Source organism: Podarcis cretensis (genome assembly GCF_951804945.1).
Source record: "Podarcis cretensis genome assembly, chromosome: 15".
Lineage (NCBI taxonomy): Eukaryota > Metazoa > Chordata > Lepidosauria > Squamata > Lacertidae > Podarcis > Podarcis cretensis.
In genome coordinates this window covers 4,180,160-4,423,156 of record NC_137185.1, presented here as the reverse complement: position 1 = coordinate 4,423,156, position 242,997 = coordinate 4,180,160, and the positions used below count along the sequence as shown (strand labels likewise).

Sequence of the window (242,997 nt, the reverse complement as noted above, 5' to 3'; positions counted from 1 at the left end):
AAAGAGTCTTGTGGCACGTTGAAGGAGCACGCATTTGTTATTCCGGCCCAAGGTGTGCTGAACTAGAGTCTACTTCATCCCATGTATGGTAGTGATTCTCAGTTACTAGGGTGTGTACACACACTCACACGTGCATAGCAGTAGAAGGAGAGTTGTATGCAGTGGGGTCAGAGGAAAACAGAAATGCCAGAAATGCAGGTAGTGACCATTCAGATTAGAGCTCCAAATGTAGGCAGGATAAGCACAGAGACTCTTTAGGGAAGCAGTTGATAGGCTATGAAACAAACCGACTTGGTAGTGCTGAGTGAATTTACAACTGCAAACCATTGTCTCTATTAAGTCCCAAATGAATTGCATTGGATGTCTCCAGTATTTGCAATGTAGCAGCTTCACTCGTGAGCCTTCCTTTTAAATTCCATCCTTCAAGTCTGGCAATTCTAACATCAGTGGGGAATGCCCTGACACCTTGAAATGTGCTCCTACTCCTTTCTGAATGCAGCCATTTCTGAGGTCAGATTTGTGTCCTTTTATTCTTTTGCTTAGGACAGCTTTCCCAAACCTTCCATATGTTGTGGCTTACAGCCTCCATCATTCTTGACCGTTGGCCATGCTGACTGGGGCTGATGGAGGTTATGACCAGTTGTTGGGAATCCCAGGTGGGCAGAGTGCCTAGTTCAGTCCCTGGCACCTCCAGGTAGGACTGGGAATGCCCCCTGCCTGAAACACTGCAGAGCTGCTGCCAGTCAGTGTAGACAATACTGAGCTCTGTGGACCAGTTGTTTGAGTCAGGAGAAGGCAGTTTCCTATGTTTCTAGCCTCCCTGTTCTAGCAATAACATCACCTCCAGGGGAGAGGGGAGAAAGAAAAACAGGCTCTCTCCAGCTCACCTTCCAGAGGGGTCTCCAGCTATTAGCTCCTATGGCATCAAATCAATTGTGCCCAGCCAACTCTTTAGTTATGCAAAGGTTCCAACAAAAGAGAATGTCCCAGACTATCTGTGTGCCAAACTATCTGTTTGACATGAGACACTAGCTTGACCATAAAATAATAAAATACAATAAAATAAAACTATCCTCTTCTGCAGACTCAAACCTTACACAGCTGTAAAAACCACAGGGTTGGAAGAGACCCCGCAGCCCAACCCCAATCCTAGAACAATTTGAATTGCATCATTTGAACTTACTTGTTAAGGTTGTGGGAGTCAGAATTGCGCTTGGCTTAACCAAAGGAGGAATGACAGCCAAGATGAGTGCAGAGAGAATAAACCTACATCAGCACAGCCAGACGCCTTCCTCTGCCCCAACTGCAACAAAACATGTCTCTTCCGCATCAGTTTCTACAGCCACAGCAGGCACTGTAACCCTCCAACAGTTTGACTTTGCCCCCCCAAGATGCACTTCTCCACTGTCTCCCAAGACAGAAGGATGCCAATACAACAACGTTTAGAGGTTCCATGATCAACAGCTATAGTCGTACCTTGGAAGTCAAATGGAATCCGTTCAGGAAGTCCATTCGACTTCCAAAATGTTTGGAAACCAAGGCATGGCTTCCGATTGGCTGCAGGGATCTCCTGCAGCCAATCAGAAGGTGCAGAAGCTGCACATGACATTCGGGTTCCAAAGAACGTTTGCAAACCGGAACATTTGCAATGTTCAGGAGCCAAAATGCTCGACTCTCAAAGTGTTTGGCCTCCAAGGTATGACTGTACTAGCCATGATGACTATTCCCTGCCTCCAGAGTTGGCAGAAGCCGTAATGCTTCTGAATACCAGTTGCTGGAAAATGTGGGGCAGGCAGTGGGGATAGTGCTCTTGGGCTGCAGTCCCTCTTGAGGTTTCCCAAGTGTCTGGTTGGCTACTGTAAAATCAGGATGCTCAATTAGCTGGGCCTTTGGCCTGATACAGCAAGCTGTTCTTATGTGCTGTGCAACTCAAAATGTGCCATCCAGCTCAGCCTATGACACTAGCATCCAGAATCTGGATAATTATACTCCCCTCTCACTGGCCTTGGGACTTGCGATTCCTTGCAGATCACCTCCGAACCCAAAAAAGCAATTCACCAGCAACAGCATAACAGGTGTCACGAGAGAAGTTTATAAAATTATGCATGGCATGAAGAAAGTGGGCAGAGAAAGGTTTTTCTCACTTGCTCATAACACTAGAAGACTGAGTGTTTGGAAACTTAGGACAAATAAAAGGAAGTCCTGGCTCTGCCAATAAGGGTTCTAGCGCCACCTAGTGTTGGGCTCCTTGCTTTCCGCCCTACCAGACCCTATAGGCATCACAGCTACCCACCAAGTACAAGGCTTCACGCATCTGATGAACAGGACTCTAGTCCACAAAGGCGATGCCATAAATAAGTCTGTTGGACTGAAGAATGGATAAGTAAGATAATGCGACTATGCAGAACTGGAAAAATTAACAGCAAAACTAAGAGGATCTAACGGCAAGGGTTTTATGGAAGAATGGATGCCTTTTTTAGACTATTTAAAGAAATATTATAGTAGGATGAACTCATGAGCAGGATTTGAGCTATGAGCGACAGAAATGATTAGATTATAATATTGTGGTTATGATTTAATAGATAGAAGACAGGGTGCAGCAAAAGAGGAGAAACTCTATGGAAAACGGGGTGGGAAGTTGACAAAGATAAAAGATGAAATTGTGTATTTATTGTGTATGTTGAAAATTAATAAAACATAATGGGGAAAAAATGAAATGAATCTGTTGGACTTTGCAGGTCCCGCAAGACTTTTCTCTTCTTTCTGTGTTGGAGTTGGACCAGGCTCCTGCTGTTTCAAGCCTGCTGTTTCCAACCCCCGCTAGACAGATACTTTTAACATTTCATTTTTATGCTGTTTTAAAAATTTATAGCCCTTTATCTTTGTCAAAACAAAAACAAAACAAAACCTTGAGACTGACGGGTGTTTAGCATGCAATAACGGCAAGGCAGTAAAGACAGCAGAAGAGAAATAATTGAGCACATCACACACAGCACCTTCCAGATGTTATTGGACTCCAACTCCCATCAGCCCTGAGCACCATGACTAGTGGTTAGGGATGATGGGAGTTGGAGTCCGGTGACATCTGGAGAGTCAATGGTTCATCAACCCTGGTCTACACCGCCTGGCAGAAGTTCTTGCAGGAATTCAGGGAGGGGTTTCTCCCAGCCCTACCTGGAAGTGCCTGGGATTGAACCCGGGACCAGCTTCAAGCAGCCAGTGCCCCCCCCATTTTAAAACAGCTCTGATCACAGTTTGTGCAGCAAATGAATGAAGGGATCGCATTGCACACATGACCAACGGACAGCTCCCTTTGTGCCCAAGATTCTTTGGGTGCCGGAAGAAGCAGGAGGCAGAGAGAGGGGCCTGGCTCTTGTTTTATATACAGCCCTCCCCAGTCGAACGCTCTGGAAACACCGGGGGGGGGGGGGCTGAGGCAGGCAGGGGAGGCTTTGAAAGGGAGCAGAATGCAATGGAAGATGGTTTTCCCTTCAGAGACGGGAGTGGAAACAGGTTTTAAACTGCTTTATCTTATGATTGAGCTTGACTATTTTTTAAAATTTCAAATAGCTGTTTTTTATTTATAACTTTTTTCCCTTTTGGAAATGGCATACAGGGTTTTTGTGCAATCAGACAGTATATAAATTTTATGAAATAAATAAAACACACAAGCTTGATTGATTGATTGCATTGCATTTATATCCCACCTTTTTCCCAAGGAGCTCAGAGTGATGTGAACATGGTTCTTCTTCCCTTCCTCATTTAACCCCCTGTGATGTAGGTTGTTTTTGTTGTTATTATGTATTTTGTGTTTTTTTATACTGTGTTTTTTATGTTGTGAGAGCTGCAGGTATAGTGCGGTTAAATGAATGAATGACAGAGGGATGCACAAATCTGTCCATTTCAGTTTCTGACTTTTCTAATCTGCTGTTCCCAGTTTGCTCCATTCCTAGTTTGCTCCATTTGTGTGTTGTTGTTTTTTAATTGTGGGACCTTTTTTTAAAAAAAAAAATCAGCACTTTAGTCTCCCTTTCTCCTTCTATATACATTTTTTTAATGCAGCACACTCCTAGAGCAATGCATTTTAAATGTCATTTTCACTGTTCTCCCCCCCCCCCCTTTTAAGCACCTTCCCCCAAATATGCATGTTTTTGGTGGGAGAACCGCATTGTAAAATTTGGGGAACTACGCATTTCAAAAAAAGAATAGCAGTGTTTCGGATCCAATCCTGTTCTGGAACATGCCCTTTAGGTGAGGGGCTGGTTGCATCAAAATGTGGACTGAACCAAACTTTTCTCCCATCCTTAAGCACACAAACGCACACACTATTTCTAGTCAATCAGGTTTTGGAACCAGTAACCTGTTTCCCTTGCTTATCAGAGGTGAAAGGGTGAGTGTACACACCAGTGACTTCTGGGCCAGGGGTGGTTAAGGTGGTGATTTAAAGTCACAGTTGGACTACAGCTCCCATCATCCCTGACCATTGGCTGAGCTAGCCAGGGCTGATGGGATGAGGAGTCCAACAGCAGCAGAAGGGTCACAGGGTCCTCTTTAGATTTAGACCCTGGAGAGGCACTGCTACTCAGTGTCAACAGTAGTGAGTTAGATGGACAAATGCTTTGAGTCAGCTGGGGAAACCCAGCCAGATGGGCAGGGTATAAATACTATCATCATCATCATCATCATGACAATCCAGTTTCCTGAGAGTTCTGTCTCCGGCCTGAACTAAAGGTAAAGGTAAAGGGACCCCTGACCATTAGGTCCAGTCGTGGCCGACTCTGGGGTTGCGGCACTTATCTCGCTTTATTGGCCGAGGGAGCCAGCGTAAGCTTCCGGGTCATGTGGCCAGCAGGACTAAGCCACTTCTGGCAAACCAGAGCAGCACACGGAAACGCCGTTTACCTTCCCGCCAGAGTGGTACCTATTTATCTACTTGCACTTTGACATGCTTTTGAACTGCTAGGTTGGCAGGAACAGGGACCGAGCAACGGGAGCTCACCCCGTCGCGGAGATTTGAACTGCCGACCTTCTGATTGGCAAGTCCTAGGCTCTGTGGTTTAACCCACAGCGCCACCTGCTTCCCAGCCTGAACTAAACTGGCTTGCAAATGAAACCCCAAAGGTTTGACGGGGAAAACATAGCTCTGTGATTCACATTCTACTTTGAACCCTATTTTAAAAATAAATTCTCTTTCCAAAGGATGGCAGAGGCAATGCAGACACAGATGCATTTATTATGTGGTGTTGTGCCATGCCACCACACCTGGAAGTGAATGATTTGAAATGCATAATTGTGATAAGAGTTGTGTAGGAAGATCCAGCTGGATCAGGCCAGTGGCTCATCTAGTCCAGCATCCTGTTCTCACAGTGGCCAGCCAGATACTTGTGGTAAACCAGCAAGCGGGACTTTTACACAGGAGCACTCTCCCCATTGTGGCTTCCAGCTACTGGTATTCAGAAGCATTGCTGTGGCGGCAGAGCAGAGCCATTGTGGCTAGCAGACACCGATAGCCCCTTTCTCTACGAATTTGTCTAATCCTCTTGTGAAGCCATCCAAGTTGGTGGCCGTCACTGCTTCCTGTGGACGTGAGTTCTGCAGTTTAACTTTGTGCCGGGTGAAGAAGTATGCAATGAAAATTAAGGGCAAAGAGCAAGCCACATTGAGGGAAAGGTCTAGTTGATCTCTTTCAGCTTCTGCCTTCTGGAAGAAGGTAAAAAGGTAAAGGTACCCCTGACCATTAGGTCCAGTTGTGACCGACTCTAGGGTTGCGGCGCTCATCTCGCTTTATTGGCCGAGGGAGCCAGTGGTCATGTGGCCAGCAGGACTAAGCCGCTTCTGGCGAACCAAAGCAGCGCATGGAAACGCCATTTACCTTCCCGCTGGAGCAGTACCTATTTATCTACTTGTACTTTGACGTCCTTTCGAACTGCTAGGTTGGCAGGAGCAGGAACCGAGCAACGGGAGCTCATCCCGTTGCGGGGATTCGAGCCGCCAACCTTCCGTTCGGCAAGTCCTAGGCTCTGTGGTTTAGCCCACAGAGCCACCTACGTCCCCCTGGACCTGTACCTGGAAGAAGGTACAGGGTTATAAAGACTAGGACTAGCCGCCTGAGAAACAGTTTCTATCCAAATGTGATTTTGGTTTTAAAAGCAGTGTAAGGTAGTCTCCATGGGAATATATTATATTTAATTATGGGATATCAGAGTTTTTGGGGGCTGACCAGGCTGGGATAGCAGGCTTGTTGGTTTTTGAATGTCTGATGTAGATTTTTTCAATTTCGTTGTTCTGTATGGGACAATGACAACAAATATTATTGTATTGTATCGTATCATAGCCAAATGCCATTAGGTAACCTCTCAAAATGAAGGGGCCGCTTCCATGAGATCTCGCCACATGCCCACCAGCAAGTAACCTTTTTAAACATCACTGTCAGTAGATTGGAGGTGGTTCAGCAGCCTGGACTGCCAACGCCACTTGAGCTACCGGAGATCTAACACCACAGTTCAGAACACTGGCCCAGCTCCCAGGATGTGCTAAGATCATTTGCTTTCCCCAAATCTGTTGGCTCTTCAAAGTTTGCAAGCACAACGGAACGTGCCAGCGAAGCAAGAAAGAACACATTGAATGCATCAACATTTCAGCTAGCCCGAGAAGGAATTCCCAGGAAAAACCACATGTTGTAACAACGGGAAAGCAGCCAACCAGCACCATTTTGAAAACAACTGGCAGATGGCTTGTTTGGACAATTCAACCCCACCCCGCATGAATGTCAGATTGAGCTATATAGTAATCTTGCTGGTGCTCCCCCATTTGGGTATCCAGCCCAGCTAATCCTGACAACCGTTGAGATTTACCGAAGGCTTTTTGAATGGACAGTTGTGCATGGATCATCTCTGCAAGGCATACAACGACCCTGCAAGCCGTATCAGTGTCATCCTCACTGGGAATCATCTCCTGTTGGAGATGACCATTAATCTGCCTAACTCAAATGTTGCCATCGCTGGCTGGCAGCAGCTTTCCAGGGAGTTTTTCCTAGCCTTACCTGGAGATGCTGGGGGTTGAGCCCCGAACTTCTGCATGGGCTCTGCCACTCACCTGGGCTGGACAAACATTCCCCCCACTACGGCTGAGGCGGCATGTGTGTCTGTACTCTGCACAAAGAAGCTTACTGCATCTTGCTGCATCCCTCCGTCATCAAGGCACAAGACATCACAGATAAGGGGAGATGTTTCGTCTTGATACCTGGAACGTAGCTTAGGACTTCTTATCCAGGGAAGGGGAGAAAACAAGAATAGCTTCATGCATGCAACCCTCTGAGCCTGAGGGGGCTAAAGCCTAGAAGTGTAGACCAAAATCTCTTATTTCTGCATTGATCCAATTATAGTTTATTGGGAGAGGGGGTCTTCAGGCCAGGGGTATCAAATGCTGCCCTCTGGGTCTGGCCCTCAGAACTCTCTCCAGAACACCAACCCTCACTTGACCTGCTTTGAACCTTCTTTTGAGTGTTTGCCTGGCTGAGATGCGTCTTTGAACTCTGGTCCTACCTTCTGCTTTCCTGGATGGGGGAGCGAGAGAGCTGTGTGGGTGTTTGTTTGCATGCAGAAACCAGTCTGCTGAAGAAGAGGAAAATTCACGTTTGTTGGGTCACTCACTCTTGCCTCTGGTCTTGTGGCACCTGGAAGCTTTCTTTGCCTTGTGAAATTTAATTCCAAGCAGGCCTTACAGAGAATCTGCTTCTGCTGTAATCTCTTTATATTAACCTTCCTTCTGCATGTTTCCCCAGGAAGAAGAACAAACACACATCTTGGAAGACCATAGCCCCGCAGAACAGGCCTCCGGAAAAATTGGGATAATGTTGTTTCAACTTTTCTTGTAAAAGTATCCTGGAGGCTTTTTAAAACGAAAACAAAAAAACTTTGGCATCCTGATATTCTACCTTTTAAAATTGTCAGAAATCTCAAGGCATATGTTAAAGCCCACCCACTTAAACATTAAAAAAAATATGGCAAAAAGTAGCAGGATTTCTGGAGAGGCTGGAGGAGCATCTTTGGTTTCAAACAACATCAGCCCGCTGCATTGCAGATCCTGCATCATTCACAGGCCAGAGAGAGAGAAATACTCCCAGCTGAATTAATTCTAATGCACAAGACTATTAGAGAGTAATGGAGAAAACGCTGAGTTACTGTGACCCCTGGTGGCAGAGAGAGGTACCACAGCTTAAATAAACATGGCCTAGGATGTGCAAAGCCAGGGAAAATATTCACCTGCAGAGTGGAAAAGAGGTAGCTGTGTCTTTCTAGTGGCATTAGGGCAAGATGACTCAAAGGTTAGAAGGGTGTGTATGTGTAGCACAGTTCAGAGCAACCTGTTGGTTTGAAGCATTAAACCACAGCCTGTGGAGGCCGAGTTATGGGAAACAGGGCTCATTCCATCAGCTTTGGCTATCCCTGAAATATGAAAGCTGGCCATTATAACAACTGTTTTAAAAATTGGTGCCCAAGTTTCCTCCTCCCTCCCTCCCTCCCTCTCCCCTAGTGTGCAATTTATTTACTTATTAAGCTTGAATCCACATTGACAGAGTGCAGCTGAGGAAGCAAAGAATACCCTGCTGATAAATAAAACTATCTCAGAATGTATGCGGCTACCAATTTTGGGGGAATTCCACATTTTGGTGAATTCAGACTAACAATCTATAACATAAACATCCCTCGCATAGAAGTACGACCAGACTGTGCTGCTTTGTTTGATTCTGGCTGAGGAGTCAAGTGGAATTGAAATGACACTTTTTCTTTTGATTCAATTCATAAAAGCTTTCTTCCCAGTGCTGTTTGGCGCCCGGTGGGACCGGTAGGGCAGAAGTCGGGGAGACTCCTTGCCGAGTTCCACGAAGGCAACACTGAGACTTGGAAGAGTTGACAGCGACAGTGCCGCTCCGTTACTGTAAGAAAGGCAGGCAGAGATGAAGAGGGGCTGGGCTGAGGGTAGACTGAGGTTGGTGGGGCTCATTCGCCCTAATGGGCGACATCCGCTGCCAAGAAGTGAGCATGAGAGTACATGGAGGGTTTACAGAGTAGCATAAGCAAGCACATGCTCTCTGCCCCAAGGAACTTAACAAGGATAACGTGCCGTGTGGGGCTGGAAGAGGGGAAGGCAACAGAGCTGAGGCAGCAACGGGCTTTCGGTCAAGAACGTCTACATATCATGTCTGCGATTCCCTCCCTAGGCAAGTGCTTCACGTAGGGTAGCAGGCAGGCAAGAACCACCACGTTCACTGGAAGAGGTGACACAAACGAGATCTGAAGTGGAATTAAAATGCTTTCAAGAGCCAGGCCACCGAGGTGCACAGGCATGGCTGGTTTGCAATGGCAGAGCGGTGGTGGAGCGCCCTTTCAATCTGAAAACCATTTTCAGGTTAACGAGGGAAACCGTTTCATCACAGACATGGCTCAGAGAGGTGCGTTTTCTTTCTTTTTTTTTAATTCGCTGATCCAGAGACCGCTACGTCCCTCACAGTACAGTTTAAGCTAAATTTAGGAGAGGCGACACAGAAGTGTACTTCGGAATATACATGCTACAGTTTCAACTCTTACACTTTAAAGGCCTTTTAAAGTCACAGTTTGTATCAAATCCCTCCAAAGAATTCAGGGTGGTCTACAGTGCCATTGTTTTTCTTTTAAAAAATACCCTGTTATCCTCATAACTGCCCTGTGAGGTAGGTTAGGCTGAGAGATTGTGACTGCTCTAAACTATCCCAGCTATTTTTTATTTTAATCAAGCGGATATTTGAACCTAGGTCTATGTCTTGAACTGCACTGGTTTTCCATACCTTTCTTCTGTGGCTTGCCACCCCCTTATATTTAAAACTTATTGACTTATTTTAAAGTAAACGTGATGCTATTTTCTCCAGGTGTCAGTAGGTTAGAAGACATCCTTCTGCATGAGAGTGGAGACCAGCTCAGTTAACCAAAGTGCACTTGCAGAGGTGAAGTTAAGATCTTTCCTTGCACCCAGCACTTGCTCCAGGAATTCTTAAACCAGACCTCTCCTGGGGAGGCAACAGTGTTCCAACAGTGGTACAAAGTGCAGAGACCGCTTTCTACGTATGCCAGTCAATTAGAGAGGCTTTGTTTTGGGAATTTCAGCCTCTTGGTTCAAAATGTGGCATGTGCTACTAGGCTTATGACTATCGAGGCAGGCGAGCCTGGAATCTACAAGAACGGTAGCTTCTACATTCTGAATTCAGGCCAGGTGGAAAAAAAAGGTTGCAGCTTTTGATACCATCAGCCCCGGAAAAGTGGTGTTGCATCTTACTGTTATATGTCTTCTGCTCCCACTCGGAGTCAATGACTGCAGTGCAAGCCCTTCCCAAAAATGCTTCAGGCTAAAAAAAACATGGCAGTATGTACAACAAACTGGCCAAGACATCCCTACATTGATACAAACAGCACTATTGCTAGTTTTAGGGTTCGCTGTTGGTCACACACACACACACACACACACACACACACACACCATAAAAGAAGGCTAACTTTCATGAGTTATGCTAGAGGACTGCTGGCCGTCATGAGTTCCCTGGCCAAGATTTGCTGTAGCCAGATAGCCTGCTCAAGAGGGAGGAATGGTGCATGGAGCAAACAGTGTCTGCCGTCAAACAGCGCTTGAAGCAGCCTACCGGATTTGGGTGGTGGGGGAGTAGCCATCGGGGAACAGTTCATCACCCCCTCTTCAAAGTTGTCCTCAGCAAATAAAACATGGATGTCAGACAGGGGCTTTTAGCAGAGAGAAAGGTCCAGCTTGTCCGTTTTTCCAGCTCTTGCTTCTTTTCCACTTTCTGCCTCACTAAGAAAACGTGACAATTACGGCCGCGTCAGCCAGTCCACTAAGAACATTTTACACAGAGTAGGCAACAAAGTAAAATTATTATTATTATTATTTTTAAAAAAGTGTCCGGCTGGAATGCTTTCCATGTGCAAACTTGGTGGAATCTGAGCTAGCAACAAATACGGTTAAGTTACACCTACCACCTCTAGGAATCGCCCTGTCGGCAGGTTCCTTCCTAGAGACGTCTCGTCGGACCAGGGTCCAACACCCGCCCATCAAGCTATTTACATAACAACTATGCCGCTTACATTTTAAAATAAATATAGCTGTGTGCAATCTCTAAGAGGTGTAATGACTTAAGAATGAGGTAATAAAACCCAGCTGCATCTACGTCTCATTGTCGGGTGAGCGCATGTCACTGAAAAGTTCAGGCAGGAGGGTGCCGGTGTGTCGGGGGGGGTGTGCTGCTGCTCCTCCTCCTTGGCTTGGCGCTGTCTGGGGATCGTGTACTCTCCCCCCTTCCTCTTTGCAAGAACTACCCTTCCTTGTCTTTCTGCTGCCCAGGCGTGTAGGTGTGCAAAAAGTTCTTCAGCTTCGTGGGGTAATCCGTCATCACGCCCGTCGCGCCCAAATCAAACGCTCGCTGGTACTCTTCGTCTTCGTTGAGGACCCAGATATACACCTGGAGGGAGAGAAGGCACACAATGGATGTGTGACTGATAATGACTCCCAATACAACTTTTGCCTATGGCTGCTTTTGGCTAAGTCACAGGGGTCAGCAAACTTTTTCAGCAGGGGGCTGGTCCACTGTCCCTCAGATCTTGTGGGGGGCTGGACTAGATTTTGGAAAAAAAAATATGAACGAATTCCTGTGCCCCACAAATAACCAAGAGATGCATTTTAAATAAAAGCACACATTCTACTCATGTAAAAACACCAGGCAGGCCCCACAAATAACCCAGAGATGCATTTTAAATAAAAGGACACATTCTACTCATGTAAAAACACGCTGATTCCCGGACTGTCCGCGGGCTGAATTTAGGAGGCGACTGGTCCGGATCCGGCCCCTGGGCCTTAATTTGCCTATCCATGGGCTAAGGCCTCAGCTGAAACTAAACCTAAGCAGGAATGCTGGCATTTGCTAACATTCATCCTTCATTAGTCTTGTCACCCACTTTTTAATTTTTATTTAACAGAATTCATATACTGCCTGATTGTAAACCTCTAAGCGGTTCTCTTTCTCTTTCTCTCTCTCTCTCTCTCTCTCACACACACCCACACTCAAATAAAAGACGGTGGAAAAGGAGAATTAAAAACAACTCAAACATAGTTAACATTTATAATAAGGTAAAAACACAGAGAACTGCTTTCTGCTGAGCCAGACCAATGTTCCAACTAGCTCAGTATTGTCCACGCTGAGTGGATGCAGCTCTCCTGGGAGGCGGCATTTCCTAGCCCCAAGGGGAGATGATGGGGAATAAAAAAGCATGTTGATTTCTACAAGCTTCTTTCCCCTTGCCCTCGGCTTTTGGGTGGGGAGGGAGGGAAGAAGAAGAAAGACCGGAGGATCAAGACAAGAGCATGAAGCATAAAGCTTGTCCAGAGGTGAGAAGGTCAAGCAACGCTGCCCATCCACATTTCCCGTAAGTTGAAAAACAACAGCCAGCCCTGCTGTCATGAGGACCAGAAGCATGATCTCCAGCGTACAGGCATGCTCCGTGGTGGCTGTGCATACAGGCTGATCAAAGCTAGTATAATGTGAGCTAGAAGTCACTTGCTCAGGTACTAGGTCAGTCAGAAGGAGGTGAGAAGGTCAAGCAACGCTGCCCATCCACATTTCCCGTAAGTTGAAAAACAACAGCCAGCCCTGCTGTCATGAGGACCAGAAGCATGATCTCCAGCGTACAGGCATGCTCCGTGGTGGCTGTGCATACAGGCTGATCAAAGCTAGTATAATGTGAGCTAGAAGTCACTTGCTCAGGTACTAGGTCAGTCAGAAGGAGTTAAGTATTTTTTGGCATCAGATAAGTCACTTTCGAAGCATCAGAAAGAGGATGTTCATACTGGCTTTCCTCAGAATCCCAGAAAGCAGGGGTGGAAGACCTCTGGCCAGCAGAGGTCAATTTTTGGGCCTGCCAGGCCACGTCCCCCATGCCTACCTGCTTGTGAAATCATCTGATGGGTGGGAAAGAGGGGTTAAATCCTGCATCAGCTGTGCACCTATAACAGGGAATAGGGGTGCACAGCCAAACTGAACAGGACTCAACTTCTGCCTATCAGCTGATGAGCAGGGGTTAAATTGTGCTCAGTTTGGCAGGATTCCATGCAGACCAGACCCAGTAAGGAAGGGGTTCGCACAGAATCTCCTGCTAAAATGGGAGAAAAAAACTTCCCCCTTAGCAGCACTTTGCAAGCTGCTTTGAAGTTCCAATGTGACATCAAGTGACTGACAGGTGGAGGGCGCCACCCAGCTGTCAAATTCAGCCCTCAAGGCTGATCCCCATATGGATCTGGCCCAAGGGGGCAAGAAGGCTCCCCACCCTGGCTACAGGTTGAACGGAGGTGGGAGTCAATGTAGCGCTTGAGTGAACTATGTGGGATCCCACTTAACACATGCCAAGTTCTTTAATGTGTTGTTTACGTCACACTTTTCTGAGGTTAGTTGGAGAGGGGAACAGAACAGAGCAGCTCCCACACAAAATTTCAGAAGATCTGTGTCACACCGTACCTGAATTCCTCGAGCAGTGAGATGGTCAAATAATGCTTTCCTCATTAACAATCTGCAACAACAAGATAGTAAGATCATTGACATGTCTATCAAAGGTGTGATATATACATATATACATATACATACATACATACATACATATACATATATACACACACACACACACACACACACACACACACACACAAACAGTGGTACCTCGGGTTACATACGTTTCAGGTTACACACTCCGCTAACCCAGAAATAGTGCTTCAGGTTAAGAACTTTGCTTCAGGATGAGAACAGAAATCGTGCTCCAGTGGCACAGCGGCAGCAGCAGGAAGCTAAAATGGTGCTTCAGGTTAAGAACAGTTTCAGGTTAAGAACAGACCTCCGGAACGAATTAAGTACTTAACCCAAGGTACCAGTGTGTGTGTGTGTGTGTGTGTGTGTGTAGCTATACCTCCCTTTCCACTTAACTAGCACTCCAGGCACCCGACAAATTAATGCAAAACAAGCTGCACTTAGACATGTGGTTTATTGTGTTAGTTTTACTGGTTATTACGCTAGCACTTCTGTCATGTCTTCTAACGTTCCTTTCACACTGAGGCACCTGTTGAGTTATGGAACTGTGGCTCTTTGATTGATAAAATTGCCACGTTCTGCTAAATTTTAAACGGCGGGAGAGAACTGCATGCTGGAATTGCATGCAGCCGGAATACTGCTCCAAATGTCAGCATGTAAAATTACAACATGAATTCTCAAGTTTATGAGGTTGCAAACAGACCCCCCCCCAAAAAAATTAATACAGAAATGAGTGCCAAGCCTCTGCTAGATTCCACTAGATTTCCTGAAGCGGCTTTTCCAATGTGTGAAAGATCACATAGAAGGTAGAAATTGACCAGTAAGCAAACACTGGGAAGATGGAATAAAGTGTTGTCTGAACGCAGCTGTAATCTGATGATTTTAAAAGTATGGGTAAATAAGATGGGCTTTATTATCTACCAGGCCTCGGGTGTGTTTAGGCCCAGCTTTGTCTACTCTTACTGGGAGAGGTTCACCAGGCAAAACAACATCTTTCTCACACTTGCTTCCTGATCCTTCTAAGGGGGTGGAACTGAGATTCTCTACCTGAAAAACATGTCCTCTGCCACTGAGTTTTGGCTCCTCCCCCAAGCAGCACTTTGTACATTATCAGCAGGATATGCCCCTGTGGCATGTCTGGCTGTGCCTGCTAACCGGGAGGTGGCAAGCCTAGAGCAACGAACAGGCAACCTCCTTGGGAAAGGAGGGGTCAGGTAATTCTACAGCACCTCTGCACTGGTACCAGAGGAAGGCAAGATGCAGCAAAAAGAAAGAATAACCCACCAGTGGAGGCTAGTTGGAGGGAGGCACTGAAACATTCAAAGGTGGGTGTTCTGGGCTCACAGGAGACTTGAATATGCCTAATGCCCAATATGAGGTCCAGCGCCGAGAAGCAAAGCTACAGGGAACCAGGCAGAGGGCCTTCTCGGTAGTGGCGCCTGCCCTGTGGAACGCCCTCCCATCAGATGTCAAGAAAATAAACAGCTACCTGACGTTTAGAAGACATCTGAAGGCAGCCCTGTTCAGGGAAGTTTTTAATGTGTGACATTTTAATGTACAGTGGTACCTCAGGTTAAGTACTTAATTTGTTCCAGAGGTCCGTACTTAACCTGAAACTGTTCTTAACCTGAAGCACCACTTTAGCTAATAGGGCCTCCCACTGCTACCGTGCCGCCAGAGCCCGATTTCTGTTCTCATCCTGAAGCAAAGTTCTTAACCTGAAGCACTATTTCTGGGTTAGTGGAGTCTGTAACCTGAAGTGTATGTAACCTGAGGTACCACTGTATTTTTAATCTTTGTTGGAAGCCGCCCAGAGTGGCTGGGGAAACCCAGCCAGATGGGTGGGGTACAAATCATAAGATTTATATTATATTATATTATATTATATTATATTATATTATATTATATTAATGCAAAGAGCCTGACCATTTGGGATATAGAGCTGTGGATCAGGGAAGCACTGGGAATCCCAAACAGCAAGAGTAGTGGGATCAGGGGAAGAGTTGGAGATAACGTTTGAAAACAGGCCCTAAGAGGTGCTACTCCTTTTGAAGCACTGCATTCGGGGAGAGGGGTGAGGCTTCTGCTCTAGAGGAGAATGACGGCACCATGACAAAGGGCTGAGGAGGAAAGGTAGCCTTACGCGTCAGTAAGCCATATGGTAAACCGCTGGCTCCTTGAGATCTTCTCTGATTCTTTCAACCTAAGAAGAGAAGAGAACTCGTGTTTACAGGACTGCCATTTTAATACATGCTGTTAGCAACTGGGAAAACAGAAAAGGGATCACAATGCTTTCGGCGACAGCAGCAGTTCCAGGAGGGCTCCTGTTGTTCCACGCTGAGTGTAGCACAGATATTGAGCTTGTTGGGCTTTAATGCCAAGCAGCTGGAAGATGCACTCAGAGCCTGAGAAAGGCCACAAGGCCCTGTTGCAACACAGTTTCAACATGAAAAATGCAGGAAATTGGAATGCAAGCACCACCCTTTCAAAAACATACAGAGAAACCCGGATCCCTTTTACTATCATCCCTGCTGGTGCAAGGAGCACACCCACAGCCCTATATGGGTTTCTAGCCCTTCTCTCTCAGAAGTCAAGGGTGGATAAATGAGATTTCCCCCTGTGATGGGATGATGAGCTGCTTGTGTGTAAAAGCTTAGTCCCTCAGAGTTTGCTCAGCTCAGCAAGACTCTGTCTTTAGCGGAGCCCTTAAGCGTGGCTCCCTCAATCGCTGGCAGAATCCGACAGTGGGCGTTTACGGAATCTACTCCAGCATAAAAGCTCCTTGACGGAAACGCGTCGTCTGGATTCTCGGCGCGACAGTTTCCGGCGAGGAGTGGGTGTACCTATGGGAGGACCTGAGACTTCTCCGCTGTTATCGCTGGAAGACTCCCTGAGCCATTCCTTCGTCTCTCTCTCTCTCTGATCTCCCACTCTCCCCCTGCTGGTGCCTTCCTCCGCTGCTGAGTCTCTCCTTACTTCTGAGAGCCCCTCCACCTCCTGCCTTTCCGATGGCAGTTCCCTGACACCCCCCAAAAGCTGGGGGCAAACCTTTGTGTCTACCTTCTTGCCCCTTCTGTGCTTAGAAAGAAATTAGCTTATGCAGAGTAATAGAAGAGTTTGGATTTGGATTTGATATCCCACTTTATCACTACTCTAAGGAGTCTCAAAGTGGCTAACAATCTCCTTTTCCCCTCCTCCCCCACAACAAGCACTCTGTGAGGTGAGTGGGGCTGAGAGACTTCAAAGAAGTGTGACTGGCCCAAGGTCACCCAGCAGCTGCAGGTGGAGGAGCAGAGATGCGAACCCAGTTCCCCAGATTACGAGTCCACTGCTCTTAACCACTACACCACACTGGCTAGTAATGCAGTTCATTACTTTATGTAACTCGTAAGCAAATATAGGCCTTTAAACAGTTTACAAGTAGAAAAACTAAATTACTCAAGCATTAAGAACTGAATGGTGTAATTCTGTAAAAGCAACAGAAATAAATGTGCTTGATTTATGCACAGATCATAAGAATTCAGCATTTCTTTTTCTTATTAAAGAAAAAAGCAACCAAAGACTTCTGAGTGACACCATAGAACAAGGGTAGGAATTTCATAAAATTCCTCTTATTTGCCTTTTCTCTAAACTAAAAAGTCCTAAACTCCACAACCTTTTCTTCAGAGTAGGCAACACATGCCTAGAGAAGACAAATCATTTGACTTGTTTTAAGGCTGCTTCCTTCTGTTTTTGTGAGAGCTTTGAGGAACCAGGTGAGCTTCGCTCCGCTGTGCTGCTAGCACCACCGCAAAACAAGCAACTTACTTGAGAATGATGGAAGGCATAGGAATCTCCAAGAACTCCTCCAGGATGGGAAAGAAAGGCAGGAGGCCAGTATAGAACAGGCCGAGGAGGAGCAGGACACGTCGCAAGCAGAAGAGGATAGGGATGTGGGCGTTCTGGAGAAATAGAAAGTGAGAGATAAAATAAGGCACAAACACAGCAGGTTTAATGCACAACTAAGGCCAGTACAAGGACGCAGGTGGCGCTGTGGGTTAAACCACAGAGCCTAGGACTTGCCGATCAGAAGGTTGGTGGTTCGAATCCCCGTGACAGGGAGAGCTCCCATTGCTCAGTCCCTGCTCCTGCCAACCTAGCAGTTCGAAAGCACATCAAAGTACAAGTAGATAAATAGGTACTGCTCCAGCAGGGAGGTAAATGGCGTTTCCATGCGCTGCTTTGGTTTGCCAGAAGTGGCTTAGTCATGCTGGCCACATGACCCGGAAGCTGTACACTGGCTCCCTCGGCCAATAAAGCGAGATGAGCGCCGCAACCCCAGAGTCGGTCACAACTGGACCTAATGGTCAGGGGTCCCTTTACCTTTAAGGCCAGTACGTTAGGTGCATTTACAACCCAGCCTTTACCACACGGCCCCAAGGTGGGGGACATGTATAGTATTAAAAGTTGCTAGAGCATCTGAGCAGGAGTCCTAGTTTTAAATCCCCTTTCAGCCACGGATTTCAGTGGGCGATCTTGGGGCACTCACAATCTCTCTCAGCCCACCCTACCTCACAGGGTTGTTGTGAGGATAAAATGCAAGGATGGGGAGGAATAACTCCGTACGTGGCCCTGAGGAAGGACAGGAGAAAAGCGTTGACAGGAGAAAATTTATCAGGATGGAATGCTGGCCGCTTACCTCTTTGTGACACTTTTCAACTATCTCATGACTGACGTTGCCCCAAACCGTCAGATGTTCTCGCTTGTAAAGGCTCACCAACTCTGAGACCTGAGATCAATATGAACACAGAGGGGCTGCTGTTTTTTTGTTTGTGGCAGTTACACAATGGGGCAGAGTTTCTTTAATGTTATTTCTGAGTCCTCAAGTCATTGTATTATTTCTCTAGATCAGGGTTTTCCCAAACTTGGGTCTCCAACTGTTACTGGACTACAACTCCCATCATCCCTAGCTAGCAGGACCAGTGGTCAGTCAATGTTCTCCCAGTTTGATGAAATATAAAAATGGGCTTTTGAGAGGAACCAGACTGGCGTGGGGTCTCACCTTTTTAATCAGTACGTCATTGTTCACCTTGATGTCTATGTTGACAGGAGTGTGGGGAAAGTCCTCAAATACTTCTTTCAAGAGAGGGATGCGTTTGTCTTCACCTTCGCAATGGCACTCTGATGGACACAAGCAGAATTTGGTTGCTCCTGGGGACACTCACAAGCCGCCATCATTTGTAATGGGGAGAGCTAGAGTTGTTTCACATGTTACATGGCAACAAAGCTGATTTGGTGCTGGGTTAACATATGAAGCTGCTGTCACACCACTAGGTCCACCCAGCTCAGAACTGCCTACACTGGTTGGCAGCAACTTCCAATGACAGAAAGCTCAGGATACAGAAAGCCAACAATGCCATGAACAACAACAAAAATAACATTTCAAAAGTGGTAAGGTCTTCCAAATATTACCTTTCTGGAATGTGACATCCAATCTGCAGAGGTACGGTGGGAGTTCCTTTAAATAAATAAGTAAATAAGACATGGATGTGTTAACTCCACACAGATGCCGATTTACACAAACTGATCAAGCATCATCATCATCATCATCATCATCCAGAGACAGCCTTGTTTCAGCCTCTCAGACCTTACACATCAGGTGCTCTGGAAAGAAATATCTAGGGAAGAGTTATCTGAAATTTCTTTTTAAGTCACAGGAACAAGAGTAATCTTTGCAGAGAAAGAACATTTGGTCTTATTGTGAAGGAAGTAAATAATAATAATAAAAATAAATACAATTTTATTTATATCCTGCCCTCCCCAGCTGAAGCCGGGCTCAGAGTGGCTAACAACAATAAAAGTAACACAGCATTGTAAAATCAATTCATTCTAAAATCAGTTCAAAATCAAATTAATGGCAACCATTGGGCTAGAGTTCTGTGAGGATTACCAAAGGAGGGGGTCAGACTGTGCCTTGGCCAAAGGCCAGGCGGAACAGCTCTGTCTTGCAGGCCCTGCGGAAAGATGTCAAGTCCCGCAGGGCCCTAGTCTCTTGTGACAGAGCGTTCCACCACATCAGGGCCACAGCCGAAAAAGCCCTGCCTCTGGTTGAGGCCAGCCTAACCTCCCTGTGGTCCAGGACCTCCAAGGTGTTTTTGTTTGAAGACCGTAAGGTTCTCCGTGGGACACACCAGGAGAGGCAGTCCTGTAGGTACGAGGGTCCTAGGCCGTGTAGGGCTTTAAAGGTTAAAACCAGCACCTTAAACCTGATCCTGTACGCCACCGGGAGCCAGAGCAGCTGGTATAGCACCGGGTGAATGTGATCCCGCGGTGAGGATGAGAGGGAAAATGTTATTAAACATACACAAACAAATTTGCCGAGGAAGATTAGGCTAGAAATTGACTTTTAAATAGAAGAACTAATCGGTTCAATACAGTGCTTTTTTCCTAGAGGAAGAGCTACCGGAGTGGTTTGGGGGCTTGCTCAGCTGAGTGCTGGGAGCCCTCTGTGCCTCAGCCGATCAGTTTAAGAGGAAGCACAACAGAAAGATCCTGAAACAAGGAGACCACTGTAGAGCATCCAGGGAGGCAAGAAATACCAGTGTTACTGTTATGGAGCTCCAGAAAAATATACAATCCATTTTCACCACTGAAGGAATCCCACATTTGCTTTCCCATTAAATCAGGGGTAGGGAACCTTTCGTAGCCTGAGGGCCACATTTCCTTCAGGGAACCTTCCAAGGACCACATGCCAATTGGTGGTGCAGCCAGAGGCAAAAGTGAGCAGAGCAACTAACACAGATCTTACTTTTGTACAGTAGGATAGTTTTCTACGCACGTTTTCACACACCCCTCTCTACGCTCCATCCAGAAAAGCAAGAGGCATGATCAACATTAAAGGTAAAGGTAAAGGGACCCCTGACCATTAGGTCCAGTTGTGACCGACTCTGGGGTTGTGGCGCTCATCTCGCTTTATTGGCCGAGGGAGCAGGCGTACAGCTTCCAGGTCATGTGGCCAGCAGGACTAAGCCGCTTCTGGCGAACCAGAGCAGCGCACGGAAACGCCGTTTACCTTCCCGCCGGAGCGGTACCTATTTATCTACTTGCACTTTGACGTGCTTTCGAACTGCTAGGTTGGCAGGAGCAGGGACCGAGCAACAGGAGCTCACCCTGTCACGGGGATTCAAACTGCTGACCTTCTGATTGACAAGTCCTAGGCTCTGTGGTTTAACCCACAGCGCCACCTGCGTCCCTTATGATCAACATTGCAGCCAGGCAAAAATATTTGAGGTGCAGAGCAAGGCCAGGGAAGGGGTATGGAGAGTTCAGAAGGCTAGACAGAGGGAGCTAGAGGGTCACATTTGACCCCTGGGCCAGAGGTTCCTCACCACTGTGTTGCGTTTTATAATATCAGAGCCTGATGTGAGTTTTTCAAATGGGCGTTTCCATTACCAGCCTTCTTAGCTACTTCAGCAAGCTGCAAACCTCAGCAGGGGAGATCTGCAGGACTGTGGATGTGACCTTCTGCACCATTTTTCTATATTTAGAATACTTAAGCACATTATTAACTGTTTTCTAAGCCTTACAGACAGCTTTCTAGACCTTTTGTACTATGAGTCCCATGATTTGTATGCAAACAGCATTGAGTTTTGCCATCAATTCAGTAGCATATAAATCATGTAAACAAACCAAACCCGGACTGCAGGGAGTTGGAGTCTGATGACCTATGGAGTGCACCCGGTTGGGAAATTAAGCGTTGGAGGAAAGAAGAGGGTGCTTATTTCAACTTACCGAGTATTCGAGGTCTGCTATATTGACATCGACCCCGGTCGACCGTTTCAGATTCTCGTCATGAGACACGACGACTTGTTCATCCTTCGTCAGGTGGCAGTCAAGTTCCAGCATATCGGTCCCAACGTCAACTGCACTGAAGGCAGAAAGCAAACTTGAGCTTCTTTATTTTTTTTTTTTGGGGGGGGGGTGGCAGCATGGAGAGAAGTATCCCGAACCTTAAAAAAATATGCAGCTTAGGTTTCTGCCCCACCGTAGGTCCATGTCACCTGCAGTTCTGAGGCAGAACAGAGCTCCAGCCAGACTGGAGCAGGAACCCCGAGGTCCCGTTCAGGCCTGACAGGGAAGGGAGGCGTTTCAGGAGAGGCGAAAGAAAGAGAAGATAAATATCTCCTTTCTCTCCCCGCCCCCATCTCTATGCTATATAGCTCTACAAGTCTTGCAGAGTACAATGCGAGCATTTTATTGCTATATACTGCACAAGTGCTACCACCGAGTGGAAATAATAATAATAATTATGAATAATAATAATAATAATAATTTTATTTGTACCCCACCCTTCCCGGTTCCGAAAGCAGGGCTCAGGGCGGCTAACAACAAATTTAAAACACTTAATTGATGCAACAAAAAACAGCATAAAATACAGTATAAAACGTGAATAACAATAAATTCAGAATTCAAAAATCAATTTAGGGGGGAAATCCATCCAAATGAGTCCTTTCCTTTCTCCTTATAAGCCACAGTGCAGGGAGCTTTTCAGCCTCAAAATGTACAACTGCCGCAACTCTTAGGCCACCTGCACAAATTGAATGTTTAGATAGACACAGATGGGTGATTGATTGATTGATTGATTGATTGATTGATATTTGGACCCTACCCATCTGAATGGGTTACCCCAGCCACTCTGGGGGGGGGGGGCTTGCAACATATATAAAACCATAATAAAACATTAACTATTTTAAAAAACTTCCCTAAAGAGGGAAACTGCCTCAGTTCTCTAGACATCTGCATAACCCAGGGGTTGTCAGGGAAACACCCATGGGTGCAGTGGTGCCTGCAAAGCCTCCAAACCTCCCGCCCACTGCCCCCTCGCTCATGATGTGGTGAGGGCCGCTACTTTTTCCTCCCTCAGAAAGTACATGGAGCTGAAAGAGGAGGCTGAAAGAGTGACGCTCTTTCCCACTTCCTCTCTCACCTCTATGTTCTTTTCCAGGGTCTGTTTAATTCCACTGGATCTCACTTTTACCCAGATCCCTAGAGAAAGCAAAAGTGTGCATGGGCACATGCTTCCCTCAAAGCAGGGGGCTGTCGCAGGGCTAGAGAAATAGCCAGAGGGGGCGATGCCTACAGCACTTGCTTAAATTTTCCAGATCTGGCTGAAAATGTCATTGAGCCCTGGCTTAGCACATCATGGGACATTTTTATTCAGGCTGTGGTACATCTTTCTGCCACCAGGGGCCATAGTAACCTAATTTTTTATCCGTTATTCTCCAAGAGTCCTGTGCATTAGAATTAATTCAGCAGAGAGTATTTCTCTCTGTCCGTGGCCTGTGAATGATGCAGGATCTGCAATGCAGCGGGCTGCTGTTGTTTGAAACCAAAGATGCTCCTCCAGCCTCTCCAGAAACCCTGCTGATTCTGCCACATTTTTTAAAATAAACGGTTTCGGTGGGTGGATTTTAACATAATGAAACACACTTTGATATTTCTGACAATTCTGAAAGGTAGAGAATAGCAGAATGCAAAAGCTTTATTTAAGCCTCCAGGAATATATACACACACACACACACACACACACACACATATATATATATATATACACACACACACACACACACATAGTCACTGTGCCCCACTTCTTGACATTACAGTGGTACCTCAGGTTAAGAACTTAATTCGTTTTGGAGGTCCGTTCTTAACCTGAAACTGTTCTTAACCTGAAACCTGAGGTACCACTTTAGCTAATGGGGCCTCCTGCTGCCATCACGCAGCCAGAGCGTGATTTCTGTTCTCATCCTGAAGCAAAGTTCTTAACCCGAGGTACTATTTCTGGGTTAGTGGAGTCTGTAACATGAAGCGTCTGTAACCTGAAGCATCTGTATCCCGAGGTACCACTGTAGATTGCATGCTAGTGAAGGGGTGGGGAAAACTATTTTCACACCAGCCTCAGAATTAGTAGGAAAATGTGATGCACCAATAGCTACTGACCATTTACATTCTGGTTCTCCAAGGACTTGAAACAAAGGTTCTGAATAGTTTATTTTCCACCTATAAATAAGGCATACAAGATGCCCTGCTTGGCATCAGTGATCAGGAGTGCTAGATCAAGGCTAAATCCCTCCTTGCTGGGTGACCCTAAGGCAGTCACACTATCTTCCCGTTCAACCTAGCCTACCCCCACAGGGCTGCTGTGAGGATGTAAGGGGATAAACCCCAAGCACGCCACTCTGAGCTGCTTAGAAGGCGGGCTAAAAGTGCAAGAAGTAAGCTAAAAGGGTCATTGCGCTGGCTAGCTGGTTGAAATCAGACCCATACATGCTTGGTGTGATAGAGCTGCTTTTAAAAATGCTGACAAACCTTTCTTTTTTTTAAAAAATGCTGCTAAACCACTCTGGTAACCAGTGTGGTATGGTGAAGTGGCTGATAAGCATCAACAATACAATGTTCTACCCATGTCGGATAAAATATGCAACAGGGAAAACTTTGCACCCTGGAGTCTTGCCTTCATTCGAGACACTGTGTTTGTGCAAAACATCCGACTGACCAACATCTTCATTTTGTTTCCCAAAGGCCCCAATAAAGACACTAATGAGCTCCTGCCTCAGCACCGTAGAGGGAACACTGAAGCCCAAGAAGACACAGCTCCCTTGACTGCCTTGGTTGAGTGCTTAATTAAACGAAGTTGTTGTGTAATGTTAAACTCTTGCATTCAGGGCCCAAACACAACACAATAAAGCTATGGAAGACTCTAAATGCTTATCTCGGCTGGTGGCTTCGCAGGGAGCATGTTCTGGTTTGAACGAGGGCTGAAGAGCTACAAAAATTGGTTCTGTGCTGCGGAATCCCTAGAGGTAGAAAGTAATAAAGAATATTCTTCCCAGTTTCATCTATGAGGTTCAGGGACACAGATCCAGTGACGGCAACCTCCTTCTCCAAGGAAGAACAGACCCAAAGAAAAGGAAGCACAGTTGCTATTGAATGTGAGAAAAGTCCACATGATAAAACCACAAAGAGCCTTGTGGCACCTTTTTTTTTTCCCCCAATACATTTTTATTCAAGCTATGCAAATAAACATATCAATGTAGATATAGAATACACAAATAAATATACCGATAAACATATCAGTGTACATATAAATATAAGTATAGTTCATTTACATAGTTTATTATATTCCCTTCCCCAAATTATACAAAAAAAAGAAAAAGAAAAAACCAAAAAATCGAAAACTCGGAATATTTGGGTTCTGCCAGGCCTTGGACTCCCCTCCACCCTTTTGGTAAGTATCAAATAAATTATACAGTCACGTATTTTATTTTTGATCTTAAATATTAGCCGCTCACTGTTAGAGTTATTCCAGCGCCACCAGTGCCCTCTACAAATTGTTTCCAATATACTTTCAATATTTATTCCAATTTTTATGAAATTTCTGTTCATCTTGGTCTCGTATTCTACCTGTTAGTCTAGCAAGCTCGGCATAATTTACCCTTGTGGCACCTTAAAGGCTAACAAATTTATTATGGCATAAACTTTTGCGGGCCCACAATCCATTGAGTGTAATTCTGAGTTGGCAAACCAGTGTGGTACAGTGGCTTGAGTGCTGGACTAGGACCTGAGAGACAAGGGCTGAAAATCCCCAATCTGCCACCAAACTCACTGGGTGACCTTGGGCCAGTCACTGCCTCTTGGCCTAACCTACCTCACAGGGTTGTTGTGGGGATTAAATGAGGGGGAGAAGCAGGTACGCCACCTTGATCTTTTTGGGGGAAAGGTGGCCTGCAAATGCAATTAATACTACTAATACTAATAAATGCATATGGAATGAAGAGGTTCAGAGGAAACTGAAATGCTAAAAAGAATAGCCAACAAGTTTACCAAAAGCAAGAGAGTTGGCAAGCAATTAGCAAGGCACACCCTGACACTTCATTATTTAAATAAAGCCAATCTTCACCACTATGAAATCTGAAGACCCTCCTTTCAAGGTCTGCTTTAGCAGAGCTAAAGAAGACAAGAGGGGAAACTTTGTTGTGTTAAAACCATCACGTTTAGCTGCCATGGAGATTAGAATTGCCTGTGGCCCTTTTCAACAGCCTTGTTCAAGCTAGGAAAATTCTAACAATGCCTAGCACTTTGGAAGAAAGTGTACAGTACTAGCTGTGATAATACTACTAAGTACAAAGAAAGACTTTAAAAACCTGAATCAATTCCTGGGTTATAATCACAATTCGCTCACAAAGAATCGGGCATGTGTGGTTCCTTCTAGTTCCCCACTGAGAAATCCGTAGTAATTTGCCATTTTGAAAAGAGTAATTGGATACGGGGGAGGGGGAGGCAACTCCAATACGTTATTGATTCTGAAATTAATGCTGAAATCCACAGCCCACACATTTCAAGGTAGACTTGAAGTAATACCTAGCAGCTTTAATGAATTTACTGGAGAGTGGGTAGGTTGCAAAACAGCCCTGGGACTTCTAGCAGTTAAGAGCCATGCATCTGAGCCATGAGGGATGACCAACTGGAATGTCAAGGATCCAGATGGCCCATAAGATATCCTGGACCTATTATGGGCCTTATAAACAATACAGTCAAACCTTGGTTTTCGCATGTCTCGGCTGCCAAACATTTCTCATTTTTCCCCGCTGAACTTGCTGACAGCCCTTTGATCCTCGGTTTTTGAACATTTCGGAAGTCAAATGGGCTTCTGGAACGGATTATGTTCAAAACCAAGGTTCCACTATACAAGGACACTGAATCTGACCTGGCAATATATGGGCAGTTGGTGCAAGTTTTTAAGCACTGGAGTTTATTTCATTTATCACATTTCCATCCTGCGTTTCCTCAAATGGTAAAGGACCCTGGATGGCTAAGGCCAGGCAAAGGAGACTATGGGGCGCAGTGCTCATCTTGCTTTTCAGGCCGAGGGAGACGGCGTTTGTCCACAGACAGCTTTCCAGGTCATGTGGCCAGCATGACTAAACTACTACAGTGGTACCTCGGGTTACATACACTTCAGGTTACATACGCTTCAGGTTACACACTCCGCTAACCTAGAAATAGTGCTTCAGGTTAAGAACTTTGCTTCAGGATAAGAACAGAAATTGGGTTCTGGCGGCGCAGCGGCAGCAGGAGGCCCGATTAGCTAAAGTGGTGCTTCAGGTTAAGAACAGTTTCAGGTTAAGTACAGACCTCCGGAACGAATTAAGTACTTAACCTGAGGTACCAATGTACTGGCATACAGAGGACCGTGACGAGTCCCAGAGATCGTATAAACGCCATTTACCTTCCCACTGCAGTGGTACCTATTTATCTACTTGCACTGGTATGCTTTCAAACTGCTAGGTTGGCAGAAGCTGGGACAGAGCAATGGGAGCTCACCCTGTAGTGCGGATTTGAACTGCTGACATTCTGATCGGCAAGCCCAAGAGGGGTTTAGACCACAGCGCCAACCACATCTCAATGAGTTCCAGGTGGAATATATACTCACCCTCTCCTATTCTCCTTACAACAACCCTGTGAGGTAGGCTAAGCTGAGCTTGACTGACTGTCCCAAGGTCACCCACTGAGTGGGGACTTGAACCCTGGTCACCCAAGACTTAGTGCAGTACTCTAACCACTGCACCACACTGGACTGCCAACTCAGTGATTGTTGTTGCTGGCATCCATCTGTCTTGGGAGACAATGGAAGAGTGTGCCTTTGGGGGTGAAGTCAAACTGCTGGAGAGTTACAGCGCCTGCTGTGGCTGTAGAGACTGATATGGGAGAGTTATGTTTAACTGCAGGTTTAACTGCATCCGGTTTTGCCGCTACTGGTGCACCATGGCAATTCAGGCTTACACTTAATGCATCTGCTGAAGGGGACTATGGCCCACTACAGCTTATGCCGCAATATATTTGCTAGCCTTCCAGCTGCCGCAAGACCCACTGTGGTTCCAAATGCTTGATTTCAGTACACCTCTTTCACATGTGATAACTGAATGTGTTTGCTTTTCGTGGCATCTGTTCTTCTTGGCAAAAGGAGGTTATAGTCCCTGGAGACATGCACCTGAGTCCCTGATCAGCATAGACGAATATTTTTTAATCACTTCGTACCTCTAGGGATTCCACATGACAGCGCCAATTCTGCTGATTCTTCAGCCCTTGCTCAAATCAGGACACACACCACACTGATCTGCTGGCAGCAGTCTGTCCCCATCATCTGATTAGCATGTGCTATAGAACACATGCAGTCTGTGTGCCCTGGGTGTTTTGCCTCTAAAAGCATTGGGATATTAGGCAACCATTAGCCCAGTACTAGGGAGAGGGCTGGTTGCCACGCAGGTCTGACTCTGCCACAATCAAGCCTGCATGGATCACTTTGCCCTGTCCCAGACTGCAGCCACGGGTGGCACCTCTGTTGAAAGGCTGGGTGTCCTCTTACTAAAAGGTTCATTAATCCAGGGATATTGTCTATGAAATACAAGCTTTGACATTCATATCTTTAATTGCAGGTGCAGATATACACCCACCCACCCTGGATTTATTTTGTTTCAGAAGCCAAAGCTCTCAGTGGCAAATAGGAAATACATTGACCTTTATTTCTCTGTGACCCTTGCAGCAGACTGTGAGGAACATCTGATAACTTTAGCCCACTGAACAGGTGCCTCTTCTCACTGCCCTCTGCTGTAGCTTTTTTCCAATGTGTATCCATGTGGCAAGGAGGCCCACGTAGGAAAGCTTTTAAAGAACACAGCAAACTTCTGCACGGCATTCCCAGCCTCAAGGACAAGAAGTAACACAAACGTATTAAACTATCTAACTTTCACAACAGTGACCTTCTGTGTTCAGGGCTTCAGCTCTGTTGAAAAGCCGGCAACGGAAGGCAGTTTTATGTTTTGGTTTGAAGGAAACAGAAACTTTTCTCCTGGGTTCTACTCTCAAATTTGTTATTCTTAAGCAAGCAATCTTGGGCAAGCCACAACTTGCACACCAGTATTCCCTCCACCACGTATTACTTTCCAAAATATGAAGAGAAAATCCATTGGCTGGAGTTCAATTAATGTGTTCCGTCGATGCAAAGGTTCTTGTTTGTGCAACTGGTCTTCCTCTTTCCCTGCATGCCCTCTAAATCTGTTCTAGGGGTTCCTAGATTTACAGCTATTACTCTTTTTTTTTTGAGGGCCATCCCACTACAGATGGAAGCTGGCCAGGAAATCAAGAGAATCCTCTCTCTCATCTGTTTTGCTTGTGGAAGGAAGGAGACACCTTGACAACACAGAGCCCATAAGACATCTGTCTGCCACTACAAAAGTGAAAAGATACCTTGGAAGGTAGGTGGGGAGTTGAAGGGAGAAGCTTCTCCTCCAGCTTAAACCTGCCTCCCTGACCTGGAAAAGCCAACCCCACATGCTGGATGGATTCCTTTCTCAAGAGAAGTTAATAGAAGGGAGGATGACATTATGTCCTCTGCAAACAGCAGCTCTTGTTTACACACGAAAGGAAACGCTAAAGTATTTCAGACACACAGATCCTTCAAAGGAAACCGAATGCATGCAGGGAATGTGGAATGCCACCTGCAGGAAATGAGGAATGCCACCCACATCTCTGTAGCTCAGGGAAAGGTCAAATGAATAAGCCTATTGCCTAACCTGAACATTTTTACTGAGATAATTTATAAGCAAGACAAAAGCCTCAGGGGGTCTCTGCTGATTAGCTCTCAAACACTGGAACAGATTGGACTGAAGCTAATCCAAGTGCTATTGTCCAAGAACAACTGGCTGTGTAAGCAGGTCATAGAATCATAGAACTGTAGAGTTGGAAGAAACCCAAGGGTCATCTAGTCCAACCCTGTGCACTGCAGGAACCCTGCCCACAGCCATCCCTGGGTGGACTCAAACCACCAATGTTCTGGTTAACAGCCAGGCCCACTGTGCCACTAGAGATGCACATGTGTCAACTGTCTGTGTAAGCAAATACTGATGATAAAAATCGTGATACTCACTGGCGAAAGGCTGCCATGGTGTTTTCCAGATTCTCTCCAGCCCCTGTAGGGAAAAAACAGTATTTTAAAGGAAATAGCAACCACTTGGCTTATAATCATGGCTGCATGTTTTAAGAGCTGCAAGGGAGCTAGGCGAATTTTGTGGATTCAGAAACTACTAAACAGGACCTCTTTGCACCTGTTTTGAAGATGCTCCTGTTTTAGTGGCTGGATTGTTTCATTGTGCATTTTGAGGTTTGTACTGAATGGATGTTTATATTTTAATATTAGTGGAACAATTCTTCATATTTTGCAAACCACAGAAAGCCTATTTTGGCATCAAGTGGTATATAAAATAATAAAATAATATTTTAAAGGCATTTCATGAATTTTATGGTTTGCTTGGCTCACAAAAAGGGAGAATAGTGCCTAGTTTCACCTCACAGGAGAATATATATATATATATATATATATATATATATATACATATATACACACACACACACACACACACACATATACATACATACATACATACATACAGGGATGCATAACACAGACTTAAAACCAGTGACAGAAATGGCGCAAGTTTGAGAAAGCTGTTTCCATCTGCCATTGCTAAATGGATTTAATGCTATCAAAACTGGCCAGACATCTAAGTAGCACTTGCAACAAACTCAATCGCCTATACTACTCTGCTCCAACAAACAGTTCTTTGTCTTTCCTTCTTTATCCTTAAGGACCCAGTTTCACTGCACAGCAAGTGCCAAGTTGAGAGGCATGAGTCTGACACAGATTCTTGCCAAGGACTGCGGTAAGTGAGTGAATGTGGGTGCAAAGCTGTGTGGGGTCGATGCCAGTTTAAAGCCACTTAATATGCACTCCATGCAGCAACTCAGAACTCTTACCTCCAACATCTTGAACGTACAATGTTTGTTAATACAACATACAGCTGTGCACCAGCTGTTTTCAATAGAGATCCTAGACAAAATATATTGTGTGCGAAACTGTCTGCAAACAGACACTGCAATGGGTTAAGGAACAGGCTTTAGCACACATTTGCCATCCCATCCTTCCTCTTCCTCTCTCAAAAAGTCTAATCTACTGAGATATCTTCCGGCATATGTGTCAAGCATAACCACTCTTCAGAGGCACTTGAAAAGTGAAAAAGTACAATTTAACCATGGTCCCCTAACATTTAGAACCGTAAGGAGATTCAAAGATTATTTACCCTCACCCACTCACTAACGCATGTGCTCACTGCCCTTCCTCCTTAAGGCTACAGTTCATAGGTCACGCTCAGCTTAAACATACCAAACACCTGTTAAATCAGGAAGCAAATGCATCAGCTCCACCTCCTCAACAGAGAAAGAGAAATTATAAGCTACAAACTCTGATGTTACCAGGCAAGTTCTGCAAGGAAACCCCATCGTAACAATCCCTGTTCTCATTCTTTAAACACTGGTGGCTGGTACCCATTAGGAACGGCAGGGTGGAAGGTAGGGAGCCCCATATTAAGTGGCCAATTCTGGGTTTGCCACGTTCCTTCCTCCTGCTGATTCTATAAAGGCAGAACAGGGTGAGGAAGAGGAAGTCTGGGCTCATTAACAGGAAAGGAATAAGCCAGGTACCTCTCCGTCACGCCTAGGTACAGATCCACACCTGCTGAATGACAGCCTGCCACATAGATGTGAAAAGCTTTGGAGAACAGGACAAAAATATGACAAACACACCTGACATGATGTACTGCTTGTAATTCTAAAACCTTTCTATTATTAGAATGAAAGTTGTACAGACTAAGACTTCAGACCATCCAAGGTGGGATGGCAGGGTGGAGAGACATAAGGAAGACGTACACAACATGATGCCCTTCCAAATGTTGTGGACAACAACTCCCATAATCCCTGACCACTGGCCATGCTGCCTGGGGCTTATGGGAGTTCAAGTCCAAAGCATGTGGAGGGCACCATGCTGACTGTCCTTGGTATATGGCATGGGGACAATTTTTGTTGGACAGGGGAAGTATGGATCACAGATAGGTGCATAAAAGGAAGATTATACTGCAAAATTATTTGAATGTGCATATACCTGTTTGGTATATGTAGCTAATTAAATTTTATAAGCTGCCTTTGGAGGGTTTTGCCCGGAAAGGCCAGATATAAATATCTTAAATAAAAATGAATGGATTTGATGAAATGCACTCTAATCCACCTGAGTTGGGGGGGGGGATCTGTGTCTTCAATGCACCACCAAGGTTTCTGCTGCAACATATTAGCATGGCCACCTGCCCACTTAGTTGTTCATCTAATTACTATATTAACACATCTTGTTAAGTGGCTCACACATAAATATCACCACACTCAACTTCTACGGAACAGTCATGTTTTCCCCTTACTAATTACTATTTCTACCTCACACAGTGCAATGGAGGAATTAACAAAATTACAATGGAAAAATAAACAGAAGACTCTAAATATTTGATTGTGTAGTTATGTTTTCAGCTATATGATCTGAGCACCAGAATTAAGCAACCATTGACTCTGAGATCTGATCCACATTAAAGCCCTTGGTTGGGTGTGGAGTGAGGCAAACTTCTCTCTAATTAAAATATGGAAATCTTTACTAGAAGAGGTAATGATTGCTTCTGCCTTAGATGGCTTTTTAAAAGTGTTAGTCAAACTAGTACATCATAAAGCCTCCATATTCAGAGACATTATTCCTCCAGTTTTCAGATGATGAGGGCAAGCAATAAGTGATCGTAGTCAACCACTTTTGGAAACAGAAAGTTGGACTACAAAACAGCTGGACAAAACAGCTGGACAAAACAAGTTGGACAAAACATGTACCAACTGCCCAATGTACTTTTGCAAGGTAAGAGACACAACCTAGCACAGTACTTCATCTATGAGATCAGTCTCCCACAACCTTTTGTGTTCCATATGTTGTTGAACTACAGCTCCCACCATGGAGGGCTCCTCTTGGGTCTGGTTTGGAAGTTCCAGCTGGTGAAGAATTTGGGATACCAGGCTGCTGTTTGGCTGAAAACATGTGACACCATTGTTAAAGCATCTGCCCTGGCTGTCTGTCAGCTACCAAGCCAGGCTCAAGGTCTTTGTATTAAAGTCCTGAACAACTTAGGTTCAGGGTACCTCAGGGGTTGGCTGAACCCCTAATATCCCAGCTTGATCACTGAGATAATCAGTTGAGTTGGAAAGGCTCAATTGATACCTACAAGTACAGTGGTACCTCGGGTTACAAACACCTCGGGTTACAAACACTTCGGGTTACAGACTCCGCTAACCCGGAAGTAGTACCTGGGGTTAAGAACTTTACCTCAGGATGAGAACAGAAATTGCGTGGTGGCGGCACAGCGGCAGCGGGAGGCCCCATTAGCTAAAGTGGTACCTCAGGTTAAGAACAGTTTCAGGTTAAGAATGGACCTCCGGAACAAATTAAGTTTGTAACCAAAGGTACCACTGTACCAGAGTCCTTAGTATCATCGGTCCAGCCTTGTGGAATACTTTGCCAACAGAGATTCAGCAGGCGTTGTGTCTGCTTTTCAACACCTGCTGCAAACTTTTCTAATGCATGCATCAGGCTTACACAGGCAATTAAGAGAACTGTACATCTTTCCATATTAGTTGGTTGGTTTTTGATTTTAACATTTTCCACGTTTTTTTACTGTGTGGTTTTAGCAAACTATTTTATCAATAGTGGTATATCATTATTTTCAGAAAGAAAGAAAATCTCCCCTGACCGTTGGCCATGCAAAGTGAGGCTGATATGAAGGGACAGAGGTTGGGGAAGGATGCAATAAAGGAACCATTATAACCACATTGTACAAGGCTGATTATACATACTAGTACATATTCAGAGAAGATTGCAATTCTCTACATGCCCACCCTAGTTCTACCTGCAGGGCTCAGTAGTAAGCGATAAGAAAAATCACTTTCTCCCAGAAACCCAGAGAATCCTGTGCCAGTAGGTGTGCGTGTGTGTCTGTGTGTGAAACTGGGCTAGGTGGAAAAGAAGCACGAGGCAGATTCTTTTACAGTTCATGGTTTCTTAGGTTCTTAGCAGTGTCTCTTAAGTCACTTTGTCACATTAGCCCTTTGTAAGAAATAAAAAGCACATGTTTGGGGAACAAACATGCACAAAGTTGGCTTTTTATTTCCACATGTCAGAGAACTGAGTTGCATTAGCCAGCTGAGGATGGAACCTGGAATCCCACATTACAGAGTGAGTTTAAGTCAGAGGACCAGCCCAGCTTGCAGAAGATTCAGGTGCATTAGTGTCTGATCTTCTTACCTCTATGTAATTTAACGCTGATGAAATGTGACCTAGATAAGTGCCAGACACTCTCAAGGCAAGCCTATATTGCTTTGTTATCCTGGGACAGAAGGTCTTTAGAAATGGTTCCCTAGAAGGGGAAATGTAAAAGAATGACTATACCACAATATGTGCCGCATGGGGGCAAATCCTACGCAAGTCAATGAAAGTGTGCAATGAGTGGTTTTAGATCTGATCTAATTTCAACTTGGCTTCTTAAACCAACTCTTAGCAACCCAATGTGGAAGAGAACCATCACTACTTATCTATGACCTGTATCTTGAGCAAATGGAGCAGCCTTACGGTTCAACATGAACAGGGGCCAAAGAGCTTACTGTATCCACCACTTGAAAACACAGATGCATGTAGATGCCCAATAGGGCTAATATATTGGTTGCCAGTTCAAGGCCCAATCCAGGCCCAATCCAAGGTGCTCACATTCGTGTTCAAAGCTTTAAATGACTTAGGCCCCAAATATCTGAAAGACTGCCTCTTTCCCTACAGACCCTCTTGGATGTTAACATCAGCAGATCTTGGACGTTCAATCACCCTCAGAAGTTTGGAATGGTGGGGGCCCAGAAGAGGCAACTCCTACATTGTGGAATTCCTTACCCACAGAGGTGCGCCTGACACTTTCATTATACAGTTTCTGCTGTATTCTGAAAACACACTTCTTTACATTGGCCTTTGACATCTAAGATATATATTTTTGGTTCCCAACCTACGCCTGTTAAGTGCAGTTTGTTTTAAAGTCTTTTTAATTTTATATATTACTGACTTTTTGATCACTTGTAACCTGCCGTGGGACCTGATAGTAAAAAGGCAGGTAAAACATCAAATAAATATTACAGCAATAACAATAAGAATAAAACCATTCCTGATTAAACAAGCCCACTTTTCAACAGGCCAAACAAAGGCCTCATATTTGCATGTTTGGCAGCTCTGGTACTGAACTTCTGCAAGCATCGTTCATTCAAATCTACTCAGTAGAAAGCATATTGTGTAGCACAAGTAAAAAAGAAAGCTCATCCACTCAGGGATGGGAGATTCAGGGCTCTGGAATAAGAGTATCTGAGAGCTCAGTTACTCATCTTCCAGAACAAGCAGTTTCTTAATGCAGGTCTGTCTACTAATAATAGATGAGGAAGTTCTATGAAGGCTTGTAAACTGAGACAACTTGAAGCATTCATGTTGATGCTCAGGATGAGGCAGAGTTTGATTTCTGAATTAGATGGGAGGCCGCAAACAAGGTGGCTTTTATATGGCAGGTAACAGTACAGCCAGCAGCTAGAAAGATTAAAAGGCCTTAAAACAAGGCACATCACATTCATCAGGACAGAAGGCATTGACCCAACACAAATAAGAAAGCCTCCCTTTTCTCCCTGCCCCTGTGAAGAACCAGTATCCCTGCCCAGAGAGCATTAAAAATCTAAATAATGGAAGACGAAAACCAAAGGAGAGAATTCAGCTTGATGGAGGAGCAGAGGTGAGGAAAGGGTCAATTCTTCTGTGATTACAACCAGCAAACGAACACAAGGATGCAACAGAGAAAGATTTTATAGAGGTGGGAGAGAGTCTTAACCTGGTGAGTTCTAGTTATATTCCAGGTCTAGGGGATGCATAGGTAAAAGGTAAAGGGACCCCTGACCATTAGGTCCAGTCGTGGCCGACTCTGGTGTTGCGGCGCTCATCTCACTTTATTGGCCGAGGGAGCAGGCGTACAGCTTCCGGGTCACGTGGCCAGCATGACTGAGCTGCTTCTGGCGAGCCAGAGCAGCGCACGGAAATGCCATTTACCTTCCCGCCGGAGCGGTACCTATTTATCTACTTGCACTTTGACGTGCTTTCGAACTGCTAGGTTGGCAGGAGCAGGGACCGAGCAACGGGAGCTCACCCCATCGTGGGGATTCGAACTGCCGACCTTCTGATCGGCAAGTCCTAGGCTCTGTGCTTTAACCCACAGCGCCACCCGCGTCCCTTAGGGGATGCATGGAAGGCAGCAAATGGAAGTAGTATAAGCAGGTGAATGGAGCAAGGAAAAGGTGACAAGGATCTTGTCATTCAGATGCCTAAATTCTTTTGATGGAGCTGAAAAATCCTGATCATCCTTGCACACAGCTGTACTTAAACATCTGTACTTAAAGCTAATTCCTGCAGAAAACAGCCTTGGTCTGGCCAGCCTCTTCAGGGACAATACAAGAACCAGTTCAAACAAGGCAAGTATCCCACTTCAACTGAAGGTCACAACTTTGTTTGGTCACACATCTTACTTTTGCACAATAGGAGTGGAAGGCATTAGCTTTGCAGGATAATCTTCATGGAATGCGCTGATGGAGGTTTACTCTTGGGAAGCTTCATCACGCAGAAAGCAGCCTCAGTTCAGAGTGCAAGGCAGGTATTAACAGCTCAGGACTGGACTGCAGGTTCTGTGACTGCTTATATGCCCTCATCCATTCATTTAAAAGCTTCTGGATTAGAAGCATAGAACTGTAGCACTGGAAGGAACTCTGAGGGTCATCTAATCCAACTCCCTGCAAGGCAGATATCTCCACTAGATCACACATGAATTCAACCTCTGCTTTAAAACCTTCAAGGAAGGAGAGTCCACCCCTCTTGTGGGAGTCTGTTCCACTGTCAATAAATTCTTCCTGGTGTTTAGTCAGAATCTCTTTTCTTGTAACATGAATCCATTGGTTTGGGTCCTACCCTCCAGAGCAGAAGAAAACAAGTTTGATCCACCTTCCATGTGATAGCCCCTTACGATATTTGAAGATGGCTATCATATCTCAGTGTCCTCTTTACCAAACATACCCAGTTCCATCAACCATTCCTCATAAGTCTTCGTTTCCAGACCCATTATTATCTTGGACACCCTCCCCTGCAGACATTCCAGATTGTAAATGTCCTTATTAAATTGTAGTGCCTAGAATTCGACAGACTCTAAGGCAGAATGGACCAAGGCAGAACAGAACAGGACTAATATGATGGGGACACCATACTTCTGCTGATGCAGCCTAAAATAGCATTAGCTTTTTTTTTGCTGCTGCATCACTCTGCTGACTTGTGTTCAGCTTGTGGTCTATTAAGACCCCTAGATCCTGTTCACAGGTGTCCCCCATCTTATATTTGCACAGCTTCTTATTCCTTCCTAAGTGTAGAACCTTACATTTGTCCCTGCTGAAATTCATTTTGTTAGTTTGGGTATGCCACACACACTGAGAACCACTGAACTTTTTGTTGTTCTCCCACACCCCTTTCAAAGATGGAAACAACATTTGTCCGCCTCCAGTCTGCAGGGACCTCGCCTGCTCTCCAAGAGTTCACAAAGTTTATAAACAGATGCTCTGAGATGATATCTGCAAGCTCCTTTAGTACCCTTGGGTGCAGCTCATCAGGTCCTGGAGATGTGAGTTCATTTAAAGCAGCTAGGTGTTCCCTTTCCTATCTTGGGCTCTTTTCCTATCTTGGGCTTCATCTCCCTCCTTGCCTGATTTATTGTTATTTATTGTGTTGCATGATTTACCAGGTTATGCGCCATTTTCCTTTTGGATGAAGACAGAGGCAAAATAGGTGTTGTGCAGTTCCGCCTTCTCTCTGTCACAGATTAGAAAGTGAGTCAAGTGAAATCCCTTGAGGAAAGATGACATTTTAATTGCCATTGGCTGCTGAAATGACCTAGCTGAGCAATTACTAAGATAAAGTGTAGGGTTGTGAAATATACCATTAAAGGATTCAGAAACCCCTCTTGCAAAAAAGGAGCATGGTGAGCATTTTACCTCCTACCTCTACTGTGAGAACAGGATGCTGAGCTAGATGGGCTCACTTTGGCCTGATCCAAGAGGCTCTTCTTATGTTCTTCTTATTTATTACAATGCTAATGAACACATAGCTGCTGGTACCTCTTACCTTTTTATTACTTCCTTTTCAGCACATGTAGTTGACATTCAACTCTAAGGAAGCTGGTATCAAATGGTGAGAGGTAACAGATTTGGGATGGGGAGGATAGACCTTCCTATCATAAAGGGGTAGGGAATAACTACGGCGAGATGTGTGCTCACAAAGTTACAAAGCGTCCAACACAATTTAAGCACAGGTTGCTCAATAAAGGTCTGGCATGCATATGGTATGTATTGTTGTGTTTTTATACTGTAAACCTGTAAACCCTGTGATCCTCGGACGAAAGGCAGTATAGAAACATTGTTAACAACAACAACAACAACAACAACATTTCCCAAAAAGACAGGCACAGGATTATGGTTCATTGATTTTTTTTCAAGCCCTATCTCCATATGAACTTGGGACTGCTTTTAAAACAAAACAAGATTTAAAAACATGCTGTCCATTAGCTGCCCTGAAACCCACCTACTCCCAGCTTAACCCTGACCCTGCTGCCCTCTCAGGGCTGCAGCCTGTCTAAACAAGACAGATTTTGCAACATCTCTAAAAAAGAGAATATTCTGAAATTGCCTATTTAAAGTTTGACAGATGGCTGACAAGATAACAGGGCATAGGGAGGGGGGTGTACAAAAAAGGAATTCAGAAGGATGCAAAAAGGTGGAAGGAGTTGAAGTTTAGGAAGCAGACAAGTTGCAGAAGGGGGAGGGAGAGGTTGGAAAATCTAAATGATACTTCTGAAATCTGAAGCAGAGAAGTGTCTGACAAAAGGGAGGGCTTGGGGAGGACGAAAGGGGAAGAAGAATGAAAGGGATACTGGAGGGGAGGACTGCATAAAGGAGTGTGTGTGTGGGAACTTTAGAAAACAAAGCTGGCCAGATTTGGGGGATGTTGGAAAAGGCAGATCCTCTCTATAAAGAGGATAGGGAGAGAGAGGAAAGGAAACTTGCCATTGTGTAGAGGGGGTGAGAAGCAGCCCTGAGAGAGACGATAATTAAAAATAACAGTGTAACATACAAAAACAGAATAGAATCTCCATTTCAACATTCGGACATTATCATCACCGTAAAATTTGCTTGCTGATGTCTGAAGAAGTGTTTTATTTTTTTTGGGGGGGGAGGCTAGGCACGAACGAAAGGTAGCAATCTCCACCCCTTTTCTTAGGGGCGGGGGAGCAAGGAGGGGGCACAGATTTCAAGGTCAGCTTTTTTGAGAGAGGAAGAGAGTGAGCAAGCAAGGCAGCATCACCACCAATGTTCTCCCTTTCTTCTCTTTAAATTTCCGCTGAAGTCCCTAGGACAATCAATTGCTTCACCCAGAGATTTTCAGGGGCTGGGGTGGGGGTGTGACCTTGTACATATACACATTTTTCATCACCCCAAGGTGGGAGGGCAAGTGGGTCTTCTCTCTCCTCTACCATAACCCCCCCCCCATTCAGTTCCTGCCCAAGAAGACTGTATTATTTTTCTATGAAAATCTGTTGCCCCTATAGTTCTTTGTAGCCCCCCTTCAACCCCTCCTCAGAAGATTTATCTCCATTTGTTGCCCCCCGAATATTTTCTCCCAACTCGTCACCCCCAAAATGCTCTACATTCCCAGTAATAGTTTTCTCTCCAGTTTTTACCTCCCCGCAAAATATCTGTCCCCCAACCAAAAATCTGCACTTCCCCAAGAACATTCATTACCAATATTATATTGTTGAATGTATACAGCTTCCCTCCCATCAATAAATAGCCATTCGGACACTTATATTTGGACAATTCTCCCTCCCCCACAAAATTACCATTATTATATTATTAAATTCATACAGCTTCCCTCTCATATTCCCTGGGTGACTGACAAATAACATTAAAAACAGTGCATTCAATAATTACAAATAAATAATATGCTAGGACACCCCGCCCCGCCCCCCGTTTATATGATTTTGCATTTTTTGTATATTGTTTTTCCTCTGTTCATTTTTATCAGTTTGTTCCCTGCTCTGGGATTGAAAATGTCTAGTTAAAAGAGGGATATAAATACTGCGGCTAATATTATTAGTAAGGCAAGACCCCCGCCCCCAATTACCATTATTGTATGATTCAATTTGTAACAGCTTCCCTCCCATATTCTTCGGGATAGCCTCAATATTAAAAAAAACCCGTATTTAATAATTACAAATGGTAAGGTGGGCAACACCCTCCAAAAAATCCTCTCCACCAGAGAACACCCCGCTTTTCTCTCTCTCGATTGCTACGCCCACCCCCCCACCCCAAAATAAAGCTGCGCCCCTTCACAAAAGAAAAAGAAAAAAATCCTGCCTCTCGATTTGACTATATATATGCATATACATGAATACAACGACGCCCAGCGGCCGCCCTCACCGCCGCGGTGGGAGATGTGCCGGCATCGGAAGCGGTGGCGCTTGGGTCGGTGGAGCAAGCCCGGGTACTTCAGCAGCAGCGCCGAGGTGAAGAGGTAGCCGCCCAGCGTGGAGAGGAGGTAGAAGACGACCGACATGGTCGCTCCTCCTCAGGCGGCCGAGGAGGAATGGAAGACGGCAGGCGCCGAGAGCTGCGGAAACGCAGCCCCTCTCGCCTAGTACCACCCGCTCCCTCCTGAGCGGGGGTCTGAGGCGACCGGCCACCGCTCCCTTGTCTTTTCTCCGAACCACCAGGGAGCTCCGCCCACTCCGGCAGCGCATGCGCCAGTCCCAGTTGCGGTTGGTGGGGGGGGGGTGATGATGATGATAAGGATAACGGTGAGGGAGATGGGAGAGTAGGCGCGAGCGCGCTCGGCGCGCTGATTGGTTGGCGAAGCGCGCGGTCATACAATAACGATTTTAGCGCGGAGCGGCGAAGAATGTTGGCGGCGGAGAGAAAGGGATTGCTGCTGGCGGTGGTGACGGCTCCGCTGTGACGTCACGGGCCGTCGCTAGGTCGCAGACGCCCCGCCCACCGCGGCCAATCCAGTGTGTGAGGTAAATCTGAAATAACGGTCACTCTTCCCCTCCTCGCGCTTTAGAATGACGAACGCCACCAACGTTTACGGAATAATAATTAACAACACGTTAAAACAGTAGTGACAATAAAGCTTAGTATTTCTAAGATAATAATGACAATAATAATAATATCATGGCCAAGCAATTGGGTAGTATTCAGTGTTCATCTTGCTCAGACAAGAAGCATGGAAAAGAAGGAGCATGACTTTAAGTCCATCAGTTTCAATGGGGCTACTCGTGAGTAGAACTTAGATGGATACGACCCATTACTGTTATTGATGTTATTTCAAATTCTTACCCACCCTTCACCATAAGGTGCCAGGGTGGAGTTGCAGGAGTCTATAAAGTATCTTCCTAGCCATTCTTTATTATTTTAAAAAATGCTACTTAATTAAGACCACACTAAGGTTTCTACTTTTGGGCAGTGTCATATACAAAATATATTCAACAGACTTGCATACGGCAATTATTGTATTAATTCATCCTGACTAAGACACCCCCATTTGCTTATGCTACATAGACACATGCCCAAACTTTTAACTCCATAATAAGGTTTTAATAAACTAAAACAGACCAACACAGACACGAAGCAGTCACTCTGTTAGTTGCAGCTATTATTTAGTCCAGGATGCAAAAGAGGCTGTGATTAGTATGGTAATTCTAAGTTAACATTTTTTTTGGGGGGGTGGATTTTATTTTTAGTGACCATGTTCTGGCTCAATAGCTCAGTCAGTAGAGCATGAGACTCTTAATCTCAGGGTTGCAGGTTCGAGCCCCAGGTTGGGCAGAAGATTTCTGCATGGCGGGGGTTGGACTAGATGACGCACATGGTCCCATACAACTCTACAATTCTATGATGATCTATGTGAGCAGAAGCTTCTGAGAACAGCTGCACAATGCCATTGCTCTTTATTCCTGCCAGCCCTTCCTCAAAACCTACCTTTTCCATTAACACTTCAACACAACCCTCTGCTTCCCAAACTCTACTGCAGGTGCAGCTTAAAGTGCCCTTCGGGTATCCTTGGACTACAACTCCCATCAGCCCTAGGCAGCATTGGCCAATGGTCAGGGATGATGGGAGTTGTAGTCCAGCAACATCTGGAGGGCACCATCTTGGATACCACTGCTCCCCTGTAACAAAGCATTGTCCTGTATAACAGATACAACCATAAATTGTTTCCTTTCCTCTGTTTCACTTGTGGTCAGATTCTAGTTTGTAACCTCCTTGGGACAGAGACCTTTCCTCCTGAACTGTGTTCCAAACCACCATGCAAACTGACACCAGTTTAACAATAACTTAAAGAAACAATCAATCTGATTTGGTTTTCCCAAAGAGGCCAAGGATATCTGCAGCACTTCCAACATATTTCTGTTCAAAATGAAACACTGATGTTCCATAACTTGCAGTTAACTGAAGATTATTCTTTAGGGAAGCTGAAATACAGTGCCTTCATTCCCAACTTTAATTGTGCTGGAAGCCCCCTAGTGGGCTAGCCCAAGCAATTGCAACCGTGTGGTTCCCTGAAATGCAAGGGCTTCCACAAGCGAGCCTCAGATGTGAATGACAGGCATTATTCCATAGGATTACAAATCCCTTCATAAACTGCCCTTGCATGTTCAGCCAAATCTCAAATACTGGATGCACAGCAGCGGGACGAAACCTTAGGTCTGGGGGCTAATTGTGGCCCTTTACGGCTCTCCACAGGCCACATCTTTGAGTGCCTTTGCCCAGCTGGAATGCGTCCTTGAACTGTGATGTTTCTTGCTTGCCTGGTTGGTGAAATGTATGTGTAGAAACCTCTGACATTTTCAAGGCTATAATGTAGCATACATTACAAAGGCAAAAGTCTTTAAGAACTTGCCGTAGTTTGCTGTGGTCGACACAGTCTAATGCTTTTGCATAGTCAATGAAGCAGAAGTAGATGTTTTTCTGGAACTCATAGGTTGTTCCTTTATAGCTGCAGCTGTGCTGCTTGAATTTGGCACCTTCCCTGTTGTGTTGCTTTCAGCAGGGATTGGATACACATAGCAGCGATCGGGGGTCTCAGAGCATATTCAGTCCCTAACAAAACAGCACAGCAGGGTAAGGTGTTGAATTCAAGGCACAGTAAAAAAAAAAGAATGTTCCTTTGCAGCTGTGACTTAATCTGCCCTGTACCCAATGTCATCTCATGGCAGGTTATAGACAAGTGGGTATGGCTTGACCAGAACAGCCTTGTGGGCCAAACAGGGAGAGCAGGCAAGCCAAATTAGGCCTGAAGGCTCAAGGTTTCCAATTGCTGACAATCCCTCACTTGGTTACCTGTGTAGATCCCATCCTGGTCACTAGGTGGGCAGGTTAGATTACTGTTTTTAAGGTCCTAAATGACTAAACACAGGCTCATATCTGCAGGTGGGCCATAAAACTGAACAAACATTATGGGATTATTTGCAAGAGTGCACCAAAGCCTTTGGCTGTTTTCTGCAGGAGCAGCAGGTGGAGCCACAGTGCAGAGAGGGAGAAAAGGATAGCTCAATTTGAACAAGGACTTGCATAGTCCAAAAGGTCATTGGCAGGCCTTGCTCCTCTTTTAAAGGCAAAGGTTCAAGGCCAGGAATGTGCATAGATTAAACAAAAAGCAAAAAACATCTGACCAGGCCAGAGTATTTCCCAATCATGTTTGAATAATTGTAACATGCTATTCCACATCTGGAATTAGCTGGAAGTCCAAACCACACAGCAGCAAAAAAACCCAACCAGTGCCTTTTGTTGTTGCAACACTTTAAAAGAATCGCTGATGTTTAAGAAGTTTTTAGTTCAAGTTCTGCTTTTTTATATATAAAAAAGATATGTCCACATAAAATATCTGTTTCTTAATGGTCTGTGTTTTTCCTTCTCACCCCTTCCCCTTTTGTCAAGCAGGAGACAATTAGCTGCCAGATGTATGTTTTACCTGCTTCAGCCAAGATTGCCTTTTGGCAGCTTTGATTGAATCACCTTTTATAGAAGATGGACATGACATCCACACTTCAGTACAATCCTTTGGCTGTCTACTCGGAAGTACGTAAGTTTCACTGAATTCAGTGGCATTTATTCCCAGGAAACTGGATAGAGGATTTGGAAACTTCAGTCGGTCCAAAGGGAGGTGACCAGAATTACTAGGGGCACCTGATGACTGGAGCATATAATTCTATACTTGTGCTAGATCCAATGATTACCCACAAGGATTCTTATATAAAGCTGTCCACATTTTAAGATCTATTTTGGAGGCCCTGCTCCCTGCATGAATGATCAAAGTGACTAAACACAAGAGACAGGGCCTTTTCAGTAGTGGTGCCGATGGTTCGAAATGCCCTCCCTATGGTGACTTGCCTGGCCCTGAAATTTTCTGGAAAGAAACAGAAATTATGCAAATAGGCATTTACCATCTAGCTCTGCTGTTGTTTATAACTGCTGCCTTTTATGGTTAGTTGCGTCTAATCCTTTTAAAAGTGCTTTATTTGTTCTTTATCGCATCATTGTGTCCCACTTTTTTTTAAGCGGCTCTGAGTATTTATTGGTAAAAGAGTGGGATATAAACATTAAATAATGATAATAATAAATAGCATCCAGAACGTCCTTTAATGCAGCACTTTTTAGCTGATTTTTCATTTCATCTCTCTTTGTATCCCCCTCCTCTTAAGAGCAAATTCCATCAGCCCCAGCCAGCAGAGTGAGGATATACTTCAGTATGTTGTTGCAGCCACTTGAATACAATATAAAACAGTAATGACTTAAGCACAGGTCTTATGTTTTATTTTTCCTTTTTTCATCTTGATCCACAGACCTTTACATACTAGAACTTAATTTGGCTCCTGCATTAATATACCCCACCAGTCCAGGGTCTCTGATAGGACTTGGCACATACATATGGTTTCAACACCGGGACTTTTTAAGTGCAATAAAATCAAAGCAGTGATTGCTGTGTGAATTCCAGCTGTTGTTAATCAAAATCCGTCATTTAGAATGGGGTGAGGTGGGGGGGGGAGAAAATACTAAATTCCAAAGCCAATTCAACTTGTGTGGTCAAGTAAGTCCTATTGTATCACAGCTTTTAATATTCCTCGAAGCACCTTGTAACTCATGAGCTGCTGGTTTTCCTTTGGAGGGAAGGACGGTCCACGTTCCGTCACATAGGCGTAAGGAAACCGAAGAACCCACAGTCCATCAGAAGGAAGTTTTATCTCTTGTTTCTCCGGGTAAAACACAGGGCAAGGAGGTGGCCCTGGCTGAACCTAGGAATGAAAGAGAAACAAACATAAACAAAATCTCCAGACAGGCAGCTGTAGCAAAATGACAAGTCTCTCATACGAAAAGCCTACTGGATCAGGCCAGTGGCTCATGGCTACCCAGATACCTATGGGAAACCAGGATTCAAGCACAGGATCAACTCTCCCTTCCTGTGGTTTCGCACAACTGGTATTCAGAAGCTTACTACTTGCTCCAGCTGTAGAGGCAGAGCATAGCCATCATGGCTCATAGCCATTCATTGATAGCCTTATCCTCCATGAATTTGCCCTGTCCTCTTTTAAAGCCATCTACTTCTCAGCCTTGTGGCTAAGATCAAGTGTAGTGGTCTCATGGCACCCTGAATACAAATAAAGGTAACATGATATAAACCAGGGGTGAGGAAGCATTTCCACCCCAAGGGCCACATTCATTTGTGGGGAACCTTCTGAGGGGCCACATGTGAGTCGTGGGTAGGGTCACAGGCAAAAGTGAGTGATCTATGGATGTGAATCTCAGGCTACACTCTAGCCATGCAAAAGTCAGGGGCTTCTACATAAGCCCACTCTATCCAGGCAAACAAGAGGTATTGCCACTCTCCCAGGACACATTCCAGTCAGGCAAAAGCACTCCAAAGGGTGTGGGGCCTGGAGTGAGAACCCCAAAGGCCACAGAGAGAGTAAGAGCTGGAGGACTTAGGTCCACATCAGGACCTGAAGTTTCCCACACCCAGCCATGATGTGTGATACAGCCTATCAGTGCCTCCAAACAGGCAAAATTCACAAAGCTATTTGATCTGCCCTCCTCTTCAAAAGAACTGCCCTACTCCCTGGGCCAGTCACCTCCCCCTCTTAGCCGATTTTGTGCAAAGATAAAAACTGCAGGGAAACTATGACCACAAGCCTTGGAAAGGTAGAGTGTAAATCTAAGAAATGCATTTAGTATAGGCCTAGCATTCTGCTGCTGCTATGGATTACCACTACTCATGTTCTAAGAGCATTCACTATAACACAGGTTGAAATACTGATACATTTCTCTCTAACGTCAGTTGCTGCAGTTATCCTGTGAAGACTTATTATATTGCGCAACCTTCCCCTGACCTATAAAACCAGACCCTGCCATGTGTGCTAAGAACAGCCAATGGCCCATCTAGTCCAGCATCCTGTTCTCACATACGCCAGAAACCCACCAGCAGGACCTGAGCGTAATACACTCCAGCTTTTCCATAATCTTCTCACCTGTGGAGTCAGTACTATCTGCAGCGGAGCATCAGGCACCACAACAAAGAGTCTCATCAGCTGAGCATAGTGTGGCTTCAGCCCCCGCCCCGGGTTGGACGACAGGATGTACAGGGGCATGTCGGAGTTGAGAGCCTTGAGAGCCGATTCCTTTGGCCCCCCTCCCATCACCTTCATGACTTTCTCGGGGCCCGAGCACATGAACCTCCGGCCGCGGGCATCCTCGTACTCGAACCCCACAAAGGCCCGGGCCACGTCGTCCCGCCGCCTCCCTCTGCCCATGACGACTGCGCTCCTTTTCCCAAGGACAGCCTTGTTAGGAGCTGGCCAGGAATTCGTGTCCAGCTCCCCCTCCTCTTCCGTCCGTGTCCGGATGACAATGTCCCAAGGCATTAGGTAATTCGTTCCCAGGATGAAACCCTGCTGGTCTAAGCCGGTGTGGAAGTTGTAAGCCTTGGCAGGGCCGAGTTTTACCAGCGACCAGCTGGAAAACTTGGGCAGGAGGCCCTTGGGGCAATTGGAGTGGAGCATCCCTGGCAGATACTCAACCGTCGAGGCTTGGCGGTCAACCAAGCTGGGCCTCTTCTCTCCTTTGGAGTCAGCTGCCTGCCCGTGAGACTCCGTGTTGTTCCCTCCGCCCTGAGGGTCGGCTGGGTAGGTCCCCAGGCTGTCCGTGGACTGACCCAGACTGAGTGCTAAGCTCAGGCTGGTGCTCTCCCCCTGAGTCTGCGGCTCCTTCTCCTTCAGCTTTTCGGCTTCGCCCTCTGGAGGGCTGGGCGACGTCTCATTCTTTGCCGGTGCTGGATCTGGAGTGCTTGGCTGGAAGATGGGGAAGTTGATGTGGTCCAGTTTACCGCAGCATTTCTCTTCCAGCAGCTAGGAAAGCAAAAGAAAGGGGCAGAAATGAGAAGGTTTGCAACCTAGAACCGGGTGGGGAACATTTTTCAGCTTGAGGGTCGTGTTTCCTTGTAGGTAACCTTCTGCGGGGCTGCATAACAGTGGTGGATGCAAAACAGATGCAAAAGCACGTGGAGCAATAGATGAGATTCCTATCTTTGTAACACAGGCCATAGCCCAGTCATGCATAAGGCAGCCGTATCTGCACACAGACACCCCCCCCATCCTTCTAGGTGAGCAAGGCCCATTGTTCCCCTTCAACCAGGGGTTGGTTTAATTATTTACTGGTGTTTTATCTTGTATTTTATTCTGTGAACTGCCCCAGTTATAATAACAATTGTCGCAACGATGCATTCAAGTCAGGCAAAAGCAACTAATGGAAATGTGGCCTAAGAGACAGTGGTGGCTTGGGGAGAGTCCTGAGGGGCACAGAGAGCCACGCCTGGGGCCAGAGATTCGCCACCCTTGCGATATAGATGCCTCCAGGAACATGCTGTGTAAAAGCCCAAGGCCTGGAAGCTGGGTATCCAAAGGCTGCTGGGAGGTTGTGCCCCCCTCCCTCCTGAGCAGCAAAGGGAAGATGCACCTGGCCCCACTCTTTAGTTCAAAAAGGGGTGGGAAATCTATTGCCCCTGGCCTAAGTACAAAAGCCCTCTGTAAGCAATTGGCTTAGAGCTTTGGGCAAGAGCAATCTAACCCTTTCCTTGCAACTTGCTGGGGGGAGATGAAGAGGGAAGCAGGAAAAGCACAGGGGCGGGTGGGCAGAAGGAGCAGGGAAAGGCAGGAAGCTGCCCACTTGCAGCCCAGATTCCAACTGCGGAAGGCAGCCCCTGACAGATTACCCCAGAAGGAGTGTGGCCCTAAAGAGTCTTCAACTGTTAGTTTACCCATCTATCTAAGAACTGTATTGCAAGGGGAAGGTGACAAATAATTACCTGATAGAAATCGTAATTTGCTGCTTTGATGTCGAATGGGTCATCCCGGGGTGCTTGTTTCCTCCCACAGTTGCAGGTGCCAGTGGAGCGAGCTCGACTGTTATGGTACAGCACAGGTGGGTTCCTGTCTGGTTCAGGTTTCTCCCCTAAAAAGAGAGCCACAGAAGGAAAACTTCCATCAGTTGGTTCCTTTGACTTATTTGCTTCTTTAAAAGCTTTGAACAACACATAATTCAGAAACTTGAGAATCATAACCCCACTTTTTTCAGTCCAAAAAACCCATGCATTTTGGAAGTGATGCAAGCTCTTTTTATCCCAGAAAACATTTCTTGCCACAGATTTTATTCAAAAGGGTGCTTGTCATTATACTAAATATTTTGTACTTGCTTTTAATGCAGATAGGACAGATTAAAGACCCCTAAGTCTAAAATGTATGTGTGTGTGTGTGTATCTCCATCCATCCATATATGTGTATATAGAAAAACGTGACATGCTGAAAGTTTCACCTTTCAATTAGGGATACCCCACTCTGGAAGTTGAACACGTAGCAGGAAATGATTGAACAATATTGTGAAGGACAATGAGGGCTAGAAACCTAAAAGATTTGCAAAAAGACTTGGCCTTCCTGCCTAGTGTGATCTGGCAGGGCCCATTTCCAAACTTGTGTGAGCGTATATTAAGTGAGATGCATATGCAAACAAATCTAAAATTGGGAGCAGAGGAAGGAAGACAGTCCAGACCGTGAGCTTCTAAACCCCGAATGACCTGAACTTACCCGATTTTGGAAGCAAGTGAAATTTATGCACGCAATGCTGGTCTGTCAAGCTCCTCTCCTCACACAGCTGGTGCCCGTTGCTCCAGAACTTGTAGCAGTCTTCATGCAGCTGCAGGGCGTACTTGTGAAAGGCTGGTCCCCGGGCGTGCTGGCTGTAGACCCGCAAGGCCTGGGCCAGCTGGTTCTTGTGGACAGTCATGGTATAGTTGTGGGGCAGGTTGGACTGGTAGGCACTGTGGGCCATGGGGAGGGCCTTCTGGCAGCGGTTCTCTGAGAACTTGGTGTCAATGTCCAGGTAGCCTTCCAAAACCTTGATGCTCCCCATGATTTTGGAGGTTAGCTCCCCGATGGCCGAAGATGGGTCGCTGTCCTTGCCTTCAATGGCCACTTCGTACAGCTTCAGGGCTGTGGCCACCCACTTCTGGTAGGTGGGCAGCTCAAAGTGGGAAGGCTGCGGGTTCCTCCCTACACTGTCGTCAAAGCCCTTCTTGCCCAGGACCAGCTCCACGTGCTGGAAGAGGAACTCCTTCAAGGTGCAGTCCACCAGCTGCCCCGAGGAGCTGGAACTGCTGCTGCTGCTCTCCACGTGGAAAGACAGCTGCTGTCTCCCGTGCCGCATGGCCTGGTACCTCCGAGGCCCAGCCAAGGCAGGCGCCAGCGAGGCCTCCGCCTCCCGGGTGGTGCAGTTGCTCCGCAGCTGGTCCAGCAAGACAGCAATGGGGTCGTCGCCCTCTTGTGCCCCGCCGGCCACGATGTAAACAAAAGCCTGGTTGGCCGGGACGGTGAAGAGGCAGTTGATGCTCTGGTTGGTCAAGACCCGGCTCTTGCGGAAGATGCGGTAGATCTGGTCCTCCAAGGCATGCTGGAGTCGCCGCTTGGGAGAGTGCTTCTTCGCGGGGGGCTTCTCCAGGTGCCCACAGAACTCCTGCCCCCTGCTGGGCGCGGGCTCCACCTTCAGGGCACCGTTGAGCTGGAAGAGGAAGAGGAGGCGGGGCGGGCAAGGCCTGCAGTTGAGCTTCCAGTCCTTGCCAACGGGGCAGTCCTTGATAGCGGCCTTCAGAGAGGGCAGCACTTTCTGCCGCAAGCCGTCCAAGGCTCGGAAGACCCGGTCGTAGGTGATGTCGAAGGAGCAGGTGGGGTGGACCATGAGCAGGATGTGGCAGACGGAGAAGAGGTAGAGGAGGCTGAGGCAGTGGAGCTTCTCCTGGTGCTTCCAGAACTCGTGGGCCTCGGCGTGGGGCAGCTGGGAGCCGCCCGGGGCCAGGAGGTGAGCCCCCAAGCTGCCAGGCCCTCGGGCATCCCCCATGGCATCCAGGTCCTTGCAGGCTTGCAGAAGCTGGTGGCTGTCGCAGATGGACGTGAGGACCAGGTAGAGCACCTTGCAATCCTGGCTGTAATAGGCTTCCAGAAGGTTGTAGTCGCCCTGGGAAGAGGAGGTGGCGGAAGAGGAAGCGGAGGAAGAGGAAGCGGAGGAAGAAGCCGAGGGGGAAACGGTTCCTGGGTCTGCGCCGCCGCCGCCACCACCACCACCACCTTCCCCTCCTCCACTATCAGTTCCTCCAGCGGAAGATCTGGCCTCGCCGCCGCGCTGGAAGAGGGGGAAGACTTGCCTGTCGCACACCGTGTTCACCAAGGCCGCCTTCTCCGAGCTGAGCTGCAAGGCGGTCTTCCCGAAGATCCCCACCACGCAGACCTCTTCTTCCTCCCCCGGGGTAACTACCCCGGGGGCGACGCTGCTGCTGCTGGTGGTGGTGCTGGTGGTAGGAGCAGCGGGGGCGGCAGCGGCAGCAGGAGCAGCGGCTGCAGTGCTGGCGGCAGGGGTGGTGGCAGCAATGCCAGCGCTGCTGCTGCTTCCCCTCTCCGCTCCAGCCAGCAGCAACTCATGCAAGCCCACGGGGCCTTGCACCGCCGTCGCGCCAACCATCCTCGCCTTTTGCAGCGGGACCGCGAGCCTCCTTGCAGGGCTGTTTTGTCGCCCCCCGGGAGCAGCCGCCGTCCGAAGCCCGGGAAGCACGAAGGAAGAAACTGCGCAGGCGCGGGCAGGAAAAAGAACGCGATATGTGTCGAAGCAGCAGCCAATAAGCCGCCGCGGCTGGAAAGAAATGGCCTTCTGCGAACGTAGAGATAGGAAAAAGTGAAGAGTGACACACTTCCAGAGTCGGAAGGCGAGATTTCCCGGTTGCTTCCACACCCCACAGCTTCGTTTTGTCAGGTTGCACCCTAGGCAGGCAGGCTTACTAGGTATCTAGTAAGGTATCTAGACCAGTGTTTCCCAACCTTTGGCCTCTAGCTGTTTTTGGACTACAACTCCCATCATCCCTAGCTAGCAAGACCCAGTGGTCAGGGATGATGGGAATTGTAGTCCATAAACAGCTGGAGACCAAAGGTTGGTAAACACTGATCTAGACTGCATCATTCCACATCACTGAACGTGTTGACAGGGGTTAATGGAATAATAATAATAATAATAATAATAATAATAATGGAATAAATAATAATAGGAAGGGACCCAAAGGGTCATCTAGTCCAACCCCCTTGCAATGCGGGGTTGATGGGAGCTGCAGCTCAGCTACCTTTTATTGAAATATGTCTAGTCTGCATTTTTGGTTAAAATAAATAAATAACAGCAATATTCGCTTGCACGTCTTGGTTTTCGCGGGGTGGGGACGGGGACCCAGGATTCCGTCCCCAAGCACCCTCCGAAATCCTGCTGCCAATCCAGCAGGCAGGAGACAAAGAAAAAAAAAAGGTCTGCAAAGTCAAGTCAGAAGGTGGAAACGTTGTGAGAGTCTGTTTTTAAAGTCTGTGTTTGAAACAAGTGAGGGCAGGGAGGCGAAGGACTCTTTCCTTGCACATGCTCAGACATCACTATGAAGCCGCTGCGTCCTGGAACTGCCCTTCCTCTTTCTGCGAGAATCCGAATGGAGCACGTGACCTGCTACAGGCAGGGTGTTGTCGTAAGCACGCGCCCTTCTAAGTCAACGTGCACAGGATTGGGCCCTTAAGCGTTGCACAGGTGTATAGCTTTGTGCAGCTTTTCATGTGCTAGCAACATATGATCTAAATTCCATGAATTCCCCACTTATTTCTCCCTACGCACGTGTCGACAGATGCAGATGTGTGCTTGGCGATTGTCATTAAAGTCCTTTTTAAGAGCAGGGCTGAGGAACCTGTGACCCTCCGGAAGTTGCTGGACTCCAACTCCCATCAATCCCAGCTAGCATGGCCAATGGTCAGTGATGATAGCAGTTGTAGTCCAACACATAGAGCGCTACAGTTCACCTTCTTAGAAGCAAGACAGAAAGGTCCGAAGACCGAAGATAGGGGACAGAGGCTACGTATTCGGCCCAGATTGAGCAAAAAGGTAGAACTCTGCACGATCTGCGGTGCAGCAGGTAGGTTCCAACTCCCAACAATTTATCAATAGCAAGTAAAGTAGTTCTTCAGCACAGTTTGCCTTATGACAAATGCCTATCAAACTCCATGATTCTCTCCTGTAAGAATATGAATATGTATTGGTTGCTTTTCACCATATCTTTTGTGTCGCTATACTGGCCACCTTTAATGTTTTGTGTTTAAATCGGTGAGCTGTCATAAGTGCAGATCTGCACAGAGTGGGCATCCCCAAACTCGGCCCTCCAGATGTTTTGGGACTACAACTCCCAGCATCCCTAGCTAACAGGAACAGTGGTAAGGGATGTTGGGAACTGTAGTCCCAAAACATCTGGAGGGCCGAGTTTGGGGATGCCTGGCACACATAGCTGTCAACTTACAGATTTGAAAATAAGGGACCAGCAGCCTTGAAAATAAGGGACCAGCAGCCAAAATAAGGGACCTGCAGCCTCACCTGTTCCAGGCACTCCAGTCTTCCTGTCCTCCTGCAGTCTGGTCAAACTCATGCTGGGTAGCTTCGAGAACACTGTCCAACCAACTTTGTAACCAGAGGTTCAACTGAATAGAATCTGAATCACATGTACCACAAAGCCTATGCAGCCTCAACTTAAGATGGCTCCCCGGCCTGGCTTTGCACTGCAAAGTTTGCAGCAGCACATGCAACAAAATGGCGTCTAGCATTCAAAAAACCCCTCAGCTTCCATTAACTAGCCACACACAAGGCATGCAAGCTCCACCCCCCAGTCGTTCTAAGACTTCTTATTGGGTGAGCAACACAGCCAAGCAACACAGTTGGAGCCTTCCTCCTCCCTGGCCGGCAGGGAGGGAGGGAGAGGAGCTGCTTCCTTTGAAATTTAAGGGACATCATTTAAGGGACATCCATCAATAAGGGACAGCAGCGGGACATGGCGATGGAATAAGGGACTGTCCCTTCAAATAAGGGACACTTGACAGCTATGCTGTCACAAAGGCATGCATGTTGTGCCAATGGATAACAGTAGATAAGCCACGCTCACCCGAGCCAAGCCACCAGTTTACATGTGGCTCTGGTTAGCGGATCCCACAAGTCTAAAAGTTTGCTTATCTCTTATGTAGGCAGCAGCCCACTATCCACTATTTGGGTATAGCACATAGGAAGTGCTGACTCTGTAAACACACAAGACGTAACTGGCTGTACTTTTGAATAAATAAGATATACTATTCATTGTATTGAATTGTAGATTTCAACGGAAGTCTCATAAAGTTTACTGCAATCACTACAATGCTATAAGATCCACTATCCTGTAATATTACATATGAGCCTGCTCTACTGATGAAGCCTAGGATGGCGAAACAAGGCTAATATTCTGGAAATCCTTGTCTTAGACTCTGTGAAAGGATTCTGTGGAACTGAAACAACCCTTCATGTGGATTATTGGACTCTTTGAACAGACAGGTTGAATAGATACTTTTACATGTATGGACCTTATGCATGAACTGACTAGAGAATGAACTGATCCACTGGGTCTTCTGCTTTTTTCACTGAACTTTATGAGACTTTTGTTGAAATCTACAATACAATACCTTATTTATTCAAAAGTACAGCCGGTTACGTCTTGTGTGTTTATTGAGTATGTTTCAAGTAACCATAGGTTTGTTGTTGTTGTCCTGCTGACTCTGACCACACATTAGTCAGACAACTCAGCATCCTCTTCACTGACTCGCAACAGCTCTCCAGGTTTGAGACTAAAATTCCTCTCCCCCCCCCCCCCATCTATCTGGAGATGCTGGGGACTGAACATGGGACCTTCTGCATTGCAGCGCTGATTGCTCTACCACCGAGCTACAGCCATTTCTTGAAGCATACATCAGCCATGTAAATGGACTACCAAGTGTCGTTGGCTACCACTTAATACATTTCTGATGAGACCCATCATCTTGAACAATAATAAAACACTATTTTCTAAAGAGAACATGAATGAGGAGCAGAACAAGAAAGCCAGCAGAGTGCCATATTCTTTTTTTATTGAACTGATTTCAGTCCACACTGCTTTACAATATTTAGTTTCAAGTTGCTCCAAATTGTGCCACAGGTAGCTACAGAAGCTATTTGTTTTTGAAATGTGCAGGAGGTAGGCAGCAAAGCGATTGAATTGACACACACAACAAACAGCAATAAAATGAGTAATGGGTAAGAAACAGATGCAGAAACACAGTGTAAACTTGTAAATAATTGTAACTAGGTGAGCTGGGTTACAGCTGTATAACGCAGCATGCATATGTAGACGTGTACATTTAGGAAAACTTTAGCCTACTGGCCATCTCTACCTTAGCACTAAAGGTTCAATCTTTTTTCTGGAATGCTCCATGTTTCAGATGGACAGACTGAAGGGTGTCTGTTTACTCTGCAGCAAAGCTGGGGAGCCTATGGTCCTCCAGGTGTCACTAGACTCAAAATCCCTTCATCCACAGGCAGCTTAACCAATGGTCTGGAATGATGGGTGTTGTAGTCCAACACTGTCTGGCAGGACCACAGGGTCCAGATCCTTGTTCTACAAAGCTTCACACACACACACCCTCCAATTTATTTTAAAGCTTCTCCCTGGGAACTTTTGTGAGGATGCTCTTAAGAGGCCCCTGTCCTTGCACAGATGAACAATCTCCAATATTCCAAGCTACACAAGAATGTGTCATAGGCATATCAGGAGAAAACTGGCGCCACTTGTGCACATATGCTCACAATATCCCTTCAAAACGCTAAGGCCACATTCTACACCATACATTTTAAACACATTGCTTCTCGCAAATAATCTTGGGAACTGTACTACTGGGAACAACAGCTCTGTGGGGGTAAACTACAATTCCCAGAATTCTTTGTGTTTTTCGGGTGGGGAGCACCTGTGCTTTACATGTATAGTGTGGATCTAACCCAACTGCATCTAAAGGAGAAATAAACGTTAACAAGAGTTATGTGCCCAAGAGTTGGTTACCACAGTGTCTGAATTGAAAGGATTGCTATCTAACTTAAGGCATTTCCTTCCATTGCACCGCCAAGGCAATTTGATGCTGGCACCCTTTTGAGCTGCTCATAGGCATAGGCTTGATGCAAAAACAGCATGTCAACAGCCTTGGGAAACTAATGAGCTGAAGCTTCTTTTCCGGGTCCTGCAAATTTACTTTGCCTTTTAATGCACTTGCAAGCAGACTCGAGGCAAACAATAAATTCTTCAGATTGCCGATACAGCTTTTTAGCTGAGCTGCTGTGGCTTTTTCACCAGCTTTCCTCTGTTTGATGAATCTCCAGTTAAACAAGTTTCTGGAGTTCTTTAAAACCCAGTCTGACCGAAGAGAGCAGGACCGATGAGAAGCCTGTACCCCCGCAGACAAGCAGCTTTCACAGCATCATCAGCACTTTGAAAACAATAGCTGTCATCTTCAACCAGAACCTAGTCTCCATCTTACAGATACAATCTGTACATAATGGCACACTCTGTAAATAGCTTTAGGTGCTACTCACATTGTTTAAGGAGTGTTTGAATGACCAGCTGATGATTCCAACCTCTTCCATCATGGCAGAACCCCATTGCCTCTCAGCAGACCAACAGGGTGTCAGGAACGACTCAACATGCATCAGGATCTCAAAGCAGAAGCAAAAACCTCATTTGAGGTTTACTGAACATACAGCCTCTTCCGGTTACAAAGGCATGTTAGACTTCCTCTGCAATTCACTTTTCCCCCTCAGAGAAAGGGGCATTTTCCCTTTTGAGGAAAACATATACTTCCTCCTCTAAGAGAAGCTAAAAAGGGTCATTATGGAGAAAACATACACAAATTCATGTGTACACATACACTTTAGATGAAATTTCCAAGACTGACTGCCACACTTTTGAGTTTTAAGAACTTGGGAGTTTTTAAAACTGTTTCTCTCCCCAAATCTTTTTAAAAATAGTAAATACTTTAAAATATATATATAAATGTTTCAAGTAAGTTACAAATAAAACAAGGAATACCCAATTCCCCATGCAGGTATTTTATATCCTAAAGGTGCTTTATAGTGATAACCTCATATTTGCCAGTATGGTGTTAAGCAAGAAGGGATGCTCTCTGGATGTTGCTGGGAATTGTAGTTCAACAAATCTAGAGAGCCACAACTTCTCTATCTCTGCCATAAAGGAATAAAAATCAGCATGTAGGCTGGGGGAAAAAATACTTGTATTGTCTCTCCTTTGTGTGTTTCACCTGGGGATGGTGACCTCTGCTCCAAAGGACGATGAAGATCATCCTTTCTTCTCCCCTCCCTGCTCTCAGTGTATTTTATTGAAAAATAAATTTCTTCCACATTATTAGTGCCCATCAGCAGAGGCCAGAAAACCAGCATGGGGAATTGCAGGTAGACAGGAGATGCTAACTTTGCTCCTCAAAGCTGCTTCCTTTAGGCAACAGGGATGGAGAAGGACTCTTTGGGTGAGCCAACTGTCAAGAAAAGAGAAAGAGAGGTTTCGACTTTTCCTTCTGGCTGCAACTTCAGTTTTTGCGCCGTTCTGCCCATGCTTCCTAAAGCCACTTCCTCTCCTCAGGCTGGACTCCTCACCTCACCCCCTCCCTCAAGTTCTTTTGTACAGATGCAGAATGCATGTTAATTGTAGCAACACCTCTTGCTTGGGCTAGGGGAGAATGGGGAGGGGTGTGAGTGTGCACAGGCAACCCCGCATTTACACGCGTTCAATATCTGAGCGTGCATTATGCCGAACCCAGAAGTGACCTGAAAACGTCACAAAAAGGAGCGGAACGGGAAGGGGTGGGGTGGGGGAAAGCGCTACTTGCAGGCTTTTTCAATACCGTTTCAAATACCGTATTTTTCGCTCTATAAGATGCACCCGACCATAAGACGCACCTAGTTTTTAGAGGAGGAAAACAAGAAAAGCCAGCAGACACACTCGCTCGGCTCGGCGCGGCTCTTTAAAGATAGAGCAGCTCTTGCTGGCTTTTCTGGGAGGTGGGAGAAGGGACAGATGGGCTGCCCTCCGTCCCTTCTCCCATCTCCCTGAAAAGCTAGAACAAGCTGCGCAGCTATCGCTGAAGCCAGCAGAGCAAGAGCGATAGCTGCACAGCGGCTCTTACTCTGCTGGTTTCCCAGCGAAGTGGGATGAGGAACGGAAGGGAGCCCTTACGGAGCCCCTTCCTTTCCTCCTCCCGCTTTGCTGAAGAGGCGCTGCGCTGCTCTGCTGAACCCAGCAGAGCAAGAGGGAGAGCTGTGCAGCGCCTCTTCCCAGCGAAGCTCTGCTGGCTTCTGCGATAGCTGCGCAGCCTGCATTCGCTATATAAGACGCACACGCATTTCCCCTTACTTTTTAGGAGGGAAAAAGTGCATCTTATGGAGCGAAAAATACGGTATTCACTTAAACATGGGTTGCCTCGGAACATAACCCCTGTGCAAATGGGGGTTGCCTCTGTGTGTGTGTGTGTGTGTGTGTGCATACACACAAGCATACAGACACACACACAAACACAAACAAACAAACACATACAGATGTGCAAAAAGCCTCTGTCTTCTGCAGTTGGAATGTAGACTAGTGTACAAAAGTACAAGTCACACCTCCATTGCTCCTCCCAATTTTGCCCCTAGCCCCACCCATCCCAGCACATGGCCTGCGGAAGGTTTCCCCTGCAAGGGCAATGTGGCCCTTGTGGGGACGAGGTTCCCCACCCCTGACTTGGGAAGATGGGACTGTGCGTTCAAAGCCCCCTTTCAACACTTGCTTTTCCAACCCAACAGAGATCCCTAGAGAGCCTTGCCTGAAACTTGCGCCGCAGAGCCTGGGTCATGATGGGTGTCAGTCCTGTGCCAGTCTCCATGTTCTCTTTGTTGCTTAATGGGGTTCCACCTGGGCTCCTGGGGCGGGGGAAGTTGGAAAAAAAGGGTACACAGTCTATGCTGGGAGCCATCAACTTGTCTTTTGGTTAACTGGATTCATGTTTCACTTCTCAGAGCAACATATCCCAAAGCAACTTACAGGAATAATAAAACGCTTTCATAAAAATATATCAATGTATTCAAGACACAGAGGGAAAGCCTCCTTTTATTGGTTCTACCCAAATGCCTGAGGAAAGAAATAGTGCCTTTGCCTGGTGCTGATGTGATGACAAGGTTGGCAACAGGTGGGTCTCCCTGGGGAGGCCATGCTACAAAATGGGGGCTACCACAGAGAAGGCCCCGTTCTCTCATTGTCCTCACCCCGGAACTCCCTCAAATGACGACCATAGGGTCTGGGCTGGATCATACAATGAGCTAAAAGAAAGAAAAAAGGGGGAGAATGACCCCCACTTCCCTATATAGATGGTTACCTCTCAATAGCGACTTTTCTCAAGTGTTTCCGGAAATCTAAGCTGCTTCTGCTAGGAGTGCTGGGGGGGGGGGGAGAGAAGAGCAAACAGGAAAATTAAAATACAGATTTCCTAAGTGGACCAACGTTAACGCTGCACATAAAATCTGTAGAAAGGTCAGAGGTGCCTTACATCAAGTGACTGGTAACCCGAGCTTGTGGTCCTGGGGCTTTGGATTTCAGATTGATGCTTTGCAAGTCAGAGAGGGTAATTAATGCCTTGCGCCTCTCAAACGGCGATCTCCTCTGAAGAAAAGAAAGACCTGTTACTGCACCATACCTTTTGAAAGAAGCTTCAACACAGGGCCTTTGAGAGGAATTTTATCAGGGGGAAAGTTTTTCTTGGGCCCTTTCCCTTCTCCATTATTTCTTGTTTTTACCCTCTAAATCGGGGTTGGCAAGGTTTATCTTGCCTGGGCCAGATTGGTGCCGTGGAGATCCCTCTGCTTTAAATAAACCCTACCAATACCTCTCCCCAACCCCCATTCCCTTGAAGTTCGAACATAACCTTAAATAGCTTAAACTGCAGGTGACTTCAGGACAATAGGAAGCTAACTGCTTGTTGAAGTCTGGGGATGTTATTTTATTTTTTATTTTTTTAAAAAAAAACATTTTTATTAAGTTTCCCATTTTAACAATCCAATCAAATCACATTGAATGTTCCAAATTATACAAATACATATCAAATAGTCCAAATATTCTGCCTAAATTATAAATTTTTTATTGGGACTTCCCATGCTTCAAGTTTTTATTTTATTTCTTACTTGCCATTCAAAATAATTTATTCCCCTACCTGGACAGGGATAGCCAAACCTCTGTTCTTCATGCTATGGTAACCTCTAGGTTAGATTACTGCAATGTATTATACGTGGAGCTGCCTTTGAAGGCTGTCCAGAAACTGCAGTTGAGGCCAAATTCAGGGGTCTGACGTTGACTAGGGCAAGGCAGTCTGAGGCTGAAACGCCAGCCCTGGCCCAATTGCATCAGCTACCAATTAGTTTTCGGGCTCAATTGAAAGTGGTGTTTTGTGTGTTTTTGTATTTTCAAAGCTTTATTTTTGTTTTAACTTAAGTATCGTAAAGAATCATACAAGCTGCTACATTTTTGGTTACAGCCAAAGAACAAATGATGTTAAAGATGTATGTTTTTTTACAAATCATATAAATAATCAAAATGGTTTTATGTGACTACAAAGATACCGTATTTTTTGCTCCATAAGACTCACTTTTTCCCTCCTAAAAAGTAAGGGGAAATGTATGTGCGTCTTATGGAGCGAATGCAGGCCGCGCAGCTATCCCAGAAGCCAGAACAGCAAGAGGGATTGCTACTTTCACTGCGCAGCGATCCCTCTTGCTGTTCTGGCTTCTGAGATTCAGAATATTTTTTTTCTTGTTTTCCTCCTCCAAAAACTAGGTGCGTCTTATAGAGCGAAAAATACGGTAGCTTTCGTAACTCATAGAAATGACTCAAAAGTGCACAAACATAATTAAGTTATTGCTGAAAATCTAAAATCAAATCTATTTGTCTGGTCTAACCCACTATCATATTGTTTTTTATTACACTCTCCCAAGATAAACTGCATCTTTGAATTTTTTAAAATTTTGTTTTAAAATGTTCTGCAAATGCTTTTGAAACTTATTTCATAATAGAAAATCAATGGATTTGGAAAAAGAAACTACACAAATGCATAAAGGTAAAGGGACCCCTGACCGTTAGGTCCAGTCGTGGCCGACTCTGGGGTTGCGGTGCTCATCTCGCTTTATTGGCCGAGGGAGCTGGCATACAGCTTCCGGGTCATGTGGCCAGCATGACTAAGCCGCTTCTGGCGAACCAGAGCAGCACACGGAAATGCTGTTCATCTTCCCGCCGGAACAGTACCTATTTATCTACTTGCACTTTGACGTGCTTTCGAACTGCTAGGTTGGCAGGAGCAGGGACCGAGCAACGGGAGCTCACCCCGTTGCAGGGATTCGAACTGCCAACCTTCTGATTGGCATGCCCTAGGCTCTGTGGTTTAACCCACAGCGCCACCCCAAATGCATAGCTAACTACAAAAACCTGATTCAAACTCTCAGATTCATAAAACAACAAACAACCATACAATAAACCTTCCTTTTGAGCTCAAAGAATTCCCTTTGTTACAAATCAAATGGCAGGTTTTGACCTGTAAAGCCTTATGCAGCTCAGTTCCCCAATACACCAAGGGCCACTTCTCCCCGTATGAATCAACCTGGACACTGATTTGTTTAGTTTTGGCCAATATTATATCCCCTTCCACTTAGCCCAATTTCACTCAGGTCCCATTCATTATGCTATTAATCAGTGTTTGAAAGTGGACTGTTTCCTGCCGATATTTCTGTTTGTTTGTTACTGGCACCATCACAACACTACACCTGTCCAGGTTTCCGTAGCCTAGGAGTCCTTCACAATACCATTCTGATACAGTGGCCGATCATCTGACAGCAGGGCCCAAACAGCTCAGCTCAGAGCATTTAACACAAAATGTGAAGCACATTTAATACGCCTTTCCGAATTTACCTTGTCTATCCCCATGCCGCGTTGGGCCTTCTTTAGTTTCACATTTAGGAGGTCCTGGAGGGTTATCTGCATGGGTACGTCTTTTTTTAATGAGGCTGCCTGGATCCAAGAAGGAAGTGGACAGAAAAGAGGTTCAGAATCCACAGCTCTCTCAACGACACTGACCAACAAAGTCTCCGACTCAACATCCTTCAGCTCCTCCTGAAATCCTACAGGAATTAAATTTCTACCCCACTCTTCTGTCTAAAGGGGCTCAAGGTGGGGAGCAGTGAAATGCTACATAAAAATAAAATAAAATACTTACATAGTTAGATTTCTGTACGGTAATATTCATTAAAAAAATAAACCAAGCTATCTACAGCAATTGTACGTACAATAAAAAAACCATGTAAAAACTGAGAATCAGAGATCAGCTAACTACTGTATTACAATGAACTTAGGTTCTTAATTGTCTGCATAAGCTTGGAATCATTTACCTTTGCTCACCTCTAGCTTCGCCTACCATTGGCAAGCGGCCCCTAGGAGGCTGCCCAGGGAGGAATGCGGCCCCCAGGCTGAAAATGGGTTTCCCATCCCTGGATTGCTCCCACCAACCCATATGCTACTAGCAGGCTAGAAACTGAAACGGACAAGAGGAAAAACCTAAACCCAATTAGAAGAGTTAAGAGGAACTCTCGCTGCCATACACATTACCGGTGTCTTACTGCCACCAGCTCTTCTGAGACGGAGAGGTGCAGGTAGAGGCTGGGGCAGAGGAGGAGGGGGAGGGGGTGGGGGAGGTGGGGGAGCCAAGGGCTGTGGAGGCAAAGATGCTGGAAGGCCCAGCTGCGCATGCGCGGGAAAAGCTGGCTCCGGATTCTCCAACTGCATCTGGCAAGGCGGCTTTTCCGAGAAAGGCACGACAGTTCCATTCTGTTGAAAGAGGGAGAAATCAGCAAGGGGGATTCAATTCAGCACATAGAGAAATCTGAAGTCTTATCAGCTGGAAATGTTAATCCAAAACCTTGTGTAAAGCCACAGAGACTTATGAACTACCCAACTTAAGATGAACTTATAATGTCTGGTTTCAATGGATTTTTCAAATGCTTAACTCAGTCTTTTGTTTTCTTTAACTTTTAGGTGAGTTCATGAAGATACCAGTAAAGGGTAGGTTCGGTGTTGTTCACAATACTGAGAGATGCTAATGAAGTTGCAGATGGATGTTAATGAAGTTGTAGACAACGTGCCAGTGTTTTGCACATGTTTCGCCCTGGCATTGAAACCAGACATTATAAGTGTTATGTACTGAAGTTCTCACCCTGGGCCAGCAGGGGGATACTGTAGATAGTTTTCACTCAGGTCCACATATGCAAATAAGGAATTGAAAGTGACATTCAGTGATTGGATAGTTACAGAAAGTTGTTACTGTTACATTGTAGTGGAGCCCTATATAAGCAGGCTGGCTGAACCCTTCAGTTCAGTTCAGTTCAGTTCAGGCCTGTGAATAAACAAGAGCTGTCTGAAGAATCGCTGTGTTGTCTGATATGTTCACCCACAACTTAACAATAAATTCATCTTAGGCTGGGTAGTTCATAAGTCTCTGTGGCTTTACACAAGGTTTTGTATTTTGCTCAGAAGATTGATAAAGAATGTATAATTATTTTGGCAATTATTGTTTCTATATTAGCCACCAACGTGTTGCATGAGTCGTACTACACAGGTTGCATTTTTCTAGCAGGAAATGTTAATCTGGCAGTAAGGCACCAGAGCGGCCAGGTTGTCAACTCAATTATGGGATGCAAGCTCTTATGCATCAACTTTTCATTTTGAAAGTTTACTAAACCACATTAGCATGCACACACCCAACTCCCCCCCAAACTCCCAGTTACAACATATGTTTCCTTTTATTTATTTCATAAAACGTCTATGCCGCATGATTGTGAAAAAACAACAACAAAAAGATAACATTAAAGCAGTTTCTATTACACAATAGAATTTCGGATACTTATATTTTAATGCTTGTATAACACGTGTGAATATTAAGCGGTATATATAAATAACTGAAATAGCTGGGTTTTATACCTGCAAGCTACCTAGAAGCCTATTATGGAATTAAGCAGTACATAGATTAATGTTAAAGTAATTATTATCTACATTCTACAAACCACAACAAATTGGACTCGTCCACAGCTACAGTGGTACCTCGGGTTACATATGCTTCAGGTTACAGACTCCACTAACCCAGAAATAGTACCTCGGGTTAAGAACTGTGCTTCAGGATGAGAACAGAAATCGTGCAGCGGCGGCTAGTGGTGCTTCAGGTTAAGAACAGTTTCAGGTTAAGAACGGACCTCCGGAACAAATTAAGTACTTAACCCGAGGTACCACTGTATTTGCCTGCGGCAAAGAAATAACATTTAAGACGAAGTTCCCACCCCTCCACACAGGTAAAAGTCTTGCCAATGGTTTGGGCTTCCAGGATCCTGTTTCCAGAGTAGGAATGTCAGGAAGCAAATAAATTCATTACAATAATAACAGAAGCTGGCCGGAGGTGGCAGATTGGATTGCTACAAACTTTGTAAAAAGTACGACTTACCTTGACCAGCAACTGTAGGCTGGCAAATTCAGTTTCCAGCTTTTCTAACCGTTCCCGGAGCGCAGCCAACTCCTGCAGACACGTGTTTGATGGAGATACAATTTTTTTGACGGCTTGAAAGAACTGGGAGAGCAGAAAAGAAGCAAGAGAAACTGATTTTCTACAGAGCTAGGCATAAGCCTGATGTATATGCACACTTGGCAGCAGAAAAGCAGCTGACATTCCGGGCCAACACAGTGGGGGGAGAGGACACAGGAGGGCCACTTTCCTTGAGTCCCACGTTCAAAAGGGGGCTCAGATTTAGTTTTTTTCACATTTAACTTTTGGAGGCAATTTGTTTCAATGTGCACCCAACTCAAATGCGACTCTCAGCTTAGTGCTGCAAATTTGAGCAGGTAAGAGACATGATTTGATGAGACATCATTTTTCTTAAGCTATACAGAGTTTAAAATGTTCATTAACATGAATAAAAATATATCCGTTCCAATGGTGGGTCGTTATTTTTTTCATTTTGGCTGGGGGTGGGCCTCAAAAGCAGGAAATGGGCCTTTGACTGCCAACATCCTAGCGGTTGCTTGAAATGAAAAGCCATTTCCAAAGAGAAAAAGGGAGCCTAAAATTCTTGCTACAATCAATCATCACACTGGATTTTAAAACCTGTGACCAGGATCCCAGGAAAGAAAGGGTGACAGGTGAAGTGAACCCCAGAGCCCGCCCAGACAACTTAAGAAGATACCTGCTTGATCGATCAAGATGTTTGTCTGGTCCAACAGCCCCACACCTGATGTCCTGCCAACAGCAGTCTTACCCCAATCCTTGCTGAAAGTGTTGAGGATCAAAAGTGGGAGTCGTTGTTTGCAAACCGATGCTCTCCCACTAAGCTGCAGTCCCTGTGTCTAAGTTTGTTACTGTAGATTCTGAATGGCAACGAGGAGTCATCCTTTCTAGCGCTGCTTTTCAGGATCCCTTGTGCTGGTGGCGTCAGAGATTGAACCCAGTACTTTTACTCATGTGAAGCGCGGGATCCACCAGTGAGCATGGAGTGGCTCAGCCCCTCCTAGGCTGAACACCCTCCTCCCAAAACATCCACATTAAACTGGGTGCCAAGATTAGACACTCTCGCTCTCTTCCATTCTGCACTGAGTTCAAAGAATGTCTCTTTGCAAGCCAGTGCAATGGGGGCTGATGGAGGTAAAGTCCCCCACATTGATAGGTGGGGCATCCTTGCACAATTCTTGCCTTTGTCACTTTTTCTGTTCTTTTAGATGTGGCAGCCATTCTATGTCAGGCTACACCTCCATTTCGTTACGGTCACTCATCATGCACTCTCTTAATTCCACATATGCCCTCCAGCTCAAACAGACAAAGCTGGTGCCACTACAGTTTTCAGTATTCTAAATAAAAAGATCACATGAACAAAAACTTACCCGTCCAACACTTTTCTGGCACCACCTGTACAGACACAACCCTGCGGTCTGTAAAGCCTTCGCTACTGCAATGCTCAGAAATGTCAAGGGCCATGAGTAAAGAGGTTTGCTCCAGCTGCAGGGTGAAACTGGAAGCCTACCAAAGACAAACACCAAATCAAAATTTTTAAAAGGTGACTTTCATGGATGGTTCCTATTGTCTTTGGCACAGCAAACCTCCTCATTTCCATAGGCTTCCATACTAGAACAAGCAGTGCATGAGCATTACAATGATATTGCTATAGATTTGGGAGGAGGGGACCCCCAAAACCTAGAATTTAATAAATGGTAGGATTTTCATTATTTGGGATATGAAGGGAGAAATACAAGCTGCAGATGAATTCCTGTGCAAGCCTATGCAACATGACCTGGCCAAGAAAAAATATAGGGCCATTGGCGATGCAAGATAACTGTCCTCCCCCCTTGCCCTGAGAACAGAGACGGGGGTTTGGTAGGTTGCCAGGGTAACTGGGTGTGAGGTGACAGGGGGAAAAAATCTTGAGCAAGGGTTGGTGAGGAGAAGAAGATGGAAGATGGACTGGGATCCATCTTGAGCAGGTTGGCTGCAGGGCTGACTGGGAGAGATGCCTTCGACTCCAGGGCTGCACTGCTGTGGGGTACAAGCCCCTTTTGAAATGGCTATGCTGTAAGATCTGGACTCCCTCCATGCAGACTGAAGGTGTAAATAGGTGAATAAACCGTATTTCTTAAAGCTACTACAGTCTCCACATACCCTGGCTGAGTTCCTGCAACCCCATGGGCTCTTGCCACCACTTGGCAGAGAGAGGGGGAAGCACCCAACTTTCACAACAATTTTATATGCAGTTTATTACTTTCTTGCTACGTAAATGGTCTCGGTCACTTTCAATGGTTTGAAAACAAGGCAACTGTGATGACTAGTCATATAAAGAACAATGAACAGAAAAAATTTAAAGATCAGAGGTGCTTACTTTGGAGGGAGAGAACTTGAACACTGAGGCTGAATGATAACTTCCTTCCTGTTTGCCAAACGTTTTGCTCTCGCTCTCAGTTTTCGACGCCGTTGACTGTCCTTGCCCATTTTCTCTATCTTAAACTTCCGGCTAAATCATATCCCTGTTAGATGTCCTTGATCTGAAGCTTTGTTTGAAGGGGACAAATGAGTAACAGGAATCCTGCCATACCCTTTAAAAAAAAATGACAGCTTTTTTAAAAAGACCAAGCGTAGATTTTAAATATGTAGGTGTTGCCAGCTGGAACATCATGCCCAAGAAGCACCCATACAAACCAACACCCACCTACCACAGATGTAAATATTGCCATTGTCCAAGTGTTGAGTTTTCAGGAATTCAGCACACTGAAACAGATTTTGATTTCCTTTGGAATATGGTCACTGGAGGCGTACTGACCTCTTGTAATATCTGCATTCATTTTACACACCCTGTGGAAAAGATGAAGCAAGCCAAGCAGGCAAGGCGGCCAAAATCATATCCTGCTCCAGTTGATCTATCCTCTCCACACCCACAGGGCTAACTTTACGTTGTATTTCATCTGAGTGAGCATCTTAAAACTGTAAACTGTCTTGGGCATATTGCAGAAAGGCAACATATAAATTAAGCACAGTAAACAAGCATAAAGAAAGAAAAGCGATGATAAACCTAGACAGCATCTTAAAAAGCAGAGACATCACCTTGCCAACAAAGGCCCGTATAGTTAAAGCTATGGTTTTCCCAGTAGTGATGTATGGAAGTGAGAGCTGGACCATCAAGAAGGCTGATTGCCGAAGAATGGATGCTTTTGAATTATGGTGCTGGAGGAGACTCTTGAGAGTCCCATGGACTGCAAGATGATCAAACCTCTCCATTCTTAAGGAAATTAGCCCTGAGTGCTCACTGGAAGGACAGATCCTGAAGCTGAGGCACCAGTACTTTGGCCACCTCATGAGAAGAGAAGACTCCCTGGAAAAGACCCTGGTGTTGGGAAAGATGGAGGGCACAAGGAGAAGGGGATGACAGAGGACGAGATGGTTGGACAGTGTTCTCGAAGCTACCAGCATGAGTTTGACCAAACTGCGGGAGGCAGTGGAAGACAGGAGTGCCTGGCGTGCTCTGGTCCATGGGGTCATGAAGAGGCAGACACGACTAAACAACAACAACAACAACAAACAAGCAGAAGCTCAGCTGAAATATGGGGCCTTCCCCACTCTTGCTGAGGCTGCGGGCGCATATGGAAATCTAAAACTCTCATAGGGGGCACAGAAGTATGTACCCATTTCACAGAAGAAAAAATGGCAATGTTCATCACCAGACGGGAAACACACCTGACTCCCCACTCAATAAAGCCAGAAAGAAGCAGGTGGTTCCCGCAAAGCAGAATACTTACGAGCGCTCTCATTCCATCCTCCAATTCTTCATATCTTAAACAAAAACCCCGCCTTAAAAAACCAAAACTCCGCCCTTCTTGACACATGCCAACATTTCCTTGCCACGCCCAACATTTCAAACTGCTAGCAGCCTGCGCCACAGCCAATCACAGTTCCCCGTGCTGCCGCCAGTGTTCTATTGAGACAAAAACCTATTGGCATCCTGCGTCCCAAGATTGGTTGCAGATCCAGCCAATCAATAAACAATAGCCAACCAGATTAAAGGTCTGGAAAAAGGGGCCAATAAGAGAAAGGGAAAGAGGAGGGACGAGAAAAGGGTGGCCAAAATGTCAACCCGCCTTAGAAAAAAACGGGACCAATGAAGAACCGGGTGTTGAGCCTTTTGACTAATGGAGTCTCTCGGTCCAGCCCAGTTATCGCCCCCTACAGTTTTCTCTTAACAAACCAATCAGAGCCGCCACAGTCTCGAGCCTGTCCAATAGGAGTCGCTGTCTCATGCCGCGGGGCTGTACGCTTTGTTCCCCAATAGGCGCGAGGTTGTGTTTGACAGGATCCAATGAAACAGAGGACGTGGTGACAGCTGCCCAATCAGAGGCGCCGTCCCTTCCTCTTATAACGAAAGGGAGGGGAGAGGGGTGGAATGCCACCGCCTGAGGAATGTCAACTATTCAACATGGAGACGGCGGTTACTACGCTCGAGACCATGGTGAGTCCCGGGGCTGCCGTCGCGACGACTCTGGCTGCGGTTTTCTTGAGGGAAGGGGCCGACCGTTGAAAATGTGGGACCAACGAATGGGAGAAAGAAAGAAAAAAAAACCGGGAGGGGGAAGGAACAGTTGAGGAAGGGGGAAATGTGAGGGGATATTCCCATCCCCCCCCCGCCGTTTTGGACCCAACCACACACCGCGGAGAGGCTTCGGAGAAGATTCCGTTAGGCGAATCCACTATCTTCTGAGGGGAGGACAAAAAGGGGCGTGCTGGTTTTGGTCCATTTCTCTTTGGAGGCTCGCTGTTGGGGGCGTGGCTCGTCTGTGTGGGCGTGGCCCTCCGGCCTAACCCATTCTCTGAAAAGCCTGCTATTTACGGGGCGTGGCCAGAGCTTCGAGGGGGCGTGGCCCGTCGGATTGGTCCATTTCCCCACCCATCATTCATCAAAGGTCCTTTTTCTTAGAGAGAAGGTGGAACAAGATAAGGCTGTGTAGAAGGGTTCCATGGGAGGGAAAATAGAGTTCAGGCTGGTGCCACTACTAAGCAACAACTCTAATTGCCAAAATAATTTTTATGTCCATTTGAACCAATAATTCACATAACATTATCTATGTCCACTTGAACCTGGGTTTCGCTTTTATATTACCAATATATGACTTGATTTCTTTATAAACTGCCACCCATGTACGTAGATCCACCAGCTGTGGGGTGTAGCGGTTGCCAATAATAAACATATGCAAAGCAGTATTTATTTATTTAAGCAGAATTTGTATGATATAGCACCATCTAGGTGAGCTTGAACTTTGGTTTCTATTTTATATTATTAATATATAATGTTTGGGCTCAAGCAGTGGCGTAGCGTGGGTTGTCAGCACCCGGGGCAAGGCAAGTAATTTGCGCCCCCTAACCCATGGATTTGCGCCCCCTAACCTGTGGATTTGCGCCCCCTAACCCGTGGATTTGCGCCCCCTAACCCTAACCCCCAGATGTTGCGCCCGGTGCGGCTGGGCCCCCTCCTGCACCCCCCACGCTACGCCACTGGGCTCAAGTAACATTTGACCTGTAGCTGTTGCAATTTTCTTCGTCCCAGGAATGGCAGCTGATCTGACAGAGTCTACAGCTTGCTTTGTGTCAGTCCTCCAAGCAAGGGGCCTGACCGTGGTCAGAAATCCATCCTTTAGGAGTAAGCTGCAAGAAATGTAGCACACTCCAGCTTAACTTGCACGCTGTTGGGAGAAAGGCCTCCAATTGTGTATCTTGTCTTCCCTGCCAAGGGTCTTAAAGAGAACAAACAACATGTGAAATACAGGTGCAATACGTGGTCATAATTCAGACTCATCTTTCAAAATTTCTCAGAGGGCACTCCCAGATCTGGAGTATGAGACCGTATCACTGTCCTCTTCCAGAGAGGGGTTCAAAGAATCCTCTCTCCATTTCTGGTGGATTTGAGAGAGGGGACAGTGAGACTTCAGACCCATGATCCTGAGTCAAGGGTTGAAGGAGGTCAGCTGGCTGGATGAGAACACTCCTTGTTCCTTTCTTTGATAGTTGGCATATTTCTTGGAGGTGGAAGCTGACAAGAACACCAAACTCCTCTAAAGATGGATTTGTGTGGATATACGCACACACACATATTTAAATGAAAATACTGAAAGTAACTTTTGTTCCCAAGGAGAAACGGACACCCCCAAAGATCTGGCTTGCTTTTTTCTTTATTTGAACCAAAAGTGATGGTGCATTTCAAAGAGTAACTTCTTGTTGCTGAAATGTTTTGTAAGCTTTTCTTTTCTTTTTTGCAAGCCATTTCCATTTTCAGGATCTATTCTTTCTTTTGGAACCAAAGAACGCCCTTCTGAGCCTGTTCGATTCTGCTTCCTTGGGGATGGCGAGAGGTGTCTGTCCACTGCCCTTTTTATGTTGTACTACTAGTGAACGTGCACAAAAAGCAGTGCAATGTTAAAAGGGCATTGGCCAGCGATGCTCAGTCAGCTAAAGTGACGACTTGAAGGGAAGTATGCAGTCTTTTGTATGTCTGTGTGTCTGTCTGAAACAGGGGCGGGGGACTCCTCTATATAGCTGGAATTTTAAAATTGGTGTACTGGTATGTGCACCCAGCTATAACATGTGCATAAATAACAGCCTTATGCAGTTACTAGCTTTCCACTGCAGTTGTTCAATGGTGCATCAGCACCCAGTCAGAAAAGAGCCAAATTCTTTCTTCCTTGATCTAGACCACTCAAAATGAGGTGAGATCAAACTAACATGGACTGTGGGTGAGTTGCAAACAGCCTGCTGGAAAGAGTTATGTGTGTGTCGGGAGTTATGATTTAGTTTGGAGGCTTCCCCAGCCCTTTTTAAAAGGAGGAGAAGCTGTGTACCTTTATCTTATTGTGAAGTTCATTTATAAATTCAAAGTTCAGTAGCCTATTCATTGTTCTGAAGGCTTCTTGCAATGTGTCTCGTGCAGAACATCTCTCCAAAGCACTTGCTGCTGACAAGGGCTCTGACTTCATTGCACTACTGTACTTCCCAATGAGCAGTGCAATAGTATTGTCAAAGCACTTGTGGGCAGGACCCTCAGCAGTGGCCTTGTGGCTTCTCTCTGTTTCTTCAAAGCCCACGTAAGTGAATTGTGCAGAGGGGGCTGGAAAGATTTTGTGTTTGCTTTTATGACTGTACAGCAGGCCTGCAAACATTAGGCGGAGATTTAGTGAACAAAGGCTCAGGCTAGCAAGTTGATTTGCTGGAGGGCTGCTTTGAGAAGGCAATGGAGGAATGATCAACCACCACCAAAATGGGGTGTTGTCCAGTAACCATAAATTCTGCTTATTCACACCTTGGTTAGGTTGGGTTGGTGGGATTTGTTTTAGTCTGGTGTGTTTTGCCAGTCACTTGATAGGGAAGGAGACACGGTTCACTAGTAGAGCATCTGCTTTGCATGCAGAAGGTCCCAGGTTCAATCCCTGCCACCGCTAGGTAGGGGTGGGAGAGAATGCTGACCCAAGTCCTTGAGAGGTGCTGCCAGTCAGTGTAGACAATACTGAGCCAGATGGATCAACAGTCTGACGGTATAAGGAAGCTTCCTGTGTTCCTATTACCTCCTTAAAACTGACTCTCTGGCTAATTGATGGAGCTGTGGGTTAAGGATACAACTATCTTTGAGAGTTTTAAAAAAGTCTATATTGATTCTGGCATGTTGCCGTAATAGAAGATATAGAAGAATATTGGATGGCCTTTAATTTCCTTTTAATTAGGAGTGGCACCTTTTGATAGTTGAAACTGCAGCTTTTGCCTGTTAAATTCCAGTTTCCTTGCACGTCTTTCAGCATCTCAAAGCTGGAGCTGCTGGCAAGATGCACATTTTATTTAAAGATTTTTATTTTTTTTAATGACCTATCATTTTTCCTCTTTAATTTGTTGACAGCCCTGGTAACTAGGTATCACTTTGTGAGGTCAGCCTGCCTGTTGCATGATACAACAAGCTTGTGATCACTGAGAAATGGCACTAGTTTTATTTATTTTGCTGCTGGAAAGAGGCTCTTATTATGTGTAGCTTGCTGGAAATTTGGAATGGACTGCTAGTTTTCTGATAGAGCAGCTCCCAGCATGACCATGTAATTCCTTTCAATGGAATTGAAATCTGGAAATCTGGGTATATAGCAGGGCATGCTTACAATTTTCAGATGCAACCTTTTGGGCATCAGGCATATCCAAGCTTTAACGTTGTGAGTTCCTTGCCTGCAATCCCTAATTGGATAGGTGGCAAGAAAACAGAAAGCCAAGTACTTCTTTACACATGGAATTCACTTCTATAAGAAGTTGTGATGGCCACTGACTTGGAGGGCTTTAAAAGAGGATTAGACAAATTCATGGAAGATAAAGCTATCACTGGCTACTAGCCAGGATGGCTATGTTTACTGCCGGTGGCAATATGCCTCTGAGTACCAGTTGCTGGGAATCACAAGCAGAGACAGTGCTGTTTGCACTCTGGTCCTGTTTTCAGGATTCCCACTTAGGGCCTCTGGTTGGCCACCATGAGAACAGAATGCTGGATGGGCCACAGGTCCGATCCAACAGCCTGTCTCTTTTTGCATTCTTTTACAAACTATTGCATGTGCTTTGTATTTTGGGTTCTTGTGATCACAATAACGGTTTTGATCAGCTAAAAAAAGACCCTCCAGAATGGGGGTGGGGGAGGCAAAGTCAGGCATGATTTCCCCAAGTTAAATTGTAGTTCTCGCAATGGCCAGCAAAGGCAGGAGGTGCCTGGTGGGGCTAGTTTTGCAGCAGAGCTGCCTGGGAATGGGGCTTCTGCTCCCCATCTCTTCCATTAAGGCAGCCTGCTGGAGTGTGCTGCTTCCAGGTGACAGCTGAGGGCAGTGGAGGGGGACCCCAGTGGAGATGGCTTTTCCAAGGGATCTGATGCCCTATAACTGCATAGTCTCCTTTGAGGGTGAATGCATGGTGTGCTGCCCTCTTGTGCCCAAAGTCAGGAAACACAGGTCTTTGTCTGTTAGACATCCCTCCTCCAGCCTTCTGACCTGCAGGGAGGTTTGTTCTTTTGGTTTAATTCTTTTTTCTTTCAGCATGTTAAAATACGTAGGCACCTTTTGGCCTCTAAGTAGGAAGCCTTTAATTACTAGCTAGGCCCAACTTTTAATATGGAGGCCAATCCGTATGGCAAGATAACATTTCCAAGATCTGGATGGCTAAATCTGGCAAATAATAAAGTCCCTTCCCAAAGCGATGTTTTCCTCTGAAGACATTCCTTGGGCTGTTTCTCTGAACTGGGTGTGCAGCTGCGATTCCCATAAGTCTTTAATAGCTCCTTTAAGGAACTGATTACCGTTAATTAAGTGATGCCCCTGTCATCCCACTGTCTTACTCAGTTCCCTGGTGGCTCAGTAATCATGAATAGAGGGGAATGGTAACATTGTAAGCTTGATTATCTCTTCATCAGCCTTGTTTATCAAATGCCTGGCAAGAGGAGCTATCAAGAGGATGAGTTTTGTAGGGTAATTATGTGGGAGAGAGACTACATAACCCAGATTTGGCACCCCATAAGCAGATCTCCCTTTATGTACAGAGCTCATGCTAGTACAGTGGTACATTGGTAGTTGAACGGCTTGGCTTCCAAATAAATTGACTCCCAAACGCCGCAAACCCGGAAGTGAGTGTTTCAGTTTGCGAACGTTTTTCGGAAGCCAAATGTCCGACGCAGCTTCTGCTTGAGTTCAGGAAGCTCCTGTAGTCAATCGGAAGCTGCGCCTTGGTTTTCAAACCATTTTGGGAGTCAGAAATGGATTAAATTTGAGAACCAAGGTACCATTGCATATTATACCTTGCATGTGGTTTGTATGAGAACTCCTTTTGGCCCAATGAATGAAATGATCACACTTCGTTCTCTCAAACTCCTTCTCAAAAAAGAGAGGGTCAGTGTGGTGGCCCAGGACATCAGCATTCATATCCCTGCTCAGCCATGAAACACTGGGTGACCTTGGGGCAGTTACAGTCCCTCAACCTACTCTAACTCAAAGGGTTGTTGTGGGGGGGGGCAGTGGGAAAGAAGAGAACCATGTATGCCACCTTGAGCTCCTTGGAGGAAAGGTGGGGTAGAAATGTGATAATAAAAACTTGCCTCTTTGTATACCTTCAGGGCAGCTAAGAACATTGAAAATTATCTTCCGTTGAGTCGGTCCATTACTCCATCATTTGCATGCTGCCTTTTCACAGTTAAGCCAAGCTCAAGCTGGCTTACAGCACCTAGTCTTGTATTTTTTGTGCCAGGGAAGGTGGCCCTGTGCTGGATCGAGGGGAAGGTGTCATAGGTGCCATATGTTCCCTTCTGGTTGGATGAAGGAGAACTACCTGCCTTTGAAGGTGATTCTTTGCAATGTAGGAAGTCCAGAATGTGACTTGTGAAGAAACCCAAGGGCAAGGTCTCTTTCCTGGGCAATAAGCCAGTTCTTGAACACAATTAAACTAAACATTTTTCAGATAAAAGAGTGGACTCAACCTCCAGTTTCAATTCAGGGTGAGGGGAAATGTGCCTCTGCTGTCAAAGTTTTGAAAACACAAAACAGGAACTATCGAAGCCTATGTGTTGTATCCAGTGTAATGCTATTGGCAGTGTGCTTGTTCCACTGGTGAAATTTTGTGTGCAATTGCTTCATCTATCACTGCCTTGGTGGATCGGGAGGAAGAGGCAGCCCGCCTGCCTGCTGGGGCAAAGGGAAAGGCAGACAAATGCATGAGGCTTTGCCTGGCTGTGGATGCTGCCTGATGCTCCTGCCAGACCCAGTGCTTGACAACATCAGACAGCCCTGCTCCACAAAGCTTGGATTGCACCCCACACCTTGTGGAATGGTGAGCGGTGCCAAGGCTGCCTGATACTGCTGCTGCTGCTGAGCACTGGGAGCAGAGGGCATCCCTCGGCCAGGTTTCAACATCGGGATGTATCGGCAGATACATTGTGAAGTTGAAAAGCTGACATTGCCCAGCCCTAGTGCACCTTTCTCTATCTTCTCTCCACATCCCCTGCGCTTATGTGTGTACTGGAACAGTAGGGGTGTTTGGTTTCCAATTTATATAACAGAATTGTGACTGACCATTTGGGTGTTTTAGTTCCAGAAAGCCGAATCCGACCTGAATTACATTCAGGCAATGTTGGAGTTTGAAATGGTGAAAGGGCATGCTGATGGACTGTCTAAAGAGGTACTGAATCTTTTAATGTAGGTTGTAAACCACTGAGTCCCCAGCCCCTTATAAAGCTATAGAAATGAAATGAATAATAATAATAATAATAATAATAATAATAATAATGGTAAAAGGTAAAGGTACCCCTGCCCATTCGGGCCAGTCTTGCCAGACTCTAGGGTTGTGCGCTCATCTCACTCTATAGGCCGGGAGCCAGCGCTGTCCGCAGACACTTCCGGGTCACGTGGCCAGCGTGATAAGCTGCATCTGGTGAGCCAGCGCAGCACACGGAACGCCGTTTACCTTCCCGCTGGTAAGCGGTCCCTATTTATCTACTTGCACCCGGGGGTGCTTTCGAACTGCTAGGTTGGCAGGCGCTGGGACCGAATGACGGGAGCGCACCCCGCCACGGGGATTCGAACCGCCGACCATACGATCGGCAAGTCCTAGGCGCTGAGGTTTTACCCACAGCGCCACCCGCATCCCAATAACAACAACAACAACAACAACAACAACAACAACAACAACAACAACAACAACAACTTTGCTTAAGGCTGCACTCCTTTGTCCACTTACTTGGGAGTAAGCTCCACTGAACCACATGGGGTTACTTCTGAGTAGCCCTATCTAGGATTGTGCTGAAAGTAGTGGTGTGAGTTTTCTGGAAAATGTTAGAATTCACTTTCCATATGCAAATTAGCCGGATTTACATAGGGAAATTTGCATCAGAAAATTTTCTGGTGTCCTAGAGCACATTTAATTGACTTGGTGCTCTCCAGATGTCATTGGAATGAAACTCCCATCAACCCACAGCCATCATGGCTAATGGCTAGGAATGATGGGTGATGCGGTCCCACAACATCCCTGGGGGCACCATGTTGGTTGCCACTGCCCCAGAGAGTAATCTAATTCAGCTTGTTTATTTTATTTGTATTCAGTAAACAAAGCTTTTTAAAAAAGTATCCCATGTTAATTTTTTGTCCACAAACATTTGAATTTGTGGTAGTGGACAGTGGAATTAAACATGGCTTAAATATTACACAGCGATGCTCATAGGTATGTACATGCTTTAATTTGCTGAAATTTATGGGTGGTGGTGGGGAAATCTCAGATGTCTGAATCAGGCGCTCTAATTCATTTAATTTTAGCAACCCATGGTATACTGACTCACATACTTGCCAAGGAGAATTGCCTGAAAAACATCACCACGTCTGCACTGTGCAAGTTCTCTTGTCACATCCACACCATATGCTTCCAGCACATGGCTTTCCCCAAGAATCATGGAGACTTTAGTTTAAGGGTGCTGTGAATGGTAGCTCTGTGGGTAGAAACTATGGTTCCCATGATTCTTTAAGTGTATGGTGTGGCTGTGACTTTTAACCTTCCAGTTAGCTGAATCTGATTGGGTAGGCCTCCCATTTGTGTTGTGTTTTGAGGGTCCTTTCTCTCTCTCTCCCCCCCCCCCCCCGTTTCTGCTTCTCCTCCAACTGTGTGCATCTTCCTTGCTTTGGCAACAGGAGAATCCTCTGGTTGTCATACAGCAGCTGTCACTGGTGAAGTCTCGCTACAAAATGTTGTGTGAGCAGCTAGAAAGGATTTCTACTGAGCGGCGGGAGTCCATGCGGTCGATCCGTGCTACTCTGGCCAAAACAATGAAGCTGGTTCAGGAAATACAGCACCACACTGGAATGGAGGTAGCGCTCTTGAGTTGCCTGGCTTGAGGGACGTGTGTGTGCACATGTATAGATATAGGGAGAGACAGAGAGTATTGGACTTTCCTCCATCAGCATATAGGAACGCCAGGAAAGAAGATAAGTTGCCTGAAGTGTGCATCTGCGAGTAATCGGTCTGAAATGTACACCTGCTGGTATTCAGCTCCTGCTTTTGAGCTTCCCACTGGGGCATCTGGTTGGCCGCTGTGAGAACAGGATCCCGGACTTAATGGGCCAGCAAGGCTCATTGAGCATATTCTGGGTTTCAGTTTGACTCAGTTGGGCCTTGGCATTTCCCATCACAAGCTATGTGAGCTCCAGGATCAGTCGCACGGCATATCTTAGAACAAGATCTGGAAGATTTCAGAGTTGTAGGATCTATTATGCAACATTCCTGGGATCCACTGGCTGGAGTCAGAGGGTTGGGGGCTGTGGAGCCTGTTGCAAAGTGTTGGCTAGGGGGCAGAGCCCATATTCTATCACTCTTCGTGAGACATATCCTGGGACAAGGGTAGCTGATGCATTGGACCACAACTCCCATTCTCCCTGGCCCTTAGCTGTGCTGTGGATGATGGTAGTTGGAGTTCCCATGACTTCTGGAGGGCAACAGGTTGGCTTACCCTGCATAATAGTAGTAGCAGTAGTAATTTTATTATTTATACCCTGCCCATCTGGCTGGGTTGCCCCAGCCTTGGAATATCCTACATATTACTAAATTACTAAAACCTACAGATTTTAAATCTCTACAAACTGGGGGTTTTAAAAACCACCCAGCATAACTTCTCAAAGACCTGGCAAAGGCAACCAACGAATTTCACAAGTGAGGAACATCTGAAGTTGACATAGAAGCTATTAGCATAAGGCCTGCCATGGCACATATATATTTGTTTCCTTCATATTTGATTGGAAGTTGGAACCCTCTGCCAATCTAGTTTGATGATCTAAAATATGGCTAGGAATGTGAACAAATGACCTTTAACAAAAGAAATTACAAAACATTACAGCGGGTCTGGGTTAGAGACAAGATTTGATGAGGTTCTTGAGGACAATATTTATTTTATTGCAGAATGTAAACAGCCCTGCTTAAGATGTTCCTCTTTCTTGTCCCCAGATCTCACCTCTATCTGAAGAAGAAGAACTTGCAATGCAGCACTTAATGTACCAGACTCTTCAAGTATCAGATACCCCAGAAAAACAGGTAATTCTGAACCCTGGGGATCTTGTCTGTGTTTTTACTGAGTAGCTCCAGACAGGGTTCGAAATTAGCGGGTGCCAGTTGCATTTTGCAACTTGCAACTGGCCTTTTGCGACTTGATGGCGATGTCCAGGTGCCACTTTTGGTGCCCAGCATCTCCACCTGCCTGGCCGGGTGATTCAGGGGGTCTGGTCTCCAGGGTAGCACGGCAGCAAAAGGCAAGTCTTTTGCTATCACTCTACCCTGCCAAACAGCTGATTTATCCAACAGTGCAGCAGCAAAAGTCACGTCTTTGTTTTTTGCTGTTGCTACGTCTTCTGCTGCTGCGCTGCCCAGGAGACCCTGATTCACCCAGCAGCAGAAAAATAAATAAAAACACGCCACGGTAGCGGAAAAGTGGCTTATGTTCCTCTCCTACTCCACAATTTAACAAGTAATAATAGAAACAAGGCAATACCTCCTCTCCCACCTTTTTGCCTGTAGAAATCGTTACTTGACCACTTGCTCAAATTTGAGAAGCGCTAAAGAATGGGCTCACACTTTCTGCTCCCTTTAAATATTTTCACAGATATGCTTTGAAACCTAACTACAAAACATATTTTGGGCTCTTGCTTGGGTGGAATAAGACTTCCACAATCATTCCTTAAGTACTGAGGCATTGAAAGTTCCATCTGCATCTTTATTATCTGTAGTGGCAGGTCTCCTGTGTATGAGCACCAGTTTAATCTTGCTCTTGTCTAGTTGGCATGGGTGTGTGAATTCAGATAGGCAGTGATATGTGATACTTCTGCAAAAGTTAACACAATTCATAAGAAATATGGCAGCAAAATATGGCAGTCTGTGATTGTTGACTTCTGTAGTTTAGAGCAATGTCTTACAAATGAAAAGTAGTTCCTTTCCCCCCCCCCCTTCCCCTTTGAGGACAGAATATGATTTGTCTTTTTAAAAATGCTGTTCTTCTTTTCTACAGAATTGTCCCAAAGAGCATGAAACTCACTGATCCCAGACAAAAATTCCAAACATAGCTTGTATGTGAGGGCACTCATCAGAGTTGGAAGTTGAAAACTGAGGCTACACTTTAAATGTCTAGATTGCTTGTGTTTTCTTTTTAATATTGGTACCCAAGTTTCCTGTACATACTTCCTGAATTGTCAGGTGAACAATGACTTGAACATTTTGTGATGGTGATGTTGTTGTTGGTGTTGTGATGGGGTTGATATTGTAATGTTCAAAGGTGCTTTCAACCAGAGCTTGTGGTCCTCTGGATGCTACTGGACTATAACTCCAATCATCCCTCACCACTGGCCATGCTGGCTGCCGGGAGTTGGAGTCCTATAACATCTGGCAAACATCCTGTTGGCTAGTCTTGCTCTGGGTTAATTCAGTCTGCTGCTTACACTATACAATGAATGGAAGCTGTTTTTGATACATTGTACAGTACCTTTCTCCTTAATGTGGATCTACTTGTATATTCAAAGCCAGGCTTCCTCAAACACGGCCCTCCAGATGTTTTGTTTGAGACTACAGTTCCCATCATCCCTGACCACTGGTCCTGCTAGCTAGGGATCATGGGAGTTGTAGGCCAAAAACATCTGGAGGCCAAGTTTGAGGAAGCCTGATTCAAAGCCATAGCTGTACCTTTGAAACAGTAGCCACTGATACATTGTGCTTAAAGTTTTATTGTGTTTTTTTAAAAAAAATACTTAGAAACAATAAAGATAAATGTATGACAACATAAAGAGTTGGCTTCCTTTTTAAATCTTGTGGTTTATTCACCTTTTTTTCTTAGTGTATCTTTCACCTTCAGTTAACTCCAGAACTGTTGTGCCTTTGGCTAATCTGATTTGTGGCTAGAATAAGCGAAATCTTAATGGCTGTGTGAATCTTCAGTTAGTAAACCTGGAGTGACAGCTTGGGAGATAACTTCTCTCTCCCCCCCCCCACCTCTCTCTGTCTCTCTCTGTGTGTGTCTGTAAAATTCTTGAGTAGCTTCCTGCAGTTATTGTGGGAGCAGAGAATATTATACTTGTGTCTCAGATGTGACTCCAAACACACACACACACACACACAGTTAGGTTACCTCTTTTTCCTCCTGGGCATTGATTCTAGCCCAGACATCCCCAACCTGCGGCCCTCCAGATGTTTTGGCCTACAACTCCCATGATCCCTAGCTAACAGGACCAGTGTCAGGGATGACGGGAATTGTAGTCCAAAACATCTGGAGGGCTGAAGGTTGGGGATGCCTGCTTTATCCAGTCAAAGTAAGTACTTTTCAATCCTGTCAGTTTCAGTGTAAAAGCTTAAATCTTGCTTGTTGAAATAAGCTTAACTTTGAATGGTTGTGCCCTAGAGGGTAAACCTGTAGGCATGTTTATAATGTAAGAAAAAAATTTAAATGGCTTGTTCCATATCCTTAAAATTTGAATGATTTGTCAGGCCTACAGTTTGGGGAAAGTCTGGCTTAAATATGCCTTTGAACGACTTCCTCTGTAGAGCAACAAATGGCAAAGCAATTCAATTCATAAAATTTGTTAAGCCTAGCAGTGGCAGCACAGGTGGGGCATGAAGGGCAAGCGAGTAGGCTGGCATTAAGAAATGGCACCAGATTTTCCCAAGTGGACCCAGTGATCAATCAGTTGTGTCTCAGCCAGAAATGGTGAGCGACCTTTGGCAAGTTCCTTTCACTTACAAGAGCCAAGAGGCAGCTCACTTTCTTGCTGTGAACTTGGTCAAACTCTTGTTGCTGGGAGCCTCTTGTAGCTCTGGACAACCAAGCTTCAAACATCCCAAGACAAAAGCATTGTTCATATGGATATGGCCTTGCCTTGATAAGGCTCAAGGATGCCAAAATGTCACCTAGGTGCCTACGAACTAAAGTTCCACTTGGATTTGAATTTCTTGGAAGGTACCATATCATCCTAAGATTACTTATTGGAATACTGTCTGTCAAGGTTCATGTTTTATAAAGGGAGGCTGAGAGCTCTTACGGGAATAGTCTTATTTAGTAATATGATTGAGTTATTTTGACTGATTACTAATCCAGTTGTTTCTTCTTCTGGGTTTCATTTTTGTTCATGATGACATTTAATTGGCACAATTTGGGGTTCAACTGTGTACAGTCTAATCCTATATATCTGAAATATGTGTTGCTGTACTCAGTAAGATTTAGTTGATATAGTAAAGAGTTTAGGGTTGCAGCCTGAGCTGAATAATTGACATGGGAGGGAGAATACCCCTCTCTCTCTATTTTTTTTTTAAGGGGTTCCTGATGAAGTAGCAGGCTACTATATTTTTATTTTTCTGTTTGCTATTTTTTCGGCACCTCTTAAGATATCATAACCAAATCTTGCACGATGTTTCCAGAGACCAAGGAGCAGGTTTTTGTCTCTATTTGGATATGATTGCACACCATTTTGGTTCAAAATGGACCAAACCTTTCAAAACTGCCCTGACTTTGGGGTTTCTTAGAATTCTAGACCAACGCTGGGAACAAGGTTGCTAGTTCTTAATGAGTGGGTGCAAGTGGCCAACATTATCTTAAAAAGAAATACCCCCGCCCCTCTTTAAGATATCATTTGTTTTTTCATGACATAATGCTAATGCAGGTTGAACAGATCAAACTGATTTCTTCCTGTGTGATTCACAGGTGATTCACAGAAGGCTACAAACCTTTTTCGGGAGATGCTGGATGTAAGAGATGGGGAGCTGTCAGTGGGTTTATCTTCAAGAGTCCTGCTTGTGGGCAGCCACTGTGAACAGGATGCTTGACTAGATAGGCCTTTAGTTTGATCCAGCCGCTAGGCTCTTGTACCTTGGCATCAGTTCCAAGAGGTCAAGGATGGCATGCATGGAGGCCTTTGTGTAACAAGCAACGGGTGGTGCTATGGGTTAAACCACAGAGCCTAGGACTTGCCGATCAGAAGGTCAACGGTTCGAATCCCCGCAACGGGGAGAGCTCCTGTTGCTCGGTCTCTGCTCCTGCCAACCTAGCAGTTTGATAGCACGTCAAAGTGCAAGTAGATAAATAGATACCGCTCCAGCGGGAAGGTAAACTGCGTTTCCATGCACTGCTCTGGTTCGCCAGAAGCGGCTTAGTCATGCTGGCCACATGACCTGGAAGCTGTACGCCGGCTCCCTCGGCCAATAAAGCGAGATGAGCGCCGCAACCCCAGAGTCGGTCATGACTGGACCAATTGGTCAGAGGTCCCTTTACCTATGATAATAATAATAATAATGTTATTGCACTACCCCTGAGATATATTTGGCTGAAGCATGCCCAAGCGCACTGCAAGTTTCACTGACCAGGAGAAGTCAATTACTGGCTCTTTGCCTTATCTGTTCCTCAGCTGCTCACGCCTTCCCAATTCAAAATCCTAAACCAACCTCACATCATCCCTGACCACTGGCCATGCTGACTGGGGACGATGGGAGTTGGAGTTCAACATCTGGAGTCCACATCCCTGGTAGATCGTGACCTGTTTAAGAAGAAACCTCAATCCTATATGCTGGCTAACAGCTCTTTATACTTGTCCAGAGGAAGGCTGACAATAAACCTCCAGGTAAATATGGCTAGGAATGAACATAGAAAGCTGTTTTTATACTGAGGTGGACCATACAGCTCAGTACTATCTACTGTTTCCCAAACTTGGGTCTCCAGCTCCCATCATCTCTGACCACTGGTCCTGCTAGATAACAGCTGGAGACCCAAATTTGGGAAACCCTGGTCTACACTGACTGGTAACGGCTCCCAGGGTTTCAGGCAGGGGACATTCCCAGCCCTACCTGGATCTGCTACCAATTGAAGCTGCGACATTCTGCATGCAAAGCGGATATGCTGCTACTGACCTGGGCCCCTTCCCCATAAATTACGTGCAGTTTAGTCCTATTCATTCTGGCACAGAAGTGAAGTCCCACTTAATTTAAAAGTAATGTACAGCTGAGTAAGTATTAGGACTCCTAATGTGTTGGGGAAATAGGTTCTCTCTGAGGAAATAATAGGATAATAAGCAGAATCTGCTTGTTCAGCTGGCCTGTTTCCCCCTCGCTGTATAAGCAGTTTCTTTGTGGCATAAACTGCAAGCTGCAGTGTGCTAACCCCTTCATTGAGTGGTGCCCAGCGAAGCGGGTGGCAGTGGAGCTGCTAAACTACATGTACAGGGTTATGTAAACTGTGTCAGCATTCTTAGACAGGAAAACCGGAGCAACGTTGATCACAAATACAGTACTGACTTGGCGATCAGAGTTTTGCTGTAATGAATGCAGGGGGAAAACAGATTAAAATGTGTGGCTGTTAGGGTTATAGCAAGTGGCATTTTTGTTATATATAAAAAGTAGCATAAATACCAGAAACTAAGACTTGTGTGTATATTATTTTTAATTGTATTTACATCCCACCTTTCCTCCTAAGGAGCTCAAGGTGGAATACATGATTTTCCCCTGCCTCATTTAATCCTTACAACAACCCTTGGTGGTGACTGGCCCAGGGTCACACACTCTGAGCTTATAGCCAAGTGGAGATTTGACCCCTGGCCTCCTATGTCCTAGTCCAATAATATAACCCAGGGTTTCCCAGACTTGGGTCTCCAGCTGTTTTTGGACTACAATTCCCATCATCCCTGACCACCGGTCCTGCTAGCTAGGGATGATGGGAGCTGTAGTCCAAAAACAGCTGGAGACCCAAGTTTGGGAAGCACTGGTCTAACCACTACTACAAACAGGATATACATTCTAATAGGTTTACAGAACATAAGCTGCTCTATTAATTACTGTCACACTAGCTGGCCAAGGAGCTGAACTCTTAGCACCAGCTTTGCTTGGATCCAATGAAACCTTCCCCAACTTGGTGTCCTCCATGTTTTGGACTACAATTCCCATCATTCCTGACCTCTGGGGCTGATGGGAGTTCAAGTCCAAGATCTGGAGAGCCACAGGTGCCTCATTCCTGACTTAATTGTCATTTTTTTCAGTCCCCAGTGTTAAGACTGGCCTCAAGCTTTTGACCTTCAGGCATCTATAATAGTAGGTGGGCCTTTGTAGCTATTTAATTTTTATTTTTGGTTAGCCAGACACTTTGATGATATTTTTATATGCTTATAAACTACTTTAAGTTTTAATATTGTACACTGCCGATATTTTTATGATATGGTGGTCTATAAATATTTTTATAAATAAATAGCTTGCATGGGTGTAGCCTGGATTTATGTTGGGGGGGGCAGAACCTCAGTTATTGATTTACTTGGATTTAGGGGGGTGCAGCTGCCCTCCTCTGCCCCGCTTGGCCACACCCATGCAACCCTGATAAAAATAAAGAGTTCTGGCATACTCAAAATCTTGCTCACAAGCTTTCATTTTTTTTTTTAAATAAATTTTTTATTAATTTCCAAATTTTTAACATAAACAAAAGCAACATAAAAACAAATACAAAAAATCATTTTTTCTTAACCTTATTTCCATAACCCTCTTTTCCCGGACTTCCCCATACCTTTCCCTTTTTGCATCCTTAATTTTAAACCATTATTCAGCAACCCTTCTTAACCAATTTAAATGAAAATTGATTCTCTTTTTCAATTCCACCCTAAAATTAAACACAATTTTCCGCTGCAATTCTACGTCTTCTTTTCCCTCAGCATTTTAGCACTCCTCAATTTTATAATAGTTCTTAAGATACATCTTGAATTTCTTCCAATCTTCTTCCACAGTCTCTTTCTCTTGGTCGCGGATTCTGCCAGTCATTTCTGCCAATCCCATAAAGTCAATCACTTTCGCCTGCCATTCCTCCAGCGTGGGTAGCTCTTGTGTCTTCCAATACTTTGCTAGAAGAATCCTTGCTGCCGTAGTAGCATACAAAAAGAAATTCTTATCCTTCTTCGACACCAGCTGGCCAACCATACCCAAGAGAAATGCCTCTGGTTTCTTGTTAAAGGTGCACTTAAGCACTTTCTTAATTTCATTATAAATCATTTCCCAGAAGGCCTTAATCTTTGGGCAGGTCCACCAAAGGTGGAAAAAGGTACCTTCAGTCTCTTTACATTTCCAACATTTGTTATTGGGCAAATGATAAATCTTCGCAAGCTTGACTGGGGTCATGTACCACCTGTAAATCATTTTCATAATGTTTTCTCGTAAGGCATTACATGCCGTAAATTTAATACCTGTGGTCCATAACTGCTCCCAGTCAGCAAACATAATGTCATGACCTATGTCCTGTGCCCATTTAACCATAGCAGACTTCACTGTCTCATCTAATGTATTCCACTTCAACAGCAAGTTATACATTCTTGATAAATTCTTAGTATTGGGTTCTAACAGTTCTGTTTCTAATTTCGATTTCTCCACCTGGAAACCAATTTTCCTGTCTTGTTTGTAGGCCTCCATTATTTGAAAATAATGGAGCCAATCTCGTACCTTGGACTTTATTTTCTCATAACTTTGTAATTTGAATTCACCACCTTCTTGTTCTAAAATTTCGGCCAATTAGTTCTCATATTAAGTTTCTTTACCTCCTTGGCCTCCATCGGTGAGAGCCACCTGGGAGTTTTACTTTCCAATAAATCTTTGTATCGTATCCAAACATTATATAGTGCTTTCCTGACAATGTGATTTTTAAACCCCTTATACACTTTAACCTTGTCATACCAGATATATGCATGCCAACCAAAGTTATTATCAAATCCTTCCAACACAAGCTTTCATTTTGGTCGGTGAAAATGCAGAGGTTTTTGTAGTTATTTCCCCCCTCCCCAAAAAAAATTAAAAGTGGCAGTGTAAGCTTTAGCTATGCAAGCTACGCTAACCTACCTCTGCTGAGCTTATTTGGAAACACAGGAAGTCAGATCACTGCTCCATGATCTAGCTCAGTACTGTCTACACTGACTGGCAGCAGCTCTCCAGCGTTTCAGCCCAAATCCTCTCCCCAGTTCACCCTGGAGGGATTTATAAGGCTGCGCCTTATTTTTCCGCCATCCAAACAAACCCGCGCTCATCCCCCTCCACTGAATGCAGCAGCCTTCAGAGCCAAAGAGCCCGTACTGCGCATGTGCCGCGGGGCACTCCCTCCCTCTCGCCCAAGGGAGAGAGAAAAGCACCGGCGAGCCCAAGCAATTTCCCTTGGAGGGCGGGGAAGAGATAGACGCATGCGCGGTTGCAGGCTGCCTCGCTCCGCTCTGCTTCGGCCTTTCTGAGGGGAGCATGGCGGCGCATGCGCAGTGAGGCAGAAGGAGCCTCGTCGGCTCTCCCCCTTTAGCCGCAAGGCGGGAGGAGGAGGAGGCGCCGTTAACGACTCCCGTGTTATTTGCCTTGTTATTCCTGTTATTTATTCTCCCACCACCGCCACTTGCCCCCCGGCTTCGCCCCTCCTATCTCGCCTGAGAGGAAAATGGCTGGTCACCGGGCGGTTGCGGCGTGAGGTGCCAAAAAACCGGCGACCCCCTCCCTCCACATTGCAATGTGTTTCATTAACACATACATTCATACATATAATATAGTAAAATATTTTTCTTTTCCCTCAGGTGACGGCGCCGGAGGTCCCTCTCGCTTCCTTTCCCTCCCACCCCTCCCGAGGGGGAGACGCTGTTTTGAGTCATGGACGAGCAAAGTGTTGAGGTAAAAAAATAAAAGAAACAGGCGGGGGGATCCACCTGCTGAGGGGATGGAGGGGCCTTCAAACCCCTCGCCCTCTCGCATCTCCCTCAGAAAGTGGGTCGGGGGGCTTATTGGAGCCAGGACTCCTGGGTCCTCCTCTCCGCTCGGGTTGGGAGGGATGAATGCTAGGCTGGGCAGGACTCCTGGGTCCCTTCCTGGAGTGTGTGTGTGTGTGTGTGTGTTGTTTTGCAGCCAGGACTCCTGGGTTCTTCTTATCACATATTAGTGAAAGGGGCAGCAATACTAGGCAGGGGTGGGAGCAGGACTCCTGGGTCCCTTCCTTGGGTCTCCTATGCTTTCCTAAGGGGTGCGTGTGTTTATGTATATCTGTGAGTGTTATTTTGCAGCCAGGACTCCTGGGTTCTTCGCTATCATGGATTTGTAGAGGGAATAGTAGTAGAGGAAGCCGCCCGGAGTGGCTGCAGAAGCCCAGCCAGATGGGCGAGCTATAAATAATAAAATTATTATTATTATTATTAGTTTAGAGGGCAGGGCCTGGGACAGGAGGCCTGAGTCCCTTCCTTGGTTTCCATCCCCATATCTTCTTGCTCTGTGTATGTGTTAAATTGGAACCACGATTCCTGGGATTTACTTCCTGCTCTTGGTCACTGGAGGGGTGGTAATATTAGTTTTTTTTGGGGGGGGGTCAGGACTCCAGAGTCCCTTCTTTGGTCTCCTTTCCTATGCCTTCCTAAAGTGTATGTATGTATGTGTTTGTTTGTTTGTAGCTAGACCTCCTGGGTTCTTCATTATCAGGGGTTAGTGGAGCGGGTGGCGACAGTAGTTCAGAGGTTAATATGGGAGCTAGGACTCCTGGGTCCTTTCCTTGGTCTCCTCTTCTTCGCCTTGCCTTCCTAAAGTGTGTTGGTGGGGCTACTTTGGAATCAAGATTTCTGAGTCCCCGCCCCATTTCCTCACAGGCAAGTGAATTAATTTATTTCAGATAATTCTAAGCACCCTTCCAAAGGCTATGGCTTTCACAAGGTTGCAGTGCTAGGAGTTGGTGGTTGTTACGAAGTTGGTGTATAGGGGTGGCATAATATTAGCATGCTTGAGCCTTTCTTTTGCAACTTCCATCACATGTATGTTTTTTGAGGGTGTTGCTGCTCTTCTTTGGGGGGGGCGTCCCTTTTGGTTGGACCCCAAAGCAACTTCCTAACTGGGCATGACCACCATTCTTTTTTCTTCTCCTCTGAGTGGTTGGTGGAATGTCCTGGAAGTCCTTACATCAAAGTTGCCCCCCGACCAAGTTCTACTTGGCGATTCCTAGCCTTCTCTGTTGATATATCATATTGTTGGCTTATTTTTGTTGTTGGAACACCACTTCTTTGTTGCATTTGTTTGTTTTATAAGCCAATCTGAATTTCCCTGAAAAGCAGCATGCAAATACGTTTTATAAAATGAAGTTAATACTGTCTTGGGGTGCTGCATTGGCTGCCTTTTGACTAGGTGCTGTGCTCCTTGTGGATGTACTAGGCCTCTTTCTTGGGTTCATCTTTCATTTGAATGAGTAATAAACTAGCTGTTCATCTTTTGCCCTTTGATTATTGTATAGTGGCACAGAACTACAAAACCAAGATGGCCTAATTGCTCTGGAAGAGCTTTTTATGGTTGTTTTTTTAAAAAACTGTTTTGGCTTGGTCTTATTTAAAATGATTTTTTAGAAGATGTCAAAATTTTAGACTATGTGTGTATTAAGAGTTCCACAGTTCCTTGAGTCTGTAAGAACTGAGTGGGTGTACGTGGCTAACATACATGATTGATACACAGACATTTGTCTTGTCCATGACTGAAGTACTTTATATTTTTTTCTTTGCAGAGCATTGCTGAAGTGTTCCGATGTTTCATTTGTATGGAAAAGTTGCGTGATGCGCGCCTATGTCCACACTGCTCCAAGCTGTGTTGCTTCAGTTGCATTCGGGTAAGCTGTGAACTTTGGGTCAAACTATATATTATGTGGGAGATTTGTGATTGGCTTATTTAAAAAATACTTCAAAGCAGCATGGAGGGGCTGGGTTTGGTGGTGGCTCTGGGTGAGAGGAGTTGTTTTCTCTCTGTGCCATTTCCATGTTTTAAAAACCTGTCCTCCCCAACTGCTAGTAGTGGCAGTGGGGGAAAAGACTGGCAGCTATCTTTTTTTACCTACTATAACTAATAACTGATTCAGGGAGGGGGAAAGATTTTGAAACTCCATGCAGAGAAAATGTTAGGTCATCAGTCCACAGTGGTGATCTACCCATTTTGGACCATAGTGGTAATCTTGTTCAACACCCCCACCCCAGCAACTTCTTCTACATCTCCCATGTTGTTTGACCCTTTCCCCTTTCAGCTTTTGTATGTGAACATGTGAAATGCTGCTGCAATTGAAAGAAAAAAACTTTGCTAATTTATACATTTTTGCTGGAGATTTTTTCCTCCTTACCACAAACACTGCATTTTCTTATGCCACTGCTGTAGCAACTGAAGGGTAGGTAGAATTGCTCTAAACCACTTGATGAATCTGTAAAGTACGTGTATAACACATACTTTCAAAGACACCAGCAAGTTACTAGCTCTCAGTCTTATCAGATAAGTCAACTAAAATTGCTAGCATTACATTTTTACTACGTTACCAGACCACCAAAGAGGTGGTGAGGGGTAACTAACAGTTGTGAGGCATTTCTGGCCAGTTATTTGGAGGTAATTTTTGTTAGGCATGGAACATCTTTGCACCGCAGAAGGTAGTGGAGCATATTTTCAGGAATGATACACTCAGGTAATATGCAGCACTGGCCAGGCTACTGGACCTTAATTGTTGCCCTGTATGAACTCACAGTACACCCTTAGGTATACCATGGAGCTGTTACTCCATGGCGTGTTACTGTGTGTTGTGGGAAAAGGACATAACAATTGTTAATAGAGAAATCCCCAATGATCTTCAGGGGAACCCTAGAGTTTCCTAAACATAAACTTTGAAGATTTCCAGAAGGGTAGTCTTGTTAGTGTGTGTATTATGTCTTCTGGCATTCATAGTTTGATGACTATTATGTATGCTTTCTAAATGTCCCAGTGGCTTGGACCCTTACATAAGTTAACTTAAGAATATTGATGGAGGGAAAGTTTATAATCCCTTCCTTCCCCCTGCAACCTCCTGCACCGCGGAAAAGCCTCTCTGGAGAGTTTGGGGCTCTTCTGAACAAGTGCGACCCCTAGAGAGGCTTTTCAGAGGCCAGTGAAGGTTGTCAGCTGGGTGTTGGTGGTGGATAACTTTCCTTCCATAAACTTCCCCAAGTTAACCATTCCCAGATTCAGTAAGTTATCTCTCAGATTTCCTCAGCTTGTGTCTTTATGTGTGTTTGCCCTCCCTTGTATGCATAGAAGTCTATTCAGTTCCTGCACAGAGAGCATTGGATACAGCCCCTGAGTGATAACTTACTTCTGAGAAATAAGTCCAAATCTGGAGAGATCTGTGACATGTTATCTTCTTACACTTCTGAAATTCTCCAGTCTCTTATGATATGTCTATCATTGTTTTGACAGCGCTGGCTGACAGAACAAAGAGCTCAGTGCCCTCATTGTCGGTAAGCTTACCTCTAAAGCTCTATTTTGTTTTAGGTGGGGGCACTTATTTTTGCTTCACTGTTTACTTAAGGTGAAGATGAATGGCAGGTAGCCTGTAGGCCTGATTTGACCTATGAAGCAGTGTTATTTGACCCATTGTGGCGTTACCAAATCAGGGTATGGTAAAAACTTGTCCTACAATTGTGGAAAAGAAAAGCGTTTTCAAAAATTGTGTGAGAGATTCTACCACCTTGCTGTTGCATCTCTCTTTCGGTTCTGTGGCCAAGCACCTTTTTAGCATGCCTATGTAGAGCATCCTTCATTGTCTAGATGCACCTGGCCATTCTGGCGGGGACTGATGGCAGTTGTAGTCTACAACATCTGGAGGTAACCAAGTTGAGGATGGCTGGTGTAGAGCCTGACTGCTCAATTTTTTTGTTTTTAGGTTCCAGGATTTTCAAGGAGGATTAAATAATTTGCAAGGCTTCCCGAAGGAGCATTAAAACATTTTGCAGTTCCTCATGAATTTATTTCATATGAAATTGTGTGAGGTCAGAAGGCAAATTCCAGTTTCCTCCCTCAGTCAGGGCCTCACTAATGGTCCCTCCCCTTCAAACTCTCAGCTGTGTTCAGTCAACCCATTCAATGTCTCAAAGGCTGGGGGAAATGATGAAAATTAATTCGTATCTATTTTAGTGATTTACCTTTAACTGTGGGACGCAGGTGGCGCTGTGGGTTAAACCACAGAGCCTAGGACTTGCCGATCAGAAGGTCGGCGCTTCAAATCCCCGCCATGGGGTGAGCTCCTGTTGCTCAGACCCTGCTCCTGCCAACCTAGCAGTTCGAAAGCACGTCAAAGTGCAAGTAGATAAATAGGTACCGCTCTGGCAGGAAGGTAGACAGCGTTTCTGTGCGCTGCTCTGGTTCGCCAGAAGCGGCTTAGTCATGCTGGCCACATGACCCGGAAGCTGTACGCTGGCTCCCTCGGCCAATAAAGCGAGATGAGCGCCACAACCCCAGAGTCGGTCACGACTGGACCCAATGGTCAGGGGTTCCTTTCCCTTTTAACTTTAACTGCATACATTCCAGCCTCCTAATAATAATGTTTGCTTGAATATTCATGGAGGATAAGGCTATCAGTGGCTATTAGCTATGATGGCTGTGTTCTTCCTTCAGTATGGGAGGCAGTATACCTCTGAATGCAATTGGGGAGAGGGCTGTTGCACTCAGGCTGGCCTTGGGGGCTTCCCATAGGCATCTGTGTGGCCCCTCTAAGAACAGAATGATGTACTCGATGGGGTTTTGGTTTGATTCCGCAGCCAGTCTTTCCCTGTGTTCTTACTTTCCTAGAGAGTAGGAATTGGTTCCTAATTGCTAAACTAAATTCCTTGCATTCTTACTTGGGAAAACTAATTACATGCAGGGCCCCACTCCAGCTGCGAGAACTTGTCAACTGTCGTTGGGCTGAGGAGGTCACCCAGCAGCTTGACACGCTTCAGCTGTGCAATTTGAACAAGCATGAAGAAAATGAAAAGGACAAGTAAGTGGGATTAGACTGCGAGTTTCGATGTGCCTTGCCTAAAGACTGGTTTAATTCTGCTCAGAATTGGGAAATAAAGTATTCTGTCTATGTAAAATTTGTTGCCATCGTATCAAGGGCTGGATTGACAATTGTGTTAAGTAAGATGCCAGAGAGTTTAGATCTCTTCTTACAGTGCAACTACAGTGTTACCTCAGGTTAAGTACTTAATCTGTTCCGGAGGTCCGTTCTTAACCTGAAACTGTTCTTAACCTGAGACACCACTTTAGCTAATGGGGCCTCCCGCTGCCGCCGCGCCACCAAAGCATGATTTCTGTTCTCATCCTGAAGCAAAGTTCTTCAAAGCAAAGTTTCAGGGTTAGTGGAGTCTGTAACCTGAAGCATATGTTACCTGAAGCTTATGTAACCCGAGGTACCATTGTACTTAACAACAGTCTAAATTAAGGGTCCACAGCTTTGGTTGGCCTTGGCAGCCAAATTTGTGGTCATCAGAACCCTGCTTTCTCCCCTCATTTTTTAGGTTTAGTTTTTTTAAGCACCTTGCTCTTCTTTCCAAGTGTAACCAAGTCCAAGGTCTACACTGACTCTGATGTAAACAACCTTTTCATTTCATTGAGAAAATGTATCTTGGGGCTCTTGAATGGCATGAAGAACATAGGAAAACTCTCAAGGTGTTCAGGTTGCCTTTCTCAGGATGTATCTTTTTTCCAAAGAATTTTAGTAATTGCTTTGCTCCACTCTGTTAAAAAAATATTTTACTATAGGAATGGGGGAGTGCCGGTAGGACAAGCACAAAAGAAACAACTTCAAATTTAGAGGACAGTGGATGAGTGAAAAATATCAAGAAAGAGGCTATGGGGATAATGTTAAGATGTCTGTTTTGCCTCTATATGATGTGGGTGGGTGCGGGGAGCACAAGTAATTCCTGATAGACACTGGCCACACTGTGTATAATTTTAAGATGGTAATATTATTGGGATAAGTTATCAAAAGTAGTGTGCAGAAGAGATGAGAGATTACCAGCATTTGGTTGTGAACATGCCCAAATTCAGTGAAGAATTCATCACACATTAACCTTAAAGTAATTCCATTTCTAATTTAGTGAATCAGAAATGTGCCTAAACTAGTCTGATTCCAGAGTCTGATAATGGCAAGTGAAAATGAACTTCTCATTAGTGACACTAAATTTTGAAGAATGATTGAGAAACAGTCTTGCAAAAGACATGTTGGTGTGTGTTTTGCAAACGCTTTTCTTCCTCCCTCTCCATAGGTGTGAGAATCATCACGAAAAGCTCAGTGTGTTTTGTTGGACATGTAAGAAATGCATTTGCCACCAGTGTGCTCTTTGGGGTGGAATGGTAAGTGGCAGAATAGTTTTCTCTGTGTACAGCTGGAGCAAGGATTTTCCTACTCAGTGCTTGCTTTTTAATACAGGAGTGCAGCCAACAGCACAGAAAGGATGGTATAATTTTGCTTTATTTAAATTAATCTTGTATATATGATTACGATCCTGAATGGTTTTTCTTTTTTCTTTTTCATAGCTTGTTTCTATCATTACAGAAGAACATTGCTTGTGCCTTCTTAAAAAGAACAAAGCCATCCTTCACCAAATATAAAACTACTTCATTGAAACATTTAACTGATTCATTTTAGGATATAAGTAACTTTCAATTACTCAGATCCCTTATCTCTCAAGCAGTTAAGTTATGCAGGTTATTGATCCATCACAAAAATCCTGAATATTGAGAAATTCTAGCAGAGAACTTTGTTTGAGGGTTTAAAAAAGAAGTGTTTTGAAAAAGAAGTCTGCCTTAACTATGAAAATCTGATTAGGACAGCCAGCTGCTATATAAGCTGAAGTACCGTGGAGGCCCCCTTCATGGATCACTGCCTTGCCGTGGCGAAGGGGCTTGAATAACTCAGAGAAGCTATGAACTATGCCGAGCAGGGCACCCAAGATGAACAGGTCATAGTGGAGAGTTTTGACCAAACGTGATCCACCTGGAGGAGGAACCGGCAAGCCACTCCAGTATCCCTGCCAAGAAAACTCCATGGACAAAGACAACAGGCATATAAAAGTTATGACGCTGGAAGATGAGCCCCTCAGGTCGGAAGGCGTCCAACATGCTACTGGGGAAGAGCGGAGGACAAGTACAAGTAGATCCAGAGCTGATGAAGCGGCTGGGCCAAAGCCGAAAGGACGCTCAGTTGCGGATATGCATGGAAGCGAAAGGAAAGTCCAATGCTGTAAAGAAAAATATTGCCTAGGAACCTGGAATGTAAGAACCATGAACCTGGGTAAGTTGGATGTGGTCAAAAATGAGATGGCAAGAATAAATATTGACATCCTGGGCATCAGTGAACTAAAATGGACGGGAATGGGCGAATTCAGTTCGGATGACCATCATATCTACTACTGTGGGCAAGAAACCCGTAAAAGAAATGGAGTGGCCCTCATAGTCAACAAAAGAGTGGCGAAAGCTGTACTGGGATGCAATCCCAAAAATGATAGAATGATCTCGATACGAATCCAAGGCAGACCTTTTAACATCACAGTAATCCAAGTTTATGCACCAACTACTGCTGCTGAAGAAACTGAAATTGACAAATTCTATGAAGACTTACAAGACCTTATAGAAGTGACACCAAAGAAGGATGTTCTTCTCATTATAGGGGATTGGAATGCTAAAGTAGGGAATCAAGAGATAAAAGGAACAACTGGTAAGTTTGGCCTTGGAGATCAAAACGAAGCAGGGCAAAGGCTAATAGAGTTCTGTCAAGAGAACAAACTGGTCATCACAAACACGCTTTTCCAACAACACAAGAGACGACTCTACACGTGGACATCACCAGATGGGCAGCATCGTAATCAGATTGATTATATTCTCTGCAGCCAAAGATGGAGAAGCTCTATACAGTCAGCAAAAACAAGACCTGGAGCTGACTGTGGCTCAGATCATCAGCTTCTTATAGCAAAATTCAAGCTTAAACTGAAGAAAGTAGGAAAAACCACTGGGCCGGTAAGATACAATCTGAATCAAATCCCTTATGAATACACAGTGGAAGTGAGGAACAGGTTTAAGGATTTAGATTTGTTGGACAGAGTGCCTGAAGAACTATGGGTGGCGGCTCGCAACATTATACAAGAGGCAGCAACAAAAACCATCCCAATGAAAAGGAAATGCAAGAAAGCAAAGTGGCTATCCAACGAGGCCTTACAAATAGCAGGGGAGAGAAGGCAAGCAAAATGCGAGGGAGATAGTGAAAGATACAGGAAATTGAATGCAGATTTCCAAAAAATAGCAAGGAGAGACAAGAAGGCCTTCTTAAACGAGCAATGCAAAGAAATAGAGGAAAACAACAGAATGGGAAGAACCAGAGATCTGTTCAAGAAAATTGGAGATATGAAAGGAACATTTCGTACAAAGATTACCATAATAAAGGACAAAAGTGGTAAGGACCTAACAGAAGCAGAAGACATCAAGAAGAGGTGGCAAGAATACACAGAGGAATTATACCAGAAAGATATGGATGGCTCGTACACCCCAGGTAGTGTGGTTGCTGACCTTGAACCAGACATCCTGGAGAGTGAAGTCAAATGGGCCTTAGAAAGCACTGCAAATAACAAGGCCAGTGGAAGTGATGATATTCCAGCTGAACTATTTAAAATTTTAAAAGATGATGCTGTTAAGGTGCTACACTCAATATGCCAGCAAATTTGGAAAACTCAGCAGTGGCCAGAGGATTGGAGAAGATCAGTCTACATCCCAATCCCAAAGAAGGGCAGTGCCAAAGAATGCTCCAACTACCGCACAATTGCACTCATTTCACACGCTAGCAAGGTTATGATTAAAATTCCACAAGGAAGGCTTAAGCAGTATGTGGACCGAGAACTCCCAGAAGTGCAAGCTGAATTTCGAAGGGGCAGAGGAACCAGAGACCAAATTGCAAACATGCGCTGGATTATGGAGAAAGCTAGAGTGTTCCAGAAAAACATCTACTTCTGCTTCATTGACTATGCAAAAGCCTTTGACTGTGTCGACCACAGCAAACTATGGCAAGTTCTTAAAGAAATGGGAGTGCCTGATCACCTCATCTGTCTCCTGAGAAATCTCTATGTGGGACAAGAAGCTACAGTTAGAACTGGATATGGAACAACTGATTGGTTCAAAATTGGGAAAGGAGTACGGCAAGGCTGCATATTGTCTCCCTGCTTATTTAACTTATATGCAGAATTCATCATGCGAAAGGCAGGGCTGGATGAATCCCAAGCCGGAATTAAGATTGCCGGAAGAAATATCAACAACCTCAGATATGCAGATGACACAACCTTGATGGCAGAAAGTGAGGAAGAATTAAATAACCTTTTAATGAGGGTGAAAGAGGAGAGCGCAAAATATGGTCTGAAGCTCAACATCAAAAAAACGAAGATCATGGCCACTGGTCCCATCACCTCCTGGCAAATAGAAGGGGAAGAAATGGAGGCAGTGAGAGATTTTACTTTCTTGGGCTCCATGATCACTGCAGATGGTGACAGTAGTCACGAAATTAAAAGACGCCTGCTCCTTGGGAGAAAGGCGATGGCAAACCTAGACAGCGTCTTAAAAAGCAGAGACATCACCTTGCCAACAAAGGTCCGTATAGTTAAAGCCATGGTTTTCCCAGTAGTGATGTATGGAAGTGAGAGCTGGACCATCAAGAAGGCTGATCGCCGAAGAATTGATGCTTTTGAATTATGGTGCTGGAGGAGACTCTTGAGAGTCCCATGGACCGCAAGAAGATCAAACGTATCCATTCTTAAGGAAATCAGCCCTGAGTGCTCACTGGAAGGACAGATCGTGAAGCTGAGGCTTCAATACTTTGGCCACCTCATGAGAAGAGAAGACTCCCTGGAAAAGACCCTGATGTTGGGAAAGATGGAGGGCACAAGGAGAAGGGGACGACAGAGGACAAGATGGTTGGACAGTGTTCTCGAAGCTACAAACATGAGTCTGACCAAACTGCGGGAGCCAGTGGAAGACAGGAGTGCCTGGCGTGCTCTGGTCCATGGGGTCACGAAGAGTCGGACACGACTAAACGACTAAACAACAACAACCGTGGAGGCATAACTCTTTGTATCACAGATTTTTGACATTCCAAGATGAAGAACATCCTTACTCAAAACACATTGGGAAATCATTTTTATACTTCTGTTGTATTCAATAGCACCTTTTCCTATACTGTCTGTGCCCACTCATAAGTTCCTCTATGGAGGTCCTCTGGAGTAGCCCCTCTGGCTGAGATTCAGAGGGTACTGATGGGAGGAAGGGCCTGTTCAGCAGAGGCTCCCTCTTGGAGTGGTCTGCCTAGGGTAGCTTGCTTGGTGCTGATTTTACCATTTTTTGGGTGGCAGGTAAAGATGTTCCTCTTATCCTGAAACTTTTAAATACAGTGGTGCCCCGCAAGACGAATGCCTCGCAAGATGGAAAACCCGCTAGACGAAAGGGGTTTCCGTTTTGGAGGTGCTTCGCAAAACGAATTTCCTATGGGCTTGCTTTGCAAGACGAAAATGTCTTGCGAGTTCCTGCGGGTTTTTTCCCCTCCCCCCCTTTTTCTAAGCCGCTAAACCGCTTATCAGCTAAGCCGCTTATCAGCTGATCCGCTAAGCCGCTTAACAGCTAAGCTGCTAAGCCGCTTAACAGCTGAGCCGCTAAGCCGCTAATAGCGCTAAGCCGCTAATGTGCTTGCTTCGCAAGACAAAAAAACCGCAAGACGAAGAGACTCACGGAACGGATTCTTTTCGTCTTGCGAGGCACCACTGTATGTTTTTTTCATTTTCAGCTGTTAACATCATTTATTGACTGTCAGTGTTAGGTAATGCTGTGATGGAGGGGGTTGTGCTGTTGTTTTTGCAGATTGATGTATTTATGCTGTTGGGTGGGGGGAATTTGGATAGTGCTGGTTTTTAGCTAGGGTTTTATTGATTATATTTGCTATATTGGACGTGTATAACATTTAAATAAGTCTCCTAGAGGCTTTTTTTTGTTTGTTTAAGGCAACTCATAAATAGATTTGCTGTTTTTGTTTACCTTTCTGGTTCATTCCAGCATCAGTGTCATGATGCCTCTCTCTACATGCAGATCTCACACTTTTAAGGTTCCGACAGTGTTGTTTGCTTTAGAATTTCATGTTTATTCATTTGTCTCATGGTAGGTGTTGGCACTTGAAAATGGTCCTTGTTTAAAATACATGTTATAGCTTTAGAAAAATGAAGGGCCCTTAAGACAGAGCAGTGCAGTGTTAGTCTTCTAAGTGGGCTGCACCATAAAGGAATGCTTCCGTCTGTTTTGCTGAAGTTCCCTGTAGGCATATAGACTTAATGTGAGGATTATATTAATGTGATAGTTTTTTCTCAAGTTTGGTAGAACTACCAAATAGTAGCCTAACTACCTCCCACTGCTCAATGAAACCTCTGATTTGAACTGCTTTGTTGGAACAATATTCTTTAAATGTCTAGGTCTTTAAAAAAACAAATAAATCTACCTTTAATGGAGGAAGCTTGGCTTTGTCAAAGTAAGTCCTTTAAGTCCCCTAAACCTTGAATTAGTCTTCCCATAAGAGGTGCGTCTGGGAGCTAATTTAGCCTTTTCCTGAAATGGTATATACATGTTCAGAGTGTCAAGCCAGTTTCAAATTAATTGGCTGAAGAGATGCACAGTGAATACAGAACCTCATTTCAGGCACTCACTTTGGACTCAGAATAGATTCCTTCAGGAAGTGTGTGACTGGAGCAGAAGCCAGATCCAAGGCTTGTTAACACATTAAAGGCAAGATAATACTCTATGGGACAGTCTCTTAAGAAGGAGGTGGGGAAGTAACCTGTCCTGTCCTGGTGCAATGAAGCTGAAGCCTCTGTGTCTTTTTAACAGCATGGAGGACATACGTTCAAACCGTTAGCTGAAATTTATGAACAACATGTCACGAAAGTAAATGAAGAGGTGGCAAAGCTTCGCCGAAGACTGATGGAGTTGATCAGTTTGGTGCAAGAAGTGGTAAGGGCAATCTTCATACCCATTTTGGATCAACACATCATTACAATGATGTTCTTAGGATTTTATTTATTTATCAAATTTATATTGTGCACCTTCTGCAAAGGAAATATACACTGGAAAAAATATCATGCCTGTAATGGGCAATTTTGCTTCATTCATCCTTTGTGCTGGGTTGCAATCTGTTGACTTAGAAACTTGACACATTGGGTAATGTATTCTGTTTCATACTCTGCTCTTTAATTCATTCATGAAAGCATTCTGGCACTTGCTGCTCATTAGCTGAAAAGCCTCCCAGAATGACTTACTATTGATAAATAAGAAAAGACAGTCCTTGCCCTCAAATCTTGCCATCTAAAAGACACAACACAACAAGGAAAGAAGAGTTGGGGCGGGTGGGGAGCAAGCTCAGGCACCAGTTCTCTTGAAGTCACCAGAGGGCGCTCTTTAGAACACAAACAAAACAAAATGCACTTGCACTATAAAAAAAGAAGTATTCATGCTACTTACTTTTGGGGATTGTTACGATGGATGTGTCTAGACAATAGCATTGTATAACAGATCATGTTTTCATTAAAGCTAGCTTATGCTGTGTTCAACTGATCATGATGGTGCTGATTGAATCAACATCTTAAAAGTAAATCAGTCAAAAAAACTTTTACAGCTGCAAGGTGACTTACTTTTAACTGGTTTGTGAATTTTCCAGCTGGTGGTAAACTAATGTCTTGTGTGTCTTCCAGGAAAGGAATGTAGAAGCAGTACGCAGTGCGAAAGATGAGCGTGTTCGGGAAATCAGGAATGCAGTAGAGATGATGATTGCTAGGCTAGACACTCAGCTGAAGAACAAGCTTATAACACTAATGGGTAGGCTTGCCTTTTGTTTTGTTAGATTTTGGGGCAGGCATCTTGATTTTGGCAAAACTGTTGCCCACTTGAGATAAGAGTGATCCATAGAACTATAGCTTGCTCTGTTCCAAAAGGTTGGTAACAATTAGATAGAGAAAGCAAATATATAGATGCCAAAAATAAGTTATATTAGACTAATTAAAAGGTACAGTGATATGGCTGGTGGGTGCTCTTTTTCAGGCATGTCAGGTTTGACATAGTTGGTATTTTGCCACCAAGTGAAGACATACCTGTTTACTCAGACTTTTTAGGTCTTGTAAGGAGTGACTTTCACCTTCATTGCTGTCCTTAGCTTTGCTGGTTGTTTTAGGAATTTGTTTTACTGATGGCTGTTAAAACTTATTTTATATTTTACTCTGACCTGATGTTAGCTGATGAAGAGCCAGCTATACATATTTGTAATATACAATAAAAATAAATTGTAATATACAAGGAGGTGTAGCCCACAAGCTACGCTGTAAGTCCATGATTTAACTTTGCATTAAACCTCAAATTCATGCTCTTAACTAAAAAGGGGAAATGTTAACAAAAATACAGTGAAATGGAATCATATTACTGCATATGAAGCATCTTAATTGTATTATTTGTTACCTATGATTTGTTACCTCGTCTGTTACCTGTTTTATAGTGTTACTGATTAAGGTTAATTCATTTTAGTTTTACTGTATTGAGCCTTCTGTACACCCCTTGGAGACACCTGTAATTAAGCATTAGAGTGGTTAAATAAATAAATGCATGTATGGCCCTCCAAACTGGCCCTCCAAATTTTGTATTATCCCTTAAATGCTGTTTGGATTAGCATCAAAGCACCAGGACAGTTTACTTAAAAGCCTATCATTACTTGACTATGGCTTTCTTGTCTGGCTTAAATTAAATAGGTCAGAAGACATCCCTCACCCAAGAAACTGAACTCCTGGAATCCCTGTTACAAGAAGTAGAGCATCAGGTGATGGAAGCAGCTGGTTTGAATCCCTTTGAGGAAGTTTGATTTATTTTTATCCGTCAATTCTCATTAGCAAATAGTATGGGTTTCTTATTTGGAATTGAATTTATATGTGTCATATGTAAATTCTGCAAACAGTACCCCAGTTTTGGATAAATATATATTCTGTATTATTAGTGGGGTATATGAGTTGTTAGGGGAGGGGTAGCATCTGCAATGGGGGACACATTGTGGTCCTTCTGGGGTAGCATGTCCACCTTTGGTCCCCACTGCACTCGTTCTCACCTGTGGATCCTAGAAGCTATCAGCATCTGTCAGCACCGCCCCCCCGCCCCCCCGCTTTGACTGGCTGGCTAAACCAGCTGAGGGTAACTGATAGTTCTCAAACCCTCAGTGAGTTAGGGATTTCCTCTACATGCGAAGACAAGCTCCGGTGAATTGAATGGACGAGACCAAAATTGGGTCCAAAGATCAAGAAGGCAGTTTCTGCACGTGCTGTAGAGGGAAGTAAGGGGCAGTTGGGGCTTGTCAACCTGGGAAGGTAGCCCATCTAGGAGAAGGAAAACTCTGATCCTAAGCCTCCGTTGCCTTGTGGTATACCTTCAAGAAAAGAAAAGGCTCAGGAGTAAACCCTGCACAAATCCGGAGTGGAATCTGATGGTTGAAACCCTTTCAGCAACTCCTTCAGCCAAGCTGGTGCGAAATGTATTGCTCTGCTTTCCTTTTGACCACATCAGTGGGTAGCCCAGGAGCTCCATGAACACTGCCCAGGCTTGCACCCTGGGGAGGTCACTTTGGTGCTGCTAACACAGCAGTTTGCCTTCATCCCTGGAGGCACACTCCATTGTCTCTTGAGACAGACAGATGCCAACAATGATTAGCATTTAGAGAACTGCTCTTAGGAACACATTTTGTGTGTGTGTTTGTAATAACAGATGGCTACATGCATCCATTCTGTTTTAAAGCTTGGATGCAGCAGAAGTATTAGTCTTCCTCATTTGGCAAATTTGAATTATTTTACTTGATTTGGTTGGCTTTCTTAAAAGTTTGAAGTTTATTGTTTAGACATTGCTATGCTAGATATCCTTAGTCCTCTGTCTGGGCATTGCTGCTGCAGCTTAAGCTTAGCACAGACACTTTTAATATATTAAACCAATTAAAAATGCTACCTCACTTGGTGGATTTATTGACATAGGCATGCATTTGTTCTCCATTTCCTCTTTTTGCAGCTACGGTCATGCAGTAAAAGTGAACTGATATCAAAAAGCTCAGAGATATTGATGATGTTTCAGCAGGTGCATCGGAAACCCATGGCCTCTTTTGTCACTACACCTGTCCCTCCAGACTTCACAAGGTACTCCAGACTCTACTAGTTTTAAGTTTGCAGATTTGATGTTGTAAAAGGCATTTGATCCTTATTCATGCAAGCTTCCCAAGGTGTACATATTATTACCCCTGACAATTGCAGGGAAAGGGATTGTCGTAGGGTTCTGATCTGCATACATAGATTCTATGCAGACATTAAGTCCTAGGTGAAGATTGTCCAGTGGGTAAGAGGGATCTGGCTCCCCACAACTCTTTGGGGATTTCTTTCTTGCATTTGTATCTCACTTTTTTTCTCCAAGGAGGTCAAGGTGGTATGTACACGGTTTTCCTCCTCCTCATTTAATCCCCAAAACAACTCTGTGAGGTAGTTTAGGCTAAGAGCCACCCCAGGGTCACCCAGTGAGCTTTATGGCTGAGTGGGGATTTGATCTCTGGTCTACCAGGTCCTAGTCTGACACTCTAGCCATGATACCATGTGTTAATCATGCTTTTAGTTTGGCCCAGTGACAGATTTCTGCGAGTGAGGCAGCCTCACGTTTTGTGTAAAGCGGATGATAAAAATGGTCAGTAGTGTATGGCGCTGGGATGCCAGATTGAAGGCCAGACCTATAGCCTGCTTCCCCTATGAAACTTTTATCCACCCGAGAGTTCAGGAGTGAGCTGCAGGCTCCACTTCCCTCAGTGTTGGTGAGAGTGAACACCTGAAGTGGGACCAACAATGCTTATTTGACTTTGGTGTGTCTCAGACTGCCAGAGTATAGCCCAGGTTTGTTCAATATGACTGCATAAAGCTAAGGGTACAATCTCTACTGCCACAAGACTGATTACCTAACAAGTTGTTACCATCCTTTTTAGTAATGTTGTGAGTGAACTTTGGAAACTTCCTGCAGTTTTTTAGGGGCATTTGGAAAGTCATTTGTATGCCAGTCATGTTCTTGGTATGTAAATCTTTTTCTTACCTTGCACTTTCTAGTCTTACCTGTTATTTTCCTTCTTGTAGTGAGTTGGTTCCTGCATATGATTCGACTACCTTTGTCTTGGAGAACTTCAGGTAGGGTCATGACTTACCAAGAAGTGGGATTCTAGCTAGCTTGGGTGCGATGCTGGAGTTTAATCAGACGTTGGGCTAAGCCTGTTGCCACTGGCAGGGTTTCAGTTCAATTGTATTTTATTGTGTTCTGTGCGCAGACCTCTGACTAAGGGAGGAGGATCTTTTATCCCTTGCTAGCTCCTCCTCCTGTTGTTATTCCTCTTGCAGCGACATATTGAAATATTGAACAGAATCTATCTGTTCATCAGATTATTCCCCTTTAGAAGAGCATGAATTATCCTCCAGATTGGTTTATGTAACCAGCTCACTTTCCCAACTGGAACAAAAGAACTGAACACAATGCTTAATTTGTTCTCTGTGGTAACTGTTTTTCAGTAGCAAGTGTCAAACTCTGAAGTCAGCGTTTCCCATATCTTATGTTTGCAGGGACTGTATTTATCACCTTCCTCGCTAGAGAGTGCTTCTGAGCACGTGCAGAGTGCATTTCACCAGCATCAAATAGCCACAATCCATTTAGAATGAGTGGGTTCAGGCTTTTGTGTTGCTATATGGGTACCAACATGATCTTCCCCAGAAGTTGTTGGAGTCCCATTCCCATCAGTCCCAGCCACCATGGCCGGTGATTGTGTTTGATATGAGTTACAGTACAACATCACCTGGAGGGCACACATTGGTTACTCCGTCCTACTGTCTTCTACAAGATAGGAGGGTGTCTACAAATAAAAGGAAGCATAAAATTTGCTTTTGAGGTGTGAAAGAGAGAACTATAAGGGAGTTTATAATAAAAGCCTTGGAAAAGAATAAAGAGGAGTGAGGCATAGAACAGAACACGGAAATGTTTTTGCATAATGGAATGGCTGCTAAAGAAAATTCTAATGGTGTTTATTGAGAGAATGGATCCTAGTGAATAATTATTTTATATCTCCTTAGGTTTGAAAATACACATTAAGGAATGCTTGCTCTAGAGATGACGACCCTCCCGTTTGTGTTGAACGATTTACTTTAACCTTTGCACTGAATATTTATTTCTCTCAACAGCACTTTACGCCAGCGGGCAGATCCAGTTTACAGTCCACCTCTTCAAGTTTCTGGGCTTTGCTGGAGGCTCAAGGTTTATCCAGTGAGTGTGGCTGATACTGTTAACAAACAGCTACTGAAATCTCGATCATAACCTCACTCCTGGTGCATTGCGATCCATAACTTGCCCTGCAGTGTTCTATTCTTATGAGTAGTCCCGAGTTATAACTTTCAGAAACCAAAAATGTCAGTCTCTGGGTTAATTACCTGGAACTAATATTTAAAAGAATGTGGGGAAAACATAATAGGGGGGAGTCTTGAAAAAAGAACCCTCATGATTTGATATACCAGGGATGCACCAGAAGAAAAGCTAAAATACCTCTTAGTAGGACCATTTTCTAAAAAGCAGCTTGGATATTGCAAGCAGTTTCTGTTCAGTACTACAGATGGATCACAAGCCCCTTATTTTTTAAGCCAATCACCTCTGGTATACTTTTTAATGTTGTTCTTTTTTTCTCTACAGCAGCACTTACCCAGTTTCATGTTTGCCCTATTCACTGCATGGGTGAATACATAGTTAGTACAGGGTGAATCTGTAAAGCAAGCATGTAATGGCCACAGGAATAAGGCAAAATAAATAAATAAAAGTGCATTGCATTGACAGGCAATGTAAATAATTACTTATTTATTGCATGGCACCTCACATGCTCACTGGTTATTCTGAAAGCTTACAATTTTGCTAAGATTTGAATCTTTGACACAACCCTTAAAATTGCCTCTGTAGCAAAGCCAAAAATCTGTGCTTAGGATGTATTATGCAGGTTAGGAACTTTGCCAATAGTGTTTATGCAGCTTCTGTTTTCAAATAATATGGTAAAATGGAGGAAAGGAAAAACCTTGCAGTTGTGGCTGCCTGGTGGATAGAACAAAGTGACAAAGAACAGAAAAACCGTAAGAGGGAGGCCATGCCCACAATTTTAGTTTTCTAGGTTTTGGACCTTTATATGCTGCTGATATTATTTCCAAGCAGTGAGGCCTAGAGGAAATATTCCGCTTTTAAAAATGCAAGATGTTTTTCACATTATAATATTGCATTACCACAACACTGAGGAAATCTTTCCAGTTTGTGGGTATAAACGTTTTGTTGAACCACATTCCGATTGTATGGGGCCTAACTGAGGAGGGGCAACATGTTTGGTTGTTGAGGGCACTTCTTCACGGTGGCAAATAATTTGGTACTCCAAGGTTGGAAGAAAAATATCTGCCACTGGTTGTGCAACAGACTGAAGGCTTATGCCTTTTGGCAGCAAATGAAAGGGCAGCCTTCTGGCAGAGGCAACAGGAAGGAAAATATCTAGTCATTTGGGTTCCTTATGCCAATCTATTTGCATGAAGCAGCACTGTGTGACTTTATACTATCTTTTATTTATTTGACATTTTTCTGTCTTCCTCCAAAAAGAGAGCACAGGACAGCTAATGACATAAAGCAATAGATCAATCATAAAAACATGGAAAACATCAAATGGCTGCTTATCAATAAACGCTTAACAGATAATACCTCCCCAACACCAAGCATACCTCAAAAGCCTGATGAGTTATCCAACTGTGTGTGAACATAGCTGATTGCACCTGTGAGGGTGTTTCATAGTGCTGGCCTTGAGGGTGCCCTGTCTTGTGTAAATATCTTCCTCACCACCAGTACTGAAGGAAGAACAAACTGGACCTCTTCCAGTGATGGCAAAGTCTCCGTTGGAAAGTGCTGGGGAAGACACATTTTCTTTTTCTCTCCTGGATCATGACGACTCCACCTTGTCACGGGAGCCAGGTTGAACATATAACCAACTCTATGCTTGGACAGACGAAGTAGTAAGACAGCCCCATGCTTGTCATGGCGGCCATAAAGTCCTGATGTAACATGACAAGGCAGCCCTGACATGGAGATTGAAGTCCTCCAAGGATAATATGCTGGGATTCTTCAAATCTATTCCAGAAACACCTCCTTAAGCCCAGTCAGGCTGTGTGGGAAGTGGTATACAAACAGCATCTTGTAAGACAGGGTAGCATGGTAACAGGGTTTACTCATCCCCTCTTCTTTTTCTCCCACACCTTTTCCTTGGTTGTCTCTTGTTCTTACTGGTTTATATGAAAAATTGTTCCATGCACACACACACACACACACACACACACAATTATTAACAAATGTGAGAAGAGGTTACCATAAGGAGGAGAAACACCCAAGTTTTGTTTATTTGAACATGCACCAAGCTGCACCCATAGGAGGGGCTAGTGGCTCAGGTGCTATGGTGTTTGTGCTTGGCTTTTGAGGCCAAAGTGCCATAAGACATTTGGGGCTTCAGTGCACAAGTGGTTTCTGTGATGTAAAGCCCCCTCAAACAGATCACCAATTTGTTGATAGTATTTAAGCATTGGTGGTGGCAGAGGGGGGAGCATTTTCTCTCAGTTTAGACTCTCCGGAACGGGGCATCAGGTAAAAGCCCACTTCAGCTGTATTTTCAATAATTGCAGGAAATCTCATTTGAAATCTCATTTGGCAGGTAGTAGGTATGTTGTAAGAAACTAACTTTGATTTTAACGTTTTTTAAAGGATGGAAACGGAGTGGTGCGAGGCTATTATTTATCTGTGTTTCTCGAGCTGTCAGCTGGATTGCCAGAAACATCCAAGTAAGAACAATCACTCTTTCCCCCTGAATTTGGAATAGGGTTGCACTCAGTGTCTATGGTAATGTTGGAGGGAGGAAGCAGGGAGTCTAGTTAAATTATGTGTCTGACCAAACATGAAATGTATGCTCAAACCATGTGATTCTGTAGTAAAGAACCTAGGCAGTATTACTTAATCCAAACTTGTAGGGGTCTTCATCAAAAACTGCTCGATCCAAAAAGTCCTTTTTTATGTGGAAAGAGCTTTGGTCCAGATGAGTTTTCTATGAATGGAAATGGTGTGGCAGTTTTTCCAGTTCCCTCTGAGCCCCACTCCCACAACACTTCCTACCCTGTTCTGAATGGTCCCCAATCTTCTGGAGTGAGTCTTTGCGTATGCTAAGGCAAAGCAGAATTGTTGAAAATTGCCTGCCACATTTATGTTGAGGAAACTTTTCCTTGGATCAGAGCTTGTTTATTTACCTTATTTATACAAATATTTGTATATACAAAAATTAAAATGGATCACCAGCTGACTATTCAATGGAAAACATTTGTCTTCTTTTCTGCATAAGTCTGGTGGCAAAGAAAATATTTCAGCAAATTTTTGAAGGTTAGTATAGAAGCCCTTCCAAGTCTCCATTCTTCAAGAAAGGGCTAATAACACTGAAGCTCAGTTTTGTGCTAATGTCAAATGAGCCTCACCCAGCTCAGAACTACCAGCAAATCCTACAGATGATCTTGGTGATCAAGCTGGGATATAAAGGTTCTACAAATATAAGGAGTTATTTTGTTTGTGGAAGGGCAGATATAAGCCTGTTATGTTAAGAGTTGAATATTAGCACTTTTCTAGACTCCCCTTGAATATTAATAATAATTTTATTATTTAAACCCCACCCATCTGAATGAGCCATGTTAGATTTTTCCAAAACCCTGTGGATTCTGTGACCAAAATTATGTACCCGGGCATCCAACAGCAGGATTCTATTGCCTATATCAGTCATGCAAATTCATCACATTTGCATATCTCTGATTTAGCTAGTCATGGGGGAGATGGAGAGGGGGGAGAAAAAGAGTTGTACATATCAGAATCTTCTTCAGCCACCTTCATTTTCTGAAAATTCACTAGGCATTTCCTGCAAAGGGTAAGACCAACAATGGCTACTATTCGCCATGATAGCTATTTCCGCCCCACGGTTGGAGGCAGAATGTGTCTGAATACCAGTTGCTGGGAATCGCAGGTGGGGAGAATGCTGTTCCCCGTCTGCCCTACGTTGTCCTTATGTCCAGGCTTCACACTGGGACAGCTGGCTCTAACAAGGGCTGCTAAATATTTTATTGGACATTTTGAATGTGTGTGACTTTTGGCTTAAATGCCCTCTGCTTGTGGGGAAAGTGGCTTAAGTAATGTAGTTTCATGGTCATATTTGGCAAGAAGGGAATATTTGACAGAGGTGTTGTGCTGAACTTGGTCTGAAGAGCTCTGTTAATTGCAGTGGGAAATTGATTTCAAATGCAGCCAAGTGGCTGGCCAGCCTGTCTTTCAGGTGAGCTAGAGGTTACCTGCCAAAAAATTACCATAGATGCTAGGTCACCAAGAATTTAGTCCCTAAGCAGCTTTTTAAGCACAGCTGATTCAAAGGCTTCAAAACATCCACAGCCAGATTGTGTCCTTGACAAGGAACCAAGCCTGCCACTCCTGTCAATCTGAATCTGAGCTAAGAGACCTGTGGCCCTCCCAACATGTTGCTGAACTACAGTTCCCATCATATCTAACAATTGGCTATGCAGTCTATGCCTCATGGGAATTGGAGTCCAATAGCATCTGGAAGGCCAAAGTTTTCCTGGCCCTGATGTGAATAAAAACCCTGGTCCCCAATCCTAGTTTTTCAGGGGTCGGTTTCATTTCGATTGCTTGAGTTTTGGGAGGTAAGCTACAGCTAATAAATGTGCTTTTTTGAAAAGGTCTGTGAAATAAGATGGGAAGGTTGGTTATGGGTTTATTTGTCGCTTCATATTTTAAATCATTTTGATGGTACAGTTGTACCTTGGTTTTGAACAGCTTAGTTCATGAACAACTAGGAACTCGAAAGCTGCAAACACGGAAGTAGGTGTTCCAGTTTGCAAACTTTGTCTCAGAAGCTGAACATTTTTGGTTGTAGACAGTTGTAGCCATGGTTGCACCAGTTGTTCTTCCCCTCTTGTGTCGGGTGTGCCCTCCAGATAAGATGCTGGACTCTCAACAACCCATCGGCTTCTGGTTGGCGAAGGTTACAGTGGGCCACCACGGCTGTCTGGCATTGGTTGTTACCTCAGTGTATACCCTTATCCATGCACCCATCACATCAGCATTTTTTAAACATCCCAGGGAGATATCTATGGCCTCACTGTTGCTAGTCTTTGAAAAAAGGCTGAAGACACACTTATTCAAGTCTGTGCTGGCTGAATAGTAGTGCTGCTGTTGTGGTTTTTTATTTAGTTGTATTTTCATGTAACTTATAGGCTGCCCTGTGAGGGCAGCCATGCATTGAAATGCAGGTTTGTTTTTTGTTTTTTTAAACAAAACTAAAAGCTGGTAGAAAGATGACATGCTTGCTATTTGATGGAAATTTATTAATTAGTGAAATGTAACTTAGGATATAATTGTACCAACAATTACTGTAACAAAGCTCAACAATTATAATATAATAATAATATTTTTTATTTATATCCCGCCCTCCCCAGCAGACACCGGGCTCAGGGCGGCTAACAACAATAAAATAAGACAACATTTTAAAATCATTTCATTAAATAATAATAATAAAAAAATAAAAATAAAAAATTACTTCAAATCAAATTGAAGGCAACCAATGGGTAGAGTTCTGAGAAAATTGCCAAAGGAGGGGGTCAGGCTGTGCCCTAGCCAAAGGCTTGGCAGAACAGCTCTGTCTTGCAGGCCCTGCGGAAAGATGTCAAATCCCGCAGGGCCCTAATCTCTTGTGGCAGAGCGTTCCACCAGATCGGAGCCACAGCCGACAAAGCCCTGGCTCTAGTTGAGGCCAGCCTAACCTCTCTGTGGCCTGGGACCTCCAAGATGTTTTTGTTTGAAGATCGTAAATTCCTCTGTGGGACATACCAGGAGAGGCGGTCCCGTAGGTACGAGGGTCCTAGGCCGTATAGGGCTTTAAAGGTTAAAACCAGCACCTTAAACCTGATCCTGTACTCCACCGGGAGCCAATGCAGCTGGTATAGCACCGGGTGAATGTGATCTCGCAGCGAAGACCCCGTAAGGAGTCTCGCTGCAGCATTCTGCACCTGCTGGAGTTTCTGGGTCAGTCTCAAGGGCAGCCCCACGAAGAGCGAGTTACAGTAATCCAGTCTGGAGGTGACCGTCGCGTGGATCACAGTGGCTAGGTCAGGGCAAGAGAGGTAAGGAGCCAACTGAGATGAAAAAATGCCGCCTTCGTTATACCTGCAATCTGTGCCTCCATGGAGAGGGAGGTGTCGAAGATTACACCCAAACTCTTAATGGACGGTGCTGGCACTAATTGCGCCCCTGCAAGAGATGGGAGTTGCCCCCCCAATCCCATATCGTCCCGACCCAGCCAAAGGACCTCTGTCTTCGAAGGATTTAACTTCATCCGGCTCCCACGTAACCATCCAGCCACAGCTTCCAAACATCTGATCAGTGTGTCTGGGGCCGAGTCAGGATGGCCATCCATCAACAGATAGAGTTGGGTGTCATCAGCATACTGATGGCAGCCCAGCCCAAAACTCCGGACAAGCTGGGCGAGGGGGCGCATAAAGATGTAACTACATAGCTGAAGTAACTACATGTTCTCCCCCTTTTTGCCACTGCCTCATTCCCCTTCCACTTCCTCCTGTGTGAATATACAGAATGTAAGTCCCTGAGGGCTAGGCCCTGTCCTCTCATTCTTTGCAAAATGCCGTATACATGGGTGGCACTATAAAATTAATAGATGTTAATATATGGTTGCACATAAGGTCAGGTCTAGCACTGGGTGATTTATCTTCCGTTCGCCTGTGGCATTTTTGTTTTGTAGGTATGAATACCGTGTGGAAATGGTCCACCAGTCCACTAATGATCCTGCTAAAAATATCATTCGAGAGTTTGCGTCTGATTTTGAAGTTGGCGAGTGCTGGGGTTACAACAGGTTCTTTCGACTGGACTTGCTTGCTAATGAAGGCTACTTAAACAGGCAGAATGACACTGTCATCTTGAGGTATGGGAGAGGCCTACTGCGCAAGTGCTGTAAGGGTGCAAGATGACCACAGATGGCTTTTTGAGGGTGAACAGTAGGAAAAGGAACCTCTTGGCACTACATCCTATATGGTGGGGGAGCAACCCTTGCCTCACTCTATTACTGTATGTAGTGTCATAATGGTGAGAGGAGTTCAATTTAACTTGTTTAGTAGGCCTGTCTCTTAAAAGGTTCTCAAGAATTTTAATTGAGTAATCATTGCCCAATAAATGTGAACATTGGCTCGACCTCCAAGTTGGTGCCTTTTGATGTATGAGGACTTTGCAGATTAATAGATGCAAGCTACCTGTCACTGTTACAGGGAAGGGTATTCTCTAATATAATTTTGATCTCTGTTACAGTAGCAAAATAAGCATCAGTAAACAAAGTGTAACCTTTAAGCTTTAGCTGATTTAATTCACTGATTTAAATTAGCAGCCTAAATTTTTAGCAGCAAATGGGATGAAGCTGGATGGCTCTGTCCCTCCTTTCAGATTCTTCTTTAACGATGGTGACACAAGGTTGCTGTCGCAGCTTTGTAGAGAACCCAACTGCTAATAGAACATGCGTTATTCTTGTATGGGACTTTAGTAAGCATTGTGAAGTCTTCCCCTCCTTCTGCCCCCCACAAGGTTCCAGGTGCGGTCACCCACCTTCTTCCAGAAATGTCGGGATCAGCACTGGTACATTTCTCAGCTGGAAGCTGCTCAGACAAGCTATGTCCAACAGATAAATAACCTTAAAGAGGTGAGCAGCATTGTGACACATGAATGCTAAATTGAGGGACAATGCCATTAACTATAGTGGGTGACTGATATTTTGGGGGGCAAGTGTATTGGGCTAATTTGAACAATGAAATCATGAACGTTAGTGTGTTGTGCTTGTTTCCCAGACTGCTGAGGGTTGAGGAACCTTTCTTATTTTCTGTACAGTGGTGCCCCGCAAGACGAACGCCTCGCAAGACGGAAAACCCGCTAGACGAAAGGGTTTTCCGTTTTGGAGGCGCTTCGCAAAACGAATTTCCCTATGGGCTTGCTTCGCAAGACGAAAATGTCTTGCGAGTTCCTGCGGGTTTTTCCCCTTTCCCCCCCCTTTACCTAAGCAGCTAAGCCGCTTATCAGGTGATCCGCTAAAAGCCGCTAATAGCGCTAATCCGCTAAGCTGTCAATGGGCTTGCTTCGCAAGACGAAAAATCCGCTATACGAAGAGCCTCACGGAACGGATTAATTTCGTCTTGCGAGGCACCACTGTATTTTGAAATTGGAAGCATGCTTCAATTTACACTTGGGTCCATGGGAAGTTTTCTTACGTTGAGTAATAACATTGGTCCATCTAGCTCAGTACTGTCCACATTGAGAGGCAGCAGGAGTTTCAGATGGGGCATTCCCATTACTACCTGGAGATGCCACTGGGAATTGAACATAGAACCCTTTTGCATGCAAAGCATGTGCTCTACCCCAGGCTTCCTCAACCTCGGCCCTCCAGATGTTTTGAGACTACAATTCCCATCATCCCTGACCACTGGTCCTGCTAGCTAGGGATCATGGGAGTTGTAGGCCAAAAACATCTGGAGGGCCGAGGTTGAGGAAGCCTGCTCTACCCTTTGTGCTGCAGCATCTTTCCAGATGTGCAAGAGCTGTTTGCCTTTAGAAGGACCTACCTCTGAATTTCTGCATGAGTCACTGATCTGGGTGTGCTTTCTCAAGCAGGTAAAGCTGCTGCATCTGGAGTGATTGATCCAATCACATCCAATGTAGAGATGTGTCAGAGCTATCTGTCTCCAGGAGAGGCTAATTGGAAAGAGAAAAGTGAATCAGGAGTAGATGTGGTGGGGTAATCTCTTTGGGTACGTAACTTGGGCATCACAGCTCTTGCTGTCAGTCACCATGCGGTTTGCGAACAACTGGTTTAGTATTACAGTTGTACCTTGGATCTCAAATGTCTTGGCTCCCGAACAAATTGGCTCCCGAACAATCAAAACCTGGAAGTGAGTGTTCCGGTTTTCAAACAATTTTTGGAAGCCAGATGTCCGCAGCTTCTGATTGGTTGCAGGAATTAGAAGCCACACTTTGGTTTCTGAACGTTTTGGAAGTCGAATGTACTTCTGGAACAGATTCCGTTCGACTTCCAAGGTACGGCTGTATAAAGAATGTTGGCTACATTAAACCTATGCCTTCTGTTTTCCATATGTGTATGCTTTATTTTCTTTTTCTTTTTTAAATGACAGAGGCTTGCAATTGAGCTTTCTCGTACCCAGAAATCCCATGGCATGTCTCCCCCTGATACTCACCTCAGCCCACAAAGTGATGATGGTCCAGAAGCAAGACCTAAGAAGTCAGGATCAAACTCTGACGTGCATCTTGAGGCTGTGGCCAGCACAGCATCTGCTAGAGAAGCAAAGGATGACGAGGAAGAGAAAATACAGTATGAAGACTTCAATGTAAGAATCCTCCTCTCCTGCCCTGGTGAATTTGCAGTAATGACCAAACATGAGAACATGTCAATGGCTCTTTAGTCCAGCATCCTGGTTTCACAGTGGCCTACTAGATGCCTCTTCTGAGAAGCCCAGAAGACGACGCTGAGCACAACACCACTCCTCATTTGTGAATCCCAGCAACTGGTATTCAGAGGCACACTGCCTCCGATGGTGAAGGGGAGAACACGGCCCATGTGGTTATTGGCCACTGATAGCCTTCTTCTCCATGAATTTGTCTGAGTCTCTTTCAAAGCCATCCAAGTTGTTGACCATCACTATTTATTGTGGGAGCAAATCCCAATGCCTATAGGTCAGCCTGTGCTAATGGAGAGGGGTTGTGCTTGGTAAGCAGGAAAGGGTAGATCACAGGTACACATCTGAAAATAGTAGCCAACCTGTTTTGCTAACTGTTGCTGTGTTGTTTGAATTTCAAAACAGATTATATGCTGGGTGGTACTGAGGGACATCTGGTAAAGGAGCCTTTTATCAGTGCTGAAACACACACCCTTTCAATGTCTGTGCGCAGAGCATGCAAATCAGTGTTTAGTGTTGCTGAATTCTACTATCTTGCATAATGTATAATGTATTCTGTTTTTGGTAGTCGTGGAAACCTTATTCATTGACCACTACCTTGGCTTTGGAGATTTCAGAAGGCAGTTTCAGACAGACAGTATCTGTTTTTAATCAATAAGACCTAGAAAAATTGTTTTTTAATCAAAGTAGAAATTCTCAGGGAGCTCAGTTCTGTACCTAATACCATGCCTTCCTTCCAAGAATGAGGATGTTCTTAGGCACTCTGTCCCACTTACTTACAGTTAGCAAGCCAGTAGACATTACTCTTGTTCATTCCATGCTGTGAGAGGAAAGTCCTGTTGTGCCATGCTCCAGGCATCAGCAGATCTCTGATTCTGGAATAGGGCCAGCTACCCTCTGGAATTCTGGGGGTATGGGCAGAGTCCTGTGTGTTCCTGGCTTACATAAGAATCTAAGAAGTGTCTGCTGGATCAGACCAATGGGCCATCTAGTCTAGACTCCTGTTCCCACAGGGTTCAGCCCAGCTGCCTGTGAAAAACCTGCTTCCAGAGTTCCTTCTTTCCAGTTAACCAGCTAAACATTAGTGTCACTGCTTTCTCTGCACCAGGATAACCGACATGGTCCTCTCCTAGTGGTGTGGACTCCATAATCCCCTGACTGTTGGCCACGCTGGCCGGGGCTGGTGGAAGTTCTTGGGCTACCAACTGGAGAGCAGCATGTTGGCTGCCTCTGCTCCGCACTGCACACAGAAGCATTATTTCAGAGCCATTTTTGCATACTCTTAACTGCAGCATGAACTCTCAGATGGGGACCTTGATGTCGATCTTGTTGGGGAGGACGAGGCAAACCACCTTGACGGCAGCAGCTCTTCAGCTAGTTCCACAGCGACCAGCAACACAGAAGAAAATGATATTGATGAAGAGACCATGTAAGAGACCCTGTTCTTGTTCTGCCATTTTTGTTGTCTGTTGAAATGGAAGCTCCTTCCATTTGGAGGCAGGGTGGGAGGGGAAATCCTACCCTACATTATTGTTGCTCCCAAGGCAGCTTACAAAGCATAAGGAAAAATGAAACACTGTAATAATTTTTTTATCTATTTTATTTATTTAACAAAATTCAGACAGCGCATGGCTGCAATAAAACCTGTAAGCAGTTTGCAAAAAAAAAAAAACCCAACGTAATTATCAATAAAAGGACAGGTATTGAAAAACATTCAGAAGATAATGAAAATCAACAAGCTAAAAAGAGATTAAAATTCATGTCCAGTTCTACATGTCTAGAAAGGCTTGCCTAAAGAAAAATGTCTGGAGAGGCAGCACAGAGGTGCAGAATAAGTATTGTGTGGCACCTGTAACATTGAAGCAGTCTGCACTTACAAATATTTGGCTTCTTTCTAAGACTACATGTCTGTACATTTCAAATGTGATTTTTTCCCCAGTGGTCTATGCTTTTAATAGAATGAGGGTTCAAGGGCTGAGAATAGTGATGAATGAGCATCTTTAGCACTGGGGTATTGTTTATGAGTTTTGTTGGGGTTGTTGCTATTAATTTTTTAATATCTTTTATTTTGGATCTAATGATTTATGTGGAAATTGTTCAGTCTGGTTGTGTACTTTTTGATGTTGTTAAGCTTGTATTTTTTATATGTTGCAATCCGCCTTGAGCATGGTTTTAACTTTGGAAAGGCAGCATACAAATAAAATGATTGATTCATTCATTGATTGAGATAGCAGAATGAACTGTACCATTTCAGAGTGTAAGTGGGAGATGAAGTGGATATTTAACACACTTGTGGCCATGCAATCAAACTTGCCCTCCATCTCCTCTCCCTATGTGTCCCCTAAAATCTGTTCTGGGGGTTCCCCAAGCTATCTAGAACAGATTTGGGGAGGGTGCAGGGGGAGAGGATGGGGGAATTCTGTTGTGGAAATGGAAATGTTAAAGGGTAGAAAAAACAAGTCTTCCTGCAAGGAGAAAACTAGCAAAGCTAGAACCTTTTGGATACCTACCTTGTAGGGAGTATTGAAGTAGCTGAAGGGGTAGAATCCATTCCAGCACCCTGGGACTCTGCTGCTTCATTCTGCTGCATATATAGACTGAGCCTTAGATGCAGTACTTGAGTGTTGTAAGTACATGCGTGAAAGAGTGGTTTTATCCCATAACAATGAATTTGCTAATCTGTGCAGTTTAAAATCTATGAAATTCTTTTAAGCACAAGTGATTTTTCAGAACAAAGGCTTCAAAGGAGCTCTTTGTTTTTGTTCAATTTGTTTCTTAGGTCTGGGGAAAATGATGTGGAATACAATCACAACATGGAGCTGGAGGAAGGAGATATTGTGGAGGAGGCAGCTTCTGCTGCAGCAGGTGCCTCGGGTATGAATGGGACCCTTTTCCCATTAAACTGCATCTTAGTCTACGGAGCCTGCTTTCCATCCTTCTCCTTGTTCTCTCACTGCCACGTCAGAGGCAACGCAGAGCTGTGTATTCTGCAGGATTTTCTATTTTTGGAACTGCTGCATCATGTACCGTATGTGGAGATTATTGCAATGTAGGGCAGTCTTCCCATTGGCTCACAGTCATGGGAGGTTTGCAGCTGAATTTCCTTAAGGGCTTTTAAAAAAACGCATCAATGGAGTGCTGACGCTTCCCAGTCTTCTTTTTTAAAAAGAAAAGAAAAAAAGTACTCTTAAGTAGAGCCAGTGGTTGATTTCCTCTTTTGCCTTTTACTCATTTTCCTTTTCCCTTGGGAGTGTTGACACTTTATCTTAAACAGTGTGATCTTACTGCATAAGCTTCCTTACTGGGTTGAGAAAGGTATGAAATGTGTGAACCTCTTAAGTAGCAAGTGGAGAGGAGTCCAAGGGAATAGTGCCTATACATTTGACTAATTCAGACACAGATTCTTCATCTGCGGCTGGGATTTTGAAAGCTCTTGGAAGGTTTCTTTTTAAATAAGCACTTAAGATACCAGTTCTAGCAAAGATCTGTCAATTATCCTGCTGGGAGGGAAGCGTTGATGGTGTTGTATTGCAGTTCTCCTTATAACTGTCTAAATCCTATTGTGGCTCAGATAGCAATCACAGGCATACGACAGTTAAATTATACCTCTGTTAGAATTCCTTCTGAGCCAGGAAATTAATTCATATTTAGCTGATTAATACCACCCCCTTTACAGGAACAGAGGTGGAGGCATAATGTCTGCAGAACTAAGTGATTGATTGTGTTCCCTAGCCTTCTCTTTTTAAAAGTGTTTGCTGTCTGTAAAATCCTCCCTCACTGGTGTCTGTCTGTAACCCACTCAATTCTGAGGAATCTCCAATTTTGCTAATTGCGTGTTCTTAATCACCTGCTTTGCCAGAGCCCCTTAGTGGCTTTTTATATGGGTGTTTATTTTCCCCATTCAACTAACTTACAGCTGGCAAGTAGATACACTGTTTCCCTGCACAGACTTTTGCACCAAGAGTAGTTTGGCTACAGTCCTGTCAGACACACATACAGTGGTGCCTCGCAAGACGAAAAGAATCCATTCCGCGAGTCTCTTCGTCTAGCGGTTTTTTCGTCTTGCGAAGCAAGCCCATTGACGGCTTAGCGGATTAGCGCTATTAGCGGTTTAGCGGCTTTTAGCGGTTTTTAGCGGCTTAGCGGCTTATCGGATAAGCGGCTTAGCAGCTTGGAAAAAGAAAAAAAACCCCGCAGGAACTCGCAAGACATTTTCGTCTTGCGAAGCAAGCCCATAGGAAATTCGTTTTGCGAAGCACCTCCAAAACGGAAAACTCTTTTGTCTAGCGAGTTTTCCGTCTTGCGAGGCATTCGTCTTGCGGGGCATCACTGTACTGAATCCGCTATTTGGGAGAGTGGAGGTTGGAAACTGCAGCGGACGGGGCACTGCCCCACCAACCTCAACCTGCCCTCAGCCTCCGCCTGCCTGCCTTCTTACTTACAACCAATCCAGGGAGCGGTGCCTGCCTGTCGGCTTCCTCCTCCTTAGTGTTGCCCTTGTACAATTCAGTAGGGAGAAAGGTGGGAACAAAATTAGAACTATTAGAGCCAGTGTGGTGTAGTGTTTAAGAGCAGTAGACTCGTAATCTGGTGAACTGGGTTCGCATCTCGGCTCCTCCACATGCAGCTGCTGGGTAACCTTGGGCTAGTCACACTTCTCTCTGAAGTCTCTCAGCCTCAGAGTGTTTGTTGTGGTGGGGAAGGTGAGAAAGGAGAATGTTAGCCGCTTTGAGACTCCTTCGGGTAGTGATAAAGCGGGATATCAAATCCAAACTCCTCTTCTTCTACTACTCTTCTCCTGTTGGTCTCCCTGCCTTCCATCTCACCAGTCCCAATGGGTGGCAGCCACCCCTGACTTTAGAAGGCCTCCACTGCTGAATGTGAAGTGCTTTGGACATTCTTAAAGCGTTACAGAAACACTAAGCATTCTTCTCCTCCTTCCAGGTGGGAGCCACGGCTATCCCACTGCAAGCAGCCGCATGTCCAGGAGGGGAGGAAGCGCACTAGGCTCTTCAGCCAGTAGCAGCTTACTTGACATAGACCCTTTGATTTTAATTCACCTGTTGGACCTGAAGGACAGGAATGGGATGGATAACCTGTGGGGCCTACAGCCGCGCCCTCCTGCTTCACTGCTGCAGAACAGAGGTGAGTGGATGGAACCTCCCCCCCGCCCCCCCCCCGCCATCCAATCAACAGCATTAACAGGATGGAGCTTTCTGAATGGTTTCCTGTTCAAATTGCTTTGCTATACAGTGGTACCTTGGGTTAAGTACTTAATTTGTTCCAGAGGTCCGTTCTTAATCTGAAAGTGTTCTTAACCTGAAGCACCACTTTAGCTAATGGGGCCTCCTGCTGCTGCCGCTCTGCCGGAACACGATTTCTGTTCTCATCCTGAAGCAAAGTTCTTAACCTGAAGCACGATTTCTGGGTTAGCGGAGTCTATAACCTGAAGCGTATGTAACCTGAGGTACCACTGTACTTGGAATGGTTTTTAATGTGAAGCAACAGAATGTACTTCAATCATTCAGTTGTGTGTTTAAGTCAAAACCTTTGTGTGTCTTGGAATTGGCTGCTAAAGCTGTGCAATGCTAGGTTAGTGTCTGTCACATAGGGTCTCTTTCTGGGAAGGATTTATAGTCTGCACTTGTTTCCCCCAACCTCAGTTCTGCTCATCCTCATCTCCTAAGATGTTTTAGACCATAACTTCCATCAGCTTCAGCCATCATGGGCAATGGTCAGGGATGATGGGAGTTGGAGTTTAAAATATTTGGAGGGCACCGGGTTGGAGAAAGCTGAACCTGAACCTGAACCCTGAAGACAACCAAGGGGGTGTGCATGAGGTTGGATGTAGGCATTTGGCTTAAACCAGATATCTCAGGGTTTTTATCCAGTGTTGTCCCACATAACTTACTGTTGTTGTCCAGCCTAAGAATTCTCTAATAATACATTCCAGTTCTGTTTTCCTTTAGTAGCATACTTGCTGCTGCAGATGCTTCTCCTTGGTGTTGTTTGAGATGCCTGCAGTCCTCAGCCCATGGCCCATCTGCGCTCTTAGAGAGGCAGGCATGATCTCAGGGCAAACCAGCCATGTTTGCCATATTTTCATCTGTCTTTCAAACACTGGAGATGTATCTTAGCCTTAACTGGGCACGTGCCAGAGGAAAGGTGACCTAACCATATATGTCCTTTTGTTGCTACAAACCAGTGAAGGTCAAACTTTAATGTTTTTATTTTGTTTGAAGTTAATTGGCCTGGAGCCACTGATACCTGGTTTCAGGTCACTTTGAAGCAACCATTTTGTTGACTTTAGAGAGCAGAGGATAAAATGATGATCCATCTGGTACACACACACACACACACACTTTTTCTTCTTTCCATAGCAACACCTCTTGTACTGTCAGCTCTAAAGATAGGAAAAGAGAGAGAGAGAGAGAGAGAGAGAGAGAGGGGCTGGAACAGAACTTGGCTGCTGCAGTCTGGCAAAATTAAGCAGGCTTCATGTTATCAGTAGAAAGAGAGGTGGCTAAGTGGCTTGTGAAGTTATCCAGATTCGTAGGCAGGGGGATAATGACAAGGTGGCCACTGACAAGGGAGCTCTAAATTTCAGCTAGGAGTAAGATGATGGGGAGCGAACTTCACTCCCGTTTCCATCGCCATGTTTCATGGTACATGTGTTGTGATTCTTTGAGTGGGCAGAGGAAGAGATCTGATTATATCGTGTCTTGTTGGAATGCAGCTGGGATAACTACAGCAAATTTAAGGACTTAACAGAGCATTCTGATGTATATCCAGATGCACATTCTGAGCAGAACCCAGAGCTTCAGAGCAAAGGCAGTGCAGCTTCAGTTTGCCTTCACTGATGTGCCCGCATGGCCACATCTGATTGGTTTCCAACCGCATTCACTTTTGCTGTGCAGACTGCATGGTTTGTGCTGGTTCTGTAGTTGCCATTATGTATGGTGTACACAGACAGAACAGCCAACAGAATGAAATCATGAGCTCTGTGATTATGAAACTAGCTGGGGAGCAGAAAAGGCGTCTTCCGCGGCGCAAGGCCCAGGTATTTGCTCTCTGTCTATAGACATTGTCTTGCTGGGCTTCTAACTTTTCCCCTCCATTTCCTCTCTGTCAAGCATCCTATTCTCTCAAAGAGAGGGATCAGCGGAGGCACCAGGCCATGTGGCGTGTTCCGCCAGACTTGAAGATGCTGAAGAGGTTGAAAAGCCAGATGGCTGAAGTCCGCAGTAAAATGTCAGATGTGAAGAACCAGCTGTCGGAGGTCCGGAGCAGCAATGCTTCTGATGGGCCAACTGCTTACTCGTTTCCTGGTGACCAGGGAACCTTGGCTACTTGTGGGACGGAGAGCTACAACAAGCTGCAAGAACTTGGGAGGGAGCTGCTGACAAAATCATCCCTCTCTAGCTGCTACATACGGAATTGTAAGTGGGGAAGGGGGCTTAAGTGTCCCTTTTTTGCAGAATGGGGTCTGTCTACCTGAGAACAGAAGTATGCAGCCTTTCTATAGCTTAGCCGTGAGTGTGCCTACTCTGAAGGTTGCAAAAGAAGCTGATAGCACGCACTCATGGTTCCATTGGAATGGTTTTAAATAAACCTTTCCAGCCAGACATTTTGATTTGTGGATTTACATGTCCAGCAGCTTGGAAGCCTATATAGTTTTCTGATCCAATTTCAAACCGACTGTGCCTGTACTGTGAATGTTAAACAGCTCTTGCCAAAGCAGCCACCATGATAGTGGTTCTCTTGAGAGTTGTTTTTACTCAAGTTAGTGGCCTCCTGGGATTCTAAGAATTCCAGCCCTGGGGAGTATTGAAACATGCAAGTGTTGAAACAATCCGAAAAAAGACTTTCAGATGAGGTTCCTCATGTGGTGCGTTTCTGGTGCTTCACACAGAGCAGAGCAGGCCTGCATAACTTGATCTACCAAGCCCAGCACATGCCTGAGCCTTTTGTGGGTTCTCCAGGCGCATTCCATGATGTTGCAGTCCTGTGTAGGTTGAAAGATCAGGAGGGTTATTAAGCTGCCGGGAAGCTGTGTTCTGCTTGATAGATAGCAGGCAGGCCTGGTGTAGAAATAATTCATTAGAATTTAAATGAAGCAAAACCTTCAATAGATTGATTTGATTTATTACAGTCACAGACCAATAAAAGTTGATGCAAACAGGTTCATTTACATAATAAGAGAACAGACAGAGGAGCCGAAAGGGACTTCTTCCTTTACTTTCTGCTTTCTCATTTGTATTGAGGATAGAGATAATTTAACTAATGTATGAAGAATCATCGCTTACACAGCAAGATAACAGGATTTCAGCGGGTCTACCGGGTAGAGAGTTCTTAATAACAATTAAGTAGGAGCCTCTTCATGTACCCAAGGATCGTAGGCTGCTTCCTTGCCCTGGGTCAGGCCCCTCATCTCAATAGCTGAATATTATCTACTCTAACAGTAGTTCTCCAGGGTCTCCAGCAGAGACAGGTCTTTCCTATCTGTGCTTCCAGAATATGCTTTTAGCTAGACACCAGAAACTGAACCTTCTGCATTCAGTGCACGTGCTCACACTGAGCTGTGCCCCCACTAGATGCTCTGTGATCTCCCATCCCCAGAACTGGAATTACGAAGCTTTTAATCAGTTTAGGTGACAGATGTGCTTTGAGGTGCTCTGGTTTAGATACTAAATAACTTCCGTTGTAGCAGCAGTTTTCAATGATGGAGAGTAATTAAACTTGCAGAGTGAGAAAGGCATGTGGGGAGGTTTACCCTAAGAAAGGGAATGTCCCATCTCTCTGGGGGACAAGTGGGATGTCATCCTCATTTTCAGAGTCATTACTGAAAGGTGTGATAATGGTAACATTAGTTGGCATATCTTTGTTATTTTTTGTTTTTTAATGCTGGTTATTTTAAATGTAGGTTTCCTTTTCTAAATCTTGCAGCCACAAATAAGAAAATTCATTCAAGCAAAGCTAGTCGAAGTGGAGCAGCAGGGAGTCTGTCTCTGCGAAGAGCAATGGATTGTGGTGATGGAAATCTTCACTTGAAGGGAGATTGTCAGATTTCCTCTGAAGGTATAAACAGGTTGTGTGTGTGTGTGTGTGAGAGAGAGAGAGAGAGAGAGAGAGAGAAAAGAAAGAAAGAAAGAAAGAAAGAAAGAAAGAAAGAAAGAAAGAAAGGTTTTCCTGGTAACTACTGCATATTGAGATTCCAAATTGCTGTTAATGGACCTTACAATAGAGCAGGGGTAGCCAACATGGTGTCCTCCAGACTCCATCATCCCTGACCATTGGCCATGCTGGCTGGGGCTGATGGGTGTTGAAGTCCAGTGACGTATGGAGGAGACCCAATGTCTACCCATGCGATAGAAAGTTGTTCATAAACCAAACCACTCAAAGTATCCAGGCTTGACAATATACAGTACTTTCCAAAGTATGGATTGTGTGCTGCAACATTGGGATCCCATTGTTATAGCCTGGGTGGCCGTGTGACACACTTGCCTTGCCTTTCCATAGGTTGCCTGGGAAACCCAAAGCCCAGCAGTAGGCATGGCTCCCCCAGGTCCTTGACCAACGGCTGTGCCTCAGAGCCATTGTCTAAGCCCGAAGACAGGCAATGTGAAGTCTCAGATTCTGATGTTGGTGCATGTGGCTTAAATGGCGTAATGCCTGTGGAAAAGGCCAGGAAAATAACTGCTGTGGGGTAAGTTTTTGTTGCTCAGTTAGCCTGTTTGTGGCTTCAAAGAAAGGAACATCATTTTAGTCTCATCTTGTGGCATTTGTAGCATATTTCTCAACTTGGGGTCCCTCTCTTTCCCATCCTCTGCTTTTCACTCTTGGGAGATGCTCAGTAGTTAATGCTACATATATAATAAATTTACCTGCACTCAGAAAACCACCATATATTGAAAGTAGCCCATGTTTTCTCTAGCATGTGCCTGCTTTGCCTTGTATTCATTGAAAATGTTGGCTGAAGTAGTGTGCTTGACAGGGGAGTATTTGCAGAGGGGCAATATGGTGGGTGATCCTTTGTGAAAGACTGATAGCCATGTAAGGCTATGGGGCCTCAAATTGTTGTCTGTAGGTACCATGGCACCCTCAGGCGCTCCTTTGGTGCCTGGCAGGGTCCCCTGCCCCTCCCAATTTTTTATTGTTTGTTAAGATTGCACGGGTGACTGCTTTTTTATCTTTTTGGGGGGGTTTATTTAGGTGGGTTACCTGTTTGGAATGGGGGGTTCTGAACATAGCCACTTTTTATTCTGTGAAATTGATATTTTGGGGTGCCTATGAAGGTTTCTTACAACTTCCAAATGTGCCTCCAGGCTGGAGTCCCAGTTGCTGGAATCACAAGCTGGGAAAGTGTTGTTGCACTCAGGTCCTGTTTGCAGCCTTTCCACAGGCATCCACTTGGCCTCTGTGCGAACAGGATGCTGGATGGGCCATTTGCCTGACCTGGCAGAGTTCTTCTGTTCTCCTTACTTGCTTACGTAAAAGTTTGGGCATGGAGACTTGACCTTCTAGACTTGGTAGTTGTTGTCTGCATGATTTCAGTTTAACCCCAGCAACCAAGTGCCTTTTTAAATAACAAAAGCTTGAGCTTCTTGGCAGTACTAGCTTAGCACTGAATGTCCTTGGCTGCTTTGTAAAACCTGCCCTGCCTCTTCCTCTTAGACCCAATTCAAATAGATGCCGCGTGGAAACAACAGAGCCTGCTGACTTAGAAAACAACACGGAGGCTGGAGAGCTGCAGGTGGTGCTCTCTGAGGGAGCCTCAGCAGGGGCAGAAGAAGGTAAACCCAAGGCTGTTTTGGTTTTGCAGGGAAACGGGCCCAATAACTAAAAAAGCAGGAATGTCTCTTCACATGCATTAAGGACTCAGTAATCTTGCAGGTTCAAGTATTGTGAATCTAAAGAAGCAGCTGTGGTTGTCGGTACAAAGAGCCTTCTAATGAACTTCCTTCTCTTACCATTCCACACGTTTGGAATCTTGCAAATCACTAGCTGGAAAGCCAAGCTGTACTTGGTAGCTTGCTTGGGGTTGGGCTTAAGTTAGTGGTCTGAGGTGCAGAGGGACTTGGTTACTTACCTTCCATGCAGGGCTCTAATGTGTTTTTAGCCAGCGCGAAGAGAGCCTGTATTAGCATACCTTCTATATCCAGGAGGCTCCTGGTTCAATCTGCCCCTGTTCTTGGATCCTTGGAGGACCTTCTTCCTGTCTGAGTAAACTGTAGGAGTTGTAGTCCAGTGACATCTGGAGGGCACCCAGTGGCGTAGCGTGGGTTATCAGCACCCGGGGCAAGGCAAGTAATTTGCGCCCCCTAACCCATGGATTTGCGCCCCCTAACCCGTGGATTTGCGCCCCCTAACCCGTGGATTTCCCTAACCCCCAGATGTTGCGCCCGGTGCGGCCGGCCCCCCCTGCACCCCCCACGCTACGCCACTGAGGGCACCAGGTGGGTCTAACCATTCAGCAACAAGAGTATCCAGAGCAGTGCTTTGAAGGTCAGGTGTGTACCTCAACAGAATGCAGAACAAGTCTCTGCTGTGGCCATGCAGTCAGTGGGTTGCCTCTGGGAAACATTTTCCATCTCTCACCTCGGCATAAGTGGCTTGCCTCACAGAAGGAGGTTGTGCTAATGAGCAAAGGGGCTGTTTATCTCTCTTGAGCAGTGGGCTGAGGTTGCTGTGAGGTCCTCTTGGCAATGATTGTGGCTTAGTTGGGGTTCTTATGCATCTTTAGAATGTGATCTAAAGCAAGCTTAGCAGCAGTGGGGAAGACTTTGCTTTTCCCTATGGAAACAAGAGGGCACCCTGGGGCAGGGAGTAGGTTGTTCATTTAGAAGGTCTCCCCACCCACCCCCTGCCACTCACACTTTTCTTGCAAAGCTCTGCCTTCTACCCCTGCAGGCATTTGAATTTCAATGTGTGACGGCACTAAGGCGCCAGCATCCACCACCGTTATCTGCGCAGGGCAGTCTTGCGTAGGTGTTGCAGGAGGCGTGTCTGACATCAGGCTGAAATTCCTTCTTAGTCACTCTGCTTTGCAGTTTGGCTGTCGTAGGAGGCAGCAGGAAGAAGGCAGACACACTAATTTATTGGTTTTTAAAAAACCTGCATTATGGAAAACCCCGTTCCTTCTTATTTCCTTTTGTTAAGGGAATCGGAAGAAGCAGAACCCTTTTGGTTTGGCTTTTTGTAGCCATGGAGACGGAGAATGTTGGCAGTTCTCTGTTAATACTCAAGGACAAAGTTAATTGGGAGCCTGATGTTGTAGTGTGATGCTCTGAGCTGGGGAAACCTCACTCTGACGTTTAGGTTCTCTTTGTATGTGAAATGGGGAGTGCCTTCCTAAATGGAGCTGCTTGGCAGAAGCCCTACAGCACCTTGGCTCTTCTATTGAAACTCCCCAGGTGTGCTTTACAGCCTCTCTGTCATCTGGAAAAGTGTCCTGATTTGCAGGGTAGCACTTGGAGAAGCTGGGTGGTGTGAACCTGCTTAAGGAGGTTACGGCACTGCCTTCAGCTGCTAAATATAGATAACGTTTTGACTTTGGAGCTTTTAGAAAAACAGTGATTCACTGATGTGCTGCTGGTGGCAAGAGGGCATGCTGGCTGGCTGGCTACCAACTGCAAAAAGCAGCTTAAATAGTGGAAGCAAAGACGATCATTAGGTGGATTTACTGAAGTAAGAGTAAAAAAGAGATTACGTTGGTCTGCAGTGAAAACAACATGTGGCTAACAGTCCAGTCCTCAACATGTGAACTTCAGAACAAGTTAAATTGATGTCAGTGGGTTTTACTTTTTAGTGCACTGAGGATTGTTTGTAGCAGACATGGAAGCTTAACATATAGTGGAAAAGAAATATATATAACCTGTCAGCCAGTCCAGGCCATGAGGAATTCTTGTTAAAATTATAGCTTTCATTAAAAAACACAAAAAAACTAGAGATAATACGTAGTTGCCCGCATATGTTTGAAAGTTGGTAACAAAAATGACTCAGAATTGGAAACTAGAAAGGAAGCAAAATGGAGAACACTGGACTTCCTCTAAGGTTTCTTCTGTTCAGATGGACCAGGCATCTATCTAGTGATGGGTGCTGCTCCCATTGACTAGTGGAGTCAGGACACGGAGACTTCAAAATTTCTACTTTGGAAGTCCTACTCCTGAGAAAATACACACCATAGGTAGCACTCAGGTATTGATGCTGAAAAATCCTTCAGAGCATTCAGGCATCAGATTCCATAAGTCTCCAGAGTTGAGCATCCTAATAGGTCCTAGAATTGCTACACTCAAACCAAACCTTACTAGAAACCCTTCTCATATAATTCAAAGCTTCATTAAGTATTATTATTGTATTATTTGTTTGAACTCTGTAAACCAGGGGTTGACAACTTGTGGCCCATGGGCCACAAGCGGCCCACGGGGGCCGTTTAAATGGACCACGAGTCGCCCCTGAACCGAGCTGTCTGCTCAGCAAGTCCCCACCCGCTGCGCTAAACCAGCGGAGCAGGGACTTGCTTCCATGGCACTGGAAATTGCGTCTGCACATGCACAGATGCCGGAAATCACGCCCGCGCAGACGCAATCCGGTCCACAGAGCGATCTCTGCGGGAGTGAACTGGCCCAGGTGAGGTAAACCTTGCTGACCCCTGCTGTAAACCATCCTGGCGCCATAAGACAGGGATCAGAGCTTTAAAAACTAATTTTCAAAAAAGTGTTGAAATATAACTAGAAGTGAGACAGTAATATCTGTCACAAAGAGTCCTTTCTAAGGTTTTAATTAGGTTGGCCTTCCTAGGGTCATAGAACTTGTGGCTCAAAGGGCTGATGCATCCCCGTCTCCCAGTTTACCCCTATGGGAATGCAGACCTTGAGAGGAAACAGGTTTCCATTGCTAAAGAGAAGTACCCAAACAAAAACTTGGGCCTTATCCAGGGTGAATCTGAATATCCTGCTCTGCTTGAGGATGAGGAACTGCTCTGTGACTCTGCTCCGAGTCCCCTGAGGCAGTGGGTTTGCTGCAGCGTCATTTTTGACTTGACTGCCTAACTCTGCTCACTCAGTTCTCACCATTCTGGGTGGCCAGTTTTGGAATCTTGCTGAAAAAGAGTAGCCACTCTTGCAAGATTTCAGCTAGTGCCCATTAAAATGTGGAACTTTTGATAATTGTATTGTCTCAAATAGTGTAAACGTACTGTGGTGCTTCAGCTCTTCAATAATTTCCTGTGATGCTGGTTCTTCCTGTTCAGCAAGTCTCCCCCCACCACATCACTCCATAGGAGGTGTTAACCTCTGAGAGAATGATTTTATTCTCTTTCCAAGGCTTCATGTTGCTTTCTGGGCCAACAAGGCTGGGAAGCTTGAGTGTTTTTTAGATCTAGATTGCAGTTCTCAGGGAAGAGACTGAAGCTGTTGGTGCTTTTTTTGAGAGCAGTTTCTAGAGCCTCAGCAATCTCTCCTCCTCCTCCCTGTGTGCAGCTGGGCTTTGCCAGAAGCACACCCTTCACCTCCTGCCAGGCATGAGCAGTGACAGTGACATTGAATGCGACACAGAGAATGAAGAGCAGGAGGATGGGGAAGCTGCCAGTGCCGCTCCAGATGTCTTCAGCCAGGCTTTCCAGTCCCAGCCTTCAAGTGATGGTAGGTAAGGAAGCTGTCGGACAGGGATCAAGGCTGGGGAAAAACTCAGCATCTAGGTCAACTGTCTCCCACCTGGGACCTTCCAGATGTTTCAGACTACAACTCCCATCAGCCCCAGCCAGTGCTGGTTGGGGCCGATGGAAGTTATAGTTCAAAACATCGGAAGGGCACAGGCCAAGGGTGGCTGGCCTATACATTGCAAATACTTTTGCTTTTCCTAGTTCTGTGAGCTTCTGATTTTGTACTGATGGTTCTTATCTAGTGTGACTCCCAATATTGGCATCTGCCACTCTCTCTCTCTCACACACACATCGTAGTTACACCATTGGATCCTGAAGATGCCAATATTTAAACTCTGACCTCCTCAGTGTTCCTAGTTATGAAGCCGAGAGGACTCCCCCAAAGAGGCAACGACAGTTCTTTTGATTTGTGTGGGCCTTCTTATTGCAGTATGGTTGCCTTAGCAACTGCATAGGTTTCATGCATCACCACTCTCTCTTCTTTCACTGAAAGGACCACATTGGTGATGCAGCCTGGATGGGCACATGGTTATGAAGGCTGCCTCTTGCATGGTGTAGGAGGATCTTCACTTGAGTGTCTTGCAAGTAGGACAAACATCCCCTACCCATATTGCGTAGGGATCTTGGAAATTGAGCAACTCAATGCAAGCACAGTACAGTGGGCACACTGCTCAATGTGGCAGTGTTATAGTACAGGTATTTTCCATCATCATATGTTTAGGGGAGAGCTGTGTGAGAAGCAGCCACCCATCTTGCATTATATGGGCTGCATTATATAAAATTATTTTAAACTGCTTTTGGTGTGTTGTGTTCTAAATCCCGGTTGTTTGTGTGTTCAGCCTTTGAGCTATGCTCAGTTTTTCCTGAGGGTGACCAAACAGGCCCTGAAGACCTCCCTTTTACCACCGGAAAGGACGGCAGCACAAGGTAAATGGCAAAGGAACTGCTGTTGGGCTACTGGTTTCTGTGTGACTTGAAAGTCTCATTGTGGCAACTGACTTCAGTCACCCTTGATACATTAACTTTTATGAGGATTTGAGATCTGTGGAGTGAGGCAGCTACCAGAGAAAACTGCCATTCTGGCACAAGTAACTTTCTGCCTGGGTGATACTGTAACATCTTAAGACTTGATAGGTTTCCTCACTCTTTATGTTTCTGTCAAAAACTGTCTTTCCAGGAGGAGGAGAGCCTGCTGAAGCATTGCAGTACATAGTTGCCTATTTGCATTGTTATTGCAGGAGACATTAGGCTGCTCTGAGAGCAACTTGCTTTGCTTTCTCCTTTTTTGTTCATAATTCTAGGCTTGGGTTCTTTAAACCTGGCTGGAAAAAAATACTTCATGTGTATCCCTTCTCTTTGCCCCCCCCCCCCGAATGTTGACTTGGGCTACTTCTGATAATAAATGTCTTTCTCTCTCTGGCCCAGGTAGAGCATGAGGTAGCAGGGGCTTCCCGAAGTTGGATTAGCATTCATTAGCCTTTTGAATGTGGCTGGATGAAGCATCACTGGGTCCTTCTTAATTCACCTGCATTGTTTCTGGTAATGCCTTGTGCACATATCCTTGCTCCTTCCGGTCCTTTTCTTACTGAAAATCTAGCTGTACTCGCTTTTCTGATCCTGCTTGGTGTCATCCTGCACCCTGCGTGCCTTTAAAAGGTGCTGGAGCCTCAGTCTTGCTTTTCATGGCTGAGGAGTTTGGGTGGGTGAGGGAGAAGGGGAAGGGAATGCCCACGCCACCTTTATTTTTAAGTGAATTGAACTGACACTAAAGCTGTTACACTTCTGATTCCTGAGCTACTTACAGTGAAATGCCTCTATCCATGAGTCTCTCCTCTCTCCCCATTAGTCCATTTTTGGCCAGTTGAAAACACTTGTTGCCAAACTCTTTTGCCACTGTGCATTGCATTTGAGCTGCTAAAGGTGTTCTGTGAAGCTAAGCTGAATTGGCTGTTTTCTTTTAAGCATGAGTTACTGTATAAATGTTTGTTGCGTCCTCCTGAATGTTGTACTTAATGGAAGGATTTATTCGTAAATTGTCGTTCTAACTGCTGTAAAAATTCATATAGTTCAGATGAAAATGGTTTGCACTTTTAATTAATAAAATGAACATGGAAATGACAGTGCTTGTGCAGTTTAAACCACAGACCTTGGACTGAAAGGGATATTGTGTGTGGTATGGGGATGGCAGATTGTATGCAAGAAATAGCTGTTAAAATGCCCTGACTGTTACAAGCCTTGTGAAGGGAGAGTGCCTAAAGCAGAGAATGATGTATATCCTTAGGCTTTCATATCAATGCAGCAGCAGTGATGAAGGTGTTTAAGGTTGGGTCTGATCCAGTGGGTAAACTTGGCCACATTCCTCTGCCAGTTGATATACCACTTTATACCACTTGCTTTATTGGTCATAGCTTGATTGCTGAAATTTCCCACCCCACACTTCTTAGTGCCCACGTTAGGCACAAAGATGTAACATTTTCTCTTGAAAGTGTAGCTTGCACTGGGTAAGGTCAGTTCCAATACTCCAAAATGTCAAGCCATTTGCAAGTTCCTCTGGTGATATTTTCAGTTAGAACAGCAAGACTGTGCCTTGCAGCAGAATTGAAGTCCTGTTGTTGCCTGACGTAAGATTCCCCCCCCCATTCAGCTTCTTTTAAAAAGTGACTTTGTTTCCCCCTCTTCAAAAATGTGGTTATTTCCCTTGAAATAAGTACACAAGAGCATAATGTTTGCTGTTTTATTAAGATATTGGTAGAAGTTGAACATAGTCCTTACCTTTTGTGAACAGCTTTAATAAATAAAATATGGCTAATACATGATTCCTACTGAACTTGTGAGCTATAGGAACAAAGTTGTCAACGGGTCCCAACAGAGTAGTAAAGTCATTTCTATTAAACCAACCCACTTCATTAGTTTTCATGACAGCATAAGTATATTTCAACAGGAACTCAGTAATACACTTGGCATTCCTAGGAATGTGCCATGGTAACGTTTTTAGTAATAAGGGTGAATCTCAGCTGGCTTTCCCCAACCTAGCTTGGTTTAGACTCTCCCTACTTCTAGAAACAAAAAAGCAACAGCCAAGAAGGGTAAGTAAAACAAATCTGTTTATATTTATAAACCAAACCTTCTGATACGTGTATAATACGGTGCTGTTTAATACTGGAAGTTATAGATTAGTGTTTAATGTAATGTTAAAAGTGACTTTGTCACTTGAATGTATTCTTGACAGTGGGCACATTCACATGGTGTGGTAAGCTCATAAACCACCATGGCTTACTGTACATGAGTGGATTGTGCCCACCTTGCTCCTCTCAACTTACGCTAGCAGGAAACAAATCCTGATCCCTGCTTCATCAGGGTTCATGATTTATTTTGCTCCCAGCAGTCTGTAGCCAAGGTTTGCTCTTGACGTACTGATTGTGCTCTATTGAAGCAAAACATGATCCCCGGTTCAAACATAAGACTAAGCTGGGGGGGGGGTCATGATGGGTTTCCTTTCAGCATAAGCGGGGCTGAGACAAAACAGCATCAAAAGGTGCTTTCTTGGTAAGCCATTAACTGTGGCTTACTTTGATGTGCAAACTGGGCCATTGGTGCAAGACTCTAACCTCCTCCAGTTGAAGGTTTTTATGCTGCACAGCCCTAACTCATAGGCATACGCAAAGCTACAGTAGCCTCGCCTTGCTTCTCTTTTTTGCATGAGAATGAGCTACATTTTGGTGGAGCTGGCTGTTCAGGTTCTCCAGAGCTGTAATGAAATTTATAGGTAACGGAAAGGACTGCTTCAATGTAATCTGCATAGTTGCTTTAATTGAATGTTCTAGGGAAAAGAGCACTGTGCCTCTGCATAAATGACAATGGACCACTATGAACAGAAGGCAAAAGGTAATGTTATACTCGATGAGATGGAAGGTTCTAAATTTAAAAGGCATTAGCAAGTGGCAGCTGCTACTTAGGAGTGTCGGCTGCTAAAAGCCACAAGAAGCAGGAACAGGCTCTGCCAAAATAAAGGATGGATATTCTCTTCCTCATATGTCCTCCCTTGCTTTTCTGAGCCAGGAAGTGAGGGTACGAAGAAGGGAGTGCTTAGCAGGGGAACCACAGGAGTCTGCTTCCTTCTGTTGGGGGGGAGGAGGGCTGAGTCACATGGAGTAGGCGGGTGTGTGCCTCCCTGGCTTCCAAACAGACAAGGACAATTGATGGCACTTCAAAATATAAATATTTTACTTCTACAACTTGTTAGTGCAAGTGAAATGGATTAATGGCTTGCTGCTCTGCTGCTATTCCATTTCTTGCAATCGGAGGCATTCCTCACAACTCTGTTAAAAGCTGGAGACAGGAGACATTAGGCGAGGGATTAAATGAATCCCTTTGAAACTCACAGTGAATAAGCTCACCAGCAGGTTTTGAACAGCCTCAGGGGAGAGGCAGCCTGGAGTCTCCTGTCCTCACCAACTACCACCACTACTACTAGTGTTCCTACACAACTCATGTAGCTGATGCAGATTATGAGAACTTGAGGGCTGCTTCAGCTCTTTATTGGAAAGGTCTCATTATGCAAATGTCACCACTATTAAAATACACAGATTTACAAAACACTTTACAGACAACCAACATTAACAGTTAATAAATACAGTTAGATACCTATATTTTTTGTACATTCTCACCAGCTAAAGGATCAAAGTACAAGATACAGAACACTGAGAATATCATTAATTAAAAAGGGGAGCTTATTGCTTACGTCAGCAAGCAGCAAATAAGGGCACAGGAGTTTGAACTGAAGAGAACTACGTCCTATCACCAGTGGCATTAAGAGAAAAACACACAGCATATCACAAAGCACTGCTTTTTTTTTGCCTAGTGTGTAGAATTGAGCAGCTTATATTGGACCAAGAACTACTACTTTTAAATATGTATTCTACCATGGTTGAAGACTTGCCTCACAAATGGATCCTACATACTCTACCACTATGTAATGAAAGATGAACACTTTCTAGTTGTAACAATATTTTGTACTGGACCACACTAGGAATGGATTGCAGATTCTCTCCCGTAGGATGAACAGGATGAGCAGCAGATAATCCATGTATGAATCCACACATATGGAGTTACACTTCTTTTATAAAAAACGTGAGAGCACACTCTGAGGCTAGTACTTTCCAATTATGACTGCATGTTGGGAAGAAGTCAAAACACATTTGCAACATTTTAGAATTTTGACATGTCTTCAAAGAACTGCACTTTTCCCATAGAAGCACAACTAATTGAGCAGAAGGGCATTGCAGTCTACCTTCTCCCCTGCTATGTCCTCAAGCATGGCAGCAGAAACAGCCTGCTCAGCTGCAGCTCCTCATTTCATTGGTAACACTTGATTTGTAACACAACGCACCTAAGGCTTGCAGATAAGTGGGAAAGTGCTGTTGCTCCTTAATTTTGGTTATCCCACCCCCCCACCCCCGGTGGGTAAAAGCCAAGACCTTTTAGCTTTCTGCACTTGATTTCTAACCGTTTCATCAAGTTTCTTGAAGAAATTGAGTTAATCAATAAAAAGCCATTCAGAATAATTACCTCATTCTCCCCAGTCCTTAGGCAAATTATCAGTTTGGGGAGGGGTGACAGCTCAGGGGCAGAGCACCCGCTTTGCATACTGAAGGTGCTGGGTTCAATCCTAGGGCTGGAAATATCTTCATGATGGAGAGCTGCTGCTAGTCAGTGTAGACAATACTGAGCTAGATAGACCACTGCTCTGACTCAGTATAAGGCAGCTTTCTGTGTTCCTATACACTAATGTCAAACTGCATTGGGCAGTGATTCAGTTGAGCTAAAACTTAATCCCCATGGAATTATGTAATGTAACATATTCAGATCTGTGTACATTTAATGCCTTAGTATTTTAGATCATTCAAGCGAATGTTAGCAACCAAGAGACCTCTTCTAACATACTGTCCCTGATTATTCTGCATTTCAGCTATTTAATGCTAAAACTGATTTTATTTATATATATATAGAGAGAGAGAAGTGTTTTGCTCTTTAGTATGAAGGATGGAGACAGGCAATCATCAAACCCTTCCTGAGCAACTGACAATTAGAGTTCATCTAGTCTCTCATTTTACAACTGCTATAGCAAGCTGCCTTCCTCTAGCTTTTCCCCAGTCCCTTCATACTCTGAAGGTCTCTTGCAAGAACCAGACAGATAGCTGAGCCAAACACTACACTGCCATATTACTGTCCCCTCTGAATGGGGAAGGGAGAACTGATGACCAAAAATCTGACAAGCAAGTTGCTGGCTCCATCAGTTCACAGGACAACATATTTGAATCTGAACTAGCTTTATATCAGTTTGACACCTGAGATAAATTAGGGATTGGGGAGCGCACAGTGGTGGAAAGATTTAACCACTACTATTATTAGATGCAAACAGTTTTAACATTATTACTTTTTTAGTTTAAAAGACTAAAATGTCACTAAGCACCCCAAAAGACTCCAAGCTATTGAAATTTCAATATAGTTTCAACTTTAGCCACTGGAAATGATCTTTAAAAACTACAAAAATTAGTATTCCCTCTTTTTTATATGTTACATGGGGGCATAGATAAGATTAGTCTTAACTGGATATACAACAGGGGCTAGGAGTGCTCAAGTGCTAGATTCAAACCCCCTATGGCTTTTAATAATGTACCTGCAAAGGCCTGCTGCTTCCACAATGGCTCTGTTAACCTTAAAGAACCACCCCACCAACTACAACCTGGACTACTTCTGTCTTCCTCTTCCCTTCCCTCCACCCCACCTACAAAAACTGGCAGGTTTTAAAAACGAGATCCTTCAAAAAAATATTGCTCCACAGACTCATCTCAAACAGGTAACACTTTTTTTTGGCAATCTCTCTTTTGAAAGAATCTCTCTCCTATTTATTCCATTGTGTCACGGTCAGTATCTAGTTGCCATGAGCAAGATGAAGCTATAGATACGTGTTTGTGTATGTGGGTAAGAGAGAGAATGTATATCTGACATTGCTTAGAGAGAGAGAGAGAGAGACTGGCACACCAGCCATTATTTTATTTTTTTAGACTGAAACACACATTCCTAGCATCTATTTACATGAGTGGTGCATTCCACAATCACATGGTTCTGAAATGCTGACTCTTTTAAATTTACTCCTCATTCTGTGAATGCCTAACCTAAACTATTTGGGGGAGGGGGGCAGGAGAGGGGAATACAAAGGAGCATGCTACTTTGTACACCTCCAGAGGAGCCCTGGGTCTGGTATACAGTGGCTCTGCCTTTGCAGCAGGTGGATACTCTTGCCATGACCCCGGCAACAACTAGAGAAGCCCTGCCAGAGACGGCTTCTTATCAACTTATTTCTACGGCTGTTCACACTGCAAGGTGAGGCCAGAGCTAACTCTTCTGTGGGAGAAAGCAGCCTGTTCTCAGAGAGAAGCATGTGGAGCTTGGGCTTGAGTCTGGCTAGTCGCTGCCACCGCTTTGCATCACAGAAGTGAAGGGGAGAGAAAATGGAAGCTCTTCCTCCCCAAGATTTGAAGTGCTCACCTTCGAGCCTGCTGGAGATGCTGTACTCGTGGGGGCTTGTGGAGCCAGAAGGAAGAGAGGCTAGCTGCTCCTGGAGACTGCTCTGCCCGCCTGCAGGAGGCGCAGGGTCAGCCACTGTCTCGTTCTCTGCTGACACACCCTGACCCAAGGTTGCCCTCTTTGGTTCACAAGTGCTGAACCATTGATCTGAGGACAGGCGTTTTGCACTCTGAAGTTTGCTAGCTTCTATTTTCCTCAGGTCAATATAGCCTGGGTCTTCCAACACGTTGATCCTGGAACCTGCACTCAAGGTAGTTCTGTCTGTGAAAGAATCCACTCTCCCATCGTACCCTAGATCAGCAGGTGCGGAGACCTGGTGCTGAGGCCACGGTCTCTTGCAATCCCCGTGATTTTCTTTATTGTCGCCGTTGTCTTCTTGCCCACCTTGGAAAGAGTTCTCTGTCCACTCTGACTCCTCACTGATGTTTACGGCCGTACTCATGTCCCTGAGAAAGACCACAATGACAGTGATGTTGTCGCTGGAGCCAGCATCTCGAGCCGAAGCCACTAACTTGTGGGCCACCATGCTGCTATCCCCATTGTTCTCCTTCAGGTGGTCAGCCACCACTTTCACTGCTTCATCAGGGTTCACGGTGTCATAGAAGCCGTCACAGGCTAAAATGAGGTAGTCTTCCGATCCATCCAGAACTGTGGAGCCCGAGTCCGCATCCCCACAGATGTATGGCTTGTGTTCTGCATCACCTGGAGTAGGTGGGTAAAGAGATCCAGAGAAGATTTAGGCAGCTGTGAAGTCAGGATAGATCAGTGAATTCTCTTCTCAGCTTAAGGCAGCTGGAACTGCTCACTGGTTGGGAGACAAGGGCTTGAAACCTCTTGGGTGGGGACTCACTTCTAGCTCTCATTTGGCATGAAAGCCAGAAAACATGAGAAGAGGTGGAGCAAATTTAAAAGGCCTAGGAATCAACTGATGATTCAGAATGCCATCTTTTCTAAGCTACTGGCTCATGGGTGTTTAGACCTCAGGTTTGGTAAGAGGCCCACTTTTGGATTTGCACTGCTTTATGGGGATGAGAGGAAAGCTGTAAATCAAATTGGACCTTGCAAATTCAATGGGGATTCCTGAGTATAAAAAGTCCATTTTGTCTTGTGTTGAGTTTAGCATGCTGTCTTTCTCCCATACTCTGCTCATAAAGCACAGCTCTCCTAAGCAACAGCTCCCCGCGTTCTGGGATGTTGCTGTAGCACTGCCTTTCTAGGACAGTGGAAAGATAAGTAACTCCTGCATTGGACATGCCCCTGTTTATCACAACAAGTGAGCCCTGCAGCATGCTCTCTGGTGCAGTCAGAGAGTGCCCCACTCAAGAGACGATTGGCAAAATGCATCTGCTTCTCTACTTATAGAGCCATCTGGTCACACTCTGGTTTAATTGGAAGTGCAATAATCTTGTGCTGTTAATCCAATAAACACCTCAATTATGACTACTAGACTTCAAGATGGACACATTGATTTGGCAAGGGAATTCTGAAGTTGGAGCTGCTTGTCCCCTCATCAGGTATACTCATCCTGAAAGCTTCCACTTTAACTAATACAGCTAACAGCTGATGATATTTTCCACCATGCATCTGCCTAGTGTTTTATAAAGGTATATCTTTCTCTTCCCAGCTTTCTGAACTGAAAAGCGCCAACCTCTTTGTTACAGGTGTTCCTTCTGTACTTCCTCCAGCTCCACAATATTCTGAGATGAGGTGCTCAGTCACTTAGATCTGAAGACAGATTTTCATAGCAACACTGTAACATCCCTTTCCCAGTGCTGAATTTGCCTTGTTAGCTACTACAGCATTCTGAGAAGACATTTTCACTGGATCTTTCTCTGTGATTACAGTATTCCTTGGCTGGGAAGTCGCAACCAATTTAGAAACTATATTTAGTCACTAAAACTCATAGGGGCTAATAAGGAAAGAAAATGAAGAAGGAAAAATAAAATAGACCAGAAGACAGGATTTCAGTTTCCTACCAATGGCTCTGGAGACAGACAGACTCCCATTGACTCGCCAAGCCCCAAACCAGACCACGCAGCCGCCGAGGGCCTCAATGCGCTTCTTCTCATCCTAAACCAGAAGGGAACACATAAGCTGGTCAAAGGCTGATGCTGGGGATTCTCCTAAATATTTCAGTGCATGCTTTCTCTCACACTCATACACTACAATTTACTTGCTGTGGCAATTTTCATCCATTTCCCTCTGAAGTAGAAATATGTTGGCCCTAAATTAATGGCTAACTACAGTAGCTAGTAGGCAACTGGACAGTGAGGGTCTGACAGAGCCCAAATCAGAAGTACAGAGGGACTGCCATCATCCATCAGTTGCTTCAAAAGACACATCTTTTTCTTCTGTTTTTCCTGGCACAAAAAGCTGAACCATTTGACTATCATTTGGTTTTGGGGTTTTTTTTTCTAATACTGTTTTACTGTTTATCTTATGATGTTGTATTTGTTCCAAAGTTGCTTAGAAATGCTTTTATATAAATGGTGCAGTGACCACCACACCTGTTTCCCTTCCTGTGGGGCTAGAAAACCATCCACTCTGCCATTATCCCAGGCAAGGCTCACCTCACGATCCGGTTTATGAGGTTTCATCAGCTCCACTGCTTGGCCCCCCCTGACAAGCATCACCTGGGAGTCTCCCAGCCAGGCCACATACAGCATGTTCCCTCGAATGAACGTCACAACACCTGTGGTCCCACACCGCAAGCTCTAGGGAGAGAACAGAGCCTTAGTCTTGCTATAGACAGGCAGAAGCTGCCTGGCTGCTTCAGGCATTTTCAAACACACATCTCAACTGCAGCTAGACTGTGAACTAAGCAGGTGGTTGGATTGATGGACTATTTACTGCCAGATGGGCAGCATATAAATAAAATTATTATTATTGTATACTTGAAGCCTATGGAGTAACAAGCAAAGATTTTACCAAGTTGCTCTAATGCATCAATGTACGGTTCTGAGTTGTGCCTCTGCATATGCTGGCACATTAATCAAAACACTACAGAGAATGTGAAATAGCCCCAATAAAGTGGAAGTAATTCCCTGAGGACTCTTGCCCCCCAGCTTGAACCACCCTTCCACCGAAACACACAGCCTTTAGAAGATTTGGAAGATTAACCTGTACCACAAGTTGCTCCAGGTAAGAACTGTTTATTCTGTGGCTGGCTGCAGAAGTGCTCCCTGTTGCAGATCTCATGGCACAAACAGCTGCCCCAGAAAGAAATCTTTGTCCAAACCCCTTTAATCCCCACTCCTCAGGGGAGGCCATTTAGATAGGCTCAAATAACTGTTGAGCAGATTTTTCAGAATTAACCTCCACCCTCACCCGAATTAATGTTGCTCATTCACCTCTCTGGCTGCCTTCTGCACAAAGCGTTCATCCGTCACTTGGAAGGCTTTGCACAGTGCCTCTGCAGGGTCATGCTGGAACATCTCTTGGTGCACCAGGTTCACGTGGAGGTGGATGGAAGCATAAATGGCAGCATCCACTCCTCCGTGGCCATCAAATACTGCAAAATAGGCCTGCTCCTCTTGATCCTGCCAAGAGAAGGGCATTGATATGATGAACCCCTGAGAACGAGGCTGAGAAAGGCCACCAACCTGGATAGTTTTCAAAGAGGATTAGACAAATTCATAGAGAAAAGGGCTATCAACGGCTGCTAGCCATGATGGCCATGCTCTGCACCCACACTTGGAGGATGCAATGTTTCTGAATACCAGTTGCTGGAAACCACAAACGGGGAGAGTGCTCTTGTGCTTGAATCCTGCTTGCTGGTTTCCCACTGGCATCTGGCTGGCCGCTGTGAGAACAGGATGCTGGACTAGATGGGCTACTGGCCTTATCCAGTAGGCTCTTCTTATATTCATCAAATAGCACAGGCAAACAGCTTCAGCTGCTGGCATTTTAACTGGGGTTGGGGGACAAAAGAGCCACACTCAGTAAAGAGCTAGGTGACGACTATTCTGCAGCCGACAACAACTGATTAAGTGGTTGCAACTGGGTTGCTGGTTTGGTGATGTTTCTCTGTTCTCTGATTGGACAGTCATTAGCTACATCGACATCAGTAAGCTTATCTGTGGGTACAGCAAGTGCCAATTTCTTTCTGTCTCAGAACACACCAGGGATCTGTTGGCTCTTGTCCCACTTGAGGTTTGATAACTGTGTCCTAGCTGCCTCCCGTCCATTCTCCTTTCCTCAAAAAGCTCTTTACCTCAAGGTTGAAGAGGGTGTTGAAGTCTGGAATGCAGACGTGTTTGTCTTCCATCTTGCGGCGCATGTTCTTAATGGCATGAATGGATGTTTCGTAGTAACGGTGGGGCTTCGGCTGGAGGGGAAAGTCCTTTACCCAGCTGCTGCAAACCTCATGGAGTTTGCTGAACACTGTACGAGCCAGCTTCACTGTTTCTACCTCTAAGAGACCGGATACAAGAGAAGAGAAGAGTGGACATGTGGTCTCTGCTGAAATAAGAAGCATCATTGTGCTGACCAGGAACTTCCAGTCTGGGGGTGGGAAACCTGTGTGTCACCCCCCCCCCCCCGATATTGATGGACTCCCAGCAGCATGGCTCCAGGGTCAGCAGGAGGGAAACTTAGTCCCGCAACATCTGGAGGACCCCAGGTTCCTCACCCCTAAACAGATAACCTCTTTTCTGTCTATGTTTTATTGAAATTTTCAAATGTATCAACACTATGTCAGGTGCTTGTAGCAAACAAAACTACATACTAATTTCCAGTCCCACTCTGCAGATCGTATGCAGAGATCCCTTTACACAACTAGTGAGGTCCCCAGTAGTATTTGCACAGTCTACCTTCTTTTGTGCTTTCACGATCTTAAAATGAACCTTAAGTAGGCATGATTTATCCACCGAAAGTAGCCAGGGGAAACTACATGCCTTTGTCACTCGACAGAAATAATCTCTAATCTAACTTTGTAAATAAGTCCAAAAAAGTAGTAGTCTGGGCAGCAGGGGGGAGGGGATTACATGTTTCCATGGTGGCTACAGAGGAGGACAGAGTCCATCCCACTGCCAGCATGCTTATTTGCCTGCATATAATTCCTTGTTAGCTATGGACCAGGTGAGCTCTCAAATACAATGCTGGGGTAATGAACAATTTGGTGTGATGGATCAGAACATGAGCTATCACACCAAACACTATGATTCAAGACTGCTTCTAGCCACTTAGTTCATTTATCCAAATTTATTTTCCAATCTGATTTTATCCAGCTGCTACATAATTCCGAACTTCTAGGATTAGCAATATGTCTTTTGGGTTGCATCTCAGCTGCAAAACACTGACCAGAACCGGCTGTCTGGTGTCTGCCAATCCTGAAGCAAATAGTTAATCAGACACACTTCCTTGGCAGCTCTCCAGCCTGATACATCTCTAATGTAGTCACCACTGAGGAACCAGTTGCTCATTTCCATTCTCCTCATTTTCTAGCACCAACCCCAATGGGTTTTCCTGGCAGCAGGTAACGAATATTCCGACATCAAAAGTCATCAGAGCCAACCACATGGTGATTTGCCCGCTCCTCTAGTCTAGGCAGTGGCCAGTCCCACAAGTGCAGAGCTTCCCCACCCAATACCCTGGAGAAAGGCACTGTCTTTCCTGCAGCTTTGCACATTTCAGAAAACCCCTCTGAAGGAAGGTGCCCATTTGCTGTGCTGAAACTTTAAACGCAGCCCCCTGTGGATAGCACACACAGTGTTAGCATCATCAATAATTACTGCTTCAGATATTTTTTTTTAAAAAAGAGCCCTCAACAGGCTATCCACCCCCGTGCAGCTGAAAATTACTCATCAATCGTTAATGTTGCAGTGCCAAGCTAGGGCTGAGTCAGCTGTCATCCTGCCTATGTCATGCACCATTTCATCTTCCCCCTGCTGCCTGGGAACCATCAGGGCTGGAAGTGCTGTTTAATTGCATCAGTTACAGTGGGAGACCCGGCCCAGCCATTTTACCCAACAATGGCAATTGGCTAGCTGACAACTGCTGCAAAACGGGACATGTGAAGGAAGAAAAGCAAATTTGTGACCCATTTCCAATGGTAGATTTGCATATTCTTTTGACATACCAAAATTCAAAGCTGCTGGGGTTCTTATGCGGCTGTTTGCAACTGAAAGCTGATGAGTTCATTATGCTAGCTGAATATTCCTTGAGCTCAATATAAATATAATACAAAGTATAAAAATCAATATGAAACAAGGATTGTGATTATGCCATAATTAATTCAGGTGAGACTTGTATAACTTTCAGGTTCATTCCTAAAGCCATCAAAGAAGGAGAGGAAGGTCAAGGCTTTCAGAAGAAACCACATGGTAACTCGCTTTGGGAAGTCCTCCTAAGAACCTCTCATTCTTTAAGAATCCTTTTTGTATTTTAGCAACTAGCTTAAGTAATTTATGGAATCACCATACATTTATAATGCGGAAATGCTTCTAAGTTCCTCTTCTCAAAACAAAGCAGGACTAATTTCCAACATACAAATTAGAAATTAAGGCTCACAGCTTGCCTTAAGTCACCGAGAAGCTGTATGCCAATGGGGATATGAAATCCCTGCCTGCTCAACCCTATATCTGAGCCACTGCCCTCTGCATATGATTCTGCCACAGTCACTGGTGCTCACCCATGTTCTCATTCTGCTAACTGATATATTAGCATGTTGGGCTCTGTACATTACAAGTTTAAAGACATTCTAAATAGGGCAGCTGCAAGGAATTTCCAGCTCTCTCAAATATTCTGTGTAGAATGATTAGTTTGAAAAATGTCAACATTTCCTTGGAGACTGTCAAATATTTATGCAAGTTTTAACAGATCTCAATTTGGAACTAATGAGGGCTGCTCAGCCAGAACAATGACAAATCTGCTTCATTCACCTGCACAGGATTGGGAAAGGCAGAAAGACCTACAAATGAGGGCAAAGTATAGGCAGTATTAGCCTCTGCTGTAAATAACACATGAACTTAATTTTTTATATTTTAAGCAAATGCAAAGGAGGGAAGGATGACAATATATTTTCCAGGCTGAACAACAAACACCCTGCCAGCTTCTCCTATGAGATGCTATCTTTCATTGTAACAAGCGTTCTGGGGAGCCCGCAGAGGGAGCTTAGTCAGCACCACCCAGAATGAATTACAGCATATGGCTGGAGGATGGAAAGTTTTGCTGCATCATAAATACAAACAAGTAAAAAGGGAAAGTTTCTTTTGCTTTTTAAAAGATTGCCTTTAAAAAGAAATACATTGTGCTGCAAATGTCAAAACAACAATGATCCCTCTAAAATTCTCCTGAATTTTCTGAGAGGAGAATAATGTGTGGAAAATGAAGAAACACAATATCCCTTAGAATAACCTAGGACAATGGATGCCCACCCCATAAACAACTGTCCAAAGGTAAGATGCAAATCAGAGGATTCTGCTTGCAATGCTGTTCCTGTTCTTTGCTGGGGGAGCGAGGGCGAGTTAAGCATCATGCTCCATGGCATCAAAGCCAAAAGGAGTGGAGAGACTTGGGGTTGATAATTAAGCAGATGGACTGACATTTCATCATGTTCTGGGATTTTATTTATTTCATAACATACACTACTTGACAGCAAAAACCTTAAAGTGCTTTACAAAAAGATACTGTATATAAGGCACTTACGTATGATCCCATCGGGGCTATCATCATGCTTGGGCAAGTAATGTGCCGAAAGATCACTCTGGAGGACTTCATCGGCGGTCGCACGGGCTAAAGCAGCCGCCAAAAATGAAGGGCAATTACTGGAAGAGAAAGTAGAATAGGGAAAATCATTTTCCTGCTAATAAGGTAATTGGCAAGTTCGACAACACAGAATCACACAGGACAATACTAACTAAAATAAGGTGAATTTTGCCCAAACTGAAAACAAATAGCACTAGTCCTTTGTCTCATCTTTCCTAAGAAGAACTTCAAAAGAAAAAGCTGGACCTTAAGGGCTGGTCTTTTTCTTTTGAAAGGCTGTATTGTTCAGCTTGCTATTTTGGTTACCCTCTCCCAAAATTGCCACATAACCCACTGCAGAGCTAGATCACTAGCACACTTTTTTCTTTTTGGTGTTACTGGCACGTGCAAATGAGATCTAATGGAGAAGAGTGTCCAAGACTCTCAGATGTGAACCAGCAAGTCCACAATGCAAAACTCAGTTGCTTTTAATGCACTAGGTGGCCACTAAGCAAACCACTATTCTTTCAGCAATCCCATCTGCAAGTATTTGGATACTACTACTAATTTCAATACTGAATTAACAGGGTTATAATAAGTATTAAGGCTGTAATAATAAATGTGGGGCAATCTGAATACTCCACTACTGATTCTAAGCATCAAATGTTATCCTCAGCGTATGCACATCTATTTACTGCAATCTTTCCCTTGGAGTAATGTCTGCCATATTTTCCAATCTGCTTAGAGGTAGACGTGGACCTACTAGAAAGATCCCAACATGGCCACAAGTACAACTCTGCACAAATTACATATCTTATTTATTATGGTGTATAACACTTTGCAGCCTAGTAGCAACAACATGGAAATTGAAACGGGGGTTATGGGAAGATAGAAAAAATTCTCTGTCCAAATGTCTTAGAGCTCAGTAACCCACCCCTACCCTGACACCTTACACTCTTGAATAGTAACAACTTTGGCTTTGCACCCATTAGGAACATTTGAAGCTGCCATATGCAGAGTTAGGTCATTGGTCCATTTTGCTCAGTGCTGATGACACTGACTATCAGCAGGTCTCCAGGAATTCGGACAGGAAGTCTTTCCCAGCCCTACTTGGAGATGCTGAGTATTGAATCTGGGAATCTGGCACAATGTAGGTGCACTACCATTGAGCTACAGCCCTTCTTAGTCCCATTATAAAGCCACTTTACTCAGTGCTTCCCAGATGATTGCTTTTGCCAACAAGCAGCCTTTTGAAACTGTAAATCTGGAGTGTCATTACATAAAGAGATTTATAACTTAAGTGCATATGCTAAATCTCCTGGCTATTTCAATTTTTAGCATTTCGTGTTTATGTAAGTTACCGTATTTTTCCATGTATAAGACTACCCTTATTTTTTTGAACCCAAAATTAAGAAAACAAAACCCTAAAATAGAAGTGAAAATCTGGATGATCTGCGGTGGCAAGCTAATCTTTTTCGGGGCAATCGCCTTCAAAGTTTCCAGCATGGGGTGCATGCAGTGCACCATGGCGCAGAAGCAAAGGCAGCAGCTGGGGCACCGCATGCTCCCCCTCAGTGGCAGCTGTTGCTGCTGCTGCGGGGAAGCGAGGCGAAGGAGGCTCCCAGGCAGGAGAGCCCACTCTGCGCCAGGCCAGGCCATGGAGCAAACTGAGCTGAGGAAGGTGGAGAGCGGGCTGGGGGCAGGGTGGGAGTGTGAGAGGGGAAGAGGGGGGGAAAAGGAAAGAAGGGCGAGGACAGGTAGCTGAGGCAGCTCTCAGCAGCAAAGGTGGCAGCTGCTCTTGCTCCGGTGGCCGAACCAGCGGGGGCTTCAGGAGCCAGTCGCCAGCATGCAGCCCGGAGGGGGGGGGGAGGAGAAAGGGGGGACAGCAGCAGGAAGAACCTCAGCACGCCCAAGCCAAAATCCTGGACATATGCTTAAATATTTTAAAAATCCCCCTGGATGCCCATGTTCCGTGTACAAGACGACCCCCAATTTTTTACTTTTTTTATTTAGCAAAAAAACTCGTCTTATACATGGAAAAATATGGGACTTAAACATAGGGTTAAAAATAAAATACCAACAATATCCACCAAATGATATCCTGTCAAGAGTCAAGTTCTAGCCCTTTAACTTAAATGCCATCAACACGAGCCCTTTCTCAGCATCAGCAGTTGTGCCGACAACCCACGCAGTGACTTCAAAGCTCAGTAATACGCACACTAATGAAGCACAACTAGCATGGGATATTACAGAGTCTTTGGGTTGGTTTTTCCTGGCACTAGGCAAATCCTTGGATACCATTTAGCACGCAGCAAGATGCTGGCTCTCTACATCCATCAGCAAAAATGAATGCACTCTGACATGCTCTTCCCAGCTCATTTCCAGCATGCTCAAAATGCAATCACAGATTTATAAAATGAATCACTTTATTTAGCTGAGGTGTATCTGTGTGTGCATATTTACAATGAACTCCCGTGTCCCTGAAAACTATCACAGTTTGTTGCTATTTCATCTCATGCATGCTGTGTTAAGAACTGTGATAGACTCAGGAGGCTCTTGAGAAAAGGGCTACAAATAAATCAACAAAAGAGTCAACAAATAAATATATGTAGCCACCCATCCACAAATCTGATGTAAAGGCAAACCAAATTATAAAATGTGAATGCATAAATTAAGCATTGTGTGTGTTGTGTGTGTGTGTGTGTGTGTGCGCGCGCACACACACACACATCCTGGGTAGCTTTCATACTAAAGTAACAAAACCTGATTATTAAAAATACAAAAAGGAACAAGGTTTTAATGACCTGATCCCATTCCCTCTTGTGTGAAGTCTTCTCCATTAGTCTCTCTTCCTTCAAAGCAGCCCACAAAACCCCAACTTTTGTAATATCCCTTGATTACACCCACAGCTAGCTATCTTCAACTGCAACAAAAACTAAACATGCTACACTTTCTCTCATTCATCCCTGCTTGCTCTTGCCTGTCCCTCTGTTCTCTCCTTTCTGGCAAACCTTTGATTGTAAGCGTGTTTGGAAGCAGACATGCCTTATACTTACCATATATAGTGGAATACTACAAATAATAAAAAGTGCAGAGCCCTGTTCATACAGGTAGATGACCTGAAGGGTCTTTTGAGAAAAGAACAAGGAGCAGTAGACTTCCCTAGTCATTTATCCTTGTTCTTTTCTCAAAAGATCCTTCAGGTGCCACAAATGCCATTTTCTCCTCATTTGCCTGTCGACTGGCAGTGGTGGTGGTGGGTGAGGAAGGCAATACACCAATTCCTACTGAGTCACATGCTCCTAAAGCTGCCAGTTGCCCCTTGCCAGTGGCATCAAAAATAAATGTTTTGGCAGAGAATAGATGCTATTTGAGAACAGTCACAGTTCAGGTCATTATGGAAAGCTAAACTGAGAATCAGGATAGAGCAAGGTATGCCAAGGGTAGGAAGCTGCCTTGTAGGAGACCAAACTGTTGTTCTTCTACACTGGTACTGTCTCCTCTGACTGGCAGCTGCTTTCCAGGGACTCTGGTAGAGATTCTTCCAATCTGAACCCTTTATAAAACTGGAGACTAGGGACTTTCTTCATGCAAACATTTTCTCTACTAATGAGCTATAGTTTTTCACCCTATCACAAAAATGAAATTGAAATCCTCCCACGATTTTTAAAATGTAACTTTTCCATTAGCATTACCAGAAAATAACCACTGAGATGCACGTTACTGGGTTTTGCCAACAGCTACCCATGTGGGTCTGCTTAGTCCACACCTGTGAAGCTTGCACACTTGTATCTAGCCAAAATATCGAGCTAATACCCTGACAACGCTGGCTTCAACAAAAGCTACTCAGGGCATTATTAGATAAATTAGATGGGTTTGGAAGCATATTCTTCTGACTCTTTGGCAATGCAAGCACTTGGCACAACACCCACAGCTGCACTCCTGTACTCCTGGGAATAACGCTACTGAACTGGAAGGCAGGCAACTTCCATCAATTAACTTTAGAGGGAAACAGTCTGAAATAGGCTCATGTCACCTTATTACATTTGTCTGGGCTAATGGCTCCATGTAACATCAGAGAGCCAGTCAGAGGGTAAGGTAGAGATCTCTATAAAAAACACTTATTCTGTACAGTTCTATTTCTGTTCTAAATTTAATACAAAAGTTACCAAGCCACCAAATTCATAAAACAGTCATTCGACAATTTTGATGGGCAAGATAAAGGGGGGAAATCTCCAGGAAAGCTCCCCTTCCTGCATCAGGATATGCTCTTCTAATAATACCAACAGACGGCCACAGAATTAATTGCCTTTGACATCTGTACATTGCAAATCTTCTTAGAGAGGCTTTCCAGGACTACAGTGCAAGCAGGGAAGTGATCAGCTGGGGCAGTCCCTCTGCTTCTGACTAGGAACCATCGGAATCTCTTTCCAGAGGCTTTTGTTAAGGAACCTTAACTGGATTGCTGTGCGCTGCCAGCCAAGACTAGACAAGAATCTGACTGCTAAACAGTGGAGGAGATGTCACTCTATTACTCTGAAATACAACCATGCAATTCAGTACCTCCAGTACTATTCTGGACTTCATACCAGTTAACTTCAAACTAGTACCAGGGAACGTATTTTCATTGTTTCAGTCTGTGTGATGCTCCTCAACACAATGTAAAAATAGACACAAGCATAATCCCCATACAATGTTGTCCATGCTTTATTTCTTAAACTAAAGCAAAATGTCAGGTGTAAAATTAGTCCTCAGTGATGTACAGTTTCCAAAGTACATGTTTAACATGTTTTGCAGTGTTACTGGGTTGGAAAACTAACTTTGGTTAGTTTAACCTTGGTTAAAAAAAAAAAGAAAAGGCAATAGCTATGAGAAAATTTAAATTGTTGCTGCTGTGCCTATATATTCTCCAGTTTAGCCTTCATATAATTTGCCCCTTAGTTATTTTTTGCCCAACAGTAGTATGGGTAGATGGCACACCTGTGTTAGACAATAAATAATGCCACTTTGGTTTTCCATTCTACTTGAGGAAATATATGCCTGTTTCCCAGCCATTCATCTGATACCATATAATAAATTCCAGTGCCACATGTAGCCTTTCTTTTAATCAAAAGCCAGCCGACTTCTGCATGAAGGGCAGGTGCTGGAGTCTGAGTGCGACTTATTTATGGCACCTAATACAACAAGTTAAAACAATTATCTATTTGATATTGAGCTGATTCATTACATTTAAACACGAGTGAACTCCTATGGTCTCAAAAGCAGCTCGAGGAGGATGAAGGACAGAGGATGAAGAAAGAGTTGTGAGCAGAGGAGGGCCCTTTCTCCATCATTTGGACCCCTTGGGAAACTCAACAAACCTGCTGTACCTGGAAATGGATGTGAAAAGTGCAGCTAAATGGGATGCAGCTGTGGGCAGCCTGAGCAAGTATCATCCACCTGGGGCCTGCCAATAAAAAGCAAGTCTAGAGTGAGAGACTAGAGTGATGTCTGCTGTTTTAAAAACTCTTCTCATTGTGAGACTTCTGTAGGTGAGCTGAGAGTTTGTTTGGACCCTGGGTGAGAACCCAGAGGCTGGTGCAAGGGTGTGTCTGAAGGAAAATGAGCTGATATTGATTTATATGTATTAGTAATTTTGTATTAATGTAACATTTTTATTTCACATTTTATATGGAAGAGAGAGATGGGGGCTCTGATGAAGTTTGACTTTACAAAGAGCAGAAAAATATTTGGCAGTAAAGTGATCCCTCAAATGCTTTATGGAGTTGAAATCTGGGGCAAGGATGAGAGTGCTATTAAAGGGTTAGAGATGGTGCAAAACCAATTTCTCAAGAGACTGTTTTCCCTACCCAAGGAAATGGCAGCTGCACTCTTACGCACAGAAGCTGGATGGCCAATGTTAACCGCAAGAGCTGATTGCCCCAGATTTAATTACCTGAAAAGACTGTCCTCTATGCCTTGCGAGCGCTCGCCAGCCCTGTGCTATGTGGAATTGGAGAACAGCCAGTGGTGGAAATGTAACACCCAACATTATTTGAACTCCTATTATTTCCATAAACTAGAGGAGATTATATCCACAGACAAACGCCAGTTAAGGGATTGGTGCCACTGGACAGAATCACTATGTGATCTGCAAGCAGTCAAATCCTCTAAATTCTCTCCTTGGTTCTAAAAACGGTCCATTTTAGAGCCAGTTACCTGTTGAATCTCCAGCCAGACTCACTTAAGATTTCCTTTTACTGAGCTGCATTTTCAAGCTATGCCCTCCACCGTCCTAGATGGACGATATAAAAGGGTACCATACGAAGAATATGTGGGCAACTGCAGGAGGTGATTTCTCACCTTACCATCCATACGGGAAAGATGTCTCTCCCCGGCAGAGAAGGTCCTATGGCTTCTTAGTGATGTAAACGTTTCAGTGACTCATAAAGTTGCCCTTTTTGCTTTGGAGGCCAAAAAGATCAGAAAGAAGACCCTTGACAATATAGCAGTGAACTGCAAGGTAGATGCAGAGAGCTAAATAGCACGACACCCCTTTTGCTTGTATTTATTTTTGATTCAGATTTGTCATGATCAATGGCTAGTACAATAAAGTTATTTGGATTGGGTGGATGTACCTATGTATTTTTGTAATACTTTGTTTAAGTTATCTGTTGCTGCTTCAGTTTTTTGTACACTGCTTAGAGATATTTTGAATATATTAAATAATATAGAAATTAAATAATCAAAAGAGTTAAAAACTAAACTAGTGATTTGTGATACATTTATAAGGTTTGACAATTTAAGTACCAAACTTTCTGCAAGCATTCATGCTTTATGGAGCAGATTGGGCTTTCCCATACCTGGTCTTGCAGCTACCAGTAAATTCAATATTTGCTTTTGTTACCTTTTATGTACTTTACATATTTCAGTGCTTCTAATATTCCCTGTGCCACCTCAACTATTTTTCAAGATCTACTATATAGGACTGATTCTTTCTATCTATCTATATCTACCGTATCTATCTATCTATCTATCTATCTATCTATCTACCGTATCTTTCTATCTATCTATCATCTATCTATCTTGCTCTGATTACAAACCAATCACTTCTAAGAAATAGATAAATAATAGAGTGCAGAATACACTTTATGAGAAAGATACGCAAAATCTACCATCCTCAGCATCCCCTACTATCCTGAAAATATGGAGATCATTAAAACAACAATGAAGCAATGTTTTGAATAAAGGTATTTCCTGTGATTCATCTCTGCAACTGAATGATTTGACAACATTGATTTTTATAAGGTTTTTACCATAGGACGTAATATATTCTTTAAGAGTGTGTGTACGTGTGCGTGTGTAGATATATATAGAGAGAGATACAAATATAGATAGATAGATAAGTTATTAAGTGTGTAAATAAGGTTAATGTAAACATTATAGTTGTGACAAGTTCAAGAGGTATGAAGTGGTCCTTATTATATTGTTTTTGTATTTTTTTCTCACACATATTTTGTGTGTGTGTAAGGGTGTGTAGTTTTTGTTGTTGAGCACATTAATAAAACTTTAAAAATTAGTACGAAAAACTCAGAACTGCTGAAAGCTTCTCAGTTTCGGCTGCACCTCAACCCATGACATTTCCTCTTCCATATATACAAAACACAATAAAATATTAAAGATGGATGTTCCTCCCAACAAGCAGGAGCTCTTATTACGTTGTAGGTTACTGAAATTCCTTCCATACCTCAGAAAATGCAACTTTATTGTGATTCTGTTAAGATGCAAGTCCATTTAATAAAGCTAGAGAAGAAAAATCAACTAATAAAAATGACTGCCCACAGTTCTAGCATTTAAGTACCAGTGAGGATTTTGGGTCTTTCCTTAGTGCTAGAGGTTGTGTTATTCAAAGATGCTTGGCACAGACAGCCAGAGAGAGGAGCATCCATCCTTGATAAGCAGCCTGTGGAGCTTTGAACGGATTACTGGTGCACATAAGGGATGCCAAGAGTGTGCTATTCTTGGCGGAGGTGTCATTGAAGATTCTCCCTCTCAATCTGCACACACCACCTTCCCCCGCTTGCTAGCACACTGATTTGCTCTAACCTATGGCTGGCTAGTGGTTTTTCCACAGCAGGTGAAGGCTCTGGTTGTTATTTTTAAGCCCCAAAGTGCTGGCAAAATCAGAGTGTGCTTATTTCTGACACACGGTGAAATCAGAGCTACTGCACACATAGAGGAGAAAAAGAAAGCAGATTTGTCTTTTTAAATGTTGTGTAACTCCATTTGAACAGACAGTGTTTAGACAGCAAAAGGATGGCAAATAAAATGTGTTTCAGGGAAACAAAGTGTCCTTAAAGTGTTAATGGAATAGAGAGTGCCCAGTTAAAATGCAATATTAATCTGTATTTTCAGCAATTGCTGCAGGAAACTTATCTAATATAAAACCACTGAATGTTACATGACTTCTTATTAGCTTATAATATTTACAGTCTTTGCACATATATGCCTCTAAATGGACTTTCAATGGTGGTGGTGGGGGGGGGTTGGGTTACAAATAATTAAAACATACAACACAATAAAAACAAAACACAGCCACATAAAACTAAATAGTGTAATTTTACAAGGTAGGGCCACTTGAATCAAGGTCTCTTCTGAAGGCATTATCGTTTTAATTGTTTTGTTGTACTCATTGGTTTATTTATTTTATCTGAATATTGTAAACTGCCCTGATGGATGATCTAGAAATTTAGTAAAATAGTATTTCTAAAAAACTGTATGCACATATGCTCCAGTGTAAATTCAGTCAATCAGTCAATCAGTCAATCAGTCAATCAGTCAATCAGTCAATCAATCAATCAATCAATCAATCAATCAATGTCTAGTGTTGAGTGTAAAATGTCCTGAGATTTTTAACACACATGTTCATCAGTCAACCTCAGTGGTTAGGATTGGAACTTCCATTCTACAAAATGCCCTGACATTAGAAAACAGGTGGCTAATGCAATTTGGCAAACACCATTATTGGAAAAAATGACACAAAACCTAAAAGTAGCAAGAGGCCAATAGAAACATGACAATTTTTATGCAGTCTGGTGTTATTTGTGTTATCAATAAAGTCACAAGGCATATGGTAGAAATGTACCCATAGTTTACAGCACAGTCTGGTGTGTGTGAAGTACATACCGTATTTTTCCTTCTCCCCCTTCCTATAAAAAGGTAAAAGGACCCCCTGACCATTAGGTCCAGTCGTGACTGACTCTGGGGTTGCGGCGCTCATTTCGCTTTATTGGCCGAGGGAGCTGGCATTTGTCCACAGACAGCTTCCAGGTCATGTGTCCAGCATGACTAAGCCGCTTCTGACAAACCAGAGCAGCGCACGGAAACGCTGTTTACCTTCCCGCCGGAGCGGTACCTATTTATATACTTGCACTGTGACATGCTTTTGAACTGCTAGGTTGGCAGGAGCAGGGACCGAGCAACGGGAGCCTACCCTGTTGCGGGGATTCAAACCGCCGACCTTCTGATCGGCAAGCCCTACGCTCTGTGGTTTAGACCACAGCGCCACCCAAGTCCCATGTAAATACCTATAAATTCAAATTGTTTTTGATACAAAATACCTTTTACTTTTGATCACCAATCTAAGCAATACACATTACTATAAATCATTTCATATCTGATATAACTGTAATAAATTTGGTACACTTTGACACAACTTTGTTCATATATTCATAAATCATTATCAGAGTGTCTATTGTTTTATTTGTTTTTAATTTTATGTAATTATTGCATATATGCTCTAATATATCTTAATGCAACTATGTTAAACAGCTTAAATGTGAAAATGCAAAAAACAACCCCGTTACAAAGAAGAGAAAGCAGTAGTTGCATTCACATGACTTGCTACTGTTTCTTCTTCCATTACTTCCCCACAGCTTTACAATGCATCTGACATATTTATCAGAGATTCAAACACTCATCTGAAAATCCCGTCATACTCCCCCACAAACTTTAGATGGCTTTCTACCTTTTTAAAAGTATTTTTTCAAGCATAACTTAATTTCATTCATTTAAATGCTTATTTGTCACACTTAATTTGTAAAACTTCATTTAAAGAGAGATGATAGTCCACTCCAGGGATGGGTGGAGCTGCTTTTTGTGACAGTGCAATTCCCAGCCAATCACCCTCTCTTAGATAATACAGTGCTACCTTGGGTTACAGAAGCTTCAAGTTACAGACGCTTCAGGTTATAGACTCTGCTAACCCAGAAATAGTACCTCGGGTTAAGAACTTTGCTTCAGGATGAGAACAGAAATTGCGCGGCGGCAGCGGGAAGTCACATTAGCTAAAGTGGTACCTCAGGTTAAGAACAATTTCAGGTTAAGAACGGACCTCCAGAATGAATTAAGTTCTTAACCTGAGGTACCACTGTATTGTTTTCAGTAACTGCAATGAAGCAGCCAATTGTGTGCATCAGACTGTGGACAGAAATGTGTTTGTTTTGTGCCATCAGACTCTTCCCTTTGTTTGATAGAACATTCATAGAGGCTGTGATCTGGGAAGATAGTCCAATGACTCTACAGTTAAATGTAGCGAATAAGAGTGCTCTTTTATAGGAACAGCGTGTGTCCTTCACAAGCTGCTATCAGATTTTCATTTATTTTTATTTTTCCATTTTGCGAGATGGCATAAATGAGGTTATAAAATTCCTGGCAATCACAGGCTCCCTACTTGATGAAAATGAAGAAAAGCCTTAAAATAAGTTTGTGAAACATTCTCCCTCACCTACAAAGAATGCTATAACATGAGATGAAGATTCTCATACTACTGTGACTCCACACCCCAATTGCTTCACAACTGCATGCTTGCTTGATTTATTTATTGAATTTATTTATTGAATTTATAAACTGTCCTTCATCTGAAGATTACAGGTGGTTTGCAGCATAAATTATTTTTTCATAAAATATTTACACTGCTTTACTGTAAACCCCTCCCCCAAAACCCTCAAAGTGGTTTACAAAACAAATAAAACAAAATTATAGGTAAAACAATTAAAAAAACTTAAAAGTTTTATAGTCCCTATATAGCACAGCCCAGCCAAAACAGGGTTGGACAGTCACAATGTCTAAAAAACATAGAAGGATTCCAACATGTTCCAGCTTCTAAGCATAACACTATTTTTCAAGGGAAATTATCACCAGAAAGACAAAATCTAATATAAAAATCCAGTGATCTACACCAAAAGTATTCTCCCCCCCATCATTTAACTTGACCTCCACACCCAGAGATGATGGGAGGAGGAGTGGTCCAGCAACATCCAACTTCTATTTTGGACATTAGCTGGTCCAGTAGACATATTATTTCACTTGCTGTGTGATCTAAACATCCATTTTGTTTGTTAGGCATAAAAGAGGCACAGTGGTGCCCCGCAAGATGAACGCCTCGCAAGACAGAAAACCCGCTAGACGAAAGGGTTTTCCGTTTTGGAGGCGCTTCGCAAAACGAATTTCCCTATGGGCTTGCTTCGCAAGACGAAAATGTCTTGCGAGTTTCTGCGGTTTTTTCCCCTTTTCCCCCCCTTTTCCTAAGCCGTTAAGCCGCTTATCAGCTGATCCGCTGATAAGCCGCTTAACCGCTGATCGCTAAAAGCCGCTAAACCGCTAATAGCGCTAATCTGCTAAGCCGTCAATGGGCTTGCTTCGCAAGACGAAAAAACCGCTATACGAAGTGCCTCACGGAACGGATTAATTTCGTCTTGCAAGGCACCACTGTATATGGAGTTTAGGGTAGAAGAAGGCCACATCGTGTCTTGCCTTACACTTTCCCCCCCAATAAACAACATTTAATGTAATGCCTAGAAAACATCAAGGAAATATCTCATTTAAGAATTCAGAAGTAATGCGGGCCTGCAAGAAGGCTTCATCTTACCAAGCAGGAAGAAGATGACCGAAAAAATTATAAAACAAAAATGAATTGTGGAGTAAATTATCCTGTAATCTGAAAAAGTTCAAATGCCTTTAAAAAACCAGAAACAAAACAGAAGTATGGTGCTTTTTGTTTGCTGTCCACATAAGATACATTAATACTATAATAAAAGCTTATGTCATTGATTCCTTTGCCTGACCATGTATCAAAAAAATTAACACATCAAAATGTAATCATAAGTTTGGCTAGCTAGAGCTAGACATCATTCAAACATGGCGTTTCAAAAACTGCTGGCCTTATTAGTGACTGCTGGAGATTTAGGAGGTGGTACCCCTCACTCAAACTCCTTCTGGGATCAATAATTAGCTCCTAAGTTATACGACAGAAAGACACTGCATCTGTTGAGGAATAATGTACATAATTATGGGCTGCCTAATATGGGTTACTTTGTTGGTGCTTATCCCCTTTCTGACCCTTCTGAAACGAGATCGTTCTGTAACATGAATCATGTACCATGTCCTCATTCTGTAACTCCCTTTGCTCAATTCAATTTCTAGACCCTTCAGTTCCATACCTGCCACAAGCATCGCCAGACATCTGTCACTACAATACCCTTGGAAGAAATCTTAGCAATGTTGAAATTACGCCAGATGTTGTTAGAGAGGAACAGCGTTAAATCCAAGAAGCGAACACCTGGTACTTTTTAATTGTGGGAGCTCAAATTACATGAAATGGATGGCAGTTGAGTATACACTCCAGATTGCAGGAAGTTCGAGTCTCAGTCGTTTGTTCTTTGTAAAACAAAAAGGTGCAGCTTAGTGCATCTGCATGGACCATTAAGATACCCCTGAAGAAGTCACACAAAGAGGAACTGTTGTGGGAGTTGTGGAACAGTGATGTCAAAGCAACCTTGGTGGGAGCAGGGCAAATAGCCCATGAATATTTGCAGACCACAAAAAAAGTTTACTAGTGATGGGTTTTATTTAGTAGGTAAGGGAATATAATTAACTAGATTTTATCCCCCTACAGACCCATGTGAGTAGGTTAACAGACAAAAGGATGAACTTACCACTTAAGTTTAAAAGCACAGGGCTAAATAGAGTTATGCAGTTTAATTGAAAGAATAAGAATCAGCTGTTAGGCTGAGCTGTCCTTTCATTACCCTGTTTATCAAAGAAACAGGCTACAAACTGAAAAGTAAGTTTAAAACATATATTTTACACATAGTCAGGCGTTCATCCTTAGCAGCAACCACATTAAAAAATAAATGCGGGTAAAATACTTGTGTTTAAAGCATGGTTGAAGAGAGAGAGGGGGAGAAGGAACAGGAAATACTTCTTTTGCTTCTTCTCCCAGCAGAGGAGGGAAAATGACATCACATAGAGCAGGGGTCAGCAAACTTTTTCAGCAGGGGGCCGGTCCACTGTCCCTCAGACCTTGTGGGGGGCAGGACTATGTTTTGAAAAATAAAATACCGGTAAAATGAACGAATTCCTCTGCTCCACAAATAACCCAGAGATGCATTTTAAATAAAAGCACACATTCTACTCATGTAAAAACGCCAGGCAGGCCCCACAAATAACCCAGAGATGCATTTTAAATAAAAGCACACATTCTACTCATGTAAAAACGCCAGGCAGGCCCCACAAATAACCCAGAGATGCATTTTAAATAAAAGCACACATTCTACTCATGTAAAAACGCCAGGCAGGCCCCACAAATAACCCAGAGATGCATTTTAAGTAAAAGCACACATTCTACTCATGTAAAAAGACACTGATTCCTGGACCATCCATGGGCCGGATTGAGAAGGTGACTGGGCCAGATCCGGCCCCTGGGCCTTCGTTTGCCTCCCCATGACATAGAGCCTTCTCTACTAATTACATTACTATGCTCTGAGTGCACCTATCAGCAATACAACTCTAAGGTCTTAACCTTTCCACATGCTAACTAGCAAGAATATGCATTGTTAGATTTGACTGCATATCTCCCACAACTAGTCAGCTAGTGCAGGGTTCCTGTAAGTCATTTGTAGCACATCAACAGCCTGAAAAGGAAGATAGGTGGGAATTAATCTTTAATCCCTCCAAATTCAAACTTGGGTGGTCCTGTGCCTATTGGTTTGGAAGCAAGATGGGGCCACTCAAAACTGAAGCAGAGGCTTCTGCATACTTAGAATATCTAATGTTAAACTCTCCTCCCCGTGGGACAGCTTACTCCAAGCAACTTACACCGTGCTCCTCACCACCCAAGTTTTATAGAATAAATTGTTGAGGTTTGTGGCTTGCAGTCAGCTCCAAACCTGGGTTTTTCATAATCATAGAATTGTGGAGTTGGAAGGGATCCTGAGGGTCATCTAGTCCAAGCCCCTTCAATGCAGGAATCTCAACTCAAGCATCCATGGCAGATGGCTATCCAACCTCTGTTTAAAAACCTCCCAGGAAGGACAATGCACCACCTCCTGAGTTCATTCAACAGTTGAACAGCTCTTACTGTCAAAATGTTCTTCCTGATGTTTAGTCAGAATCTCTTTTCTTGTAACTTTAAGCCATTGGTTCGAGTCCTACACTCTGAAGCAGGAAAAAACAAGCTTGCTCCATCTTCCATGTGACAACCCTTCAGATATTTTAAGATGACTATCATACCTCCTCTCAGTCTCCTCTTTTCCAGCCTAAATGTACTCAGCTCCCTCAACTGTTCCTCATAAGGCTTGGTTTCCCAACCCTTGATCATCTTGGTTGCATTCTTCTGCACACATTCCAGCTTGTCAATATCCTTCTTAAATTTTGGCGTCTAGAACTGGACGCAGTATTCCTGGTGTGGTTTAACAAAGGCGGTACTATTACTTTCCTCAATCGGGACACTACTGTGGTACCTCGGGTTACATACGCTTCAGGTTACAGACTCCGCTAACGCAGAAATAGTGCTTCAGGTTAAGAACTTTGCTTCAGGATGAGAACAGAAATCGTGCTCCGGCGGCGCAGCAGCAGCGGGAGGCCCCATTAGCTAAAGTGGTGCTTCAGGTTAAGAACAGTTTCAGGTTAAGTACGGACCTCTGGAATGAATTAAGTACTTAACCCGAGGTACCACGGTATAGGTCAAAGGCTGGGCTGCCAGTTGAAAGGCACAAATTTAAGTGGCATTAGCAAGTATTGTGCCACTATGACAGCAAATGAGACTGTGCAGGAAACTGTTGAATGCTTGCCTATCAGAAAAGCACTATTCCAATTTAAGATACTATTTCCATTTCAGATCCCTCATCTTCACATTACAGATTCCACTCGATGAGGGTGGGGTATTAAAAAGCACTCCAGGAAGTTTTAAGAGGGTATTATTGATTCCTCTCTGCTTGGTTCTCAATCAATCTGAAAGCCAGCATGATTCAATATCTTTCTAATAGCTCCATTAGTAAACAAAAGGAAACATCCCCTCATTCTCAACTCTATTATATAAAAGAGAGAGACTAATTCAATTTTATATTTGAATAAAAGCCAGCACCAAGCTTTATTTACATTGTGTGGTGGCTTTATTTAGAAACACTGCTTTCTTTCTCCTGTCAGTGTGGAAGGTTCTCAGATAAAGAAGCAACTATCCCAAACAACAAACAACAAGCAACCAACCAACCAACCAACCAACCAACCAACAAAGAGAAATGTAGCTTACTATCTCATCTGTGTTCAACAGTGGCTAATAGTTTGAACACTGACCAACACTCATCCCACACTAGTTTCTCCCATCAGTGAATTCCTTTCAAAAGAAGCCAGGAAGGGGTTTTTCTCCCAATTTTGTATGCTGATGACCCTCCTACTGAAGTGGGGGGCACAATAAGAGCTTGGGTGTGGAGAGGACCCTCGGGTCCTTATTTAGCAGTGGATTAGTTTGACCACCACAATGCTTAATGTTGATATTGTCCGTTTTATTTGTTCACCTGCTGCTTTTTATGTCTGTGTAATGTTTAACAAATTTTAGTTGAAGCTATTGTTAATTTCCTATTTTATTGTTATATGTACCCTGTCCTGGGGCTGGTTATAAATATGGTTGGTTGGTTGGTTGGTTGGTAAGTAAGTAAGTAAATACATACATACATACATACATACATACCGTAATACTAGACATCTGCCTAGTAGCCCTATTGTAAGGGGCACTCTCCTTCCAGAGCTTCCACAAACAGCATGCACTTCTTAGGAGAGGATGGAAAATAACAGCACTACACCACTGCAATTCTGTATTTTTCACAGAATCACTTCAGTGGAGGTTAAACTACTCTTTTGTATTGTTCCCATTGTGGAGAAAATATTCTCTTTTTGACTGAGAGAGTTGGGAGGCCTTGTGAATTTATCTTTAAAAACTGTATATATTACTGTAGTTGATAATAATCTCATTTGTCTTATTGTCTTTGCTAACTTCCCTTCCTCCTTTGTCTGGTTATCAGATGGTAATTTTTCAGCAGAGATCTAGTTCATTCAATCGAGCATCTGCTGGTGACACTTACATAAATAATCTAAAACATGCTGAAGCAGAAGAGTGCAATTTATTGTATTCAAAGATTAAGGAGCACCCATGATTTCTGAGGAAGAACTGTAGCTTCTATGTTTATTCATTGGACTTTAACCTGCTCTAGCCCCAGAGACAAATTTTATCATCTCCCCACCAGGAATTCATTAAATAAAATGAATGGCTTCTTTACAAGGTACAAATTCAGTCCCATGGAATGCAACACTGCATGAGTCAAAGTGTCAAAAGACATGAAAGGGAATTACTCACTAGTAGCTCCACTTTTCCACTGTACAAAAATGGAAAACATTACAGGTCTTGGATCTTACACTTTGGTACAGGAATATTTGGAATGTAGCTATTCTGGAGAAAAAACATATCCCATCTTTGAACATTGAGGGGCACATCTCTATCTGTTACTTTTCCTACCACTGATGGAAATTTATATTGTATACAAACAAACACCCCCTACCAACACAACTTGCACTGCCATCTTAGGAGATCTGGAACTTTTGTGCTGTCCTTCACCCCTTCGATTACCTGTTTTTAGATATTTGTATTAGGATACCCACGCTGTCACTCTTCTTTACTATCATTGTTTTTTATTTTCATTCATGGTAAGGTAGTTGAAAACCATTTACGCCCCCCGCCCCGTAATTTCACTTATTTTGGTGGGGCTACTCACCTGGTGAAATGATTTCTCCCCCTCTTGTGCTATTGATATTTTTAACTATGTAAAGTAGACTAATCAAAGTAACTGAGTGGAAACATTCCTCTTAAAGATAATGTGTTAAATTCTCTCTCCCTTACATATATTGTGTTTGTACAAATTATAAGGCCAATTTTGTAGAGGAGATGGTGAGAGTGTTAGCTTAATAGTGCAATTAATACTTTCCAGAAAAAAATGTGCCTGTGATTTGTGAAAATATGAGATGTTATGATGAACAACACATGGGACCTAAAGGTGTTTTATGCATTGTTTTAGAGAATATCTACACTGTCATCTTACCAAGATCTTTTCTCCTTCAAACAAACATAAAATAAATATTGAGTTTGATCCAGTGCTTGAGACTGTCACAGACACTTGGTTGCTCAAGTGCCTCAAATTTGATGCTGGATCTACACAATCTACTCATAGAATCATACAATCATACAATCATAGAATCATAGAGTTGGAAGAGACCACAAGGGCCATCGAGTCCAACCCCTTGCCAAGCAGGAAACACCATCAGAGCACTCCTGACATATGGTTGTCAAGCCTCTGCTTAAAGACCTCCAAAGGTCCATCAGCTCCAATTCTGATGGAGCTACTCCATCATCTCCAATTCTTTCCAGAGCAGCTGCCTAGGCAAGGCCCAAACCACAACATTCTCAGACAGGTAAGGCCCTGCACTTTATGGCCTACCCTATAGCTTATCAAGGAATACAATGTGTGGCGTTTCCTGCCAACAAATAGTGATCTCAACCTGTGGAAGATATATCCCCTTACAGACCATTATACTGAATAGGGTTGTGTCTTTGCAAGATCCTGAGAGACTTCTGAAGCATGACCCTAAACTGGCAGGATTAAGCCATTACTGCAGGCTCCCTTCCATGACAAGAAGGTCCTAATCAATATATCTTGCTTTCTGCTAATCTGGCATCTTGAACCAGAATTTCCCCAAACATTGAGCTCCACCAGATTACCTCTAGTGCATTTTCAGGTCACTGGACTGTCCATGTACCCAGTGGAGACTGGGGATGCATTGCCAAATTCAATCCTCAGTGCACCTGAATCAAACATAGGCAAAAAACCCACCATTTGACCTAAGTAGGCCAGGGCAACTTTTATCTCAAAGCACCCAAGGTTTCAGGGAGACCTATTATATACAGAATCTATAAAGCAACCAACATAGAACCTCTTATTCTAATTATCCAAATACAATGCCAAAACCAGGTGCATACAAAAGGAAACACTGCAAGTCTTTACAATTAAACACACAGGTAAAGGTGCTAAAAACATATTTATGCATGCATGAGTTAGGAGACTTCTATGATGCAAAGACGGAAGGATAATGGCTTGGGAACATCTTAGAAAGCCCATGCTACCGAACTGTGGAACTCCCTGCATATATAATATTGCATCAGTTTGAGTCAATAATGCAAATAATGAGAATTCACAGAGCAGTATGTAGGAATAATTTATAATTCACCAGTATGTGTGCACATGAGCAAATACACTTTTAAATGTTCCTCAGAGAAACAGTGGGACTGGATTTGGACTCACTCCAGATGATCTATATGCTAGTCTCGCAGTGCCATGCCATCACTGCCAAACTGACATAAAGCTTGACAGAAAACTTTCAAAAACCGTCTAAAGTATGACCAAAATGTTTCAGATGCTCACTTTCACATCTGAATCCCAAATATATTCTGTTCTTCTGAGCCACACAGTTATTCCACTAAATTTTAATAAATAACGGTTGCAAGTTGTAGTTAAACTAAAGAATCTGAATTATTTATAGCACAGAAGAAAGGGGGTGTTTGAAAGAACACATGAAGAGGGCTTTGAGAGTATTTCAGACGCCCTTTAGATTTGTTTCTTATAGGGTTGGTGATGTAAGCAGCACAGTTCCCAATCTAACTTCAAATGTTTCTCCAAAAGACACAGATTTAATCTCATACACAGTTTATAAGAGAACAAAAAATTGTGTGTTAAAATCACAAGCAAAATTTGTTAAAAGAAACAACCTAAGCAAATGCCTTAAATATGTTCCTGTTCCCCCAGTATTCTAACATAATAATTCTATGTTCCTCTCTATTCATCTTCATTTCCTCCCCACTCTTTTGTTTTAATCAACCCCCAATGGGTGAAACTGTAGAGTGGAAAAGTATCAGGGAAATCCTTATTCAAGGCACAGCCCCCATTCAGAATCATAGAATCATAGAATCATAGAGTTGGAAGTGAGCCTGAGGGTCATCTAGTCCAACCCCCTGAAACGCAGAAGTTTCAACTCAAGCATCCATGAGATGGCCATCCAACCTCTGCTTAAAAGCCTCCCAGGAAGGACAGTCCACAACCTCCCAAGCGAGTTTGTTCCACTGTCAAACACTTCTTGCTGTCAGAAAGTTATTACTGATGCTTAGTCAGAATCCCCTTTCTTGTAACATGAATCCATTGGTTTGTGTCCTACCCTCCAGAGCAGAAGAAAACAAGCTTGCTCCATCTTCCATGTGACATCTTCCTCTCCGTCTCTTCTTATCCAGGTTAAACATACCCAACTCCCTCAATCATTCCTCATATGGCTTGGTTTCCAGACCCTTGGTTATCTTGGTCGCCCACCTCTGCACACATACCAGTTTGTCAATATCCTTTTCAACTGTTGCACCCACGACTGGACACAGTATTCCAGGGGTGGTCTGACCAAGGCAGAATAGAGCAGTACAGTTGTACCTCCGCTTACATATCCCTCTGGTTTTGTAAACTTCGGGATACATAAGCAGCAAACCTGGAAGTGTATTTCTAGGTTTTTGCCGCGTGTGCATGCACAGAAGCGCTCTTCCACTGCGTGCACGTGTGCAGAAGCAGTCTCTCCGGTTGCGAAAATCCTGGTATCCAGTCAGACCTCTAGAACGGAACCCGTCCATAACCGGAGGTACCACTGTACTATTATTTCCCTTGATCTAAACACTATACTGTACTTCTGTTGATACAGCCTCAAATAACTTCCAGGAGAAAATTGCTATAAGCAGCTAAATGGTACAGAACAGTGGTCTCAACTTCCATCTGTGAAACTAAGCAGGTTTGTGCTTGGCTAGTATTTGGACAAAGATCCAGAAAACTCACATAAGCCTCTCTTGAGCCCCTTGGAAGGGGTGGGGCTTAAAGTAATCAGTGGGTAGATATAAAGGGTCATGACATGTCTTGCAACGCCCCCCCCCCACTAAATGATCTCCATATGGGAAGTACCACACAACATCATGTATAAAAGTTGCACATTTCTCTGTAGTATTTGCATGTGAACAAGTATAACCTTCAAGATGCTAGTTCCTGTTGTGTAAAGGTAAAGGTAAAGGGACCCCTGACCTAGGTCCAGTCGTGACCGACTCTGGGGTTGTGGCGCTCATCTCGCTTTATTGGCCGAGGGAGCCGGTGTTTGTCCGCAGACAGCTTCCGGGTCATGTGGCCAGCATGACTAAGCCGCTTCTCGTGAACCAGAGCAGCGCACAGAAACGCCGTTTACCTTCCCGCCGGAGCAGTACCTATTTATCTACTTTCACTTTGACGTGCTTTCAAACTGCTAGGTTGGCAGGAGCTGGGACTGAACAACGGGAGCTCACCCTGTCACGGGGATTCAAACCGCCGACCTTCTGATCGGCGAGTCCTAGGCTCTGTGGTTTAACCCACAGTGCCACCCACGTCCCTTCCAGTTGTATAGTTGTGGGGAAATATGTTCATTTGGTTTTCATACATGATTGCATAGATGGCTGAGTAGTGAGGACTTGTCTAGGATTACAAGCTTATAAAATGTGGCATCATCAAAATCTGGCAAAGAGAAGGAAACAGCAGGGTAAACAAACTGGCAAAGGAAGTGGCCTGATCCCCAAGTAAAAGCTTCTGGGTCAGACTTGCTTTCTGATTCATCAAGATAGCAAAGACTAGACTGACCTGCTACCCTAACTTCCTGCTTCTCATCTGGAAACTGTTGTTTGCAGAGCAGGACAACAACAAAGTGGACGTGTGTGTGTGTGTGTGACACACAGACAAGAGACTGGATATTACACATATGAAGATGAACTCTACACAGAAAAGTCACTGTGCATGAAGCACATCAGGCTTGATGCACTAACAAATAAAAGGGGACATCAAATGCTGTGTCACTGAAACTGACATTGACTTTAGTGTTGTAGGGAAGCTTATCTGAGATTTGCATTATCTGAGATAATGCAAATGTTTCAAGTTCAAGATTTCTGGATAATTAAGATGACAGTAGACAGGATAAGTTAACACATTTCCCATGCCAAACCAGGCAGTGCATTTTCACCGGCATCCATTTTCACTGCATTAGTCTGCCATCTTTGTATGCAAATAACAGTTTTTTTAAAGTCCAGAATATTTCATGGAAAGGTTTTAGGGTTTGGGGGTGCCTGGGATTCCTATGCAAAAGTGTTAATGAAATGCTAAGCAACAATGTCCTGGCTAGCTGCTACACAAATAAAAACATTGCCTCTGCAATTATATGCACAGCACCCCTTGCTGTCAGTTGAGTTAGTCACAATCTGCATTCCGATGGTATCCAGACAGCAGGCTCAGCTATTAAAGAAGACATCAGCCACCGAATGACAAAGCACAAAACAAAGATGAAATATGAGGCTTTGTTTCTGAGTGCACCGCCTCTGCCTTCCAGACCTACAGAACCATTTAGCTTGCCTGCAGCACTGCCTCTATATTTAGATATTTTGCGCACAGAGGTTATACGAATTGATTCTCAATGAGCAGAGGATTTCAAACAAGTCTGGCAGAGGAGTGCTACACAATGTGGATTTCTTTTGCACTTAAAGCTGCAGAAATATCAACTAGTAGCTTGGAAATATGTTATAAAACTGCTGCAATGCTTCCTAATAGGGCAGCCTGCACACACAGGTCTACCCTTGTTACATAAGATGGAAAATTCAAATAGCACCTCTTCCCATTAAGTGGGACGCAGGTGGCGCTGTGGGTTATAGCCTCAGCGCCTAGGGCTTGCCGATCGAAAGGTCAGCGGTTCGAATCCCTGCGGCGGGGTGCGCTCCCGCTGCTCGGTCCCAGCGCCTGCCAACCTAGCAGTTCGAAAGCACCTCCGGGTGCAAGTAGATAAATAGGGACCGCTTACCAGCAGGAAGGTAAACGGCGTTTCCGTGTGCGGCTCTGGCTCTGGCCAGAGCAGCGATGTCATGCTGGCCACGTGACCCGGAAGTGTCTCTGGACAGCGCTGGCCCCTGGCCTCTTAAGTGAGATGGGCGCACAACCCCAGAGTCTGTCAAGACTGGCCCGTACGGGCAGGGGTACCTTTACCTTTACCTTTACCCATTAAGTAACATGGGGCACAGACCACCAGGAAGTTCTCCTGCACAGCACTTGCTAATTTGAATGAAGAGTCCTTCCTGGTTCTGCCTGGTGGATCAGATATTGGTTTCAAAGGGGCCAAAGTTGACATTACATGGGAGTTCACAGAATCATAGTTGGAAAGGATCCTGAGGGTCATCTAGTTCAGTGTTTCCCAACTTTGTGCCTCCAGCTGTTTTTGGACTACAATTCCCATCATCCCTTGCCACTGGTCTTGCTAGTCAGGGATGATGGGAGTTGTAGTTCAAAAACAGCTGGAGGTACAAGGTTGGGAAACACTGTTCTAGTTCAACCCTCTGAAATGCAGGAGTCTCAACTCAAGCATCCATGACAGATGGCTGTCCAACCTCTGCTTAAAAACCTCCAAGGAAGGAGAGTCCACCACCTTCAAAGGGAGTCCATTCCATTGCTGAACAGCTCTTACTGCCAGAAAGTTCTTCTTGATGTTTAGTCAGAGTCTCCTTTCTTGAAAAGGTGAATCCATTGGTTAGGATCCTACCTTCTGCAGCTGGAGGAAACAAGCTTGCTCTATTTTCCATGTGACAGTCCTTCAGATATTTGAAGATGGCTATCATACCTCCTCTCAGCCTCCTCTTTTCCAGGTTAAAAATATCCAGCTCCCTCAACCATTCCTCACAAGGCTTGGTTTCCAGACCCTTGATCATCTTGCTTGCCCTCCTCTGCACACATTCCAGTTTGTCAATATCCTTCTTAAATTGTGATGACCAGAACTGGAGACAGTACTCCAGATATGCTCTGACCAAGACAGAATAGAGCGGTATTATTGCTTCCACTGATCGGGACACTATACTTCTGTTGATGTAGTCTAGAATAGCATTACTTTTTTGTTGTTGCTGCATCACACAGTGTTAAGCTTGTGATCTGTTAAGACCCCCTAGATCCTTTCACATGTACTTCTGGCAAGCCAGATGTCCTCCATTTTATATTTCTGCAGCTGGTTCTTCCTGCCTAAGTGTAGAACCTTACATCTGTCCCTACTGAAATTCATTTTGTTAGTTTGAGCTCAGTTTTCCAATCTGTTAAGGTCATCTTGAATCCCGATTCTGTCTTCTGCAGCATTAGCTACCCTTGCTGTTTTGGTGTCATCTGCAAATTTGATGAACATCCCCTCAAATCATTCATCCAAGTTGTTTATAAAGACATTGAACAAAAACGGGACCAGGACAGAACTCTGCAGAACCATACTTGTGACTTTTTTTCCAGGATGATGAGGAAACATTAGTGAGCACTCTTTGGGTTCAGTCAGTCAACCAACTACAAAACCACATAACAGTTACCTCATGATGATTAACATCTTTTGCTGTTCAGCTTTCTGTTTTTTAAACCTATTAGCAATCGCATGCAGCTGTTTTGATTATCAGGCAAGTGGCACACTAAAAGAGGGTATTTAATCCTTTCCTAGATCTAAACAGCTCCCACAAAGCTGTTCTTGGATCTATATGCAGGGGAAAGAAGTAAGGTACAGATGCGGAGGCAATATAGAAAAGACGAAAAACAGAAAAAAAAGAAAGAAAGTGTTAAACACCCTCCACCAAAATTTTCAAAGCTGTTGCATAGGGACTGCTTAAAGTAAAACTGCCCCAAAATGGAAAGAAGTAGAAATCCCAGCAAAGAAAGAATGGATTCAAAAACTTATGGAATATGCAGAAATGGTGAAACTTACCAGAAAAATAAGAAATCAAGATAACAAACTTTTTATAAAAGAATAGAAATGGTTTATTGAATATTTACAGACAAATTGTAAACAGGTAAGAACATTGGCAGGATTATTTTAATAACCTGCAGTTTCATAAGGGTATATATTTAAAATAGATGAAGAAAAGAACAAATTAAGTTAATTTGGATATGCAGAAGATAATAAAAATAAATTCAAGGAACCGCAGAAAGAGGTGGAAGGAAGTCATGTTAAAATGACTGTAAAATCATTGAAATATATAAACCTGAAAATCATTAATAAAATTTTAAAAAGAAAGTAAAACAACACATAGGTGACCAAAGCATGGATCTCCCACACCCTGTAGGCAAGGCATGTTCATCAATGTATGGATAGCCTGCTATGACAGCTGTTGGGCTCCCCTTCATGGGAGGCCACCGTCACCAGCCAGGGATGCTGTAGCTGCATCTTGCACACTGAGCAGTGGTTGGATGAGATCACCCTTGCTCAGCCTGGTGCCCTCCAGCTCACTCCCATCATCCCTGAACATTGGCTGTGTTGTCTGAGGCCAATTAAAGTTATAGCCCAAATAATCTGAAGGGAACCAGGTTGGAAAGACTTGGGTCAAATGACCTCCAAGGTCGATCCCAGCTCTTAAAAGTTCTATGATTCTTTGTTTAATTTGGCTTTTACTCTACTGCCCTTAGTGGCACCCAAGTTATGCAACTAATACTGGGGCTACTCTGGATCTTATTACTATTTAGTGGTCTGTAATATTTGTGAGCAGCTTCCAAGGAGAGCTGAAGTGGCCAAAAAGCATTATCTCTCAAGCCAAGGAAGGGCAGGCAAGGAGTCCATTGTGATACTCCAAAGCACCAAAACTAGGTTTGGATATTGGCTTTGTGATACTTGAACTGAAACTGTTTATCTGGACACGAATTTTGGCAGGCAAACTGTTTATCTCGTCAGTTACATTGATTGGACTAAGTTGGTGAAACTTTATGCAAATACTTAGGGCTCATGGTACACTTCTGAATGAAGTCAGCAAGTGCTAAAGTTAAAATTATGGCTTGCATTCTCAGATATAGTATCCTATTTTTGCGAATTTCACAGATGATCAACTATTGGATCACATTAAGATGCGGCTTCAGCAGCTAATTAGACATTCCCTAACTAAGCCCACAGCCTGCCAGTCTCTCTTCTAGCCTACAGTGTCCTCTACACCTCTTCAAGTCCCCCACAAAGCTGAACCACAAATCTCTGTTTGCAAGCAAAAGTATGACAAATTATCCAGCTTGCAGAATTTTGCTGTAATGTATGTATTTTTCTAGCTTTATTTTAATGAATGGTAAGCAAAATTTAGTAATATCTGGTAGTTAAGGTTGGATCAAGCAGTAAACATATTCAAAGCATATGGCAAACTTCAGATCACCAGAATCTGTCTAAAGCTCTGTGAGTAGAGACTATAACAAAAGCTGAGTCATCCCCATTGATGATTACACTCAAGGCTATTTCAAATACAGTGATGTCATAATTATATTCAGCTGTCAGAATGGATCCCAAAATCATTCTTCTCTAACTTAAAACAAGTAACATGTATAAGCAGAAGGAATATAATATGAAAATAGTAATTATAAAAAAGGAAAACAATAATTATGCTATCTAGAACTCCTAACATGTTATAACCAAGAATGCTTTAGATGCAAAATGCAGTACCAGTAATTACTTTGACCTCTGTAAAATCCCAGTAAGTGGATTACAACAGAAATAACAGAAATGACGTAAAATATGTGTGACATGCCAACAAATTGTATTTTGGCATCTGCCATGTTAATGGATATGATATGCAAATCACATCAACCACATGAAACTAGAATATGCAAATCAGCTATGACCATCAGCTTGCCATGGATAATTCAGAAGTTACAAGGTATCTCTTTTATCTTAACACCTTCAATTGTCTTCAGCAACCTATATGTGTCCTGTTTTAGACAAAATCACACTCATGTCAATCAGACAAAATGTTGTTCTTATTTGCTGTTCATTTCAGCAATCAAATGTTAATGAAAGCAAGTAGGGAAGAGAGGAAATTCAAGGCATCATATTAACTTCAGGCTTTGTTAATGGTAAAAAGTGAAATAGCAAAATTAACTGGCAATGGAAACATTTTCTAGCTTCATATGAGGCATGCTTAGAAACAAGGCACATAAAAAAGATATCTCATTTGAGGAACAAATAGAAGGTTACTCTTTAAAATATCCATTACCTCAATAAAAATGAAATTATTTCAAAACAATCTCTTTTGATGGCACAATTTTGTATTAGAATTAGTACTATTAGAGATGGAAAAAAGGAGGAGTAAGAATTCACCATACAAGGACTGGATGAGGTGCAATGGGTTTATAAACTGCCTAGTCAGAATTTATAAAACAGGAGACTTCCGTCCCTATTTCAGTGTGATGGCATGCAAGCACTTCACTTTGACTCAGAATAGATAAACATTATGCATACATTTTACTAGTTTTCCAAAATTGGATATCATAGATGCAGTAAGATGTGACATTTGCCATCCAATAGAGCTATGATATGTACATCCTTACAGGAAAAAGCAAGGGGTGAGAAGGTGAAAAATGGTATTCAGAAATAGACTGGAAAGAGAAGCTGCTGAATTGCAACTTATTACCAAACTTAAAACCATGGAGAGACCTGGTCTGAACAAAGACATTGGATTCTTATCTCATTATACATGACAAAGCCATTTTTCACCTTCTCACCCCTTGCTTTTTCCTGTAAGACCTATTGCAGTCGTTAAGAGTCGTCAACAGGCTCATCACAGCTATCTGCCAATCACCCAATCCCACCACCCTTCTGAGTAATACCCCTCCCCACCTTCTCACTATATAGAAGGGTCTGGTGACTTCTGTTTCAGTGTATCTGAAGAAGTGTGCATGCACACGAAAGCTCATACCAAGAACTAACTTAGTTGGTCTTTAAGGTGCTACTGGAAGGAATTTTTTTATTTTGTTTTGACTACAGACAATAGATTCATGAAAGAAACTGATGTTGAATCAACCAACCACAAGAACATATATCAAAATGGTCATGCTTATGTTCACATAGCCAAAATAAAGTGTATGCTATTTATTTATTTCTTAATCATTGTAGATCTATTGAAAATAATGGACATAACTAACTTGGATTCATTAATTGCAGTGGGCCTACTCTAAGTAAATATTATTTGGATACGATCAACTGATAAATATTTAAGCATTTTAATATCCAGATTATATATCTTAATTTCACAAAAGGAACAAAGCACTACCAGATGATTATGTGCTGAATGTAATCTCTCAGGCAAATATATTCCATCAATTTCTTTTTTTTTTTTTATAAATATTTATTGAGGTTTTTCATAATACAACAAAATCAAAGAAAATACACCAATAACAACAATCAAACCAGGAATCAAAAAAGAAAAACAAACAGAGTCAAAAACAGCACAACATAAAAAAAGAAAAATAAAAGAAAGAAAAAATTATTACTTGCATTTACTATCTCTACAACCTTCTTTCCTGACTTCCTCACATCTCCCTTTTCTGTGTTCTCCTTTACACAATCAATTTTAGCAATTTCCTACCCTCTTTCCAGTCTTGTTCAATGTTGTATATTTCAACCTATTATGCATTTACTTTCCTTCTCTTTTAAACACTATTTCACATGTTCATTATAACTTAATCCCTTATATCATTTATTTAATCACAACATAATAATACTCTGGTCTTACCCCTTCTTTTCCACATCATTTTTGCATATTTCTTTTTAGCAATTTCCTAATGCCATATTGGGACGCAGGTGGCGCTGTGGGTTAAAGCCTCAGCGCCTAGGACTTGCCGATCGAAAGGTCGGCGGTTCGAATCCCTGCGGCGGGGTGCGCTCCCGCTGCTCAGTCCCAGCACCTGCCAACCTAGCAGTTCGAAAGCACCTCCAGGTGCAAGTAGATAAATAGGGACCGCTTACCAGCGGGAAGGTAAACGGCGTTTCCGTGTGCGGCTCTGGCTCGCCAGAGCAGCGATGTCACGCTGGCCACGTGACCCGGAAGTGTCTCCGGACAGCGCTGGCCCCTGGCCTCTTAAGTGAGATGGGCGCACAACCCCAGAGTCTGTCAAGACTGGCCCGTACGGGCAGGGGTACCTTTACCTTTACCTTTTAATGCCATATTATTTTTATGTCCAACATCATTTTAACATTCAAACATTTTACAATGTTTTTGTAGGTATTCTTTGAACTTCTTCCAGTCCTCTTCCACCGATTCTTCTCCCCGGTCTCGGATTCTGCCAGTCATTTCTGCCAACTCCATGTAGTCGATCACTTGCATCTGCCATTCTTCCAAAGTGGGCAAATCTTGTGTCTTCCAGTGCTTAGCGATGAGTATTCTTGCTGCGGTTGTTACATACATAAAGAGTGTTCTATCTTTCTTTGGCACCGATTGGCCGACAATGCCCAAAAGGAAAGCCTCTGGTTTCTTAGGGAAGGTATATTTAAATACCTTTTTTAGTTCATTATATATCATTTCCCAGAAAGCCTTAACCCTTGGGCAAGTCCACCAAAGGTGAAAGAATATTCCCTCAGTTTCTTTACATTTCCAACATTTATTATCAGGCAAATGGTAAATTTTTGCAAGCTTGACTGGGGTCATGTACCACCTATATATCATTTTCATAATATTTTCTCTTAAGGCATTACATGCCGTAAACTTCATATCGGTGGTCCACAACTTTTCCCAGTCAGCAAACATAATGTTATAACCAATGTCCTGTGCCCATTTAATCATAGCTGATTTGACTGTTTCATCCTGAGTATTCCATTTCAACAGCAAGTTATACATTCTTGACAAGTTCTTGGTTTTAGGTTCTAACAATTCTGTTTCTAATTTCGATTTTTCCACCTGGAAGCCTATTTTTTTATCCAGATTGAAGGCTTCTCTTATTTGGTAATAATGTAACCAGTCTCGCACCTTATCTTTTAGTTTCTCAAAACTCTGCAATCTCAATGTGTCTCGATCTTGTTCTAATATCTCCCAGTATTTTGGCCATTTGGCCTCCATATTAAGTTTTTTTAGAGCCTTAGCCTCCATAGGTGATAGCCACCTTGGAGTCTTGTTTTCCAGTAAGTCTTTATATCTTGTCCAGACATTAAACAAAGCTTTCCTGAAAATATGGTTTTTGAATGCTCTATTGACTTTTACCTTGTCGTACCACAAATATGCATGCCACCCAAAAGCATTGTTGAACCCTTCCAAATCCAAAATGTCAGTGTTCTCAAGAAGTAGCCAGTCTTTCAACCAGCAGAATGCTGCTGATTCATAATACAACTTCATGTCCGGCAGGGCAAACCCCCCTCTTTCTTTAGCATCAGTCAATATTTTATTCTGGGCTTTTTGCCCTGCCAGACAAATTTAGAAATATCTCTTTGCCACCTCTTGAAACAGTCCATCTTGTCCACAATCTGTAAGGTTTGGAACAAAAACAACATTTTTGGCAATACATTCATCTTTATAGCAGCAATCCGGCCCAACAAGGAAAGCTTCAATTTTGACCAAATTTCTAAATCTTTTTTTACTTCTAACCAACATTTCTCATAGTTATCTTTAAATAAATTCAAATTTTTAGCCGTCATATTAATCCCTAGGTACTTCACTTTCTTAACCACAGTTAACTCTGTCTCCTTCTGAAACCTTTCTTTTTCCATTATTGTCAGATTTTTCTCTAAAACCTTAGTTTTTTGCTTGTTTAATTTAAATCCTGCCACATGACCAAAAATATATTCCATCAATTTCACCATTTCTGCCAGTCTTCAAATTTTCTTGACCACTTTTTAAAAAAGCAACGGATCTTTAACTGTTCCATTTACTAGCTACCACTATGCTTCTGGTTAATTGTTTTCATATACTTTCAAACTACCTTTTCTTCAAGCCACCTCATTCACATACATCATTTTTCCTCATGTGATTTTTTCTCTCAACAAATGTGAAGCCATAGTTTATTGTTGGATTATGACTCATGGTTTGTTTAAACCAGGGATAGTCAACCTTTTTATACCTACCGCCCACTAATGCATCTTTCTTGGTGGTAAAATTTCCTTACCGCCCACCAGTGCTCGATGGAAGGAGGATTCAGCTTTTGCCCTAGAATCCCCTACTGCCCACCTAGAATCCTGAAACGCCCACTAGTGGGCAGTAGGGACCAGATTGACAACCCCTGGTTTAAACTATGACTTGATGTTATGTCTGAACCTAACAACCTTATTTAACTGTGGTTTGTTTGGCCACCCTACCCAGACACTCATCAAGCTACAAAGGCACAAGTTAAGAATAGTTGAAAACAAACCATGACTTGTTTGCTCATCTGTGAGATGACTCATTTGTTGAGCAAACCACAGTTAAAACAAACCATTGCTTAGTATTACATATTAACATAGGTAAGTATGTCTAATATTTTCCACTTTTGATTAAAAGTTATTTCCATTTCAGTCAATCAATCAAGATCCAAAATACTATAACATTGTGGAAACTGAATATTGGGAGGCCATCCTAGAAGCCATTGGATTTTGCAGATCTGTCTATGGCAAAGAGGGAAAGACCTGCTATTAAAAGCTTTCTATTGTCAATAGTAGTATCAGTAGTTTTTTGTGAGATATCTATCTATCTATCTATCTATCTATCTATCTATCTATCTCCCGCCTTTTTCCTTGATGGGACTCAATGTAGTTTGCAAATAAGTGTAGAAAAAGCAATAATTAAAAAAACAAATTGACATTAATAGAATTAAAACTATATACACATATAAAATCTGTTTAAATTACATATACATAATTACAATAAAAACAGCATGGCACCAGCCCTTTCATTAGAAGCCGTCAATTCCCAAAAGCCTGTTGGAACAGGAAGATTCCGGATCTTTGCTATCACAGAAAAATAGTATTTCAGTAAGACTGCACTGCTGCAAGTCTGATCTCATAGTTTACCTATATATATGCTGCTCCTCCATGTTTTCCCTCTTTATCATACCACAATATGAAGATTGGTTAGGCTATGAGATTTAGATTTGTCTGACACCATCAGTAAATGTCAGGTGCTGTTATAAACTAAGAATAGTTTAGAGCCCCAGGTGGGACAGAAAAGCAGTTGTTCCAATCATATGGGCATTAGGCCAAGTATATTGAAAGCCAGCTAGACAAAGAAACAGACTGTAGTAGAGAGTGGAAAGCAGAACTGCTGGGAAACCCAGAAAGGTAGAACTCAGAAAGCATAAAAGACTATCTAAAATCGGAAACAGAAATGCTGATGACGACTTGAGACACTCGGAGGAGCAGAAAGTGTTTAGAATTAAACATCTTGCATAATTTCCACTCCTGTCCTCATTTACACGAGAGTTCTCCCCCACCTCCCAATCAAGTAACCCTGCTGATGTCAAATGGAGTTATTTCTGAATGGCATAACTGGGACCACTGCATCATCTATAATGATAGTACGCAGATTCAGTAGTTATTTGAACATAAGCTTTCAGAATAAGCAATCCAAGTTAAATTAATAAACTGCAGCAAGGTCAAACAAGAGGAAATGCAGAGGCGGCAGCAGCAAATTCCTTGGAGGTTGGGGGAAATTAAAACAAGTTGCTAACATCAGAAGGGTTCTGCGATAAAACAAGTAATAGGACAACAAGATGTCATCCTTTTAAGCAAAGCTGTTTTTGTGTTTTCTGATGCTCAGTCTGTTCTTTCTTATCAGGTTTTGAGTTACATAATCAGGCCATGCCAGATTTCTCTAAAAATGACTCATTTCAGTGTTATATTTTATTAGTGCCAAAGAGAATTATAAAACTTGCTTCTCTTTAATCATAACCCGCTCACCCCTTACATATTTATGTGTGTAAGGCAAAACATTTCAAAGTATGCCAATGTTATATTATGATGGGGGAGGGGGTCAGTTGAAAGAACAGGTGACAGTGACAGTAACAGTGACAGTATCTTGGAAGCTTTAGAAAGGATGGTGGCTATTATGCCTGCTTGATTAATGGCAGCTCAGCTTCCACTGCCATCTTACTCCCCTGCTAAAATTTGTGCCATGCTGATTATTCTCTTGTCCAAAAGGCAGTGATGACAGGGAAGTCTAGATATTAATTTTATTATATTAAGCACTGCTTTATCAAGGAGGAGATCAGAACTTTCCTATTCTTCATCAGCATCTTGCAGCCAAGTAGTAATGAGTCACTGGCAACTCATTGTATCATGAAAATACGTAAGCTTAATTTAGCAGACTCCAACAAGCACATTACATGGTTCTTTCAGACTTCTATTCCAGCAAGGTGAATCCTCTAAATGTTTTCAAAAACTGCATCATTTGTTACTCATTTTTTCATGCTTTTTTAAAAGGATGAAACTGCTGAAATGTCATAAATCTTAAAGTGGCTGAGTTTTAACAGACAGCCATTGACTCAAACTCAGGGCTGTTCACAGAATGAGCAATGCAGGGACTCGGTGGCTGGTTACAAAATGGCTTGTAGGAGCCATGCCAGAAATTAAGATCTACAACCTGAACAGCAGTATACATCAGGTGGGAGAATCAATAGCCTTAGATTTTCATCTAGCAAAAGGAAGTGCGAGAAATAACATTAGGTTTGCTGCAGTTTACAGAGTTAATAGAAAAGGAAAGGGGAGAAATCCATAGCATGCTCTGATAAAGAATAAGCATTCCTCACTTTTCAATAATATACTACATTAAGGAGGAAAAATATTACAGCATGGGGAAATATCCAAAAAAATTTAAGTACATGAGTGATTCCATATCAAGCGATCCAATTTTTTTTTACCTCGTGTCATCCAAATTTCTTAATATTTTGCACACTTGTTGAATGATCAAAACTAAGTTTTAATCTAAAATTCTAAGTTTATGCTTTTAAGTTTTCTATGGAGTCTGGCTAGCCCAAAATTGTAATTTTTTTTAAATTTCGAACCTCCATAGCTCAGAAATGGGATGAGATAAAAGAATAGAATCTTTTGTTATATTATTTTCTGCCTTGTGTTTGTTGCTGTCATTTTGTTTAGTGGGCTGCTATGGTCCCTCCTTGAGACAATGAACAACCATCCACGTTTGCCTTCTTGCCCACGTAAGTTTTAAACAAGGCATCTCCCATGACCCAAAACATCAGAAAATACTGCAGACCACACAAGCTTTGCCTGTACAGTTGCTAGCAGTTTTCAGGATGCTTGACAGCCAGAAAGGCAGGATACAGGTAGTGATAAAGGCACTCTGCTACTCATACACCTGCCAGAAAAGACACATGTCTGCAGTACATATATAGGTCCTATATGAAACAGTATCAGTGTTGAGAATTCATCTTGTGAGGGAGGGGCAGTTCACAGACAAAAAGGATACAGTGGTGTCCCGCAAGACGAATGCCTCGCAAGACGGAAAACCCGCTAGACGAAAGATGTCAGAGCTGCCTCCAGGTCCCAGCTCACAGAGGACCAACGCTAGGCTGTAGTTATGTACAAAAGTCTTTATTGAGATTCAGTCTCCATTTTAAAGCCGCAGCGTGCAGCTCTACGTCCCGACCTTAGACCGGCGAAGTCCTGTCTGAGTCTCCTCCCCCTCCACACCAGTTTAAGACTCTCGCTTTGCTCCACCTCTTCCTAAATTCCTTTCTCCTCTGGGCCCTCCTGCCCGCTAGGGTCTCATCCTTCCTGGACTCCTCTGACGCTGACCCTGACGATTCTTGCCCCTCCTTCCGGCGGGCTTTAGGACCTGGTTCCCTATCCGGGCTACCTTCTGTGCCGCTCGCCTGTACCTTTGAACTTGGCGCGCGCGCCCAGCCTGCAACTTTCCTCTTAACCGTTAACTCGCTCTCTGATGGAGGCGTGGTCCACCCTGACTCATCTTCTCTCGCTGGTGGTGCATGTGTGGGCTCTGACACCTGGAACTCCTCCCCCCCACTACGCTCTGGTGGGGAAGCTGGTCCTGATTTGCAACTGCTGCTCTGGGAGTCCCCGCTGGCCCCTTGCTTCTGGGGTGTCCCCCTTGGGTCGCCCCTTGTCCTGCCCATCGGCGCCCCCTTCTGTGAATCTTCCGATTCGCTGGAGAGGCTCATGGAATCTATCGAGCTGCTGTCATATTCTCCTACGCTGCCCTCGGATTGCTCCCCCTCGCTTTCCATCTCCTCTCCTCCCTGCGCTCCCGCTGAGTCCCTGACATCCATCCCCCCCTCGAAGCCCCCCCTTCCCCCCTCCCCCTCTTCTGGCGTGGGTTCCGGGTGCTCCAATGCTATGGGGGTGCCTGCCGGATACCGGTCTTCCCCCCTGGCATGCTGCCAGTCCGTGACGGGTACATCGACGTCGCTCTCCTCCGCTTCCATCTCGTTGCCGGCGTGCTCGAAACCAGGATCCTCCCCCAACCCGTCCATGCCCCCTTGTTCCCCCATTTCCTCTGGGTAGTCTGCGTGCCAGGGCCCTCTGAGCAGTCTCCTGCGCCACTCCTCCTCGGGTTGAGTGTCCCACCAATAAGAGCGCTCCGCACCCAAGTCTGAGACCGACCCCTCCGGCGAGGTAGTCTCTGGAACCGTCTCCTCAGCCGAGGAGAACCCCTGAAACGTACTGGCTGAGAGTGTGGGGGTGAAAAGATATTCATCAAAATAATCCTCCGGCATGGGCCTGTGTGGGAAGAGTGCGTGGAACTCGTCTTTGAGGTAGTGCTCCTCCACCGCATAGTACGGCACCCAGCTGTTGGCGCTGGCCGGGGCACCTTCCCTTGCGATGAGATATTCGACGCCCTCTTCCCCCCATCTCGAGTCCAAAATCTCCGTCACCTCGTTGAGTGGCCCCGCCCTCGGCGACCCCCCTGTCATGGGTGCATCTCTAAGCGGACTGGGAGCTGTTCCTGGCTCCTGAAACCTGTGAGGTGCCTTGTAGGGCGTTAGCACCGATCTATGAAAGACCGGGTGCATTCTGGAACCCTCCGGTAGTGTCAAACGGAAAGCCACTGGGTTGATCTGTGCCTCGACTAGGTAAGGGCCCAACTGCTTGTGTCCTAGCTTCTTCTTAGCTAAGGATCTGGCCGGCACTGCCTGGGCCGCTAACCAGACCCAGTCCCCTACCCGTATGTCCTCCCCCACTCTTCTGTGTTTGTCTGCTTGCATCTTGTATACGTGTTTTGCTAGGTCTAACTGTCTACGGAGCTGTTCATGGACCTCCTGTAACTCCTCTGCCAATGCCTCTGCTCCCTGTGGCTCCCCCTCCCCCTCTTTCTCTAAGCCCGGGAAGGTCCTGGGATGTCGCCCGTGGTTGGCAAAAAACGGTGTCACCCCCGTGGACACGTGTTGTGTGTTGTTGTAGGCAAACTCGGCCAGGGGCAGATAGTCCACCCAGGTCGAGGGCTGCTGGTTGGCGTAACATCTCAGGTACTGCTGCATGACGGCGTTGACCCTCTCCGCTTGTCCGTTGGTCTGCGGGTGTCTTGCCGACGCTAGGTTGACCTTGACGTTCAGGATTCCCATCAGCTTCCGCCAGAAACTCGAGATGAACTGGCGCCCCCTGTCGGACAGGATAGACCGTGGCAGGCCGTGCACCTTGAACACGTGGTCTATGAACAGCTTGGCTGTCTGTTCCGCTGTGGCCACCTTCGCGCAAGGAATGAAGTGCGCCATCTTGGTGAACATGTCGACTACCACGAGTACTGCTGTTTTGCCCCTCGAGCTGGGCAGGTCAGTGACAAAGTCCAAGGCTACCCTCTCCCACGGTTCGGACGGGGTCTGTAGCGGTTCTAACAGTCCCGCCGGCGGTCTGTGTACTGGCTTGGCCCTTTGGCAGGTGTCGCACCTCGTGACGTAATCCGCGACTTCTCCCCGCATCTTGGGCCACCAAAAGTCTCTGGCTACTAATTCCACTGTCTTTTCCTTGCCGAAATGTCCGGCGCTGGGTGCGTCGTGTAGCTGTTGCAGTACTGTCGCGCGGAGTTCATCTCCCGGTACGTAGATGGCCCCCTTGCGGAGGAGCAGTCCGTCGCGTATCTGGAACTCGTCGTCCTTTGCCGTGCCGCTGCGCACCTCCTCCATCTTGGAGCGCGCGAAGGAATCTGTTAGCAGCTCGCGCCGTATCGCTTCCAGGTCTACTGTGGCAGAAGCGCATGCCCACGCCTTGGGTGCGAAAATGTGTTTGGCCGCTACCGGTGCTGCTTCCTCCAGATACTGCGGCTTCCTGGATAGCGCATCAGCCATGACGTTGTTGTCTCCGGGGATATATTCTATCCTGAAGTCGAAATCCGCAAAGAACTCCGCCCAGCGGATGTGTCTCTGGTTCAGGAACCGCGCCGTGCGCCAGTACTCCAGGTTCTTATGGTCCGTGCGAACTTGCACCGTGTGTTTGGCTCCGATGAGGAAGTGCCGCCACGCCTTGAATGCTGCATGAATGGCCAGCAACTCTCTGTCCCAGATGGTGTAGTTCTGCTCCGACTTGCTGAGTTTCCTGGAGTAGAAAGCACACGGCCTCCAATCCCCTTGCGGGTCTCGCTGCAACAGGACTGCCCCCACGGCTCTGTCGGAGGCATCCGTCTCCACCCTCATGGGCTTGCTGGGGTTCACATGCAGCAGTTGTTCCTCGGAAGCAAAAAGACGCTTGAGTTTCTGAAAGGACTGCTCCGCCTGCTCCGTCCAGATGAACTTCTTCTTCTTGGAGCTGAGGGTGTCCGTGATGGCCGCCGTCTGCATAGCGAAACCCTTGATGAACTTGCGATAAAAGTTAGCAAAGCCGACAAACCTCTGGACCTCCTTCCGATTGCGCGGGCTCTTCCAGTCCAGTACTGATCGTACCTTGGCACTGTCCATGGCGATTCCCTTGTCGGACAGCTTGTAGCCCAGGAAATCCACCTCCGTCATGTCGAACTGGCATTTCTCCAGCTTGGCGTAAAGCCTGTGCTCCCGTAGTCTTTGCAGGACTTCCTTGACATCTCCCTCGTGAGCCTCCTGCGATTCCGAGAAGATCAGAATGTCGTCCAGGAAGCAGACACACTTCTTGTAGAGGAGCCCCGCTAACACGTGATGCATGAATGCTTGGAAGCAGTGGGAGCCATTTTGTAAACCGAAGGGCATAACCCTATACTCATAGGTGCCCAAGGGCGTGAACATGGCCGTCTTCCACTCGTCGCCCTCCCGCATGCGTATAAGATTGTACGCCCCTCGTAGATCCAGCTTGGTGAAGATGCGTCCCTTCCTCACCGTCGCGAGCAAGTCGTCGATCTTGGGCATCGGGAAAGCCGTGGGCTTGGTTTTCGAATTTAAAATTCTGAAATCAACTACAAGCCTCTTCTGGGGCGTGTCCTTCTTCTTCACAAAGAACACAGGACTGCCCCCCACTGCTTTGGATTCTCGGATGAATCCCCGCTTCAAATTGTGATCTATGAACTCCCTGAGCTCTTGCAGTTCGTCTTCAGACATGGAGTACAGTTTTCCGGTCGGCAGCGTTGCCCCCGGCAGGAGGTCAATCTTGCAGTCGTAGGGTCTGTGGGGAGGCAGCTTGTCCGCTTCCTTCTCGCAGAAGACCTCCAAAAACGCCTTGTACTTGTCGGGTACCGCTTGCAGCATGCCCAGTTGTAGCTGTGGGTCATCCTCTTGCCCCTCGTCCTCCTGGTTAGTCATGATGCAATGTTCTGCGCAGTAGGAGGAGCAGAAGGTCAATTTACGCTGGTACCATGCCAATGCCGGGCTGTGCCTGTCCAACCAGCTCATGCCCAACACTATGGGCGTGTCTGACAGTTGGGTGACGTTGAAGCTGATGACTTCGCGGTGATTTCCAATGCGCATCACCATTGGCGGCGTTTGCTGTACCACCTGTCCCCCCAGCAATTCTCTTCCATCGACTGTCACTACTTTCAGGGGCATCGTGGCAGGCAGGAGCGCTATGCTATGTTGCTTGATGAAATCCACCCCCATAAAGTCTGCATTGCTACCAGAGTCAATGGTAATAGGCACTTCCATGGTGAGCCCATTGGGAAGCTGGAGTGTTGCGGTGAGCTGCACCACTGGTTTGGGCGGGAGGGGGTCTGTGGGCTGTAAGATTCCTGGGGACTGCTTTACTGATTCGTCTGGCTGGGCCCCAGCGGCTCTGCTTCCAGCCAGACTTCGTCGTTTCCCTGCTGCGGTTCCCTCTGCTGAACTGCTTCTGTTACTTTTGCTGAGGCTGCATTGTGCTTGTGGAGCCTCTGGGGGCACTCTTTTGCCATATGCTGAGCACTTTCGCAGATGTAACACTTCCTGTTCCCTCTAGGAGGCTTCACCTTGGCTGCTCCTGGTGTGAGGGCTCTGGTCGCTGACTGAGCCTTGGCACCACCTATCTCCATCGGCTCCTCTCCCCCTCCCAGTGGAGGCGTGGATTGAGCGCGCGCTGAGTCTCTGGGAAAGAAAGGAGGTGCCCTTGCTGGCGTGCGTCCCCAACGCCCTTCATCTTTGCTCCAGGGACGTTCTTCCAGCCGCACCCCAATCGTCAGCGCCTTCTGGACCACTTCTTGAGTGCTCCGTGGCCTCTCCCCCCTTGCGATTTCGTCTTTCACAGCCCCGTTGAGCCCCTCCCAGAACAGGTCCCTGACGGACGCTGAGTCCTTTTCCCATCCCAGCGCGTTGACCAATGCAAAAAAGCGGGAATGATATTGCCTTACAGTGGCTCTGCCTTGTTTCAGACCGTGAATCTCTCTTCTAGCGACATCCACATCTATCTCTGATAAAAAACAAGCGTCCATCGCCTTAATGAAGGCTTTTGCGTTTTGGAGGGCTGGATCATTATCTCTCCACAGATTGCGCAACCACGCTTTAGCTTCTCCATGGAGATGCGTTAGTATGAAGCCTACTTTCTCCTGCTCATCTCTAAAGTCCTTCTCCAGCAACTTTAGCGCAAAAACTACGTCTGCTCTGAAGTTAGGATATTGCTGCAGACTCCCATCGAAATGCGACACCAGGCTCCCCCCTCTCTTCCCGAGCCCGATCCCTTCGGATTTGGCTGCCGGTGGCCCCTGTTTAGTCAACATTTCCAACCTGTTTTGCAGATCCTTGCAGACAGCATCTGATTCCTCTTCTCTCCTCCTTGCCGCTCGTATTTCTGCGTTAAGTTGTACCACTGCTTCTTGCAAAGCTGCCAGTCGTTCTTCTGTAGTCATCTTGTGCTGCTTTTGTGAGCTCGCGAAGCACCAATCTTCGCCCCTCGCTGCGTCCTCTCACGTTGCGAGGTTCTTTGAAATCTGAGACAGGACTTACTGTCAGAGCTGCCTCCAGGTCCCAGCTCACAGAGGACCAACGCTAGGCTGTAGTTATGTACAAAAGTCTTTATTGAGATTCAGTCTCCATTTTAAAGCCGCAGCGTGCAGCTCTACGTCCCGACCTTAGACCGGCGAAGTCCTGTCTGAGTCTCCTCCCCCTCCACACCAGTTTAAGACTCTCGCTTTGCTCCACCTCTTCCTAAATTCCTTTCTCCTCTGGGCCCTCCTGCCCGCTAGGGTCTCATCCTTCCTGGACTCCTCTGACGCTGACCCTGACGATTCTTGCCCCTCCTTCCGGCGGGCTTTAGGACCTGGTTCCCTATCCGGGCTACCTTCTGTGCCGCTCGCCTGTACCTTTGAACTTGGCGCGCGCGCCCAGCCTGCAACTTTCCTCTTAACCGTTAACTCGCTCTCTGATGGAGGCGTGGTCCACCCTGACTCATCTTCTCTCGCTGGTGGTGCATGTGTGGGCTCTGACACCTGGAACTCCTCCCCCCCACTACGCTCTGGTGGGGAAGCTGGTCCTGATTTGCAACTGCTGCTCTGGGAGTCCCCGCTGGCCCCTTGCTTCTGGGGTGTCCCCCTTGGGTCGCCCCTTGTCCTGCCCATCGGCGCCCCCTTCTGTGAATCTTCCGATTCGCTGGAGAGGCTCATGGAATCTATCGAGCTGCTGTCATATTCTCCTACGCTGCCCTCGGATTGCTCCCCCTCGCTTTCCATCTCCTCTCCTCCCTGCGCTCCCGCTGAGTCCCTGACAAAAGAGTTTTCCGTTTTGGAGGTGCTTCGCAAAACGAATTTCCTATGGGCTTGCTTCGCAAGACGAAAATGTCTTGCGAGTTCCTGCGGGGTTTTTTTTTCCTTTTCCCCCCCTTTTTCTTATCCGCTAAGCCGCTTATCTGCTTATCCGCTAAGCCGCTAAAAGCCGCTAATAGCGCTAATCTGCTAAGCCGTCAATGGGTTTGCTTCGCAAGATGAAAAAACCGCTAGACGAAGAGACTCGCGGAACGGATTCTTTTCGTCTTGCGAGGCACCACTGTACATACTATGCTATCCTCCTTAGCAATCAGCTATCCTCCACTAGGGGTGGGTGATATATTGATATTTTGTCTCCTACTATAGTATGAATCTAGACCTTGATAAAAGTTTCAATTTTTTTTCACCCTTTAATCTATCAAGAATGCACTGCCCAGCTGGCCTTGCAGACCCAGCAGGCAGGAAGCAGCACTTTACTGCAAAGTAAATGGCTGTTTCTTGCCTGCTGATCTTGCCAGGGCATAAGGTCCTGGTCCCTCTCAGCAGGTGTTGCAGAGTAAAGGGCTTTACTTTGCAGTAAAAGATGCTTTCTGCTTGCACAATGTGGAAGGCGCAAGCCCCGTGCCTCTGGCTAGAGACAGACCCAGCATAACAATAAGCTTCCCTTATTCCGATCAGCAAACGATAAGATCTACTTGGCTTTGCTCTTGCATTTTTATGGAGGTTTAAGGTAGAGTCCCAGCTTCCCTGCTGAGGGAAGGAGATTCCGATGAGCAAACAGTCCCACCCCCCATAAGATCCACATGGCTTAAAGGCACACAGTGTGCCTCTTGCTAGGCAGGATAGAGACCCAGCACGATTATCAGGCTAAGCATGATATCAAGGTCTCTACTAGCAAGAGACATGGTGTGTGCCTTAAAGCCCTGTGGATCTTATCGGCAGAAAAAGAAACTTTGTTTGCTTGTTGGAATCTTTGTTCCTAAGCAGCGCTATGGGACAGAGATTCTGATCAGTAAACAAAGTTTCTTTGTGATAAGATCATTGTGGCTTGGCTCCTGCATCTGTTCAGGCAAGGAAGCAACAATTTACTTTTGCAGTAAAGGCTTTATGCATTTGGAAACTAACTGCAGACGATGCTGATGACTGGGCTGCTGTCAGTTCAAATTTTAATTTCTAGTTTGAGATATATTTGATGTATTTTAAGTATTGTTTTTAACATTTGTTTTTATTATTCTTTATTCTATGACACGTTTTTTAATGTTGTAAGCCACTTTGAATCCCGACTTGGCAGGATATAAATATATTACATAATAAATAAATAAACAAAATAATATGAGAGGCAGTGGGGTGGAGTCCATGTACATTATTTTGAGTTTCTTGGAGGATAAACACTATAAGGATTTAGTAAGTAACACATAATTTGACATCTCTTATTGGTGTGGCTCAATATTAAGAACACATATTTTTAAATGTGTTCTTTTTAAAGCACAAAATATATAAGAAACATATCTACGCTAAACTATAGAGTAGTAGTAAGCAGAGCTACATACATGCAGAGTCTTAAGATGAGTCAACAGTGTGATGCAGCAGCAAAAAAAGCGAATGCTATTCTAGGCTGAATCAACAGAAGTATAGTGTCCAGCTCAAGGGCAGTCATAGTCCCACTCTATTCTGCCTTGGTCAGACAACACCTGGAGTCCTGTATCCAAATCTAGGCACCACAATTTAAGAAGGATATTAACAAGCTGGAACATGCGCAGAGGAGGGCAACCAAGATGATCAAGGGTCTGGAAACCCAGCCTTATGAGGAACAGTTGAGGGAGCTGGGTATGTTTAGCCTGGAAAACAGAAGACTGAGAGGAGATAGGGTAGCTACCTTCAAATATCTGAAGGGGTGTCACGTGGAAGGTGGAGGCAGCATGTTTTCTCCTGCTTTGGGGGGGGGGGGGGCAGAACCAGAATGAATGGCTTCAAATGACAAGAAAGGAGATTCTGACTAAACAACAGGAAGAAATTTCTGACAGTAAGAGCTGTTTGACAGTGAAAAAGACTCCCTTGGTAGGTGGTACACTCTCCTTCTTTGGAGGTTTTTAAGCAGAGGCTGGATGGCCATCTGTAACCTAATTTTCAGGCACCATATGGCACCTAGATTGCTTACCTGACTTTCTAACACTGATCTACACCAGTTCCCAATTTGCTACAGGGCCAAGTTCAATGTGTTGCTATGGGTATATAAAGCCCTTAACAGAATAGTTATATATCCTCCAGAAATCTTTAATGGTTTAGTTAAGCATGCTATCACTGAGTAAATTTTCATTTAAATATACACATCAAATTTAGATTCCCCCCCCTCAGTATTTCCCCAGATTATTATAAACTCCAGCCTTCTTTAAGATATTGTGATATATTGAGGCATTGCAATGTTTAGCTGGCGATATACTGTGATATTGAAAACCAGATATTGCCCAGCCCTATCCTCCACCCTATTGTGCATATATATATTGTGTTTATTCTGTTGGGCTGCTAAAGTCATTATTACCCACAGACTGTGGTGTTGGTGATCAAGGATGTTGCAAGATGCTTTCTTGGGCACCCAGTTGGGAGAGATTACTTTTTGCAGTAGGAGTTTTACCAACAAGCACAAAAGAGCTGTCTTACAAAGATGAGAATCTAGCAATGTCTGGCAGGCCCAATAACTCCCAGAGACCCTCCCCAGGCTACATGTTTATTAAGAGAATGTGGTACATATGGGAAACACCCACCCAACCATAATAGATTTATGTACAGTATATGTCTATTTGTGGGACAGTTTAATGCAGGTTAAGGATCAGGGAACTGAACACAAAATTGGGATGGTGGTGACAGAGAATAAGAATGGAAATGAACTAAGGGAAAATAAGATCATTAAATACTGGCAATACTTCATTAGCTCAACTTTATTAGTTCTGCATAGTTTAACAGGCATTTTATTTGCCATAGTAAAATAAATGGAGTTTCTTTTTATTAAGAAAAGAAACTTCCTGCTTTTATGGCAATAAAGGAATAAACATATTTCTTGTTATTATAATCCTCTTGTGAAAAAAAAGACTCACTGAGGCACAAGCAATTAGAATCCTACAGAGATTAGGAAAATTTATTATAGTCCTTCCCATTAGCATATACTCTATCAACATAGGCACCCCATGCTTTTAGATGAAATCATTAAATTTCCAACATAAAAGAATCTTTATGTTGCAAACAGTGTTTTCTTCAAGCCAAGTCATTTTTGCTGGCTAATTTAAGGCATTTCTCAAGGTTTACTTTTGCATGTATATATGGGATGTTAGGGGAGGAGCGGTATGTCCACCATTGGACCCTACCCTGCACTCAGCTCTCAACTGTGGCTCCTAGAGGCTATCAGCATGCAACAGCAGCCACGCCCCAGGAAATGGCTTCAACTGGCTGGCTAAACCAGGTGAGAGTAGCAGTTAGGTCTCAAACCCTCAGTGAGTTAAGGATTTCCCCTGCATGCAAAGACAGGTTTCAGAACACTGAGCAGACAAGTGGGCCTAACAATCAAGAAGGAGGTTGCAGCATGTGCTGTAGAGGGAAACGAGGAGTGGATGGGTTAATCTGGGAAGAAGGAATCTAGGAGAAGAAAAACTCTGATCCTAAGCCTCTGTTGCCTTGCAGCTATACTCATTTGTGAGAAAGACCTCGGGAGTAAACTCCAAGGAAAAATCTGGACCCATTGCCTTGCAGGATATTTTCAGGAAAAGAAAAGACTAAGAAGTAAATCCTACACAAATCCAGAGAGGGGTCTCTAAGATGGTTGGATAGCATCTTGTATGTCTCCTTCCGGCAACTCCTGCAGTCAAGCTGGTGCCAAATGTATTGCTCTGCTTTCCTTTGGATCACATCAGTGAATCCTTGAGGAGGGTTTGTCATCCAGGACCTCCATGCACACTGCCAAGGCTTGTGTCCCAGAAAGGTCAATTCAGTGCTGCTAATGCAGCAAAAACATGAAGGAGGCAGCAGTTAAGAGTTACCGGTTTCTGCAGCCACAGCAGGTGCTGTGATTCTCCAGTGGTTTGATTTCACCCCTGGAGATGTACTCCACTGTCTCCTGAAACAGACGACTGCCAACAACTTTCTTTAAAAATTCCTTTCAAATAGATGACCAAGTATATTTTTCTTCTGCTCAGCTGAGAAAAGTCAACTCAGTATAAGTCATAGTGACATCCAACACCAATCTATTTCATAAATCTGCATGAAATGAAAGCAATTTATAATAGCAATTTATTTAAATGCTCTGCTAAATCTTTCTTGATATACTGCATCATGGCAATGCCCAGCTAACAATGAGTATTTAATGATTTCTGATTATGTGGTGATGTGCTTCCATAATTAATTTTCATCTAGACTTCAATTGCTACAGCAGAACATTAACTTTTCACTGGAAGACTTATACAAGTCATAAAAATGAGAAGTATTGGCAACACCATATAGTTCAAGTGCACTCTTACCCATGTTAACTCAAACGTAAACTAGGTACCGCAGGGCTTCTTCTCAGATAAAGTTGAATGTAGTTAATAGCTACATTTATATTCTGCTAGTTGGTTGAAGGCAGAATATACAATGAATAAAATAAATAATGAGTAAACCTACTGAAGAGATTTCAAAGAACTTTACTTATTTCACGATCAAATCTACTAATCTTCAAAGATTAGCAAAAACATAATCAAACATGAATCACAGCACTTGCCACACCACTAGATCACAATGTGACACTACAAAGAAAGGAATTGCCAGTGCAACTCCTTACAAGTGGGTTACATTAAATTTGTGTTCAGTTCTTAACATCCTCCTGGCTTGGATATTATCATCTGATCTCCCAGATCTAATTCGAAGGGTGGTGATGTTTTTCCAAAGACCTCTGCCAGACAGCCAGAATCCGTGTAGACAGAGGGCTTTTACTAATTACTCTATTATTACTCTACTCATTGTCTTATTACTAATTTTTGTAGACCTGCTTTTGGAGCCTTTTGGCTAAAGGGTGCTTTAAATAAGTAAATAAATAAATAATATCAAGTTTCTACTAGGCTGTGGTCCATAGTGCTCTGTTAGGGTTAATTCCACCCCTTCCCTGCATATGATTCTAGGCTCTTATCTCGCCATCATGGGCCCCAGGAAAAAAGAGCCAGAGCTCAGTGGTGGAATACATGCTTTGCAAACAAAACAGTCCCAAGTCCCCCCCCCCCCCGCCACTGAAGCCCAAGAGAGCCATTGCTGGTCAATGTCAAGAATACTGGGCTAGATAGACCAATGGTCTGACTCTGTATAAGGTAGCTTCCTATGTACGATCCCAAAGACAGTCAAACTATAAGTTTTTTAAAATGCAAATAGGGTTGATAATATTGGGCATCGTAACAGGTGTGGAAGGGGGATTTACTATTTCCTTCCCACTTTTCTTGGTCTGATCATACTCAAAGTTTGTCTAATGGACCCAAAATTTACCCCAGCATATCACTCTGGATTTGATATCCCGCCTTTCACTCTCTTTAAGGAGTCTCAAAGCGGCTAACATTCTCCTTTCCCTTCCTCCCCCACAACAAACACTCTGAGAGGTGAGTGGGGCTGAGAGACTTCAAAGAAGTGTGACTGGCCCAAGGTCACCCAGCAGCTGCATGTGGAGGAGCGGAGACACGAACCCGGTTCCCCAGATTACGAGACTACCGCTCTTAACCACTACACCACACTGGCTCTGCTGGGTCTGCCTAAGTAATGCCCTTCTTATACCCCTATTCTGACCTCATGAAAGAGAGACAGTTCCCTAAGATCAGGCAAAAAGAAGAGAAGACTTATTTCACGACAAAAAAAAACCAACCCACTTCATTTCAGGCAATTGCAGCATCCAGAGCAACATTGCTTCCAATAGTCTTAAATCAGAGTGCCAGATATGCTGTGCATATAATCAAACAAATATTTTTAAATAACTTGACTGCTCTACTTTATGGTTTAGATGCCTGTATAATAAAAACTACGAACCTTTAGTATAATTAAAATAGATTCTATGCAGAGAGACTTTGCAATTCACCACATTTGCTGTAAAGAGAAAATAAAACAAAAGCTTTGGTTGAAAGGCATAATAATTAACTTTCCTTTTCATTTCTAATTACTACTAGCAGTGAAGAGACCACAGAGAAGGCAAGCCTTTTATTCAATTCAAAGACCACCTGCATAAGATCCTTTAAAGGTCTGCCTACATCAGGGAAATTGGTCCCAAAAGTCTACCATGAAAAAATCAGGGCATTTTCTAGTTTGTGGCTCAAGGCTTTTCTCAAAAAGAAGACAATTATTTCAATGCTTTTTACAGATGATTCTCTACCACTATTTCTCAAGAAATCAATTGAGAGCTAAAGGTTTCAGGAGCAAATTCTGTACACCAGTGCAATACTGTAGAAAGGTGGCATAAATCTATAGCTATCCTCATCCATTTGTGTTCTAATTCAAGCCCTAAATGGCTCTGAAAATATATTATTTCTCACTATGCTCTCTAGTGAAATTGCTTTCAAGCAATTCAAACTTCCTTCAAAAAATCCTCTGCAATTTGCTACCTACAGGCTTTTACTCTTCCCACGGGCAGAGCTCACCACAGATATTTTGGTGCCTGGCACCTTCAATATACATATTCACTCAGACTTTTCACCAAACATTCACTCACTCATTTGTAATATACCTCCTTCATACAAAATGATTCACCTCCCTATTGTAATTTTATGCAAGAGGAAATGTGTAGAGCACTTGCAAAATGTGTTGCACAAAAACCATCCTCCATTTGTATTTCTCCCCCTGCTTCTGCTCCCAATGTTCTGAGCTCCCTCATTTTCTTCTTTTGGTTATTGTGCTGTACATGTCTGCAACGACTCCATCTGTGCTAGATGTTTAGCCTGGTGAAAGTGTACGAATCACAATGCAAGTAGAATTGCATGGTACTTTAGAGGCCAGACATCTCGTCATTTCAGGTTTCTACTGCCAATGCATACCAAGTAGAAATGTTTGAACAGCAGGCACTGTGTGACAACAAGATGGCAGAAGAGTGCATGGCAAGCAATTGTGTTATTTTTCAGATCCTCATTTCTGTAGATATATTCTGTACGAGGGATGAGGAACCTGTGGCCCTGCCTACAAATCCCATAGTCCTTGATCATGGACCACTGTGGCTGGAGCCACATCAAGAGGGTCACAGGCGCCCTGTGCCACTGGCCTTCAACTAGTTGGTCAGGACTCTTACCAAGTTGCAGCTTGACATAAGGTGCTTTGCCCCAGTAGCAATATCACTGTTAAAAACTACAGTAAAAATTAAGAAGTAGGTCCCAGAATCCAGGTGTACCCCAGGTCTGAAAAAGTTGAAGACAATTATTCTAATACTTTGGCCACCTCATGAGAAGGGAAGACTCCCTGGAAGAGACCCTGATGTTGGGAAAGATTGAGGGCACAAGGAGAAGGGGACGGCAGAGGACGAGATGGTTGGATAGTGTTCTTGAAGCTACCAGCATGAGTTTGACCAAACTGCGGGAGGCAGTGGAAGACAGGAGTGCCTGGCGTGCTCTGGTCCAGGGGGTCACAAAGAGTCGGACATGACTAAACAACTAAACAAGACGCTCTATACTAACTAACTATGGGCAATCTGTATCTCATCTACTCAATTCAGTAGCAAGACTCTTACTTGACAGTAGTGGAATTGCTAGCAGCTACACTACTGTATTGGGGACGCAGGTGGCGCTGTGGGTTAAAGCCTCAGCGCCTAGGACTTGCTGATCGAAAGGTCGGCGGTTCGAATCCCTGTGGCGGGGTGCGCTCCCGCTGCTCGGTCCCCGCGCCTGCCAACCTAGCAGTTCGAAAGCACCTCCGGGTGCAAGTAGATAAATAGGGACCGCTTACCAGCGGGAAGGTAAACGGCGTTTCCGTGTGCGGCTCTGGCTCTGGCTCTGGCCAGAGCAGCAATGTCACGCTGGCCACGTGACTCGGAAGTGTCTCCGGACAGCGCTGGCCCCTGGCCTCTTGAGTGAGATGGGCGCACAACCCCAGAGTCTGTCAAGACTGGCCCATATGGGCAGGGGTACCTTTACCTTTACCTTTTACACTACTGTATTGCAAAATGGGAAATTATCAGAAGGTCTGCAACCCATCTACAGGGTGAGTCCTTTAAAAGTGGCCCTGTGGATACAGAGTACTGTACGCATGTTCCACGGGGCCTCTTTTAAAAGACTCACCCTATATAAATATTCTAACATCATATTCTGAGACACAGAAAATATATGTTCTATTTATAAATGTTTTGAGTTAGCTTTTAAAAAACAAGTTTTTCTTGCTAACTTGTCTCTGATTAAAACAATAGATTTAAATGAATCTTTCTGACTTTTAAATGCATGCAAAACAAGGATAATTACCCGAAAGCAGGGACCAGGATGACGAGAACCCGCTCGCCATCCGTAAATAATCAGTCTCACACCAAGATGGGTTGCAGAAATCTGGCCGCAGCTCTCTCTAGAAGCTGCTGGAGCACAGCCTTTATTGTGTGTCCACGAAAAGATACAAATTCAAGGAGAGAGCTTTGCCTCAGTCAGCAGATAAAAGACAATACAATACATTAGTCTCATGTTCTCACACCAGACCACGTATTTGATCATGCTATGCTACGTGGACCAATCATTGGATGGCATGAGCTCTCCACGCGTTGATCATGCTCCAAGCAATGCTTTCTGCTATGAAATCATCCTTGCAATAATGAACTTTTGCCCATGCTCTTATGGACAAATGACCATATTCCCACACCAGGATGGCATTTTAGACTACTTAAATTGTAGTGCTATTATTAGAATTTATTTATTTTCCTCATATTATTCACTGATGATAAGAAATCAATCTAGTGATAGAAGGGACAGCTGTTCTCATGTAGCATTGCTACTGGGGGTGTGAACTACTTACTTCTAGATCAGGGTTTCCCAAACTTGGGTCTCTAGTTGTTTTTAGACTACAAATCCCATAGGAACTGTAGTCCAAAAACAGCTAGAGTCTCAAGTTTGGGAAACCCTGTTCTAAATACGTAGTCAGGACCAGTCAGTAGATGGTAATGACTCCCTTGCTATTTTTACATGTGTGAATCAGCCTAGAATCACACAGCTGGATAGGTCAAGAGTACTTTCCATTCCAACTTCTGTAAGGCAATGCCATCCATCTACCAGCCTGCCAATTGGTCAACTTTAGTCAAAACCACAATGCATCACAGGCAGACAGTAGGTGAACTGTGGAAATGAACCCATAGGCTAGCTCTATAAAACCACACTGTTTAGCAAACTGTAGTAGCTTTAAGAGCTGCAAACTTACAAACCCCATACTCTGCAGAAAAGTGATCAATGAAATAAATCAAAACAAGATAGAAATCTGATACAGATTTTCCCCATGATCACAGCAATCAACACCCAGACCTAGCTATGTAAAGAGCTTGTGCCCCTTTAAATGAAAGGCACACAATACTCCTTATCTTTAAGTTCTGGGTTTTTTCAGTTGCTATAACAACATGCAAAAAGCCTTTTATTGCCAAGGACAGCTCCAGCTATTTTTAAATGCAACAGCTGGAATTATGTGCCTGAATTTCACTCTTAAGTCAACAAAATGTGGTTTATTTTTCTTCTCTCAGTATTACAACAGAAATGTCAGTGGCTTATACTGGAGTAAGATAAATCGCATCTATGTCCTGTACCAAAATGTAGGACAGCAACCTGCAAGATGAGTATCTTGCACCTTTGCTTTATATATCTACAGCACCAGAATTTTGTTTAAAATATTTATATACCACATTTCTTCCTGGCCACAGATCTCTTGTGATTGACAAGAGGATAAAATCAAGACAAAAATAATAAGATTTAAATAAAAATTAAAGCAGTGGTGACTGATTATTGTTCCCTAAGAGTCTTTTTGTAAACCCTATAGAATAAATGCCCATGGAGCAACATGAGCGCACAACCCCAGAGTCGTCTGCGACTGGACCCAACGGTCAGGGGTACCTTTACCTTTACCTGATAGATGACATATATCAGAAGAGGGACAGAGAAGGCAATATTGTTGCATCTTCTTGGGCCTCTCAGCAGCTTTTAATACCATTGGCCATAGTACCCTCCAGGATCAGTTTGGTAGGTTGGAAAATGGACACAAAGCATCACAGTGGTTCTTCTCCTACCTGCAGGGTTGTTTCTATGAATAAAATCATAGAATTGTAGAGATGTAAGGGACTCTAAGGATCATCTAGTCCAACCCCTGAAATGCAGGAATACGCACTGCCCCATATGGCAACCAAACATGCAACCTTGGCATTATCAGCACCATGCTCTAACCAACAGAGGGACTTCTGCATGACTTCCAGCACATGTGTCAGAGAGGTTCAATACTGAACCACAAGGTTCAATATTGTTCCCTTCGCTAAGTAATATCAACTAGTATATGGTTGGGGATGTGGATAATGGTATCATCAATATGTGGATGACAGCCAGCTCTGTTTCTTCTTGTCATCAGAATTAGGTGAGGCTATACAGGTGCTAAAGAAGTTAGTGCCTCAAAGGTGTAATGGGCTAGATGAAGGCCAATAAACTGAGACAATTTTGGTAAGACAATTTTAGTAAAACAGATACCGGTAATCTGTTTTAGGCAAGGTTGAAAGTGCCAAGCAGTGCAGCTTAGCATAATCATGGAACACTGGCTTTATAACAGTTGCACTGATGGTTATGCTACTGTCAGGGGCTCAGGAGCAGAGGCACAGGGGAGAGAGGAAATGGAGAGCGAAGGGGAAGAATCTGAGGGCAGCGTAGGGGAGTATGACAGTGGCACGAGAGATTCCATGAGCTTCTCCAGCGAATCAGAAGATTCCCAGAGGGGGGCGCCGAGGGCCAAGGCAAGGGGGGTCCCAGGGGGGATGCACCAGAAGCAAGGGGCCAGCAGGGACTCCCAAAGCAGCAGTGGGAGATCAGGACCAGCTCCCCCACCAGAGCGTAGTGGGGGGGAAGAGTCCCATGTATCAGGGCCAGCGTCTCCTCCAGCAGGGAGAGAAGATGAGTCAGGACTGACCACGCCTCTATTGGAGAGTGAGGGAACGGAGGGGAAGTCAGGTCCAGCTAGCCTCCCCGAAGGGGGAAGCAGTGACAGGAGCAGTGTAACGGTCAGGAGAAAGGTTGCCGGCTGGGCGCGCGCGCCAAGTTCGAATGTACAGGCGCGCGGGACGGCAGAAAACCCGGATTGGGAACCAGGTCCTAAAGCCCGCCGGAGGGAGGGGGAAGACTCAGGGGACTCAGCGTCAGAAGAGTCTAGAAAGGGCAAGACCCCAGCGGACAGGCGGACCCAGAGGAGGAAAGAGCAAAGGAAGAGGTGGAGCAAGGCTAGAGTCTTAAACTGGTGTCTGGGGGGAGGAGATTCAGACGGAGCTTCAGCGGTCTAGAGTTTGAGACGTAGAGCTGCGCGCCGCGGCTTTGAAATCGAAACTGAACTTCAATAAAGACTTTTGTATATAACAACGAACTGGCGTTGGTCCTTTGTGAGCTGGGACCTCGGGCAGCTCTGACAGTTACCAAGTCCAATTCAAGGTGTTGCTGTTGACATATGAAGCTCTGAACAACTTGGGATCCAAATACTTTATCAAATTCCCAGAGCCACAAGTTCTGCAGAGAAGGCCCATCTGGAGATTTTGCCAGCAAGTGTTGTACATTGGGTGATTTTGTAAGTAGAATGAAAACAATTGCAGTTCAGAGATGACACAGGAGGCGGGAGAAAAGGGAGCACCTTGGAGTTAAGTCTAATTTTATGCAGGTGGCAAGGACAGGGGGAAGGAGAGAAAGGTAAGGAACCAGAAGAAACAGAAAGCAGTGCCCTGCCCACTGTTGGTACCTTGTCCCCAATAGGTTACCCTTGAGGGGATGTAGCTCTCAACAGAAAAAGGTCCCCCACCCCGTGTGTGTGTGTGTGTGTGTGTGTGTGTGGTGTGTGTGTAATATCCAACCTTCTGTCCTCCACATATTGTTAGAATGCAACTAACATAATTCCTGACCATTACTAATGGGTATATACTTTGGGTTAATTCAGATTTGAAGAGCAGATTGACATTTGCTCCAATTGAGCTTTAAAGAGCAGGTTGTTGTAGGGAAAGCTGCAGAGCAAAAGTGGAGGGAACTAAAAACTGAGCCTTAAAGCGTGAGCCATGCCTGGAAAGAATGGGACAAAAGGCAGCGGGTTTTCCCAAGCCAGAACTCACTGGAACTCCGAAACCTCTGTAGTGTCGCGGCACAGTGCTCTGTGCTGTGTTGAGCGACAGAGGCTGTGTGTGACATGGATATTGATGTGGCAGAGGGGTGAGCTCCCCTAAAAAAAAAGCTCAACAAGTTCTGGCACCTCTTTTTCTAGAAAAGAAGCTCTGGCAAAAGGTAAATGTGGATTAATTAGAACTTAATCAAACATGGGATGAGAAGATCCTACAGGATTTATCAACACAGCACAAATTATTCACAAGGAGGTATTGGGCAAGGGGAAAGTTAGCTATGTTGGTCCAAAAGCCAGAATATATTAGGACCAACAAGAAAGTCACAGGAAAATGAACAAGTTTCAGGTTATTCAGACTGGATGATAAGCAAATGTAGGAGAGGGAGAGAAGTTGGGCACTTTGTCAAAGCTGAAAGTCTGTGGTTTGAAACATTTTTAAGAATGAATTCAGGAGATGTTAGGCAGGCTTAATTATATTAGTGTTGGTTAGGTACAAAACACATTCAGGGTGCACTGAGGGGCTCCCGGGACAAAGAAACAATAGTGGTATGATTGCTAGGACAGTCTGAAATAATGCTCCTTTTTCATTTATGTACAAGAATTGTGGGGGAGGATACATTTTGCAAGCAAGTTTCTACTTCTTTTTCCCAAGGTACTGACACTGGCTGTAAATACACATAATTACAATAAATGCATCTTCCACCCACACTACTTTTAAAAACAGAACAAGAATGGCTTACTTTATGTCTGCTGATCAATAATTACTTATGTGACACAGAGGCAGGTAAATTGCCACGGCTTTAGCACAAGACACTTCAGTCTGAGGAACACAAAAGGAGGGAGAAGAGAGAAGACTCTCAATTATATTTCGACTTGTAATAGTTTCTTTCTCATTGATTGCACAATGCTTTGAACTGTAATAATATTCACTAAAAAAATGCCTATTAAAGACTACTTTTTGGGGGGCAGGCTGCTGAAACTCCTTGATTTATTGATGTAAGGAGTAAGTGCTGCATGTTGCACAGATGCAGAGGCCATGCTATTCATTAATATTTACTAGTGGTTCCCCCAACCTCTGATTTTGGTTCTAAAATTAATTCTTATTTCAAAAAGTATTTATTGGCTGTTTGATTTTTTAAAAAAATGTACTCTACAAAACTACAAGTTATTCCAACTGTCACATAGCTATTTTTTTTTCAAGTATCTCCATTGATTCAACTGTCTGTAGCAGTAGTAGTAGTACAATGGTACCTCAGGATGCGAACAGGATCCGTTCCGTAGCCCCGTTCGCATCCTGAAGCAAACGTAGCAAGTGACGGTGTGTCTGCACGTGCCGCGTTTTGACGCTTCTGTGCATGTGTGTGACGTCATTTTGAGCGTCCGCGCATGCGGTGAAACCCAGAAGTAACGCGCTCCGTTACTTCCAGGTTGCTGCGGAGCACAACTCGAAAACGCTCAACCCGAAGCACATTCAACCCGAGGTATGACTGTAGTAGTATATGAATTTATTTACCACCCTATACCCACAGGTCTCAGGGCAGTTCACAGAAGAAATCAGAATATAAAACCACAAAATACATAATCAATATAACAAAAACAACCTAATAATGTATTTTTGTCTTCAGTTATAAATTTGTAAGTGGCATAGATTTTTCCATTTGTGAGATATGAGTTGTCTTGCTGAAACTCAAAAAACAAAAGTACCGGTAATCAATTCCTTGTGTTTGAGATCCTTCTGTTCTCAATGCAAGATAAGCTAATAAAGCAAGCTGTGGGATACTGTGTTTCTTGAACTACTGATCTGATTTGATCAAAAATTCTCTTCTGGAAAGGTTTAAGTCATATATCAACCTCATGTGAAACATGGTTCCAATGCAGCCAAAATGTCTCCAACACTGAAATGAGACCTGCTCGTTTATTCTATTACATCTTTGTGAGGTCAAGTACCACCTATGAAGTATTTAAACATATTCCTCATCTTAGCAGAGGCAGATAACACTGGATTTTTAGCCTACATATTTTGCCAATCCACCTGCTTCATCCCAGCCATTAAGTTAAGGCTCTTGACACTGCTGAATTAACAAGGTTCTCCTCTGGGAGTTTTCCCAGGTTCTGCAGACCTTGTCCCTTGGAACCTGTGCCTGCAGAATGACTCTCATTTGAAGTTGGTCCCCTCCAGGCCTTGCTCAGTACTGCAGCCCAGCCAAATACACTAACCCATTTGATAGGCAGCAGGAAGGGCATTTGGCTTCACATTAACTGCTCCAGTTTGAAATCTTTTCAATATTAAAACAAAGAGGAAAGACAAGCAAGTCCAATGAACCTACTTCGCAAGGGGGAAATTTACTAAAGGAGGGTTTACAGTGTTATTTTTGGTTGTTATGGAGACAGCAAAAGTAGCAAAAAAGAAAAAAATGAACAAAGAAGCAGTTGAAAGAGCGAGTGAAAGGATGCTTTTGCCTCTACCAATACTAATGTGTGTGCTTCAGAAAAGAACACCATACCTCCCTTTGAAATGTTTTAATTGCAGTTACTCAACCCAATAGTTGAAAATAAGCAACTTCCACCTACAGAAATGCTGGAGTTAAATAGGAACAAAAATGCAAGCTGCAAATATTTTGAGAAGTCACCTAGGGTATTTTTCAGATTGTGTATGCATGAATGTTCATGTAAAATGAAATACTACACCAAACTGAAAAGTATCTAATGTGAAAAAAAATCCTTCAGATCCCAGTATCTTTCTGTTGTTGCAACAGACTGTAGTGTTTATTGCAATAATACTTTAACCACAGTTTAAAGTATTGTTAAATAGTTTATACTGGAAGAAGGAAAAGCCCCAAATGTTCAAAAATAGCTTTTAAACTTGTGAAATAAATTTACTGTGTCAAAATAATTTGTTATGTCTAGGTAAAGGGAAGAAAACAATTTTAAAAATCACAAAATTATCCAGACCTGTTCAAATCTGGCTTCAGGCCTAGTTTGACGCTGAAACATATGTTGCTGTTGTTAATTAAATTTCTATATTATTTCTATATCATGTATTAAATTTCAGTTGGTTGCCCCAGCTGATGACCTGTACAGTGATACCTCGGGTTAAGAACCTAATTCATTCTGGAGGTCCATTCTTAACCTGAAACTGTTCTTAACCTGAGGTACCACTTTAGCTAATGGGCCCTTCTGCTGCCGCGTAATTTCTGCTCTCATCCTGAAGTTCTTAACCCAAGGTATTATTTCTGGGTTAGCGGAGTCTGTAACCTGAAGCGTCTGTAACCCGAGGTACCACTGTATTGGGAAGAGACATGGGAAATGCAACTCTGTGAATCCACCTGGTTCTCTCAGTCATTTGCACACCATTGACCATGGTATCCTTCTAGATCAGCCCTGCAGGTTAGTGAGCCTACTGTCAGGTATGACCATTCCTGGGCAGTGTTCCATGCTAAACTAACTTCCAGATTAGATTACTGTAATGCCCTCTGCAGTTGCTGCTCTTGGAAACTATTCAGATGCTGTAGCTGGTGCAAGAGTATTGATTGGTCTATCTAAAAAGGTAAAGTAAAGGACCCATGACAGTTAAGTCCAGTCGCAAACAACTCTGGGGTTGCAGCGCTCATCTCGCTTTACTGACGTGGCTGATGTTTGTCCACAGACAGTTTTTCCGGGTCATGTGGCCAACATGACTAAGCCGCTTCTGGCAAAACCAGAGCAGTGCACGAAAACGCCGTTTACCTTCCTGCTGGAGCAGTACCTATTTATCTACTTGCACTTTGACGTGCTTTCAAACTGCTAGGTTGGCAGGTGCTGGGCAACAGGAGCTCACCCCGTCACGGGGATTTAAACCGCCGACTTTCCGATCAGCAAGCCCTAGACCACACACAACCCACGTCCCATCTATCTAGTTAAGCTAATAAAATGCTCGTTCTGAAAAGCATGCACTGGTTGTTTGTATACTGCTAAGTCCTTTCAAGGTTTTAAGGCTTAATTACTAAGCTCTGAACAACTTGGGATCCAATTACCTGAAAGAGGCCCTCTCCCTAAATTAACCTGCCCGTGCTTTCATACATATAGCCTGAATTGCGTCAATGATGGGCAGGATAAAAATTGAGAAAAACAGTTCTTTCATCATAAAGTGGGGTGTAATACCAGCATCTCCAATTAAAGAGGGACCAGGTAGTAGGCGATGGGAAATACCTCTACCTGAGACTCTAGGGGAAAACTGGACTAAATGGACAAGGAGTCTGACCTTGAATATGACAATTTCCTATTCTCCTCATTGTCAGAACCTTTCGCAATTGATCCAAATACTGTACTGAGAGTATTACAGAAATAAAGACAGTAGTTTGAAGCACAGTTGGAAGTAGAAAAGGATTCTTTTGTACAGTTTTATTTAACTTCTCTCTAGCATTTCAGCACTGGTGTCTGAAGTAGTATTTGTAATTATAGTGGATTATAATTAATAATCACTATAATTACTTGATAGTTTGCAGATATAATCCCCTTCCCTAACCTGAGATTTTTCAGCACACAAATATACACACACCTGTAGTGATTATGCACATCTGGATATGAATGTTACCCTTCACATTAAAGCAAGAGGTCAACTATTGAACTAAGGAAGTGACAAACACACACTACATGGCAGATATACGCAACAGTCTTCTAAAGATTTGTAACACTGAGTTCTTTTCTTTAATAAAAAGCAGCTGTAAAAGCAGTAAATTTCATCAGAACCAGTGGAGTACTGTTTTTCCTATCCAAATAACATTCCTCAGGATGCTTTCCACCTGTAAGAAGGAAAAAAGACTATAATAGCTAGAGAGGAAATACAGTATGTAGGAGCAAGCATTGATTGATATTTACTTTACATCTCCAGCCTGCCTCTAACAATTATTTGAAAGAAAAATGGAGAGATTATTTCCTCCCCAAATCTGTGTAAAGAGTTTGCATGTTGTGTTTCTGTGCCTCTAAGAGGATGAACCATGTTTTAGGAGGTAGCACATATTGTTGCTATGGTAATTATTATTTTTCTTGAGCAGTGTACACTCAGTACTGATTTTGAGTTACCAGAGAGCAATTATACCAATTAGAATGTGTGTAGAATTGAATGTTATGAATTTTGTTAAAATGTTCTGCTTTTATTTTAGCACACATAAAAACCAACAGAGTGGTGGTGCTACAAGCAGAAGAGAAATGAGATTAGTGTTTATTTTCTGGGCTGTCACAGTGAACTAGGAAACCAAAAAGAAAGCCGGGCCTATTCATTTGTGGTGTAAAAAAGTGGTGCTATTTATTCATTTATGGTATTTGTAATTTATTTACTCCTAGGGCTTGCTGATCAGAAGGTCGGCGGTTCGAATCCCTGCAAAGGGGTGAGCTCCTGGGTCAATTATTGCAGTAACAACAACTGAAAGTAGAGACTTTTTATGGATTATCATGGCCACACCTTTGAAAAAAAGCCAAAAACTGAAGTACTGTAACACCAGTATCACAGAACAGTCCTACATATCTTGCGCCACTGCTTAGATGCTTAGATTTGTGCCTCTCAAGAGATTAACATGGTCGTTGTCTCTAGGCATTGCATACAAGGCATTGCATACAGTAATCTCTTGGCTAATATTCAACAAGGATCTTTGTTATGTCATGATCCAGGCATCATTACTCAGCGCAATATCACCTGCTATCTCTGGGTCACAGAATGCTAATGTGAACATACACACTGCTTTGGAGAGCCAAAATGTTATAATGTTTTACAAAAAAAAAAGCAAGGCAGATAGCAGTGAGGTCGAAAGGGACAATACATTTTTATCTGTCTAGTTAACATGCCGCCATGCCCACCAGCACTGTCCACAGCATTGTGATATTTACAGTATATACCCTATTCTTACAGATGGCCAAATGCTAATGATTAGAGACTTTTTTTAAACTTTTAGATTTAAGACACTAGAACCTATAAACAAATTATCTAATTACACTTACATTTTTTTTCATAACCTCTGTCTAATATTTTCTTTCTATGCTACGTACAGAAATACACTGTAAATATACTATTTCAATTAAAAAAAACCTTATATGAACTACTACCAAAAAAATAGCCGAGTTGTGTTCTATGGAAATGTTTATGAGCTGCCTGAAACACACAAATTGTAGCACACAGCTTCAGTAAACCATGAAAATTCCTATTGAATGAATGTAGTCAGTAAGATATTAGATGCTTCTTGTCACTGATGGTGTGCTTCTACGAAGAAGACATTGATTGATAATGTCTTATGATCAGTGATATTTTTCTAGAAAAAGAGGTGCCAGAACTCACCATGAACCCCTCCCCTGTTCTCTTATAATGGCAATGGCCCCCACCTGAGAGGTTCCAGTGAGTTCTGGCTGACAAAAGCCCTGCTTATGATGAAAACATTTATGAAATATTTATTCCTATAAAATCCCAAGACAATGGAGAAATTTTAATCTATTCTATTTTACATTTTTTGGGACAAAAACTGTATGAAGTGAAAGAAAGTGCTGCCTTAGCTCTTTTCTCTACTTACAGCCTTTGTCAAGAAAAAAGAAAAAGGGAACAATGCCATCTTCTTTTAGCATACCCCTTGGGCAAACAAAAGCATCCTCCCCTGACTATCCCATGGAGAAGCAGAAGAAATAATTGTGTCTAGTATGTGACGAGAAAAGGTATCATTTCTGTGGTCAAGGGAGTACGCTTCATTTTGCCTAAGACACAGGTGAGCTTCCTTTTAAAAAGGAGTTGAAGAAGAAATGGAAATAATCATTACATACTCCAGTTCAATTATTGGATATGACAAGGTTATATGAAGCTCATTCTTTTGGGTAACTCCTATATTTCTTCTGCAGCAATTTGTATTGCAAACATACTTAGCAGCACACCTTTTATGAAACTATGCATTTCCCAAAGGAGGGTGGGCAGACCACCTTTAATAGCTGTAACACCGGCAACCTGAAGTAATGGGCCTAAAAATGTGAGGCAGACTTCAAGGAGGAAGCATTCACACTCTCTCCACCCCAGTGTTAGAAATTGAGATATGAAAGCTAGGAGCTAAATGGCACCACCTTAAACCTAGATTATGGGAGCAACAACGGAATGTGTAGGTGCGCTTTTTGATAACAAGAATACAAAGCTGAAAATGAATAAACTGCAGCTAAAATGTTATGTTCATTTTTCACAAGGTCTAGTCCTTCCCCTGCCCACCCCCTAATATTCTTAAGAGGGTCTCTTCTCCAGTCTTCAGAGAGCAGCTGGAAGTGGGGAAGCAGAAAAACGTCCTCCTTTCCTTCCACTCTGCAGTTTTAATCTGAAATCTTAGGTGCAGTATGGCACCCAGAGCTCAGAAACTGCTCACACTAATGAAATTCCCTGCCGCAAAATGTGCCTAGAACAATGGGAGTTTCAAACACTGCTCCATCCCAACCCCCACAAAATGCATGTTGATTCAGCAGGGAACATAAGCACCAGACTTAGGTAGATAATCCATGCTGGGAATCAAAATACAGTGGTACCTCAGGTTACATACACTTCAGGTTACAGATGCTTCAGGTTACAGACTCTGCTAACCCAGAAATATTACCTCGGGTTAAGAACTTTGCTTCAGGATGAGAACAGAAATCGTGCTCCAGCGGCGCAGCAGCAGCAGGTGGCTCCATTAGCTAAAGTGGTGCCTCACGTTAAGAACAGTTTCAGGTTAAGAACGGACCTCCGGAATGAATTAAGTACTTAACCCAAGGTACCACTGTAGTCCCATTTTTTGCTTCCAGTGCTTTGAAACATGTAGTGAACCTAAGTGGTCCTGCTTGTAGATTTAGTTTATATTTATTTAGCAGCTGCTTCAACCAAGGGGTATTACAGAAATAAAACTATGGCATATAAAAGCACAGAAACAAAAAGTTGTTGTTTTAAAAAATCTCACTGTCTTAGAGGCAACATTTTAATTGAGAAATTTGGATGGATTCATTAGTTAAACTAATTCAATTTAAACTAATTCAGATGCAAAGATTTGAGCTGCAGATAGTTTAGATGCTGCAAAAATCCATAGCTTCCCACTATGTAAATAAGTTGTGATGAGCCCTGAGCTTGTGCACTCCACTTTCCCCTCCTCTTCTGCATATTTGAAGATTGGAAGCTTCCACTTTTCATTTTAATGGAGCCACCATGATATTTTACCTTGAGGAAACTGTGGTTGTTTAAAGTATTGTTTTGATATTTAAAGATGTATACCCTACTGTACTTTGGATTTTTAAAGACCTATGAACCAATGTGGGTACAATATTTGAAATGGATACAGTTTACACTATGATAAATATTCCACACCTTCATCCAGCTTGCTGCACTAAAAGCTGTCGATGGATGAAAATCTTTGAATCAGATACGACTGCTGCCTGTGGCAACCCGTCATGTCCCTTTTAATCTCCTTTGCACTTCACTTTCCTGTCCATTTCCCTAGTTCCAGACAAGAAAATGACTGCAAGTTTCAAATATACCATTGCACAATTTGCCCAGAGAGATTATAAAAGGGGAAAAGAATAGAGCAGGGGTGGTCAGCCTTTTTATACCTACCACCCACTAATGCATCTTTCTTGATGGTAAAATTTCCTTACTGCAGTAACGTGTGCCGTAGAACCCCCTACTGCCCACCTGGAATCCTGAAACTCCCACTAGTGGGCAGTAGGGACCAGGTTGACTACCCCTGACAGAGAGGATTCCAGCTGCCCTATAAAAAGGCTTAGTGCATTCATCTAACATAGGGAGCATTGGAATGACATGGTATCATTACTTGAAGCTACTGGTGCACCAGATCAGCCAAATAGCAGTAGAGAGCAGAATAATCATTAACCTCTTCCATGTCATACAGTTCTTTTTCCCATGAGGTATAAAGAATTATGACTCCCCACACCACTCTGAAAGCTGCAGAAAAGCCCTAAGGTTAAGGACAACAATATGTTCACATGACCAACTTAAACACCACTAAAAACACAGCCTTTAGTTTTTAGAAGCTGTTACAGCAGTTCATAAAACCAGAAAGAAACATTAAAGCAATTTCTAAGCTGAAATACAATGGCAAAGGAAGTCTTTCATTGATCAGAAAGCAATCTCCTTTGTTTGTATAATGACGACATTGTCCTAACCTGTCATCTCTCAAAAATATTAGTGCCACAGGTCTTCCAAACAGAAATATTGTACAGATCCTGTTAGGCACTCTAATAAAGGCAAAATGAAACTGCATTTTGGGCCAATCCATATATAGCAATAGGCATCATAATAGAACAAAATCCCACTGTGCAGCAAACTAATCACAACAATGCTGCATATTATGAATAAAGAACAAATGGACCAACTGAGTGTTAAACAGATTCTGCCATTGAAAATTAGCAGAGGATGGGCAAGATATGAATTTAACTAATAAATAAGCAAAACAAAGATTTACAAATAAGACATTGACAAGGGTTTCTTCCCATTTGGGAACAACAGTGACCCAAGAGTTAAATGGAACTGGGACTACTCAGAAAGTGAGTAAACAGAACAGCGACTGGAATATATTCATGCATTACATTTCACTCATAATCACCCACTGTTTCAGTGAGGCTGCAATCCTACACACAACCTAAAATAAGTCCTGTTGAACTAAATGAGGCTTCATTCTGAGTATACATTCATAGGATTACACTGTAAGCAACCATGGACAAGTTACTACTGCAGGCTGAGGGCACCTCTGGCCTACCAGACCTCCGCATTTGGCCCACAAAGCTGTTTTCGCTCACCTGTCATCATGTGTCATCATTTGTGGGGAAGGTAAAGATGCCAGCTGGTTGTCAGGCACTTGGGAACCATTGCATAAGAGACTTTGCCAGGTGTCAATCATGTGGTGTTATTATGACATCAGATGATTGACAGCAGCGTTCAAAATTTGCCAGGTGCCAAGCAAATTTTGCACCTGGCTATCGGCCACTTGTGACCAAATGAAGATGCGCAGGTTCCAATATGGCATCTGACATCTCCACCATCTGAAGTTGAATGCTGGGGATCTTTGGATCTTGACTGTTTTCAAACACTAGCAACACATCCTGTAGAATTTTATCCGTTATATTTTAGCTGCATATTTAGAATGAATTTTAGGAACCAAAAGTTGTACTGAAGAATATGACTTTCAAGCCACCTGAGCCAAAATGGCAACTAGGCATTCTGTTTTGGCGACTGTAACCCTGGTTTAAGGAGCCCTTTGGCAATTAGCTTTTATATTTGAGTTTCTAACACTGATTGACAGGTGAGGTGTCGTGCCCACCTGAGTGGGTGGGAAGATAGGCCAAAAAGGTCCCACACTCCTGGACTATTGTCTTTTGCCATCTGAGACAGCAACTTAGCACAGAGCATGAAAAAGAATGAACTCGTGTTACTTGTATGCCTTCTGTCACATTCATAACTGATTTATTTTTTCCTTACAATTCAAGTCTGGGGAAGTTTTCTGCACAGCTGTATCAATCACTCCAATCAATTTGAATCCAAAGAAGTGTTTTTCAGAAAGAGAGTAGTATCAGTGGTGAACAGTTCTATTATTATTAACAATAACTAGTTGCTTTACTCATAATAACAATCGAAAGCGACTAACACATTAGAAATACTAAAACCAATTACAATAAACACAATAAATAAAAACATCAACACTGAACACATCAAAACAAAAAACACATATTAGTGTTATTCATTCCTGCAAATGACAATGCAGGAGGAAGATGGTGTGATTCTGAATCAATCAGGAATGAAAGCCTAAAAAAATAAAAGCACTAAAGCATTTCATCCATGCAAAATAAAACCAGATAGACATTTTAGTAATTTTAGTTCATATGTACTTCTTACACCTGCTCAATGTAGTATTGAAGATAACCTCACTGATTAAGAACTGCCAGATCATATATAAATATCAATCCCATAATAGGAAAGCAGAAGTATGCCGAAAACAACATATCTTGGGCTCTCAGCCCCAGGCAATGCATAGCAGACTCCAACAACATAGAGACCAAGAGAACAAGCATTTTATCAAGAATTCCAAGCTTGGAAGAATCATACCACAGCAGCATGCACCGATAGTTTAATTAAATTTGGCCACCATACCAGAGAAAGATACATAATACATAATCTTTGGTAATCAGTGTGTAACATGAATTATTGTGCAGTGCAACTGCTATTTGTGTGGCAAACCTTACTATATACTCTCAACAAGAGCAGAGGCCACAAACCTGTCTTTTATCAATGTGTTTCCTTGCTCTGAAAATAGGAAGGAGTATCCTATTCCTTGAAGCTTCAGCCTGGACCAATATAATACTGCATTAATCACCCCTTTTCCAGGATCTCTGAGCAGATGAGTTTAACTGCAGCAAATGACAGCCTCTCTCACTGTGATCATAGGCACCACGCTGTATGTGTGACTCCCAGTTGTGAGAAACTACCCAAGATCATACCTAGTGCCACATGTAATCCCCAAAAATCTCTCCTCCTGGAAATCAACACATGAAAGAGGTTCATGAGACATGCCTCCTCACATGGGCATAGCCAAGGAGGGGGCAGGGGCACAGCTGCCCCCCATCAAGTAAAACAATAGAAATACTTACCCAACTGACCAATCACATTGGTTCTGCCCCCCCACCAACATGGGCTACGCCCATGCCCCCCACCTTTTAAATTATTTATCCTAGCAATAAACAAGTATGAATGCTGCCTTGGGATACATTTGGAAAAAGCAGGGATTGGTCGTGTGTCCCTTTAGGGCCGGAACTTGTGTTCCTCAGCTATTGTTTAGGAACATAGAAGGGAAAAGACTCCTTTCACCCACCAGCCAATTCTTACCCTTTGTGCATCAGCCCTCACTTCCTGCTCTAGATTCAAGGTTCTGAGTGCATTCAGCAAGCCTTCCTTGGGAGGTACAGAAAGTTGCTAAGCATTCTTCAAGAGTCATGAAGAGTGCCATTTTCTCCCTTTTCAATCAGTTCAATAGAAATGGAAAAAGGGCACCATGGGATGCAAATTTTCACCCACACAGTACAACTGACACTTGCAAGTGTTCTCAGCAACTGTGGCTATCTACCAGTTGTAGGAGTCATGCAGTGGGCCCAACTAGTTCTTTCATGACATGGAGCCCAATATGATAAATTTCAGAAACATTTGTCTAAAGGCTAGAGAGAGATGTTGCAACTTGCCACTAAAACACATAAAGACCCAACATAATAATTCTAGTTACTTAAAAAAAAATCAGTCTAATGGCTTTCTGCCAAAATGATTGTTTATTTTATTACATTTTTAGCCTACTCTTCCTGTAGATACCTCAGAAGAACACACAAACAGTTCTCTCCCTCCTACCCATTACAACAATCCTGTAAATTAGGCTAAGAGGTGTCTCCCCCAAGGTCACCCAGGGAACATTATGGCTGAGTGAGTACTTGAACCCAGGTTCCGATTAGTTCAGAAGAAGACTTTTGCCTAAGCATGTACTCCCTTTGCTCTTCCCTTTCTGGCAAGAGCACACTTTAATTCTCTAGCTTGCAAAGGCTTTTATGTAGCCTTCCAACAATGTCATTTTTGCTCTTGTGCTCATTTATGACATGTTATTGTATTTTGTTACATATTGTATTTCGTTTTATCATCTTTGGGGGCCTTTGGGCCAAACAGTAGTAAATGAAAATGTTGCAGTGGTAGCAGTAGTAGTAGTAGTAGTAATAATAATAATAATAGGTTGTGCCCAACTCAGTTCTATTCAGACTGAAATTAATGGACCTGTTAGCTATGTCCATTAATTTCAAAGGATCTACTCTGAGCATGACAAATATATGATACAAGCTAATACAAAACAATTGTAATATAGTAAATAAAAATTAGACTTAGCACACCCCTCTTCCCTTTCTGATAGTCTGAATGCAATTAGTAAGCCTGTCAGTTAAGTTTTATCCTCATTTTTAAATATATAGTTTAAATGAACTGTTAATTGTTAAACTGTAGAAAGTATGGCATATAAATAAACTGACTATAACTAACTGTTCAGTTAACCTCAGTTTCTTGCTTCATAGATTTCAGAAAACTATGGCTACCAGCTTCAGAACAAGCCAGGATACTAAACTAACTTTAAACCCTGGTTTAGAACTTGGTTTGTTCTGATGCTGGGAACCATATAACTACCATACCACATTAATTAGACTATTTCACCTTCCACTTTTGATAAAAGCTGCCTTTTTATATATTAAAAAAGCCTGCCTGCAAGAAAGTATACTTCTTGAGTTGTAACATGCAATTAAATAAAAGCTGGTGTTAGAACATGTAATTAAAAGTCTGAATAAGGAAAAGTAATGCTCAAACTATAATAATCTTTACATCTTATCAGTCATGGGAAAAATTATAAAGTAGGAGTAAAAGTCTTCATCGATTACCCAATGCAATGAATCAATCAACCAACTCGTTAATGGCAAATTAAAATATAGACTTTTAATTATGTCTAGATAAGAGCTATCCCCTTGCTAACAAACTGTGCTGTAAAGCAGGATGAGCCATTTCCCTGTGGCAGGCAGATGCCAACAACAGTTGGCAAAGGGGCTGATTCAGAGCTTAACCCCATTCTGGGTGGGTGGTGGTTACAGCCCCTCACAGTCCTGCCACCATTCCCGGGCAGCCAGATCGTGCAGGGGCAGGTGGATGTTAACGTTCACCCCAGCTGGTCATATCACAGGGCACGAATGTCCACAAAATCTCCTAGTTCAAATCACCCAATCACTGGGCCCCTAGTAGGCGGAGCCTTGCTGGTCAGACATTCCAACTCGGTCCATCAGCGACAATAAAAGCTAACATCAATAAGCCTCAGTGTGGTTGACAGAAGAGCCAACTTTTCACTCTACAACCAATAAGGCTAGAAATCTAGGGCTGCTTCACACACAAGACTCTACTCAGTTGCATCAACATGTGAAGAGTAATTCACTTACACATGGACAACAACCACCTCCCTTTTTCAAGCTGACATAATGACAAAACCCCCCGAAAAACCTTAAGTTGCCCTTACTGAGAGAATGGATCCATCCTAAAGTTTCTCCTAAAAATATACAATTTTTGACAATTTAAAAAATAAGTTCTGGTTTAGAACTATTAAAGAACTTGAAAAGTTACAGAAGAGGGCAACTATATTGATCAAGGGGGCTGGAAAAACTTCCCTGTGAGGAAAGACTAATGCATTTGGGGCATTTTCAATTTTTTAAAGAGGTTGTCCAAAAGGGGCTGGTAATTTTATAAAATTACACATAGTATGAAGAACGTGTAGCAGTCAAGCATAGTTGGTGATAAGGTTTGGATCAAGATTATTTGGACTTAATTCCATGTGATCGCCAAAATATATCACAGATATCATACTAATCTTTTCTGATTGTTCCAAATTTGGTAAAATTAATGACGAACTAGTATTCCATAAGCTGAACATGGTTCTGACCACGGTTGCCATCTTAACTTACACAAATTCAAGAAGATGCCTCAACTTTGTTCAAATTACTATTAATATTTATTAAATCATATACCGCCCTTCATTCAATGATCACAGTATGATTTACTGTAGAAATACACAAAAATACATAATAGCAAAACAAACAATAACACCCTACACACACACAGTTTAAAAGGCAATATACCTACTGCCCCATAAATTTGGTTTTGGCAACTAGTTGGGAAAGCTTCAAATATACTGTTAGTAGAGCAACAAAATAATTTTCCTTAACCTTCAAGACGGTGCCAGGTTACTTCTTGTGCTAGGGTACAGCATTAGATCATAGACTGAGGGGACAGGTTGTAATACACATGTTGGCTCCTCTCTTATAAAGCCATTTTCATAAAGCAGCAGGCTCAAAAGGGTTGCACTTATTTTGCTTCTATGGAGCAAAAACAATAAGCCCTCATCTCAGTGTTTATAAGTAACAACATTTGACTATCAAGGCCAGCTATTAAACATCCTACTCCTTGGTAGGATGCTTAAGACAGGTTGCCTTGAGAGACAATTTCATTCTTCCCACTGTGGAACTTTTGTCTGTGTGATATCAGACAGCACCATCTGTCTCTGGCAACAATTCAGAAGGCAAACGTCATTCTGTCAGAGAACAATTATTCTTCTCTATGCTCAATTCTGAACACAACAAGAATTCCACAAATTAATGCAAATCTGTACGTCCTTCTCATGGAAAAATAGCACTTGGTGTTCTCTCAGTCACTACCCAGCGGGGATATTCATTTCATCTTTCTAACAGAAATACAACACTCCTGGAGAAAAATATAATTAAATGGCTTAAATATCTGAATCTATTTAAACATTTGTATTACTTTTTAATTCTTAGCTAATCTGCAGAATATTCCAGATTTTAGAAAACATATGAAACTCATTTTGAAGGTTCAATCCTCAGCATTTCCAGGTAGGGCTGGGAAAGACTCCTGAGAACCTTAAGAGTGGTGGCAGTCAAGAGTAGACAAAACTAAGCTAGATGAAGCAATGGTCTAACTTTGTACAAAGAAGCTTCCTATGTTCCTAAGTTACCAGCTAGTCAGAACAGTAGCAAAGAGAAGCATTCATGGAGTAGACTGAGTCAACAGGGGGAGACATTTATCACACTTGTACCCTGCCCTCCCCCTTCATGGATCACTGCCTTGCCGTGGCGAAGGGGCTTGAAGAACTCAGAGAAGCTATGAACTATGCCGAGCAGGGCACCCAAGATGAACAGGTCATAGTGGAGAGTTTTGACCAAACGTGATCCACCTGGAGGAGGAACCGGCAAGCCACTCCAGTATCCCTGCCAAGAAAACTCCATGGACAAAGACAACAGGCATATAAAAGTTATGACGCTGGAAGACGAGCCCCTCAGGTCAGAAGGCGTCCAACATGCTACTGGGGAAGAGCGGAGGGCAAGTACAAGTAGATCCAGAGCTGATGAAGCAGCTGGGCTAAAGCCGAAAGGACGTTCAGTTGCGGATATGCCTGGAAGCGAAAGGAAAGTCCAATGCTGTAAAGAAAAATATTGCATAGGAACCTGGAATGTAAGAACCATGAATCTGGGTAAGTTGGATGTGGTCAAAAATGAGATGGCAAGAATAAATATTGACATCATGGGCATCAGTGAACTAAAATGGACGGGAATGGGCGAATTCAGTTCGGATGATCATCATATCTACTACTGTGGGCAAGAAACCCGCAAAAGAAATGGAGTGGCCCTCATAGTCAACAAAAGAGTGGCGAAAGCAGTACTGGGATGCAATCTCAAAAATGATAGAATGATCTCGATACGAATCCAAGGCAGACCTTTTAACATCACAGTAATCCAAGTTTATGCACCAACTACTGGTGCTGAAGAAACTGAAATTGACCAATTCTATGAAGACTTACAACACCTTATAGAAGTGACACCAAAGAAGGATGTTCTTCTCATTATAGGGGATTGGAATGCTAAAGTAGGGAATCAAGAGACAAAAGGAACAACTGGCAAGTTTGGCCTTGGAGAGCAAAATGAAGCAGGGCAAAGGCTAATAGAGTTCTGTCAAGAGAACAAGCTGGTCATCACAAATACGCTTTTCCAACAACACAAGAGACGACTCTACACATGGACATCACCAGATGGGCAGCATCGAAATCAGATTGATTATATTCTCTGCAGCCAAAGATGGAGAAGCTCTATACAGTCAGCAAAAACAAGACCTGGAGCTGACTGTGGCTCAGATCATCAGCTTCTTATAGCAAAATTCAAGCTTAAACTGAAGAAAGTAGGAAAAACCACAGGGCCGGTAAGATACAATCTAAATCAAATCCCTTATGAATACACAGTGGAAGTGAGGAACAGGTTTAAGGATTTAGATTTGCTGGACAGAGTGCCTGAAGAACTATGGATGGAGGCTTGCAACATTATACAGGAGGCAGCAACGAAAACCATCCCAATGAAAAGGAAATGCAAGAATCCAAAGTGGCTGTCCAATGAGGCCTTACAAATAGCAGAGGAGAGAAGGCAAGCAAAATGCGAGGGAGATAGAGAAAGATACAGGAAATTGAATGCAGATTTCCAAAAAAATAGCAAGGAGAGATAAGAAGGCCTTCTTAAACGAGCAATGCAAAGAAATAGAGGAAAACAACAGAATGGGAAGAACCAGAGATCTGTTCAAGAAAATTGGAGATATGAAAGGAACATTTCGTTCAAGATTACCATAATAAAGGACAAAAGTGGTAAGGACCTAACAGAAGCAGAAGACATCAAGAAGAGGTGGCAAGAATACACAGAGGAATTATACCAGAAAGATATGGATGTCTCGTACATCCCAGGTAGTGTGGTTGCTGACCTTGAGCCAGACATCCTGGAGAGTGAAGTCAAATGGGCCTTAGAAAGCATTGCAAATAACAAGGCCAGTGGAAGTGATGGTATTCCAGCTGAACTATTTAAAATTTTAAAAGATGATGCTGTTAAGGTGCTACACTCAATATGCCAGCAAGTTTGGAAAACTCAGCAGTGGCCAGAGGATTGGAGAAGATCAGTCTACATCCCAATCCCAAAGAAGGGCAGTGCTAAAGAATGTTCCAACTACCGCACAATTGCACTCATTTCACACGCTAGCAAGGTTATGCTTAAAATTCTACAAGGAAGGCTCAAGCAGCATGTGGACCGAGAACTCCCAGAAGTGCAAGCTGGATTTAGAAGAGGCAGAGGAACCAGAGACCAAATTGCAAACATGCGCTGGATTATGGAGAAAGCTAGAGAGTTCCAGAAAGACATCTACTTCTGCTTCATTGACTATGCAAAAGCCTTTGACTGTGTCGACCACAGCAAACTATGGCAAGTTCTTAAAGAAATGGGAGTGCCTGATCACCTCATCTGTCTCCTGAGAAATCTCTATGTGGGACAAGAAGCTACAGTTAGAACTGGATATGGAACAACTGATTGGTTCAAAATTGGGAAAGGAGTACGACAAGGCTGTATTTTGTCTCCCTGCTTATTTAACTTATATGCAGAATTCATCATGCGAAAGGCTGGGCTGGATGAATCCCTAGCCGGAATTAAGATTGCTGGAAGAAATATCAACAACCTCAGATATGCAGATGACACAACCTTGATGGCAGAAAGTGAGGAGGAATTAAAGAACCTTTTATTGAGGGTGAAAGAGGAGAGCGCAAAATATGGTCTAAAGCTCAACATCAAAAAAACGAAGATCATGGCCACTGGTCCCATCACCTCCTGGCAAATAGAAGGAGAAGAAATGGAGGCAGTGAGAGATTTTACTTTCTTGGGCTCCATGATCACTGCAGATGGTGACAGCAGCCACGAAATTAAGATACGCCTGCTTCTTGGGAGGAAAGCAATGACAAACCTAGACAGCATCCTAAAAAGTAGAGACATAACCTTGCCAACAAAGGTCCGTATAGTAAAAGCTATGGTTTTCCCAGTAGTGATGTATGGAAGTGAGAGCTGGACCATCAAGAAGGCTGATCACCGAAGAATTGATGCTTTTGAATTACGGTGCTGGAGGAGACTCTTGAGAGTCCCATGGACTGCAAGAAGATCCATTCTTAAGGAAATCAGCCCTGAGTGCTCACTGGAAGGACAGATTGTGAAGCTGAGGCTCCAATACTTTGGCCACCTCATGAGAAGAGAAGACTCCCTGGAAAAGACCCTGATGTTGGGAAAGATGGAGGGCACAAGGAGAAGGGGACGACAGAGGACGAGATGGTTGGATAGTGTCTTCGAAGCTACAAACATGAGTCTGACCAAACTGCGGGAGGCAGTGGAAGACGGGAGGGCCTGGCATGCTCTGGTCCATGGGGTCACGAAGAGTCGGACATGACTAAACAACTAAACAACAACAACCCTGCCCTCAAGGCAGTATGCACTGGGAGCACCCCATTTTGTACTAACTATATTTTGAACTAACTATATTTTGTACTAACTATAGCCCCAGAAGCTGCTTGCTATATTTTGACCTAGCTTTACAGAAAAAATAATCTCAGGTGAAAGACTACAAGCAGCACAAGTTTACTAAAGACATAAACACACCCCAAACATCACCTCTTAAATGTAAGCATAGTTGTCTCTGAAGTGGGAACAGCATCTAGAGTTCTGCAATCTTAGATCTGCTTCTTACTATAAAGCTTTATGAGTGGCAGAACTTCCAGTGAATCTGAACTTCCCAAACAGCATAACACTTACATTGCAAAGTATATGCCATAACATAGTATTGGGGAAACTGAAAATACATTCCCAGAAGCTCTAGAAACTGAATAGGTCGTATCTGTGGAAGACATAGGCAAATAATAGTCAACAATAATACTTAGAAGAGCCATCATCAATAGGATTCTGTGTGTGTGTGTGTGTGTGTGTGTGTGTACACCAAACTCTAGAACACCCACAGTGTTGAGCTTTTGCCCCAAAGTTCTACTACAGAGGACAACAGAATCTGTGTCGTTAAAGGATGAAAACTGAAAGAATAAATAATGCTGGTTTTCATTAACCTCAGCTTTACAGGCTTTTGGCATAACCTAATAAGATTTGTTAATAACATTCTAGCTGTAACAGTCTGGCCAAACCAAAACATTTCTGTGCTATTCTATTTCAGGCAGTAAAGATCCTTGTCAGTTTCATTTTCTCACTCCCAGCATCTCCTCACAGTGTTAATTGGTGCTTTTGGCATTGCAGTATCAAGTTAAAGGAAATAGCCCCAGTCTGGATAATCTAATTTGCTACAGAAAAGATGCTGTTACAACTAAAGCATCAAAGCTTTTTCCACACCCGAACTGCAAAGTGCTTAGTCTGAAGAGCAAGATGAGGACATGTGAAATGGATGCTTTGTCTCTCCAGGAACATTCTCCAACATTCTAAGAACATGTTCCATTCATAAAAGATGTTACTTTTCTACCACTTATGTATTTACTATTCTTCTAAAAGTGTCAATGTGTTTTATCTTCACTCCCATTTCTGCCCTGTGGTTGATTCTTCCAATGAAAACCATTCAGATGAAGGTGAGAAGCTAGTTAGACCATCACAACTGTCTACACCAAAGTCTATCAAATTCCAGCTTTTCTGAATCAAAGATAAAAGATTCACACAAAACCTTATGTGTTTGCAAGTTCTGAGATTGAGGCTTTCCTTTAATCTTAATAGTAGTTTGGTCATAAAATGTACCTATTTTCTTTTAAATTACAATAAAATAGCGCACAATAAAAATATTAGCTGTGTTTTTCCACTGCTTTTCCTTGTATCTTTCCTATCTTTACCTTACATTAAACTTCTACAACTTTCACTTAACAAAATTTTGTAGCTCTCACTACACTGCCTTCAACATCTGAGAACCTATCGTCCTAGCTTCTTTATCAGACTTTCAGCCTTTAGCTACATACATTCATTGTCAATGCACTTGGTTCTCCATTTACTGGTGGATCATTATTCATGGATTGATATACTAAAGCAATCCCCACTCCTTTAGGTTTTCCATTACTTTCCTCCATTTCTGTAAAAATGACATTTTCTACATGCCAGTATCTATTTTGTGAACAAATGTCTCACTATATACAGTTGTTTAAAATGTCATCCCTTGCTGTTGTTTTTGGCTCCTCTTTTCTGAACATTAAGTTGTTTCCCTTCCAACAGTGAAACTTTCACTCCTAATTCAGCTTTGTTACATGCATGCTTCGACCTTTTACTGTTAACTTTTTTTTACCCTATCATACACAGGAGATATATGATGTGTTGCTGAGGCATGAGTTTAGGAAGTTGTCTTTCCCTACACGTCACACACACAGAGGGACCCTCCTGCTTCCTCTTCCTATTGCCTCTACCCCTACAGTCTCCCCTTTTCCGCTTGCCTCCTGTTCCAAACTAGTTCATTTGCTGCCCGTCTCCAACTTCGCTACTTTCTCCCATATGCATTTACGTCTCTCCCAATCTCCTTTCCTCCCTAAACCCACCCTTGGCTTTCAAACAAGCCCAGAATGCCACCATCTTTAGATGTCCCCTCTTCAACTACAGTCTCATCTCCTTTCTTTCTTTCTTTCTTTCTTTCTTTCTTTCTTTCTTTCTTTCTTTCTTTCTTTCTTTCTTTTCAATTGCTTTCATTTCCTTCAACAGAGGGCCATGCAGATCTGCATCCCAATTTTAAAACAGCACCCCCTTTTCTTTCCTTAGAGAAAAAAAGTCTCATTATTCAAGCAGTCGCTAATTTACCACCCCTTGGACAATAGCTCATTTCTGAGCTAGCAGTGCTCCTGTTTACACCACTGAAAGGTTTTGTGTTTGCTTCTATTGCTGGCAAAGCATTTGGGACATTCTGCTCACAAGCTGTGCCAGACGATAATCTGCCAAAGCTGTTGCTTTCCTCCAAGTCTCAGGACCATTTTCTTTTACCAGGGCCTCTAAGTCTTCTATTGGACCTGAATGAACAGTTCTAAATCATACGCTTCAGTAACGCAGATTTTTTATTATTAAAAAAAAACCCTTTTCTTTTTGGCCTTCTGGTTTATCCATCTGTTTAAGGTCCTCCTACAGAAAGCATTCAGAGACTCATTTAGTTACCTGGGGAGTGCTACAGGCATACAAAACCTTTCCCAGTAAACAGTATTAATGGATGTCGCCTATAAACTGGAAAAAAACACATTGATTAGAAAATTAACTTCGGGTGCATCAATTTTCCTACAGAAACAACATCTCTAGGTAGCATGCAAAGCTACTGACCCTAACTGGTCTCCCTAAATTGAGAATCTAGCCACTCAACTAGCAAACAACTCATGTGTCTGTGGTGGTCATGCGTCTGTGGTGGTTGGGGTCAGAGGCAAAACTAGGCCAAACAATGAATGTAAAATTTACCTTTGAACCATACACATCCCTATCCTTCATCCAGGCAAGTAGAGGCATTATCAAAGTTCAAGGCAGTGGCATAGCGTGGGTTGTCAGCACCCGGGGCAAGGCAAGTAATTTGCGCCCCCTAACCCGTGGATTTGCACCCCCTAACCCGTGGATTTGTGCCCCCTAACCCCCAGATGTTGCGCCCGGTGCGGCCGCCCCCCCTGCACCCCCCACACTACGCCACTAGTTCAAGGACATATTCCACCAAGGCAAAAACCCTCAAGGAAGGTGCAAAGTAGAGCTGGTGAGGTATGTGGCCTGGGGAGAGAAACAGTGGCTGAAGTGGTGTCATCTGGCAAGATTCTGAAGGGACTAAAGCCCCCCCCCCTTCACACAACTGAAAGGAGTCCTAAAGCTATTATGGGGTCACAATATGCTTTGCAGATCCATGGCAAAGGACTGTGGAAAGAAAAAAGGCCAGAAATGTTTTGTTAAAAAACCTAATCTCCAGCACCTAAGCCACAATACGTAGAGGACCATTCAGCACCTCTAGCCCACTGAATACATGTGTAGCTGGTTAATAATAATAATAATAATAATAATTCTGGGCGGCTTCCAGCAGAATATTAAAATACAATGATTCATCCAATATTAAAAGCTTCCCTAAACAGGGCTGCCTTCAGATGTCTTCTAAAAGTCTGATAGTTGTTTATTTCTTTGACATCTGATGGGAGGGCGTTCCACAGGGTGGGTGCCACTACCAAGAAGGCCCTCTGCCTGGTTCCCTGTAACTTCGCTTCTCGCAGTGAGGGAACCGCCAGAAGGCCCACGGCTCTGGACCTCAGTAAGAAATTTGTGCCACCTTAGGAAGTCTCTCCATTACATACCCTTAGAAATAGGTTAAATGCAGATTATGGGTTAAATACCAAATGCATCTAATAACTGGGAAGAAAAATAAATTTCTATAATAGTTAACTGCTAAGAACGTTTGTGGGGGAGGGAAGCAGAGAGAGAAATGCCAGAAAAAATGTTACAGTTCTAAAACAAAGCGAATCTCATGGAGATAAAATGCTCTTGAGAGGGGAAGAGACAAAGGTAAATGAAAACATTAAGGAGTGGTTGAGTCTAAGAGAGGGACCTTAATCCCAGTAACAATTTTCAAATATCCATTCCTCTAACGTTTCTGGAGGTACAGGTAATAACTGATTTATGCATGTTTGATATGTGTGCAACTGCGCACATCATGGCAACCTGGAAGTGGCTGGAAAAGGGGACAGAACAGGGAAAAGCAGGGTTAATTAATTAAGAGTATATGAAATCTGAATCTTAAATTATTCATAGCTGGGCTACATAACAGCTTCAACTGCAAGTCCTTCAAGTAATACTACATTTTCTACATCCCTTCAGGTATAGGAACAAGTAGCAATATTAGCACATATGTCAAATATTAATTTAAATTCAGATTTTATATTGTGAGGAAGTGGTGTAATGATGTTATATGCCAAGCAAACTTTGTAATCCACTGCTATACAACTCTCCTCCTCCAGTAACTCTCTCCATTATGAAAGCCACCCATTCTTTAAGCTTCCTGTTTAACCAGTTAGTGATCTGTAAGCAGCAATTTGAGGAGGTTCAATATTTTGTCAAAAGGAAAGAAGGCGGCTGCATTTGTAAAATGTTGCTTCTCAATCTCTTCAGACTCCATGCTTAGTTAAGCCACAGATTATGCTCCTACTGGGCAGCTGCATTTAAACCTGTAGCTACTTCTCTGCCTAATCTTCTCCAACTGAGGTCATATATTTGTAGCAGATTGAGGGGACCTCCTATGCATCAACAACCCATCTACCGTATATAAATGTCTGTCGAAATTTTAAAACAGATTTTTCATGTTAGCCCCTGGAACATCTTCTACTATAATTTTTCCAGACAGTTAGTTGACATGATTTATATGTCAATACAATGAAGCATTCCACCAGATAACAATGAAGCATTCCACCAGATAACACATCTGGGTTTAATCTCACTTATTCACTAGTACAATGTATAAAACAACCCTCCCATCAGCAAAAGACACAGTCCAAGTGAAACAGGATGCCATTGGAGCCAACTCAACAAGTCAAAGTAAATTTTAATGTGCAGAAAAAAACCCCAAGAGGCCACTACCTTGCTGAATATCTCAGCAAGTCTGGGTATGGTCAGTGCCTTTATGGGTGACCAAATGGGAATTACATGTACAGTGCTACCTCGGGTAGCAGAACTTAATTTGTTCTGGAGGTCCATTCTAAACCTGAAACTGTTCTTAACCTGAGGCACCACTTTAGCTAATGGGACCTCCCCCTGCCGCGCGATTTCTGTTCTTATCCCAAAGCAAATTTCTTAACCCAAGGTACTATTTCTGGGTTAGCGGAGCCTGTAACCTGAAGCATCTGCAACCTGAAGTGTATGTAACCCAAGGTACCACTGTACACCATACTGGGCTCCATGATTGAAGAACAGGCAGAATATAAATGTAAGGGGGGGGACCCATAATAAATAAATCCTATACATATCTAGCCGGAAGGAAGCCACACTGTTCAATGGGATTTACTCTCAGGTAAGTGTGTACAGAATTACAGCCTGCATTTCTTTTAATTCAGAATTTCACTAATCAGAGTTGGTTAGGATCTATAAGCTATTGAAGCTAAGTGCATGCAGCTTTCAAAACTGATGAACATAGTCAGAGCCTGAAAATATTGACCAATTCAGTCATTAGTTGCCTGCAGCTATGTTTTCCATCAAGTACAAATATAAGCAGAGCAACCATGCAATCTAGCTAACTTGTTCAGCTTCAATAGTAATTACTGAAATACTGAAGGGCAGCACTCTTCTACATCTATCATTGTATAACACTGTTTGCTTCCCTATGAAGTGTCCTATTAAAAACTGTGTTCATGCATTTTGCTTCGCAATGACGTGAAGAGAGCAGAGCAACAATACTTTTGACCAGTTACTAAGGATTTCTACATTTGTTTCATTAAGTAGGCATAGGCAAAGCAACTGCTCTTATCATACATTTAGCAGGTTTTTTTAGTCAAAAAGTTGGAAAAGACTGGAAAAGAATCGGATCTACTGTTCAGACAGGCAAGATGTAATTGACATGCAGTGCTATTAATTTTATTTCAAGACACATCTCACACAGGTGCTTATTTAGGACTATAGACAGGAAGTCAGACAACAAGTGGGCACTTTGGGAGATAGGTTCAGCCCACAAGGAAATTATAATCTAAGGACAGAACATCTTGACATACCATCTATTTGAGCTCTTACTTCAAAGCACACATCTGTTTTCTCAATGCCTTGATCTCTGGGAGAGGACACAATGATATGTAGATTTCTTGAACAAAAAGTTGTCCTTAAGGTTCTGTTGCTTTTGTTGACAGTAACATCTAGAAGGTGTGCAGAATGTTTCAGGGATGAGCAGAGTGACAATTATTCATTCGTTCGTTTGTTTGTTTGTTTTTAAAGAAGGAAGTCTAGGTAGCCCATGAAAAACACATTGTCGATGTTGGTAGCACTTTCTTCTATACTATATTTTGGCAAGTCAAGGGCAGCAAACCTCAGGCCCAAGGGTCAAATGGAGCCCTCTCCCAGGCTATGCCCTTTCTGTATTATCATCTAGTGCTTTTGGCTGGCTAGAATGTGTCCTTGAACTGTGATAATGCCTCCTGCATGCCTGGATGGAAGGATGGAGAGGTGGGTACACACTGAAACTTCTGAGTGGCTGGTCACATTCTTTGCTCTGCCTCTTGCCCACTCCTCACTGGCATGCAGTCTGTGTTAAGGTTGCACATGAGCCAATGCAGTTCCCCACCCAGTTAAAAATGGTCCATAATTTATTATACAGGGAGCTACTTTAAATCTCAAATATATGATAGTTATTCTAATACAGTACATTCTAATTCATAAACAGCTTTGCTGACAAAGTTTAAATATATTTTATTAGCAACCAATGTGAAGTGATTTATTTTGCTTTCCAGTGCTAAGAATTTCTCTCTCTATTATACATAAGGCCTATTTCAAACATCACTTAAATTGCTTTTTAAAAATGTCTAAACTAACAGGAACAAGAAGAGAAAAGGGAGGACACTTCAATTCTGAACCAAACTCTTTCATTCAGTGAGATGAAGGAGAGGAAAACACACAAAGAGCAAGGGAGCACAGAAGAAGCCACCATATTCTCCTGCCTTGGCTTTCTTGGCTCACATACATGTAATAGAGAAAGACAAGAACTTACATTTTCTTCCATGCTCTTAGTTGTCTGAATTACTTCCCCTTCAACACCCTGAATGCCCAATCCCTTTGTTTGTTTGTTTGTTTATATTTAATTTATGGGATATTCTAAATCAGGAAAATGTTCCTTCTGAATGGTGGGGAAATTCATTAACAGAAGCAGGGAAAGATTCTCACATTATAATTAAATGATTTAAAATGCATGTATGAGTCCAACCTCAAATGCATATAACTGATATTAACTGTTTCATTGCTTAATAATAAAACAATGTCAGGCATGAGGAATCTATGGCCCTTCAGCAACTCTCATCATCCCTGACCATTTCCCATGCTGACTGAGGTCAGTAGAAGTCCAACATCATCTGGAGGGCCACAGTTTCCCCATTTCTGCTTTACATACTGTGTGACACTTCTAGAATCATAAAGTTGGAACAGCCCTTGGAGATTACCTAGTCCAACCTCCTGCTCAATGCAGGATATGAAGCACAGGATACAACTCCAGCATCCCTCACAGAGAGTCACCCAGCCCTGCTAAATACCTCCAATGAACGAGTGGTAAGCCTCCTCCTAAAGCAGTCTGTTCCAATGTCAGGCAGCTCCTACCACTGGAAGTTTTCTTCTAATGTTTAGCCAAAATCTTTACCCACTGGTTATAGTTTGCATTGCCCTCTGGCGCAACAGAAAACAGTTCAGCATCTTCTCCATGACAGCCATTCTGTTATTTAAGGACCACTACCATGTCTCTTCTTAAATTGTCTCTTCTTCAGGATAAACATACTCAGCTCCCTCTAGTGTTTCTCAAAGGATTTTGTTTCCAGACCACTTCACCAGCCCAATTGCCCTCGACACACTCCATGTGATACCTAGAACTGGACAGAGTACTCCAGACATGGCCTGATTAGCACTAAAAGCACATCTGGAACTATAACTATATAAAACATGGATAGCATAAATGAAATTCAGAAACAGCATTTGCAAGAACTGGAAAATTAATGGAAATGAGCAGCACCTCTCCAGACGATTAAAATTATGACATACTGCTACAGGTAACATAGTTTAGAAGTAAAACTACCTTTCAGTTTTATAAGCAGGCTGTCTGAGCAGAGGTTCTGTATTCCTTTTGCAAAAGTTAAGAAGCACCTTATTTTAAAATCTTAAAGAAATATCTGAAATAAATTTGAATATATTGGAGACACACAGTGTGCAACCTTTTGCATTTGTTATTTTAAAACAAAAAAGGCATTTTGACAATGTTATCTCATGTGACTAAACTGCTACCATACTGAAAAAAAGCAATACTTTTTCTACAAAGCAGTTTGGGTAGAGGTAGATATGCGTATGTGCAAAAATACAAGCATTTTATTCTAACGTTCCAGTTCTGCTGCCCTATTATTTCAGAGGTCACAAGTGAATACAAATAAGACTGCGTAATTGTAAAATTTCCTTTTCCCTTCTTTGGCAATAGAGTAACACCTTTTATTACAATTATCAGCTCAGTAACAAAGCTCCCCTGCGTGCTGTGCATATTTTCACAGGTTCATTTGTCTCCTGCAGCAGTTATCAGTCTTAAAAGGTTTCTTTGGAAGAAAAGGCCACTAACAACCATTCTTACTTCCAGTCTACAAAGCTAAAGCAGAAGCATAGCACAAAGCATGGGTAACTGATCTTAAGGTTTTAGTCTACAGGCTTTTCATGCTGGGAATAGATCCCATCTGCCTCCTGCTTTGTGCTCTAAATCTTGTACAAAGCATACCCGGAGAACAATCCTGTACAGCCCAGTATATGAAGTATTCCTAGCTACTGTAGCCAGCAATTCAAATACCCCTAAGGCTTGGAATAGCTTATCCTGAAGACTTATGCTCGCGATGCTTTCAAGCTGACAAATATATTGCTTCTTTCTCCAGATCCCCTATCCCATTACCTACTAACAATCAGCTGCTAAAATACTCATCCCTATTCTACGAGAGGCATGAGGTATCTTCCCTCCACAACACAGCCAAAATTTATGTTTTACCCTTATCTACCCATCCTTTAAGAATGGAAGCAGCAGGAGAGCTAGAAGTGAGGAAAACATCCAGGGCACTCTCACTGTAGGACCCAATCCCACTCCAAGTTCTTCCTTCCCAAATTTCTCACCCTCAGGATGACTCATCAAATCAACCACCCACCCACATAAGGCCCCCTACATCTTCTGTTGCATAACCCTTTCCAGCAGTCTAGCCACCTGATCATAAACCTTCCTGCAGCAAAGCATTCCTTCACATTCTATCAGTCCCACTATTTAGCTTCTTCATACCTCACACAAATCTAAGAGAGGTTTGAAGGAGATTTATATTTGGAAATGGCATGCTGGAAGGGGTTAAACCTATTTGTCTCACAGCAATTGGAGCACCCTGACCTGTTTAAAAGTTAAAGGAAGTTAAGAGATCCAATCACACAACTGTTTGGCCCTTAATGTCACCCCGTTTTGCTTAACTCCCTTGCCTATCCTTCTGTAGCCCTTCTGCTAACAGTCAGCTGGAGACCCAAGCCAATCATTCTCTCAATTCTCTTAGAAGCCTCCACTTCAATGTTTGCTGCCATCAGCCTTTCATTTACAATGCACACCATGCCCTCTCCTACCTTGCTCCCTGAAATATAACCTTCCTCCCCAGTTTCTGATGCCAACTCCCCCTTTATATTTTTAAAGAAGTCTCCTTGAGTTTCCCAACAATTGTCCTTCCCACTTCAACTCAAAGCTCACCTGTGATCAGCTGAAAACCTACAAGCCAAACCCAGGAACATCTTTTCATTGCCAATGCATGGCCAGAGAATAGGTGACATAGTAAAAAACAAAGCACCTTTGAACTTAGTCAGAATACCCTTAGTCACAATTAATTAACTTCTGTTTATGTTTCTCTAAGAATCCATTTACAGTATTAGTGATTTAACAAAATAAAAATAGGCAACAGAATAGTCTGAAATAAAGCAGGTAGAAGAGTAAGGACAGAGTAAGGACAGCCTCCCCCCCCCCATACACACACGACACACTTCCAGGCAAGCTTGAACTGCAAATATCCATGTGCAATAAGAAGAATGACTGATCTTGTATGTGGTGGGTTAGAGAAAAATATGTTCACTCAGCACATGCACAGTGGCACTCTTTTTTTTTGGACAGTCATTTGCATATTCTCAAACTGAGGTGGTATCTTCAAGTGAGGGGATGGGGACAAAATAATTATGGGCCTGAGCCCCAATTTAAATTAAACTTGTAGGGTCTCTGAGCTACATTCCATAGTTTCTGAAATAAGAAGCTGAGGACCAAACCTGCCTGCAATTTTATCTCTGACATAGAACCCTTGTCCTTTAATCTCAGAGGCATATTAAGAGGATGGGAACAACACTCTACACATGCTTACAGGCAGTATCTCCTAAATCCCACAGCTAAGCAGAGACAATGCTGCCCCTCAAAAGCAAAATTCCAGTGGAGTGAACATGGATGAAGGGGAAGTAAAAAAGATTTCAAGGTTCAGCCCAGCAAGAACCCTAAGCCCTTGATTTCTAAGAGAAATGGTTCCAAGGACTCATGACAGCCTGAAATACACTCAAGCAAAAGTTTTGTTCTCCAACCCTAGAGCAGCCTTCCTCAACCAGGGGCACCAGGTTGGGAAAGACTGTTCTAGGAGGGGGAAATGGAGGGGAGAGAAATGACACTCTGCACACATGGATTCACCCTCTTTTTCATCAGACGTATGCCATGGCTGCTCTGGCACCTCTCAGAAACAAAATATTGCAATTGGTTTCTAGCTCAAATTAGCTCAGCAGGACCCCCAGAATTCAGCCCCTAGTTTCTAAAATGAGCATTTGTCAGATCTCAAAGTCACCCTCTTTGACACAAAAGTCTTGTTCTCTAATCCCAGAGACAGAAAGGGACGTGGGAGGAGGAGGAGAAAGTAGAGTAGGCTGAGGGAAATGACACATTCTGCACATATTTGGGGGCACACACACTCTCCTTTTTATAAAACAAGATCCTGGAGTTGGAAGAAAGTTTCAGCATTCCTGGGGCATCTTTTTCCTTATCTGCATATTCCTGGCATTAGCTGGAAAAGGGATCAATGGATAAAGGAAAGAACATTCTGGAGAGCAGGAGGGCAACAATATACTTCTGGTCCAGTGGCGTAGCGTGGGGGGTGCAGGGGGGGCCGGCCGCACCGGGCACAACATCTGGGGGTTAGGGGGCGCAAATCCACGGGTTAGGGGGCACAAATCCACGGGTTAGGGGGCGCAAATTACTTGCCTTGCCCCGGGTGCTGACAACCCACGCTACGCCACTGTTCTGTTCAGTGGTTTAGGGACCCCTTCCCCTAATCTGCAATCCAGAGCTGAGGTGGTAAGAGGGTGGCATCTCTTCCAAAGAGAAGATCCTGGGGCTCTCTGCACGTGCTCAAGAGCACTCCTCCTTGTCATCAACCTGAATATTCCATAGCTGAGCATGGGGCTTGGTGCACCTTCCAAGGAAGTGCCCCTGGGGTTCTTAATACATGCTCAAAAGTACTGTTTCCCTCGTAAGTCCACCTACTTCACAGCTGAACTGGGAAAGAAGAATGTGTCTTCGAAGAAGATACAGTTCTAGGACTAGAGGGTAGGAACCTAGTCTGTGGCTGACCTGTGTCACTTAATCCAGGGTTGACCTTTTATTGTGTGTTGGATAACATTTGATCTTTCATTGTCTTATGGTGGCTATGTGTTCTTTAAACATAAACACACACTGAAAATCATAGTAAATGAGGTACGGGGAATAATAATACCATTGTTATTTTATTATGTAAGCTCTCATTTCTATCTTGCAAAATCAACATTCAGTAAATAAATCAACTGATTTGCCCTGTGGTTTTTTTTTGTACTCGGCAATAATAAACAATATATAATATAGTATAATGATAAGAAAGTGTGGATGACAAACAGTAACCATGACAATAGGAACACTTTCTCTTATGATTATGCATGTCTTTGCTTGCAATGCATTCCATACAACTGTAATAAAGTAGTGGGGTGACAGCTTTGATAAACATCACCACCACCATAGCTATCAACACTTATTATTTTATTTATGCTAGTTTTAGCATGGGAACTTTTACAAAATGCACACAACCACCCTAGAAAAAATTATCATAATTATTATCAATAATGGTAATATTTTCCCCAGGATATCTTTTATAGGATTGTAATCATTATTCATTCATTCATTCATTCATTTTTATTAAAACAAAAACAAACCATTAGCCTCCTTCTCACAAACAAATTTAAAAGGACATAGAATGTTAATCAGTGAAAAGTGTAGTTAAAGGAAACCGTTTTCACCTAGTGTTCAAAGATATGTAATGAAGGTGCCAGGCAAGACTTCCTGGAGAAGGCATTCCACAAACAGGGAGCCACTACAGAAAAGGCCCTTTCTCATATTCATAGAATTATAGAACTGTAGAGTTGGAAGGGACCTGAGGGTCATCTAGACCAACCCTCTGCAATGCAGGGGTCTCAATTAAAGCATCCATGACGGATGGTCATCCAACCTCTGCTTTAAAACCTCCAATGAAGGAGATTCCACCACCTCCAGAGGGAGACTTTTCCACTGTCGGACCTCTCATGGAGGAAGCGCATGAATAAGGGCCTCTGGTGATGATCACAGGATTTGAGTCTGTTCATGTGGAGTTTATATACACAATAAGAATAGTAACAACAATTTCTCCAAGGATGGTTATATTTTCATGTTAGTTTTTTGTAATGGATATAGTAATATTTTTTCCTAGGAGTGTTTTTTTTGCAATGGGTCCCAACCTAAAACTATAATAACTAAGACGTGAGTGGCAACACTGATAATGCTAACAATTATGGTAGTGGTAATAATGATAATGATAATAAGTTCAGGGGCTTTAATGATTCCATTTAGTTACAGTTTATTATGCCAAGACACCTTGCCTGGCAATAAACACTATAGGATTTCTTTTATCTGTTTAACCCATCTGTTCAAATTGCATTATTCTGAACTCAGTGTCTGATTTCTTTTTTTTTGGGGGGGGGGGGAGAGAAAATTGTACATAACCATCACAGGTAAAATTGTTACTATACTTATTACAACATGCACACACACCACTATCCTAGGAATTGTTAATATTAATAGCAATTATCACCAGTGATTATGATATTAATTAGAGGGTGGTTACTTTTTTGGGAGTGGTAATAGATGGACTAACAACAATTTCCCCAAGAATAGTTATGCTTTTTTGGGGGGTGGGGGTATATAATATGTACAGCGACAGCAATTTCTTCTAGGATGGTTATGTTTCTTGGGCAGCTGGTAAAAACTACAGCAACAATTTCCCCTTAGGATGGCTCTGCTTCTCTTTCGGGGGGGGGGGGGGTGGCGTTTATAGGTACAGTAACAACAGTTTCCCCTAGAATGGTTATGCTTTTCAGGGGGCAAGGAGTATCAATAGGTATAGAAACATCTATTTATGCTAGAATTTCTGCTATTTCTACATCTATTTCTGCTGGAATCTGTTATGCTTTTTTTGGGGGGGGGTGTTGAGGAGGTTATAGGTCCAGCAACAGCAGTTTCTCCTATGAAGGTTATGCATTTCGGGGGGTTGTGAATAGGTATGGAAACATCTCTTTCTCCTTGCACGGCTCTGCTTTTCGGAGGTTGCAGGGGGGCGATATGCACGGCAGCCACCGTTCCCCCCAGGATGCTGGTTCTGCTGGGGGGCTGACCTCTCTCCCCCCCCCCCCCACATACACTCCCTTCCCTTCCTACTCACTACTTGTAGAGCTGCTGCAGGCAGAGGTCCAGGCACTCGCCCTCCACCTCCTCCTCGGTGATGTGCTCCGAGAGCGGCCGGGGCAGCGCGGGCAGCGGCGGGCTGGCCGGCCGGGCGGGAGGCTGCGGCTGCGAAGCGGGCACTGCCGCCGGGGCCACAGCCGGGGGCAGCTCCTCCTCGGGCTGCGCTTCCCCGACGCGGCTGTCTCCGTCGCCGCCGGCTCCCTCCTCCTCGTCGTCGTCGTCGCCAGCAGCAGCAGCCTCGTCGCCTTCGTCCAGCGCCTCGTCGTCGGCTTCTTCTTCGCCTCCTCCCTCTTCCTCAGGCGGCGGCGGCGGCGGCTCGCCGTCCCCTCCTCCTTCGCCACCTTCTTCTTCGTCTCCCCTCACGGCTTCTTCTTCGACCTCGACGGCTTCCTCAGCTTCCCGCGCCGCGTCGCCTTCTGCCCCGCCGCCGGACGGGGGCGACGGCTCGGCGCCGAAGGGTCCGCGGAACTCGCCCAGGAAAAGCTCCAGGAAGCGGCGGTAGGTCCGCTCCTCAACGCTCCACGCGCCGCCCGCGGCCATCGCCTCGCATGCCCGGCGGCAGCGGCGGAGGAACAGAAGCGAAAGAGGAGGAGGAGGAGCAGGAGAAAAAGAGCGGCGGCGGCGGCGGCGGCGGCGACAGCTTCCCTCAACACCGGCCTACCCGCCCCTTCTCGCCTCCCCCGCTCGCTCGCTCGCGCGCGCGCGCGCGCAGGCTCGCTTCCTTTCGCTGCCTCTCGCGCTCCCCTCAGTCCGTTAGAGCTCGCGCGCTCCCGCCTTCCCTCCCTCGCGCTTCCCCTCCCACCTCGTGTGCGCGCTCACGGACGCACAAGGCAGAAGGAAGCGCGCGCGGAGGAAAGAATAATAATAATAATTTTTTTTGGCGGGGTTTACCAAGGCGCGCCGCCGCCGCCGCTATTAGCCGTTATTAGCCGTTCGCCTCTTGAGGTTGTTTTTTTTTTTAAATGCCGGCGCGTGTATGTCTGTGTGTGTGCGCGCGCGCACGCGCGAAGGGCGCCCTGAGGGAGACTCGAGCAACTTTCTTTTCGACGCCTGAAACCCACCATATCCCAGCAGGCTGAAGGCAAGGCAAGCCACGGTTGGGTTTTTTAATATTTATGTGTGTGTGTGTGCATATATATATATTTCGCAAGATTTATACGCCGCTTGATTGTAATGAAACCTCGAAGAAGAAAAGGAAAATAAAATTATCAGTTACGTGCCTTTGTCAGGAAAACCCGCCAATTATCCGTTGAAAGCAGCTATTTAGAACATTCAGAAAAAAATAATAATGATTAAAAGCAAGGATAAGCAAAAGAGCAGATGAAAACACATGCCGAAGTTCTGCATGTCTGGATAGGCTTGCCTGAAGAAAAATGTTTTTAGCGAATGCCAAAAAAGACTACTGTACAGCAAAGGCACCTGCTTTGCTCTTTAATATTTCCTCTTATTTTAATCTTGCAAGATTTATATACTGTTTAATTTGTCATAAAATCAACCAGTTTGCAAGGAATATTGAAATTACTGTATAAAAAAGTTAAAAACAAGTGGTTGAAATGTCTTAAAAGATGATTATAATTAAGAGCCAGAGGACAGAATTGCCACACACACAAAGAACAAGGATATAGTTGTGAGTTCCTCACTTGCATTTTTATAAATCATTTATTGTGTCAACACGAATAGAAGTTATTAATATTGCAGTTGTTGTATAAGGGATTATTATCATGACCGGAATGTAATTGAAACAGATAAGATTTTGGAATGCAGAAATAAAGAAAACCATCAAATCTAGCATGCGGGGGGGGGGGGAGTACTTTAACAAAATTATATAATTCAGTATTTGAATGATTGGTATTAATAATTGTATTATAAATTAATATTGCTACAATGAGGCTATTATTGGACTGTAATTGAAAACTAATAAAATTTTATTACAAAAAAAATTAAGAGTGAAAGATTAAAACATGGCAATATCTCAATAAACATGGCAATGCTTATATATTGTTTCTGTATCTATTATACTAAACTTTAAAAACTCACAATGTTTATTAAAAGGCTTTTCTAGACCACTTTTTGAGGGTGTGGGTGTGTGATGGTGTATTTATCATTAAACAGGGTAAGCAAAAAAATTCATTAAATAAATTATTCCCATGATAAATGAATACCGGACAGTTGTGCCTCTGACTACCACCTTCAACCTGTTGAGGTGTTTATGTTTCTTGGGCGGCTTTTTCCAAAGGAAATGTATTTGCATGCAGAATGTCCCAGGTTCAATCTCCAGCATCTCTAGGCAGGTTTGCAGGTGTCTCCTGCCTGAAACCCTGGAGAAAGTCTTGAAATACAAATTTCAAGATTAAAACAGGTGGCTAACCTGTGGCCTTCCAGTTGGCCGAGGGAGCCGGCGTACAGCTTCCGGGTCATGTGGCCAGCATGACTAAGCCGCTTCTGGCGAACCAGAGCAGCGCACGGAAACACCGTTTACCTTCCCACCGGAGCGGTACCTATTTATCTACTTGCACTTTGACGTGCTTTTGAACTGCTAGGTTGGCAGGAGCAGGGACCGAGCAATGGGAGCTCACCCCGTCACGGGGATTCGAACCGCCGACCTTCTGATCAGCAAGTCCTAGGCTCTGTGGTTTCTATAAATCCTTTTATTCTTGCCTGTTAGCTATGTTGGCTGGGCCTGATGAGAGCTGGAGCTGGAGAGTTTGGAGCATCCATTCCCCATCCCTGATTAAAAATAACAATGGGTTGTAGCTGACTAACCTGCCTGCAAAAGCCACATATTCCATGGCAATGAATGCCATTTTCTGTAGCCGCAGGCACAAGTCATATTATGCCTTTTATTTACATTATCTTCCACTCCCAAAATTTGGGTGTTCTACTTCCAACCAAATTGTTAGTTGTTTTAGCAACATATTCAGGTTCTTGGTTTTCATCCTGTTTTTCTCTCTTCTGGTGTTGTTTCCAAACAAGCTATATAATGGTGTAGAGCTTCGCCAATACAATTACGCTAATGCCATTAGATGAAATATTGCTTCTTCCCGCAAGCTAGCTCGTTCCTTTTCCTTGCCTTTCCATTTCATGATAAATAGCAAAGGGAAAGGGGGAAAAAACCCAAACCCAACTGCATTTTATCTCTGCTTTTCCTGCCACTGAAAAACTCCCCAGAGACACAATCCAGAGTCCACATTATGAGTTTATGAAAATATATCAGAGTCAAACCCTCATTCTTTTTCAGTAGTTCCCTTTCTTTCCTTTTCATTGAGTTGAAAGTGCAAGAGTAGAACAAAGCAAGGAGTTTTGGGGAATAATTAAAAATATCTTGGAGGGAAACCAGTAAGAATGGAAGAGGAACAGAGAGTTTAGAAATACAGATTTCCCTGCCCAATTTTAGGCCCCCAGAGCAGAGATGGGGAAACTGTGGTCCTTCAGATGTTACTGGACTCATCAGGGCCTGCCAGCTAGGCTATTGATAAGGGATGATGGGAGTTGGAGTCCAACAACATCTGGAGGGCCACAGGTTCCCCAGTCCTGTTTGGAGGGACCCACCAGTCTGGATGGGGTAATGGAGAAGGTGGGGGTTAGCCAAGAACAATTGGTTATCCCAGGACTTTCCTGAAGAAAGCCGTAAGGAACAATAGACTATATTGTGCTGCCTTTGTTCTCTCTTCCTCTTAACTGTTCCAGTCCAGACTCCTCTCTGAATAGAATAGAATATGAACATAAGAATAGCCTGCTGGACCAAGCCATCTTGTCCAGCATCCCACCAGATGCCCAAGTGGGAAAACCATGAACCGGACCCAAGCACAAGAGCACCCTCCCTTCCTGTAGCTTCCAGCAGCTGATATTCATGACTGCCTCCATTTGTGGAGGTAGAGCATAGCCACGGATAGGCTTATCCTTCAGGAATTTGCCCAATCTTCTTTTAAAGCCATCTAAGTTGGTGGCCATCACTGTCTCTCATGGGAGAACATCCCATCATTTTAAGTGTGTGCTGTGTGAAGTAGTATTTCCTTTTATCAGTCCCAAATCTTCCAACGTTCAGCTTCAGTGGATGTCCATGAGTTCTATTATGGAAAAAAGAAATATCCTTTCTCCATGCCATGCATGATTTTATAAACTTCTGTCATGTCACCTCTTGCTCGCATGAGTCAGAAGTGTATATATTTCCAGGAATCTCTACATGAATGTTTTTGCCTAGCTGGTGGCTGTGATATGTCCACCCTCCAGATGCTGCTGGATTCCACCTTCTATGATCCCTGAGCATTGGCCACACCTGCTAAGGCTAATAAAACCCCAACATCTGCACAACTACAGGATCCTCCAGCTGTGTTCAGCACTAGCACAATGTTAAGAAACAATTACCACACCCCCAGCCTTCTAGAAATAACGATCATCCTCATCATACTTAAAAGATGCAATTTATATATAGAGTATTTTCTGTGTTTAAAGCACTTCACATATATTAGCAATCTGTACAATATCCCTGTGAGGTAGGTCAGAGTCATTATCATCCTCATATTGTGGAAGGGGCTTGAGAAAAGTAGGGCTAACACCTTACTGAAACCATCTATTGAGTTCATGGCTGAGATGATGTTCAAATAGTGACTGGCTCATGATCTTGGAGACTACATTTGATAAAACTGTACAACGTACAGCCTCAAATATATAGATGTATTGATCCCAAAGTGCCTCTCTTTAAAGTTTTATTGTACTTCTATTTAAAGCTGCTAGTCTTCATGAGGGAAGATACAAAAATTATGGGGGTATAGACAATTTAGTAAAGTAAAAGGACGTCATGTTTACCATACTGGAGCTAGGATATCCTGACCTCTACGCCCACCTTGTGATTTTTAAACAGTTCTTGTTAGCCGTCCCAGACTTAGCTATTAAACAGGGATGGACTTGTCAGACTTCCCAATGTCAAAGCGGCTTCTTGATAGATTAATGGCACACCAGGCATGAAGCTAAACATATGCAGCTCACACAGAGAAACAGCCGTTGGAGCTTGAAGGAATTATCAGCCTGGTTAAGGACAATAGGTAATACGATTTATACCATTTATGGAGACTTATAAAATGTTTTACATCTCAGTTCATGATAAGCTCCACAGGACACCCAATAACCCCACAAGATGCACAAAAGCAATAATTGCTTTCCCCACCCCCAAATCCAAGACAATTGGAATCACCCAAATGAAATGCGGAAATACAACACGTCCACAGGCTGCAGTCCCTCTCCCTTGCTCTCCCCCTCTCTCTATTTCATGGCAAATTACATATAAATGAAACAAATTTAGCCGTGGACACCGTCCAGTGTACTCCCATATGCCAGCCATGGTGCCGTCCCTTTCTCTTGATCAAATTGTGATGCCCAGGAGCAGGACTTCTTGGCTACAGAGCCCTTGTCATTTGGTTGGGGGGGGGGGGATTGTGTCTTGCATTTCAAGTCCAATGTTGTATATCTAGTATTTGGCAAAATCTCTTTTTTGAGAGGGAAGGTGCAAAAACCCTCTTGATTAACCTGCTGTGTGTAACATATGGTAACTGTGGCTGGTGTAGTTGAGTTAGACAACCGAGAAATCTGAATTTGATTCAGTCTGACATTGCGATGCTGCATGGAATTAGCAATTGGGATCACAGAGCATAACTAGGTGTTACCTGGGTCTATAGTGGGGGGAAAGTAGACATACTGAGTGGCAAAGGTGTAGTGAGGTATATTCATGACATTTTACTCTAGAATTAATGGAGACTTGCGTACATGTCTTTTTCTGTGTGGCCCACAAATGATCTGCAACCACTGCATTTTTTGCCTCCAAAATACAACCCTCTGCAAAGAGTTTCACCACCATTCCTAATAAAAAAGTATCCTGCAGTTTCCAGTGACAAGCATAAAGCAGTATAGCAACCACTAGCAACCTTTGTCAATTCCCATCATCCCCAGTCAGCATAGGAGTTGTAGTCAACAGCACCTAGTGCCCACACCAAGTTGGTGAAGTCTGCAGTTTACCACTTAATGCTATCTCATAAATCTGGCATAAATTGAATAAGACAAGGAAGGCAAAATACATACTTATAAACATTACTGAAAGAGACTAGGACAATAAGTATCCAAAATGCTCAAAATCTGTAACAGGTTCACCAAATATGGAAGCAGTCTGCTGCATTTTTGGCACAGTATCAGCAGCTACTATTTCTAACTGTACAGATTTTGTTTAATTTCAGAGGCATCAAATGTCGTTGCATTACCATTTTTATACAATTCTCTTCCAATAATGAGCTCACAGTGCTAACAATTTCCAGATCCAAAAAGTAAAAGACAAACTTTCTGGGGGAAAAGGGATCCCATTATATGTACTTTCCCTGTTTTGGTTGATGATATTTTATAGATGGAGTATTAATAATAGAAATAATAAAGGCACATTTTATACCTTTATTAAGGTAGGAGGGAAATATTTGTGCTTGGACTCATAATCAGGTTTGCAAAATCTGTTGGATTTCTGGTAAATTAATGTTTTCCAACTCGAATAGACAGGAGATTCCTTTTCTGAAGATACTGAAATAAACGATATTGAAATTGTGGTAGTCATTGGCATAACTCTTAGTAAGAGAGAATATAGTGGTCTTTCATGATAGAAAATGAAGGCTATATCGTGGTATATTTTAAGTTTCCCCCAGAAATCAAAAGGTCCAGCTTATTCATGGAGTCTGGATCTTGACTCTCTGTGGACAGGAGCTCTGTGGAATGTTCTATGTAGAAGACTAAAGGTTGGGGGAAGGAGTGTAGCTTAGTGGTAGAGCAGCTGCTTTGAATGCAGAAGGTCCCACAGTCAATCCCTGGCATCTCCAGATAGAGCTGGATGAGACTCCTGCTCAAAACCCTGGAGAGCTGCTGCCAGTCAGTGTAGACATTACTGAGCTGGATGGACCAGTGGTCTTACTTGATAAGACTGATTTCCATGTTGATCTCTAAGAACTGGAGAAAGTGGGTATATAAAAGTCGCTAAAATGAAGTGGTATTTTAAAGTTGTTTTCAAGGTCACCATGACCTTGTTTTTAACTCTTCTTGTTTTTTCAGCATTAAAATGCCTTTTCCAACATGCAAGCACCTTTTATAAGCAAATTATGCATCTCTTTCTTCCCTCAAGAGCACATGAAAAGTGTGTTAGCAAAACCTGACTTTGCCATACAATAGTTTGCCAACCATTACAATTCACTGTCATCACCATTCTTTATAAGTCACTCTCTCAACCTAGCCTACCTTACAGGGCCATTGTGGGGAGAAAATGGTGTACACCACCTTGAGTTCTTTTGGTTAAAGGTAGGATACAAATGTAATAATAACAACAATCAATTGCAGTGTGGTAATATGTATGTGGCGTATTTTGCCAACTTATTTTTCAAGTAATATTTTCTTATTTCATTTAAGATGTAACGCACAATCAAGTCACCAGCATTTTCCATTTCAGTTGTGGGTTGCTGATATTAAGTCACGATCAGTTTCCAAATGTGGCATACTGTACTTTTAGCCAGTACTGTAAACCTGAAATCAAATCGTTCAGTACCATGGACAACGGTCTGAACCGGAATGGATTTTCACGTTCCATCTAATAAGAATACCCTTTTGCAAATTTATCCCGCACTGACAAATTTCTAATTGCATTTAAGCATAACAAATACTAAATAAGAAACATTGGGCTCTGGGCAAATACAGTATTTAGGATGACCAGTTCTGCATGTATGAATTATTACCATCAAAAGCCTATATTGACATTCAAATCCAGAAGTTCTGGGTTGGAGTCAAAATCAATAGTTTTGCCATGTACTGCAACAGACCCAGGAATCTGTCCCAGGTTACGAAAACTGCATTATCCTAAAGGTGTCTCATAAATTCTCTGTATATTGAAGTGCTTTAATATGCTTGAGTGGTGTATTGAGACATTCATTACGGAATGGCAAATGGAAATAAATTTGCAATCTGATCTACCATCCATTTAAGCTGAAATGCTTGGATTCATGGGAGCTGTGTGCCATTTGAGGCAAACAAGAACTACACCAAACATAGCTAGGGTCTTGCTGGGGGGTGATCCACAGACATCTGGTTGACCACTGTGAGAACATTACTCTGGACTGAATGGGCTATTGCCTGGTCCAGCAGACTCGTTTTATGTACTTACCCAACATCAGCCACAGTACATCCATTGGAATTAATGGGTTGTTTCCAACTATTTTACCCAGAGTAGACCCACTGAAATGAAAAGGCCCAACTTGGTAATGTTTATTTCAATACGTCTGCTCTGAGTAGGGCTAGCATTGAATACAACCAAATGGACCAACGTTAAACATGCCTATTAATTTCAATGGGTCTGAACAACATTAGATTGAACATAGAACTGTTCAACATGAGGATGAACAACATTGGACTGAAACTTGATCCTTCTGGAAGATTGCCAGAGTTAAAAAAGAAAAGATTTGAAGCTCATTTGACAAAGGTTTTCTATTTTCAGAGACTGACGCTTTCAGATCCAGACAGCACAAGCATATTCAAAGGAGTGTCAGTGTGCTTTTTTATATCCAAACATATGTTGCACTTCATTCCATCAAGAGATGCTGAAACCTTTTGAACCATGTCTTGCAAAGTAAGGCTAGGAACCCAACACCAGACAAACAAACAAAGCTCATACCGATGAGTTTTTCACTCCCTTGTCAAAACTATATATACAATAGTCTTTTTAAGTGAGGTAAACTAAATGTATGCTGCTCAATACAGCATTGTGTTTTCTTTCCAATGAGCTCTCAAGGTGAAGAACGTGGCAGCTTAAAGACTCTTCAAGTTACAATGATGGAAGGTTTAGTGAGCCTGGGTTCACTACATATTGTGCCTGTCATGTACGAATGCAGAACAGAGTGTGGAACAAAATGAAACAAATGAGGTTGGCTACTAGAGTGGGCCTTTCCAGTGTTGGCACCCCCAGAAAGGTCTACCTAGTGCCTACACAATGACCTTTTTAGGTTTCAGGTGAAGGCATTTTCAGTCACAAATATTTCGTTGCTGCTTTTTATATTTGTTTTGCTGGATGTTCTCTGTTGCTGGTTTTATTCTGTGTTAGATTTTAGTTTCCTATTGTAGTTTATGTTTTTAATCTTTACCTGTGAACCACCCAGATGGCTTTTGTCATTCGGAGTATATGAATATTGGAAATAAATAAATCAATAAACCAAGCAGGTGCTTTACAACTGAGTTACTGCTCCTTCTCCAAGAGACATTACTTTCCCCTCATATGCTGGGGCAAACAAATTGTGTTTCTCTCTGTCTAACCTGTTATTGCCTTGTTTAAAATCCCAGTAATGCATGCAGGGCTGTCCCACCCAAGGCAAGGTAAGGTAACCACCTTGAGCAGCTGGATCCCAGGGGCAACAGATCTGGCCTTCAAGGAATGCATTGTCCGCTGTCATGATGGAGGCTGGATCTGCTGCCTTCTGGGCAGCCTTCTCAATGCCACCTCTACAACATCCTCTCGGTGAATAGGGGGCACTGCTGCTCTCCTCCCACCTCTAGGGAGGAAATGGCGGAGGCTGCCCTCTGGGGTCTGCCTGTGCCTGGCATGATCCTGTTCTCCCACCTTTGTGGCAACCTTTGATTCCCACTTTTGGGTGGGAGCTCACTGAGTGGACTGATCTCCACTACCTCTTAAACCTCACCTACCTTGCAGGGGTTTTGTGAGGATAAACTGGGGGCAGGTGGTAGAACCATAAATGAGCTCCTTGGAGGAAAGGCAGGATATAAACAAAACAAATAACCTGTGAAATTTATTACCCTGAAATATTGTAATCATACAGGGAAGAGGTCCTTTAAATGTTTTTGTGGGAAGGGGGGATTTTTGTACTGTTTCGTTCTTATTTTGTTGTTGTCATCTGTCTGTCTCGGGAGACAATGGAGGAATGCACCTTTGGGGGTGAAGTCAAGCTGTTGGAAGGTTAAAGAGTCTGGTGTGGCTATAGACACCGATACAGCAGAGGCATGTTTTGTTTCAGTTGGGGCAGATGAAGGCGTCCGGTTGTACTGCTGCAGATGCGCCATGGAGTTTCTTCTCTGCGCTCTTCCCAGCTGTCATTTATTATGCACTTTGTGGCTTTATTCTGTATTTTATGCTGTGAACCATCCTGAGATCTTTGGATGAAGGGCAGTATACAAATTTAATAAATAATGAATAACAACAATAAAAGAGGTGGGAACCTCAGCCCTGGGGGCCAAATCTAGCCCTTGGAATTCTCCCCAAGCCACACATCCCCACTGGGGAATCCATGTGTGTGTGAAATTTCTGCAAAGAAGGCCTAGCACACAGCTGCTGGCTCCACCACACCTCTCTCAGCGCTGGGTTTACTGATGTCTTACATGATGTATAAGCTTAGCGCTGGCCCTCTGCCCATTTACACAGCTCAGAATAATGGCAGTTGATTTATTTTGTTTTACGGAGTCCCGCTGCCTTAGGAAAAACGTTGGCCTCAGACAAACCTTCATAGCCCCATAAAAAATAAATTGCAAATATAATTACCATACACCAGGGCAGAATAATACTAGTTAATTAGTCCTTCTATGCAATTACACTTCCAAACGCAGGTGGACACGACCTCTATCGACAGTGTATGTGCGCACTCCAGAGTGGATTTCTATTCTAGGGCACACTCATTATTTCCTTTCATTTACTGCGGTAAATGTTCCAGAAGTAGATTTACAGTAAGCCTTTCAAGCCAATGCCAATGCCAGCATATATCAGCAAATCAAAACCACTTAAAAACTGGAGCCCACTGCTAATTCAAAGTCTGCATTATAAAAACCATTACATCATTTAATTCATTTCTAAGATTGATAGGTCCTGTCTTTCAATCAAATGATCTCCAAGGTGGCTTGCAACAGGGTAAACCATAGAGAGGACTCAAATTTAACAACACTGAACAGAAAATGGAACCTAGCTTCACTCCACCTCCAAAGGGATAACCTCAAAGTGATGCTACCACTTTGGTGGCAAGCCCAGCAAGAAATGGCTCCTGCAACCAGAAACTGTGGCAGCAGAATTGGGTGGTAATGAGTCACGAGAATCCTCACTGGTAGAATGGGCTGTATTATTTCAGATGACAGGTGAGGAGGGCAAGGAGGAAATCAGTGTTAATGTTTCCTGAGGAAGGGGGGAGGAATCTCCCTGCAAGTAGAAATCCAGCATGGTAAGTAGTAGGTTGGGATAGACAAATCTTTTACCCAATAAGGTTAGTGTCCAGGGATGGCATATTTTGGACAAAAAAGATATCACTTGCAGCGTATCTGATTCCACCAGCACAGAGTTTTTTGCTTTTAAAAAAACACAATTATGGTAGGTTTATTCTGCTTCAGAGCTGATTGCTACAAAGGGTCCTGATTGGTGTGTTGGGAGTTTTTATTTACGTATTCTTCAAAACAGAAAATGCTGGTAACAATATGGAATTAAGTGCCTCATTTTCTCTTTCTAGAACAGAGAATTAAGCGTTTTCCAAAAACCGTAACACAAGTTACAACTACAGGGTAATGCTACTGCTAAGCTCTGTGGTAGGGACTTGAGGCTTGTGGGGTAGCGATTATTACCTCCTCCAGCTCCTAAGCAACGAGCTTTGCTGTAGTATCAAATTAAATAATACTAATAATCAGCAGGATCTTTGGGATTCGTGCATTTAGATACAATTGGCATTTCGAGGATCAATCCCCAAACAAGCTGACATTTTCTTTTTGAGTCAACGTGACAAAATTGGACAGCTAAACGTCTTATTTTGCACAATTACAGGCGTCTCTCATTTCGGTATCGTGCTGCTTTACCCCCACGTTAACATGCAAAGCTAAATCTAACTCTTAACAGCCACAAACGAAGAGGGGTGTGTCTGTGTAAGAAAAACAATTGCACCTGGCTGTACATGTAAACCTACTGTTAAGAGGCAGATTCTGTTCTGGCTTGAACTGGAATGCTCACTACAGTGCCTTGCAGATGCTCCCAAGCAAAGGTCATGATGAGGCACAGGTGAAAGGGCAAAGGGCAAGATCTTGCTAAAGAATAAGCCAATGTCACTCATAGGAATAGGAGTGCACAGCTGGAAGGAAACCATATTATGGATTGTATTATTTGTTAACTGCCTAACACAGGGCAGACTCTAGGCAACTTTTAGGCAATGTTTAAAAACTCTTACACTGATGTGAAGATGATGTTAGAGTCTGTGCTAGGTTGGCCTCCCAGGGGAGAGTATTATAGTGGGGGCGGGGTGATGGTGTTGACAGAATAATAGCCACATCAGTTCAAGGCAAGATCTGACCCTGCAGCTTCTCTTTTCAGGAAGAATTTGAATGCAATGTCTTCTACCCAAGACTCTTTTGCAGGGCAGTACTAATTATTTTGCTTTGAATTTTCTGCTGGATTCTGTGGATATACATTTTATATATACCGTATGTAAAAAGGTATAATTATTAGGTGGTAGCCTCAACACTGCCCACCAGCGAGTGACATCTCTTTTTCTTTAAGGATAGCGTAAAACATACCGTATACGAGACAGCTCTTTAAAAAAAAATTATCCACCATGGAAGATAAGAGGCTTAGAACCATAACCATGACATGTATCAAAAGAACTGAGTGAACAGAGAAAGATTTTCCCTCTCGTAGCCAGGCAGAGTAAGCACCAATCAATGCTTCAATCAGTAGCAATCAGCGGCTCTTTTTAAGAAAGGCGTCACAACATCCCTCAATTACTATCCCGTTTTCCATGTGGCTAAGCAGGCGTAGCCAGTATATCAAACACCCCTCTCAGCTGGCACTGCCAAGACGTAAGCGGCTATTATTATTCCCAAACAAAGCGTTTGCTTGTTGACATCACCCACTGTAGGATCCTTTTGTCTTGCGCATGTCTCCTGCGCCAAAAATGGTTCATGTCTGAGTCACAACTTGGTCTCCTCTCCCTCCCTCTTCTGTCGGCTCCTCTTTAGTTTCAGCACTGGCAGGGAAGCTCTTCCTGACTCACCGACTCCGAAATTTGACATCTCACATTCCCAAAATGGAACCCTGAATATTTCATTACCCTGATAAACCTCCAACGCTGTTGTGCCCTAGAAATACCATGTCTGTTTTTAAGTCTACACATTACGTTTTAAAAGTGCCATGATTGATGCCAACTGCCATGCTTGACCGCAAAAAGTTATGTTTGAAGCTTATTTTTTTTTTTTCAGAATAAAGATGCAGTTTTCTTCTTCCTTTTCACCTTTTGTGGGTACTTCTGAGTGATCTGCTTACTGAGCTTTCTTCCTATTCGGCAAAGAAGAGCTTAGATGACATTGGCTATTCAATGACCATTCCTTCTGATTTGTCTGCAGGGAGGTTAGATGAAGCTGCATCAAAGCAAGTACCACTCCACATTTTCAGCATGCATTTCCCCACAGCTTTTCTTACTGGAAAAAGCCCAGTATTATGGGAAGCAGTTTTGTTGTCCAAGGCCCCCATTCAGGTATAATGGGGCAGCCTGGAAGGGCTCAAATCTGCTCTGCAGGGCTGCAGGTTTTATACAGATGTATCATGTATTAAGAGCAGGTGCAGCACCACAGAGCAGAAATGCCTGCTTTCTCAAGCCAGATGTTGCATGTAACACTGCTTTTAATATGTGAATGTGCACCCATCTATCTGAACACACTGCCAGTGTGTTTGTGAGTCAACGTCTGAGCTATGCCTCTTAAGTCACACCAGAATTTGACAAAGCAACCCAGGAAATTGCCTTATCTGTCAGTCAGAAGTTTCTATCTAGCAATGATTGGCAGCAGCTCTTCAGGGTTTCAGGTGGGGTCTCTCCCAGGTATAGGAACACAGGAAATAGCCTCATATGAAACCAGACCTTTGATCCATCTAGCTTTATTTTGTCTATGCTGATTGGCAGGGTCTCTCCAGAGTTTCAGCCAGCAGGGGGATAGATCTCTTCCAAACCTCCCTGGAGATGCCAGGGATTCAACCTGACAGCTTTTTCATCCAAACATGTACCCTGCTACTGAGCCATGGCCATTTTAAAGAGAGAGCATGTGCAGGGCAGAATGCACATACTGGAGCAATCTTAATTTCCAGCAATTCTTATTCAGTTCTATGGAATAAACTTAAATAGGCATTGGGGAAGCAAAGAAAACAGCTATAGCTCTGCTCTTTGCCCATTCTCAAACTGTGGTCAGTAGCCAAGGGGGCAGCTGGAAGTTGCTCAATGGCCCCAAGCAGTCACCTCAGGGATACTTTTACGCCCTGGCTGCCATTCAATCCTATGGGAGAAAATGAGGCCAGGGGATGGGAAAGTGTTTACAGCCCAGGGGCCATCCAGGGGTCACATGCTGATGGCTGGCAGAGAAGTGGGCAGAGAGC

At 43.8% G+C, this 242,997-nt stretch overlaps 6 protein-coding genes and 2 long non-coding RNA genes across 14 annotated transcripts; 3 read left to right on the top strand and 5 right to left on the bottom strand.

Annotated features, from left to right (window-relative positions):
• Positions 1 to 11,152: 11,152 nt before the first annotated feature.
• On the bottom strand, positions 11,153 to 40,316 carry GDPD1 (glycerophosphodiester phosphodiesterase domain containing 1). Its single transcript, XM_079955838.1, has 10 exons — positions 40,142 to 40,316; positions 29,577 to 29,619; positions 21,383 to 21,518; positions 19,064 to 19,109; positions 18,654 to 18,772; positions 18,291 to 18,380; positions 17,420 to 17,553; positions 15,756 to 15,815; positions 13,550 to 13,601; positions 11,153 to 11,503 (listed from the first exon to the last, which is right to left on the bottom strand). The coding sequence occupies exons 1-10, from the start codon at positions 40,275 to 40,277 to the stop codon at positions 11,357 to 11,359; spliced, it is 963 nt and encodes a 320-aa protein (XP_079811964.1). The 5' UTR covers positions 40,278 to 40,316; the 3' UTR covers positions 11,153 to 11,356.
• Positions 40,317 to 40,624: 308 nt separating this feature from the next.
• Positions 40,625 to 44,511, top strand: LOC307204325. 2 transcript variants are annotated; one of them, XR_013833584.1, is made up of 3 exons: positions 40,625 to 40,737; positions 43,661 to 43,798; positions 44,422 to 44,511. It is a non-coding gene; the product is annotated as an uncharacterized lncRNA (long non-coding RNA). The 2 variants fall into 2 exon arrangements; XR_013833585.1 differs by lacking the exon at positions 40,625 to 40,737 and adding an exon at positions 40,750 to 40,995.
• SMG8 (SMG8 nonsense mediated mRNA decay factor) lies at positions 44,512 to 50,869 on the bottom strand. The gene is made up of 4 exons (XM_079955460.1): positions 48,850 to 50,869; positions 48,075 to 48,220; positions 46,243 to 47,118; positions 44,512 to 45,012 (listed from the first exon to the last, which is right to left on the bottom strand). The coding sequence occupies exons 1-4, from the start codon at positions 50,771 to 50,773 to the stop codon at positions 44,815 to 44,817; spliced, it is 3,144 nt and encodes a 1,047-aa protein (XP_079811586.1). The 5' UTR covers positions 50,774 to 50,869; the 3' UTR covers positions 44,512 to 44,814.
• Positions 50,870 to 54,229: 3,360 nt separating this feature from the next.
• On the bottom strand, positions 54,230 to 68,696 carry PRR11 (proline rich 11). 3 transcript variants are annotated; one of them, XM_079955821.1, is made up of 10 exons: positions 68,450 to 68,696; positions 66,134 to 66,347; positions 65,145 to 65,280; positions 63,718 to 63,840; positions 61,836 to 62,054; positions 61,143 to 61,241; positions 58,738 to 58,850; positions 58,567 to 58,626; positions 58,018 to 58,114; positions 54,230 to 56,694 (listed from the first exon to the last, which is right to left on the bottom strand). In XM_079955821.1, the coding sequence occupies exons 2-10, from the start codon at positions 66,241 to 66,243 to the stop codon at positions 56,626 to 56,628; spliced, it is 1,026 nt and encodes a 341-aa protein (XP_079811947.1). In that variant the 5' UTR covers positions 66,244 to 66,347; positions 68,450 to 68,696; the 3' UTR covers positions 54,230 to 56,625. The 3 variants fall into 3 exon arrangements, with proteins under 3 accessions (XP_079811947.1, XP_079811948.1, XP_079811946.1); XM_079955822.1 differs by lacking the exon at positions 68,450 to 68,696 and adding an exon at positions 67,597 to 67,810; XM_079955820.1 differs by lacking the exon at positions 68,450 to 68,696 and adding an exon at positions 67,545 to 67,809.
• Positions 68,123 to 79,595, top strand: SKA2 (spindle and kinetochore associated complex subunit 2). Of its 2 annotated transcripts, none has more exons than XM_079955928.1 (5): positions 68,123 to 68,251; positions 74,878 to 74,967; positions 76,467 to 76,643; positions 77,773 to 77,859; positions 78,827 to 79,595. In XM_079955928.1, exons 1-5 carry the CDS (start codon positions 68,186 to 68,188, stop codon positions 78,854 to 78,856), a joined length of 450 nt encoding a protein of 149 aa, XP_079812054.1. In that variant the 5' UTR covers positions 68,123 to 68,185; the 3' UTR covers positions 78,857 to 79,595. The 2 variants fall into 2 exon arrangements, with proteins under 2 accessions (XP_079812054.1, XP_079812055.1); XM_079955929.1 differs by lacking the exon at positions 68,123 to 68,251 and adding an exon at positions 74,106 to 74,133.
• Positions 79,596 to 86,022: 6,427 nt separating this feature from the next.
• TRIM37 (tripartite motif containing 37) lies at positions 86,023 to 130,037 on the top strand. 3 transcript variants are annotated; one of them, XR_013833497.1, is made up of 26 exons: positions 86,023 to 86,261; positions 86,364 to 86,457; positions 88,316 to 88,417; positions 90,016 to 90,056; positions 91,460 to 91,576; positions 92,847 to 92,934; positions 98,485 to 98,607; positions 99,345 to 99,468; positions 100,389 to 100,456; positions 101,683 to 101,807; positions 102,780 to 102,830; positions 103,869 to 103,950; positions 106,453 to 106,529; positions 110,549 to 110,728; positions 111,379 to 111,493; positions 112,974 to 113,186; positions 114,548 to 114,684; positions 116,035 to 116,129; positions 118,200 to 118,400; positions 120,389 to 120,694; positions 122,202 to 122,333; positions 122,775 to 122,961; positions 123,930 to 124,048; positions 127,736 to 127,901; positions 128,757 to 128,844; positions 129,343 to 130,037. XR_013833497.1 is itself a non-coding variant. In XM_079955502.1 (26 exons), the coding sequence occupies exons 2-26, from the start codon at positions 86,437 to 86,439 to the stop codon at positions 129,344 to 129,346; spliced, it is 2,958 nt and encodes a 985-aa protein (XP_079811628.1). In that variant the 5' UTR covers positions 86,024 to 86,261; positions 86,364 to 86,436; the 3' UTR covers positions 129,347 to 130,037. The 3 variants fall into 3 exon arrangements, 1 of the variants encoding a protein (XP_079811628.1); XM_079955502.1 differs by having other exon boundaries at positions 86,024 to 86,261; positions 127,736 to 127,897; XR_013833498.1 differs by lacking the exon at positions 129,343 to 130,037 and having other exon boundaries at positions 127,689 to 127,897.
• On the bottom strand, positions 93,363 to 96,795 carry LOC307204369. The gene is made up of 2 exons (XR_013833646.1): positions 96,663 to 96,795; positions 93,363 to 93,430 (listed from the first exon to the last, which is right to left on the bottom strand). It is a non-coding gene; the product is annotated as an uncharacterized lncRNA (long non-coding RNA).
• Positions 130,038 to 130,637: 600 nt separating the features above from the next.
• On the bottom strand, positions 130,638 to 229,306 carry PPM1E (protein phosphatase, Mg2+/Mn2+ dependent 1E). The gene is made up of 7 exons (XM_079955543.1): positions 228,574 to 229,306; positions 143,155 to 143,273; positions 139,721 to 139,920; positions 138,858 to 139,046; positions 138,078 to 138,221; positions 137,484 to 137,577; positions 130,638 to 136,209 (listed from the first exon to the last, which is right to left on the bottom strand). Exons 1-7 carry the CDS (start codon positions 229,134 to 229,136, stop codon positions 135,146 to 135,148), a joined length of 2,373 nt encoding a protein of 790 aa, XP_079811669.1. The 5' UTR covers positions 229,137 to 229,306; the 3' UTR covers positions 130,638 to 135,145.
• Between the last annotated feature and the right edge of the window lie 13,691 nt (positions 229,307 to 242,997).

Excerpts from the sequence above, each read along its gene's own strand:
- GDPD1 (XM_079955838.1), bottom strand. The coding sequence starts at position 40,277 with ATGTCGGTCGTCTTCTACCTCCTCTCCACGCTGGGCGGCTACCTCTTC. Across the intron at positions 19,110-21,382 it reads TAGCAGACCTCGAATACTCG|GAACTCCCACCGTACCTCTG; the intron begins GTAAGTTGAAAT and ends ATTTATTTAAAG. Across the intron at positions 17,554-18,290 it reads TTGAAAAGTGTCACAAAGAG|AACGCCCACATCCCTATCCT; the intron begins GTAAGCGGCCAG and ends CTATTTCTCCAG.
- SMG8 (XM_079955460.1), bottom strand. The coding sequence starts at position 50,773 with ATGGTTGGCGCGACGGCGGTGCAAGGCCCCGTGGGCTTGCATGAGTTG. Across the intron at positions 48,221-48,849 it reads TCACTTGCTTCCAAAATCGG|GGGAGAAACCTGAACCAGAC; the intron begins GTAAGTTCAGGT and ends CTCTCTTTTTAG. Across the intron at positions 45,013-46,242 it reads AGATAGTACTGACTCCACAG|GTTCAGCCAGGGCCACCTCC; the intron begins GTGAGAAGATTA and ends TTTCATTCCTAG.
- PRR11 (XM_079955821.1), bottom strand. The coding sequence starts at position 66,243 with ATGGGCAAGGACAGTCAACGGCGTCGAAAACTGAGAGCGAGAGCAAAA. Across the intron at positions 61,242-61,835 it reads CTGGTGGCAGTAAGACACCG|GCAGCCTCATTAAAAAAAGA; the intron begins GTAATGTGTATG and ends TCTTGGATCCAG. Across the intron at positions 58,851-61,142 it reads GCGGCATGGGGATAGACAAG|AGGAGATCGCCGTTTGAGAG; the intron begins GTAAATTCGGAA and ends TCTTTTCTTCAG.
- SKA2 (XM_079955928.1), top strand. The coding sequence starts at position 68,186 with ATGCCACCGCCTGAGGAATGTCAACTATTCAACATGGAGACGGCGGTT. Across the intron at positions 76,644-77,772 it reads AGCACCACACTGGAATGGAG|ATCTCACCTCTATCTGAAGA; the intron begins GTAGCGCTCTTG and ends TCTTGTCCCCAG. Across the intron at positions 77,860-78,826 it reads CAGATACCCCAGAAAAACAG|AATTGTCCCAAAGAGCATGA; the intron begins GTAATTCTGAAC and ends TCTTTTCTACAG.
- TRIM37 (XM_079955502.1), top strand. The coding sequence starts at position 86,437 with ATGGACGAGCAAAGTGTTGAG. Across the intron at positions 88,418-90,015 it reads GTTGCTTCAGTTGCATTCGG|CGCTGGCTGACAGAACAAAG; the intron begins GTAAGCTGTGAA and ends TTGTTTTGACAG. Across the intron at positions 90,057-91,459 it reads GCTCAGTGCCCTCATTGTCG|GGCCCCACTCCAGCTGCGAG; the intron begins GTAAGCTTACCT and ends AATTACATGCAG.
- PPM1E (XM_079955543.1), bottom strand. The coding sequence starts at position 229,136 with ATGGCCGCGGGCGGCGCGTGGAGCGTTGAGGAGCGGACCTACCGCCGC. Across the intron at positions 139,921-143,154 it reads TAGCCCCGATGGGATCATAC|AGGTAGAAACAGTGAAGCTG; the intron begins GTAAGTGCCTTA and ends CCGGTCTCTTAG. Across the intron at positions 139,047-139,720 it reads ACACCCTCTTCAACCTTGAG|GATCAAGAGGAGCAGGCCTA; the intron begins GTAAAGAGCTTT and ends TTCTCTTGGCAG.